The sequence below is a fragment of the Electrophorus electricus genome, chromosome 8 (assembly GCF_013358815.1).
Source record: "Electrophorus electricus isolate fEleEle1 chromosome 8, fEleEle1.pri, whole genome shotgun sequence".
NCBI classification, from domain to species: Eukaryota; Metazoa; Chordata; class Actinopteri; order Gymnotiformes; family Gymnotidae; genus Electrophorus; species Electrophorus electricus.
In genome coordinates, this window is record NC_049542.1 from 9,586,690 (window position 1) to 9,875,047 (window position 288,358).

At 39.6% G+C, this 288,358-nt stretch overlaps 8 protein-coding genes, 1 long non-coding RNA gene and 1 other non-coding gene across 16 annotated transcripts; 3 read left to right on the plus strand and 7 right to left on the minus strand.

Moving 5' to 3' along the window:
* Positions 1 to 59,478: 59,478 nt before the first annotated feature.
* rcan2 (regulator of calcineurin 2) lies at positions 59,479 to 116,006 on the minus strand. Of its 5 annotated transcripts, none has more exons than XM_027000693.2 (5): positions 115,935 to 116,006; positions 113,635 to 113,843; positions 79,201 to 79,374; positions 71,343 to 71,514; positions 59,479 to 62,169 (listed from the first exon to the last, which is right to left on the minus strand). In XM_027000693.2, the coding sequence occupies exons 2-5, from the start codon at positions 113,839 to 113,841 to the stop codon at positions 62,015 to 62,017; spliced, it is 708 nt and encodes a 235-aa protein (XP_026856494.1). In that variant the 5' UTR covers positions 113,842 to 113,843; positions 115,935 to 116,006; the 3' UTR covers positions 59,479 to 62,014. The 5 variants fall into 5 exon arrangements, with proteins under 5 accessions (XP_026856494.1, XP_026856502.1, XP_026856512.1 ...); XM_027000701.2 differs by lacking the exon at positions 115,935 to 116,006 and adding an exon at positions 115,802 to 115,906; XM_027000711.2 differs by lacking the exon at positions 115,935 to 116,006 and adding an exon at positions 115,584 to 115,656.
* Positions 116,007 to 117,248: 1,242 nt separating this feature from the next.
* LOC113571629 (24-hydroxycholesterol 7-alpha-hydroxylase) lies at positions 117,249 to 129,450 on the minus strand. Its single transcript, XM_027000681.2, has 12 exons — positions 129,235 to 129,450; positions 126,429 to 126,564; positions 125,904 to 126,078; positions 124,953 to 125,102; positions 124,655 to 124,748; positions 123,830 to 123,925; positions 123,498 to 123,588; positions 122,777 to 122,910; positions 121,740 to 121,835; positions 120,643 to 120,731; positions 118,129 to 118,216; positions 117,249 to 117,796 (listed from the first exon to the last, which is right to left on the minus strand). The coding sequence occupies exons 1-12, from the start codon at positions 129,409 to 129,411 to the stop codon at positions 117,728 to 117,730; spliced, it is 1,395 nt and encodes a 464-aa protein (XP_026856482.2). The 5' UTR covers positions 129,412 to 129,450; the 3' UTR covers positions 117,249 to 117,727.
* Positions 129,451 to 130,079: 629 nt separating this feature from the next.
* Positions 130,080 to 136,546, plus strand: ccnk (cyclin K). The gene is made up of 11 exons (XM_027001053.2): positions 130,080 to 130,169; positions 130,790 to 131,052; positions 131,212 to 131,293; positions 132,555 to 132,686; positions 132,854 to 132,959; positions 133,077 to 133,134; positions 133,296 to 133,465; positions 133,701 to 133,903; positions 134,255 to 134,288; positions 134,426 to 134,494; positions 134,881 to 136,546. The coding sequence occupies exons 2-11, from the start codon at positions 130,856 to 130,858 to the stop codon at positions 135,435 to 135,437; spliced, it is 1,608 nt and encodes a 535-aa protein (XP_026856854.1). The 5' UTR covers positions 130,080 to 130,169; positions 130,790 to 130,855; the 3' UTR covers positions 135,438 to 136,546.
* Positions 135,611 to 176,972, minus strand: ccdc85cb (coiled-coil domain containing 85C, b). 2 transcript variants are annotated; one of them, XM_027001066.2, is made up of 7 exons: positions 175,690 to 176,972; positions 157,280 to 157,359; positions 155,901 to 155,939; positions 148,011 to 148,112; positions 142,742 to 142,834; positions 140,453 to 140,551; positions 135,611 to 139,942 (listed from the first exon to the last, which is right to left on the minus strand). In XM_027001066.2, the coding sequence occupies exons 1-7, from the start codon at positions 176,390 to 176,392 to the stop codon at positions 139,853 to 139,855; spliced, it is 1,206 nt and encodes a 401-aa protein (XP_026856867.2). In that variant the 5' UTR covers positions 176,393 to 176,972; the 3' UTR covers positions 135,611 to 139,852. The 2 variants fall into 2 exon arrangements, with proteins under 2 accessions (XP_026856867.2, XP_026856875.2); XM_027001074.2 differs by lacking the exon at positions 155,901 to 155,939.
* A 5,906-nt stretch (positions 176,973 to 182,878) lies between these two features.
* trnat-ugu lies at positions 182,879 to 182,951 on the plus strand. The gene has a single exon. It is a non-coding gene; the product is annotated as a tRNA-Thr (tRNA).
* Positions 182,952 to 183,147: 196 nt separating this feature from the next.
* On the minus strand, positions 183,148 to 191,365 carry LOC113571915 (cholesterol 24-hydroxylase-like). The gene is made up of 15 exons (XM_027001128.2): positions 191,207 to 191,365; positions 189,438 to 189,515; positions 187,481 to 187,562; positions 187,318 to 187,391; positions 187,042 to 187,128; positions 186,817 to 186,955; positions 186,579 to 186,692; positions 186,323 to 186,479; positions 186,074 to 186,145; positions 185,686 to 185,758; positions 185,411 to 185,495; positions 184,402 to 184,512; positions 183,777 to 183,865; positions 183,616 to 183,682; positions 183,148 to 183,524 (listed from the first exon to the last, which is right to left on the minus strand). The coding sequence occupies exons 1-15, from the start codon at positions 191,353 to 191,355 to the stop codon at positions 183,372 to 183,374; spliced, it is 1,530 nt and encodes a 509-aa protein (XP_026856929.2). The 5' UTR covers positions 191,356 to 191,365; the 3' UTR covers positions 183,148 to 183,371.
* Positions 191,366 to 194,639: 3,274 nt separating this feature from the next.
* Positions 194,640 to 201,991, minus strand: ism2b (isthmin 2b). The gene is made up of 6 exons (XM_035528782.1): positions 201,762 to 201,991; positions 200,880 to 201,219; positions 197,559 to 197,696; positions 197,404 to 197,472; positions 197,197 to 197,226; positions 194,640 to 197,115 (listed from the first exon to the last, which is right to left on the minus strand). Exons 1-6 carry the CDS (start codon positions 201,795 to 201,797, stop codon positions 196,709 to 196,711), a joined length of 1,020 nt encoding a protein of 339 aa, XP_035384675.1. The 5' UTR covers positions 201,798 to 201,991; the 3' UTR covers positions 194,640 to 196,708.
* A 3,078-nt stretch (positions 201,992 to 205,069) lies between these two features.
* Positions 205,070 to 220,676, minus strand: sptlc2b (serine palmitoyltransferase, long chain base subunit 2b). The gene is made up of 12 exons (XM_027001141.2): positions 220,440 to 220,676; positions 216,796 to 216,990; positions 216,501 to 216,655; positions 216,024 to 216,172; positions 215,694 to 215,818; positions 214,374 to 214,467; positions 213,825 to 213,930; positions 212,966 to 213,185; positions 211,864 to 211,990; positions 208,014 to 208,149; positions 207,640 to 207,769; positions 205,070 to 207,246 (listed from the first exon to the last, which is right to left on the minus strand). Exons 1-12 carry the CDS (start codon positions 220,575 to 220,577, stop codon positions 207,127 to 207,129), a joined length of 1,695 nt encoding a protein of 564 aa, XP_026856942.2. The 5' UTR covers positions 220,578 to 220,676; the 3' UTR covers positions 205,070 to 207,126.
* A 3,903-nt stretch (positions 220,677 to 224,579) lies between these two features.
* On the minus strand, positions 224,580 to 232,684 carry snw1 (SNW domain containing 1). Of its 2 annotated transcripts, none has more exons than XM_027001389.2 (14): positions 232,647 to 232,684; positions 231,902 to 232,055; positions 231,428 to 231,589; positions 231,241 to 231,336; positions 228,101 to 228,207; positions 227,903 to 228,007; positions 227,653 to 227,722; positions 227,478 to 227,543; positions 227,241 to 227,357; positions 226,867 to 227,008; positions 226,363 to 226,465; positions 225,813 to 225,930; positions 225,463 to 225,626; positions 224,580 to 225,159 (listed from the first exon to the last, which is right to left on the minus strand). In XM_027001389.2, the coding sequence occupies exons 1-14, from the start codon at positions 232,658 to 232,660 to the stop codon at positions 224,967 to 224,969; spliced, it is 1,611 nt and encodes a 536-aa protein (XP_026857190.2). In that variant the 5' UTR covers positions 232,661 to 232,684; the 3' UTR covers positions 224,580 to 224,966. The 2 variants fall into 2 exon arrangements, with proteins under 2 accessions (XP_026857190.2, XP_026857180.2); XM_027001379.2 differs by having other exon boundaries at positions 226,363 to 226,468.
* A 5,134-nt stretch (positions 232,685 to 237,818) lies between these two features.
* LOC113571138 lies at positions 237,819 to 240,178 on the plus strand. Its single transcript, XR_003409963.2, has 3 exons — positions 237,819 to 238,192; positions 238,726 to 238,810; positions 239,989 to 240,178. It is a non-coding gene; the product is annotated as an uncharacterized LOC113571138 (long non-coding RNA).
* The last annotated feature ends 48,180 nt before the right edge of the window (positions 240,179 to 288,358 follow it).

Genomic DNA, 288,358 nt, shown 5'->3' on the forward strand with positions numbered 1-288,358 from the left:
GTCACTTTGAAGAAGCCATGCATTGTCCACGCTCTTCTCCGTGCTAAAATTAGTGGATTACTTCAGTTAAAAATATTATGCCATGATTCCATTTCTTAGTAGGTCGTGCAAACAACGTCACGAATAACAGTGCAAAACACTGTATTTTGATAATATAGACTCAGTCTCTCATAAAACGCACGGAGTACATGCGTTTATTAGAGGATGCAGGCCAAAACTACGAGATGTTGAGTTCAATAGGTTATTATAATTTTATATGGCCTCACGGGGTTGTTGTTGTTGTTTTTTTGTTTGTTTTTTTTTTATCCCAAACTGATATAGACTGCTCTGAAATGATCAGAAATATTTACCATAATGTAAAATTTTAGAACGCAAGAAGTTTGGAAGACTAAACTTGTTCAAGGACGTAAACATTAAAATTAATCTGACTGTAGTAACGCATAGCACTTAAATCGAAATTCCTTTACGAAACAACAATTTGATGAGCAACAGTAAGAACTGCGTGGTATTACTTAGGCTGCATAAGTTGTGTTCTTATAGCCAGCGATGATATGTGCCCTCTCTCTTGGCATTCACCGCGTGCCTTAATTGTATGGACATTTAAATCAAGGTCCGCTGTGAACACGAAGAGAAGCAGGCCTGTTTTATACATTTCAGAATCAGAATGTCTAAAGGACACAGCAGTAATTCGGAACAGAAGACAGTAAATAAGGCGGACAACGGAATCCTGCTTTAAGCTAAGATGTTGCACCAAAATGTCTACGTTCCCCCGAGTGGTGCAGCATTAGTATCAAATATTGTACAGTGCCTGCACCCTCAAGCATCGGCGTCACTGTTGTGAGAGCAACGGCAAATATCTGTCACTATAGCCCAGTAAACCACAGAACGTTGAAAACATTAAAAAAGAGAAAAGATGGGCACAAATAAGCAAGCGTTGTCATTTATTACATTACCTATTCTCGTAACCATTCGAACGGCGTGACCATATTATTTCCATAGGATGCTGAGTATCTCCGGTCCTGTGTTGGTGCAATGCAAGGCCCGAGCGATAGCAATGCGAAGAGAGCGCTCAGAGGCTTGCTGCAGTCGATCCTTTTGCTCAACTCCCAAGAGATATTAAAAAAAAAAAAAAATAGAAGAGGGCCCATCTGGCTCCTCACCAGCTTTGTCAAGTCTTGCATACGCTAAAATGCTAATGACCTAGATAGCTCATGCAAAATGCAGCAGAGGTAAGAAGGGGAGGGGGGACTCACCCCCGCCTTATGTGGGGTCGGGCGGGGTATGTTAGGAGGTGGGAGCGGTAAAAAGCACCTGCACCATGAGGGGCTAAGCTAAATATTGGAGGAAAAAAGTAGAGGCGACAAATTGTCAAAGCCAACCTTGCACCACACACAGAAACGAGAACGGGGTCTTCACAAATTACGTTTTAATGAGACGCTGTTTTCCAGAGCGTTTACGTCAGTTTTTGCCAGGAAATTAAAGCAGCCTAGACTATCTATAAATTGTACTACTCAAATAAGTTGAAGTAATGTCACGTACATTCACGCATCTGAAGTGTGAACTAAAAACCATGCACATTCCTAAACAAGAAGAACAATGTGTAAGCTAAGATAAATTACAAACCTATTTTCACCATGTTTCAGCAAAACACATGTATGCCTTTCGATACCTTTAATAAATAAATAAATCTTTTTATCCCTTGAGAAAATAACAATCCATATATCCAAGTTTGCGAAGTGTCCACATGAATATCGATGATTAAATGCATCCTCCAGAGGTACCAAAATTGACATATTCGCACGGAGCAACTTGATACCATCTGACGTGAATGAAACCTTTTTCCGCCGGAAACGTTATACTACAAAATCCCATTCGAGGTAAACCAAGTAGAGTATACGTCTTGAAAGCTGGGAGCCAGAAAGACGTAGTCGAGCAGAGATTGACATGTACAATGGTGTGTTGCAGAGCGCGATCTGAGAGAGAGGAGGAGAGCAACCCAGTTTATCACAGACAGCTTCACTGCAGCCAGTAAGCTCCCTCATCCTGCTCCTCCACTTCTCTCTCTCTTCTGAAGATTACTCTGATGGATAGAGGTGGCATCTTCCGGTTTACCGGACAAATTGCTGTGCTGCACTAGTATCTCTCCGCCACTGTTTTGATATTTTAAACCTCACAACATTAAGCCTTAGAATTATATATCGGAGTCGGATTTTAATGCAAAAATATATTTGTCCTTGATATTTGGTTTGCTTCTCGAAAGCTACTGGGTAAAAGTTCCATTTTCAATTAGTAGATTTAGACTGCCACAAATTGACATGGATAAAAGCGATTACAAAATTTGTAATAACTACGAATATATTATATACATGGAGACTATTTGCTGTAATTTAAGGCCGCAGAAGTAGTTTGCAAAGGGTAGAATCCGCTATACGATATATTAATATTTTAACATCACCACTAATGCTAATGCTAATGCAGGATCTTTAGTAAACTACGTGAAATAAATATTTTGATAACACGATAACACAATAAAATTCAGGAATTGGTTAATCAAAATGTGTCTAAAAAATAGAGCCCGACTCCATATGGCCTGTCATCTGTGCGCTTTATCCGCCCCCCCAACGCCCCCCCCCCCCCCCCCCCAGCTTTGATTTACTGTCGGACCATAATGTATCGTGGTTTAAATATTACGTGAGAGAAGCTTATAAAATATACTTTATAACAGATACAGGTTTAGCTTAATTTACTAGTTACTCGCCTACCCATTTCTTTAAAAAGCACATAAGTTAGATTTAATATAACATAGTCCAATAGCTATTGATTAATCAGCCAAATCATCGGAAAAAAGTACATTTTGTTGCCATTTTTCAAACGAAAAAAACCTCCCTGAACCGTTTTATTTATAAATAAAAAATACTGTGACCCCACATATAGGCCTAGGCCTATGAAATTACGCATTTGCTTTGCCTTGCAGACACCTATTGTTTTTTGCGTATTGAGGGAGACTGAATGCACTTGGTTTGAGGTCAGTGGAGGTCTCCTTGTCCCCTTGTGCCGCAGTAATGATGAGTGTGTCGTCTGTCGAACGCGTGTCTCTCCTAAACAGATTCGACACGCAGTGAACTCCAGATGGTTCGTGGTGCAGCTTTTCAGATCACTCTTTATGTCGATCTTTACTACAGACTAGTGGGTGAAGACTTTCAAGGCCTCCGTGGAAGTAAATAACTCATCTTCGTAACACAGAATATTCCTAAACTAACGTGTAAATATCTGAAACTGGGCGAATTAAATTAAGAAATATACATATTACTGTCAAGAGACACTTTTCCTGTGAATTGCCGCCTATGAACGTAACATTCTTGATCATTTCTATTCCTGCATGTTATTAGAAGTTGAAAAGTAATATTATCATCATTATCATTATCATCTGAATATGGTAAATTAAACCATAAATCTTAAAACTAATGTGGAAACAATGAAAAGGGTAACCTACTTTATGGGATACTGTACGCCTATTCTCTTACCTCATAGCACTCATATGTATATCTACTAGTAGGCCTAATCTTTTTTTCAGTTCTTAGCTGCTGCTACTGGGGCAAAAAAGGAACTTACAATTGAAATATCAGCTTTTGTATAATTTATAACTTGTAATTACAAGAGAAACACAAATCGAGCGGTTTGATCATGCTTACCGTGATATATGAAAATTTGAAGGAAAAGGTTTACTAAACGCGATTTTGTATCAAATCGTGCGTAATGTAGCCAGTTAGCTAAATAAAATTTTGTAGCCTAATAGAATTTGATAGCTAGCTACTTGCTAGCGACTATGTAAGTATAATCTTAAATGTAGCAATCCAGTATGCTAATACTGACATAAACACGGTAACTGGTACGTGGAGCTGTACTGTGCAATGTGTGCGGTGAACCGGCTGCGTCCAATTTGGAGTAATTTTACTCAACAGAATGGGAGACATGACATTCAAAATGCCTATAGCCGGCAGACAACAAAAAACACATCAGGTAACGTTCAGTTCAGTAAGATGTATTGGTATGACCACATACAATTATAGTATGTTTTTTCTGTATACATGCACTCAGTTGCTAACGCGGTCGACTAGTTTAACACTAGCTAGAAGTCTTAGGATAGAATGTATAACTGTAGAGAAGTGAAAGGTGATTTTAAAAGCAAGTGAAAATTAGGGGAATTGCCTGAAATAAATCGGTTGCTCCGTTATATATGAAACTACCCCTTCGCTAGATAACTAGCCAGCTAAATTGTGAGCGCGTGGTCAGGGCCAAGTGTGGTTTTTCCTTAATCTCGCGCATGCGCCATGGACATTGTATCCTTCACGGAACCAGCGACCACTGGGGGTGAAAATGCACCCGCTGCTGAGAGTATTTGAGTTAGTCAGTCTCGTGGGTCCTAGTTAAATTCGATAATCCATTTTTCCACTAGTTTTCCCCATGTGTACTGTTGGGTTTTGGAATTGATCTTAAAATGTTGCCTGATATTGTAAAGCTTTAAATGCATTTTATATTGACCTGTAAAAGTATCCAATCCCCTTAAAATAATCTGATTCGTTTGGACTACATGTTGATATTTCGAACTGTTATCTGTATTTCATTTTAAAGGACTGACGATCAAGATAAATTAATTAAAAGCGATAGCTTTATGTAAGAAAGTATTCTGCGACAAAAATGCCGACTGAAAAATGCTGTGCTCAAAATCACACACATGAACGATATTCCCCTAATGAGGGCATACTTGGTTTACAGTTGGCCTCATTCAAAAAGTTCACATTTTGTAGATAAAGATCCACTTAGTACAAGTACCATTTGTCAGACTGTGAATCTGAAACTGGGAAGATTATGACCAAAGAGCTTTCAAAGGAAATTAGATATACAGTTAAAGACAAGATAGAAAAAGGTTAGAAAAAGTGTCCAAATATTAGAATATCACAATAGATCAGCGTTAATCGCGGTAGAGCAGTGCTGAGGGTTAGAATATCCCAGTAGAGCAGTGTTGAGGGTTAGAATATCCCAGTAGAGCAGTGTTGAGGGTTAGAATATCCCAGTAGAGCAGTGTTGAGGATTAGAATATCCCAGTAGAGCAGTGTTGAGGGTTAGAATATCCCAGTAGAGCAGTGTTGAGCCATTTGTGGGGAAATGGAAGCTGTTTCTTACCACTCAGGTACTGCCTAGACAACACTGTCTCTCAAAACAGAATCTGAATAAGAATGTTTCTTGTGAGGGAAAACACAGAGAGGCTAACAGTCACTTTAAAGAGCTACAGAATTCAGTACAATGTCAGCATCATGTTGTGGGGATGGTTTTATTCAGCAGGGACTCAGCATCTTGTTAAAGCTAAAGGAGGGACGGTTCAAAATACAGGTAGATGCTGTAAGATGGTATGTGTTTCACTCTGCTAAAAACTAAAGCTTGGGGAGAAGTTTTCCTTTCAGCAGCACAGAGATTGCCTACATAAGCAAAGCACAGGAGTGGCTCAACAACATAAGGATGAATGTTCTAGCATAGCCAAGTACAGATCTCAGTCTAATTGGGAGTATGTGGCACTATTTGAAAACTGCAGGCCTCAAGCATTATCCACCCGCCCTGAACAACCTGGAGCAAATTGTCAAGGAATAATGGCTAAATATGTCCCCCAAACAGAGTGCAAAGGTGCTGCAAACATACCCAAACAGACTTTAGGCTGTTACTGCAGCAAACATGGTTTTACCAAGTCTGAAAGTGTTGAACATATACAGTATTTTCAGGTTTTATTTATTTATTTAATGATCTGCAGAAAATTAATTCATTTTGCCTTTGAAATTTTGAAAGTTTATTTTAATAGTATATCGGTTTGCAAAGAAATACTAGCTGTAAGTGTCACTGAAATGCATACAAATGTGATGAATTTTAATAATTTTTCAAGACACTGTAGCTATATATTTCTCATGACTGACTTCAGTTCATCAAACTGATAGTTATTCCAGCAGGTGTTCCCCAGTTTAAAATACACTGCCTAACCAAAAAATAGGTCACATACTCTAATATTTCATTGGACCGCCTTTAGCTTTGATTACGGCACACATTCACTGTGGCATCATTTCCACAAGCTTCTGCAATGTCACAACATTTATTTCTGTCCAGAGTTGCATTAATTTTTCCCCAAGATCTTGGTATTGATGATGGGAGATTTGGACCAATCCGCAAAGTCTTCTCCAGCAAATCCCAAAGATTTTCAATGGGGTTCAGGTCTGGACTCTGTGGTGGCCAATCCATATGTGAAAATGTTGTCTCATGCTCCCTGAACCACTCTTTCACAATTTGAGTCAGATGAATCCTGGCATTGTCATCTTGGAATATGTCCATGCCATCAGGGAAGAAAAAATCCATTGATGGAATAACCTGGTTGTTCAGTATATTCAGGTAGTCAGCTGACCTCATTCTTTGGGCACATAACGTTGCTGAACCTAGACCTGACCAACTGCAGCAACCCCATATCATGCCCCCACAGGCTTGTACGGTAGGCACTAGGCATGATGGGTGCATCACTTCAGCCGCCTCTCTTCTTACCCTGATGTGCCCATCACTCTGGAACAGGTTAAATCTGCACTCATCAGACCACATGACCTTCCTCCATTGATCCAGAGTCCAATCTTTATGCTCCCTAGCAAATTGAAGCCATTTTTGCTGGTTATCCTCACTGACAAGTGGTTTTCTTAAGGCTACACAGCTGTTTAGTCCAAATCCCTTGAGTTCCTTTCACATTGTATGTGTGGAAATGCTCTTACTTTCACTATTAAACATATCCCTGAGTTCTACTGTTTTTCTACGATTTGATTTCACCACACGTTTGTGATCGCCAATCGAGATCATTCAACATTTTTTCTGACCACATTCCTTCCTCGAAGATGATGTTTCCCCATGTCCTTCCACTTTTTAATAATGCATTGGACAGTTCTTAACCTGATTTTAGTAGTTTCAGCAATCTCCTTAGATGTTTTCTCTGCTTGATGCATGCCAATATTTTGACCCTTCTGAAACAGATTAGCATCTTTTCCACGACTACAGGATGTGTCTTTCGACATGGTTGTTTAACATATGAGAAGCTACTCACTGCATCAGTTAGGGTTAAATAACTTGTTGCCAGCTGAAAAATAATCACCCATGTAGTAATTATCCAATGGGAGGCTCTTACCTATTTGCTTAGTTAAATTCAGGTGGTGACTTTTTTCTGGCTAGGCAGTGTATAAACAATATACATTGAAATATTTGTCTTGTGTTTAGACAAAGATTACATTAATGTTGACATTTAATGACAATTTCTGCATAAGGAAAATACATTCTACAATTATTATGACAATATTACCCTATGTTATATAATGCAAAAATCCTCTGTCAGTACCTTTGGTTAACCTGGAGACCAAAATAAAACATTGTTTTACTCAGCAAATAAGCACTTAGACAGAATTTTTGATTATAACTGTGATTATGCTGACCAGTCACTGCCATTCAAATGGTCTGACTAGCGTACATATTTCTTCATCAAATCATGCAAACTTGTCCTGACTTGTGCTATCTAACGCTGACCTGTTTTGTTTTATTGCAAATTATTTGTGACATTTAGTCCCCACTTTACACCTTCACTAAACACACTGAGAAAGAGAACGCAGCATATGAGTACGGTCCACCTCAGAGACCAGGAAACAGGAGTGATTTATTGTAGGTGTTTTAGCCTGAAGGAATCTACTGAAAGTATCAGCAGATTGAGCTAGCCCTGGTTAGTTTTGCTGAAAGCCTTCCCTTGAAGACTGAAACATGTTTGTGTGCATATTTGTGTGTTTAGGCAAAGAAGAGGTGAGAGGTGTAGTGCTCAGGAGCAGCTGCAGGCTGCTTAACATGCAGCTCACAACGCTGCTCAGTGCCATGGCATGGAGGGTTGCCACGTGGGGTGGCGACCCATAGGACTGCAGCCAACCGATTAGCAGACGGGTCATCCTGTACCTCCCCTCAGCAAAGGGACTCAACCCCACAGCTTGGAGGATGCCAGTCAACCCTCACCAACAGCAGCAGTCTTGACAGTGTCCCACTCCAAGGTCCTAATAAAGCTTGCAGAAGGTCAGACATAGTGGTGGGGATGAGACATATACCAGGGCAATGATTATTTTTGTGACATAAGCAACACACACACACACACACACACACACACACACACACACACACACAACATTTGTTTTCTGAGTTTGTATGCCATCTAAATTAATGCAGTTTAAGTTTCTGTGCATGTGATATTTGAAATTTCATCTCTGAATTACATATGTTTTTCTCCAGCATTTGGATTCTCATTTCAGGCTGACTGAAAGCAGTGGCTGTTTAGACTTTAAGAGGAAGTGCTCAAATTACATGTCCTGTCAAGATTTGTATGAATAATGAACAATGCTTAATTATCAAAGACAGTAATGCTTTCTGCACACAGATTTTTATTTTCATTTGCAAGATTACAAGTTTTGGTAATAAATTATATATTATTTTGTTTGTTTTATATATTATTTATAGTTTTGTTTTATATATTATTTATAGTTTGTGAATGGAGATTATGGGGATACATGATGAATCAAAAATGCAAGTACATGAAGGCAAACAGGTTAAACAGGCTACAACAGAAACTAGGAAATAACACACAGAGGTAAGGAAAAACAAATGGTTAAGATAACACATGGGCAAACAAATGCAGGCTTCGAAAAAAAAGACGGGCTTTCTAACACATCCAAACTTCAAAAATCCAAAGAGGATGAACAGCAAAAACACAGGGCATCAGACAGGGTTTAAACACATGAACCCAAGGTACAAATGAGGGACTGATGTGAACAAACGATGGGCAGAGAAAATGAAACTACGGCATGGAACTAAAATACACAAGACAGGGAAAACATGCAACACGGAAACTGGAAGGGACTAACCGTGACGGATGCCCTGATGTTCTGCTGTGGAATTTCCTCATACAGCTTGGAATTTGAAGCGTGTCTCTGTGATTGCATGCTTCGCAGTTGGGCAGAGGTTTTGGTGTTTAGAGGCAGTGTGTTAAAATGCAGGGTTCACTAGTTATGATGCTGTGTACATTTAAAATTGGTTGATGGGTAGCGAAGTTTTATTTTATGGTTTCCTCCGTGGTAACTTCTGACTGAATACTACTTATCCAGTGTTTTTCTTATGACAGACTCATGAACACCAGTGTTATTAAGTAAAAGAGATGCTTCTTGATACTTACCTGTCACTCTATGGGCCTTTGCCACGTGAAGATTCTGTGGTATGAAAAGGAAGTCCACTTGGCAGGAAATCCAGCCCTAGGCAAAATATCTGAGTAACTGAAGACTGGCAAAGGCCAAGATTTTTGAAAGATAGTCCTTTGTAGCCTCTTCTAGTCTTATTGGCATCAAGATCTTTTTTTAAGGTCCTATAAATTCACCTATTTGCACCATGCTAAAAATATTGCAATAGCAGTAATATTGCAAAACCAGTCAAATTGTGCATTTTTTATAATGGAAGCAGGTCTATGCCACACTTGAATTGATTCGAGCACCAAATCGTGATTGTTTAAACTGTATTATTATTTATTATTCAATTTTATGGAACCATTCATGCAGAAATTTTGATTATTCCATAGGGTTCGCTGACCTTTTCTAGCAATGGTAAAATCAAAATTAAGTTTTGACTAGAATGTCTTAAACATCTTCCATTATCCAGTATGGATAGCCATTGCAAACACTAACAAGTCAATGTGACTTATTGCCTTTAAACAACTTGTATGGGCCATGTTTAATTTGTATTGCCCACCCAAACATGGACAATGAATATCATGGGTCTTATAAAGATAATGACAATCAATTGTACCTTTTCTGCCTGTTTTACTATTTATATCTGTATAGTATTGACTGAGCATTTGTTTTGCCAAATTCTCCTGGTCTACAGTATACTATCTCTCTCTCTCTCTCTCTCTCTCTCTCTCTCTCTCTCTCTCTGTGGGTGTGTGGGTGTGTGTGCACGCGCGTGCGCGCTGTGGCACTGAAAAGCAGAGCAGCGGCAGGAATCCTCTCTGCAAATACATGCTGGAGTCTGGAAAGTGAGTGGGTGAGATGCTAAGGAGCTCTTGAGTGCTGCCGGGCAAAAGTGATGGAGGGAATGGGCAGCAATCTGGGGGGTGACAGTGTGACAGGAAGAGGCAAACCAAAATGTGCACGTGTTCATTTTTTTGGGGGTGGGATGGGGGGACATTATGCTGAGGACAAGAGAGGTAGACCTATGTCAGAGATTTCATGAGTTGCTTTGATCTTTTTGCCTAAATTGGCTTTTTTTTCCCCTTTGCAGTGGGAGGAGGGAACCCAAACAGACAGACAGACATAGGCTGGAGCACCGCCAAGACTTGTCGGGAAGGTTGCCATGCTGAGAAAGAGGGAGCACAGAGAAGAGGAGAAAGAGGGGAAAAAAGCCAGACCAGTCTTGGCAGGGTTCTATCACAGTTCTCTTTGTCTGTTTGCTCAGTTTTTGCGCAAAGGAAGTAAAAAGTACCCAGGGTGTAGGAGCTCTGATTCACTGCTAAAAAACAAAACCAAACAAGAAAACTGCTCTGAAATTACACAAGAAGCCAAGGGCGAAAGGGGCATGAGTATTGTAACCAGTGAGTCATTTTCAGAAGATTCGTCAGAAAACGATGTGGTCTTTTTTTTTTAAACCATGATGATCACGCAGTCTGAATCTGAAAGTTTTTGTGTTGTTTTCAGTGCAACACATTTTGTTTGTGTTGTAGACTGTTAAGGATATACGTAAGTGGCTTTGTTCTTTGAATACTGAGTATTGCTAGAGCCATGTTGGCTAAAGAAATGCCAAAAAAGTTTACATTCAGATTTATGAACTTTGATTGTGGAATGCGCATTTGATTGACTAACTTTTAAAAGTTTTGGAGTGGGTGCAGAAAAATAGAGAAAGGCCATCCAGGTTCATAATGGTTCAAGGGTGATTTTGGTCCCAACAACTTGATCATGGACAGAGACTTCAACATTTGAGGTGTGTGTCTTCTCATTTGAGGTGTGTGTCCAGGAGAACAAGATCTCAGTCAAGGTCTGTTTGTATATAACCATGAGTTTTTGTGGGGGGTTTTTTTGGCTTCCTCTGTGGTGTGTTGTACAAAGATAATTTAAAAATTATATCATCACTGTGACCATTTTATGCTAGTTGATAGATTTGTCCATCGCTGTTGGTGAACAATAGCCATGCAGTTTTATGTCAGCCTACCTTCTTGACTATACTGCATTTAAGTCAAAGAACTTATGAGCTTGTGGTCCATCTTGTGAAGAATTTTGGTAAGTTTTACCAAATCAGCCTTTACCATTTCTACTACCCCTACACAGATGACAATATTATGGTAGGAAGGTATTGCTATTGGTGCAATTATGTCTGCCACTACCCACAATTATTATGATGGGATTCTCTCATTTTTTGGAAAGCACATTGTTTGTGGTGGTTCTTGTGTTTCTTGGAGATTGTTCTCTTTGTATGCCCAAGGTGCTTCTTTAGTCTTTTTAATTGCTTTCTTTTTCACTGTCTTAAACTCACTGGCGATTGGTTTTGGACTTTGGCTCATGTTTTTGCTGGTGGCTGGTTTATTAGCCAGAGTGAGTGAAGCATTCCATTTAAATATTGTTATTGATTAACTGCCAAAAGAATTTTCCTAGCTGTTCAATCAAATGCCAGGCGCTTTTCCTGGTGTGACAGGTGTGTGGTGGCATGGTATTCTGGAACTGTGCTTTCATTAGACGCCTCTTTTCCCCATCACTACATAAATTAGAAACCCACTTCTTTATGGCCCAAATAATGTTTATACTGATGATGAACACCAGCATAGTTTTTCACCACAGCAATAAGGATCTTAAGAATCAGACATAATCATGATTAATTTATTTTGTAACATCCTTACTTTATTGGCCTGGATGATAGATCTGTTTAATATTTAATAATTGCTGAAGCATATTCTATAAAGATACTGGCCTGAATTTTTATCCTGATCTGTTCTAATGGGTGTTTTGGTAGCTGTTCAATTGTAGTTACAATGTAGATAATTCTGCGTTGTGTGTAGTCATTAAAAACTTGGTAATTTAAGTTGTGTGATAAAAGTGATCCAAAGGACTTGTACTGAGGACAATTATTACTGCCACATGACACAGTAATGAATGTAAAGCCCATCATCAGGGCTGATTTACAATACATTTCCTTTAAAGCAATCTTACTTTCAGTTTAACATCAGCTTCAGACTCAAGACTGAATCTCAAATACTTTGCCCTGTATTTTGTGCTGTATTGACAGTAGTTTGCAGTTGCAGCATGGATGTCTCACAGAAAACACAACAGAAACGGCATTATTGTTGACACACATTGTATCACTGGCAATAATACAGAAAATAACTAAGAATAAAATAGAACCATGTGGTACTCCATATTATTAAGATTTAAATATTGCAGCTAAGCTATATACATTAGCACATATAATTGAAAATGACTAACACATAGACTTTGATTTCTTAGCTGTTGGATCCTGAAACATATAGTAAAAGCTGTAGTCAGATATTAGGAAGACTGATAAACAGAACAGTACTTGAACTGCCTGAACTTTCTAACATAATCTTGATGGTAAGGATGTTATGGGAATTTATTTGGAGTTGACTTTCTCATGTTTAGTGAACACAGTCAGGTTTCTCTTTAAATTGGGAAAAAAGAAAGTGATCAAAATGTACCTATATGACTTTCCTTAGGTTAGTGACATGTAATTCTCATGATCTGTGAGGTCCCATGCGTGGGAGACCAGGGTAATCTGATTGTGAGCTGACATTAAGATGCAAGGCAGATGTACTAAGACCCCAGCTTTCTCTGTCTCTCTTACTTGTTCTTTCTCTTGCTCACTCATCCACTATGCATAGCTCATGAGTACCAGTATTACACTGGAGAGTTGATCAAGTTCCTGACCTACTGAATCTTATCTTGAATAAGTGTAGAGTAATACATTTAACTATTCTGAGTTAATTTCAATGGTTTTGGGGCTGTAAGTTTTTTCTTAATTATACTTTTATAACCTTATGTACCCTATACATATATATTTAAATTGTTTGTCCTCTAGCTCTGTTTTGTATCAGTGTGCACCATGTGTGTTCCTGATATATGTTGAATACAGCACTGTCTTCCGATTACTTGAGAGAGAATTTTGTACTTCTATGAAGACCTTTAACTCAAAGCTACTAGTGGAGGCTTTTTAAAGATATGCATCAGCGTCGAGCTGCTCAGCTGCGATATAATACAAAAGAGGAGCATGTGCAAAAATGCTCATCACACATTTGATCTAATGCATCAAATAATGACAGGTGTAATGAGGCAGGGTATACGGCTATCACATAGACCTGTTTCCTGTCAGTCACGTTGAACAGCACCAGATTCAGTCCTCCTAGTTCAAACATGAAATTACATGTTAAACGGAATAATTGCTCATTCTCTTGGCTTCATTATCTGAGTTGTGATGTATACATTTCAGAGCACAGGCAACATTAAAGCAAATCAAAATGAATATTTCTCTTTCATTAGGTGGATTTAGCATTGCAGACTTCCTTTTGCCTTTTCCTTTTCCTATTTGGGAGATTCAGCAAATCAGTGTTTGGTTTTTGAAACAACTTTGTAGCCATATAAAAGATAGCTCACACCACCTGGTTGTCTGAACTGACAATTGAAAGAATTGAAGATGTGTGGTGCTCAACACCCTAGACTGTGTTCTTTTCCAGTATTTTTTTAAATCTCTGGGGCAAGCAAAACCTCCCTTTAATTTAAGCACCAAAGCACTGGAGACATGCACAGGTGTAGAGGTGATGTTTGATGTTGACACATAATGGCCAGATGAATGAAGGAGGAAGCCCTTTTTCTTGCCTGGAGATCCTTCTGAACTTTCTCACCTCTCTGACCACTCTCTGATCCTGTTACTTTCTCGTTAGTTCCTCTGTCTTCCCTGAGGTTGGAATTAGGCCACTGGAGCAAGTAGGCATTTCATGTGCCCAGTAATATAGAGATGTATCCCTTTCTTTTATGAGCCAGGTGCCATCTATCATTGATGTGGTGCCATCCAGCATGGTTCCTGAGGATGGACTATGATGTACTGAATAGCTGAGTTTAGAAAATCCATTAAAAATATATTGAAATTAATCTTTTTTTTTAGCGACGTCAGGTTGGGTTGGTGAAAAAATTTGTCCCATCCAACTGAATAGTGTACATTTTTGGTGAAGTCCAAAAAAAGAACAAGAGTAAGCTTCTCTCTGTGACATAAGGAATAACATTGCATGAGAAATAATGTTTGCCTCCACATCACAATAAGGCTGTACCTTTATGATCGCTGTGACAAAGGAACTGATTAAGTGTCAGCCATTTTAGATATGATAGCTATCATTGCTGGGCTGCTATGGCTGCACTGAACCACTTGCTGTTGCAAATGGCAAGAATATAATCAGAAGCCACAATGGTTGGTAGACCTTTTACTGAGCTGTACATCATTTCCATGGGCTTGAAAGGAGCCATTTTAAATGAAGAGCAGGAGGTAGTGTGAGGAGAGGCTTTTTCCTGCCACATAGAACCTTTTTTCTGTCTCCTCTTTCTCCCTCTGCCTTTCTTTTCCCATCCCCCACTCACCCTCCCTCTGATTGGTTGAATTAACTCTGCAGCCTCCTGTTGTGAATAATTACTTTTGATCCAATGCGGGTTTTGCTTCCCTACAACCCCCCCCCCCCCCCAAACACACACACTCCCCGTTATTTTTAACTGTTAAAATTTTGTCCCTGTCCCCTCTATATACTTTATATCCATTCATATATCCATGCACACACTACAGGCTTCATTGGGATGCAGGCCATGCCCTAAGCAGCTGGTGGATGAGCAGCAAGGGGACTCTTATGGGATACGATCCAGCTGAATGCATGTAGTATTCTGCTCCCTGTTAGTCAGTAGCTGCACTCTTTAGACTCCAGACGGTGAGACATACAGGACCCAGTGGACAGCAGTCACCCAGTTGACCATTGTAAGTTCTCAAGTAAGAGAGCAGGGCAGTCGTTGGTGTTCAAGAGCATTTCCATTTTCTGTGGTGCTTATTCATGATTAGGATCAAACGTTCTTGTCAAAAAGCTCTGGTAAACTAGACGATTAGATGATTAATGCAATCTTCATGGGAACACACCTTGTACCAGGGAGTAGGGCTGTTTTGAATAACCAATTTAAGTCCCCAAGCAGTGCATAAGAAACATGCTTACACTTATCTCTGCAGTAGGTCTCTCCCAAAGTACATGACATTGGTACAAGCTATGATGTTGGGTATGTGTAGGACTTTGAGGGGGATGCTAAGCACTCTGCTCTGCTGTGTAGCCTTGTAGACATTTGATTAGCTGCCAGGTGTTTGCCATCCTTCTTTCCTGGTGGAGTCAATCCTGAATCCCACCTGTAGGGGGCTCCACTCATCTCTTAAGTTATTTATGCCTCTGTGTACTCTCAAGGGACAACTGTACCATATTATGTCAGAGATCTTCAGGTTGTATTGCCCATTCTTCTCTAGGGTACACTATCACAGTACCCATAATAAAACATGTCCTCAGATTCCCAAAGATAAGCGGTTACTTGCACATTTTCAGGGTTTTGAGAATCCTAACCCTTCTGTGAAAGGTTTGGTGATTGACAATCACAACCTGAAATCACCACCTAAATATTCTCAATGAAATTAACATTTTCCTTTGAAGTGTGCAGTAAATTTGTATCTTGTCCAATTATTATATTGCACCCCATTTCAACCGGTTTCGAGTGGGAGCTAGAATCAGCATGTTTACCATACTCTCTGAGCTCTCCCTCTGTGCCTTTAGTGAACAACATGCCAGCTCAGTCTCTGTTCTGCCTGACTGACCTGTCAAATGTGCTCTGGTCACGGGTCGGGAAAGTGCTTCCACACTGCAACTGCATGGAAAATGACTTGCCACCTTGACATGAATTTTTCATGGGTCTTGCCTTGGATGCCCTTCTGCTTTGGAATATGAGCTGCTTTGGTGACCCACTCTCATAGTTCTCTTTGCATCTTTTTTTTTTTTTTTTTGGTGAGGACTTTTCAATCGGTGACTTGATGTGGAGTTGTTCCACAAACTTCACTTGAAGGTGCTTTCATTGAGTACTGCTCTCAGAAAACACATTGCAACTGCTTTCATTTTGGACCAGAGAATTCATACAGATAGCATTAATCTTAACCACAATGGTAAATACTTGAGTTATTCAAAATATGTCAGAAGAAATGCAGAGGTGTCTTTGGAAATGCAAAGAATGTGTCAACCTTGCAAGGCAGCTATAAGGCTGGGAATTGAATTAGAGGAGTGCATAATGCAATCCCTGCTCCCGACCTACTCTGTCTAATGAAATCAGAAGATGAAAGCACAGCTGGACATTTGTGTGGGATATGACTGTGTGAGCAATTGCTTATCTGGCTGTGAGAGAAAGTGGGAGAGAGAGAGAGTGTGTGTGTGTGAGAGAGGAGAGAGAGACAGTAGGGGAGAGGGCATAGGTGAACACTCTTGAAAACACATGGCCCAACACTGGGATGTCTTCTCTTGTGGCAGTGAACAAATTATGTCTCTTAAAAAAATGTATCCATATGGATATAAAATGTATTAGCTGAGCTAATTAGTGTAGTGGAAACAATTTTCAGCTTGGACATTGAAACTCAAGATTTTGCCATTATTCATATGTCTGTACTGGAGACAGGAAAATCTGAAACAGGTATTGTGTAATTTAAGCATTATTGCATTTCAACAGTGTAGCAGAAGACCTATTCCTTCACTCACCAGTTTCACATCAAGTAGTGCAAAATAGAGGTCTATATATTGCTGTTCTGCATCAGTGCATCATGGCCAAAACTGAAAGCCTAAAAAACAGTACATCACTACACCATCTCACATTAGTTATTCTAATCAGAATAAAGATACGTCCTCTTTTTGAATACAAAACACATAAACTATCTACGCTTAAGCTTTTATTGGTGTTGTAGTATATTTGAATAGAATGGAACCCATAATAATCTGAAGTGTGCTACAGATTTCCTGCTGTTTTCATGTTGTCTTGTAAGAGGTCCTGTTTGCTTAGCGTCGTCTTGACAGATGAGAGAGAGAGATCGAGCAGCACAATAATGGAATGTGGTGTCTTGAGGACCTAAACACAAAGAACAAATAGCACACTGCACAGCTGTCTTGTGCTTTTAAGGTTATCATGTTTTTAGCTGCTTTAATTGCAGGTAAAGGACCATGTGAGAAACTGCCCATATTTTTCCAAAGATAGTGGCTGATTGCTAAAGGAGACATCGGTTATTCAACGTTTCAGTTTTGCGTTTCAACAACCAAGGGGTGGGGGGGGGCAGTGTTTTTAAAAAAATGTTTTATCTTGTGTTCAATCCAAACTCAAGCAGAGGTTTTGTTGCTTTGACTAATAATCCCTTCCATGTTGCCCTGTTTGCATCATCATGTCGGGAAAGAACCAAATGGCTTCTCTTTTGTGCTGGAGACAAGTAATGGACTTTGGTCTTGCTGTCTTGGACTGCCCAGATTCATGTGGAACACGTTTCCCATAGTTACATTAATGGCAGTGGTCCAAGCAAAACAATGCTCTTGACTTCAAATGTCCATTTGTCTTGCTGTGCTAGCTCATTCCTCAGAAGCATTCAAAGACAGGGTCTGCTCCTTTCTGCAGATCTTGGACCTGATTTTTGAGGTTGCTTGCAATTCCTCTCATTTGGGTCTTGCTATCTTGCTATTGTTATGTTGAAAGGATGCCTTCTCTGTGTGAACACAATACCCTCATCAACCATTTCCATGTCAAAGGTACTTCTAAGAAATTGTGGTAAAACAACTATTTGTAAATATCTTCACACAGTGTTTTGCTTTTGAAGACACAGTGCAAATGCCTGTTGTTACAAATGTTTATGACCTTTGATAAAAGCTATCTCACACTGCCATTCAAAAAAGTGAATGGGATCATGAGCTTTTTTCCTGAGCAAACACTTTAGTGAGCTGAATTGCAGAAAGCTTAATATGCAGTTCTCTTGCAAAACATCACCAGAAATATCACCATCTTCTTCCCTCAACACAATCATTACGCCATTAGCACACAGTCCATGCAAAAACCTCAGTAAGAGAGTGTGTGGTGTTCGGCCTACAGCTTGCTTGCTACTGAGCGGTCTGTTTGTTGTTAATGAGCAGGCCCGTACAGAACAAGATGACCCTCGAGTGAGCAGTCCAAATGAACCAACCCCTACTCTCCACACCCTTCTCCATCCTCCCAAAGTGGGCTCACGTATGAGTGGCTAGGACATGCCAGGCACTTTGCCAAAGGCTTTTGCCCCTGCCACACACACACTAGTCTTGCCTTTCACTTGCCCTCCTACTCCCCTCAGCCCCTTCTCATCCAGACTTGCTGTGGAATTTTCTGTCTCCAAAAATAAATAAATAAATAAATAAAATAGTTGCCAGCTAATGGACTTTTCCTTTATTCACTGGAAGCACTGAGCGATTACTCTCTGGGCAATCCTTAAACTTGATTTACAGTTAAACGGAGTCAGGCTATTTTCCACTGATTCTTTAGCTGAGCAGGTTTTATTGCACTACTAAGCTGTGTTATTAACAAAGCGCTGCTTTTGCCGCCCTGTTCCCTCTGGGACATTCTCTCAGGGAGTGAATAAGCACCACTTTGCTTATACTGGCATATGCAAGTCAGACGCATGGCCCTCATTCACTATACAGCTATTCTCGCCCATATACACACCACAGTTACCGAGTTCAGTCAGAAAAACTGTCGTGATTGCTTTTATTCATTTGAGTTGCACAAATGTAGCATGGCCATAGGCATCAGTTTTGAGCATGCGGAGATGCCTCGACCTATTGAGCAGTTTAATGACTGCACGTTAAAAGCATCCTTGATGACATGGCCACTTCAGCTCACGAGTGCGTATGACTTTCATATGAAAGGCCTGCAACGGAAAATGTCTGTCTCAGTCTAATTCTGAGCTGAGCCACAGGGCGGATACAATTCTGGACAAAGTAGTATTACGCGCTAATATATACATTTTCCAATCCGCGATATCACCGCAAGGTAACAAGAGCAAAATAACCAAACGACATTTACCCGTGTCATCAATATACGGCAACCACCGGTTTCTTGTCCGCGAAGACGAGACAGCGTTTAACTAGAGCCGCGAGGGCGTTCGCGAGTTCCTACGCAGAGATACGTGGGCGCTCAGCATACTTTTGTCTCATCATGATGTGTTTACCGTTCCGTAGACGTGGCTGGCGTAATCAGCTAAAACAATGGCTGTGATGGGTGTGAGTGGGGGGGACATCTCTTATCTAAGCTCATTCTAAACACCGCAACGTCGCCCGAGCTAGACAACACAAGTGGCGAACCAAACAATAAGAGAGCCATGAACAAACCCCTACGATTTAGGTGCTTGTCGGAAAGGGATACAAAAACGCCAAGATACGGAAGGCAGCGTGATTTTCATGCGCGTAAACCTAACTAGCCCGAGCTACTTTTCTCTCTACCAGCAAAGTTAATGTTTTGTTACGTATGTTGTATTACGTTATCACCAGCATCTGGCTACCAGTGGGGCGCCTTAAGGTTCTCTGACTGAGTCTGCTAGTCAGTGTTTCGCTCTTTCTTCACTTACCACTTGGATCATTTGATCATTGCAAAACATCCTGTATAGGTTTACTTTAGGGAAGACTCCGACCTCCGTCCCTTTTGAATAACTCAAAATGACCTGACATAATAGGAGAGTCCAAGTCCTGGTGTCTTTTATGTGCCAGAAATATGTTTCTGTAGACATTCTCAAGTCAGTTTATGTATTTACCCACTCTCAGCATTCTATATGAGACATGAACGAGGTCTTATAAGTGCATGGGAAGCTGAGTATGTGTAATGCTAGCTGAGATTCTAGGAGAAAAAAAAAAGCGATAGGAAGCTAGATAGGAGATGACTAACACTACAATTACAGAAAGGTGCTCACACACCTGCACTGTGTATGAGACGGCTGAACCATTTCAACCATTGAAAATGTGTTAAGAAAGAAACTGATGAAATGAGATTGTACGCATGTGTATACCTGTACCAGCCTTTCCATCCCTTTCACATAACACTTTTCTCCCGTTCTAATTCCCACTTCATTCTATCCCCCTTTATGTCTTACTAGTTTTTCATCCTTTTCATTTTCTCCCTCACTCTGTACCCCCCCCCCCACGCATATATAAACCCTCCCACACACATCTCTCTTTCTTCTCCTCCATCACTGTGATCCTTCAGCAATCTGTCGGTGATTGCTGCTTCAGCAGTGTCCACTGAGTCATCATCAGTGCTGGTGTAATGGCCTGGAACTGGCCAAGGTGAACGGTTATTACTTATCGAGCTCTTGATTGCTGGGTGGAGCCCAAGGCTCATTCGTTTCTGCCTGAGCAGCACAGGCCTCTGAATCACATTTTTCTTATGCCCACCTTTTAGCTGCTGTGTTAATGTGCAAGCATGATGATGACTAATGTCTTTAGTATTGCTGTCTAGCAGCAGTCATAGTCTGTTTGGTTGCCAATTGATTCTATTGATTCTTAATGGCTAGGAAACATTAATGAAACATTAACAGCAAAAAGCTGTGTGTAGACTATAGGCCATCTGTAGTAAAGAACATTTTGTGTTGAACAATTTGGTACCATACCACAATGCTGGATAGTTTTGGGTGGTAGACCAGTTTCAGTGTGAGAGTGACACTGAAACATGGAAGCACTCCAGGTACCCTGCTGTACCTGACACTCTTATTACCAGCACAGCATCCATTGCAATCTCAGTTTTACTGATGTTCTGATAATTGTCAGCCATCCAGATCAAATACGGTAGGAAACTGACCAGTGATTATCAGCATTGAGAATAACTGATAAATTGTTAGTGGCCTACAGTATGCTCTCATAAAATGCACCTGTAAGATGGCTGTGCCAAATGTAGTGGTGAGTGGGTATTGCAATTGCATAAGTATCAGGCCAATATATAAGCAAACTGGCTTAATCTTTCATCTTAGCTTTGCAGTATTTAAAATATTTTGACGCTTGATCTGAAGTGAAAGCTTTTGAGCAATGTAAACAGCTGAGGCTGAGAGTTGGTTCTGAGGATTCTGTCAGGCATTTTTGAAAGCTCTTATTTGTTCTTCACAGTGAGCTTCACTTGAAAGGTCTTAAGTTTTGTTTTTTTTTTGGTTGGTTGTTTTTTTGTTTTTTTTTTGAAGCTACACTATGTTTATATCTGAAGCAGCTTAGCTTTTCAGGGTATTATGAATTTTTAAATGTTTCTTTATTTTATTTTATTTTTTTTTAATGAGCCCTAGCTTTATTCCACACACTTGTAACAACATTGGTGCACATTTTATTACCAGATTATGCAAGGCAACATCAAAATATTAGTAAAATACTTTGTTTGATGTTGTATGAGTATGAGTAAAGATCTTTCATTGTTTTAACCCTGGAATTGTTTATTCGTCTTTTCTTTTTGTGAGCTGAGGTCCCTTCAACCTTGCAGGCATCTACAGTAAGTGCTGTAATTGAGGAACCCTGAGGAGGTCAGAGACAGCAGCATCAATTAAATGTCCCTTATGTGCCCCTCTTTTCACGAGGCCTTACTAAGTCCAACAATGTACTTAGACAAATGTACCAGGTCATTGTTATCACAAAGAATTTACCCCAAGCCAGGCACAAAAGCATAGTGGTATGTAGTGCAAGATGAATAGGAGTTGTGTCTTTGGAGATGCTGGGAGATGGATCTTGGCTTTCTGGATGGGTAATTGCCCTAGTGCATTGAGTCTTTTCACAGTCCTCTTTCACGGCAGCCGTTGTCAAATTGAGCTACTAAGGGCCACAGTATTGTGAGGTCACCTGCTAGAGAGAGGGCAACAACCCCCACCCCCATCCCACTGGCCCCATCTCCACAAGCGCTCAACCCCTTAACTCAGGCCAAATACACCCCCACTTTGGCCGCACCCTTTTGTTAAGTGAAAGCCTCCAGCGTGCACAAGTCCTCCTGCATTTGCAGTTCATAATGGCTCTTTTCGTGCACTGATTGAGGTAGATGTGGTGAGGAAGCTCCGCCAGACTATGAGGTACAAACAAAGAGAAGCACCGACGGGAGCAATGCATACCACCTGACCAGACAGGGCAGAGTGGAGATACTCTGAAGCCCTGCCACTTGTCCATCATCGGTGGGTCTCATGTGTCACTCAAAGAGGCTGTTGGTCCAACAATAGGCACTGCTGCTCCTCAGCAGGGCCAAACTGAAGAATGACCTGTCGGCCTCTTATGAAAGGCAAACCATCAGCACAACCCAGATGGAGTAATGATACTTTATTAACATGACAAGGAGAAGAACAGAATTTGACACATGGCATTCAGGTCATTCAAAATGGTGTCTTCAGCAAAATATCCCTCCAAAAGATTTAAAAAAAATTTTTTTTCTTTCCTTCAGTTCATTTTAAGATGTCTTGAACTCATGGTTAAATTTGTATGCAGAAACTAGCTGAGCCCAATCTCACGTAATGCACTCCGTTTACAAACAGCTAAATTTGTATCAGCCATTAGGAGTGTCTGGTATTGAAAGCAGCAAAGCTAATTTGCTACGCTTGCTCACTTGGTTAGTGATAGAAAGAGACAAGTAAAGCTTTGAGCATTCAAAATGGACTCTTGACCTTGAGTAAAAACAAAGCATGCATTAGATGCTAGGTCTTTTAGACTCCTGCTGGCTTTCTAAATTGGATTCACGGTAAACATCATTGGGGTCCTCTGTCAGACTGGACAGGAGTTCTCTTGGGGAGGAGCAAGCCTACTTCAGTCCTGCAGATGTGGTGGGAGGAAGAGTGGCTCCACGTCTCTATCCTCAAACTCATTTATTGCTCCCTTAACTATCAGAGTGTTCTCTTCCCTAGATGACCATCAATAAGGGGCTGGAACTAGTATTTTTAAAAACTTTTTTTTTTTTAGTTTTTTCATGCAGAAGGAGAGATTCATTGACATCAAAGACAGAAAGGGTAGTTTTAATTGCTAAAATGCTAAAACATGATCATATAAGATCTTTATTTTTTAATTATTTTTTAAGCCAGTGTGACAAATAAGTGCTAATGTATTTTGGATTTTCATTTTTTTTTTTTTTTTTGGCTTGAACCCACTTTGTGGTTAAACTTTAGTTTAGTTTAAGAGAAGCAAACAGCCAAGGTTAAGGGAATAAAGTCTTTTGATTTCACTGCCTACATTAAAGCTAATGAAACCCCTCATATTGTTATTAAACTATATGCATATATTAGACCATGCCTACTTTAATGGATGTGTCAGCACTTTGATGGATGTGTCAGCATTTCTCTAATGTTTTTATATTGTGTACTTTTAAATAATAATAATAATAATAATAATAATAATAAACATCTGGAATAATAATATTGTATGTTTATTCAAACAAATATGATGTAACTTAATGTAGATGTGGTAAGTACACATTAAGTGTGCGTAATAGACACTCTTTTTCCTGGCAAAAAAACTATCTGAACTAAGCACTGCCTGGCCAAATAAAGCTTCCTTTTAGGAAGGTGAATGGATGTTTTATGCTTATGTCTGGCACTATTTAGCAATATCCATTGTAGAATGGAAATGGAAACCATAGTTTGAATCCAGCTCATTTTAGCCCATCCAGCCAGCTTTGCTTTTTGATGTCACTGCAGTGATTAAGATGGCTGCAGTAGAGAGATATGTGACTACGTTAGTGAGCTGAGCTCTGATGATAGCAGCTTCTGGGACTTCTCTAAACACTGGGTCCATGCCCATGGTTTTAGGGGTCTTTGACCACTCTTCCAAGTACTGAAGTGGAATCAGTTGTTCTTGGCTCTGCAGAGGTTCATCTGTTTGGATGCCTGTTTAAGTATCTATACAATACCTTTTTAGAGTTATTTCCAGTATCTTGGTCTTGGATGGTAAATGACCCCAGCTTTAGTTATGGTAGCTTGTTGATGCCAATTCAGTTGGTCCATACTGTGAAATCTTCTATTCATAATTAGAAGCTCTTTAATCAAGGCTGAGACATTTTGTTTATCTACATTCTAAGTTTAAGAGGAGACATTTCGACTGACTGAATATATTGTTTTTATTGAGTTTAGCTATTGACTAAAAATGACTAATCCTCCCAGAGGTCCAGACATTATCACTGGTGCATATGAGATACAACTGCTAGATGGCTGGGAAGATTGGCCTGCAGTTTGCTATGCTGTGTTCTGATTTGTTTGGGTGGTGCTTGGTTTTTTAGGGAGTATGTTTTAATCTGGCACAGCACAAATAAGATATCCCACAGTATTCAGTGGCATCTACTGTATCTAGTGATGTAAGCATGGCTGTCCTTATAGCCAGTGTTTCACCATCATTACTTTAGCAGTGCTTGAAAATGGGTGCCATACTTTAGTTTTGCACACTCAAGGTATTGGATATGCTATAGACAGTATAACGCAACAAGATCACAAGAAAAAAAGATTCACTGTTACAGAAATATGTCAACTCACAGAAACAAAAGAACAACTGTCATTTGGAAATTCATTGCTGAGACAGACATTTCTTTTGATTTTATATAGTGTCTTCAGTAATGTAACAAAGGCTAAAGGCAGCCACCCTACCCAGGACATGAACCTGTCTGACAGGAGGTAAACATAGACCAAAGAGCCAGCTCCCTGGCATAGTAGCCAGAGCACCCGTTTAACCCTCCTAAGTGACAGTCTCCAACCCAGGCACATGTAGCCTTCCTTTGAATACCTAAAACCATACCATCTCTCGTGTATATTTCATTTTCTATTTTATGTGTTCTAGAAGAGATACTGCCTGATTAGACTGGGTCTGTATTTAGTAAATTGTTGGACTGAACTGGTGTGAGACAAAATTGATCTGTTTATGAGCCAGATTTTCGCTTGTGGTATTGGAAGTCACACTGCTAAGACATGAATGGATATACAGCACCTCCAGTGCTTTCTCATATAGCCTGCAATTCTATAAGCCAGTCAGGGCCTCACTTGGGTTTTTATTTTTAGCGCCACAGGTGTTTGTGGACTGCTCATAGGCGAACTGTTTGTGCCAGTCTCTTTGGCTTCTAAGTAACTGAAGCAAAGGGGTGGTTAGGGAAGTATCGATGTGCGTCTGTGTGAATGAGAGATGAGATGTGGCTGATGGCATCAAACGCCACCTAACACCGAAACGTGCTTGAGTGCAATAAAGTACTCTCGCATAGGCAAATGAGGTTGAGCAGGCTACGCGCCATTGCTCAGAATACCTTTACAGCTCTCCCACCTAGCCTGGGAATTTTTCCCAGGCAAAAAACAATTACTCTTCCTGTCATTGCTGGTAGTTGATACGTGCACACTTTCCTTCCCGCGAGTGCTGGAGAAGGTTACGTCTCTGCTGAATGCTATTGTCATGATCTCATGATGAACCTCGCGTCGCATCTCTTCCTAAATTCGTGCCTGCTGACAAAACCACAGAAGGAGAAGCACAGCGGCTAAGCTAATTGTGTCTAATTTCTCCTAGCGTTTACTTGCTGTTTGTGTTTGGTGCTTGCAAGGCTTCGCAGCGGCACTTTAAAAGCGCCGCGGCCGACTCCCAGTGCTGGACGAACTCGCACTCTGCTAAGATAATTGCCATTATGACTCACAATAGCCGTAATGGCACTAACGATTGCGGGGAAGAAGCGGTGCGGCTGATGACGGCCGCGGGTCTGTTATTAGAGAGGATGGAGGCCGCTACAATCAGGCCGCCCCAGACGCTAGCCCAGCGCGCTCATTCATCACTGTCAGTCTGGAGAGGTGCAGCCGGCGAGTGGTAAGGGGGAAGGGAGGAGGGAGATCCAAGCGTGGGGGTGGGAGTAGTGCAGCAACTAGCTCCTCAGGTGCCTGAGCCTGTCTGCTGGCTGTCCGGGAATGGCGACTCCCAGGCCTCATGGGTCTGGGTAATCTGTAGGGAGGGAGGAAAAGTGGTGCAGAGCAGAGACAGCATATCGGCCAGAGCACGCGACGCCGTAGCCATCCTGAGCCCTATGTACGAGTTGTCCCAATCGCCTTTAACATGCCTGTTCAACCCCAGAAGGGCTATTGGAGGAGAAGGAGTAAGACAAAAGCAGTGAGTGCTGCAGTGAACATGGCCTGTTCTACACCTCCTCCCTTAGCCCACACCTCCTTCACATTCTTAAGAATACTCTTTGAAGTTGCTCTTCTTAAGCTTGGACTACGCATTCTCTCTCCGGCACTTTTCTTGAACCAATCCCCTGCCTTCGAGTAAAATGATTTTCAGCTTGTCTTTCTTTAAGCCTTTATTTTCAGCTTCAGAAAATAATATCCATCAAATTGTTTTTTTCTTTTAGCCTTTTTGTTTGTATGTTTGTCAATTCCAGAGTGAAATGCTGGATGCTGGCACTTGTAGCTGGCAGCCCAGCGCAGTTCCTGGGATGGCACGGAGTGTGTTACAGGGAGTTTTACCACATTTTCCTGTTCCCAGCAAAGCCACCGCAGAGTAATCAATGAGTCCTGGCTTCTGTGAAGTTTAGGTGTTGCACGTATTTAATATGGATGACTCCTTCTTGTCTGCAGGGGCGCTTTCTCAGCTGACACTGCATTTCTGCTCAACACTTCCTTTGTTAAAAAAACAAAACATGATGTTGTAGTCCACTGGCTGTCCTGACAGCAGAGTCCCATGCAGTCTTCAAACGCAGAGTGAAGACCCATCTATTTGTGGAATATTTAAATGACCACTGATCCTGCACCTATGTTGAGTAACGGAAACTCTAGTACTTATTGTAAGGTATTGTTTATTGCACTTATTGTTGTTTTGTATAGAGCTTATGTGTTTTGCATTTCTAGAAATCAGCATTGATCTCTGTATTTCAACAGTATTCTAGTCCAACGGTATCTTGAACTCTTACCTACTGTACTGGCTGGATCCATTCAAATGAGTAAATGACAAAGCACTTTTGTAAGTCGCTCTGGATAAGAGTGTCTGCCAAATTCCGTAAATGTATCAGCTGAACTTTCCAAGGCAGAGACCAGTCAGATGTATGTCAGGTTTGTCAGGTGAGCAGTTATCAACAGTCATAAGGCTTACATGCATTTGTCAGCCTAGTGGGGTCATGCACTTGGCTCACCTTAACAAGTTGGAGGATAACTTGTGATCCTTTTGTCAGATGTTTATATGGTATAGTGAAGTACAATTATAAACTTTTCATAGGTTTTTAAAAACCTTTTATTGACAAATACACCCAGTTTAAGCAAAGACTTTTACATATTTACAGTGTTGACCCTTTTTAAAGACTTTTACAATTCACCTTGGCATGCTGGATATCAGCTTCTGGGGAAGAATTTTGACTGATGGCAACCCATTCTTGCCTAATCAGTGTTTGGAGTTGATCACAGTTTTTTGTTGTCCTCGCTCGTTTTGAGGATTCGCAGGTCATCAATGGGATTGAGATCTGGAGTGTTCCCTGGCCATGGACCCAAAATTTCAATATTTTGTTCATCACTTTTGCCTTGTGACATGGTGCTGGAAAAAGCCTTGTTCATCACCAAATTGCTCCTGGATTGTTAGGAGAAGTTGCTCTTGGAAGATGTTTTGATAACATACCTTATTCATGGAAGTGTTCTTAGGCAAAACTTTGAGCAAACCCACACATGAATGGTCTCAGGATGCCTCACTGTTTGCATGACACAGGACTCATGGTAGTGCTCACCTTTTCTTCTATGGACAATCATTTGTCCATTTGTCATTTGTCCAAAAGGGGGTTTCAGAGAAAATAACTTGGATAAAGTCCTCTGCAGTCCAATCCCTATACTTCCTGCAGAATGTCACTCTGTCCTTGATGTTTTTCTTGGTGAGAAGTGAAGATGGTTCTGGCACTTTCTTGACTTTCTTGGGTGCCCTGAAGCCTTCACTGCAATTGAACCTCTCTCCTTGAAGTTCTTGATGATTAGATAAATGGCTGATTTAGGTATTATCTTACAAGCAGCAATGTCCTTGCCTGTGAAGCCCTTTTGATGCAATGCAATAATGACTGCACATGTTTCCTTGGAGGTAACCATGGTTAACTTCAAGTACAACCACCCTTTTAAAGCAACCAGGCTACTCTTCTAATCAGCATGACAGAGCTCAGCTGCCTTGTCCTCGTTAACACTTTCTCCTGAGCTAAGAAGATGATCACTGAAATGATGTTAGCAGGCCATTTTGTGGCAGGGCTGGAATACAGTGGCTGGAATGCAGTAATTTTTGTAATTAAGTTCATTTTTATGGCAAGGAATGACTTTGCAATTAATTGCACTTCATGTCATCACTCTTCACAATCTAGAGTCAGTGCAAATTGGCACTATAAAAACTGAAGCAGCAAACTTTGTGAAAACCAAAATTTGTGCTAGTCTCAAAATGACTGTATATTACAAATGAAGTGTTGTCTAATAGAAAAAAGGTGGTTCTCATGTGGTTATAGTGATGGACATGTGTTAGCTGTTTTCAGGTGGGTAGAGTAAGGAATGTGTGCTAGCTGTTCTCAGGTTGCTATAGTGAGGGGCATGTGTAAGCTGTTCTCAGGTGGTTACAGTGAGGGACGTGTGAGATGTTCTCAGGTGGTTACAGTGATGGACATCAGCTGGCTTCTCAGCTGTTGAGCATGCAATAAAAGTCTTACTATTCTGATAGGAATAAGCATTTGGGCCAGATTTATTAAAGTAGTGGTGTATTAGTTGATATGCTTAGCTGTGTACCTAGAGCAGACTGTGATGTTGAAATCACTGCTCTTGCTGTCTAGTTTGGCATCAATCCAACAAGGGATTCCTGAAATTGAACAGTCAGCAGCAAATGTTTTATGCATGGAAGCCTCTCTTCTGTTCCTCCACCCAGGGGCTAGTGAGGAAGGCCCATGCAGTTTTCTGTTAGAGTTGCTGTGATTTGAGCTTTAGTAATATCTGCCTGCATACTTAGCCACCTTGCTAGTGATGTGACACAGGTTGTAATACTGTATTTATTAAAGAAGAACATATAATTCTATATACAAAGAACATATATTAATTACAGGAAAAAAGAATAACTCTGTACCCCAAGGGAATAAAGAAAAATGGTTCAGTTTGTCTGGTACTTGGCTCAGACCACTTAATTTGAATTTCAGATGTAGTAGGATGCCCTTTAAAATGATCTAATTATGTCTCTCTTCAGTAGTCCATAAGGATCACTGCCCTTACCTACTTTATTTATAGGTAAGGGCACTGTCCACTCTCTATAAACTGGTATAGCAGAGTCAAGATGACTGGTAAAAGTGTTACTGCTCTGCAAAGTTAAGCTCTAAACCTTTTTGATTTAGTTTAGTTTCCAGTCTTATTATATTAGGAACCAGCAAAACATTAGACATTTAGAGTTAGAAATAAACTCTCTCTCTGGCAGATCTCTAAGAATAGTGTTGGCATCCCAATTATAGGCTGTTGTCTCTTTACTCCCCATGGTTCTAACTCAGAATCAGTACCTCTCAATATAAGTGATTTGGTGTTATCTCTCACATAGAAAACTTTGTTGCCTTAAAATGCATGTTAATTTCCTTGCCTGGCTAATGCAACAGCATGTAAGCCTGAACAGCAGCACTACAATGCAATATTGCAAGGGGTGGGAGATGGGGAGTGAGGGTATGGGAGGTTGGAAGAAGGGATGGTGGGGTAAGTTGTCGGCCCTGGCAACGTAAATGCCTGTGCCGATATGGATCCGCCAGTGATTCTCCTCATTATTCTGACAGATTTTTTGGGCTTCTCCAGTGTGGGCTCTAAGTCAAGCTACTTAGTCATCCTCAAACCAGTCAGTGCTGTTGCAGAATGACAAGAAATATCCATTTTGGGGAGCGTGGGGGTGGGGGTAGCAGCAGGCTATAATGGCCCTGCTTCATACGACCTGATGTATGGTGTTCCCCTCTCCCACTCATGCCCCATTATCTGTCACTTGGTTGAAGTATAGCTTCAGTCATTATGAGCTGTGCACAAGATTGTGAAACCATGACATGCTACATAGCAGCACATCTCAATCCAAATATCCTTTGATCACTATGCAGTTTTCAGTAGATTGTTATTCAAAATACTGAAACTAATTGCCTATTTAAAGCAAAATTCTGTTCTGTTTTTATGCAATATTATTCATCATATCTGGAGTGAAAAATACTATTCTCCACTGCTCAAATGTCTATTTACTGGGGAAAAAAATGGGTAATTGGTAAACAAATGTTAGTGGTCATCAAAAATGTAGTTGGAAATGACTCATCCTGAAGATAATGATTAATTGAGATTAATAAAGTTTCATTGTGTCTTTTGTTTGTGTGACAATTCTTCCCAAGTTCATGTCAGTTTTTGAAAGCGTTGTTGAAACAATAAAAGAAAGGCAGAATGTGAGTGATGTCCAACATAGGAAATAGGCTAGGCTGATGGGGTCATGATTATGCATATGTTATGAATATCAGTGAGGACGTAGAACCATACCCTTCCAGGAGCATAGATGACAGGAAGTGCTGTTGGACATGGACATGGGTGGAGTCAGTGTCCAGTTAGGCAGGTGGGAGAGGACACCCTCCTGTATTTCTTTTTAGTATTCCCCCTCTCCCCCTTTGTCTTTTCAGTATTCCCTCTCTCCCCTATGTCTTTTCAGTATTCCCTCTCTCCCCTATGTCTTTTCAGTATTCCCCCTCTCCCCCTATATCTCATGCCTAGAGCGCAGCATGCCACGCACCAATTTGAGTCATTAATATTCTGTCATGACTCATTGTCTTTGCCTACTGACATTTACATTTAGATTGTTTATCTTGGGGGGTGGGGGTGGGGGTGGGGGTGGGGGTGTCCAACCTTTAATGAATGTGACTGTGTTGTTCCCAAAAGGCAGCAATTACCTCCTCTGTTTAAAGATAATGAAAGTGGAGGGCTGTGGTAGGTGGGCATTAGTAACGGTACAGGAATGGGGACCCAATACTGCTGCTCTATTCCACCGATCACGAGTTGAGAATACATAGCACAGCACTGAGGATCCTCTCCTGATTTCCTGCTATTCCTGGTCAGATCTCTCCCCAAGCCCCTGCTTTTTGATATATTGAGCAGTTCAGAAGTAAACTCACTTATGGGTCAGCATGCTCTAGAGGTGTACATACATACCAGATATAGGAAAGTTGCATGTAAATATTTAGGAATAGATATACTGCTTAAGAATTCATTGAATCTTTCATTTTGTGTGAAAAGTACAAGCAGACAGGCTATGTAATGTACTATTTTTTGAAGGTCACAGTATCTCAAATAACACAGTTTTTTTTATTAGAAAGGTTAGGATGGGAAATGGTTGAGTATAGTTGGCATATGTCAGAAAGATCTTATAATTTATTTGGAAGTGCTGACAACATTTTTTTTTTTTTGAAAAAACCCCCCAAAAACCTCCAAACACCTGAACAGGGGTGCACCATTGTGCTGGCTGAGAACTCTTTCCTCTGGTTCTAGTCACCTACCTGTCAAACAGCAGATCGTGTGCAGGTAGCCTTGGAGGTGGGGGTGGGGAGGGTGCTGAATGCTGATGCTTTGATGGGTTGAATATGGGCTAAGGTGTGACTCTCTTGCCAAAAGCACTGAGCCGCCAGCTCAAGTGCAACGAGTGGGGGCCATTAGGGAGAAGGAGCAGAGGTGGAAGAGTAATAGAGTGCTCTCTAGCACAGCCTGGGAAGCAGGCAGCTCACTTCACTCACCCTGGAAGGCTGAAGTGTAAGCCTCAGTCCTGCTCACCTGGCATTACAGTTTGGGGGCTCTGGGTTGCTCAGACTGGACCAAGCACCATAAGCATTACTTGTGCCTTAATTCTCACTCTCAAACATGAAAGCCTCGTGAGTTGCTAGCACCCTTTTGGAGCCTTGTAGAATACAAAAGATGTATCTGGACACTCGTGTAAGGCAAATTGGGTGTTGGGAGCTGAGGGGTGGAGAAAGAAAAAACATTTCCCAAGGCTCACATCTGCCTGTGTGAGGCTGCATAGGACATAAGGTGTCAAATCTGACAGTGGGGATGTAAAAGTGATTTAGTGAAGTCTGTTCTAATGCTTTCTCCTCAGCCCACTTACACAGATTAAATTAGTCCAGTGCTGGCCTCCACAGAAAGCCTCCCTGTTCGCTACATTGTTTGAGTGCCATTTCAGTTCTAAAATGGAGGGGTTTAATCGAGACAAAGCCAGGATGAGGGCCTTATGCTGCTTTACTGGCAATTTAGTTACTCCTTTATATAACACAGCCTGGGTTCAAGAATCCTTTTATCTAGAACACGCCTGACCTTGCATGGCAACACTAATGTATAAATAATATGCTATATTGTGGTGCAGGCTTATGAGATACGAGCATCAAATGATGGGTACAAAAGTCAATCAAAGCGCATAATACCTCTTTATGGAGGGAGACTCCATTCGTTCCAAGCCCCTCATGAGAGCCTGTGCAGAACACAAGACACAGGCATGGTATAAAGAGGGCGGTTGTGCAAAACAACCTTCACTTGGATGCAAGAAGCTGATATTGGTAGAGAATGGAGTTGCCAACCAAGTGCTGCTTTGTAAGTGCTTGTGTGAATGGTGCGAACGTGGATGTCTTACTGCATGTGATGCAGATTGCTTGATAGTCAGCTGGCTGTATCGGCATGCCTGGCTGCCATGGTGACGCATGCATGCCTGCTCTCAAGAGCAGCTCAGCTGTGCCCAGATGTTGAACTCACTGCCCTCATTTTATTCTAGTCTATGCTAGGCACTCTGCCACCTCAGTCTGTCTGTATCAGCGATACATGTTCAAGTGTCCCACTAATACACATTATTCCAGAAAGGTGGTATTGGCCCTGACACACACAAACGCAGTCATCCTGCCATCACTGTGGGTTGATTGGAGTGTTTGCAGCTGCTTAGCAACACATGTGAACAGGCAGCATAAGTGGATCAGCAATTGTCTTTCTCTTAGATGTATTCTTGCACAGGTAAATTTCTTTTTCTCTTCTTCCCTCCAGTTCCCAGGTCTCTGTTTGTCTGTCTCCTCACAATTTACCATAATTTTCACTGACCCTATGTCTCTCCTGTCATCTGACAGTATCACTTGATTTGAGAAGGAAAGACAGAAGATGACTAGCCATCTAGCATGGCTGAGAGTCTGAGTGTACTTGAAGAATGTAGATCATTGCCTTTAACGTGGACTTAAGTGTCAGAGAGAGAAAAGGCTGTAGCACTCCATTCCCCAACATATAGCATGGCTATTACTTGATCTTGGCTGTAGGGTGAAATGGCTGAAATCGTCTCCCTGCTGGAGCCCCAACATCAAACTCACACTCTCAAATACATGCCTTGTGATTTGGCCCTAGTCCAGGGACATGCATGTTATGAAGTCATGCCACCAAGGTAACGGTGCATCCAGTGCTTTGTTTTTTTGTGCCTGCCCCACAGATAAACACGACGTCAGCGCTAACAGGATGGTGCTGCCATTCCCCAGATTGGTCTGAGCATTTTGATATGAAACATGGTATCATGCTATAAGTAAGAACCAATAAACTGAATTCAAGAAAATATGCAAAAACAGAGAAAATGACTTAGTCTTTGGGGGGTGGTACAGCTCCAGATTCACAAACCTGAAACATCTTTCTGCAGTTCACTGATTGATACTGATGTTGCTGAAACTGGACCATATTCTGTTAATGGTGGCTGAATTGACTCCTTTTGAAAAATATTATAAAATATTAGCTACTAGCAAGCTTGCTTACTGAGGTGAAGTGAAACAACATAGACAGGACAATAACAACAATGTTAGGGTGGACTTATATGTGGTGTTATTTCCCCAGTAATAGGATTTTGCTCCACTAATTTGCTGGTCCAGTCAGAGGGGAGATACAGAGGGGAAATGATACAAAGTTGAAATATGAAAAAAAACAAAAAACTAAGAAAAGTTCTATTTAGATTTGTGTTTGCCTTTGAGGAAACGTTGATCTCCAGAAGCCAACTACTCACTCCGCCTATGGCTGACACCATATACACGCACCTATCAAAAACGTTTTGAGTTAGTATGTATATGACAGCATGTGGTTCTGAAGTATTGGGAATGATTAACTAAATATTAACCCAGCTTTAAATGGACAAATGTGTTTTAACACTATTTCAGAAGCGATATAAAAAAAGAAAAAGCACTGTAACATCTTGGCTTTATTCTGCAGGTATGGGATGTTTCTGGGGTACAGATCTGAAATTCTGGCTGCAGAAGGGGGTCTACTCCATCCAGGTGGGCTACTCTGGTGGCTACACCCCTAACATGACCTATGAGGAGGTCTGCACCAGTAGGCCATGACACCTAGTTTGACATGTGAAAGGCTCATCACCATACCACAGCAGCATCCTGACTATCATAAAAAAGTCTTGTAGAACCCCTTGCCCTCCCCAAACCACATCAGCATGCAATGAGCGGTGTCGTGCTTCATAAATTATGCATTTCTTGGTAAGGCCTTCATGCTGAAATGACTTTAAGATGTTGGCATGGATGTCCTTTGGCTTCAATCATAGTGCGTCACATTAGGCACCTGTTTAAGTACCCCTCCTCATCAGCAAGCTCCCCATCACAAGGGATTCAATGTGTTTAGATTTGCTTGATTTGATGTTCTGTGAAAGCCAGGACACACTAGTACAGAGCCCAGTGCACATGCAGTAGAATACCTAAGCAAAGGGAGTTTAGGGAGCCGACAACGTCCGTGGCTTCTTCCAGCATTCAGATTTAACAAGGGAAATTCAGATTTAACAAGGGAAAAAGATGCCTCCTTGAAATCCTTATAGCAGTCATACAGATTTGTAATTTTCTGCAGGGGTGGGCTGTGTGGAGGGGGATGTGTCAGCTTTCCGTAGCAAAACCCCATCATCATCACTTCTGTAAACATAATAATAATAATAATAATACAGATAGGCTTTTTTAACACAGGCGGATTTGCCTGGGTTTTACCAGCTGCTACGTTATTATTTTTAGATACAACTCTCTTGCCATATCCCACTTTGCTGCTGGGATTTAGGATTTGGAACATTAGACTCAGAGTGCAGCCACATTTCTTTATAGAGCTGGCAAACAGGCAATAGTGCGTGAAAGAAACTGGAGGTCAGCGTGTTGTGGACGTAAACCTGATGATCTGAGAGGCTTACATGTGCATATGCACACAGGGGTGTGTTAGATAGATAGATAGATAGATAGATAGATAGATAGATAGATAGATAGATAGATAGATAGATAGATAGATAGATAGATAGATAGATAGATAGATAGATAGATAGATAGATAGATAGATAGATAGATAGATAGATAGATAGAACATAAAAGTCATGAAAAATGAGAGGGATTTATTGAACGTTTTGGCACACTTGTGCAGGTATAAAACAATTAAGCAGTATTGTATCTTGGCTCATGCTCGATCAGCGCTAAAGTTGAGCACATTTGCAATGCTGCTCAGCACTGGGGGAGCCTGACAGGATTGTCCTTTGATCTCGCTGCCTTTCCCTTTGTGTAGCTGCAGCGCTAGCTCACACACAGTGATTCCTCATTGAGCAAATTACTCTAATGACTTCCCTCTATGCTGTGTTAAATTGAGTCTGCCCAAGTTACACTTAGTACCAGGCTATGATTTTTTTTTTGTTACCCCCCCAAACACATTTGTGCCAGCTGTCAGTCTTTTAAATAGAAAATGCATGCAGTTCTTAGGAGATTGAGTTTTACTGATTTCTTAGGGGTGAGTTTGTTTGCTAGAAGTCTGTTGGTGAAACTGATACTGAAGAAGAAGACAGCACTGAGGGAGCTGTCCACTCACCAGTGCTGAAATGACTATGCATTCAAAAAGTATTTCTACCTTATAAATCTGGCAGGTTTGTGCTTTTATTTGTTAACTTATTTATTTGTGCCTTTTGCTTTTTCATTAGCAAACATGAACCTAAAGAGAAAAATCAAGGATTTACATATATGTATATGAAATTGTGTTTATTTTTTAGTTAATATTTTTTTGGATATTGTTCAAAACATTGGCCAAAACTCATCCTATTAGCCACAGCTATCATTTATGTATTTTTGAGATGTGATGTTTGATAGACTTAGACACATATATAGCATTAGTTTATAGTAAGACATACAGTCACCCCTGTCTCTCTCTCTCCCTGTTTCCTTCTTACTGCTGCATGGTAAGCCTCCTGTGCAGGAGCCTCTGTCAGGTAGGGCTTAAGGGCTACAGTCTTAAGGCAAACCTAAAACAGCACAAATGATTGCACATTCTGAGATTTCAAAGCTGAGCAGTTCAGGAATTTATGTTTTAGTCTCCTTGGTTAAAGATTTATCATGGCTTCTTTATCATCTGAGTTTTTTTTTTTTTTTTTGCAGTCCTCTGTTATACAAAGGAAGAATGTGATCTGGATTTGCACATGCACATGTGTGACCTCTCATTATAACAGAGTAGAGATGGTTGTTTATTATGTTTTCCATATTTTTTCCCCTTTTGGAGAGCCGTGTGTGAAACATGAACGCTGTTTTCATTGCTGAAAATGTGTGTGCGCGCTGCATTGCGTCGAAGCAGCTGTTGTGGTGTAGGGGCGTGCTGCGTTTCTCTTCTCGATGAATGCTCTTGGGTCAGCTCTTCCTTCCTGTTTTTTCCCCCCTCATCTCATGGATCACAGCTGAAGCTAAGCTGCTCTGGCTTAGGATCAGATGCTCAGCACAAAAAGCGGAACGGCTCCAGCCTTTAGCACGCTCTGCTGTCATGAGCTGCGGCAAATATGATCGTCCTTCAGCTCACCCTGAACACATCCTGCTGAGAGACTGGATCGGGGGGTGGGGAAGGTTGAGAGAAAGGAAAAAAGAGGTGGAAAGATGAGGGAGTAAAGGAGAGAGAGAGAAAGAGAGAGTGAGTTGAAACAAGAGATGGAGGGGGAGGAAGCTGAGTGGAGAGACAGCGGAGGGAAGGAGGGGGGAAACACAAAGGGGAGAGAAAAATTGGGAAGAGAGTGAGAGTGACGATGACGAGTTGGAGATAGAGGTTGGAGTTCACTGGGTTCATTACTCTTCCATAAGCCAACATGCAAAGAGCGGTTCGAGGGCAATGCAGCAGGGCTTTTAGACATGAATTACATCGATCCCATTGTTTTACTGCTAGATTGGTCAACATGTCCATGGCATGCAAACATTGAGATTTAGCATGAGAGTAGAAAATTTCCATTTTAATAGTGGCTCCAAAATAATATCACACAGCATGCATAAAATCATCTGCTCCCTTTCAGAGAATTTGATCCAAAGGAAATTCTCTTATAAAAACCAAAACCTAAAAATATTTGTTGGCTTTGATGATCAGCAAACAGGAGTATGTAGACATGTTAATTATCAGCTCTGGCCTAGTACTGAACAATCATACATTCAAACACATAAAATAAAATCAGATCTATTTATATTTGATGTGTCAGAACCTGCATCTTGATCTTTTGGTGACTGGATGCTGTGTGTATCTGAACAAACCTGCCACATACGCATAATTTTGATTCTGTGGAAAATGGCAGTGTGTTTGATATAGTTCACCTTTTGTCACATTTTAATGCCACACTACTGTACTGCTTGGTAATGAAAGCAACCCCAAAGGTGAGGGCTTTATTACTTTTCTAATATCATGACAACATGGATTTGCCAAATACTGATACTGAAGGATACTGAAGGAAGCTGGTTCCCATAAGGCCCAGGCAGAGGATAAACAAGTGCATATCTTTTGGAAAATAACTTAAGCCAGATAATAGATTTAGCAAAGGACTCCTGTTTTCATGCTTGGGAAAACTTATTAATCACAAGGATTTCACAGCTGTTTTATTGTACTGGTTATACACCTATAATTTGTTTCAGAGTAATTTAGTAATAATATAATGTATTCTTCTGTAAGGAAAACCTGCACAGTGCAGTGAAGAGGAAGTGGTCCCTCGAAGCCTGCTGAATCATTCAAATGAAAACACACATTTAAACATTCATGCACACACACGTAAGCATGTGTGCACACACACACTGAGAACTGCAATGCTCTCCCTAATCAGTGAGTATAGCCTAGAGCGGGTTTGATTGGAGTAGGTGCTTCTGTGCTTGGTTGAAACTTTAATAGCTGGATCACAAAAACACTGCTCTGAAGAGAGAGCGAGGGGGAAAGAGAGGCAGGGAGGGAGCATGGTACTATGCAGGAAGTATGTCCTTTGTCTGCTTGACCTAATTCTACCCTTCCTCTCCTGCTTTTGCTAATGGCTGTGTCCCAGTCTGAATCCTCCTTTAAATCCAAGAAAGCCTCATAATTACTTTGCCAATGCTTATATATTATGCTGCTGTTATATTTCTTTGATATTTACTGTCTAATGCATTGCTGTCCATGCTCCAAGATAAGAAAATGGGGATCACTGATGCTTGTTAACTCATAATGAGTAATTTTGATCTAATTGATTCTTGTTTGAACCCTTTCCAATGACTGTGGAGGAAAGCACCATGTATGGTTTTCAGAGTAGTGTTTTTGTCTGTCATATTTCAGGTTCAGTGGGGTAGCAGTTATTTCTACAACTGTGCTGAAATGGCAAGGGTCAGTAGAAAAGCTGTCAGCAGTCATATTCAGTGTAGTAAAAATCGACTGGCCTTATATGCCCCCTGGTGAAAAGGTCAAAAGGCATGTAAAGTTAATCAGTTCTCTGATGTTCTCTGGGAGTTGGGTGTCAGAACAAGGTTATTTTGCCCCCAATGACCTCATCGGGATGAGACATTTCTCCTGTTCAGTTTGGCCCCGACACACATATCCTGACCTCTGGTGTTGGAGAGGGTTACCTATTCCATGCTTATCCAAGACCTGGCCAGGTGTTCTTGACTTATATTTGAGATTGGTATTAAAGCAAGGGCGATCTGCTCTCATGTCAGGTGCAACTTCTCAACAGAGGTACTAAATGATTGTCAGTATTTGATATGCACTATATGATTTTTCCTCTTCCCTCATGCAGGTCAGACAGGACATGCTGAAGTGGTGCAGGTAGTGTGTTAGCCACATCCTCCCATGAACCGGCACTACATTGAACTGCTAACTGCCATGATGAATGTTCTTTGCAGAATTTCTTGTTGCTATAATTGCTGTGATATTGCTGTGATGTCCTGAAACTTAAATTGGACTACCTACTTTGTCTTCCTTAATATAAACCCTGTGCTACAGCTTAGCCACCAGGTCTGTATTCTATTGATTTTGAATAAGTAGGCTAGCAATGCAATGATATAAGGAGCCAGTTTTAGAATCCCATGTAGAAGGACAAAGAGGTGGTACCTCTCTAAAGGAATAATGCTTGTTAGCATTACTAACAAACAGCCTACATAGCTTCTGCTAGCCTATTATTGTTAGCTACACCATCATTTTTGACTGAAGTACAAAAGTATTTACTGAAATACCTAATAGCACAAGGCTCTGCTGGATGCAAAGGCCTGGTGGGATTGGCCAGAAATACAGACGAGATGTTTTGAATGGCAGTAGTCACCCAGGAGATCAAGAAAGAACTTGAAATGACTAGCTAACAGAAATGACTAATGCCTAGCCAAGACTGATGACCTCGATTTGTTTTAGTTTCTAGGCTGCTGGCAGATCATACTGTTTTTCTACTGGACTGTGCTTCTTAAACCTTTAGATTACATAGGCTATGATCTAAGAGCTGAATAAGCTCACTTATCTAACTAACTTTGTGCTAGCCTTATATAAGGATGGACAAACAAACTAGAATCGGATGTCCTTGAACTGATGAAAGCTGATATGTGTTTCTCAAATCAGTTCACTGTCAGAGGTGGCCATGGAAGTCCAATATTGCGGCTTTCAACTGTATCGATATCCTGCCAAGTTGTCCTCATATCTGTTGGTGAGCAAGTATGATTGTGCAGTCGAAGCCCAAAGCCTCTCATCTTTGATGGCTTAGGAAACCCAGCGATCATGTGTTGACACCAAATCAGCACAATTCAGTTGCCAGGAACTATTCATGCCCCACTTCTGAGAAGCGAGCAGTTATTCCCACAATGTTACTGAGCTGGATCTCTCACATGGATCAGGATGAACGTAGCATTGATTGAAATTACACCATTGTGAAGATGTTGGGTAGAGCGAAAGATGATTAGGATTAGTGTGTTTCCTAAGAGATTGGTTGTACAAAAAAGGCTATGGGAAGAAGGTGCCAATTTTTGATGCTGGCATGCAAGCAGCATTATAAATCTCCTTGGCATTCTCTACCACAGGTATGCGGCAGGGCAACAACGTGGGCACACCCTATCGGCTGTTTTCGCTTACTCACAAATGACTGAAGCAGGCACCAAAAGCATCATAAGAAGAATATCAAAAGGTATTCCATTAGTCATTCTCTCTCTGCCTCTCTGCTGTCTTCTGCAGAACAGGAAGCTGCGCAGGTGGTGACTTGCCACTAGTCTTCAACTTGGTTGAAATAACTTGGACGTTTACTCAAAGAAGAGTTATTACCAAAGAATTCTTGGGTAATGTCTCCAGTACTGATGTGCTGATCTTCCAGGCAAAGAATTGATCCTAGAATGTCCAGACCAGAGAGGGTTCAAATGTTTTATGTTCCTAAAGTCCAAGGCTAACTCTGCTCCTGGCAGCCATTTGCATTGGGCTCATTTCTCTCTGTTTGAGACAACTGAGAGAGTACAAAGCAGATCAGGTCTTCTTCCTGAGCTTCCAGGAGTCTCCCTTCCTGTCCCTGTGGTGCAGTGCAATGCTTGACACAGTGAAATCCACATTACTGCTCCCACAGAACCTGGCCAAACAGAGGAAGGGCAGAGCAGCTGCAGCCTCCCCTCCCTCCTACCAAGAGCAGACATGTCATCTTTTTGAGATGCAATCTACCATTAAGGGTCTTGCTCAGGGACCCAACAATGGCAACTTGGCAGTGGTGGGGCTTGAACTGGCAACCATCTGATTACCTTATCAAGTACCTTTACCACTGGACTACAACTGTTTTATTGCTTTCAGTCTGCTTCCTTTGTTCTTGCAAACATCTTGGATGCTATACAGGTGCACGTGAATCCTGGAATGCCCCATGGACAAGCAGCCACTGGGGCTCTGTGTGGTTAAGTATTGATGAGATGACCTGGACTGTTTCCTCTGCCTCAGTGTGGGTTCATGGTAAGTCGTGTGCAGGGGTTCAATTGTGGTGACTGATGGCTGCCATCGGAGCGTGCTTGTCCTTTTGGCACGACATGTCTGGTAACAGGTCAACCACCACCTCAGGGGATGCAGGGGCTCTTTAAACACATGAACATTCTACTGACAAGCAGAAGAACTTCTGGAGAAAAGCTCCAGGACAGGTTTTATTTTGATCTTTGATGCATTCAAAATGCTAATTTCCATGGTCATCATGCCAAATCTGTTTCATTTTAGTCAGCAATGCTGATTTCAGGGCCAAACACTGATGCCATTTTCACATGAGCGTGCTTGCACATACATGCAGGCAGGGGCCGCAGTGGTCCACCTGCTCCTCAGGGATGTGGAAGAGAGGGGGAGCGGACCCCCAAGGAGTCCAGGATGGGCACGGAAGCATATGGGTGTGATTTGTTCCTTCATGGCAGGCTGGCTCCAGATGACGATAGCCCTATCTGAGCTTCCACCTCCCACCCCGCCTAATGTCTGCATAATAACACACTCTGCTTGCATTTGAACCTACTGTCTTTTCATATCTTCTTAAGGCCACACTTCAGAATTCTGTTTTCTGTGTTGTAAAGTCAGTGTGTCCAAGCAGTTATTAACATTATTAACATTATTATAATAATGCCTTGCACTATTATATTATTGATATTAGTGAATGCCTAAATTAACTCCTGTACTCCTGTTACAGTGTTCAATTGATCTGTTCAGAGTGGTGCAGTTTTACAGCCTGGCATTTGTGTAAGGGGGTACATTTACATCAGTGACAATACTGGTCTGTTTTCAAAAAGGCTCTTTATGAAATTGCACTAATGATAAAAAGCCCAGGCTTACTTTTTTGCTCCTTGACTCTGCGAGTAAAACGCCATTGCGGAAACTGCACAGAGCATTCATGCGTCTTGCTCACTGTGATGCTTTTCTGCACAAAGCACAGCGGCTGCTGGCTGTCATGGTGTGCTACAAATATGCACCCCCCCCCCCACCCCGTACCACTACTGCACAAGCCCCCCACCCCGTACCCCTACTGCACATGACCCCCCACCACCATCCTGTACGCTTACGCCCTCTGCTGCCCAACACCGCCTTTTGTCCTCCTTGTTCGCTCTCTCCTTGCATTCTTCATCCTCCATTGTCCGCATGTTCTCTCCCTCTCTCTCTCTCTCTCTCTCTCTCTCTCTCTCTCTCTCACCCGCTCTCTTTCACTCTATTGCTCTCTCCTCCCACTCCACCCCCTGCCGTGCCATCTGTGCTTCATTACGGCTGGTCACCATGGCAACAGGGGAGGCTGCCCTGCCTCCTATTGGCCTGCTGCCCAATCAGAGATGCTGGCCGGGGTCGGAGGTCATCTGTAGAGTTCTGCCTCAGCAGTGTACTGATCAGCTGTTGACCTCCTACCTCCCATGCCCCCCCCACCCCCTCCCCAGCGTCAATGAAATAGATGTCAGAAGGCAACAGGTTAAAAAAGCCAGGGGCTGACTAATAGCTGGGTCTATTATGAATGTTAGGATGACAGAATAGGAGGGGGTTGTAGGGGGAGAGGCTTAGATGGGACAGGCAAAAGGGGAGCTAGGCTCGGAGAGCGTGTTGCTCTGAAAGGTCAATGTCACTCTTTTGTCCAGGTGGCTGGGGTCAGGATATGTCTTTGGCTGGGGCCCGGACGTGATAAGGTGGTTTCTGTTATGTCGAGTTTCAGGGAAGCCTCAAGTAAAGTTGGAGCAAGACTGTCTGCATGGATAGCAGGGTTTCGAGAAGGTAAGAGGTTACAGTATAGCACAAAATAACTTCTTATATCCAAGAAGATTTAGGTTAATTCAGTTAATTCAGTTTCACATATTTATATCAAGGATGAATAGTACGCTGAGGAAACCAACTGTGGATGCCCTTTTTTTAAAAATCTTCTATTCATTTTGGTCATTGCTCTCCTTTTGTAGAAGAAAACAGTCTTATAACCACTTATGTGTGTCAGCTTTGGTATATAAATATTTAACATTATTTCAATGAAATGTAAAATTAATATTGTATGTGACATAGTAATTCAGCAGTAAGAATATAAAGCAATATAAGCAGTCCTTTTTACTTTATCTTAACACCTCATTCATTTTGGTTCTTGATGTAAAGCCAAATTCCACCAAAAGGACAGTAGTGCTTCTTTTATATTCTTCTAGACACACATAAGCTTATACTTCCTGTCTGCTGTAGCACTCCATTATGTCCTCATTCCTTTCTCTTTCTCTCTGTTTCTCTCTCTCTCTCTTTGTAATGCACGTGCACACACACACACACACACATACATACACACATCCCAGCTCACTGCTGAACCTCTCTGTGTCATTCTGGCTGACATCAGCACATGCTCTGGCCCCAAGTATTCTGCCACGTGCTCTGTGCTGGCCTGATCCACTGTCCTCGATTGGCGCATGGCTCAGCCCGGGCTGTTTAAATGGGAGTCCTCATCCAAGCTGAGCTGATCTTAGAGTGCCGGAGGCTAAAGTGGAAGGGTTTGTCTGTATTGATTAGGCAGGAGCTGGTCAATATGTACGCCCTTCTACCCATGAATTACATGCAAATGCAATTGATGCTTGATCTGCATCTGGCCTTATTGCAGGAAAGAATGAAAACGTACAGAGAATGGTTGCTAATGTTTTTGACAGCTGGTTTTGTTTTAAATCAGATGCACTGCAAATTTAGTCAATTTTCTACTTATTGCTTGAAAGATTCACAGTATGATGATATTGCATGGCACATCGAACCATTTTTGGAAGCCTCAGTAATCAACTTTCAGATTTTTGGAGGGATTTACTGCTTTGAAATCTCGGTTTAAGGAGCATCTGATGTTTAACCTCTATTTGGAAGGAAAAAGTTGTTGTAAAAACATGCACAAGGGGGCACTGTTTTGTATTTGCCATTGAGTCCTGCTTTATACTTTTCCACTATCTTTTGTGCTGTCTGTCTGTCTCCATCTCTCTCCTTCTCTCCCCCATCCCCCACATCTTGAGAACTTAGCAGAGACATGTTCCCATCTATTAGCGTCTCAATTAAGGGCTCACAAAAGACAGGTTTTCCCCTCCAAGGCTTCTGCATATGCTGCTCACCTAGCCCCAGTGCACCCAGACCTAAATCTGTGAGATTGACTGACCTCCACCAATTATGCCTCCCCATCAATGTCTGCGAGGAATCAGCCTGGCCTTAATTAGCCACTGCATGCTTGCTCCATTACTCATTAGTGGAGTGAAGGCCCAGCCGTGTCTTACGGACTCACCCCTGATGGTCGACGTACCACTGCATCTGCCATGAGCAGAATGTGATTCCAAGTGGGTGGGGCCTCTTTGTTTTGTTGTACTGCACACTGTTCTTTCTCTTCTTTGCCTGCCGTACAAGGAGCTGTTAATCTCTTTCTTGAGGAATGTGCTTTTTGTCAGTTTTCTGTGTCCTGATTCGATGCAGCTTTGACACCCGGCTGAATGGCACCACCCATTACGACCAGCGCTGGGTTTCTGTTGTGTGCAGTTTGTCAGCTTATGGAGTGGCATGTCGAGAAAATGCTGATGCTCATGATCGCCAAAACGCATCACAGGGGCTGGGACATGGGGTCATGAGGGGCTGGATGACTAGGAGTAGAGGAAGAGTGGAGATGACAGAGAGAGACAGAGAGACAGAAAGAGAGAGAGAGAGAGAGAGAGAGATAGATAGAAGAAAGGGTGCAGCTTGAGCAAGCTGCAGAGCTGCTGATTGATGAGACTAAATATGTTGAGGGTTTGGGGCCTCAAGTGATCATTCAGGCAGTCACCAGGGCCGTCCATCTGTGTGTCAAGCTCACCTGGGCCTCTCTGGAGACCTTGGCTTCAGAGCCTGTCTGTGTGTACAGGTGTGCACATGCGTGCCTGACTGTGAGCTACACTCAGGTTAATTGGCTCTTCTCCCCCGGCCACTCCTCGGCCGCTCCCGTTAGTTCCTGAGCAGCTTGCTGAAGCCCGATGCTATGCCCCTCCCATCCACCCCCACCTCCCCTCCCCCATCTGTGGCCGCTCGAAATGGAGCCACGTTGCGTGCTGCTCCCCGACATCCTAATGTACCCGACCAGTTGGTTTAACAAACACTGTGCTGCCAACCATCTGCCGGCCAAATCTGTCTTCAAATTGCTTTAGTAACAAACCCAAGTTTCTGAGCTCAGTACCGCTCTGGTCCCCCTGACCCAGTCTTCACTGATTGGCTTCTTTTCGTCTTGTCTATTCAGTCTCCCCTTTGCCCCACTTGACCTCTTCTCTTCTCTTCTCCCACAGCACTTTAACACCACACACATTTCTTGCCACAACTTAGCAGTGGGACATACTGTTTCAGCCCAGGCTCTAGGGTGCTACCATGTATGTTGAAAGCTGGTTTCATGCTGCTGAACCCCTACTGGCATTGCCCATGGAAACCCCCCCACAATGAATGAACTTTATGCCCATATTTACATTTGATAGAACTCAGGTTCTGAATCAGATGTCAAGCTGTCGAGCCATCGAGCTGTCGCCCTCCCTCTGTCAAAGCCCTCCCTCGATGACTCAACTTCCATACCATCAGCACGTTGAAGCTCGCCATATTTACAGTCATCTTTGTGGCTTGGTTCTGAACAGACTTTCCAGTTTTCATTTGGTGGGAGAGCTGAACAAATGGTATGTAACAGATTTTTGGCATGAGGACAAGGAAGTATCCCTAAACATCATGATGGACAGCAGTGCAACCACGCCACAGAATGCCAGAGGCACCACCTTTCTCTCTTCATTTGTCAGTGCTAGTGCCAATGGATGCATTATTAAAGGGATGAACCTGTAAACTGAGACCCCCATAGAGACTCACCCACTTACAAAGTCATTGACAAAATATGCATACACTGAAAATCTGAATTAAATGGGAAGATTAGCATTTTGAATATTGGTGCTTCATATTTTATTTGCCATTACATTTATTTTGTTATGACTGAAATGTCTTCATATTTTTCAGTATTAGTATGCAAATTAGACTGAACAGGGATTTATCGTTTTCTTGAAATGGATAGGAGATCATAAAATCCAAATGGATTTCAAATATTGCATTGTTTGCAGTGTATTATATATTCTGTTACAAAGGTCTGTCTTGTCAGAGTAGACTGTCTTGTCAGTGTAGTTCAGTTGTAACCTGGTTGCTTGGTATTAAATGTCTACTGGTGAGTATTAGTTGTTACAGAACTAATACAGGACACCAAACATAAACACCCTCAATAAGGTCCATAACCAATTTAAAGTGTTGATTAAAATGAAACAGTAGAGCCTTGGAGTTTTACTACTGGCAATAATAATAGTTGGATATAATAGTTTTGCACAACCAAAAAGCCATGCAACCAGTAGTAGTTACAGAAGGGTTCAAACAGATAATAGGTAACAGATATGGTGGATAGCAATATATATCAAATAATCTCCAACCCTATAGCTACAGCAGATTTATATTTACAGCATGTAGCAGACATGCTTGTCCAGTGTGACTTTCAGAAATGCTTTGTAGTCTCCATGGAAGAAATCCTTATTGTAGTCAGAAAATACACATAAGTAGGCTTTTTATGAGTATCAATATAAATTAGTTGGTGCAGGATTTTTGATTAATAAAGAGCATATGGATTATTCAAGAACTTTTAAAGTGAGTAGAGATCATTTGAGTGGCTTTTGAAGAGGTGGGTTTTCAGTCTTCAGCAATAGACTGTATGGGTGAGCAGTGAAGGGATGGTAACATGGGAAGATTGTATTCTGGAACAGCACCAAGGGCCTAGGGCAGAGGTATTCAAATCACAGTCCTGAAGGTCCAGGCCCAGATTTCAAGGGACTACATGGGATTACAAAATCCAGGACCAGGTTCGGTTCCAGCCAAAAGTTAGTTGTAGTGACCCAGTCTTGGACTGATGAGGTGTCCAACAGGCATACAGTGATCCAAATAAAGATATTAGAATGTGAGGGAGTAAAAGTGAGAATGAGTTGAGTATAGTCAGCATAGCAATGAAAAGAAAAGGCATGTGAGGACATTATCCATGTGGAGAGACTTCAAGAAGCAGGTGAGGATTCTCTTCATGTCACTTGATATAAACACCCCTCTAGGTAGGATACCACTGCCATGCTGAAGCAATGATGCCAAGACTACAGAGATAAAGATAAAGGTATTGTGGTTAACTACATGAATGGTAGCAGAAATGTGTAGGAGGATGGGGACTGATGACAGTTTGACTGACGTAGCAGCATAAAGGTTCTTGTGATGAGAGTAGTGTGCTGGTTTTAGGCCAGACTGGATGGGATCTTGGTTCCCATTCTGGTTGAGGAAGTGACAAGTGATTGAAACTAATACATTTCAGAGTTTTAGAGAGGAAAGTAAGAGCAAATACCTGTAGCTTGAGATGTGTGGATGAGAGTGTGTGTGTGTTTTTTTTTTCAGAATGAGTCTTCTGATGAGTTGCTATGTGATCTGATGTTATAGATGTTATTGATCTAAATGATGAAGGGAAGAAGGTGCTAGGTAATAGTCTGATGGATTGTAGAAGGAATGGGTTTGAGTGGACAAGAGCTAGGGTTACTAGCTGCAGATTGAGCAAAAGACAGTATGCAGAACAGTATGATGGACTTATATCCATCCAATATATCTAGCTGGGGCTCCCAAGTGGCACAGCTTGTAAAGATGGTTGTGGCTTGGTGCTAGATTGTGTAGGTCTGGAATCCTTCCATTGTTGGGAGGCTACACTAGCCACTTGCAGGACAGGCGAGGAGCATTGCCTAGAGCAGGAAAGGAAGCTTGCCCTTGGCAGCAAGCACAATGAATCCATCTTAAGCAATTTTTTGGCATTTTGCTTTGAACTCTTATCTAATTTGACAATGGAATTTCCCTAAAGGGAAATAGTGAAGGCAGGTTGATGAGGGCATGGTAAAAACAAGGCCCAAGAGAGCACTATTGGCCCTGCTATCTTTGTGAGAATGATGGTTTAGTTAGTCTGACCTGTCGATCAGGTTGATGCTAGCTAATCATGGGTGTCTGTTAAGTCATTTATACAGAACTGGGTTGTTAGGGCTCTCTTCCATGCATGTTCAGCTGTCCTGTGGCATTGTGTGAGCAGAACTCGAAAAAAGCTGCAGTGAATATGTCTCACAATGGAAGCGCGTGTTAGCCCTCTTCCTCCAGGAGTGCTAGAAGACCCAAATAGCAGGTGAAAATTGGCATTTTCCCTTGGGGAGAGAATTGCAGGAAAAACTTCAAATAAAAACTTCATTCAAAGACAGTTATGTGAAGCTTGCCCATTCACAGTCAGCCTGCTGAGATAAGAATGCTCATATTCACACACATTCCACACGTCAGACTTGCCTCCTGCGTGAATGTGTGTGCCAGGTGTATGTGTGTGCATGCATGCTGATGTGTGTGCACTAGTGTGGATGGGTGTGTGTGTGTGTACATGTGTGCTGGGTTGGCACAGAGTGCTGGACTGGTATACAGGGTGTGTGGGTTTGATTGTCCCATTGCACACACCTGAATTCATCCCTGGAGGTGAATGGCAGTCTCATCGCAAAGGACTCTCACTCTCTCCCCTTATTATCTGATAATACTTGTTCATGCCTTGCTCTACTTTTTTATGGATGGATATTGAGTGTGAAAGAGAGGGTCATTTTTGTTGAGGGTGTGCAGTTTTGTGTGTGTGTATGTGTGTGTGTGTGTTTCTGTTTGTGTTTAACTGTTTACTTAAGTGTACTATCAATATTTGTCTGTATATGTTTGCATATATGTGTGTGTGTGTGTGTGTGTGTGTGTGTGTGTGTGTGTGTGTGTGTGTGTGTGTGTGTGTGTGTGTGTGTGGTGCGTGAGTGTGTGTGTGTGTGTGTGTCCTTGATGACACCTTTCCTGTTGCTTCCTGTCTAATTTCTTTTAGCCTGTCTGAAATGACTCCAGGTGAAATGTGCTTGTAGGCTTCTTATCACAACCTCTCATACCCCTCCCCCCCACCACCTCACCATGGCAGGGCGTGTAGGAATTTGCATTCCAAATGAGGCCTCTCTCCGGCATGCAAATTAATTAGCCTGAATTATGCATTTAGCTGAGCACAAACAAGACACGTGCATCTCATCAAAATACATTCATACTATATTGCAAGCCAAATCTTTTCATACATGAACCTTGTTGATTAGTTCATAACATTAAAGATAGGGATTAGGGGGTGACATGTTAGAATCTCAACAGTACCGTCTGATGTCACCTATGACTGTAAAGACAGTACTCAGTACTTATTCTGTAAAGTGATCTTTCAGAGTAGCCATTCAGAGATTTCCTTTGACTGACCATCTCTTGACTGTACCATCAAAGGGAGGGTTGCGTCTGTGTTGAGCCCAGCCTTGAGTGCCAGCATCACTCACACATGTCACTGTGTTGCCTCACATTTGTCTGGTCTGTCCATACCCGAGGACCACACAAACCACTTCCCCTCTTTTCTTCAACCAGCATTGAGAACTCCATGGTGGGCTGAACCAGCAGGAAGGTCCCCAGGGGCTGGATAACCCCTGACAATCCACAAAGTGCCTGTGCATAATAAACACCTAATGTATTGATTAGAAGACGGAATTAAAGGTATTAGGCTGGCGGAATCGAGGAGACCCCTTGCCCCCACCGTGTGTCTGGGCTCACAGGTTGGTTGGCTGGTGACTACTTATTAGAGTGGGCATGCACTTAATGACACTAGCGCTGACTAATCCCAGCTAAACCAACTTGAAAGGTTTTCACTTTAACTTTTTTTTTTTTTTTTTTTTTACACACCGCTGCTAACTGTAGCTTCCAATTTCAGTGCAGGCAATGAAATGGTGCATTTGGTTGTCACATCAGGTTAACATGATTGAATAATGCTGAATTATGATGAATTTGTTAAAATGACAAATGTATAGGCCCTGAAGTGCAGTAATGCACACAGTGGATGTTTGTTTGCAGACCGGCTTGCACACAGACATGCGTCTTCCTCCAGGCCTGTCAGCTCATTAAGAGTATTTCTTATTACCAGAGGTACTTGCTTGGTAATGAGGACAAGGTAGGTACAAAATGGGCTTTGGGCAATATGTATAAATTAGGTGAGTTTGAATTACAGAAGATACCTTTTTAAACAGAACTACCCATCAGTCCCACTAAGCTAAATTAAAGATGTACATGAAGTGATGTGCCCTGGAATTACACCATGGCAAAGTTTATTGGAAATTATGACTAACCTATAGGAGTGAGAAAAAATCCAAAAACCTTAATACCTACACTTACATGCATCCTTTGATGCCACGTTTTACCATTCCTGCCCATTTTAGTGTTCATTCCAAGACTGAGATCAGTATTTATTTAAACTGCTTCTGATGTGGGATCAGGCCTCCCCTGCCCTGTAACTGACCTTCCTTAGAATGTGAAAGGCGCTAATTGCTTGAGGAGTGCAGGCCCAACTGTATCAGATCATATCCTGCCCCCTTCTTTACTTTTCTTTTGCCTTTGTGGTGACCTATGAGCCATCTGTCTCATCGTCATTGCTCGAGAAAAGGATGAGCCTTTTTCCCTTCCCTTCATACAACAGCATGAGAGTTAGTCACTGGCACCCTCTGTGCAAGGACAAACAAGCGAATGTAAACAGCCTTCAGGTCTGAGGCGAAGAAACCATGCTCATGTGTAAACCCGTGCACATCACTCCCACCCTCCACTCAGAACATTCAACACCACAGCCTACATTTGACCAGGGTTCCTTAAAACGTTGGCCTTCAGTTTTAAATGTTCACCCATGCCACAAAGTTGCATTTTTAAAGGTTTTATATTGAGCTGGGGTTATTTCTACAGAAAAATGAGTGAAATGGAACAAAGTCTGAGAAAGAGTTAATAAGCATGTTTGCTACACTTGCCCTCAGAGTGAGACAGTTCAAGTGATTTCTTAGCAATATGCTTACTCACAATATAATGAAAAACCAACAGGGTTCAGTGATAAAGCAGGTGTATGTGACCGGCAGCGACTGTGTGTCAATGAGGCTGACATCTCTGTGGTGAAGACCCTGTTCCCCGATCAGGTGCACGTGGTGCCAGGGTGTTGCTTAGCAGTGTAACAGTGGGTGGAAGGCAGTGCGGGGTGTCCGAATACCCGCCTTCAATCCTGCCCCTCCCATGCCAGCTTGGCCCATTTCCCAGAGAGTGGTGGCAATGGGCACGTGTTGGCATTTCAGCAGGGGTAGAGCTGTGGTTGCCGATAGCGACCCACCAGGCGCCAGTGTTGTGTTATTCAAGACTGCATAATCTATGGCTCACAGGTTAGTTCTATTTGAGAAAGAGGGAGGCAGAGAGTGAAAGAGAAGCCATAACATGATTCAACCATAGGCAGTCGCAGTGAAATTTGCTAGCTTTAATATAGCTACTGCTACAAAGCTTTCATTTATCTTTCCTGTCCACTTATTCTCTTGTTCATTAACATCCCTTATTCAGCCTGATGCCAAAAAAATTACAGTTTCGGAGTTCACAGTGAGGACTCTGCAGTAGCATGACAATTAATTGATAGCTAACATCAAAATGACCCATCTAAATACATAAGAGCAGAAGACAAAATGTTTGTGTACTGAAAACCAGCATATTTGTGTGGCCGCACCCTATACAGGTGAACTATAAAGTTGTGGCCACTGGTGAGCCCTCCTTCAGCCCTGAGCATGCCTGCACTGGATGCATACGGAGATGGGGACGGGGGAGAGGGATGGATCTTTACCTGTTCCTGTCTCCTGCAGCTGCTCCTAACAGGTGCATGGCTGCCTCCTGCCAGATGGCCAGGAAAAAGAGGTGGTTGGCAGGTTCCTTCACAGAGCGGTCCTTCCCTTCACACATCTCCAAGAGAGCCAGGGAGTGAGAGAGGTGTCCAGGAGAGTTTGGTAATGGAAAAACCAACAGGAAAAATTAGATTAAAAAACAATCCATTATCAATGTGAAGCAAAGTTAAAATGTACAATTTATGAAGAGTAAAAGTCAGATTTTGTGCAACATCTGAATTCAAGATGCCTGTCAGATATTTGATATTTGGGTGGGAAATTACTCATTTGATGTGGAATCATAATAATCTGTCATACCTATTTCCTGCATTCAGTCTTAAAGCATAGAGATGGAAAAATGTCAAGAGAGAAACATGACAGGCATAGCTGTCCCACCCACCATAGCTGTGAAACGACAGCAATTGCCAAATTTGTAAAATTTCCCCTATAGCCAGTTAGAGGAATATATAACATCATAAAGGTTTATACTTTTACTCAAATAATCCAATTGTGATTAAATGATCATTTTTGGTGCATTGGTCATTCACTTGAGCTTCAAATGATGACAAAGAACAGATAAAGTGTGTCTTGGTTTAAAGGACGTACATGTATGAGAGGTACCCTCAAATAAGGTTGAGAATGACTAATAAGCCTGATAGTTTTGAAATGTACCCCAGTCACAGGGTTTGTCTCTTGTGGATTTAACAGTGTGATTCCATATTACTGAGGGAGGCTGTGTGTGTGTGTGTGTGTGTGTGTGTGTGAGAGAGAGAGAGAGAGAGAGAGAGAGAGAGAGAGAGAGAGAGAGAGAGAGAGAGAGAGAGAGAGAGAGAGAGAGAGCGAATGATTCAGGACCATGGGGCACTGTGATCTGTGTGTTGTATTATTCATACCAGGTGGCCAGGTACCCACAGTCCTCTGTGCCCAGCACATCTGGACTGCTGGTTCAGCTCTCTCTCTGGCAATCCCTCTCTCTCTTGCACTCTCTCTCTCTCTCTCTTTCCCTCTCTCCCTCTCCCTCTTTTTTTCTATCTCTTTTACAAATGACTGTGAGAGCACAGTAGGAGACTCAGCACAACACCAGACTCCATTATTAGCATTTTCAGATTAATTTGTAGTTAGGTGGTAATCATTTTTAATCATGGCCTAATCTAATAGTTTTTCTAATAGCATACCACACACTTGTTTGTTTGAACCCAATATCATTTTACAATTTCAAGCCACATTCAGTTTTACTTTAATATTTGAGTAGTTCCTACATCATTTGAAATATATAATGTAATGCCACACTTTATCAGTTACCTGCCGTCTATTTGTCATTACATTAGACATATCATATATATTAAGTTCGGCAAGTCATTCATGTGGAACTGGAATCTCTTGACCAACTGGGCTAGTCAAATTAGAGTAAAATCTCCCCTCCTGTCCTACGATTGGTATAGGGTGACCGCACCTTGACCTACACACAGCACGATAAGTGTGTGGTTTGGTATCGGTCTCTGATCTTCAAGCGTGCCTTTCAGGGTATGGCATGAACTGAATATGCATAATACAGATGGACACTGCTTCTTTTCTACTTAGAAGTGTATGTAGAGGGGAGAAGCATTCAGATTGACAGTATGTGGTCTACTGAAAAGAAACAGCATGTTTCCTTGCGTTTCTTTGTGATTGGCTTTGTCACATTTGAGTAGGTCATGTGCTTGAGTCCTTTCAAGGGTTTCTTTGCTTTCCTTCACAACACCTAGATTAACACACACTCATACTCATCAGTCATTGTCCTTTCATACTTTGTATGAGAATGTGTGTGGTTCAGTGTGTGTGTGTGTGTGTGTGTGTGTGTGTGTGTGTGTTTGTGTTTGCGTGTTCAATATTATTCAGGGAAACGCAGCAGGAGATAGTAGGTTGTGGTGCCAAGCTCTCCTGTAGTTTGGCATTATAATGGAAGACACTGCCAGGTACAGCCTGCATATGTGTACTGGGGGAAGAGGAGAGTTTCTAACATGCACATATAACATGCATATCACAGTAATCAGCACTTTTCTCAGTTTTAATTGAGTCTGGTTATTTCTACAGTAGCACCATGTGTAGGCACATTTGTTTGGTTTGCAAACAAACTCGTCTGAGACAAATTCAAATAATCTCAAATAAACTCAAATGTATTCGTACCCTAAGTCTGCAAATAAACCATCCCCAGAGGAATCACACACAGATTCCCACCCTGTAGCCACACGTCCTCTAGAGGAGGAAATGCTGCTCTATGCGGCAGGCAGCTCAAGTGTGCACATGCATGTGTGTCCTCGCATCCATCTGTCTGCTCCGTCCTCACACATATCTATTCATCCTTCCATCTGTCTGCTACCTATGTATTTTACTCCAACCCCACTACCACAAACAAGTGTTCTGCTCAAAGCGTTGCCGCGCAATTCATCCCCGCTAGTACACAAGCCGCACAATTAATTCCCTCTACGCTAAACCTCCTACACTATTCATCCCATCCCTACTAAACTACCTATACAATTCATCCCTCCCAAACTAACCACATAATTCATCCCTTCACCACTACACTAGCTATGCAATGTATCCCCTCACTGTTAAACCATCATTTGTCCCCTCCTCACCAAACCAGTCACCGCCTGTTTCATGTGGCCGAACTTTAACGAGAGCAGGGAGGAAAATGAGAGCCTGTGGTTTCTCACAAAAATTGTGATTGGTTCCACAGCTCAATGATCACAATAACAGCAATGACATATCATGATAATGATATGTTTCTGATATCTACCAGTCTTGGTGTTATTTTAGCCAAAATTATATACTCAAAAAACTGTAATGTTGATGTGAGAAATTGAGCAAATAGGTGACGTTTCAGCTCACTTTTTAAATGGTAAACTTACATTTACCTAATTTCACATTGTCTGTTTTGTTGATTTTAATCTTTGCAGGCATGCATGATCCACATGTATACAGCAAGCTACTTGGTTGGTACAAACTATCTTTCAAGCATTTTGTTTGTTTGTTATATTCCTACATCTGTTGAGATACATGTGGTGTTTAAGGTCTCTCATTGAGATGTTGTTGCCCCTTTGATTTCTGTAAGTACTCATTATTGGTTAATTATCATTCATGAAATATGAACAAAGACATATTCCACCCCCAGAATGTGCATAATAGTAGTCTTTTCCTCCTTTCACTGATTTGCAAAACCCAAAATGTTTGCAATAGAATTCTAGAACAGGCAGTAGAATTCTAGAACAGGCTGCCTGACCCTCTATCTATGACTCCGGCAGCCTGTCTCTCTTGATCCTCCTTCACACCGGTGCTGCTCCTGACATAGCCAGCTGTGAGATTTTACTGGACAAGCTGCAGAACTGAGTTGGCCTTTCTGGCAATGCAAGTTCTTACTTAAGTGATACCATGATACTATGATACCATGGTTACGCACTAAGCACTTTTATGACCAGTGGATGGTCTAAGTTAGTATTGGAAAATTGGACATGATTCCGTAGTTATTCTTTGGTTTTACATGCACTGTTTGGCATGTAGTGCATGTGGAAGGTAAACTCTTCATTCTACCATTTAGATAAAGGAACATACTTAAAACTCATTTAAAATGTTCTTTACCAGTTCAGTGATAAGGGAGCGATTTAAGTTGATATGCTCTCAGTGCTAAAACATGAATAGTTCTTCATGAAAATAATTTGAAAGACCTATCCTTAAGGGACCTGGTGTTTAGGGTGTGGTTCTGGTGAAACAGAGAGCACAAGTGGGTATCGGTGAATCCTTGAAGCAGGTGGCTTCCGCCCCATGCCCCCTTTCCTGGGCCGTTCAGAGCTCACCACCCCGGGCCAAACTGGCAACAGTGCCCAGGAACCTGACCTGGCAGCATTGGCCACCAGTCTGCTGCACTCAGCAACACCGTGAAGGCAGGATGCGCAGTGACGCACTTGCTTTGGCCATGCAACCCTGAAGTGCACACACACACACACACACACACACACACACACACACACACACACACACACACACACACACACACACACACACACACACACACCCACACCCCACAGTCAAGGACCCAAGTTGCCATTGCTTTCAACAGGCTGACGGAATGCTTGTACACCTCAGTATTACACATTGAATTGGAGCACAGGAAATATACAGTGAAAAGAGGGATTTTGATTAGACTAAGAGCCATGCCACTAACTGTGGCTGTTAACTACTTCATCCAAAACTGCTAATGTTGCACAAAGCAATGCTAACAGGACTGGTTAACACTATGCAAATGTGATTCTGCCAGCTGGCCCTCATCAACTTCCATTCACTGTTAGCCACATTAGCATCAGGGTGTGAAGTACTCCTTTAATCATTACAGCATGTAATTCCCCCCAAGTGATTAAATAAACCAGAACAGCCAATGCAGTCAGTATATATGAATAAGTGAGAACTTTCAGTTTGACTTATTTTTTTACTTATTATAATTTCTCTAAAATATTTTGTTCCTGAATCCTTCCTATTGCTATGACTAAAATCATTTTTAGTAAAGAGATTTAGTGTCTGAATATTCCTTCAAATGTCAAATGAAGATGAATATAAAGTTATTTACTGACATCTTCTGGTGTATACAAGTAATACTTTATGGTCGCAGTTCTGATGGCAACTACAGTTGAGAATAATCAACTACAAACATGGTAGTGCAGTGGTTATTCAAACTGAATAATTTTAAATCTATTTTAATATTTTGGCAAAGGTCTACTTCAACCCCATTAAGGGGGGTGTAGTCACATTTAAGAAAATACATAATTTTCTTGTGAAAACAGACTATACATTATAACGTTTAATATTTTCACAAAAAGACACATGAATAGATGAAGCCAAGTGGATATTACTTGACTAATATTAGACTTTAGAGTAAACAAACCTATATTACTAATATTTTGTTTAGCTAACAGGTGGACGTCTAACTGGATAAGCTGCATAATAATGAATGGTCCATGTCATGACATCATAAGTGAGTCTCTGTGAAATAAAATCTAACAGCCGAGGTTTTTTGTAGTTCATCTTTATGGCAAATGTAAAAAACAAATGTGTTTATAGCATTGTTATTCATACTACCTTTACACATCAGGAACATAAGAATAATTACAGTAAATATTCAAAGGAATATTTGCTTTCACATGGTAGGTTGCAACTTCAACAAGAGTTTGCAGTCTTCCATTTTGATGTTCTTTCTTTTGATATGCATTTGTGTTTTGGGCCATAGGTGCTCTTAGAACATCCCAGATTAAATCGCAATAAAAGTAGTGTATGCTGAACAGGGTTTAAAAACCTCAAACCTAACATAATAGACCTCCACTAAAATGATCGGATTTAACTGGACTTATTAAACTCATTCTGTAATAATGCAGTCACATGTCGATGATTATCATTTGAGATGTATAGTACGTCTTATACATATCAGATTAGTCACACTAATCTAATTAGTTATATCTTGACTGTAGAGGTTTATAAGCCATCTGAAGACATTGACAAATGCAAACCCAAGCAAATGTAATTGTTAAAAATAAAATAACATAAATGTCATTTTTGAATGAATGCATAAAATTTTGAATAGCAGTATGATGGTTTGGGAACTACACAAATTTTTTTTTCTTTTGGAGGTCATCTTGTATGTGAAAAAAGAGGATTTTTAAAAAGTTTTTTTAACACTTTATTAAGTGTAACAGAATTTTCAAGCAGGGCTTTTGAGAAAAAACCTGCCTGTCACTTGTCAGGGAGATGATACTACCTTTCCACGAGAGGGCAGTGAGCAACTGTATGTGGGCAGAAAGGGTCCCTAAAAATCACAAAACCTGTTTTATTGTCAGGATCTCTAAGAGTGTTTACACTTATGAATGGTCTTCAAGCTTCTTTAGGTGTCACGAAAGTAATTTTCGAAGCATTCCTTGAGGCATTCTCAATGTGATCATGTCAGTAATATTGAAATAATGTCATGCCTTGCTGTTTGGAAAAAAATTAATTCATTTAAAAATATTTAAATGCTTTTATTTATTGCTTTTGGCATTACCATAGCATCTTGTGTTAAAAATATTACATTATTAAAAGTGCATATTACAGAGCTCATTTTTACAATAACTCTACCAGATCTCATCCAGTGTAGTTAGCTTTGCTTTATACTGTTCTGAAAAAGACCATCCGAAGTGCAAACACTTGTCAGAGAATGCAGATGTCTTACTATACCTGCCTGCCAACAGCAGCAGACAAGGGTGTGAAGGCGCATTCAGACCGGGAAGCTGTTGCGTCAGGCTAAGGAAACAGCTGCGAAAAAGCTGGGACAGTATTACTAAAAGTGACTTTCACACATAAATGCAACAAGGAGACAATATTCGGTTATGCTTATATATGTCGTGTTATGGTATAGTGTATGACATTGTCATGGAGAAGCTTTACGAAAATCCGGATCTACACCCCACATTAGCAAGCTCTGAGGAGAACTACAGCAATGAGAAGCATTTTCCTGAGATATCACAACTACTCATAGGTTCTGTCCTGTTCTACAAATCAGCAAATAATCACCTCTGCCTCATCTTTGAAGTATATGACGATTACACCAACATCACACCAACCCTTAAATTCCTCCACTGGGTACTCATATCTTTCAGAATTTACTTCAAGATCCTTTTATTAGTCTTTCATTGCCCACATGGATTTTCTTCTCTCTACCTTAGCAATATGGTTGACTGGTCTCTGAGTCTTCTAATGGGAATCTATTGGGCATGTCAGAAACCCAGCTACGGACTGGGGATTGATTAGTGACTTATTAGCTCTGGAATTTCCTCAAAGTCTGAAATCAACTGACAGCTTTATTGCCATCAAAAACATATCAAAACATAGAAAACATTTCAAAACACAGAAACATTAAATATTGTATTCAGTTAGAACTTCAGTGTTATATCACTTTCTTTTATGTGCTGTAAAGAACTGTAAAGAAGAAGATGACAAATTCTGCCCCACTGTGCTTACGTAGGTGAATTGCTTGTATTTGAAACAGTTCCACTATCGCTGTGTTGTTGACAGAACAATTAAGGCTAGTAATGTGTACTGAAGGTCACTTTGGTGAACTTAAATTCATAACATAAAGTGAATGCAAAAATGGCACTGAAAAGGTCTTTGTTGAGTGGGATCAAGTTATTTCAGACAATCATCTGTTTATATATATATATATATATATATATATATATATATATATATATATATATATATATATATATATATAAAAGGCATATATTTATGCCTTTTTTGAACATTACTTAAATAAAATAAACAAGAGAAGAACCATTAAACCAAAAAAAAATTTTTTAATACTAACGTAGAATCATTTCAACTACTTATACATGGCTACCATGAATATTTGTACAAAAATGCAGTAAAAATATTATTGATATATACAGATATGTCTTCTTTGTGTAGGCAGGCAGGTCAGACATGTAGATGACTGGTATACACATGGCTTTAAATGAGTATACACAACAGAGATACTGTTTCTGCAACATTAACAACACTAACTTCCAATCGAATCAACTTACAAATAGAACAGAGAATATAATGCATTCTGAAAGATAATGTAGGAAAAAAGATACAGTATTCGGACCTTTTTAGGATCTGGCGTGCAGTACTGTATGTAACAGTGCTGGAATCACACAGAAGTCTTCAGCAACATTCTGCAAGATAAGCAATACCTACTAAATATGTAGATTTTAGGTGTATATGGGAATGTTTGGTCAGGTGTGGACATCTTAATGATAAGGTCATAGCAGTGTTATTATATTGCTTTTCTTCCAGTACACAGAAGTGACTGTTGCACCATTGACTCTGTCATGTCTGTGTCAGAGATGAAGGAAGTGAATGTTAAGGGCATGTAGAGTAACTTTTCACTGTTCAGGCTACAACAGCAAGCACTGAGACAGAGATGCATGCACTGAGGCAGTGGATTACACTGGTAACACAAATACTGTAATGGGGGGGAGACTACCCTGTTTCCACAACTGTAGTGTACTGAAACCATGCATATAACCACCTAATGGACCCAAATGAATGACAGAGCAAATTAAGGTATTGTGTTTTATATACTATAATTACTGCCTAATCTTTTGTGGCATCATATAGTACAAAATCAACAATAAATTGGAATTATTTAAATTTAAGATATCACCCTGAACACTGATCACTGCTTACCTGCTTTAAACACAGAAAGCAACATATTTATGACAGCCAATACTACAAACGAATGGATCTATTCAGTTACTATGGAAATGGCACCTCACACTACTGATGTATTATGGGAAAAGTCATTCAAAAGTCAAAAACGTTTAACATTTAAATGTTGTTACTATGGTAAATGCAAAAATAATTTCATTATCCATTAGTACCTTTGTGGTGGAAGAACATATAATGTAAAAGTTACCTTTCTAAACATGCTTACCAACATTACAGTGTAACTCAGTGTACATTCTTTATGCTGGTATGCCACTTCATATTACATAGTATCCAAAGTTCCACATCTAAGACCGAAGACCTTCCTGTCTCTCTTTGTAACTTACATTATAGGATGTGTCTAATTTATAATATACAGTAACTGATGTACACTCAGCGTTAAGTGATGTGCATGCTTTAACTGTCTACTGCATATTCACAAACGATTTTTTAATGAAACATATTTAGACCTGCAAATAGGTTAGGCACACCAAAGCAAAACAAACAAACAAACAAAAAAAACCCAAACAAAACAAAAACACCAACAACAACAAAAAAGCATGAGTCACTTATGGAACAGGCTGACGTCAACCCCGTACCTTGTTTGTAATAGCACTTGGAGAATAATGTAATGCGATGACACCTTGCATTAGCAGCCTAAGTGTCTCATCATGTGGCTGGGAATGAGGATCCACAAACTTGCACTTGCTGGAGACGCACAGTAAGGAGGTTCTCAAAGCACTGTTAGGAATAACTGCCTTCAAGGCCCCCAAAAGCTTTTTTAAAATTTTTTTTTGGGGGGGGGGGGCACAGAGAAAGAAAAGGGAAACATTTAGGAAAAATCACAGAAAATTAATCTCACAATTTCTCCACTGAAAAGTGCATGGTTTTAGAGTTTGTCTTTCAGTTCACCATTGCAAAAAAAACAACCCCAAAACAAAAAACCACATTTTCTATGAGAAGCACCATAAAGTAAAGAGAGACACAACTGGACACATGCACACATGCACACACACAAACACTAACAAACATACCAAAGGAAAATGCACAAACAACTTGTGATAAGAGCATGCATTAGCTTGCTGGATGCGTCTCCTGTGGGCTGACTGCACCTATGGCTGGATGAGAGTTCACCAAAGACAGCATTCAAGGATTACAAATCAGTTTCATTTACATGATATATGCTTCATACATTTTAGTTTTCCTCATGCAACACTGGTTTACCACCACGTTTGTCGGCTAGTGTGCCCCGTACTAAGACGCCAGCTGGGGCCTCAGAGCTGTACCGCTAACCCAGCTGTCGGCCAATAGGAATGTCTGAAAATGGCATGCAGTGCACCCCAGTAGCCAATCAGAGACAGGGCTGAAAGCAGTGAGGGATCCATACTGTCTTTCAGTCAGTGACCAGGGTGACAGCAGAGTCTGTATAAGATAGACGGGGGATTTTATGGCCAACAGAAGAGAAAATTTGTTGAAAGCACATGGTAGACAGGGTGTGCGAGAGTGTGATGGATGAGGAAACTCCTCTGGTTCCTGATAGTGTGATGGATCACGTGCTATGTGTGGGGAGAGTTCCTAAGAAGGGCATTGAGGGGATGGGATTGTGGGTTCTCGGAGTTCTGAGGCCAGGGGATGATGAGCTTGGCAGGTCAGTGCGACACGGGCAGGTCTGGGCGTCGGGTCTGGATGATTTTTGGTTTTGGGCAATTCTTTGGTTCCTCCTCCTCATCCGTGTCGCTGTCGCACACATGGACCACCACGCTGGGTGTAGACTCTGTGCCTGCGTGCAGCTCAAACTTCTCACCTTGAGAGTGAGTGCCAGAGTGTGAAGAAAGGGAGAGAGAAAGAGTGAGAGAGACGGAGGGAGAGAGATACACCTTAGGACATTTCCATCCATTATTTAATTTTTTTGTGCTGATGTTGCTGAGAAACATTGGCTCAGTGAGGCAGGGGAATGCTCCATACTAAAACGGGGGAAAGCAATACTAAAACATTGCTGCAGAGGGAGCTATTTTTCCAATAAAGCACAAATTGAAAAGAAGATATGGCAGATATTTTAGATAAAGGAATTTGCAATAGCCAGGGACTGAGTGCTGCAGTAGAGTCTGTCCTTATAATTGCTTTGTGGCTGGAGAGAGAGATTGAGGGTGTCTGAAGTATACATAGTGAAGCAATATTGCTGCTTGAACACAGGGGTTTTTAAAAGTTGCCAACAGACAATAACTGTTTACACAGTGCTAAATTAATTAATTAAAACAATAATTAAATACAACTAATGGAACTGAGTGCAGAGCTGAACTCCATGCACAAGGCCACCCAAGCAGTTTGCAAGGCATTTGTCAATCACGGTAACCTTCTGGGGCCTTCCACGTCTTAAACAACTAAATGTTGGAATGGAAATTTTTAGCTATGCCCAACCAGAGACCCCACAGAACTTCAGGAGCTGGAAATAAAAAGCAGAAACAGCCAGAGGTTTGGAGAAAGAACACTGTCGTATTAATTTAAAGCAGAAGAGAAGGGTAACGACACTGCATTTCGGGAAATGAGTACTCTCTAACATTAAGATTCATATCACTAATATGATTCATGTGAACTGGTGATGTCCACAATAACATTTACAATGACCATTTTAACGCAGATATCGACTCAACAGTGGGAGCAGCAGACTACTGTTATTTAGTTCACAATAAAATGCGAATATTCATTATTGTTCGTATGTGCCCTTACAACTTTGATGATGCAAGACACAAACTTAATTTGAAGTCAGTGCCAAATCTTGCATAAGAAGCAAAGGTTGTATAAGAAGGGTCTGTCCTGCCCTACGAACTATTAGTGTTTTTATTTGGTGTCCAAAAGTGTTTTTTGTTTGTTTTTTTCATGCTATTGAGTGTGCAGGGCTCAGCTGGTAAGATTTAACAGGTTAACACTGCAGATTTTTTTCAATGTTTTCAAATGGCCAAGATGAATATTACTCTCTGAGATGAGTTTCTGTCTACGTGCAGGGACTAATGCGGTGATACGAGGTGGAGCTGAACAGCGGCGCCCTTCGATGACCTGATTGTGTGGTGCTGCCCCACTGGTCCTATGATTGCACACACTCATTTACATTTACATTTATGGCATTTGGCAGACGCTCTTATGCAGACTGACTTACAAAAGTGCTCCATGCATTGCGAAGAGGAACACATTGCTCATTATCAGTTCCTCTCTCTTCCCTCTCTCTTCCGCTAACTGCACTCTTTGTTGCACCCAATGTCTATTATACACTCACATTTACATATCTTCCATTGTTCATTTACCAACCCCTCTAGCTATATCTGGTGGACTGGCAGCTCCATCTGAGCTGTGGACACGCAGCACCTGACAGTTCTCATTTTATTGTTTTCATGCCTCACCTTCCCCTATCTCACTGCACCACAATACCACACCCCCCATCACTACCACACACATCACTCCTCCACACCACCTGAGGGCGCAGCTCATCTCCTGGCCCACAGATGACGTCAGTGCTGCATACTAAGGTCAAGGGTCAATCAGAGAGGGAAGAGGGAGGACTACAAAGTGAGATAGAATGAATGAAAGACAAAAAAGAGAGAGAGAAAGGGATGAAAAAGACAAATCCAAAGATGTGGCTTTCTGTCACAAATGTGATATGAGATGTGAGCGATATATAATTTGTAGTATGTAGGGTGATATATTGTCCTTGCAGCACTTCTGAAATAGCACTTCTGAGTATTGTAATCCACTAAAACACTGTTTCAATTCAAAACAGTGTTTATGAGTGAAAATAAACTGTTTTGTCACGTTTAAAATGTGAACAATATGAAACAGAGTTTCCGAGCATTATAAGTGCCTAAAATGCTGTTTCAATGCAAGACAAAATGTTTTCAATAAACATGTACAGAATACTAGAGAACAACTTTCTGTAGGGTGATATATGGCTGTGTAGTATGTAGGGTGATGTATGGCCCTGTAATATGTAGAGCGATATATGGCCCTTTAGGCTGTGATGCTGCGAGACAGATGTGTCTGGTTCAGTGGGGACATGGAGCTAGCTGTCGCTGCTCGAGCAGCTAATTCCTCATTAAACAGCAGTGGCCTCGTTGGCATGCACAATGCGACACAGCTGCATTACTTCCTATTCATGAGCATGGCCTGTGAGAGTGAGAGTGAGAGAGAGGGAGAGAAAGAAAGAAGGAAAGAGGGGTAGTGGGGATACTAAATGACTGTGGCTGTGTAAAAGACAGATGGATGTCAGTTCAGTATTGGCTCAGCAGGCTGACACACTGCCTCTATTTTGGGAGCTTTCTTTCAGAGGGGGCCAAGCACTTCAAAATGCTTTCCTTCCATCCAGTGCCTCTACTAACATATCGCAATTTCTTAAATATGCACAACTTGTTTAGCAACGGTCCAAAAATAAAATGCTGAAAAAGGAAGGAAAAAACACTGACCCAAGAGGATGAGATAAATGGTGGGGTAGTGTTTTTACTGTGCAGTGTCTTTACAACCATGATTTTGCAACCCCATGTCGGCAATGCTAACAAAATGACTCAACTCAATGCTGAACAGATGCTCAGCTAACACAGTGTGTGCAAATGTGCCTGCATGTGTTTGTGACAGCTGTGCTTTGGTGTTTGTCTGTTTTTTTATTTATTTCATTCCTGAGCATCAGCACCCTTGAGTTGAGCTTCAACCTTGGCTTGTACGCCACAACTGCAGGTTTGCCCCCACCAGGAGCTCATGGGCACTGCAGCAGAATCCCAACTCGAGCGTATCATGTAGAGCCAGGAGAGCTGAAGAAATGATGAAAGGTGGGTTTATCCAGTTAAGCGCTGAGGCAGGTCAAGCTCTCTCATCTGAGTCATTATGCTCCTGTCCACAGGATCTGTGCTGGAGCATTCTCCATTCTCCAGGAGCAGCCATTCCCTGCATTCCCCGAGCAGCAGCACATCTTGAACTTTTCATTAAGTGTTTTTGCCTTCTCAGGCTGAAGGAGCTGGGCGCACATCTCATAAACAAAGCAGGGGAACAACATAAGCATTTCCTTTTAATGAGTGTGGCGTGTGTGCATGCGAGTAAGTGTGTGTGCAATTACTCTGTTTTACTATATTTATGGGACCCAAAAGGTTGTACAATGACAAAAGATGACTATGTTTACTTCCAAATCTGAGACAGCCAAGCTTTCCTTAGGTTTAGGTGATGGAAATTATTCTAAATTATTAATTATCTATTAATTAATTATCTAAATGATTATTTAGTGGAAAATATGAAGATGCAAGTGTGTGCGTGCCCTGCTGTGGTAGCGATTGGAAATGTTCTTGTGTTCTCCAGCAGCTTGGCAGATGTGCTCAGGAGCAGCACTGTGGAACCACACATTTCCAGCAAACAGAAGAGGGCTTCCTTCCACAACAGCAGCCATTATCGCCGTAAGATAGCAATCGGCCCCATTGCCCAGGCTGAATGGATCTTTTGTTTTCTTGCCACATGGTTCCACTTCAGTGCTCTCGATCACTCACTTTCATTGCCTATTCTGTTCCTGAACTGTGTACAGAATTTGATCATCCCTGCATGCTTCCCAAAACAGAATAGCATATCTAATAAAAGGACTCAAAACTCAAGATCACTTTGGATCATTGAGAAATCTAGTGAGTGTCTGTTGATGGTAAAGGAGTGTGTAGATCAGAGAGTCTAATTTACAGGAATATTCACTGAAAACCTGCATTACTTCAGTAATGTAGACCCTTGTTTTACAGGCTTTTGCGAATACCCATTTTAGTTCAAAACTGCCAAAGATACCCGACTAAAGTTTAAATAGTCGTCTCCAGCTCTGCCGTTAACATACTATTAACATACCTGCTCTGTCCACACAAACTGAGGATATGCCATGCATTATCCCAGTCACACAAAGAAAATGTAGAAGACTCCAGATTATCAAAAAGCTAAACTAAGCCCTTTACAGTATAAGTGAAAGACAATTTAATTATGCAAAATGTTAATTCATAATTGTTTACCAAAAGCCTTTAAAAATATAAATCCTCTCTTACTTAAAACTTTATGTGGTATGTCCACTGTCTGAAAATCCCTGGAATATAGAAAATATTTTGATAATTTGATCTACGTTTGCCATGTAGTTGGTCAAACGCCTGTTTAATGCTGTTTCATTTTAATCACCAACTTTCCTCCACTGGCCTGTGGCAAATCTTTACACCAGCCTTCATTAGCTGTCTCCAGAGGTGGGTAGAGTAGCCAAAAACTGTACTCAAGATAAAATAGTTAAACTATTGTTGCTTAATATACTAATTATTCAAATAGAAGTAAAAGTAGTTATTTTAAAATGATCACTTAAGTAAGAAAGTATCTGGTAAAAAAAAAAAAAAGTATCTGACTTCTCAAGTAGTGAGTTACTTCATTTTAACTTCAACTTGATTTTTACTTATTTTGTTCCACATAAGTAATTATGTGGACCTGACAGTACATTTTATGCTGAATTCAAATCTGTTTTTAGGCTCTTTCTGCCAGGCATGATTTTTAAGTAACAGCAATTAAATGTACATATTACTTTCTCATAAATATGGCTGTTATAACACTTATGTACAAATGTCCTTCTAAAATGTACAGATGTATGATTTTCCCCTACATTTAGCCTCAGGAGCAACCCTTATCAATAGTCTGCCAACGTAAGGTCGTCATTTACTTTGTACTGCTTTTTCATATTAACCTATTTGTGTTGGCTAAGGATAGACAACTCAGAGTAGACAACTAAAGCACTTTTATAAGTCACTCAGGAAAGCACATCTGCTAAATGCTGTAAATGTTAATATACTTGACCAGCAACAACAAAAAAAATATGGGCAAGAGAAAAATTCTGAAAACATATTTGGATTCACTAGTTAACAAAGATTTTTGTTCCATGCTAAAATACATTCCTTATTACTCAGTATTACTCAAAAATGTAATGAGAGGAATATAGATTAATATAATGGAGTAAAAGTAAAAAATGTAAGCTAGAAAGCTAGCTAAATAGATGACTATCTAGATTGTTATCAGCATCATTCACCATTTAGAGACCAGCTGAGCAGATTTTTTTTCCCCTGTGCTGTTGACTGGCTCATACATGCATTCTTGAACCACACTGATCCTGCTAGTTGTGTGCACCATATTTAGCTAGCTCACTGGGGGTATCATTCAAAAAATGTTACACAAGCCAGGTTTTTTTTTTGCATCACTATGGTGATGCCTCTGTCAATCATTCTGTGATCTGCCACGCCCTTGCAGTTCTGAGCAGGCAACAGATCAGAATTTTTGGAGCATTTAATTATTAATAAACTGCATTATTACATAAATATAGCAATGCTAAATGCTTCGTCTATGGTGTATCTTTAGTTTTAAAATATAGAAGAGAACTTCAGTATTGATAATATTTTCAAGAAGAAAGTTAAGTTTCTTATTTTGTAAACTTTAAACTTTGCCTCCACTATACTTTTACCTTTCTTATTTTTTAAATAGTTTCCCTATGCACTTTGCTTTACTTGATGTAGTTGCACTTTTATTTCCACGTGGGATGGTTTTTAAATCTTCTATTACTTTAAAGCATTCTTTTTAAAATATATATTTTATTTTATGTTTATTTTTTAAATTAACTTTAGTCTTCAAAACCAGTCATATTTAACTTTATGTTAATAAATATATCTTATGTCTTTGTAACATTTTCTGTTATTTTTGGTAAATACCTTCCTGAGGTGATATATCTCAGGATATAATAAGCTTTACTATCCTTCTGTGTATTCTCTATTGTCTGTAAAGCACTTTGTAATCTATAATAATAAATATTATTATTATTATTATTATTATCTCCCTCTCCCATGGTACAAAACTTTCTTTCTCCGAACAAGCCTCTCTGGCCTAATGGAAGAGGACATGTTGAATGTTTTTAGAAATGGAAAGAGATGGACACATGGCTGACCGCCAAAAGACAACAGATATGTAAAACCAGCAAAAATATTAGCCGAGACGATGTGCTGACATCAAGTGTTGCTGAGCATGGTGAGTCTAGTCAGAGTAATGGTCAGATAATAGTGATTATTCAGTGTCTTGGTACATGCATCAAACTGTGCCAATAGCATATTGAGCATGCGCTATAGCCTACTTAACGAGTGTTGAACATGCTAGTGTCACAGTGTTTATTTTGTGGGTATGGAGGGTATTTTGTGTACTATTGCCCATTATGATATGTTAAGATTGAGACTGTCCCATGCCAATATAATGCTAATCGTGCTATTAGTCAAGTGCAAAACAGAGCAAGATGGGCCAAACATGCAGAGCAGCTGAGATGATGCTCAGCTGATGCAAAGACAACACTCTTGCCAGGCCAAGCAGATGGATCTGGCTGTATGATATCAGCAAATAATTTCACATTCTCGAGAAACCACAGTGGCAAGCAGCAGCTTCTATATAGCACAGGATATGCCTGTCAGGATAGCTGACAGATTGAAGTTTGGCTGACGCGAACAGCTGCGAGTGTGGCCTACGTGATCAGCCATAAGCATGGCATAGGCAATCAGCCACGAAAGAGGCCTACGCGAACAGCTGCGAGCGTGGCTTACACAAATAGTTGTGATTGTGGTCTATGTGAACACCTGTGAGCATGGCCATGTGAATAGCCACGAGCGTGGTCCACATGAACGCCACTTTCTCTGTGCTTGTCACATACAGTCAATGCACATGTGGGTTTCAAATTGGCAGATGATGGTGGCAAAGGATCTTTTTTGCAAAACTGGCAGGTGGGACAACCTAGGTTGTTCTTGGAAACGAGAGGCGAGTTTCCAACCCTGTCTGCATGGGACATATAAGGCCTCAGTGGTGGATGCTGCCAATATTGTGGCAGAGAATAATGAACTACAGCTGGAGAAGTGATGATGGCAGGTGCCCTGGTCCTGATGCATTATGCATGGTTGACATGGTGTCACAGGGCTATAGCCTGGGGATCATTTCAGAGTGTCTCCATCCCTGTGTAGCTTGGGCCTTCAATTTTGAAGCAGCTCTCCATCATGCCGCTAAAATAAAGATTATTTTGGCAAAACTGCAGACAGGAAGGATAATGCAAATTAAAGAATATGCAAATTAAAAGTCCTGGCAATTTTAGTGCCAGAACTGTAGTATTTTTACTTTCAATTTTATTGAATATTAATATTGTCCTGAGTAGAACCATGGCTTTAGTTGGTTGTGAAATTCATCACAAGATCGTCTATTAACTTCTACAGTCATGTGCTTCACAAGAACTCATTGGGTCCTGGTTTACTTTGCAGAATTGGTCTATTCCAATCAAATGTGCGGGGCTGGAGCAAGGACCTGCAAATGGAGCACAGACAGCTCAAATTGACTGAATTCTGACTACTTTTTAGATTTAGAGCTCATCCTTGGCTTGTTTTAATGCTGTCAAAACTACATTTGATTATTCCTTCTAAAGAAACACATAGGTTTAAATATCTGTTTTTGCACATTAAATCCATAAGTGTGCAAACCAATACAGCAAGAGGCAACTACTTATCTCATTTTTATTTATTTCAACATAAACATGTATTTTAACTTCTCTTTGACATGAAACAGGAAATAATAATCAATCCACTGTGAACTTGCAGTGCAGGAAGCTTCTGTATCTAGAGTAGTCATTATTTGATCTCTTTTTAGTCAGTATTGTAGCCTAAACTTTTGCGATGTTTTTGTTTAATTATATTGAAGGCACACAATGCCGAGAAATGTGCCAACAAAGACATTTTACCCTGGGGTATACTACTTACATTCTTGACACCAGAACTCCCCAATCACCAGCAAGCATAATAATGCTTGCGGACATCATGGCATACTCATTTGGGTGCCTATTTTCAAGATGTGCCCTCAGGTTGCTAGTGATGGAATGGTATGCTAATTGTAGCTTACATAGCTTGCATACAACTTTTTCATGAGGCTCCACAATTTCTCCATATACTGACCACACAGAGAGTGAAGATCACTCTTTTTGCGGATTAGTTGTGAACTCTCGGCCATCTTTACCATGATTGTTGTTAAACGATTTGCTTGTTTCAACTTGACCTACACTTCATTTTCAATCAATAAACATGATTTTGTGTGACTCCTGTCCGTAGGACTCTTATCCTGAAGTGCATTCACTGCAGTGACCCAGGCTCAAGCAGGATCTCGCATGGTAGGCAACCACTGTAGTTACTTTTGGTTACATTCAGTTATGTAATCAAATTTAGAATGACAGCAGTAGCGTGTGGGGTCGATCGCAACTCCAGCCCCCAATCCCCCCGACCCCCCTGCAGCCCAGGGGCATTTGAGTGCCCACTGAATGATAAATAGTGCTGCTGGACGCGCCAGTCTGAGCATGGGGAGAGTCACTAGTGCACCAACCCTTGGCTGAAGGTTAGCAGAACACAAGAAAGCAGTTACTGCAGGTGGGATGATAACTACACCTATCAGCATTGCTTAATCAGACGTTACTGGAAACTTAATCAGAGCTTACCAAAAACATAATCAAAGGTTACTGAAAATTTAACTGAAGGTGAAGGTTTGACAGCATCATGTCTGAATATTATTTTTGAATACCCGATGATGCTAGAATGGAATAGTGCTGGGTTTCCCGAAAGCATTGTAAAACAAAGATCATCTTTAAATGTTAGAGTGAAGTATTACTAATGCTAAAATGATTTAGGAGAATGAGATCCAGATAGAACATTGAACAAAAGCTCCCAGACATACAACATGTATACAGCTGACATCATCGAAACTGGTTGCTATGTTTCATTCACTGTTAACGATGCACACATTTGCTAGGTAAAGAAATTCTGCAGGTCTGAAGTGTTGGTTTGACCAACATAGGCCAATCTGTAGGCCTGTATGACCAGTATAGGTCTATAGATTGGAACTGAGCTTCCAGGACAGAGACGGTGAAGTTTTAGCAGACTTGAAGGCACAGACCTGGCCCCAGCTTGGCAACAGCATACAGCAGGTCGTAGTTAATGACATGTGATGCCTCATCAATTGGTTGCCAACCAACAGGTTGTGAGCCAGGATGCGAGATGAGGAACTGTTTGGAGGGCTGTGGAGGAGCTAGGTGCAGGTTGTCTCCATCCGATGCTGGGTTCTGCACCTGAGAAATGGGAATTAGGAGTCAGTCCTCTTATGTCAAGAAACTGAGTAAAAGAAAGTCAAGGCTTAGAAGATGAGACTTGTATGTTATACCTACACTCTGTACACACAATCTTGCATGGGAAATACTGCCCCTTTGGGACTGGGCTCTGCAACTCATCTTTTATGTGAAGAATATGTGAGAGAATTTATATGAATGTATGAAAATCTTATTGATATGTCTTACATGCTGTTTGCAGACTGTGCAACCCCCCCCCACCCCCCCAACAAAAACAAACAAAAATCACTATCAGTAGTTAATAGCAGCAGGTAGCTAACATTTGGAGCTGCTTCTGCTGTGACACTGCTTCCTGTTTTTGAAATTGCTTTGCGCCAATACCACTGTCAGCATACCAGATTTATAGCTGTTTATCAGTTTTTTCCTTGGACTTAAGAACATTCTACATGGAAACTGGCAACTTCCATTAGACACTGAAAACTACTTTATCATCAAAAAACTACATCTAAATAACTACCAAAAATGTAACATTAACATTTTTCTTATTCTATCATGGCCGTTTCTGTTCTCCTTCAGTGTGCAGAGTACAACATATTTAACTATTCTTCATCCATCGTTAATGAGTTTTATTTGTAAGGTGTAGATTAATTGTTAATCTGAAGGAGAAGATTTTAGGGCTAGATGTGCACATCCAGATCTTAGAAAGTGTTATACCTATCGAGGAACTAGAAGTACAAGTTCTGGATGCCTTAGAAGAAGTTAGCAAGCCCTCAACTTTGGCACTACAGCCCTCAAATGGGTGACTTTACAGTGAAATAGCTGAACATCCCCAATTTGCGTGTCCAACAGGTTTGCCCCACCCGCTAAGAAGGCTGTTGAAAGAGCTCTGATTAAAGGGGACTGTATTTTGTGAAATTAACTAGGCTTTTAGCGACACCAGCAGCAGTAGTTAGCTGTATAGTGGGGGCCAGGGTGCTGGACATTGCAGGTAATCTTAAGGTCTTAGTAACCTAATTAGTATTAAAGTAACTGATTCAGAGAACACTGCCTGTACCTTTCATCTAAAGCTGGGTTTACTAAATGTTAGATCCCTAACATCTAAAGCGCTATAAGTGAATAAGTGAAATCCTAACAGATCATAGATTTAATATACTTTGTCTAACAGAAATCTGGATCAAGCCAAATGAGTACATAGCTTTAAATGAAGCGTGTCCTTCTGGCTACAGCTATGTACAATGCCCTCGTCTAACAGGCTGTGGAGGCATTGCAGTTATTTATACTGACACATTAGGCATAAACAAGAAAGCTGGTTATGATTTTGAGTCCTTTGAAATTATTTTAAGAAGCATAAATAATGTAGCCTGTGATAAGAAGCCCCCCCAGCCACTTTCACTATTTGATATCTACAGGCCACCAGGAAGGACCCTATTCAGAATTTAATAACAAATTTGCAGATTTCCTCTCTAATCTGGTGACTCTAGTAGAAAGAGCCATTATTGTCGGTGATTTCAATATTCACACTGATAGTGCCCAAGACCCTTTGAGATAGGCCTTTTTTTCTATATTAGAATCAATTGGTTTCATCCAGTATATAACAGAACCCACGCACTTTGGTGGACATACGCTTGACTTAGTATTCACATACGGTGTAGACAGAGAACATAGTTATACTATCCCAGTTGGATGCCGTCTCAGACCATTCCCTATTTATATTTGATCTACATATGAGCCACAATATAGTATCCTTGCCTCGCTGTCAGCTACTGCACCAAGATTTATTCCAAATTTCCAAGACTTATCCTTTATGAGCCTCAAACCCTATGGAATTTGGTCAATTAACTGAATGCTTAGAACCAGTATTCTGCTGCACACCCAATGATTTTGCTCTACTTAAAAATGAAAAATTATGGACAAAAATTAGTACCTTGGTATAGTGATTACATTCACAATTTAAATCAAAACACTTGCAAAATAGAATGTAAATGGCACCACAGTAAGATTGTAGTCTTCCAGCTTGCATGCAAGGAGAGTCTACTCAAGTATAGAAAGGCAATTATTACTGCTCGAACATCTTCTCTCAATCCTAGTAGAAAATAATACAAATAATCCTAGATTTCTATTTAGTACAACTGCACATCTAACTAGGAATAAAACTGACACCAATGCTCAGATTACAACACCACATAGTAGTAATGAGTTCATGAATTTCTTTAATGAGAAAATTTTGCACATTACAGATAACATTCAGAGTATTAATGGGATATTGGGCAGCTACTTAGAGATCAGAACAACCAAGCCAAAAAAGACTAAAATCTGTTAAACCTATCCAAGAGACAGAACTTACATCTCTGATCTTGCACTCAAAATCCCCCACTTGCTTTCTAGATTAATTGCCCACATAGTTTCTTAAGGAAATCCTACCTGAAGTAATTGAACCTTTACTAAATTTAATAAACACCTTGTTAAACATTAGCTACATTCCTAAATCATTCAAATTAGCAATAATCAGACTACTTCATACCAAAATCTAACCTTGACTCATGTCAGCTGTCAAACTACAGGCTGATATGAAACCTACCATTTATTTCCAAGATCCTAGAAAAAGATGTAGCTCAGCGGCTAAGCTCATACCTGAATCTAAACCAGGAACATGAAGTCTTTCAGTCAAGGTTTAGATCTAATCACAGTACAGAGACAGCACTAATTAAAGTAGTTAATGACCTGTTGTTACTTTTATTGCTTGATCTGAGTGCAGTATTTGACACTATAGATCACAACATTTTACTAGATAGACTTGAAAATGTTATTTGGATTAGGGGCATATGTAAGGTGGGCTTGAACCCAGGTCAGCTAGGTGATGACACCAACAGCCTACTGGGTGAGCAACCATGCTCTAACAATGGTGGGCCCGTGTTTAGAACAGTTAGAGCTTGGATCATGTAAAACAAAAGGAAAAAACTAAACACCATGCCGAGCTTGGAAAAAGGGAGAACAAAGGACGCCACAGGAAGAAATGGCAACCCCGATGCACTGGGGAAAACTCAAACTAAAACTTTCCAATCAAAACCAGAAAATGAGGAGTAACTTGAATGGCTAAGGGAAGTTTCAGGAGAGAGACAAACTTGAGAGGAGAAAACTGGAGAAGGGAGAGGATGTGTAAAAACACAGACACCATCGCAGAGCAGAAAAGAGGTGTAGCACAAGAGCTCACAGACCTCAATTCCCAGAGTTACCAGCTAGGAACCTGGCTCAAAACATTAGCAAAGACCCAACGAATGACTGGGTCACTGGGCTTATATAAGGTCTAGCCCAGATGTTGGGTGTTAAGCCTGATTAGTGGTGTGCCTGACTCCAAACAGGCACACCACCTGGCACCAAACCTTACAGAATAGCCCTTTCCTTTTTGAATGTTATCTAGCTGGTTGCTACCAGGTTGTTAACATAAATGGAGACTTCTCATCTTACAACAAGGTTAGCTATGGTGTCCCACAAGGATCTTTGTTTTTTTCTTTATATATGCTACCTCTAGGTGACATTATATGTAAACACTGAGCTAGTTTCCACTGCTATGCTGATGATACTCTGCTATATGTCTCATACAAACCAAAGGACATATATCAGCTTAGTATTATTGACAAATGCATAAAGGATGTCAGACACTTGATGTTGAAGAACTTTCTCTCACTTAATGCTGACAAAACAGAGGTGCTTCTATTAGGCCCTACACTATATTGCCAAAAGTATTCACTCACCCATCCAAATAATTGAATTCAGGTGTTCCAATCACTTCTATGGCCACAGGTGTATAAAACCAAGCACCTAGGCATGCAGACTGCTTCTACAAACATTTGTGAAAGAATGGGTCGCTCTCTGGGGCTCAGTGAATTGTACCGTGATAGGATGCCACCTGTGCAACAAGTCCAGTCATAAAATTTCCTCGCTACTAAATATTCCACAGTCAAGTATCAGTGGTATTATAACAAAGTGGAAGCGATTGGGAATGATAGCAACTCAGCCAAGAAGTAGTAGGCCATGTAAAATGACAGAGCAGGGTCAGCGGATGCTGAGGTTCATAGTGCGCAGAGGTCGCCAACTTTCTGCAGAGTCAATAGCTACAGACCTCCAATCTTATGTGGCCTTTAGATTAGCTTAATAACAGTGCGCAGAGACCTTTCTGGAATGGGTTTCCATGGCCGAACAGCTGCATCCAAGCCTTACATCACCAAGCTCAATGCAAAGTGTCGGTTGCAGTGGTGTAAAGCACGCTGCCACTGGAATCTAGAGAATTGGAGATGTGTTCTCAGGAGTGATGAATCACACTTCTCCGTCTGGCAATCCGATGGATGGGTCTGGGTTTGGTGGTTACCAGAAAAACAGTCAGTACTTGTCTGACTGTATTGTGCAAAGTGAAAAGTTTGGTGGAGGGGGGATTATGGTGTGGGGTTGTTTTTCAGGAGTTGGGATCAGACCCTTAGTTTCAGTGAAAGGAACTGTTAATGCTTCAGCATATCAAGAGATTTTGGACAATTTCATGCTCCCAACTTTGTAGGAACAGTTTGGGGATGGCTCCTTCCTGTTCCAACATGACTACACACCAGTGCACAAAGCAAGGTCCATAAGGACATGGATGAGTGAGTTTGGTGTGGAAGAACTTGACTGGCCTGCAAAGAGCCCTGACCTCAACCCAATAAAAAACTTTTGGGAGGAATTAGAGCGGAGCCAGGCCTTCTCGTCCAACATCAGTGTCTGACCTCACAAATAAGCTTCTGGAAGAATGGTCAAAAATTCCTGTAAACACACCCCTAAACCTTGTAGAAAGCCTTCCCAGAAGAGTTGAAGATGTTATAGCTGCAAAGAGGGGGTCGACATCATATTAACCTATATGGATTAAGATTGGGATGTCACTCAAATTCATATGCGTGCGAAGGCAGATGAGCAAATAATTTTGGCAATATAGTGTTGGTCCTCGCTCTCTAATTACTCAATGAGTACTGCCCTGTTCAGTGACTACCGCCCTGTTGCCCTCACATCAGTTGTGATGAAGTGCTTTGAAAAGCTAGTCAGAGACTTCATCACATCTTCACTGCCAGCCTCCATGGACCCACTGCAGTTTGCATACCGCCACAACCGCTCCACTGATGATGCATTTGCACATCTGCTCCACACCACACTGACCCACCTGGACAAAGGAAGGGGTAATTATGTTAAAATGCTGTTTGTCGACTACAGTTCAGCATTTAACACCATCATCCCCTCCCTACTCACTACTAAGTTGAAGGATCTAGGACTGCATACATCCCTGTGCGACTGGATCTCCAACTTCCTAACAGACAGACCACAATCAGTACGGATGGGCAACTGCGCCTCATCCACCCTCACCCTCAGCACTGGAGCTCCTCAGGGTTGTGTCCTAAGCCCCCTGCTCTACTCACTGTACACCTACAACTGCACAGCCACTTCCAGCTCCACCATCATTGTCAAGTTTGCTGACGACACCGTTGTCATTGGCCTGATCTCGGACAACGATAAGAGAGCCTACCTGGAGGAGATTAAACACCTGTAAAACTGGTGCCAGGAAAAGAATCTCCTCCTAAACGTCAGTAAGACAAAGGAGCTGATCGTGGATTGCAGCAAGAAGCAGGAGCGGCACTACCAACCTGTGAGGATCAGTGGAACCACGGTGGAGAGAGTAGATAGTTTCAGGTATCTTGGCATTTACATCTCGCAGGTCCTGTCCTGTTCCCGCCATACCAACTCCCTGGCAAAGAAGGCTCGTCAGTGTCTTTACCACCTCAGACGCCTAAGAGACTTCAGACTTCCCTCCAAGGTACTGCGGAACTTCTACACCTGCACTATCAAGAGCATCCTCATGGGGAACATCACAGTCTGGTTTGGGAATAGCACCAAGCAGGACAGACAAGCACTCCAAAGGGTAGTGCGTTCAGCAGAGCACATCACTCACACGGAACTTCTTGACCTGCAGACCATTTACTACAAGCGGTGCCAGACCAAGGCCAGGAGGATTGTGAAGGACCCCACCCATCCCAACAATAGGCTCTTCTCTCTGTTGAGGTCAGGGAAGCGCTTTCACTCCCTGAAGACCAAGACAGAGAGACTGAAGAGGAGCTTCTTCCCACAGGCCATTCGGGCCCTGAATCAGGGAAACTGATAAACTGTGGGGACCACCACCACCATGTAACATAACTGTAAAAATGTTCAATTACTACCATGTAACATAAAAACTGTAAATATGTCTTTTACAAGATGGATCTGTACATTCTGTACATTGTGTACATACATATATACACAACCATATACATTGTACATTGTGTATATAAACATAATATACATATATTGTACATACATTGTTAATATATTTTTGTACATATATAGAATATATATTTCTCTATGCACCCCTGTTTTCTTTTTCCTCAGTTTGGACAGAGCACTCTCAACCATTTCACTGTGAGTTATACTGTGTATGACTATGTATGTGACAAATAAACCAAACTTGAAACTTGAAACTTGATGAACTTCAATGGTCTCCCAATCACATCTTCTCTAACAGTTAAAGATCCTCAAATTGTTATGGATCCCAGTCTCTCATTCGCAGCTCATGTAAATAATATTTCTAGGACTAACTTTCTCCACCTCTGGAACATTTCAAAGATTAGGAACATACTCTCTTCACATGATGCAGAAATGCCAATTCATGAATGTATCACTTCAAGATTGGACAGCTAGTTCAAAATGCAGCAGCCAGAGTTCTAATTAGAACTAGAAAATTTGATCATATCAATCCTATCTAATATACTTTACATTGGCTCCCAGTAAAATTTTGTATTGATTATAAAATACTTCTAATGACCTGCAAAGCACTGAAAATAACTCTTAGTGCATTACGATCCACCATGTCTGCTTAGATCAAAAGGTGGAGGTTCTTGACTAGTACCAAGAATAAGAAAATCTACCGCAGGGGGCAGAGCCTTTTCCTATAAAGCTCCCACACTATGGAATAACCTTCCTGTAAATTTTCAATATTTATCTCAATATTTATGGTTAGGCTGAAAACCTATCTGTACAGTCAGGCATTTTATTAACTACTTCCCATTTTAGGTATAGGTGTAGATCTGGGGGTACTGGCAGAGTACTGATGTTCCAGGGTGCCCTCATGCCTGTGTTTCCTTCTGGCTCTATCTTTTTAGCTGTGCTGCCGTAGCTAGATCTGCCAGAGACCATCTTTGCACATTATAGTTCCCTAATTTACACACCCATGTTCCTGGACATGCCTAATAATCTATTCTCTCTTTCTGCTGAAGTACACCAGTTACTGAGCCTCTACTTGTCTCAACTGTTCTCTTGTACATGCACACCATCGGGACATGACTAAGACTTCTAGAAAATCGGACTAGACATTAATTGCTTATTTTTACATTTTATTATTATTATTTCTTAAAATTGTTACTACTGTGGCGACTGTTGTTAGCCAGAGGAGGAAGGGCCCCCTCACCCTTGGTTTCTCTCAAGGTTTCTTCCTCATTCTCTAGGGAGTTTTTCCTTTCCACTGTCATCCTTAGTTCCGTGGCTAAACCAAGCTTACTTTCAACTAATTTCTCAAACCTTGTGGCATGATTACACATGGTGAGAATTGTACATTCTCTTAATCAATGCCAAAGCCTCTCTAGTTACCTGGGCGAAGTAGAGCTTAAGCTTCTTGCCCCTGAAAGGTGTTTCATGAAGCTCTATCCTGGCGCTGGCAGCTGCTTTAGGGTTGCTGAAGTTGATGCGAACACGGCGGAAGCTCTTGAACAACTGGAAAGTCACGCTGTCATCATATGTGAGGAAGAGTGCCTCAAACATTTCCTGAAAAAAAAGGAGCAAAAATGAAAAGAGGCAATGCGATGAGAGAGGGGAGATTTGGACCTTGTGATGACAAAAATGGTAAATGTTAAAATACAAATAAATCATGTCACTCCTGGTGATATAGGTCCTATAACTATAGACAAACAACAACTTTTAATTTGGCGAGGAGTGGTGATTTGTCTAGCACAAGTGCTAAAATAATCTTTGTTTTGGTTTGTTTAATACTGGAAGGATGGAAAACTGTTTTACATTCTTCTGCAGTCCATAATCTATAGTTCACTGACATCACATTCATTCAGTTAACACTGTATTATATTTAATAAATTAGCATTAATTTCCTGTGTAGGGAAGAAATTAATGAAAGCACTTTTATATGACATTCTAATTACGAGCCATACTGAATTATGATGCTCCAAGGTTTTATTTTGCTTGCTTTTTGATCAGATGTCATTTTTATAATGAGATAATGCTTGTGATCAGTTTTGATTTTAAATTTTTATTAACTACTTCCCATCTTAGGTATAGGTGTAGCTCTGGGGGTCCATGGGCATTGAGAGTTATGGTAAACTGGGATGTTATGATGCTGTCACTTCACCTCTCATTTGTCGTTTGTTCCCGGGTGCCCTCATGTGTTTTCCTTCTGGCTCTATCCGTTTAACTGTGCTGCCATAGCTAGATCTGCTGGAATCCATCTTGACACATTATAGTTCCATAATTTACACACCCTCGTACGTCTTTCTACTGTGGTACACCTACCCCTGATGTCATGATGTTACTGTGTAACTGTGCTCGTGATCGGTTTTGATTTTTAATTTTTAAATGAACTAATACAATTGTGTAAACTAATTGTTGAGCCCAGATTAGCATAAGTTATGAGAGACGTTATCCTTCCTTCATTGACACTGAGATTCAAGCTGATGAAAGCAAGTTTTTTTTTTTTAATTCCAAAAATAGTGCTTTTATGGCCAAATGTTGTACCAATTTGAGATTAGAGGGACAAATAAGTAGATGAGTACAAAGCTAGCCCCTACATTTGGCTGGAAATCACTGTGAATAATTCTTTCTGAGGATTATCTGGAACTGTGCTCCTGAAAAGAAATGCTTAAAACTGATTATCATTTACCAAGGAAAAAAAAAAAAAAGCATTGAACATCTCATTTCATTTTACTGCACACTCTTCCATGTGGATCACATTTCAACATTTTATTGTTCATCTTAGGGAGGCATTTAAATGGTTATTGCCAGAAACCTGTTAAATAAATCCATGTTTCATTGAGGTACTCTTTGACTTTTAAAGGTATTGTCCAAAGGCATTTGGATTAAGAGGACAATAAGTATGACAGTAAAGGGAACTCGGTAGGTCTCCTCAGATATGCCTTTCAAATTACTCTAGCAGAGGAAACACAAGCCAGACATGGCAATGGGGCCCCGCAATGCATACCATCTCAATCTGCAGGCTCCAGAAGCTCTGCACCAGGCCTCTTGTGATGCAGGCACGTGCCTAACACCTTCTTTCCTGTCCCAGTCCATGGCAGCAGCACACCCCTCAGTCCCTCAGGCCCCTCAGAAGAGGCAGATGTGGCATATTAGTGTGTGAGCTGCGAGTCGGAGGTGACAGGCAAGGCATCCTCCGGAGGACAAAGCAGGTGAGGACAGGTGTGTCAACGTGCCTTGGTACCACTCAGGTGTCCCACTCAGTACTTTCCAGAGGTTATGAGGTGCAAGTTGGGGTGCGAGTTCACAACTAATAACTTAATTTAAATGGATGTTTACATGGTGGAAAAGTGGTGTTAAAGTTTGAGAGTCTGATCAATAACACGTCCATTTACAGGTGGCTTGGAATAATGTGTCAATAACCAACCTTCAAAGAATCCATGAGTTTGCATGAGTTTGTCATACATATTAAGCCTAATGTAAAACTCAATAGCATGCCCTTCAGATAGCTGTTGATGGGGGTCAACATGGCACATATATCTTATTCTTCTAATCAACATGTGAATTTATTGTATTCTTCTTAATCTGAACTTTCCCTATTGCAGTACATTTCAGCAGACCTCTTCTTTACCAAGCATTCACAATAGACATAAATTAATTCTACTTATTAAATAAATTAATGCAATTAACTAAATTCTCTAGGAAGCCCTATTAGGGCTTGACTTCCCCATCCTGATGACGCTACCCACTTCATCATTATGTACTCTAACAAACAACTACTACATTGTAAATAACACTCAGCTCTGCTTATGATTATGTGAAGTCTTGCTATATGCATCATAGAGTCATTTCCTGTTTGCTGGACTGTCAGTTTCCTGGATGTCATTAGATATTGTTGCCTGCTTTAAATGTCATCAGTCTCAAATTGCATTTTGAACTGGTTTATGTTTCGCATTTTATTAAAGATTTGACTGTTCATTAGGCTTGTTAAAGTCTGGTTGTCACGGAGGCAAAGCAGGAAGTGAAATCTGTTAATAATGATGGCAAAACATTCAAATGTGGTTCGTCATAACTGTAACTTTACAGTTATGGTGTGAAACAAGTGCAAATTCATGTTTCCAAAGGGAGATTTAGCATATTATTTTTCTTAGCCCTCATGGCCTGTTTGGTTTCCGCCAGTTCCGTCACACACTGATATGATGTACTTCATTCCATAAATACCTCTGGCTGGCAAATGGCCCTGCCTTTCAGCCTACACCGGTGTTCTGAGCATTCCTACAGTGTCAGTCATTAGGACAGCAGAACAATGTACACAGTGGAACAATGTTCAGAATGCTGAGACTTCTCCTTTTTTTGTTTATGGCTCGCAGTTAAAATCATTCTAGGTGAGCTCTAAATAGTGTTTGTTTTCACTGCAGATTCTGAAGGCTGCAGTGTGTCCAGCTCTCCTGGGTCACTGACCTATCTACACCATAGAGTGAAACATAACACATCATAGCTCAGCCATTCCCAGGCCTGAGTAACCACACCCAATGATTTTGCCTCCACAACACAGAAGACTCTGAATGGACTATGCTGGTCACTTTTCTATATTGTACCAATGATACACAGTGGAGAGGAAAAGTTAAATATAGCACACAATGTCTCCAATTTTCATTATCTGACCTTCAGAAATGATCTCAACTTTAGGGAGCTGAGAGGAATATAAATAAGTCATACCATCTAACATTTTTCTTTTGTAATGTATGGACATCATTCTGTGCACTCCCAAACCACATCTTTGATCTCTCCTCCAAGGATGCATCCAGCAACCATCATAGCTAGGAATCAGGTCATATTTCTACTGGATTGCTAAGAAGTGTAGCTCAAAGCGTAGCTGTGTCAGGTCCGGATGTTAATTGAACACTGATAAGCATCATCCCGACAGGCTAAATTCCACTGAGAGGTTGCTGGTTTAAATATCTATGGGGAAACACACATTTTCTTTGTATGTGGTATTCGATTGTCTTTGCCTCTGAATTTGCCATAAGCTGAAATTTGCTCCCTGCTCCTGGTCTATAAATAAATAATAACAGGTTAATGGACTAATGCAACATGCACTGCAACTGGTCTCCTTTACATCTTAACCACTGTGTTCTCCCTTCACCCTCCAATCTCTGAGCCTTCTAAAGGCAAAGACACTTGTCACACACTTGTCACAAGAAAAAGGGCCCCACGACAGAATCTAAAGAGGTAAGCATAAACATTAAAACATGTTGCAGTGAATTGAGTGGCCATTGTAATGAATAAGCTTCACTTCAATGAAAGTATCCCCAGGGTCACATAAAAGTAATCATATTTTCTCAGGAACTGCTTTTTCTTTTAAGAATTTCACTTTTGAAAATTCTAACACATTCTAAACACATGTTCTTTTAGAACAATATGACTTTCTGTAGAATAGATTAGACATTACTCTAAAAAAATGAACAAGAAGTTAAACAGTAGATGTCACATCACAGGGAATCAGTTTCAATATCTCCTAGTCATTCATAGTGATAAATTCCCACTTTATTATTAACCATTTATGTATTTAATATGACTGCTGTTGGCCAGACATTTTGGGATAACAGACATCTCTCAACCAAGAATTAACACTGACACATTTTAAAACCCTGCTCACCTAAATAATATCTGGTCAGAGGTATTCCTGCTGACCGAACACATCAACAGATGAAATACAGTCTGAAACTGCACTTGCATAAAATGCACCTATACATTATGTGCACCTAATACTGTGGGAATAAGTGCAAGGTCTGTATTCCAGAATGGATAACCACAAGAAAACCATTAAGGCAGCGTTTCTCAATAGAAATGATAGAAGACAACTGTGAATTTTTACAAAATGAGCAAGAAGCATGAAATAATTCGTACAGAGAGCTAAACCAGCAAATAGTGGTGCTAAAGTAAAAATGCTAGTCCTGTTGATTGGCATGCTCTGTGACAAACTTAGGGCTAGCTAGACCGATTTCCAAAATTGAAGGACAAGTTGCATAAGGTTCATTTTCTACTTTAGGCACGTGTACTTCATGGAGCTTGATGCGTATTATACCTAAGCTATTTAAAAAGAACTCCTAAATGTGTTTTACATTAAGTTTTTGTGGAAATTATGTACATATATAAAACCATTTGCAGCATATGAGGTCCATCATGTATATTAGTCTTACTGTGGGTGAAGCTGGGGTTATGTTCTACTTGGCCAGTTTTAGACTGTTCTAAATGGTTTGCGCATGACTGCCATTTGCTTTCTTTTTCCTTCTGTTGGTGGTGTTATGATGCTGATTAGGGTTAAGGCCTAAAATCAGCAATTATTTCTGAATTGACAGGATGGCCATATGAGAAAAATCTAATGGCAGTATGAGAATTTGGGCTTTTTTTGGGTAAACTCTGTATCTGTAATTACCTTCAAACACTGGAAGGTTCCCTTAAACTAAAACTAACAAAACACAACATCCATTTTTACTTAGTTTGAAAGGGGTTCAGTGCAGGTCAAGTCATAAAGAAAGCCTGCAGTATGAGTTTATAAACAGCCACACTGACATCTAGGTCATATGAGCTCAACCCAATAAAGCATGAAATCGCTGCAGTGTGGCGTGGCTCTTTACCGTACTCCTGCGGGGCAGACGCAAGGTCTGCTGGAATAATGCATGGGCCCTTAAATAGCACCCATGACCCTAGTCATAGATGCCTTGACCTTCTTGCATGCTCTTCTAAGAACACAAAGCAAAGAGTCAGGATGGACAAATGCTAACGCTGCTAACAGTGAATCAAAGTTAACAGGGCTCTAGTTAGCTTTCATTCAATGTTAGCATTTTGGTTTAACTGTTCCTTTAAAATACAGTAGAACTGGAATCAGAAGTCACTCATCTATAATTGCATGAAACTTGCATGTCATATGCTTCATGCACATTAGTTGTGTAGGAGAAGCTTACAAATATATGCATATAAATAAGGAACCAAAAATGTGGGGGTTTTTTTCTCCAGTGATCTTTGAGGGTGGTGTGGTGTTCATGTGGGCATTTAAGTAATTACATCTGTTCCACAGCCAGGCCCTTCTGTTTAGTGTTTACCTACTGGCATGAAAACACTCTTAACTGTGGGTGGAAGGGAGGAAAACAGCCTGTGCCTCACTTTAGCATTAATCCTGCAATGAATGTCAAATTTAACAGCCTCCTGCTTTTTAACTGAGACCAGATCCCCTCTGCATGAGATCATGCTCTTTTTTGATTTCTTCCTTTGGATAAATACACCGTTCATTTAAACATATCCAGGCCAGAGCTTCTTGAGCTGCTCTATTCATATCAAACTTAGTCATGATACTCCTATCTTAAAATAACTCCACAGTGGTGGAGCGCTCGTATAACATCCAGATGTTTCTCTCAAGGCAGGAAGTTGAAAACAGCAGGATTTAGCCAGCACAGATAGTCTTCCTCAGCATCTGAATGCAACCTGTATCTCACATTCTCCATCCTAGACCAATGCAGCAATGCTTATAGTGGACTTCACTGCAGTAGCATCCACACTACCCTAAATAAAGAGGTAGCAAGAATAGACAAACAAAAGAAGAAGAGAGTAGACATTAACAAAAAAACAGTAACACTGTCATAAGCCTTCAACCAAGAATATGAAGCATATTACATATATGAATTTACAAGTATTTAATAATCTGCTAATCCCCAAACATAATCCATATGACTGAGTATTGCTTTCACTAATGCCCTGTTAGTAACATATGTTTTGGGTGATCTGATCACAAGGGACTGCCACATTGCATAACAGTTTACATCTGTGATCACTTGTAATTGGATTTCTTACATAATTTCCACTGTAGGAAGTATTTATTTATTAAGTCACTCTTCCACTGCTTTTCATCATTTGTTTTCATACAGAAATGTCCTATAAACCCTTGCTCACATTCCAGTACAAGCTTTTTGATAGTGTGGTCTGCTAGGCCTATTTATGAATGAGTGGGAAAGAACTAGGAAAATCAGCTGCATTTGACTGTGCTCTTACAGCCTTAACTAAATGCAGAGTGATTTCCAGTTGTGGTCTCGTAGATATTACGTATTTTCCAGATAGAGCAGTGACATATGGGCAGTACTTTGTTGCTGTCAATGACACATCCTGACACATTACCCATCACCCTGCAGAAGTTTAGCCTGATGCATCCTAGAGCACCTCCGTAAGTGGTTTGAGTGATTGGATTACAATGCGCCTCCAACGCATTATATTCCATTCTGGGGTGATTTTTTTAGCAGCATGCATCAAATAATGAAGGCTTAGTACAGCAAAGGTAAACCCATGATTGGAATTGTGCCATATAGTCTCTGCCACAGAAAGGCCTGGTTGTAGATGAAGGAAAAAATGAAGACAAATGTCCAGTTTTTGACAGCTGCCCTGTTTTTAATATGCCTGGTTTTTAATATACCTGGTTTTAATATGCATCTTGCATGAACTAACCAGCACTTACCAGGACTAACGCCATGGAGTCATTCAAAATGGTCTTTAATAAAACTCACCATTTTTCAGTTTTAATGCATGGCATGTAACAAACTAGTGTCAGCAAATTCACAAGGTGTTGCCACTGAGTTTGAATGCTTAGCTCTAGTGTTGTATCCTTATCTGTCTTGATGTCCCTTAATGTACTCGACATGACGCGGCACTTTGCCCTTTGCACATAATGGGTGTCCTGAGGCAGTGAACCAGCACCAAGGGTTATCAAATCTTCTGAAATCTGGCCTCCCAGGACCGCAGGTCTGAAACCAAATTTTATCAGGCAGAGTTTTTGAAATGAAGACTGTAGCTGCCTCCCATGTGAACTTGGTATAAGATCTGGATGTGCACTAGAGCAGTGTGTGTGTGGGCCAAGCAAAAACAGGCCCTTAACACTTCTTGAACATAGCTATGTATCTTGACAGTTAGAGGTCATGAACATAAACCCCACCCATGTGCTGGTTTAGGGGAAGATGCAGTTAAAATTGTAGTTAAAATGTTTTGAAAATGTTTCCCTTGTTCAGTCTCATCACAACAACCTCAAGAACCACAATAACTGTTACGCGGAATGGCATCTATTGTGGACACTACTATATTGTAGTTGATCCAGATATCCCAGAGTCAAAGTGACCAACATTGATTGATTAAAGGTCAGACAGAGGTCAGATTAAGGGTCAGAAACATAATATGTGTGAAAAAATGGTGACTGCTTAAAAAATGTATCATATTAACCAGTTTTTGGTGGACCAATGTCATATTAAGATTACAAAGAGGACTACACTTTTGGCCCCAAGACTGATTACATCACACATCATATTGCACATATTTCATGCTATCCAATTATTAATTGAATTTATGTGTTTGTGCTACAAACATAATGTATTCACACTTAATAATTAAATAAATCTGTATTTCTTACATTAAATGTGTATCTTACGCATAAGTATGGACAAAAATAGATGATGTAACATCAGTATGAGCTAAACCTTAGTTAAGCACTACTAATCAAATAAGATGGTTTAAAGTAATTAGCTACTGATGTAATTCTATTAGTTGGTGTTTCTAATGTAAGATACCTAAAATATCTGTGGCAGAAGCTTTGGAAAAGTGACAGGAAAAAACCCCAAAACTAGCCATTGTCATTCCTTCCATTTCCCCTGGCTTGGTCTGCATTGAAGGCATTGTTTGATCAACTGCAGGTCACTCAAGACATCCTTGATATTGTCATCCTGGTCTCAGCACTGCCTGGATGCAAGATGGATGCAAGAAAATGCCGTCCAACTGCCCGCTCCAAGGTGATCCTTCTTGGCCACCTAGACCACCTGGAGCATGTCTCAATGAGATACTGATCAAGTGGCAAAAGCCCGTTCAGACACAAGTGGAGGCAGAAGTGATCACTCCATCCAAGAAAGATCACTCCAAAAGAAAGAAAAACAGCTTTCTTAAAACACAAAAGCAGCACTGACTGAGATTATCTGTTCATATTAATCTCAATTAACCAAACAGAACTGATAGTCGTGGCACAAATGTGGAACAGGGTGGAAGACAGTGGCAGACTGGGTCAGTTCATGCCCCGAGAGAAAGCGTGTATCGGAGAAGGGAGACATGACGAATCGTAAAAGTACTGAGGTTGTTGGGGGGTTTTTTTGTTAATGAAGCGTAGTGTGAATGAGAGAGTGTCCACAATAACAGCATGACTCAGAGCAGTGTGTGAGGTAGAGGAACCGGGACGCAGTGCAGCTTCTTCTATACACAACTGCAGCCACACACACGAATACATCTTAATCACACGTCATAATCAATAACACCAAAAAGAGGAATGACAATGAAAGCTCAACATAGTGGACTACATTAATACTCTTAATATTCTTAGATAATATACACACCAGTCCAGAAAACAGTGAGAACTCGAGAACCAGTTCGATTGGACCAACATTATATAAAGTTACTGTAAGTACAGAGCAGACAGATACTGTCCCAAAACTGAATGCCACGGTACTGTTTGCTTCTAAATGCGCTCTTAAAGGGCAAACGTTTGAGAGAGAACATAAACAGAAACTTTGCCTCTTTGGACACAACAACAGAGCGTTCTGAAACAACGCCATTATAATGAAACACTCCTCGGTACTTGATCTCCATCAAAGTGCCTTGGCGGTTCTTTCTGGCAGATATTCACATCATTAAAGTTCAAACATGATGACTGAAAGCATTTTTAGTGAGCTCCAAACCTAAAGGAACAGAACTGGCATGTGTGTCAATCTCATGACTGGACAAGACCTACCTTGACCTCTGGTTTGGAGAAGACCTCATTGTCCACTAGGCAGGCAATAAGAGTAGAGATATCATACTTCACACTTTTGGCAGGCATGCTGGCTCAAGCTGATTTGCTGGATGACTGTTCTCCGTGATCGTATGCGTGTCAGAGCACAGGCTGAGGGGCTGGTCATGTACTCTGAAGACCCTCCTATATTTCTAAAGCTATTTGAGCTCCTGTGTATGAGAGGGCGTGTGTGAGTGTGTTTGACCCTCTGCTGAGCTTTGAGACAGGCAGAGAGTAGAGTGTTAGCCTCCCACCCTTTCCTTCACTCATCACGATGACATCACTGCCCTACTCACCAATTCACTCTCTTTCACACACACACACACACACACACACACACACACACACACACACACACACACACACGCCAGTGTGAACTGAGCAATTTTCCCACACAGTTTCATAATTCTGTGGTCTTGTACTCTGTGGTCTTGTACAGTTTCTCTTTCAGTCTAAGCAAAAACCACAGACTGCCTCCAAAGATGACATGGCCCTTCTTTTTAAATTTCTTTTTTCATATAATAATTTATTATTTTTTTGATGGAATAGGAGGAGCTTGTGTGGACTAACCTATTTGAAGCCAAAGCAGGTACACGAGCTGTGAGTGACTCAGCGCTGCAGCTTTTGTGCTTAACATGGGGGGGGATAGCAGGAGAGAGTGGAGGAGGCAAGCAATATGTATCATTCATTCATACTCTCAGACAATCAGATGACATGATCCACTAGTTCAAAGACAAAAACATTCAAAGAGCCACAGATAATTAAATTCAAAAGCCATTTTAGTTTCTGAAGCATTCTGATCACTCTAATCTGACATATACAATATGCTTGTCTCATGTTTTTTCATGCATATCTCTTGTGCGTTACAGCCAACAAAGCATGAAGCATCAACAGCATGAAAAATAACTGAAGTTTAATATGCAGTGCTTGACCACAAATTAAAAGCAATAAAAGAAAATATTAAAGGGAAAATGCAAAGGAAAAGGCAGGACACATGTCATCACTAAAGGCAACATCGCTCTACAACCACGATGACTGTGCTGCATTGTATTAATTTTTCCAGTGTTTGCCGCGTGTGGAGGGTGGCTGAAGCCAATGGAAAGTCCTCTGCCTTTGTGCAAGGAGTCAATAAATGGCCCACCTATGCCAGTATGACACCACGGAAACCTTGAGAGGCAAGAGGCCTCGTTATGTAAACCTGCCTGGCAATGCAGGAAGCTGAACGGTAATGGAGCAATATCATGCCCGCGACTCTGACGTCTCTGAAGATATCAGTGCAGACCTAGTGGTGTAACTTACATTGCATCACAGCTGATATTAAAACAGTGTGGGTACACATAATTGGGTTATTATAACAGCAATAACAACAAAACCCATGCAAACGAGACATGCTAACTCTTGATATGCCACCCTAACGGGTTGATGGTATAGTTCCTAGGTGTGCTGCCAACATCCACCTCTCAAAAGGAGGTGGCATAACAAACCAAAAAAAAAAAAAAAGAAAAAAAAATTAACATCAAAACACATTTTAGTGCTACAAATATATTTGTAGCTTGGCTGACCTATACTATAGGAATTATTGCTTAAAGCATGAGTGGGTTTTTGCATTGCTGGGTAATTAGAGTATTCTTGTTCAATAGGCTAGCAGCAAGCATATGACATGTTTCACGTGATCTCTAGACACATAAAAGGACAAACTCACCATATAACTAACAGTTGTGATGTCACGCTCTATCCTAAAGAACAAGAAACGGGAAAATGTGTCTCTCTCTTTCCCTTTTGCTTACTCACATGCATACACACACAGATGCATGGATACACACATGCACATGTGCGCACATATGCACACACACACACACACACACACACAAACACACACACACACACACACACTGGTGCAATGCTGTATCAGAGGCTGGTCACAGTCTTGTAGCTGCAGAATAGTAATGGAAATGGCAGATTTCAAGGAGAATTCAAAAGTGAATCCACCCAGGATTTCTTATGGAAATACCATCATCTCAAAGTCCATTCCATACCACACAGTCTGCACAATTCCATAAACCATCATAGTCAGCTAAAAGACAAGCAGACAGAAAAAAGAAGGCCATGACAGACACAGGGTTTAGTACTACAGAAGTTATGGAAAAAAATAAACACAGAGGTAGACAAAAAAAAAAGTTTCATATCACATAATAAATAATTAAATAATAGGGAAAATAAAAGGTACTCTGAGATGGTGTGCAGGGACACTAGCATTAGTGCGTTAGAGAATTTTAAGTGTACAGAGTACAGTGGGTGCTGCCATTAGCAGATGTTCACCATGTGCTGCTGAAAGCTAAAGCGCTTGTCCTCTTGTCCTCATCACAAGTCCTGCACATTGATGCTTGGCAAAAGCATTGAAAAATATACCACTCACACCAGACACAAACATACACACACACACACGAACACACACAATTTTGTCCCTCTCACAAAACCTTGCATGACTACACATGTACATTTGCGCTTGGCCACATGATTGTTGGACCGGACTAAAAAGTAAGAAGGTTGCCAGATGCTGCTTATTTCCTTTTTGTTCACCTCTTATTGGATAAAGCAGTTACTGTACTTGGGCTCAGTCTACATGCAGGCTATGGAGCTAGGCTCTAATGACTTCAGCTGGAGCCAACTGAAGACTCACTTTATAGTAGAGCTTTCTAGGTCCCCTAGGATCACTGTGGTGCAACCAATCCATTATAAGAAGAATAAGGAAAAAATCCAACATATCAATGGGTATACCTGGGAGGTGAAAGTGGCTTGCTTTGTCCATGTGTCTTTTTTTAGGTTGAGACATTACAAGGGAGCAAGATTCAGAAAATAGTACAGGGAAAAGGAGGTATTAGAGGCAAAAGTACATGGGAAACAGCAAGGTGAAAGAAAGAAGGAAGACAGAGACACCATCATGAGGCAGGAGCAATGAAAGTAATCCAGACATGGGTGAGAACAAGGATGGGGAAGAGGAGAAAATTAGCTGTGAATGATTGGCTGATTAATGGCAGCTCTGATGAAAGGATGGCATTGACATCAGACCCACAACAGAAGCAAAAAAGAGAGAGGGGAAAGAGAGAAATAGGGACAGTGAGAAAGAAAGAGCCATGCATGAGTCAGGCCAGAGATGCAAGAGCCTCGGCAGACCCCCGGATACGGAAGCATAGTTGCTTTTTACCCTTTTATTCACATATGCTCCTAGAAATACACACTCTTACACACACCTTTTAGATGTACAAGAAACTATGGTTTCTCTGTTGTAGTCTTTCTGACCATAGGTGTTGTGCTTGGGCGGTGGATATTTAAATGACATTTACAGCACTTATCAGACACTCTTATCCACAGATACTCATATATACTAATGGTTGACTGATGAGCACAACACCAAATATCATGCCTCTTCCATGTCAGAATTAATGTTGAAATAACATTTCAACAGTGGTGGTCCTGTGGTCAGGAAACTGGAATAATGGAGTACAGGGACGCTGATGATCTGTTTGTGCCAGCAGACAGAATGTAATCAAGTGCACTTCATAAAGTGGCCAATGAGTGTAGCCACAGGGAAGGCATTTCTAATAAAGTTGTTTTTGAGTGTATGCACTCAAAGGTTGCCATCTTACAAAATTCATACATAAAGTAACACTTTTTAATAGCAGTTATACAATGTGTCCCTTTTTAAAGTAACATTCAAATAAACTTGTCCACAAACATATTCTCATTACTTTGAGACCATCCCTGATAAGGACAGAAACACTACAGTCAAAGGCAAAGTCTGTCAAAGCAACAAACAACTTCTGCTGTTAGAAGCACCATGCTGACTGTGGTCCTCTAATCCTGTTTTAGCACAAACCTGCAAGAGATCGGTGATGTTCAGCATCTATTGCTAATGTATCCTTTTAATGTAGTGGCAACGTTGATTCAGAATATTAATATTTCAGAGATTGGCCCTATGTCCTAAAATACTCTGGTGTTTGGTTTCCATGTGTTATCAATATAGCACATAAAACTCCCTTACATCATTATATTTGAAATACTTTTACATATTTATTTGTTGTTTAAATACATTATATAACTGGTAATATGTTAAAGCTATATTCTGACCTAATAAGTTACTTTAGACAGCAATTTTGTCCAATAATATAAATAACCCTTAAAAAACCAGACCATTACATGATTTATCTTTGTTTTTTGACTATACTAACAATCTGGCAGACAAAAGAACCATCAGCAGTTAAACCATTAGCATATTGTCAATCATGAAGGAAAGCAGCTGAACAGGTTGAAAATACTGTATAGTCAATAAGCATAAATGTGTCACAGGTTACCATAAAGAAAATGCACCTGAGAGGTATTAGAACCAGATTCAAACCACCTCAGACAAAGAAAGGCCATGTCCAGAAAGCTTAAGGAGTTGTGGAACAAAGCATATTAAAGCATCCTCATCTGCTAGCAGCATTGGTATGACAAGGGCTGTGATTGATGCCTATACGATCCTATATACCTCAGATTTAAATATGAGTACCATCAAATTAAAATTCTTTAATTTTATACTCCAATGAGCTGGAGTAGATAATTTTAATAATTTTGTCACTGTATAATTACTTAGGAATTGCATTGTATTCTCACACCCTACAAATACTTTCACATCATGTTCTTTGCAAAAGGCCTGTGTGAAGGTCACCGTGCTTTATGAGACTGGTAACTACATAGTGAGAGACCTTATTAGCATTAGGCTCACTGCTACTGACAACCTTCTCTAGCCTCCTATGGCTATAAATTCAGTTTCAAGTAGCAGCAACCATGAAATGAGCAGCAACTCATTAAGGTCAAAATACACAGCAAAATTAGCATATTCAGGAAATATAGTTACTGTGTCTAATTTATATTCACATCTTGACAACTAGCCTAAGTAAGGGGGTGAGATAATTTGTGTCTTTTATAGTATTTATGGATTATTTTGTGGTTTACATCTATATTTTTATTCACAATGTAGTAGGCAGCAAATCCCTTGTGCTCAGGAGCATTTTGGCTCACATTTTTCCTACTGCAGTGTATGAATTTACCTTAATATCTACTGTTATTTCCCTGCATACATTTAAATGGCAGTGTCAGAGACAGTAGCTTGGACTTTCAAAATGAATGGAAGTTTTCATTAACAGTTCATTCTTTGCCACTGCAAAGAAATTTGTATAATAGAAATGTATTTATATAAATTAGACCCATAGTCACAGTACAGGATCTTTTTGTTATACAGAAGGCTGGACTGATGGATACTTACATTCAGTGTGTCATCTTTGGTTCAGCAGTAGACCATAACCATTTGTTCTTTATAATATTGTAGTGTTTTTGCTTCTTATTTCAGAAATGAAAGCCTGAGATAAATGATCATCTACTATATTTTAGGTAGAAAATCAAATAAAGTAGGACCAGAATAAAAGAAAGTGCCACATCAATCGCACATATAGATTGTATATAAAACCAGTAAAGAGCAATGGCCCCAAACAGAGATAATGTAACTGAAGGATATAAGGGTGATTGAATACCTACAAGCACTAATAGTTAAAGTCAGTCTGTCAAAAGGCTCTCACAGCAGAGAGCACTATGGTTGACCTACAGTTACTCAGCCCCTGCAGATACTCCACACTCCTGATACCCATGTTCCAACCAACAACTCACTTTCTGGCCTAGGCAAATAGGGTCCTCTCAAAATAACTGCTGCATGACCACTCAATTGAAAAAAAAGCCATTAATTCCAACTCAGGGGAGCAGTCTGGTAGAGTCACAATTCACTCAAGTGTGAAAAGAATGCCGGTTTTAGTGCTCCATTTATAGCCCTCCCAGCTGGTTCTTGTACACCACCAGGGCTTCCAGCACTGCCCCACCCTCCTGTAATGGATGTCACTTACAACAGTGAAGTGTAGTCCAGTGAAGTGTCTGTGCAACTCTATCTCCAAGGTGGTGAGGTGGACATTCTGTAGTAACTAAAGCTGTGGAATAGCAAGATATAAAGGAAAGTTGGTCTGTGCTAGTGGCTTTCATCATGAGACACAGGGACCTGCAAAAAGGGGTGATGGACCCTTATCCCAAAGCATCAGTGATTAATCCAGCAGATGACCAGATGCTCATTCTCAAATTGGCATGGACTCTTCCCCTAATCACCATGGCACTACATCAGGTACTTTGGCTGCACCTAGAAGGAGGTTTCCATTTATTCATTTTTGTGTATTCCCTTTCCCCCCTCCAGGCTTACCAAGGCTATTTCATTTTTATACCTTTCTATATTCACAAGCTCAACAAAATCTTTTTGGCTGTATACTTTTATTTTTGACCCCTTGTCTAACTCCATTTACTACAACTCGTCTTGGTATATGGCACGCTCAACTACTGGGGCTGTAATAGGTCTGCCATTAGTCTAGCATAACCAGTTATTACTTATTTATTTTGTATAAAATATATATCTACAAGAACAATTAAGTCTTCATAAGGCATAGTCATCTGTCATAAGGCATAGATCTGTCATGGTGATATTCATGATTTTAGACCTGTTGTCTACAGCAATGCACTTCCTCTAACCAGCAAGGTTGATGCATTATTCATCCACCTTGAGTGCATTTCTCACAGGTCATTCAGCCCTGAATGCCGTTAGGCAGGATTCATTCATTTTAGGATCACTGCTCAAGAGGCTCTCCATTGTGGGTGGGGAGCCCACCACAGAGGCCAGGACATAGCTCAAGGTTTTCAAAGGAACCTGACTGGCCATGTCGTGATAAATGCAAAGCACTCCTGGGCCAATCTGGCCTGTTTCCTGGGTAGCCTTCGTAGGTGCCCTGTTACCTTTCTTCAACATCTCTGATGGATCTGTCAGCTCAATTTTAATGAGATTTGAGACAATTTTGATAGGTGCACATTTTATATTGGATTTGGTGCTGGCCCATCAAAAAACATTTTTGATGAGTACTATAATGCAGCAGAACTGGGTTGAGCAGAAGTAGGTACTATGTTTTCAGGCAATAGGTACATGCAGCATGTCAGGCTTTATCAAATAGAGATTAGAGATTAAAGCTTCACTATTTTGGAGAAAGCTGAAGTGCTCCCACAGTGAGTAAAAACAGTTTTCTAACCATTCATGTTTGAAAATCAAAAAATCTAATGTACCTCATTAGCTCTTCACCCTTATGTATAGCTGATAACAATATATTTGAATGAAAAATAGCAACCACACTGGTTAAAAATGAATACTGTTTTTAGTACTGAAATGTGAATAAAATGTACGGGTCCTAAATGATTGTTGTACACGACTGAACTAATAATTTTGACTGATGAGGCTTTTGTATTCGGTTTCTCAACATCAGGAGATATAAATAGAGCTGTTTTTCTGGAAGAAAAAAAAACATCAATACAAGCTTAAACAACAAAATTCCCAAGGACCCAGAGCTAACATGGTGAACTAGCAACACAAATAGAACTTTATGTAATGAATCAAATTGAGTGTGGGATGTGTTTGGATTAAACCCTGGCATCTTTGGGCTTCTTTTTACTTGATTCCCTGCTAAATAAATAAATTTTAAGTGGGATAGGGCCTTCATACTCATCTTTATCTGACATGTCAGTACTAAGAAAAATTACAGATATGCATAATACATATCAGGGTTAATTCATACATATACTGCAGAGATAATATTTTTATTCTGTTGAGAAATTAATTAAAAAAGCATAAATATCACAAATATGTAATTTTTTTAAATTGATAAGAATCACAACATTTTTCCACAAATATCATTTTAACTGAACTGAAACAAAAATTGTGCTTTTATGCTGTTAATTTGGCCTGTTTGTTTCACATTATTAATGTTATTTTTTGTTAGACAAATTAATTGGGCTGTAAAATCCTTATCAAAAGCTGTATAACTACATACTTCTTCCTGGATGTCAATGCCCAGGTTTCTTTTTCATTTTTCGAACAAAAATGTTTTTAAATTTTTTAATTCTAAAAACCTAGTCACTTAATTTGCTCATTTTGAAGATATATTAGTTCAAATAATCTTCCCTTTCTAGACCATTCTAGAGTAGTGTTTAGCAACCAGTGGACATACAGTATTTAATAATATCATTGTTTAACTACAAGTCTCTTGTAACATGAATCTGATTGAAGACATCTTAGGTTGATTTTGATTCCATCAATTGTTCCAGGTCAGATGTTATTAAAATTCTTTTTTTTTTAACTTGTGAAAGTGATGTAATAAACCAACAATGTGAAGAGTAAATAAACAGCATTCAGAGCAACAGAACTGTTGAGAGAGGAGGGATAACATTTCTACTGGTTGACATGGTCAAGAAGAAAGTGCTTAGATACAAATCATAGCATGAACTTGAATAGCCTCAGAGTCATCTGGGAGCCATCACAACCTAAATAATAAATAACTAAATAATATGTTCACTGAATTGCAGGGAAATAATGAGTGAGAGGACAGAAGAATGAATTATCAGCTAAAAAAGTGATCACAAGTCCTCAGGCTGATGATGTGCACTGTATGAAATATCTTGAAATATCCTTTTAGCTCTGTTGTCATAGTTGTCCAGCTTTGCACATTATAGTTCCCCAATTTACACACCTTCATACCTGGACATGCCTAATAATCTATTCTCTCTTTATGCAAAGGAACACCTATCCCTGATGTCATGATGTTAATCTGCCTCAACCCATCTCAGCTGCCATGGCTACTCCTACCACCCCTGATGCCCCGTACTGTAGCCCATCACACCTCTACCCCAGACAACTACTTCTCTGTTGCCCTTGATGGACAGTCTCATGTGGGATGGGTTTCGGACATGCACACACCATCTGGACTTCTAGAAAACCAGACTAGACATTGATTGCTTATTTTAAATGTTTTATTATTAATTTTTTATTTTTCTCTCTCCCACAATACTTATTCTGCTCCTTATTGTTTATATTGTTACTATTGTAGTGTCTGTTGTCGTGCAGAGGAGGATGCCCCCCCCCTTTGAGTTTTGGTTCCTCTCAAGGTTTCTTCCTCATGCTCTAGGGAGTTTTTCCCTGCCACTGTCACCCTTGGCTTGCTCACTGGGTGCCTGAACACAGACATTTGTAAAGCTGTTGTTGTGACAACAACTGTTGTAAAAAGTGCTATATAAATAAATTTGACTTGACTTGACTCATCTTCTGACACCACCACGCAGGGGCTATGTGATTTCCTTCTGCTTTGAACATTTGCATAGGGCAATCATCTCGTAGAAGGGGGACTCAGACTTTGGTCATGGGTCAGTATTCAAGTCTGACTTCTAAATATCTGGCAAGGTGATGATGAGTAAGGTTAATTGTGTAAATTGGTTTATTTGGCTTTTTTACATCACAATACACAAATGTCAAACTATTTGCAAATAAACTGTATTGTGAGTTCTTACAGTGAGAATGGGGTCCAAAGTGGGATGTGGGACTATTTCTCATCAACAGTATTGCTTCCATTAAAGGCCCCTGATCAGCAAAGCAATGCAATGTCATCATATGCCATCCTAAGCTGCTCCTGTGAAGAACCACAATGCACCCGTTGCCTTCACATGGCTCTGAGAGACAAGAACTGGACCCTGCTGAGGTCTGTTCATTTTTCTGGGGCTTGTCCAGGAACTGAAAAGGAATTTGATCTGGTCCAGGCTATTTTAGCTGCACTAAGACCAGTCCAATTAGAGAGAAAATGAACACTGAGCTTTGACAAACAAACCACCTCTGTGTGCCAGCTGCAGAGAGATGGTCCACAGGAGAAATAGATCCTCCGTGATTACTGACTGACTGACTTATGATGGAATCATATAATGATAATAATAATGATGATGATGGTGATGTTGAGGATGATGAGCAAATGGACTTTAAGAAGAACAGTCCTGAGCTTCCAGTAACATAATGTTGAGACTTTTAGATTACAGTTGCATACTTTCAATACAAACATTCGAATGGTCCAAATATTTATGTGGTGCTCAGGCTATAAATACAGCTAATTCAAACAGCAGCAGTTAATAATTTTTTCTTAAGTGTGAATGGTAGCTAATAAAGGGTGTAATCTGTTCTCTGGTATGTGACAAGTCTTGTTCAATTAGCATTGGCATTTACTTTTCCATTTGTGTATGTCAGACAATAATGATTAATTTTCCATATATATACATATACTCTAGAAAGGCAGTCATGTGTTTCTTGAGTGACATTTTACTATAGTTAGTAACAGTAATGGAAATGCAAAGTAGTTATTATTGGTGTTTCGCTAAGCCAGTATAGTTGGACACCAAGGTTTTTTTGTTTTTTTTTGGAATCCAAATATGACATTTGTGGACTCTATCAGGAAATCCTGAAGTAGGTGCACACTCCAGAACTTGCTCCACATTTATTTTAACTGACTCTTACTAATTGTGACCACTTACTAATTGCACAGCCTTCTGGAGCACTCAATCTCCTTAATGAATTTTAATCATCTTTTAAAATTATTAACACTATAATTACATATGCTTTTTAGGTATAAAAATGTAGGGCTTACACCTTGCAAACTTTACACCAAAATAAATCCCTATCTCAGAAAGCTTGTATTTGTCACGGTACAGCTCCCTCCTCCCAGATGTGTATGTGTGTCTGTCCGTCTGCATGGCCACGCCCTCCCCATGTATCACACCTGTTCCATGTTTCGTGTCATTATGGTTTATGTATATAAAGTCTTGTGTAGTCATTGTTGGTTGTCGGTGTTTAACTGTACGTTAGCATGTGCGTTATGTTGTCTTTTGTTATGTGTAAATAAACGTCACTTTGTTTTACAGGCTCGTTCCTGCATCCTGCCTAGCCTCTCTGCATTACAGTGTTCTATGTCCCTGGCATCTGCCTGCCCTGAAGTAGAGTAATACGAATACTGCTTTTACTGCACCATAATGGTTGTCCCTCGTTCCAACAATCCCCTGCCCCACATTGGGTCTAATGATGAGTAATACCAAATGACTCAAGGGCAGGAGCAGCTTCTTATAGTATGTGCATGTGCAGACAGAGTGTTCAGTTGCCATGCTTACGACATGCACTGTTGCAAGGCCTTGGGTCTGCAAGACAAAGAGAACCAAATGAAAAAAACCAAAAACAAAAGATAGAAACCTGTATAGAAAAAAATTACTGTTCACTGTCTCAGGCCAGGGGCCACCAGTTTGTCCCCCCCAAAGAGGACAAAGCAGGCTTGAGAGAAATATGTAGAGGTATGTGGTGTCACCTCCCATCACCTCTCTATTTCCTTCCTAACTGAAACAGAGGATACAAAGCAGCCTCAGAATAAGCCTGAGTGGGTCATCAGCCTGAGCGCCCTCTGCAGTGGGTTTAGGAAACAAAGCATGTCATGAGATGAAAAGAGGGATCAGTCCTCCATTTGCACTGCCTAAAAAAACTCCATATTAGGTCCTATGCCATAAATACCAGACAAGAAATCAGGAACTTAAGCTTCGAGCATGGTTTGAGTCATGGAAAATGCATGAGTCACTAAATCAATGTCTGCTGCAGACAACTCTGTAGTGGGAAGAGGCACGACAGTATGAACATGCCTCAGAATCAGTAGTCACTCAGTCATTGCTGTTGTGATTTTGTTTACCGTTCAAGAAGAGGCTCTCCAATCATGCTTATGTTTACACACGTGCACACACACATACACACTTGAAAACATGTCCACACATTCTTGCTAAGAGCAGCTGCTTCTAGCTGGTTGCTGGCTGCCAGTGGATGCTTAACTGTGTGGTATGACAATGATCCTAAAGTTCAACAATTTAGAGCTTTTTCCACTTCAGTCAGTGCTGAAGGTTCAGGTGCTAGCAGCACTCCCTTTCATAACAGTGGTGGTTTAACAAAAAAAAAAATTCCAGCTGTAATAAAACACACGCAAAAGACCCGCACCACCCAACTCCACCTAATAAAATAAAAGCCAAAGCTGCACACAAGCATGTGTCAGGGTGCAAATGCTGTCTCAGGTAAAATGCTGTGAAAGGCACTTTCAACAATAATGTTAAACATCAATTCTCTCTGTGTAATTCAGGGGTCTTACATGGGATCTGTGTTACAATACTAGATATCTGTTGAAGAGGACTGGCTTTCTGTCTGTCTTAGTTATATATACTTGACCCTGTAAAGCAGTTTTAAGAGTTTGGTTGCTCTTGTGAGGAAAGCAAATTTAGTGCATTTAGAACTCCCATAAGAATTTTTTAGAGCTGTTTCTTCACAGACATTCTAGATAACTGTTCAGTGGGCTCTTGGGTGAATCACTGCACTAAGGCAATTCATCACATGTAAATCATTTTTGGTCAAAAAGCATGCCAATCTTTAACCAAGCCATATCAAAGGTTCACCAGGGTGTCTGAACACATTTGAAATGCACATAGCAGGCCCAATGCTTTGCCTATACCATGTGGCTATGTTCTGTAAATAAAACTAATTTTAACATTATGTAAGTTTACAATAGGAATAAAAATCTTTTACAATACAGTTATAAAATATGACTCAATATGACTCAGTATGACTCAATATGATCCCATATAAATATCAATAACTTTCTTTAAAAAAAGTGCTGAGTTCTCTCTCTATACACTCCCGTGAAGATGCTGTGGCAGGTGACAAAGAACCAAACTGTGAGGAAAACAAGTCTGCCATCTAGTGCTGCTTCTCAGAACTCAATCTTCAGTTGTGATTTATAAGTGATTCAACTGAGGCATACGAGACCTGTTCTAGAAACAAGCTAGAGAGGCCCTAATAGTAGCTGTTAAGGGAAAAATCACCTCACACTTATCCCTTTCAATGTCCATTCTATACCACGCACTGTCAAATGAACATAATAAGAATTCAGAACTGCTCATTTTTGTGACCACCCTAAAAAATTTTCCTCCACTCTAACTTGCCATTCCTGCCTATACATATTTAACATATGAAACTGTTAATGTTAACTGCAATCATAACAGTGATTAAACTCTGCATCCTAATCTTCCCACTAGACATGACTCTCTTATTGTGACATGTGCAAGGGTGGAGGTCAGAGGCCAAGCATCTAGGTATTGTGCGGTGATGGGTATTGTGAAGTGATGGGTGTTGTGAGGTGATGGCTGTTGTGAGGTTATGGGTGCTTGTAAAGTGCTCTGAGGTCCTGCACTACCCACACTGCCAAGCCCATGTCAGGGCCAGGGCCTAGCAGCTGATCTACCCCAAGGGTTTCTCAATCTCTCCCCCTATCTCTCTCTTTTTCTCTCTTTTTCTCTTTTCAGTGTATCTGAAACAACATACGCTTGATGTAAACGTCAAGAACCAGGCACTCTGCCTGTGTGCTAAGAAATTAACCATAGAAGCAGATCTGATATCAGCTTTGGCTGCAACAGACACAAAAGATTCACTATTCTTTCTGTTCTGATGCAACTTCACAAATACAACTAGGTATTCTAACATTTGGCAGAGAATTAAGTTATAAATAAATTCAAGCAGTCAAAACTTTATGTGTGTAAATGCCCTTTTTACAATCATTAGCATGAATGGGAAGGTTATAGAATTTAGAACATTCAGAACAGATGTTTTTCAGCTAGACTATATGGAGGTTTCTAATTACAGTCATTGGCAGATGACATGAGAGGATCAAAATCAATAAGATTTATAAAGAGCTGCTGTTAGGCTGCGCTATTTACAGTCCATGAGTCTTAGCAAGAAAGTATAGGCCAGCACTGACTGCCATCAGAATATAACCCAGAAATATACTGACCTTTCATCCCGCATTTGAGGACAGTGGATTCATCATTTCCATGCATGAGTGCGAGAAAAATCAATATCTATTCCCAGCAAACTGGCTAATCAATCTTGGGTAGTGTGAACTGCTTTACCTACAGGTAACTTACAGAACTGGTACAGAATACCAAATTAAGACCTAGGAAACCATCTAGTAAATGATGACACATATGCACAAAGATGCAAATACAAACTCCTCCACACACACAGGCATACATACACACAGACAGCCAGGCACACACACACACACACACACACGCACGCACATAAAACTCCTTGGTGGAGGTGATTATGTAAGCAACAGCCTCAGGCTACTAGGACACTCCATAGATTTCTAGCAGTTTTCCACTCCAACAGAGGAAACATCCAGCTCAGATTTTCCCCTGATAAACACACACACACAGACACGCATGTGCACTCACACTGTAAAAGAGTGGTCTTGTGGATAGGCACCACAGCATAAATACAGACTATTCTAAGGAACATATATTTGGTTACAGATAAAAGTAAAACTATATTAGTAATGACAATTGTCTTGACATGATTTTTTGTTAAAAACTAAATACCAGACTAGTGTTTAGGGGCACAAGTAAATGTCAGTTTATATTTCCAAGTCCAAGGTAAGCCTTATCTGATCCCTAGAAATGGAGTATGTAACTAGAAATTCATCTCTATATGTCATTATACACTACAGTGCTCTTACTAACAACAGCAAGCTACACTCAAACCTCTGCACCCTATGGCACACACTTTGAAAGCAGTTACTTTGAATGGTGTGTATTACATCAAATGTACAATGGCACTGCTTACGAGCTTATTTACATCAGTTTGAGAACACACCAGTGTTCAAACCATGTCAAAGGTTTCCGCATACCTCTATAGAAGGATATATTCACAGTGAAATTGGTTTAATACACATTAATAAAAAGTAATTGTGTATTATTAATTATTAATTAATTAATTGTTAATATTATAATACACAATTAATTTTTATTAATGTGTATTAAACCAATTTCACTGTGAATATATCCTTTTATAGAGGTATGCGGAAACCTTTGACATGGTTTGAACACTGGTGTGTTCTCAAACAGATGTAAACAGTACATCACAATTTGCATTCATATATCAAATTTGCACTCATGAAAAAAACTTTCTGGGTCCTCTGTTTTTCTCACCCTCCATATATTCAAAGTCTGGAACGACAGAACCATGTTTGCTGGGGGACTGATACCAGGCTTGCTACCAGAGAATCATGTGTACATCTTTTGTCTTAGCTGGGATGTCATTATCACTCCAGATCATCTTTTGCTGCTGCAGTACTCAAGGCTGGTGGCAGCCATTCCTGACTGTGACTTGAAAACCACACTGATGCTACACTGGCATACACTTATGAGTTGTGTTACTCTGAACTTAGTTGATGGCCGATGGCATATTTTGTGTCTCATGAAAGACCTGGCTCTCTAATTTAAAAAGAACTTATGAAAGGTTTTATGCATGCAATGTTACAAATACTTTGGGAACACAGCTGAATCTGGCTAATAACAGAGGCGCACATTTGTATAAACAAACAAGGAGACAATCCTCCAATATATGACTTAGCTTTAGTGCACTTTCGCTGCATATGCAAGGTTTCATTCGGACCCAGTAAAATGAGACAAAGAATGTCAAGCCCAATAAATAATTTGTTTTCACAAGGCACCCAAACCATATAAGCCATGAGCCACCAAAACATATTCCTCAGCTGCAAATGAGCTCTTAAGTGGAAGTGTGCAGGTTTAGCCAGGTCCTTGCTGATGATGGATCTCTACAAACTCTACTCAGCAGCCTCTGGCATAGCAGCACTTCAACTTCAACTCAACACTAGAGCACTGGAACATTTAGGCACTGGAGCACTGTCACACTGGAATGTTGAAACACTGAAGCATTGTTTCTCCACTGGATTCACTTGCCAATTGGCAAAGCAACAATCTGGCTAAGGATGGATCGTATATAATCTCCCCGTCTCATGCCCTAAATGCCAAATCTGAACAGTTAGACGTGCATCTAATCTTTCTGCATCTAATCTTCCTGCATTAAAAGGTCTTGGGTGATAGCATTTCTGAACCATTGGGTTAACTTGATGCAGTATAGAAAAAGGAAAAATTTGTCTCAAACAGCTGGGGCTGAGCAAGCTCAGACAAATGAGCACTGGGAGGTAAAGTGATCGCTAATATCAAGCCAGATGTTACAGGGCAAACCTTAATGTTACAGAGGAATATTAATGTCAGCCTATGATCTGGACTTCAAAATGTCATAATAAACGGTATCATTAAACATCACAGATGATGGAAAGATGAAGAGCCTTGGACATGGAGTTTGACTTTCCCCCGGTGTGTTGTGAAACCTCAGTGATGTTTCAGTCTGAAAAAGGGTGAGAATGATTCCTCTTTTATGATTCTTTGTGCTCGCTTGATCAGAGCAGAGGTGACAAAGTCGCAATAACAGGAGAAATGCCAAAAGGACAGAAACTGTGTGGAAACAAATAAAGACTTCTGAGATTTACGGTAATATTTTTCATCTCTGGCTTTCACCAATTAATCACTTGGGGAAATTCTCAAAACACTGATACTTTTTTATTTTGTTAAGGTTGGTCAAAGAAAAAAAAAACATACCATGACTACCATATTATACCATACTTAATAGTCTGTTATATATAGCAGGACCTACATATGAGTCGTGCTAACTTGGTTTTAGCTGTACTGCTCTACTCTACGCTGATGGCCTGGATCATATTTGGTTCAATATATATCAGCCTCCATTCTTCCGTCTTGTGAAAGACTTGGCTTAGACACTTACTCATTTAAAAATAGTTTCTGAAAGGTTTTATGCATGTAGATTTACTTAATTAGGTGATGAAAAAGTGAAGGATCATATCCCATAAGGACCAAATCCCATATTTCCCATTCCCAAAACCTGGAAATACACAGCAGCATATGATGCTTCCATGCTTCCAAGGTTTTTATGCCAGTTTTCCCAGAACTGGGATTACAAATTATGGATAAACCCTGTCTTGTGTCAGTGTAGGGATTGGGAATGGCATCCCTCTGATGCCTCCCTTGCCAAGCCCACCTGGCTGGAGGTAGGCAGAGAAGGACGGATGACAGATTTGAGCTAGCCATACTGCAGAGTTGTTTTCTTTAATAAAATCAGTTGCAGAATGACCCTGATCTATCTGGTGGTGCCAAAAAAGGTATGTGGAACCGTTGTAATTCCACATCACTGCCATTTTCTGTCAAAGGTTTTCAACCCTGTTAAAGATGATTAAACAGATTAATTTAAATAAATAAATATATTTCACAGATCAATATGTAGCCTTTTGTTCCTCATTCATGATCATGAACCTGACAATGAGGTTTTCTAAGACTAAGACATTTGTCTGACAAAATCCCACCTACATGACTTCAATTGACTAGGTGTGTCCATAGAATTACCATGTCATCACTGCATAGCAGCATCCAACTAAACGGTCCAAGATGTATGTTGCATTAATACTGAGTTTTTCAAAGCCTAAGGTAACTGCACAGTTTCCACTATAGTGGAAAAAAGCTGCACCTAAGCTTACTGAAAGCCACCGAAAACTTTGCTCAAAAAAGAAAAAAGACTGACATTTAATTCTGACTGCTTAATGATGACTGCTTATTGTTTTGCTTGTACAGTGGCATAGATCATTAATCACTGCAAACATTCTGCTGCTTTCTGTAGCAGCTAAGCTGCAGAGGCGGCAGGTCACAATAGCACCAATCTAGGTAGAATTCTTAAAAAGAGCCCTCACTGTGAGTAATGTTGAGAGAGTGTGAGTGTGAGCAGGTGTGTTGTGGTGTGCGTGCATACGTGTGTGTATGTGTTTGTGTGTGTGCTCTATTTCCAGAATCTCAGAATAGTAAGGCTGTACACTAACTCACAAGTGCATACTTTCAGCTCATATTAACATTTCAATACGATGGACCAGCTTGCAAAAGTATACAGAATTCCATGATCATCACAGTCAGAGCAGTGTGCACACGCGAGCACGTTCACCCTTACCTCTGCACTATGGCTGCATCAGACGGTTTACATTCGTCATCACATTAGTAGGGCGTATCCCGAAAGTGCCCAACAAAAGCCTATTAGACATTAAAACCTTAACTAGGAACATGGAGTTCTTGGCTCAAATAAACAATGTGGGGCTACCCAGCCTCTGTTCCAATAAATATCAATCGCACAGCTAATCCAGGAAACAGCTGTATCTTAATAGACCCTCTCTGTTCCGTGATTACTATAAATCAGAGCCTGGACCCCTCGGCTGTCTTTCCCACACAATGTTTCATGATTTTGGACAGAGAATGATGAAGACTCTGAATGCCAGGATAGAAATACAGTTCTTTTGTAGATCCTTTGGTTTGCCAAAAACAAAGCATTATTCCCAAACCCCAAAGCTGTTTTTGCAGCAAACCTTTTGCACTGGTGTCAAGGTCAACAAAACAAATATAGTAAATTTGTGCATGACATGTATGAAATGTTAAACAATTCAATAATTGGCAATAATGGTCTATTATCATTTTTGATACACTGTTTGTTAAGCCACATTAGATTTGTGATGCACAAGAGCACAGGTCACATGTCACTTATGACACAGATAAATTTATGAGCTGAGCTCATGGAGGGCATGAACCTTGCATAACTAAGGAAGGCCTTCAAGGCAAATACATTCCACACAGCTGGGATTGGGCATGCAGTTATGGAGATTTCACATGCTTACATAATCCACAACATACCAGGAGCAGAAGGGGAAAGGCCAAAATGCTAGTGAATCACAAGACAAAATGTAAGACATCTTTAGCTAACCTTCAAAGCTGTATGCAAAAGAACAAAAAGAGCCTCACATCATTGCAGCTTAAAACTACAAATAAGGAAATACACTCGTCTATGGGGCTATATTATTATCAAATTAGACATCATGTTTTCTTATAGTATGATGACAAAAGCTACATTATGAATGCATAAACTCCCAGAAGGACTCAACTAAAACTGATTGGCTTCATAGTTCAAATATTTATTGACCACAAAGCCTGTAAAATACCAGTGGCAGCATTGCATATCAAATGTTGGCCAAGCCAATAAAAAGAGTGACACTGGAATTTTAATGTCTCTCTGGAGAGGATAACATTTTTTCCATATGATATATCTTTTAGCAGTGTCATCTTACTGAGATACAGTTCCAACTTTTCACTCTGAACTTTAGCCAACCTAGTAACTAGGTAAAAAGTCACACACACACACACACACACACACACACACACACACACACACACACACACACACACACACACACAAGCTGCTGCTGGGATCCCAGGAGATTGGGGAGAGGACCGCGACAGGCGTTTGCAGAAACTCCGGAGGTGGAGAGGAATGCCCCTGGAAATTTTTTTTGAGGGGGGCTAGGGCTATGGAGCCAGGGCCAAGGAGAGCTGAGGCACTCCAAAAGGACTGCAGTAAAGGCGGTGAGGTGGAGTCGGTGAGGTTTCCAGCCAAAGAGGATAAAGCCCGAGTTCTTCTGCTTCTGCGAACTCACCAGGAGGACTGGAAGGGTCCACCCAAAGTCCTGGCGCAGGAGTTCCTCTGGGGCACTCCTAGAGCGGCAGGTGAAAGGAGGACCATTAGGGGAGGTGACACGCTCGGAACCGGGGAGGACATGCACCCCGTTGTGTCCATTGGTGCCAAGAACACGTTTCCAGAGCCTGTGGGGTTAGCAGGCGCTTGCATCACAGCACCGTATGTGTTGGTCTAACGGTGCAATTGTTTGTGTGTACTCACAACTTTTGCATGTTTATAGGCGCATCACGTCATGGGGAGTGTACCGGACTGCCCCGAGAGAGGCAGGGACTTCGCCTTTCTCCTTCTTTCAGAGAGGTCTCCCTGGCTGGTGTTTCCTGGCCTGCCTTGTGTTAGGTGGGCACCGGGCATTGCCATGCGGTGCCTGTGTATGTGCACGGTGGCCTGGGATTCACTGTCCAGGAATAGGATGCTTCGGGAGCCGTGCCCCTTGGGAGTGGGTACTGTCACGGAACGCTCCTCCCCCCACGACTCACATGGTATGACCCACGCATGTAGGGAGATTCACATGTGTATTATTTGTAACCATGCCCCCCCCTGGGATTGCACACACCTGCACAGGGTTTACAGTTGAATGTTTGCCTGCCTATTTAAACCCCTGTCAGTGTGTGCACCCTCGTTGGTCATTGTCGCTACTTTGTGTAACTGACGATATATGTACACAATGCTGTAGCTGCACGTCTGTTTGTGTTATCACCATTTCATGTGTTAGTCGGCAAATGTTCCACGTGTTATCATGTTCACCATAGATGTCTTATGTGAGTGCCACCTTTGTCATCTATGTTTAATGGTAATAAACGTCTTGCACCGTCGAGGAAGTCTGTGCATCCTGCCCTGTGCCCTGCGGCACTCAGGCCAGCAGAATTACATCAATATTATTGAAGCCTGTTGGAAAGTTTGAATGTGGCGACCCATCAAAACACACAGATAGCATGAATCTCCAAAGTTTGAGACAGGTCAGGCTGCTTACAGCACACAAGAAGAAATGTGATGTGTTAGAGAGGTGATTTGCATATTGCAGCCTCTTGCAAAATAAATATTGCAGAGGACAATATTGCAGTATATAATAGAATACAGTATAATAGTACATAGTATTATAATAGTTGTATATGGTTGTGATGGTAAAATTTTCCAGTCATTTCTGTTCACATGCAGACTTTTACATGAAGACTGCCTTTGAATTGCTCACTGAGTAGATGGAAAAACTTTCCCTCTTAGATTTACTGCACAACTGAGGCATCTTTGATGCTAATAGATGAAAATTCACTTATTGCTTGAGTGCGATATGTGGAAACACAGTGATCTTGTAATGGCATCCAAAGGAGTGGAATTGGATTGGTTATGAGGAATTAACCTGGCAGAAGATTGCCACACTCCAGTGCCGAGACTGTCTCCTGTTTGTTTCATTTCTGCAGACAGTCTGATTTGTTATATTAGATGAAGCATTTTCTTTTTTACAGAATATTTCCTTCTGTAAACAGCATGTCTTACGCCAGATTAATTATCTAATGTTCATCCAAAATCTTGGCTACTAGATTTACATTATAACAAAACTCAAACTGAAATTCAGATTAATTTGTAGTGCTTTTATACAGTGCTTCTAATAACCGACATTAGCAACGGAATGAAGAAGGTCTAGACCCCTAATGAGCTAGCCAAAGTGTAACGATTGAACACACACACAAGGAAGAGGATCCAATTGCAAGAGGTTTCATTACTGCAATCAAACAGATCCATGGGGTCAGTCAGGTATTCACAGTCAGGTTGTTCCAAGGTTGATAACACAGAGCAGAGTCCAGGGGCTGTCTAGGGGTCAGGCGGGAGACAAGGTCTAAAAAACAGGCATCTCGCACAAAACCGTTCCGGGATCTCTCCCACCAGCAGGATGATCGAAATCAGCCTTGAAAAGATTGTAGAATCCTGTCTCTGACTGTAACACTGGGTCCTGGCTGTCCCATAGGGCGGTTCCCCATGCACCTGTCTCGCCAGTCAGTTATAATACAAATTGTATGTGGTCTGCTTTAGTGATAAAAAAACGCGGCATAATGGGAGACATACATGGAACATTGCATGAGGAAGTTCCTGCACCACACAGCAAAGGGTATGCAATGAACGGCTGTGGGAGATGGTGAAGGAAACACAGCAGTTGAGGTAAAAGCCACCTGTGAAAGTCTCTAAACCATCTCATGTAGTTCAAGCAATGACGACTTCTTGTTGGGCCAGTCTGTCTTGAATCTCTGCTGGATCCATAGATTGGCGAAGTATTCTGTAACGACTGAACACACACACACAAGTCCAATTGCAAGAGGTTTTATTACTGCAATGAAACAGATCCGTGGGGTCAGGAAGGTATTCACGGTCAGGTTGTTCCAAGGTTGATAACATGGGGCAGAGTCTGGGGGGTGTCCAGGGGTCAGGTGGGAGACGAAGTCTAAAAACAGGCAGAAGTCAAAAACCAGGAAGACAAACAAGATTCTAGAATGCTCGGTATACACCATGGAGTAGCAATATTTCGTGATGTGAACATGGGGGAGGGAAACTTATAAAGGAGGCAGTGCTGAGGAGAATAAGGATCAGGTGCATTCTAGAACTCTGGTGAATCAGATCGGGGGTGTGTGCAAGTAGGCGTGGCAGTGCTGGGTTGAGTGTGGTTCCTGGGGTTCATAACACAAAGGGAGCAGGTCATATTACTCCAGGAAGGACCAGGTTTAAAAGGGAATCACAGGCAACACGGCTCATACAAACAAGAACAGTAATAAATGGAAACAGAGTTTCAAAGTGAATTGTATGCTAAATAATGCATTATATGCTAATATGGTAAATAACCACTTTATGAGAACATGGTTTCCTCACCGGGCATAACTAAAGAGGCAGACTACTACTACACGTGACAAAAAAATGTCTTGATTTGGTCCTGCCGTCAACTCAAGTACCGGCCTCTGACCCAAATGAACCTGTCTTGAGATATGTATTCATTCTTTCTCCGGATATCAATGACAGATGCCGAGTAATCCCAGAAGAAGACACAGGAGAAGTGTATAAGAAAGACAGCTATGCCACATGTGGACTGTTTATACCTTTTGACATCACTGGCTCTTAAAGTGATTTCCTGTGAAAGGTAAATACCCATACTGAGGGACAGAGGTGAGAAACAGCTCACTGATGGCATGAGTTTGCAGTTTGCAGTTTTGCATTTGTGATGACAAGGGGGAACATATGATAAGAATCATGGACATGAGGTAGGGACAGCTGGTGACAGCATTATTATAGTAACCAGAAGTCGGCAATGTCATTCCTGTTCTAGTATGCCATGCAGAGGACTTAAAACCAGCTGATTTTCAAAATTCCACCAGTCAGCAACACTATTTTTGGAGTGTGCAAACACTGCCTGCAACACTATGTATACAGAGGCTGAGGCTATGCACCACCTAGGCATTTCATAGGCATGAATATCATCTGGCCTATTAAATTGATTCAGAGGCTCAGCTGTGCAAGCGGAACCTCCTCCAGAGGTTCAGAGTGCAATCAAATGTTTGACAGCAGTGCAAATCAGGAATGAAAGGAGAAGGAGCAGTGTGTGCTCCTTTAGACACACCAGAGCTTCCCAATCAGGCTGTGGAGGTGGGGAGGGGGCCTGTTCTTTGGGGGGTAGGGTGCAACAGCCACAGTCCGTCCTGCCTGTCTGTCATATCGTTAGGATGTGCGAATCTGGAGTTCTCGGCTGCTTTCTGGATGTTTGGCAAATCCAATCATCAATCTGGGAGCTTTTATTGCTCTGGGGACATGGGCGGTCGCAACTCTTCTGATTACTAGTCACTGATGGAATTCATGGGGATGCAGGAGACAAGTGACTAGAGGAGGGGAAATGCAGACCCCCCCAGCCTGAACACATTTGCCACATGTGTATCTGAAGGCAATTTAAGGTTCATCTGCAGGAGCTCAGGAAACGTCAAGACTGCAGAGAAAGGCAAATGTTAAAGTCAAACTTTTTGTGAGGCTGGTCCCAAGTGCCTGCAAGCTATAAAAATCAATGACATAAGTCATCACAACAGGTCCACTTGTCAGTCCAAAATCCAATATTCTAGTCAGACCCTGAGCTCTTTTTGAAGCCAATGAGCTGTAGTCTGTGAGATGCAGAACAGTTATACTGCTGCTACTTTGGGATATACTTTGATACCTTGCCAAACAACATAATATTTGAATAAACAAATAGTATCACAAAAGGAAAATTGTTAATGAATAGCTCCAGCATACTACAGAGTATTTCAATAAATGCAATTATCAAGCCGTTGAGTTACTGAGTGGATGCTGCATGACATTGGTGAAAATGTAAATACTAACCAAAAAGGAATTTCCATGGCAGGCTTTTGACTATGACATAATGATATATTGATACATTCAATGATATACCACAAAGGCTGAAATAATTTGCATCAGATTTTATAACAATGAAAACTAGAGCAAAATATAGAGAAGAATGCTGTTTGAATGCATGAATAGCACTATCTGAGTGGGACTGGCTATTAGCAACATCAGTTTGTCTATAGGCTCTGGCATAGAGATATCAGCAAACATGAAATAATAACAAATTGGATTCATAGCTCTTAAAGATGAACATTTAAATAGCAGGCTAATGCATCAGACTAGGCTAGCAAATAGAATAAAATCCTCACTTATATTAATTTTTCTTCAAAAACAGATGTATTCATTTCATAAAAGGCACATTCCACAAGCACTATTATGGCAAATAATGAATAGAGTAACTAAAGGAGACCTATTAGTATGTCCTTCATTGCATCATGCTAAGTATCCTAGCATCCTAGCTTAATAGCATTCATGCATCACCCAAAAGACTGCCCTTTGTGTGCAATAAAACCTGAGTGATAAAAAATTGTTAAAATGGCTCCCTTGCTCCTTGGCTCCCTTGTTCCCCTGCAAAATTCAGACTAGATTCATAAATAAGGATGGAGTGGATTGGATGAGAGTCTATAAAACGTCATACCTGATATGACCTATATTAAAAACTGAGATATTTTATTCTATACTCATCTAATGCACAGCATTGGAACTGCTTACCTATTAGACTGTTCTAGCACCCCTGAAAATTAAACAGGTACTGTAGCAATGTATCCATCACATGTTCAAATATGTATCTTTGCAATTCCAAGATGAAAGTTCTTTATCAATCAGCATTAGAAATTCTGCAAAACCCTTCAGCCACACATGGCTAACACTGTCTTTCATCTTCTGATAAGCTACGACCTATTTACAAAACTGCTATACTAAATAAAAAAGCGTAATCCGCTACCTAGTTTTGTCTCATTATTACACTTGGTGTGGGTCAATCACAGGACAATGCTGAGATGAATGAGTATACAAAGCCCTTGACTTAACCCATAAGAACATAATCCATTCAGTACCAGTATTTTGACAGCCATTTATTACAGCAGACAAGAAACCCACAGCATTAGCTGGACTGGCACCATCACATAAGATGTACCCTGGTGCGACTGTGACAATAGCTTGACCTCACCTTGCCCTCCTGCTCTTCAAACACAGACTGGTCCACATTGCAGGCGAAGAGGGAGGTGGGGAGGTCGTTGAAGTCTGTGATCTGGTGGAAGCTGTCTCCTATTGTCGCCTCTCCTGTAGTGGGCTGCAGGACCACCAGCTCACCACCAAGGAGATAGACCCGCCGGATGAATGGAGCACTGCCAGCAAATAAATGCTCTCCCTTCATGGCTGGGGGAAATGAGAAAATAAAGAAAAAAAATGTCACTTTTCACTTTCTCAGCTCATTAAAAATTCTCTGGCTTCCCTTGATCACATTTTCCCTCTTGAACTCATGATGTATACTGCACAGAATCTAGGGGACTCCTCTGTTAGTTAACAGAAACTCTGGCAGTTTTGGGAATGCCTGTGAACACTCATCCCAGTTGGAGACACCGATCTGCTCAATCCAGTGACACACGACCTAGTGCAAAAGACCTAGTGTTTGATACGACGCAGACATAGGTATAAAAATAATTCCCCTTGGCATTATCTGTTGGTATTGCTCTTGCCATGAGTTGCTCACGCTCAAGTTAGTGAACTCATGCCAGTTTTCCTCCTTCCACTTCCTGCCATACTTTAAATACATTGCATTATTCATTTTGGCCTGCTCCCAGACTTGAAAACGGATGTGTTACAAATCTGTAGCCTGATTTGAGATGAAGGAGATGAGCAGGGACGTCTTTGTGCACCTCTTATACTATGGAAGTAGGTGAGCTGAAAATGGACAGTGGCAGGTGGGGGAGGGGGTTTATCTCAATAAGCCCTGCTGACAGGAGATGACTGGAATCGGAACGGATGCCTCCTGGATGTCCAGTGAGCAGATGTTAACCCATGGACCAGGGCGCTAATACTCTGCCAGAAGAGTTGGTGATGGACTTAAAGTAAACACCCAGGTGCCCACCCAGGTGCCAAGTAGGGTGGCCTCAAACGAACAGATGTCCCAGGTATGAGATCTTTCACCCTGCTATTTTCCAGCCAACGTCTCCGGTCAACGGCTTCATACACAATGTTAAAGCCATTTTGTCAAATGTCTACAGCTATTTTGAGGTCAGTAGCCCATCATCACCAACCACACATGCATGCACATACACACACAGTCACATTCTACCTGTTGATAGAGGCTGGAATGTCTGGCTCATTCCTGACCTGTGTAAACAATGCTAAAAATAGGCTGAGCACTAATGAAATGCAGATATAGTTAGGCATTTGATTAAAATAAAGTGTTCCAGACAGGACCCTATTTCCCTATTTCAACATAATCTTGTATTTCAGCAAATGTGTTTATGAGGCATACATGAATACCGACGTAGTTACGGTCCTTTCTTCCTAGAGGACAAAGGTGTTGTTGGACTTCCATAGTTTGGCATTTTTGGATACGGTCCAAAGATTTACCACGAAGCACAAGTCTACTTTTTTTATCTTTGTACCCCCACATCCACCATGCTAATAAATAAACTAATAAAAATCATTTCATTTTTGCATTAATCTCTCAGTGATGCTTGTTTTCTTGTTGTTGTTGTTTTTGTATTTTTAAATATATATAACTGAATATCTGTTTGAAAATAACTTCGAAAATCACTTCAATTAGAATGGAACAGAAGCCAGCCAATCAGATACTACTGCAACCTGTTTGCTGCATCCCTCCTTGAGTCATCGACTTGAGAAGCGGCTTCCTTTTGTCATCGTCTGACACAATTATGTTCTCTTGCTAAGAGAACTGTACATTGTAAACGAAAGATATTTTTTACATCAGTTCCAGCCAAATAACCATGATCATGACTATTACTGCATCTTGTACATCATATCAGAGAAATGCACCAAGTGTCATTTTTACTCAAGGTCATGTAGGCTACTCAGAAAAGTAGGCTAACGTCACGTTAAAATTTTTCGTAGACTGAATTACCCTTGAGTAAGAGTAAATTACTTTACCACATGGACTGTAGTTTGCCCGACGCTGTTAACAGTTCACAGATTTAGCTGTCACTTTCTTAAAACAAACTCGTAGCGAAAAGTCATATCCCTGCAAGTAACAGTCATATTTGAACACAGAAGCGCGTCCAGAGACAAATATAACGTACGCCAGACATCAAAAACAACAGCAGAAACATTATCTAACGATTGACCACACCGTCTTTGCTGCCCGCTACCTGAGAGGGATGATGCTGTCCGATGAGAATCTTAAGCGACGGCTCTGCCCCTTCTCCTTCCTTTGTGAATCAAACTCGCATTCCAGCTGCGATTCACTAATCTCCTGACGTTATTGTTGACAGTTTGACTCACCAATGACTGCTTCCCGGCGCTGAAACGATGTTTGCTTTACCCAGTAATGAAATACAGCGCGATCTGCAGGGGGCATTCTTGGACCAATAGTATTCTGAAAGCGCAGGCTAAAAAAAGCCACAAATTAGCAAAGGCGCGTCAGGGCTTGCGCCAGCAACGGGCCATGGCAGTACCGAGCAGCGTTCCGCAGGTGATTCTTATCGGTATTTATAACGTACCGGGCACAGAGCATTTCTCTTCGTAAAAATGAGAATGGCAAATATGAAACATCAGAACTGACTGCATGTAACTTCACAGTTCCATATTTATCGTGTACAAGACACGTTAAAATGGGCAACACTGTATACACTATATAGCATTGTATTTTTAAGCACTTGGCATTTCAGGAAATAAAATTTAAAAATAAAAATACCGTGCAACATAATGTACACAGTGTATTTATACGTACCTTTCACTACTTGAGCAGCATACAATCTAACTTAATTATGATAATATCTTTATTTCCAGTTGGTTCAATACATTTATGGCGTTTAGCTGACACTTTTATCCACAGGGACTTACAATTAAGACTGAATACAACTTGAGCAAATGAGGGTTAAGGGCCTTGCTCAGGAGGCCAACAATGGCAACTTGATGGTGTTGGGGCTTAATACTTAATTAAAAATTGATCGTTTTAGGTTTAGTGACAATAAGTATATATTAATCCCCCAATTCATTTTTTATTTTTTTGTTATATTGACTTCCACAGCTATACTTGGGCAGTTATAAATAATGCTTGGCCACAAAGGTAAAGAGGATTTGTTCTGAGTGAGTCTAACTTGTGATTTAATGCATTCAACCAACCACTATAAATAGTTACCAAAAAACAAACAAACAAACAGACAGGCTCTAGGGAAGCTTGAAATAAAATGCCTTTATTTATTTCTTTTTTATCTTCTATTGCTAAAGTCTGCTTTTTATTACATTAAAATTGGGTGATAGAGTAATCCAAGTTCTTAGCACTTAACATCAGTGTATTAGTCTTGACATAACTTGTTTAACTAAAATATTTAGAAACCTAATAAAATGACTCCTTGAAATAATCAGTTCAACTTGAAATTCAATTTATTTTTATTTTGCTTTGCTAGACTAATGTGGATGTTCAAGATATATCACCATGTGAAGATTTAATTATTGCCAGTGTGTTGTCTTGCTATTGCTCAATTAATCTAACATTTCAGGTAAAAAAAACCAAAACTTTATCTCATAGGACATAGAGAAAGACACATTTTGCCTTTAGAGACTAAAAAAGAATCAGACCAGTGTTTTATTATACTGTGACAAGGTAGTGCATGGATAAGAAAACTGCACTGTGCATATATTCATCCATAAACAGGCAAATGGTTGTAAATAAAAAGCAAAAAGCAAAAGTTATTTGGTTTGTTAAAAATTTTAATACTTTTCACCTAACAACTGCAAAACACTCCCCCATTCACCTGTCTCCTGTTAAGACTTGTACAGCAATGTCAATTGCAATTGCAGCTTGACTAAAAAATATAACATTGCTAATGGTGAATGAGAGCTGGTATTTCATACCAGTATGATGTAAATGTATGTTAATCCTCTGGAAAGCTTCCATTCATTCACAACTGCATTTATATCTAACCCTGCGAAGTCTGACAAAATCAACTGTGTCCTTTCTGAAAAAGTAAAACCACACTTGTTTACTATTTTAAAATGTGCTATTTCCCTCACTGATACTCCTGCCAGTGTTCTGAAAAGCACATGTAGTGTTCTTTGATTTTAGCTTGATTCTACCTATGGCTGTACTCCACTGTACAGGGTCTGTCAGGCTGCTGTGTTCCAACCAAGTGCAAAAGGCTCTAGGAACACACGAAGAACAGGACAAAGACTCAGATATTCCATTGCAGTGCCAGCCATTGTTATAGGTTGCAAATATAAACTTATAAGCCACATTATGTAGGTGGTATGCCCCTAGTTAAAAAAGTCAGATATCCATTTTTGGACTGGGGTGGACATTCATGAGAGGATAGATGAAAGGTGACCATATGGCTGAGTGTGTTCAGAGGAACACATCTAGAGATGCTTAATGTAATCAACATTTTTGACCGAGACATCTAACAGTGCCCATTTGCTATTCAGCCCTGAGCTTTAGCTCAGTCTCAGCTGTCTAATGCGATGCATGAGTGCTTACCGGCTCAGGCACCTGATCCAGAAGAGTGAATTCAAACTTGTAGAGAATGAGTGTAACGAACAGGTGCAGTTCCATTATTGCATACCACCTGGTAATATAAAAAAATGACCCCAAGTTACATTAAAACTAACTTTAAGTTGTTAAATCCTTTAGCCTAAGATGAACTAGCCAGAAGATTTCAATGATTGTCTTAGAGTTTGTTTCTCTAGTCATTTTCAAAGAGATCATGAATTTTATGTATAATTGACAAATCAGATGCCAAGAATAGACCCCATGATATGGGGAAAAAATATTTTCAACATTGTTGAATCTGCACGCATCCCTTACAGATGGTGATCCTCCTTGCATTATTTTAACATACTATACAAACAAACAAACAAACAAACAACATTTTAATATTAGAACCTAATATTAGACACACCAGAAGCCTGCTGGCCTTGCCACATTATACATGGAGTCGTGTACAAGCACTCTTCATCTGCTCTGATTTGTCACTTGACTTCTAGGTACATTCCCATTTACAATAGGACATAGCAACCACGGAGAAAAGAGAGAGAGGGAGGGGGATAAAGAGAAACAGAGAGTGTGAGAGCAAGAGCAAAAGAAACCATGGTAAAAGAAGCAAGTACAAAGGAAAGGAAAGCAGAGAGAGAGCAGAGGAGACAGGGTTCTCCGGAGATCTACAGCGAGTGACGGAACAAGTGATATACATTCTCTGAGAGAACAAGAAGTGAGAGAAAGCAGCTGTGCTGCTGCAAATGATCTGTCAAAATAACCTTGAAGACTGTGGAGTCGCACAGTGGAGTTATAAGGGTGATGCAGGAAGGCCAATCCCCTAAAATGATTAAAAATCAAATTAGACTGGGCTTGCTGGGGAGAAAAATAACATGGGTGGGGCAGAGAGGTACTGTGTCATGTTCAGTGCATTTATTTATGACAATCCTCAGCCAATGGGCCTACACCAGCAGAACTGATCATTTTAACCCACCTTCGCTGAGAATCAACTCATTATGTAAATAGAACTTGGTTTATAGTATCCGGTCTTGGGTAATGATGAACCAACATTTTGTAACATTCATTTCAGTAAACATGTAACTCAATGAGCTGGCTAACATGTGAGCTGGTGATCAACACATACTGAGATGGAATTTTCCCAACAGTCCCTTGAGACAGAGCATCTGTACATGAGTACCTTTTTCATTCCAGGCAAGCCTGTGCATATGTATGTGTGTGTGCAATCAAGAAAAAGGTCCCTGCTCCATGCCTATGCCTTTGATCTGCTTGTGCAGCTGGGAACACGCTCAAGCTCTTGAGCCACTTCCAAGCACGTCTCTCTGCCACTGGGCCTCACTCCCCTGGGTTGGCCCAACCCAGGCTGTAACCTTTAAGCTAAAGCATGCTCAACTCAACAAACAAGCAGCACTGCATCAATAAACATGACCGAATAGCTTTTTGCCTTATGAAAGTCTAGGATAACTAAAAGTGGAATGATCACATATAGTTATGCAGCAGCTCAATAAATTGTTTGCTTGCACAACCAGGCCAGATCAAAGTGAAAAGTAGTTTGATCTGTAAATATTGGGTAAACAGACACACATCTTGCATACAAATCTGTGTGTGTTGCTCTGTACAGCTACCTACAACTACAGATTTCTTAGCAAATCTAGACTATGGCCTCAGTATCTTCTGCACTTCTGTTTCTAGGATCACCTATGATCCAAAATTATTAAAGTGACTGAAATTCCCAGCTGAAGAGCCGGGAATGTGGCTTCCCACATTCCGAGGGGGAATGTGGCTTCCTTCAGTATGTGCCATTTGCTAGAGATCATATTGAACGTGGAAACTAATGACCCTAAAATTTCAGCAGCTAAGCCCATACATACAATATGAATATGATGGGATATACCTACATAACACCTTCTGCCACTCATATGATCACACTCATTTAATATGGAAGATCTAAAATCTAGTCCTACATCAAAGAGCTAGTGTGACAGGTAAGAACACCCCACCCAAAAAATCTTTGAATGTAATCCATCATACAGTTCTTGCTATCTTCCACTAGAATGGTCTAGCACCTATCCAAAGCTTTCTGCAAAGACATGCATAGACAGGACATTACCTACACTTCCATATGCTACATGCACATGCAAAATAATTCAGTTCTGTAAGACTGCCTCTTACAGAAGGTTTCCTGTTTGGTTAATATAGCCAAACTGTGTTGAAATCTTTAGATCCTGATCACAGAACCCAGCACAGTTTTTTTCAGAGCTACTATTTTAGTCACAGCTAACAGGATATAAAGACATTTAACCAGTCTTCTAAAAATAATTGCCTAATGAATGATTCAATTTAAACACTGTATGAGTCTGTGAAGACTGAATAAAATGCTAAATTATGTTACTCTTTCAATCTTATTCAAAAGAAATGTAGTACTTTAAGATGTTGAGATATCTTTCCACAATATGGTGTATAAGGATTATTTTTAAAAGGCAAATATAAGGGTTTTCTAACCTTCCTGGGCATTGGTTTTTGCCTCCTCCAAATGCCACAAACCCTTCCAAGAAGCCATTCTTTCTTAAATCTGCCTTCTCCCATCGCTCCTGTGGGAAGAAGTGTTTCATTAAAAACAATCCACTCAGACAAGTGCCAAGGTCCAGCTCTCACAATAATGTCAAGTCAAAAAAGCCAACATACCAAACAAAAGCTAACTAGTGTTCTCAGCTATTTGCTCTTCTAGCTTTGTTGGTTCTATATTAACTGTATCTCAGAATGTTGTTCACCAATGAATTTGCATCAACTGAAGACACCCAGAGTACATTTACTTGAATGACTGAAGCACTGCCAACATTTTATTGTTGCCAGTTATATGTACATGTAATTATTTATTCCCTCATTATTTAATAATCACTTTTTGTTTAATAATTAACTTTTTGTTGTCTAGATTACCTCTGCTTTCCTACTATGTACAAAAAAATTATATTACCACAAAATAAAGATTAGAATAACCATATTTAAATTAGTTCTCCAGTTTTGCTGCTAATTTGCCAATATTTGTCCCAGGAAAATACAGATTTAAGAAGGCCAGGGCCCTGGTCTACTAAAATAAAGGTCAGATAGACAGCATTAGGACTTAGAATATCTGCTCAGCAAGCACAGTGCTTGAGTGAAAAATGATCTGAGTCCTCTTTTGGGGAAATGAAAGAGAGTGACGTGGTTATGGCCGTGTAGGCACTTCATTTGCTGCCTTGCACAGAATGTATTTACACTGTCTGTGGATTTGCTGAGGCATTGTTAGAGGGCTATCTAGGTAGATTTGTCTATAAAAGAAGAAAAAGAAACAGCATTTAAAATGAGAAGAAGTTGCAGCAGAACTACTACCATAACAGTGAAGCTGTGGATATACAGTGAGCATTGTTTGATTAGAGCTTATAACCACCTAAGTGCTTTACAGCATTCCAATAATTTTCATTTATGGCATTTGGCAGACACTTATCCAGAGTGACCTGAATATTTATCAATGTGGCAGTATGTGTGCTCTCTGGGATTCAAAACCATGAACTTTGTGTTACTCTACCAGGTGAGCTCCAAGAGCTGCAAAAGTCACTCACAGGCTTGAAGTCCTCAGGGTCTGTGAAGTATCTGGGCTCCCGGTGAGCCCAAAAAGGAGACAACATCAACAAGTCACCTGATGGAATGATATAGTTCTGAAAGATAGTGGAACACACAAAGTGGAAAGTAGATAGTGGAACACACAGTCCCATTAACTTACTACTTCATTTGGTAGGTATCATTTGTGTACCTCAATCAAGTTGAAAATCCCCCTTTTTTAGCATGATATCACTCATAATGACAAAAATGTCATGATAGATTTTTGTCAGGAAAGGAATCTCCTGACCTCTAGAGGACTGGAGCGAGATGTTATTAAAATTCCTGTTTCTGCATGACCTTGCTCCTGTATTGAGAAACATAGCACTTTTTCTGCAGCTTCTCACTGGAAGGTGTTTAAACCTTAACAAACCCTGACAGGACACTCACATTCATTGTTACACATCTTATAATGTTCTAACAAGAAAAAATGAAGGAAGGAAAACTCAGACCTAAAAAAAGCAAATCATGGCTTTTTTGTTCTTACTGAAAATTCACAAATGGTTGGGGTGTCATTGAAAGTAGATCAGACATGATATTAAGACATGCCACCATTAAAAATAATATATGAATATACAAAGACATCTGTCAACAGTTTTAAAGCTGTTAAAAAAAACCCCCTAAAGGTTGAAAAGTAGCAACGCTGATATGCTGCTGAGGAAAGGCCCTGTAAATATAATCAGCCAATGACCATGCAGGTGCTCACAAAGAAGGACATTTTACACATTTCTTTACAGATCCTTTTTTGTTGAAGTTTGACGCATGATCAAACAATCCAGGCTTAATTCCGTCTGTGGTTATACACGTTGACACCTTTATTGTCAGATTGTCACAGTTGGTGTCCTGGAGTAAATGTAGCCTTGGACTAAATTGTAATGACATTGGTGATTTACCACAGAAAGTTGTTTTTAGCCTAGATTTAGACTAAGAGACTGACCCTACAAGTAATATTATAAGTTAATTTGTTAAGAAACTGAAAAATCTCATCAAAATGGCTGACCTGGAGTTTAAAGGGTCGCACCACTCTGCGAGTGACAGCACCAGGAGCCCTAAGGCGAATGGCCTCCATGATACACCATTTCACATAAGGGATCTCTTGCAGGTCATCTAGTGACACCCTCGTATTCTTCTTGTCTATAACACACAAACACACACACACACACACACACACACACACAAATAACCCCCACACAGTAGCCTAATTATGTGCACAAAAATGTTGATGTGGATAATAGTTTTATAATGGAGATTTTGGACATTTTTAGAGATTTTAAAAAAATTAGTAATAGTTGTCATGTAATAACATGAAGAATTTTGAATGCACATATGTGAACATATGAGTATCGAACAGACTGGGGTTTGTTGCTGTCTAGTGTCTAGTGTTACGTTCTGATTCTCAAGACTGTTGGCCTTGATTATGATCGTTGTCAAAAGCTACTCAGTTCAGGGAGGTTAAGATTCATTTAGACAGTCATCAGATTTTACAGAGAAGGTTAAGCCTTTTTGTGGTATTCATTGCATTCTGATTCACAATGAAATAATATTAGAGTCAGACTTTTGTGTCAAATCTAAGACATCAGCATGCAAAGCCCTGTTTTATAGGAAACTAATTTCTGGGTTTCTTTGAGGACCCTGTGATGACTCCTGAGAATATTGCTCTGCTTTCAGCAATGCAGCTAATGAAGCAAATGAACCCTGAAAACATAGATACCTGTATGTACCTCGATCTTTGAGGACAGAGCTGATCTGGACCATGGCAGATTTATATATTGCGGGATTGGACAAGATAAAGGCAAGGGCCCAAAATGTTATCTGAAAATGATATTACACAGGATTCAATTTTATAATATCTCAAAACACACATTTTTACCTCTAAACATAGAGAACACATACACTAATTAATAATAACAATGATAAAAATAACAGCTATCATCATTATAATAATTATTATTATTATTATTATTATTATTATTATTATTATTATTATTCAGAATAATAGTAAAACAGACAAATAGTCTTCAGTTGTACCAATGTGTATTAAGCAATGACTCACTGGTATTGCATTGGCAAGGGAGGCCCATAACATAAGTAATCCATAATTGGGTTGAAATTTGTCTGCGATTATGGTTACCAGGTACTGCAGCAATGTCTACAGAGAGAAAACATCATTTTACATTGTACTTTTAAAAAGTACAAAGTTACAAGAACTTTGAATTCTGCAGACAAGGATGGTTTCTTTTGAGTCTTGGCTGTATGTGAGTGTTGTTACCAAAACACCACCTTCAGGGACTCTTAAGGGGTTAGGGCAGCTTTTGAGATCTACTGAATCCTGATGGAGATTGCTGTCCTAAATTAGATAAGATCATTAAAATACTTTTACTCTTCTGCCTTAAAGTAGGGCCACATTCACATCATCCTGAGAATCTGGGGCCGGATTGGGCCAAATTCCTACTATAAGGTGCTTGATAAATATAGATCCTGAACCTCAAAGTGTTTCATGGTAGAAGTGCTAAACTAGGATTATTTATCTTGACCAAGGTCAACATATAAGGGAAGCGATCTGACCCTAGTTAAGCAGATCTACTTTGGTGCTGGTCTGACTGCTGGCCTGGTTGAAGGGGAACGCTAAACTGGGACTCAGAAGCCTGGGCATAAAACAAACATGCGTGCCCTCTGGTGGTTTGTGCAGAACATGATCCCCAAATCCCCAAAAAGGAATTAAAAACATTTTTGTGCCGAGTACTTGTATATATAATCACCCACTTTCCCTAAAGCTGTCACTAACTGTGGTTACACTGGCACCATTAGCTGTAATATATCTATTAAAAATGACATGCTCTACTGACCACTATGTAACATAACTTTTTGGTGTACTGACCTCACTTCTGCTCTCATTAGAGGGGATATCCACTGCTCTGATGATCATGCTCTCCAACAGAGACAAAAGCCACTTTTTGGAGCTAGACCATTCCCTGCCCAAATATGTAAATGCATAAAAACAGTATAGTATGTGTTGTACATTGCTTAACTTTGATGTATGACTCACTCAACTTTGGAATAAAAATTCCTCAAATTAAAAAAAATACTGCTGTGCTATTACTATTGACAAAGATTCTTATAAAAGATTTAGCGAATTGTGCATTTCTGGATCTTTAATCCACTGTTGAGTTCCTCACTTCAGAAACATGGCGGGGAGCTGGGAGCCATATTCAAAGCCATCATCATAGGTGCTGAACCTCTTGACGAACTCTTGTATCGCCGCGGGGCCATTAGGGGAGTTGCACTTACCCAAAAGGTTGCTCATCACAGCTGGGTACATGACATTCCTGCATGAGGCAAGATGAGACATCCAAGCTTGTATGCCATAGTTGTGATACCATGAAAAAACCAAATATCCAATAACTTTTTAAAAAAATGTTTTGATGTGGCATATGACTTCATGCTTGGTCAAGTCAAGTATGGTCCACATTGATGCAGAGCCAATAGCAACCTTTAGCACCAGACAGGCGTGTCTGAATGGCTTTGATCAAAATAGTACCACGTTCCTGAAAGATTGTGTTTTTTTAATGGACTAAACAATATATTGGTTGGGTTCTATTCTGTATTCCAGACTTCAGGCAATCATTACCAAGAAGGGATTGTAACCAGCAAAGTTATTGTAATCAACGCAGGGACATGAATAATATGCTAATTTGTCCAATTACTTATGATTCCCTGAAATTAAGAAATATACATAAAGAGGCTTGTGAGTCCTTAGTGCCTCATCTAATATTAATCTAAACACCCTCAAATTATGGCTGACATTTTGCAATTTGGCATCATTGTTACTGTTTAATTTTAAATGCTGGATTACAGAGGCAGAATAAAAAAACTGTGCCACTGTCCAATCACGTACAGACTTTACCATATATGTTCACATAATTAGGCAAACAGTGACAGTCACTTAAAAAACAGAAGCAATCTGTAACACAGTTAGAGGCTAAAACACAACAGAGGCTAATCCATGTAAACTGAGGACTTTCATTTTGTTCTTCAAATTTTTTAAAATCTGTACTGCCTACAGGATACCTCTGTCTCTGGCTGAATCAAAACATCTCTCTATATAAACGATGTGTGACAGACTATACCTGAGCAGGTTATTGAGGCAGCCAGAACCTTTGCTTCCCCAGTTCTCCAGATGATTGTTGAACTCTTCACACAGGTGATTGGCCAGCAAGGCTGTGTTGCCTGGAGTCAGTTTGCCTTTGATCAAGGCAATGGAAGCCGCGTGGAACTTAAAGAAACTCTCTTTGCTGATCGATGCTACAGAAGAACCCAAAGCAGGACAAAGTCACAGGTGTAATCTTCCTCACACACTTAATAGAATACACACGAAGTCTGAGCAGAGGCCTGAGAAGAAACCATTCACTCAGATACTTATGGAGGTGTGAGAGCAATGAAGTACTTTGTAGATCATTTATTAAATACATGTAACAATTACAACAGTTTTTTTTTGCAATTTCTTATGGCAAATCAAAATTTTATTATAATATTTTATATGGCATTGACATTTGTGACACAGACAAGACCACAGCACTTCTGATACTGCAGAGGAAGATTCCAAAAGCAGAAAGACATTCTAAACATGCTGTAAGAAGAAGGATTTTACCTACCTGTGTTCTGGACAGGCTCTTGCACTGCCTGCTCAAAATTGACATCCTTGGACATGAAAAATGCTTGAAAATCTTCATGGTCGGTAACGAAGGTCAGCCGTTTTCCTGCCACCAAGACTGTAAAGACCGGCCCATACTGGAAGAAGGAATACAGTGTTGCTCATTTACTAAATCAAGATGTACTCAATAAACCTTCAGCCGCCAGAAAGAATTAAACATTCTTAATCCACAACATAATGGCACAATATTAAAATAAGATACAGCTATGTTTGCAGAAATATTCCACATTAAGTTCTGTAGGATTTTAATTTGATGTTCTGCAGCTACAAATATGCAGGAAAATGCCTGTTGTCAAGTGCAAACCTTACCACACTGATTTTTTTTATTTCACACAAAGAAAGATTTTGTTATTCTGTCTAAATAAATGACACAAAATGTTTTGATATACTTTAACAATGTAATGGATCAACAATTGTTAGTGTACAGTAAAATATATCAACATTTTTACATTTAGATTTATGGCATTTAGCAGATGTTCTTTTCCAGAGCGACTTACAAAAGTGCTTTGTCATTTACTCATAGAATGTATCCTATCCAGGACAGTAGGTCAGAGTCCAAAATACTATTGAACTAGAATACTGGTCAAATACAGGCATCAATGCTGCTAAGTTCTGGCTGATGCCAAGTTTAGAATTGAATGGCTTTTTGTGGTTTAGCACCCCAGTTCTTTGGTTATAACATGTTGAAAAGATTCATATTTATTTATACAAGAAACACTTTATTGATCCTGAAGGAAAATGCAGCGTCACAGTACTGTACAAGTTGCACAAGAAAAGAATAAATAGGACAGGGTTGTAGAAGTGAGTTACAGAAGTACAAAAGTTTATATTTATATCTGTATCTATATATTTAGTGGACTTAAATCTGAAGACTTATATATGTATTTATATGTATATCGATGATCAGGAGTAGACATCTAAGAAGCTATCACTTTTTTAAAAATGTATCTTTTATTTGTGCAAGAGCAGTCATTGTGTCTGGCGACATTTGCCTGTTCAGCTCAGGAGAATCTTCAGCATCCACTCACGATAGTCAGGTCAGCGCATTAGAATTCCCTCAGGACAAAGGGTCAACAATTTCAGAAAGCCCTAGTTACATAAATTACAACCAAAGACCTGGGGGTGCTAAACCAGAATAAGCCATTAAATTCAAAACTTTCCACCAGTCAGAACTTCTCTGTCATTTCACTTGGAAATTCATTTCAGTCTACTACATTACTTACTGGACAAAATTGTATGTAGTATTTTCATTTAAGTGAGACAAGCCAAAAGAGAATGCTAAAATGAAGACCCAACTATTTGTAGAATATTTAAATGACCACTGAACCTGTTAACTAACTGAAATTAGTACTTATTGTAGGGTATTGTTTATTATATTCATGTTGACTGCTCCTTTGTTGTCTAACAAACTCATGTACTTGTTTATTGCACTTATTTTTGTCTAAGAAAAGGCTTATGTATTTTGTACTTCTAAGAATCAGCATTGATCCCTGTATTCCAATAGTATTCTAGTTCATTGGTATATTGAACTCTAACCTACTGTATTGGCTAGGATGTATTCTAAGAATAAATGACAAAGCACTTTTTGAAGTTGCTCTGTATAACAGCGTCTGCTAAATGCTGTAAATGTAAATATAAAATTGCCTGTTCATGTGGCGTACTGAGCCTTTAAAATAGCACAATAAATAACTACTTCTGCTTTCATTTTCTGAAAACAAAGGGCACTTTTACAAAATGCCTCAGTGTCAAAGTCTCAGTGGACAAATAAGATGTGCAACAGCACTGCAGTTCACAAGGGTAGAGCTGAACTTCAGACTCCTAACAGAGTGTGACGTCAATGACATCTGATGATCTCCAAAATGATTCGGGGTCTACATTTACACTGGTTATAAAAAACATCAGGGACATGACCTTTTCAAGTGGACCTGATAGGCCACTGCACCATGACCAGATGTGATTTTTTATACACGTTTCACAGAGCTGATGTTAGCCAGATGTTTGATATAGGTATGCTATCCAGATGTTGATATATGTATGCTATCCATGTACATTCTCAAGTTTGCAATTGGATGTTTAACACTAAATCACAAAAATCCCTGTATCACTGACATACATCATGAGATTGATGAATTACATCATCTACAAGGAAATTAAATAAATTACATACTAAAATAAAGATACTATTGCCTCAGGTTTGTACAGTCCACCTACAGGCACTTGTTTATATGCTAAAGATGGCTTTTTGTGGTGTTGTGGCTAACTAAATGGTCGTCATGGATATAAGAAGATTCCTAACAAAACCCCATTCAAATAAAGCATCCTTCCAGAAGGTATAAAACTGTAGGTACATCTGGGGCATGCATTTAAGACTATACATTTACAGCCCCCCCCCCTCCCTCTCTCTCTCTCTCTCTCTCTCTCTCTCTCTCTCTCTCTCTCTCTCTCTCTATATATATATATATATATATATATATATACACCTTTAACCTACAAACTAACCAAGACTGTTTTTTGAAAATCGCTACACTGAGCCACTGAATAAGTATTAATGCAGCATTTGACAAAGATTATTCTTCGTTTACCTATTCTTTCTACATTAATCTAAAGTACAGTAGCCGTTTTTGCTGAGGAACCGTGAAACTATCATCTAAAGCTATAATTTACAGAATGACAATATGGTATCCTTTTTGTTTACCAAAATGTATGAACAACAGTCTCAGCATTTTACTACACAGCAAGTGACTTACTCTGGCTCTTGCTTGTGCAATGAAATGTAGCGGTGCTTGGCCAAATTCGAACGCTGCACCAAACCACGGTATCCATCCCTTTATGCACGGAGGAGCGTTTGGAGGATTTTTCACAAGGAAAAGACGAAGAGAAATAAGCACGACAATCGCGGACAGGACTAAGGTAACCCACTCCATCACCGCGGATTTCCAAACACTTTTGGAACTAGTTGTCTGACCACAGAGCTGTTCCTGGAAGTAATGCAGGCTCGGGAATCGATCCGAAAAAGAATGTATTCCCTGATTGAAATCGGACTCTACCCCAAATTCTGAAATGTAACAGCTATGCTACACCAGAACCCTGCCCCGATAAAAAAAAAATAAACATTCTAAGAAAATTGTTTTAAAAGTATCTTATTGCTCATTTTAAAAAGGCAATCTGCAGCACGAATTGAGTTTACGTGTTTTGTCATGCAAACAAACATGACATAGCTGTACCCCCCCAGTAATATATCAATTAAATTAAAAGTTCTGGTCATGTATAGAGTCTTGTTTATATTAATAGGTTTAAACTTTAAGAGAAAAACTATAGGTTATATATATATATATATATATATATATATATATATATATATATATATATATATATATATATATATATATATATATATCCCGTTGTAAATAGACAATTCTTGAGGCAAAGTAGATCAGCACAGAACCTATGTAATTTAGAATAACGAATATTTGATTTCTCATGTTTTGTGGCTTTTTCTGAGAGAATGACCTTTAGCTTTCGAAAATGCCGGTTACTTCCAACAGGAGGCGATAATCACTATTTTATCTGAACGCAGTAGCCATTTCACACAGAAGAAGACAGCAATGTGGCTGCCTTTGTAGATGCAATTTTAGTCTAGCTATCCTCCTGAGCAAAGCTTGGTAGCTTTACAGTGTGAAAGGTACGTATCTTCTTGTTAATGTGAATGAATCGTCAGACAGTTTAGCTTGAATAATACTGAGGTCTATATCTAAAGATTTATTTTAGTCGGTACGGTGGACAGATAGCTTGCTAGCTACGCTATCAAATTTGTGTGTATGTGGAACAACGAAGCTAAGATAGCGAGCTAACTGGGTAGCTAGCTGTTCTTTAGTCCCATTGGCTAAGGTTACATCAGCCGTCAATCTAGCTAAATGTAGCTAAGTGGGAAAATCGCGATTAAAAATCGCTCGTGGTTATTGGATTTCTCATCTTAACCCAGCCTACTAAATGCTTATTTATTCAGATGGCTCACTTGGGTAGATACTTAGATGCGGCGTGCCAGCTGTGTTTTGTGTGGAATTAACATTAGCCGTGGTAGCGGGGTAGCTAACTAGGTTGGCTAACATTGCTTAACGCTAGTTTAATCCGATTTCTTAGCACTCGTCACCTGACCTCTCACTGAATGAAATAGCCTAAATTAATGGGCAGATGATGATAATCTTTTTTTTTGTTTATACCTCGTCATTTTTTAATTTTAACCCATTTGTTTTAGTTTTTATCGGTTAGGTCCTAACAATGTCCTTTCCTCTATGGATTCAGTGACTGCTGCTCAGTCTGACGAGTGCCGTTGTCCAGTTTAGCACCACAGCTTCCACTTCCTAGCAAATGAAGGAGAACAAGGAAAACTCAACTCCTAGCAGTTTCACCACAAATCTGGACCACATAAAACCATGCTGGTACTGGGACAAGAAGGACCTGGCCCACACCCCGTCCCAGTCGGAGGGCCTGGACCCGGCGACTGAGGCCAGATATAGAAGAGAGGGTGCCAGGTTTATATTCGACGTAGGAACTCGATTAGGGCTGTATCCTTTAATTTTCATCGTTTCACTGTGACCTTGTATGGAAAGATCCAGAAACTTAATTTTAGAATATAGCTAATTACTTTTACATATGTTTTGTAATTTATGCCTTTTAGAATCTGTTGATGTAGATTTTCTCTTTAACCTTTTCTCCTCTATCAGACATTATGATACGTTGGCCACTGGAATTATATACTTCCACCGTTTTTACATGTTTCACTCTTTCAAGCAGTTTCCCAGATATGTAAGTATGACTTTATTGTTAGTGAATGCTGTATTGGATTATTTCAGATTATTACTGTTGGATCAGAACAAACATGTGGTGCAGAGTTTAGCCTTATGTTGACAAGTAAGTTTTAATGTAATGCTTTAATATTTGTATTTATATTATTCTAATAATGGAGCCACACAAATTGGATGTTACTTAATGTTAAATATATGCACACAAAGGGTCCCAAGACACAAATACATGTTTGAGCAAGATTAAAGCTTTGATTTTCAGGTTTCTGTAACATGGACAGTCAAGTTTTTTTCAGCTCTTCAGTGGTCCAGCTTTACTCCTCTGAGGTGGTGTGCTTACTTGATCTTCACTTACCACATCAAGCATCAACTAAGTTATAAATGCTGGTCTCCTTATTTTATAACACTCATCATAGTAATGTGATGCATGACTTGTTAAAAAGGAGAGTTTTGTGTTGGTAAGGAGTGCATTAGAAAAAGGCAACAGCGTATTGCATTGCACTTTATGATGTAGTGATGCTATACATACAAATAGCTAGATAATTATTTTTTCTATTGCTTTTTAATGACTTCATACTTTTGTAAGGAGTGCATTTTGAAATTATAAACTGTGATGTAGAAGAGAGTGCTGATTGCTCTGCTATCACACAACCTTCCAAACAGGATGGAAACATGCTTGATACTTTGTAACTGAATTGCAGCCTCTTTTGCCAGAGTCCATTAACACGTTTTTCAACATTATAACTTATTGTAAATAAAGTGTGACAAAATCAAAATAATCACTGTATAGATTAGTCACAGATTCTGCAGTAAAAATGACATTAAATTTACAGCATTTAGCGGACGCTCTTACCCAGAGCCACTTACAAAAGTGCTTTAGTGATCTACTCAGTTGTCTGTTCCAGCAACTCAGAAGAAAACAAACTAATAATATGCTCACTGACTGCTGTTGAATGAGGTCCTACTGAATAATGAACAGGAAATACATCAGTGGATGAAGTCACTTTGACTCATGCAGATCCAGTGAAAACTGCAATAGGAGAAAATTCTCTGATGCGTATTTTTCTCTTTGCTATGAGGACATAGTTGTCTATCATGCTTGCATCACCCACTTGTAAAGGTTGTTGTATGAGAAAGGGATGTCTTATGGATGCCATTCTGCAAATGGGGAGAACCATAGCAGGTGGAAAGTGGAGGTGATGGCCACTAGTGTACTGTTGAGTTGTATTTTGTGTTCATAGTGTTTCACCCTTTTGGCTTTCTAGGTGACTGGGGCCTGCTGTCTGTTCTTGGCTGGGAAAGTTGAGGAAACTCCAAAGAAGTGTAAAGACATCATCAAAACAGCTCGCAGCTTGCTCAACGATGTGCAGTTTGCGCAGTTTGGAGATGATCCAAAGGTGAGTATAGGTTCAGCAGTGTCAAAGTCAGCAGCACATGCAGTGTAATGTGTATACAGACATTAAGCTCTGCTGTTGTTTTCAGTGAGTACAGTGCAAAAATAATGCATATGTTGATTTCTGTGAGGAAATTTCGTTTTCACTGGATGTGTAATAATTATAAACAGGAAGAAGTTATGGTGTTGGAGAGAATATTGCTCCAGACAATCAAGTTTGATCTGCAAGTGGAGCACCCCTATCAATTCCTGCTGCGCTATGCCAAACAGCTTAAAGGTAGCCTGTGTGGTCTCTGTGTTTACTAGATATTTTACAGCTCATTCACATGGTTGTGGTGGATAATTATTGTTATTTGTCTTGCTAATAAGTGTTTTGCTCTGTTGTACTTTACAGGTGACAAGAACAAAGTGCAGAAGCTAGTGCAGATGGCTTGGACCTTTGTAAATGACAGGTCAGTGTTAAAGCCAAAGCCCTTTAATTACAGCTGCTGAATGAGGCCTTAAACACTCAGACTATGGCATGAATGTCAAAATGTTTACACAAATGACCTATTAGCATATGCAAGCAGATATGCTGACCAAAGCAACCTGGGATGTTGGTCTTTGTCTCCAGCCTCTGTACGATGCTGTCCCTTCAGTGGGAACCAGAGATTATTGCTGTGGCAGTCATGTACTTGGCTGGTCGCCTGTGTAAGTTTGACATCCAAGAGTGGACGTCCAAACAGTCTTCACGTCGCTGGTGGGAACAGTTTGTGCAGGATGTCCCCGTAGAGCTATTGGAGGGTAGGAGCCTTAAATGTACATTTAACAAAGGTGTACTCATGATTTGGAGTTTGTGTCTTAAGATCATTGATGTTAGTGATGTTATGGGAGTGATGAGTCTCTTGCAAGCATTAATGTAGGCATCCTTTTGTTCACTATATTTTAGCCTCAGAGAATTCAAGCAGTATAAGATGGCTTGTTCAGGTTTCGGTAGTGATGGCTGTGGTGTTGCATGCTTTTGTCATGTCTTTTGCAGACATCTGCCACCAAATCCTGGACCTGTATTCCCAGGGCAAACAGCCTATCCCGCAGCAGCCCCAAATTCAGGAGAAAGAAAAGCCGCCACCTCCTCCTGTGAGCCAAACAAGCCAATCGGGAGGGCCGAGCCCTGTGGCTCCGCCTCCACCCAAGAAGACCTCCCCCCAGGCCAGTCCCCCCCGCCAGCTAAAGCGCCAGCATGTAAGTGCACTCTGAAGACAGTAGATGTACACCAACCAAAGCTAACATCCACATCTTTATCATAATTACTATCTTAATTACTAAATCATCATACAAATGACTATTTAACAAATTGGAGTAAATTGTTTATACAGAGAAATTCTCCATGAAGGAAATAAAGTATATTGTAAAGGACATGTCAGTCTTTCTTTCAAGTTCAACACCTGATTAATTTTATATATTACTTGTGAAGTTGGAGGAGGAGCTCAAGGATTGAATGCGCTCATTCCTGTATTAGGAGAAAGTTCTTCTTCAGACAATAACATCTTCCCTTTTGCCTTTTTAAAGTGTTTTATGCATTTTATTTCTTAGGTTTCTCCAAAAGAAGAGCCAAAAGTTGCCACAGGTAAGGATGGTGGTGATTTTTTAATGGGCTGGAACAAAGGAATGTGTAGTTTGAGCCTTAAAAAGGTATGTATTGTATGTATGTATGTATTTATTTATTATTTTAAAATTTCTACTTGTCCTCCGTCTTTGTTTCAGAGCAAGTTGGTTCTAAAATTCCACGTCTGGAAAGCCCAATGCCTCCCCTACCAGTTGCCCAACCTCCTGGTAAAATCCTGTTATTGCACGCACACAATCATATGAACTGTGTAAATACATCAAGGTTTAAGGATAATATAATGTACTCAAAATTAATTTGACTTTTTGGTTAAAATTTAGTTTAAAACATAGTTCTCTTTATACCAAAGTGCCCAAAAATGTATTTGATATATTTTCTCTAAATTGAATATGCTCTTGTTATGTAAATGTTGTTATATAAAAATTGTTCATAGAGTAGAAGCTGAATTATGGTTTTGGTATTATGCGTTAATCAGGGCAGGTAATAGGTTATTGTGTAATTTTTAAATTAAGATGCAAAGCATTGTTAAATTTGTACTGTATATTTTTCCGTCTTACAACACTTTTCACCTTCTTGATTTTAACTCTCCATTTAGATCGCAAAGCCCCGCCCTCAGCTCCCGCCCCACCTGCAGAAGCAGAGCCAGCAGCCTCTGCTGACTCGGACCTGTCCAAGGCACCTCCTCTGCCTCACGGAGCTCCGCCCCCTCTTCCTCACCGACCACCACCTCCACCCCCCTCCAGCTACATTATGGGAATGTCCACTTCCAGCTCTTACATGTCAGGCGAGGGCTTCCAAAGCCTGCAGTCCATGATGAAGACCGACACACCGTCCTACGCTCCCATGCCCTCTTATGGGATGCCTTACCACCCACATGTTTACCCTCCAAACCCTCCTCCTCCGGGCCCGCCACCCACAACTTACCCTCCTCCAAACCTTCCACCACCAAACCCAGCCTACCCCCCACCTGGCTACAACCACAGCTACCCTCCCCCCCGCATGCCACCCACGCACGCAGTGCCTCCCCCCGGCATGGGTTTACCACCTGCTGGGTATCCACCTCCACCGGTACCCCCTGGCCAGCCTCAGGTGCCCCTACCGCCTGGCATGCCACCTGTAGCAGGGATGAACCGTGGAGCCTGGATGAGATGAGAGAACAGGTGGTGGTTATGCAAGTCAGTGGAGGGAAAGTAGGCAGAGTGGGTTCTGTAGTGGAGGCATGTGCATTCCCAGCCTTCTCTTTCTGAATACCATTCCACCAAATCTGTTATCAGTCACCAGTCTCAGGAAGGTCATAATTGTTTAGGCTTGTTATGAGGGTTTGACTGTTATGTAGTCATGCAATGCACCATCAGACTTTTGATTAACTATATAACTATTACCTGTATTCTGTTATAAGGATACAAATAAAAAATATACATCTTTGAAAAGAAATCCCTTTTCCACTTCAATTTGACATTGACCATCCTAAATGTAAAAGACAAAATTATTTTGGATCAGCATTAAAAGAGCATCCAGGCTCAAGTAATCCACCAGTGCAGGATGTGTACTTCCAGAAACTGGTCTTTCCTCTAAGTAAAACCAGTACAGTTGGTGGAATGGAATTCAGACTCATAATGTGTCTCCTAATGTGTCGATTAAAAATCTGTGAATATCAGACATGTCCTTGGCCGGAATACTCCTGAAGAGGTATTTTCTCTGGAGCCAGAAGATTATAATTATTTCTTTGAAGGGAATGTTCCTTGTTCAGAACTGTATATGCATACCATACATGTCTGGGATGGAAATGGCTTGGGCCTTTTGAAAATACGAATTCCAGGTTGTACAAATCGTGCAGGGTTACCCTCAGTCACCTTTTGTCTAAACTAGCTTGTAGTTCTTCTTGGTGTTCATTTATACTGTTGTACAACAGAATGCATAAATATTTTGTTACTTATACAAATGATGCCAATACACGCTCATAGTGGTCTTTTTCATCCAAATATGTTGAAAGCATTTCTTATTTATTTACATGAGCTATGGTTAAATGACCACCCTTCATCAAATGGATTCAGCCATTAATCCACCAGTTAAAATGCATAAAGGAGAATATTTTGTAAATACTTTTTTATGACTATGGAGACATCTTCATTTTAGCTTTTCCAGATGTGCCTTAGGCTAGAATCTGATGTGCCTACATCACACCTGTACCCACCAGTTTGTTTTTATTTCTTTGGCTCTTGGGGTAATAAAAGTCTTTTCCCTGTTCTGCTTTCATCAAACTATTTGTTGTTGTTTATTTTGTGCATGTTTGGGGCAATTAAAGGAAGATTTAGGCCAAATGGATATGCACAATGACCTTTTTACCTTTCATTCGGGCAATCTTCCAATACATGCACGAAGTCTAACTGGCTTCCTTCTGCGTAGCATTTTATATCTTCAGTCTAGCTAGTATGTATAGTGTATTGTAGGGTATTGCAAATGAAAGTGCCTCAAATCACTCTTGTGGAAGTCCCTGCCCTCCCCAAACAAACTTCTCAGTCAACCTGAAACCTGTCTACTTCTAGCTTTTGAAGCTGCTGTTTTGCTTAGTCAATGTAAATATGTAACTAGAACACTAACAGAAGAACAATGGTTTGACATCTCAAGCTGCCCCATATACTTTGACCAAACATGACTGACATGAACAACAAATGGATGTGTTGGTGTGATTGGTAAAATTAGCTATATTAGGAGTGCTCAACTGGACTGCTCTTGCAAGCTGTAATCTTTTCAAAGTCACCAAGGTGGGGGTGCACACAGCCTATTTTTCATTTTGGCTTATATATCCCACGAATGAAACAATGCAAGAATGGATTCCTAAAACATGGTTCTTGTTAAATATATGGTAACATCTTGATACTTGTATAGTAAGATAGGGAAGTCAGGTTTACCTGCACCTCATTTCAGGATGTTTTTGCAGAAAGCACAGAAAACGACTGAAAGTAACAAGTGGTTTATTGACAAAATCATGTAAAAGTGGTCTGCTACTCCATTTTGTACAACAACCTTAATAAAATTTTACACTAAAAATAATAGCCCAATTTGTAGCAAAGGTCTGCCTTCTGGAATTATTCTGCTAATAAAGAAAACACTTACCAATAATACTCCTGATTTAAAGTTTAGTGTTTTACACATGTATCTGGAGAATACCACAAGCTAAATGTCCATAGGGTTCAAATCACAACCCATGTTCAAAAAAGGCAGCAGATCAGAAATGGATTTTTAAAATCAATTTCAAAAAAGCACATTTTAATGATCCTTTGTTCACTTTTCCACCTTAAGCAAAAAATGGGACAGCATGTCCTAATTTGGAAAAGTGAGAACTTGAACAAGCTCTTCTATCACTGGATGAACTAATCAATCACCAGAACCTTCCCTTAAGAAGAAACACTTCTGATTGTCTCATGCGGAATAACATTAATTAATATATCTCTGCCTGAAAAAGCATTTCGCATTTAGCCCATAATATGCCTGTAAATGTCCCTAATACAGACCTTGTATTTTTTGATCTGAGATCCCTAAAGGAAAGTTCACAATCCTACACAAAGACACTCATTAACATGCATCAGAATGTCTGAAAATAATATGCTAAATCCAGTACTTCAGAAAAGCTTATAAACATGTAGAACAGTTCTAAAAAAGAGACATTTAATTATTGTAATATTAAACAAATAAGTAATTATTTAGCTTGGTAACAAGTTAGCAGGGAGCTGAAGACTTTGTTCAGCTATGCTAAACAGAGCTACAACGTTGGGTAATAATCTGATAGACATAACTGCATTATAGCTATTAAATAAAAAGTTCTAAAGTTCCTGCATGATTCTGCAACTGTCTGTTCTAAAGATTCAGGGAACATGATTGTCAACCATGCACAGCACACTATTGTAAATTGTGACATGGCTGGTTTTGGAAAATGAAGTGTACTGCTATATTCTTGGATAGAGTGCGTTTTTGATCTTTTGCCGGCTTGTATTTTGCCGGCTATGTTAAAATTTGACAACATGTTAAAAAGACAGCGAGACACCTACATGAGTGAAACCAAATTGCAGTTTCACCCAGTTTGAACTATGGTTGGTTGTACCCATCTCCTGCAAACAAGGGAAAATGTAAACATAGAAGTATCGTTATAAAAATCCTGTCATTCTTTAGTAGTGTCTTTATTTAACAAAAACAAATACACTTGGCCACTAAAAAGATGAAAGCAACACTTATGAAATAAGTAATAACAACATGACTACGCTTTTGTACATTATTTTACACATGATCAAAAGTTTCTACAAAGTACAATACTTATGCACAAAGACTTGGGGCAATATTTCACAGTAGGTAACACTTATGTGATTTAACCCATGGGCAGTGTGTATCATTAAATCAGGTGTTCACCTTAATTTACCCTTGACCCCTTCTAAGTACTTACTAAATTATTTCTAGGCTCCTCATACAGTTTTTATATCAATTACTTAGTTCCCCATCCCCACTTAACTCCAATGGCATCACACACATTGTAAACACAAGCCTTGTCTGACAGGGACAGAACTGTTCTTCATAAACCTTCACCAAGAATCAACTTTTGTAGATGTAAAGGTTTAGTTTTGCTTCTTCTACTTTTGTGCTTCAGTGAATGACTGTATTCATCTGCTGAGTGGGGATGTCTTCCTGGACTGAGGTAGTCTCTGATGTGGGTTGTTTTGAAGATAGTGTGGTGTGGCCAATATCAGTTTGAGCCACATTCATGGTGGTGTATTACTTGTGGCCCCAATTAGCTTAATGTGAAAAAGTAAAAATAGAAAATTTGAACAAAAGCAGTGCAAATCATGATACAGATCGCAGAATGAACAAACAAACAGTAACTAAAACAAACACTGCCAGTGAGTTTTACACTGATGTCTCCTGTTTATAAACAAAAACGAGCGGTTTGTCCAGGAATCCAAAAATACGAACCAAAGAAAAGAATGAACTGACTCGGGGAATATGTTGACCTCATGATTAAAAATATATTTTAGTTTTCTTAAGACATATACTTCAAGCAAATTAATACTGACAAATCAATTGGAGTACATTTATAAATGGCTTTGATTGTAATTTAGTTGAGCTAATGGTAACTTGTGGAAATAAAAAGCAGGAAATGTACATATATTGATACAAAAACTTTTGAGACTTCTAGAAAATATCCAAAACACAATTAACGGTGATCAGAGGTGATTTTGGGTTAACTTCCCCTTTAAATAGAGCAAAGGGCTCAGCAGCACCAAATCACAAAAGGGTTTTTGCCCATGCTTAAACCAGGAACAATGATTTGGCAACAAAAACCCCCCCAAACAAACAAACAAACAAACAAAAAACAGTGGACCTGCTGGTGCAGAACAACTGACTGGGGACTCTGAAGGAACTCCATGACCAAAGCACTGGTTGGAAGTGGTATCAAGTGGAGCCGAGATGACTATTGGGCTGTTCTGTGGTTAGGTGTGAAGGAATGTCAGGGGCTACTAAGGAGTACTGAGAGGTGAACTGGGTCTTTGTTCTAAGCTGCCACAGGGCCACCACTGCTACAGAGGGCCTTTGAACTGATTTCCGGAGAGATGCTGTCGGATGGACGGCTTTGATCCAGCTGCATCTCCCAGCTTACGCCACACCACCTGGAAAAACACCCCAAACAATGCACACACACACACACACACAAAGTTAGACAAAGGTTTCTCAAAAACAATGTCAAACTTTAATCAACAGTTTACAATGGCCCTAAATACAAACGTGACCATCTGCTGGTGGCGCTTAAAGGTGAGGAGAGGATATAGACTTTTTTTTTTTTTTTTTGCTCCTACATTCCACAAAGAGACCATACAGGGCCTCACTCCATCAGCTTGGTTTTCATTGCACTGAGTGACAGAGAGGCACACTGGTAAAGAGCCCTGTTCCCCATAGCATTTGCTCTAAAGAAAACAAAATGTCTTATTGTCTTATTAAGCCATCCAATTAGAAATCTGCCAGCTCACAGTTGCCAGCTCAGAGTAGCTGACCATTTTACAAAACACAAAAGAGGGACAGACTAACATATTTAAAAAAGGTAAAAAAAGGCAGAAAGAGAAAGAGATAGACAGAGAAAGGAAGAGAGTGAGAGAAAGAGAAAGAAAGAGGAGCTTGCCTACATTGCACATTTCTCGCACAATGGCCTTCTCTTTCTCACTTAGGTCCTCCTCATAGTCATCTGGAAGTTGCTTGTCCAGGTTTTCGTGAACCTCCAAGACCTGTCATTACAGAAGAGTACTTAAACATTAAACATAAGAACACATTGCTACCTGCCCTTTCAGTCAAGAACCTGACCTGCAAGCAGAACAGCTCCCAAATGAGACAGGGGTTGAACTGGAACTTGCTGCATTGCACATTTCAGCAAGGGTAAAACAGAAGCTATTGTGAATCCAAGGACAGAGGCAGGTCACCCTTTCCGAAGTGGGTATGTCATGAATATTCTGCTAGCAGCAATGCAAGTTTAATGAAATCAGCACCACCAAGGTTAACCTGCTCTTCGGCGGAGGCACCGTTGATGGAAAACATTTAGTTTCTGGGCGATCCTCTTTGTGTTCCTCCAGGTTTCACTAGCGTAAATGGCGGTTGGGGTGACGATCGTGGAGTACAGACGCATTTTGATTCCTGTATTGATTGTTGTTGAGGACCAGATGCGGCGTAGACGCTGGGACACACCCGCCGCCTTTCCAAACCTACATCGAACGTCTGCTTCTGAGCCACTGTCATTATTAGATACTATGCTGCTGAGATATGTGAACTCGTCGATGTCCTCCACCGTTTGCTGCCCACCTTGGTTTGACGATTCACCCGCATGACCTTGGTTTTGTCTGTGTTAATGCGCAAGCCAACCTTTTCCGCTTCGCCCTCAAGGCATGTTGTCATGGATTGTAGAGCCGGTTTTGTATTCGCTAGCAAGGCAATGTCGTCTGCGAAATCAAGATCAGTGAGATGAGATCCATTTGTCCAAGGGATTCCAGTCACTGGGCTCATCATCGCCTTTTTCATGACGTAGTCGACTGTGAGCAAAAAGAGAATTGGCGACAGGATACATCCTTGCTTGACTCCGGTTTCGATGTTGAAGAAGTCTGTGTAGCCATCGTCTGTCCTGACACAGCAGCTAGAGCTGATATATAGGTTCTGGAAGATGTTGACAAACCGTTGTGGAATGCCGTAGGCTCGTAAAACTTTCCACAAGGAGCCCCTGTGAACGCTATCAAAAGCGTTTTTGAAGTCGATAAAGTTGATGAGCAGGGGGCACTGGAATTCGATGCACTGTTCGATGATATTACGAAGCGTGTAAATTTGCTCTGAATCCGGCTTGCTCTTCACGGAGAATTTCGTCCACTGCTTGTTGTAGGCGCTGTAATAGAACACTGCAGAAGACTTTCCCAGAAACCGAGAGGAGTGTAATGGCCCGCCAATTGTTGCAGTCGGCGGTATTGCCTTTCTTGGGGAGTTTAACGATTACTCCTTTCCTCCAGTCACTTGGGACACTCTGATCTTGCCAGCACTTGTTGAACAGCACTGTGAGGGTGTTTGCAATTGTGTCTCCACCGTGCTTTAGCATTTCCAGTGCTATCTTGTCTAGGCCGGGTGCTTTGTTGGCTTTGAGTGTTCGAATAGCCACCGTAGTTTCCTCGATAGTGATTAGATCAAGATTAACTACCAGGTCTGGAGGTGCGGTGTGGCTCCATTGTCATAGGTGTTGGCAGGGGTGGGCTGGTTCAAGGTTTCCTTGAAGTGTTCTACCCAGCGCGTGTCTTGTTCTTCTCTGGTGAGCAGAAACACCCCGTCCTTGTTTTTGATGGGTGCACTTGAGTTGCTCCATGCCCCAGTCAACTCTCGTACAATGCGGTACAGCGTCTTATTGTCATTCTTGCTAGCCGCCTCATGTGCTTCGGCTCCTTTGCATTCCAACCATGCCTTCTTGTCAGATTTGCAGCTTTGTTTGACTGCCCTATCCAGTTGCCCTGGACAAGATACTGTAAAATACTGTAAATGTAAGGTCAGCATGAATGTCTCTCTGGGGGCTTGGCAGCCACTGTTTGTTCGTTAGGTCTTCAATATTATTTCCCTGATTATTGAGTCACTGTCCAAGTAACTTGCAATGCAAACGGAAACAGAATGACGAGAGCTGACAGCCTTGACATAAAACCCTTCCATCTCCAAAGTATTGTTTCCAGTTTCCCAAAACTACTGAAGCATAACGGTCATTGTAAAAAGGGTGAAGAGAGTTTACACAATTCCCAACATAACACAGAGTCCTCTGATTAATGGCAGTCCTGATTTAGTTTTTTATAATTAAGTGTAAGATCTATGGAAAAATCTACAGAGTACCAGAATTAAACCATGTATTGGAGCTAAAAAATTAGGAGATGCAAGGCTGACACAGTCCATCCATCAGATAGTACCTTCATGGCATGAACTACTGCTTCAGGTTTCTGCATGGAGGAGATGAACCCTGTGGACGGTGAGGACTCGCTTGTCTGTAGCCGCCCTGTCCTCTAAGAACAGAACACACACAGCAATCAATCATTTTACATGGTCCATGTATCTTTGGTCATTTAATTTTCATTTTCAATACTGAAAAACAGGTAAATGGGTAAATTCTTGTTTTCGGTTATGTTGTTGTTTGTCTAAAATACAAGAAACAGCTTGGTTTTGGTAGTTTCATGCAACTAATTAACATTTATATTTACGGCATTTAACACTCTTATCCAGAACGACTAATCATAAAATCAAATAACCAACACACCAAAATGCTCCATGAATGCTTTGCTAATTGGTTTCCCATTTCTTATCCTAAAATAGAAAAACAAAAAACAACCCCTTATTACTGATTCATGCTCTCAATCGGAAATTAAAGAAATGAGAACGGCTCAAGCAGAAAAAAGTATTTTCTTTATGCCTACAAAACCAAAATATAGTAAATATGGGACTAAAGTGATCAGTCTGTGAGGTCACAAGCACTCAGTCTTTCACTTTTCACTGTCTGCAGATTTGAAGATATGTTAGCACTGCCTAACACCATAAGAAATTGTGCATAATATGAAAATTGTAAGACATTAAAGTACATATATAAGAAATGCTAGTGTTTTATTATGCAATTATTACTATGACTATATAGGTTGACAAAAAAAAAAAAAAAAGACCAAACTGAATGGCTGCTCTCATCAACCATTCCTGGACAGGTCATACAATTACAAACCTTTTACATTTTCATCAATTTGCACACATATGTCTGGGGTAAATATACCCTCCTCAAGGCATGACTGACATCAAACCATAATTTCTTAAAGTATGCGTGGCACATGCACCAAACAAGATTCATAGCCATCTGACACTTTCTTTTTAGGATAAATAGGGCATTAATTAATTTTGACATGTTTATTGTAAATGAAATAATCAGTATAGCATCAGAGAGGGAGAACCAAGTTGAGCTATTGCCTCAGATAATGACAGATGTGTAAAATGTGTAAAGAAACCATCCTTAAGTAAAATAGTATGGGTAGCCTACTGTTTCACAATTTAAGTAGAAAGTAAACATTTTAATAAATGAGTTCAGCAAACCAAAGGTCTTTTATTCTATGGCAATAATGGTCAAGAGTGTTGCTTCTAGATATCTAGCTTTTGCAGAAAGGAAGGAATATCTCAAGAAGCACCTGTTTAGTTTCATTATATAATTATCATGCCCTCAATTAACTAATGCATGTTTAGCCTAATCAAGTCTAAAAGTATGTTGATCGGTCGAATGCACCTCATGGGACTAATCACCATCACTCAGAAGTTCACTTTGGTGTGTAACACATTAAGAAGCCACAAAGAGTTTATGGATGGATGCCATAGTATGTCCGTCACCAACCATGCTTCTTGAGATATTCCATCCTTTCTGTAAAAAGGTACCAGGAACAAGACTGTTGATCATTATTACCATAAAATAGAATACTTTTGGTTTACTAAAGAATTTATTTAATCAGCCTCTTCTTTTAAATAGGCTACTTAAATATGTAAAATTGTGCTCCATCTATCGTAAAAAAAAGATGCAGTTGACTATGGATCTGGCACATGTGCGGCACATAATATACTGGTCTTCCATTATTGCAGTGTGTCTCTTTAGTCGAAGCTGAAGAAAAAACAAAGTCCCTGGCAGTTAACTGTTCTCCACTGTATGCACTGCAAGGTTCTTTACCCCGTTCACAGTAGCAAATGAAGAATAATGTTGAAGTATCTTCATGGCCTCATCCCTCTCTATGCAAAATTATTGTTCAATTTCAGTTGATTTGGCTCTGGAATTCTCTCCCTAAAATCAGAGAGACAATATCACTACTTTTGAATCTTAAACTGGATTTATCAGTAAAGTAGTTTTTTGCTGAATATTATTTATTGGTTTATTTTTATCTTGGAATATAATGTCCAAGATAAAAATAATTCCTATTTGTGAGAGTGCCCATATAAGAATGGAATTTAATGACATGATCACTGTCCAGAAACCTGCAGAATTTACTTTTTTATATATTATAACATATATTTCACCATGTATTTTGATTTTACGCGCACACACAAACACAAACAGAGAGAGAGAGTTAGTAAAAATTGCAGTGTAGTACACAAGGTTTCCAGAGAAAAAACCTATTTCAGACAGGACCTTCAAGACAGCACTTGCTTGCTCAGCTGGTTTAGGACCTGTGTCCAAAATATCCTGTGTCTCTGGAAATCTTGCATATACACATTTTTACTACATATTCTTTTTCTTTCTTTCTTTCTTTCTTTCTTTCTTTCTTTCTTTCTATCCATCTACACACAAACACACACACACACACACACACACACGCACACACGCACACACACATGCACACACGCACACACACACAGCTCTGAAAAAAAATAAGACACCAAATCAATATTTGGTGGAATAACCCTGATTTTTAATCACAGCTTTCATGCTTCTTGGCATGCTTTCCACCAGTCTTTCACAATGCTGTTGGGTAATTTTACATCACTCCTTCCAGAAGCTTTGTATGATGGCTTGTGACCATCCAGCTTCCTGTCTTGATCCGGTGGTCCCACATTCACAATTTGATTGACCTGGCTGTGTGACATAGAGCATTGTCCTGTTGAAAAAACCAATCATCAGAGTTGGGGAACACTGTCAGAACAGAAGGAAGTAAGTTTTCTTCCAGCATAGTTTTGTGAGTGGCTTAATTCATGTTTCCTTCACAAAGAAAAATCTGGCTAATTCAAGCCTTTGCTGAAACACCCCCAGTTGATCACCAATCCTGCAACAAATTACACAGTGGGTGCAAGACACTCTGGCTTGCACGCCTCTCCAGGTCTCTGTCTTACCATTACATGACAAAGTGTTGGACAAAGATGAAAATTGCACTCATCATAGAAGATTACCTTACTCCAATCTTCTATGGTCCAATCCTTGTGGTCTTTCGCAAACTTCAGTCTGGCTCTTCTTTGCTTCTCATTGATGAATAGCTTTTTTTTTTTTTAGCTTGGCATGACTTTAGCCCTGCCTCCAGAAGCCTGTTTCAAACCGTCCTCTCTGTGCAATTCACCCCAGCTGCTGTATGCCATTCCTTTTGTAGGTCACTTGACATCATCTTACAGTTGTTAAGTGATATTTGAATGAGGTGATGATCATCACGGTCAGTAGAGTCATTTTTTACCTCTGCCAGTCTGTAGCTGTTGTTGTCCCATGTGTTTGCTGCTTGACCTTGTTCTTATGAATCATAGTTTTTGAAATGTTCAAGATGGAAGCATCCTGACGCTCACTGTATCCCTCTGCCAGTAAAGCTACAATTGAACCCCTCTTTTCCTCATTAAGAACCTTTCTTTTCAATTCTTTTGGCATAGTCTGTAGATGTATTTTTGACTACACTTACTTTTTGGGTAGTCTTAGCACTGATTTTCCCATCCAGCTGGTTCTATAACAAGAGAATAGTGATGATAGCAGCAGTGGTTTTTATGCTATTGCTCATTAGAATAGGATTTCGTTAAGGTGATCACCTATTCAGCATCTCATTAAGTAGAATGAGGTGTGTCTGTGAAGGAATTCAACAAACACTTGAATGAAATGGCTGCTGTACATGTGGAGATGCTGATTTAAGAAAAAATTGTAGTGGTCTCATTTTTTTTCCCTAGAGCTGTGTGTATATATATATATATATATATATATATATATATATATATATATATATATATATATATATATATATATATATATATATATTTTTTTTTAAATCAGCCAGGGGTCTGCAAGGGTCTGAACCTGGACAACTGGGTTGAAGCCAAAACAGCAGGTCTTGTGTGGTGTTCCCAGTATGCAGTCTGTAGTACCTACCAAAAGAGGTCCTAGGAAGGACAACCCGAGAACTGGCCACAGGGTCATGAGTGAGGTGGTGAGTGAAGGCTAGCCTGTCTGATCTGATCCCATAGAAGAACTACTGTAGCACAAGTTGCTGGAAAAGTTAATGACGGCTATAACAGAAAAGTGTCAGTACACATAGTGCATAGCAGCTTGCTATGTCTGGAGCTGCGTGGCCACAGACCAGTCAAAATATCCATGCTGACTCCTGTCCACCGATGAACTAGACCATGGAGTAATGATGAATCATATTTTCTTTTACACCCAGTGGATGGCTGGGTGCATGCTCGTCGCTCACCAGGGAAGAGATGGAATCAGAATGCACTACTGGAAAAAGGCAAGCTTGTGCAGACAGTGTGATGCTCTAGGCAATGTTGTGTTGGGAAACCTTGTGTCCTGCTAGTCATGTGGATGTTACTTTGTGACATTCCGCTCATGACATTGATGTTGACAAAGGACACTCCTTCGTGGCACTGGTACTCCCTAATGGCAGTGGCCTCTTTCAACAGGATAATGCGCCCTGCCACAATGCAAATATTGTTCAAAAATGGATTTGGGTACATGGCAAAACAGTTCAAAGTGGTGACTTGACGTCCAAATTCCCCACATCTCAATCTGATTGGGCAGCTGTGAAAACAGCTGGAAAAACAAGTCCAATCCATGAAGCCCCAACTTGTAACTTACTTGAAGAACTGACTGCTTATGAATTGGTGTTAAATACCACAGCACTCCTTCAGAAGTAGAGTTCATGCCTCAGTGGGTATATATAAATAAACAAACAAAACAAATATTTGGTAGACTATAAGGATAAAAAATATTAGGGCTCAGTCCATGACTTCAGGCCTTTGGGATATACTGGGGCAAGACAGGTTAGAAACCATTAAATTAAATCTCTGCATTGACTTTAGGAAGTCCTTAAGGGCAAACGATTTATTTAGACAAACTGACAACAAACGTCTTTACCTACCATCCTAAGCGGTCATATAGAAATGCAGCCCTTTACTTTTGTATTGTTTATAATCACTATTTTGTTTTGTCATTATTTGAGAACACCTGCCACAGCTATTACACAAAAATAAATATAATGTTATTGATAATCTGAGCACCCTTGTCTGAACCCTTTCCTGTGGCTGAGATGAATCTATCTGTGATCATGCTGATAATGGCATATTTTGGCTTGTATGTCAGTTCTATATTATTTAACGATCTGCTTTAAATTCATGTTATTTTGAAAGAGTTCTCTGTGCATTATATGTAAACTCTCTGGGATTAGAACCATAGCATTGTGTGTTCTGGTCAGCACTCACATTGAGCAGGGCTTCATGGCGTTGGGGTAGGGATGACAGCTGGGACTCTGAGTGGTAGAGAGTCATGCCCTTCCGCAAGGAGCGCAGGTCCCCAGGGTTGCACTGCCAGACCACAAAGAAAGACAGATTAGTGTCCCATGAATTTGCACCTTGCTAGACAGACGACACAGGACCATGTGAACAGAGTAAGGTGAACGGAGCAAGGTGACGCAACAAATAAGTAGCACTGTGGATTAATTGAAACATACTGAGAGACACTTGAGATTAAAATTCAGGAGGGCAACAACACTGAGCATTTGCCCTGCTCTAAAAAAAAAAGGTTACTATAGCTTCCCCTTGAGACTGGCTTGCTATTCTTTCTGCAGGAGGTTCACGTCTCAATGTTCAGAACACTGTCCCCCCCATGTTCCTGTCCACTGAACACTGTTCACTGAACATTGTTCCCCCCACACTCCTACCTACTGAACACTGCTAAGAACACTGTCCCACCACATTCCTGCCCACTGCAACAATGAAAGACCAAAGCCAACCAATCTGCTGGGCTTCCTTATGTGAATTCTTCAAGAGAGCTCACCAACGCTTAAGAATGCTCATATATTTGATGAACGCAATGCCATCCAATTCCAAAATAAACTTCGATAAGCTAATTATAGTCAATGCATTTCACTTAGACCCATGAAAATTAATTCTGTTCTGTTGCCTTTATTCGGGGAGTGAAAGAGCTGACACAAGCAGAAGTCTGAATCATTTAGAAAGCCTGTTTCAGTTTACAAGAGCCCATAAGATAGACATTGGGTACAGATGTAAATATCATTACACACACACACACACACACACACACACACACACACACACACACACACACACACACACACACACAGTACTGTGCAAAACTCTTAGACCACCATTAGATTTCTTGTTAGCAATGGTAATGACTATAAATAATTATTTTTGTCTCTTTATTAGAATACAACCATAAAATATGTGAAATGTGTTGTGTAATATTAAAAACTAGAAGAAAAAAACCCAGAAAAAACAAGTATTTAGTGTTATCTCCTTTACACTTGAGCAACAGCAGGAAAAGCCTAAATCTAAAGAATGCTGGGGAGTGCTGATAGAAGTCTGGTATAATATACCATATATAAATATATTTTAAAAAAAAATAAATAAATATTGTATTATATATATATATATATATATATATATATATATATATATATATATATATATATATATATATATTTATATATATATATATATATATTCAGAAAACCTCAGGACAGTCTCCACAGAAGAGTTTAAGATGTTCTTATTCCATTTTGTTCTGAAAATAAATTAAAACAATTGTAGATTTTTCCATATTTTACTTTTGCTTCTTAATAAAGAGAAATAAATGAATATGGTCATTATACTATTGCTAAAGCAATCAATCTAATGGTGGCCTAAGAGGTGTGCAAAGTACAAACACACACACACACACACACACACACACACACACAGTCATGGACCAACATGGAGACAGACGCAGATGCAACTGAGACAGTTCCAAGGAAGAAAACAACTCCAGTCTGACTAGTTGTTTTGGCAGAACATTCGCAGAAACTTCCCCAGTTCCTAGTTAGTTCTCTTACATTGCCTGCCAGATTAAGGATGGTATCCTGATGGCAACCATTATTCCAAGGCATTAGATAATGGCAGACCAAGTTTGAGACATGAACTGGGGTCCATGATCCGACACAATACACTCAGGTATTCCAAAAAGATGAAACACAGAGTTGAAAAGCCTCTGCCATTTAGAATAAACCAGACTCCATGTGATAATCTATCAACTACATTGAGAATTGTTGTGAACCACTGAGATGGAGGGAGGTTGGTTAAAAAATTCACTGCCAGATGTGACCAGGGGTGTAATGGGATAGGAGGGGATGTAATTTCCCTGCAAGTAGGGATTTAGGGGTTTTGTTTTGAGAACATACTGTACAGGAGGCTACAAATTTAGGTATATCTCCTAACATATTCTCCCACCAATAACGTCTGGATAACAATTGTTGTGTTCGTGTTTCATCTGGGTGACCTGAAGTCATAGAGGAGTGAGCCAATATGATGAGGTGGTCTCAGCATGAAGGAGGAATATATTGCTTATCCACTGGGCATTTTGGCTGGATCGACAAACTCTTCCAGCCTGGTTGATGTCCTCATCAATCTCCCATAGGATGGAGGGTATTACACATTTAGGAGGTAATATGGTTGTGACAGGGGTTTTGAAATGAGGGTGATTGTCTATACTAAGATTCCTAGATAAAACAGTCTGCTTTTGTGTTCTGTGAACCAAGCAAGTAAGTGAATTGGAACCTTGATAAGAACAAGGACCAGTGGGCTTGTCGAGGATTTAATCTCTTAGCATTGCAAAGGTATTCCAAATTCTTACGGTCTGTCAGGACTTCAAAAGGATGAGAAGCCCCCTCTAGCCAATGTCACGATTCTTAAAGTGCTAGCTTGTTTGCAAGAAACTCTCGGTCTCCTTTGCTGGCTTCGTCCAACGAGCGTATGTCAATAGCTTTTAGGTTGGTGATGAAGGTTGATCTCCAGGTGGTTTTGGGTCGGCCTTGCTTTCGCTTTCCTCCTGTCGGTGTCCAGTGTACAGCTGCCTTTGAGATGCGTTTGTCTGGAAGACGTAGGAGATGACCAGCGAGGCACATTCTGTGTTCGGTGACGATTTCTTCCAGCTTCCGCAATCCACTCCATTGAAGAACTTCCTCATTGGTAATTCTGTCCTTATACCCAATATTCGGCGGAGGCACCGTTGATGGAAAACGTTTAGTTTCTGGGCGATCCTCTTTGTGTTCCTCCAGGTTTCACTAGCGTAAATGGCGGTTGGGATGACGATCGTGGAGTACAGACGCATTTTGATTCCTGTATTGATTGTTGTTGAGGAACAGATGCGGCGTAGACGCTGGGACACACCCGCCGCCTTTCCAAACCTACATCGAACGTCTGCTTCTGAGCCACTGTCATTATTAGATACTATGCTGCTGAGATATGTGAACTCGTCGATGTCCTCCACCGTTTGCTGCCCAATAGTTATCTGCACCTTGGTTTGACGATTCACCCGCATGACCTTGGTTTTGTCTGTGTTAATGCGCAAGCCAACCTTTTCCGCTTCGCCCTCAAGGCATGTTGTCATGGATTGTAGAGCCGGTTTTGTATTCGCTAGCAAGGCAATGTCGTCTTCGAAATCAAGATCAGTGAGATGAGATCCATTTGTCCAAGGGATTCCAGTCACTGGGCTCATCATCGCCTTTTTCATGACGTAGTCGACTGTGAGCAAAAAGAGAATTGGCGACAGGATACATCCTTGCTTGACTCCGGTTTCGATGTTGAAGAAGTCTGTGTAGCCATCGTCTGTCCTGACACAGCAGCTAGAGCTGATATATAGGTTCTGGAAGATGTTGACAAACCGTTGTGGAATGCCGTAGGCTCGTAAAACTTTCCACAAGGAGCCCCTGTGAATGCTATCAAAAGCCTTTTTGAAGTCGATAAAGTTGATGAGCAGGGGGCACTGGAATTCGATGCACTGTTCGATGATATTACGAAGCGTGTAAATTTGCTCTGAATCCGGCTTGCTCTTCACGGAGAATTTCGTCCACTGCTTGTTGTAGGCGCTGTAATAGAACACTGCAGAAGACTTTCCCAGAAACCGAGAGGAGTGTAATGGCCCGCCAATTGTTGCAGTCGGCGGTATTGCCTTTCTTGGGGAGTTTAACGATTACTCCTTTCCTCCAGTCACTTGGGACGCTCTGATCTTGCCAGCACTTGTTGAACAGCACTGTGAGGGTGTTTGCAATTGTGTCTCCACCGTGCTTTAGCATTCTTTTGTGTTCTGTGAACCAAGCAAGTAAGTGAATTGGAACCTTGATAAGAACAAGGACCAGTGGGCTTGTTGAGGATTTAATCTCTTAGCATTGCAAAGGTATTCCAAATTCTTACGGTCTGTCAGGACTTCAAAAGGATGAGAAGCCCCCTCTAGCCAATGTCACGATTCTTAAAGTGCTAGCTTGTTTGCAAGCAACTCTCGGTCTCCTTTGCTGTAATTTATTTAAGTTGGTGTAAGCTTGTGGGAATAGAAGACTATGGGGTGTAATTTTAGCCGATCACCTAGTCATTTTGATAAAGCTGCCCTGATGCTCACATCCAGGGCATCAACTTCCATTATGAATGGCTTAGATGGGTCAGGATGTCTGAGTATTGGCTCTGAGGTAATGGCCTTCTTTAGGAAGATGAATACTGCTTCAGCTTGGAGATTCCACTGAGCCCTTACGGAGATCCATGAGAGGAGTGGCTATGCTGCTATAGTTTTGGATGGAGCATCTATAGAAGTTCATGAATCCCAGGATTTTTAATTTTTTGACAGCTGTGGCAGTAGGCCATTGGGTCACTGCCTTGACTTAACCATCATCTATTATTACCTCATCAGCACTAATGATGTAACTGATGAAGGTCACATTTAGAACTCATAGTGGAACTCTCGACTTTTACATACTGTTGATTCTTCAGCAGATGAGTAAGGACTTAATGGATGTGTAAAATGTGTGTGTCCAGATGGGGAAAAAAAAAAGAATATATCGTCAATATAGGTGATGACAAATTTGCCCAGCATATCACAGAGAACGTCATTGATGAATGCGTAGAAAAAAGGGGTGTTACAGAGGTCGAACGGCATAATCAAATACTTGTAGTGTCCAGTGGTGGTGACGAACGCTGTTTTCCATTCATTTCCTTCTTTTGCATGGGCTAAATTGTATGCATTTCTGAGGTCCAGTTTTGTGAAATATGTTGCCACATGAAGCTGTTCTAGTCCTACAAGAACTAAAGATAAGTGATATGGGTATTTCCTTGTTATTGCATTTAATCACGGGTGGTCTATACAGTGTCTAAGTCCACCATCCTCCTTTCAGACAAAGAAAACAATGGCTATGGCAGGGGAAGAGGATGAAAGAATTAACCCCTGTGCTAATGCTTCCTATATATAAGTATCCTTAGCCTTCTCTTCAGTTCGTGTAAGGGACAGATTAACATATTTTGGTTTGGGACTTGGGAGTTGTCTTTCCTTCTATGAGGTCAATAGCACAGTCATATGGTCTATGTGGAGGGAGATGTGTGGCACTGTTCATGCTGAAAACCTCCTTTAAATATGGAGTGTACGGAAACAGAAAGAGGTTCTATACAGTTCTTAAAGCAGTAGGGTCACCAGGATTTGATTACAAGAGTGGACCACGAGATGTTTGGGTTGTGGCGTTGGAGCCAGGGTAGACCAAATACTAATAGATAGTCTGTGGAGTTAATGACAAAAAAGATGAGTTCGGAGTGAAACCCACTGGTGTGCATATGAATAGGTTTCATGAAGAGGAGACAGTCCCTTCTCCTATTGTTCTGCCATCTAAGGCATAGAGTCTCATTGGAACGCAGTACGGAAGTCCCTTTTGAACTGATCATATGATGACATTTGTCTCCTTGACCATATCGCGAGGTAGCCCAGTGAAGAGCCTTACCCATTAGGCAGGATTTTAGAAACATATGTGCTAGGAGGGGAATTATTGAAGCAGAGGCAGCAATAGAGCAAAATTCCATTGCATCCATTGGATCTATCTTCTTACTTGGCAGGCTTGCTTACAGGGAAGATGGTCTAGTCTATTCCATCACAATAGTAATTGTCCGAGGTTGCGTGGAGCTTAGAGACCGCAGGGTAAAGGATAGCTCTTTGATTTTCTCCACTATCAGCTGTAATTGTTTCTGCTGATTATGTTGTTGCTGAGTTGAGACTGAGTAAATCCCCCAAATAAGTGTAAATAATCTTGTTTGGTTAGCGATAGCAGAGGAAAGGGAATCCACATCTGCTGTCTGCATAACGGCAAAGTATTCTATGATGGACAAGCATGGAGACAGACACGTGCAGATTTGAGTAAATGAGATTTAACATTTATGAAAGCATAATCTGGGTTCAGGGTAATGCAGATCATAAACCAGAGAGGCAAACAGAGATAATATTCAGTGTACATGTGAAGGTCATGGCAATGCTTCACAGGAAACAAAAGCAAATGGAATAGTTTAAATACACTGGAAAATAATGAGAAACAGGTGAGCACAATCACTATTCTGGGGATGCAGATGCAGGGTGTGATTGGAGGATCCAGACTGAGGTAGTCACAGGTGGATGCTGGGAGAGTCTGAGCTAGGGAGTGTGACACATACACATAGACCAGTAATGGGGCCAGTGGTAGCTCAGTGGATAAGGTACTTGACTAGTAATCAGATGGTAGCCAGTACAAACCCCACCACCACCAGCTTGCCACTGTTGTGTCCCTGGGCAAGGCCCTTAACCCTCAACGGTTCACTTTGGATAAAAGCGATACTCTTCAAGGCATTTCAACAAGCCACATCACATTCCTCTATTGCTTCCTCTATGATTTACATTCATCACACAGTTGACTTTTGTCTGGTTTCTGAATGTTCCTACTATAAAAAGCAATGCAGGAGGTCACATCATTTACATCACTTCATGCCATTGTGAGGAACCTGCCCCAGTAGTTTCTGTCTTCCAGACTTACAAGCACCTGAAGACCATCCATCTTTCCAGACCTCTGCTGTTCTGTGGAAGGGAACATGCATCTTCATCTGAGAGCATGGACACATTTATATCTCCACACTGATCCACAGTTTAATGGCCAAGTAACATCCATCATAGTGCTCTTGTGCAGGACAGGACTGTCCTGTCATTAGACCATGTTTCAAGTGGGTAACAACTGTGGACAGCTCTGTCACCACCCCAGTGCATAATACCAGATTGTGTGTCATAACTGCCCGAGGGTAATCATCCTGTCAGCTCTTTCTGCAGTGAACTATGCCTAATCTTAATTTTAAACCACAGGATATAATACTAGGGTGAACAAGTCTGAATTACATTTGTATTGTGTCCTCACAACTCTGTGTAAGAATGACACATTATTGTTATTGACTTTCTTATAATAAGCCATGACTAGAAAAATTTCAAATAAGGGTCTGTTAAGGTGGTACCCTGATGTAATCATCCAAACACTTCTATAGGTCCTTGGGGTGTTATGGATCTCCTTTGATTAGAAATGTGTGATGTAAACAAGACATTACTTGTCATCCAACAATAAATAAACATAAAATACACCATATGAGGGGGTAGTGGGTGAGATTACAGCCAGAGGAGTATGCACCCCCCCCCCCACCCGCCCTTTGAGTCTTGGTTCCTCTCAAGGTTTCTTCCTCATGCTCTAGGGAGTTTGTTTGCCACTGTCGTCCTTGGCTTGCTCACTAGGGGTTTGGACTCAGACATATGTAAAACTGCTTTGTGACGATGGCTGATGTAAAAAGTGCTGTATAAATAAATTTGACTTGAATTTGACTTGATATATCCAAGTACTAAGCAGCATTTACTTCTGAAACGAAAGGCACAGTAGTACAATCAAATAAATAAATAAAAAATGTAAAAGTTCCCTCCAAAAATGGAAAGTTCCTATTCTTTTTCACATCTGTCAGTTTGTTGCCTTTGAATTATAGATGCTGTATCTGGCTGCTTAAATTAATTATGCAGCTGGACACACATCCCTACATGAAGGGACATTCACTTTATCACATGCACCTGATCTCACTGAAGTTACTGGGGCAAAGCAAAGGCTTTCTGTAAGCGGTTAGCTGAGCATGCTATTCTCTTCAATAGCTGCCAATATTAACCTGCTTATTCAAAGCGATGGTGATTGAAGTTTAGTCAAAAGACAAAGGTTAGTCCCATAACCAAACAGAGAGAAAAGGAAACCCTGCAAAAGTGCCACTCAGAGCAGGTGAGCGAGACGCATAGAGAATTACCTTCAATGGTATCTTAGATAAGCTGTAACGGCTACAGGGCTGGGGGGAAACAAGAGACACAAAGGGTAAAATTGCAATTGAGCTTACACATTTAAATGATCACTTTTCAACCAGGTAAGGTCTGAAAATGTCCCATAACACTCTTAACTATCTACAGCAGTAATTCATGTACTTGTGTAAAAAAGCACCTTTAAAAAAAGCACCCATTCTTAGCTCTGTGCTTAAGTACATTCTCAGATGCGCCAAACACTCCGCTGAATATCATGCCTGGAGTGAACGGTGCCTACTGAGGTATCACCCTGTGTTCTACTTTTGAAAACAGAAGAATAGGTTCTCTTCCTGAAGAATCCTCTCACTGGACCTCAATGATATCTCCAATCATAGCTGCCCTGTGAAAAGCGGTGATCTGAGAGAGTTGGGAGCACAATCGCCCTTCAAATGGGACGTCCTTGCATGTGGAAAAAAGGCCCCAGTATTTTTTTCTTCATGAGCAAACATATTTTACTACAACCTGGCAGCACTGTACTGCCATGTCTACTATGAAAAGGGGGCTGATGCATAAATCCTTGAGTTGCTTTCATACTAACATGTCTGCCAACACTCCTGGCACTGTCTTGCTCATAAACTGTGAGCTCAATGATTAAATCCATACTGGCATCTGAAGATAGAGATTCTGCAGTGAGTCAATGCCCACACAATCTTCCCATTCTCACTGGAGTTTAATAACTATGGCACACTTCAAAATGAAGTTTTTGAGGGGAAATTCCTTCAGCACCTTTGTGGAGTCATAAAGATTTAATTGCCCCCACACCTTTCTAATTACTAATGAGCTCAAAGTGGTTTCATTTCTGCATACACAGAAATGGCATTTCTGCCATGTAAGAGCCTGAGGTGTGAGAAAAAGGCTAAAATTGCACTCTCATTAAAAGGCAATGGGGTCTGTAGATATAATGATGTCAATTGCCATCCCCTGCACTGAAGAACGCAGTAAAGCTTCTGCAACAAAGTGGTGAAGTTCAGACATTTGGTGATGAGTACACCAGCACCAGGCAGTGCTCCTTTGTGCCAGCCTTTTTCAGAGGTAAACTTGTGAACTTTAAATTAACCAAGGAGACCCACCTCTTCTTGTAAGGGTCAAAGAGAGGCCCTAGAGACTGAAGGTTGCCTGCACTGTTTGTAAGGGTGCTTTGTGCAGTTCCTCACTTAACAAAGCCTCATACTGCAATGGATTAAAGATCCCTAAACCCGTCTTTCACTGCTGCATGGAATGCTCTCACCTGCGATCATCTGTGGTAAAGACTCATTTGATGCTCTTGTGGTATCAGCACAGAATGATGCTTTGCACAGAAATAATTGGGGAGAGGAGGGAGTGTTTTTACCTGTGACAGAAGTTTGCTGTTGTTGTTCTCAAGAATCCGTACCTTGGTCTCCAGCTGGCGTATGTAGTTTGAAGAAGCATCTGACAAAAAGAAACAGGGTCGACAATGTTGTGATCTCAGTTAATAGAAGAACATAAGGCTAAATATTTGTCCCTATAGCTGTCTCACCAGCACACAAACTAGAAGCTAGGCCAATTAAAAATGAAATAGGCTCCTATTTCATTAAGATGTGTAACCCATTTTTAAAGATTTTTTTAAACCATGTTTAAAAAATGTTCATGTATGTTTTGCTAATTCGTTCCCAAGGTACTTCACAGCCTAACAGAGCTGTAAGTATAAAGTTATCCCTCATATGCAATATATAAATCACTCGCCTCTATAAACTTAGTACTGCATGCGAATCACACCTAATCACTAAAACAGGTTTCAATGAGCACAGAATCCTATTGTGCACAACCGTTATCTTGAATTATCCCTCCTAGTTTTAAAACCATCAGTGGCAGAAGATCATATTGTGCTCACAACTCCAGGCTGATGAATGTGACAGACCACAGATGTAGCACATAACTGGCAAGATCACAATCTCATTCTCCTTCAGGGTGTCTTTCTCTTCATACAGTCTCACACTTCTACTTGAACCATATACTCTTTCTTTATTATCCACTCTGTGTAGTCTGATAAACCACATCCAAAAACCATTAAAAGAGAATGCCAGACATGGCTATGCTTTTCCAAAACTGAATATCACAAGTTTTGCTTGCTCTTCAGCAATAATACAGCTGAAGTTGAGTCTGTTGCAACTTATGTGCTTTAATACGTTATTGCTTTTTTATGCATTTTTTATTTTAAACACACCTTTTTTATCTTATAACTTTGTCTAATACTTTAAATGACCTCCATGAAATTACATGCATTAAATCACTTTCTGTTGTGCAGTCTCCACAAGGTTCTTAACATGTGAGCCACATTTATATGTCAGCAGATAGTCTTCATGTATGCATGACAAGAACATGACTACATGCCTTTCACAACCCAGGAGTGCAACCACATCTTGAATGGACAATAACAACACAGACATCTCGGGGGGGGGGGCATTCTGTACTTGACAGGGAGGTGAAGCTATCCTTTTTGGCCAGGAAACAAGCTGATTAGAGAAAGAGGTCCTTTTGGAAGGTCACATCCATGCAGGCTCTGCACAACGCAGATTAACACAGAGATTCCCCCCAACCAACAACCAGATGGAACCAAATACACTTGTGGCGTGCTTGTTTGTGTTAAACCACAGACACTGTTACTCAAACCCGTTTCACAAGAGACGTATAGCTACACCCATAGACAAAGGTCACTAAAAATTATATATCTCGTGATGTTTATTACAAAACATTTTTTATATACTTAATGCACCCTTTATGTAGTATATTTTTCTTATATGCCACATTTCTCAACTTTGCATTTAACACATACATTAAACATATAAATATGTATTTCAAATCAGAAATACTATGTATATTAGCAACATTTTTATATAGAAGGGACCATTTTAATTATGAAATGTACATGCATGTTCAATATGACATCATTCTTAAAATGTTTTACATATGGACCATAATCTGCAATTGGATATCTCCCTCCGCAGGTACCATCAACACAGCTCTTTGTGCTGCTGCCCCACTGTAACCCTATGGGTCCTAGAATCTGTGAAGCATCACTATGATAGTTTGGAACAGCGACTGAGCATGTGCTAATGTCCCCTGATCTAATCACTGGGAATTTCATATGTGCCATCAGAGATTTAACACCATTAACTTTCAGGAACAGCAGCCATCCAATAGGTGGAAGGATCTCCTGAGCTGTGTCCAGATAAAAGCTTGTTGTGCATTCCACAGCACATCAGCTCTTATTCTGCCAAAACTCACACCCTAAAACACACCTGCTAACCTCAAATAAATACTTCAGACTGCACACAATATTTTATGTTCACTAAGTGCAGCAAGCTAGTTTTGTTGTTATTTATTTTTTCTCTGGGGACACTGGTGCATTTTGTGTGTGTGTGTGTGTGTGTGTGGTGGAGAGTCGCACACATGAGAACAGCACATCCACAAAGCATCCCCTCTTGCTTTGTTGCTCTCAATCACATGAGCAGTGCCATGACCCATTTCAATGGTTCCTGTTACTCTGAAGCATCATGCATGAGACGACAGGAGGTTAGCGTTCTTCACTGTGGTGGGGAAGGTGAGACACCCTGCTACTCCCAGCATGAGGAGACCCAAGCTCTGAGCAAGACCTCAGTACCAGGCAGGACAGAAGGTCAGCATGTCCCTTTTCACAAACCTCATGACTTCTCTTTTTTAATGCTTCAATAATTTATTTTTTAAACACCATTTGAAAATGTCAGCTACTCTTAGCTACCCTAAATTATAGGGAAGATTTTGTGATGAGTGGACCAATAGAAATTGTAAAAAAACAAACAAACTTGGAAAACAATGTTGAAGGTCCACAGGCAAATGTTAAGAATGTTTTTCCTTTCTCTCATAAAGTCATAGGCTTTCTTATGAGATTTTGGTAAATGCCTATAACCTTGTAATATAGGCTAGCAAAAAATAAGGATTTGTAGATATTTAAACTGAGGATTTGTAGTTGAATGTTTCCTCTGGACCTGTGGCAAAATAGCAGGTTCTACATGTGAGATTTAAAAATGTGTCAGTGTATTGCTTTGAAGGAAGGGGTGTGTGGAAAGATTGGTGTGAGAGCCTGAGTTGGGTGTGTGCTTGCAGGAGTCAGGGTCAATTACTGCTGCATGTGGGAGTAGGAAGAGAGGGGAGGAGAATAAGAAAAAAGGTCTCTGAAATATTGAATTCCATCCTGCCTGACCTCATTCACTAGGAAAAACCCTTATATATCAAACAATGAGAACTTCATTACAGAGAAGAAAAGGAAGTCCTCATACAATGGAAAGCAAATTCTGCAACAGTACAGTTACAATACCAAACTATCAACTGACACAGACACTCAGACTACCACAGGAAATAAACTTCAGATAAATTTTAAATATTTAAATGTTGATGAAAGGCAGTTCAGGAATGTGCACATAGGGTGTAAGAAAAAGCAATTCATGAGGAGCACATTTATAAAAGGGATGTTGAAATGATATTTATGATACCAGAAGAAGAGACAAACATTTTATAGCTGTTTACACAGTTAACACAGTCCAGGTGAGAGACTGAGACTGAGAAACATGCCATGAAATGCCAACAACGATCCAAGAGAACCATCACGGCATCAAAGCTATTGTGTGGGCAGTGCAAGGGAGCATCGGATGAAAGATTGTAAGGAGCCCAGCAGTATGTGCCGACCCTCAGGATGGATGGCTTCATCTCCACCAACTTCCTCCAATAAGAGGTGGATGACTGGCAACTGAAAATAAATCAAACACCACAACCTCAAAGACCTTTTTATAGGTACGATAAGTGAAATGTTTGCGTAATTGTTTCTGGCACACTCTAGGCTTCTTGTACCATGCATAGCTAAGGGATTGCCTAACCAAACAATATCTTTTAAAATATTTTTTTACATTTACCTCATGCAAGAATATAGTTGCTAAAAGCACTAAGGCTACAAGAAGGGAGCAGGACTACCAAATGGGTTAAAATCTAAATGATTTTCTCTTAAGAATTCAAAGGATTAGAATCCTAATAGCCTAATTAATAATCTGGAAGTAATCCTACTTAATTTCAGTGGTAGGTACCTTCTTCATACCCTATGTATACAGTACATTTCTGAAAACAGTATTTTTAGCATTGTCTCTAAATGTAGGTGCTGACCACTCAGGTCATCACCTACCTTTGTGACCTGAGGGAACAGTAATCTCTGTGAGCTATGAGAATACAAGATGCATCACTTTTGCTGACTTTCTAGTATACTCCTAACTATACACATAACAGATTGTTAACATCCAGAATGTTCTGTCAATAACCTGCTTGCAAGCAGCTCCCAACATGCACTGAGGATCACCTTACTAAGACCAACACTGAAACACCAACGTGCACTGAGGATCACCTTACTAAGACTAATGTTCAAACACTGAAATTTGAAATCTGAACTCTTCAAATATGATCCAAGAACTGTTTTGGAAGACTATATTTCACCAACATCAAACAAAGAACGAAGGAAGGAGTTCTCATCTTTGGAAAGTGTGATTGTGACATGAAGGAGGAAAAGAAAAGGCCTCATACCTGCCTCCTGAGGAGAATCTCAAGGATCATTATTCCAGTGTGCTCCTCCGTGCTAAATTATACATACTTTTGCAAACATGTTGCTTGGATTAACAAATCACATCAGTATTCAAATCTATCCCATGTGAATATGAGGTGTTCTCCTCAGATAAAAGAAAAACTATTTATCATTATTCTACAAATGTCTGAATACACTGCAAACCAACTGTGTGGGAAACACATCAATGGATGACAAACTAAGATTTTCTCACATTTTTCCTTCCCCTTCTGTTTCCACCCAAAAGCTTTGGAGAACCTTTGGATCTGTAAAAATGTCTCCAAGTATTAATCACGAAGCACTTTCCTTTGACTTTCCATTGCCACCCATTCAAGTAACTACCTGCTACTCATTTTCCTTCACCTGCCTCACCTTTTCTTTTTGAAAACTAATATTTACCTGCCAGCTCTGTGTGCAGACAAGTACATACATGGCACAATGGTGCATGTGTATGTTGATTAGTGGGAGGCAGTTGCAGTGCCTTTCGGGCTTTTCTAATTCTCCTCCATTTGTCTTGAGTAATACTGCAAACCCTCTCATTTAAAGTGATTCCACTGCTGGTGTGTTTCCACTTCTGGAAACAGCAACAACCCAGAATGTGTTGATCTGTGAAATGAATTTAAACCACTGTTTGCAGTGGCAGTTTTTATTTTTCAAATCACAGATGTTGACTGGTGGAAAAAACCCCCGAAGTCAGTCATATTTAACAGTTGTATGCAGGATCACCGAGTTAGCCAGTGCACCCTCTTTCAGGGGCTTTATAAAGAATTACCTCTGTTAAGCATCTACTCTTTATGAGTTTTGGTCATTGTTTTATTTTGCCAATTGGACAATTGGCACTTTTAAAAATTTTGAAAACATATATTTTCAAATGATTTGTCACAATTTACATTAAGATCTACTTTTCCCATGATTACTTAATTTGGTAGCAAGATCAAATAATACAAAAAACCCTGAAACAACCAAATTTGATGCTCAGACAAAACTTAATTTGTATTAAGTATGACTGATTGGAATACTTAACAAAATATACAAGAGAGATATGGAAAAGAGGCTAATGAAAATACTGCACCTGTAATTTTACAAGTAATATGTAAATAAATATTCCTTAGGTCTCCATAAATTATGCACACTAATTTATAGTACATAAAAAAGTGAGGACTTTCTTCACCTTAGAAGTTCCCATGTTGCTAAGCAGCATTTTTCTTGAACTCCTGACAGTACTTGTGTCTCTTTGGGATATTTTGTTTGTTTGTTTTGAAACCCAGGACATTTTAAGGATCGTTTCTCTATGCAAAATTCTAGAATAGATATGATATAGATACATTTATGTAAGATGGTAAGGGGTAATATTTTTCCATAGTTTACACAATGTAAATATTGTAATATTGCTCTTTCATATTACTCTCATTATATTTTTTGACAGTTAACACATAGGTAGCAATATATTATTTGGTTTGAAATAGTAATTATATAGCAAACCACTAATAATCAATATGTGAAATCAACAAAATGAAGTGAATATACTGTAAATATGAATAATGTCAATGTTTTCTGCAATACTATTTAAAAGGTTACTCTTATAAACAGTGAATTGTACTTTTAGGAAATTTTGCAATTTAGAAATGCTAGATCTGGTGCTCAGCTTTCCATGTGGTTCTCAGTTTTATTTCTCTAGGGCTGGCTGTCTCATCTGAAACATATTTCTCTGCAAAACATAATTGCTGAAATCTGTGGCTAGAATCAGCATATAGCACCACTGTCAGTTCACACCCTTTAGTCCTGGAGCAAACAAGTTTGTTTGTTTTTTGAAAGAGTTCACAAAAATCATGTATGCAAAGAATTTTTACAAAAGAGAAACCTGCTGAAACAAAATTGTCTCCCCAGTACCGTCATCCAAGGCACTGTCCGACACTGATGAGACTAGCACTACTGAACACACGGTTAAGTACTGTTGTGACACTGAATCTAAAAAAAAAAAATCCCTGAATTAAAAAAAAAAAAAAAAAAGTTATGCAGACACATACACTAAAGGTATAAATAAACGTTGCTCAAGCATCTAAAGATAATGAGCAGGTATTAAAATCCTCTTGCAGTTCCTGTTTATCTACCCTTCAGTTAACAAATGATGAATGTGAGACTCCTTGACAAAGCATTCATTGGAGACAGGCTATTTTTCTAATACAAATGCATTTTTTTCTAATACAAAAAACCACACAGTGTTGATTTCACTTGACATTTCATTTACATATTTTACATTAATCCAACTATGCTTTGTTGCATTAAATGGCCACTTAGTTTAGCACCTTTGACAGTACTTGTGTATCATGTTTTGGTTTACTTTAAAATCATGTATATGTTGAACATATACTGTTTTCTCTACATGTGAGTCTAGAATAGAAATTTTTTAAAAAGCTGTATAGCTCCACCCTTGTAGGCCACTTTCACGAGCAGTGTTCAGATAATGTGTTACATATTTTACCCTTTAGATGAGCTTGCTTTATAATTTGTTACACGTTACACTTTAGATGATCTTGCTTTCTTAAGTAACAAAGAATGTGTTAAATTTTGCACACTGCAAAAGAAACACAAAAGTAACAATGTTGTACTTTGCTCAAAATAGCAACATTATAAACAGAACATTACATTAAATTAGAGAGAGGGAAAACTGAGGTGAAACTATCAGTAAATAAGACAAATGTAATTTTTTAGACGTTTATTCCCCAAGACTGATTACAAGGCTAATTGCAGTGTGGATATTTTTCAGCAAGTTGTCTGTTTCAGGTACACACTTCGTCCTGAACCAAATGGCATCATCTTACCTCTGAGCCCTGTCATACTGTAATGTAAGAGTTAACTAGTCCTCCCCTCATCCCATAACCACTACTACCACTACCATGTTGTGTCTCAGATGGGCCACCAGTCAGGACTGTACCTCGTAAGATCTTCAGGTAAATCCAACTTTCTGATTTAGCCACACTGTTGAGCTTCAAGTTCCTTAATAGTAGACTGGACAGTAGTCTCAGAGTGGTGGGATTATCTAGGAAGAATCAAAACTTGACTACTTCTTTGCCCTTTTTCTGCATCAGTGACCTTAAGTTAGTTGGCCTGAAGCTTATCTTTGCCCAAGCAATGGACTTTTCTTGACCCTGGAGAATCCACCTTCCTCCTGGGATTGACAGTGTTGTGACAGTGAGGGTACTCTATCTAGACTCCCATCAGATTAGTCAGAGGTTTTCTGCATCCTATCACAGCCATCTTAACTGGCACAGAATACATTTGTGTGTGTATGTGTTGATGTAGGCATTGTTCAGGCGAAACCGGTCAGCCAAAAACAGAGCTTAAATATCCACACTGTGAGATTGCTCTAAACTGATCAATGTTCTTTGAGTTCTGTTCTTTGGAAATCTGTTCTCTACACCACTATTAAACCACATCTCCCAGAGCATTTGAAGAAGTCCTCAGTGGTGCTTGTATTATTTTTTTAAGGCCCTGGGACCACTGTGTCCTTGCTACTCTGATGACCTTGAACCTCCTTCCAACAAAACTCCCTCATATTGAACTCTACCATTGGGAGTGATGGGTTTTCTAGGGCCTTGTTTTGTCCTAGTTCATCCTTACTTATTGGATCCCTCCAGGTATTAGGGAGGTATAGTCCAATCTCCTCCTGCTGCAACTGAGACAGCCGCTTTGCTTCTCCCCCAGCAGCTGCTTGCTGTAAAGGTAATTGCTTCCTACTCACTCTCTGCCCCTCCACCTGTGCCACTCCCTTCCTGTCCCAGTTTTTTGAACTGTCAACTGTCTCTCCCTGTGTCATCAACCTATTCTTTGTTATTACCCTGTCTTTCCTGTGTTTCACTGGCTAAACCAGATCTATTAGTGTAATGATTCATCCTTAGGAAGCACTGGCACACTCTGACAGTGATGTCAGAAAGACGTTAAAATACTTGGGAACTGATACCAACTTGAGAACAAGAGAAATTGTAGCCGTTTGTCCACTGGGCTGTTACACAACCCAAAGTGACTTCAATATACAATTAGTTGCTTTATTGCTTCCTAGACCATTTAGCCAAGTAACACACTCAACATTTATACTGCTGAGTTACAATTTTGTACAAGGCCCACAGAAACCACAGTCCTGCTCACTGGTAACAGATGTGGAGGTATACAATGTAACATCAGGAGGTTTTACTGCACTTGGCCTGCTTAGACAGGACTACACGTGAGGTTCGGACACCTGAGGTTTGCACACTTTTGCATAAACAGTGGAGCTGTGACATTAAATATGTAATGTTAACCGTTCCCTTTATGCAAACTTTGCTGCATTGTAAATTGTTGCAGCTGCATAAATCAATTGTGTTATGAGAGAATATGGACAGAAACTATAATCAAATGTACAGAAACACAGAAAACACAGATGATGCCTTGGGACAGCATTTACACAGCATACATCTTCTATATTGGGGTCATAAGGAAAAGAAATCCCCCCATATTAAACCATTTACATTTTTCTAAATTATCCAATACTAAACCTTGCCTCAATCTACATAAGCAATATTTCAGTGGATGTTGCCAGTTTTTATGCACTGCACTTTAAATGCACTAAATAATGTGATCAAATCAGTTGAAGCTGGGTCATAAACTCATACCTTACATTGTTAGTGCAGTAGAAAAAAATGGCCATTTAGGGATGTTGAATAGCCTTAGGTTATTAGCAGGGCATCTGAAACAGATTCATAAATATAAATCTGATGAACATTAGAATGTTTGTAGTGTTACACTCCAGCTCTGCATATCAAATTTTTTACTGGAGTTTCAAGAAAGTAATGAATTAATCTTTATCCATAAATTATACTCACCTTTCTCTCAGAACCAGAACATCTTACTCAGTCAAACTATAGTCACTGAGTCATATGGTACAATAATACAGGTCCTTATGTTATAATAAATACTTACATTTTCAATCCAAATGAAAGACATGGTTTACTCCTTTAAATTGTCCTTTAAAATTAGGAATGTTTTCCATGTAAAGCCATGAGCCCTCCTGGATTAACTAACATTTACACCCTTCATATGCACATTCATTTAATTCACACTAACCAACAAAAACAACTCAATGTTCTTCTACTCCTCATTGGGCTATGGTACCACTGGGTAAGACCTATTCTCACCTTTTAATGTGAGCATAAAGGATACATAAAGCACACACTTGGTCATATTTTAAGAAACACAAACAGGCTACATCACACATACATCATGCCGACAGGACTTCTGGGTTAAATATAAATTTGTTTGGATTAAATATACAAGGATACTTTCAGTGGCTTACTGGGTTTGGGATGCATATAAAAACACATACATAAAAAGGTTTTCTTTGGAAATGAACTTATTTGGCTTGACAAAAATATTTGCATGCAAAGATATCCATCCATTATATGTCCAAAATTGTTATGCAACAGCCACTGGAAGAAAGCTGCTCAAACGCTGTGGTCTCCTTCTCCAAACCATTTCCCACGGTGAGGCTCAGCTGGCACATTTTTCTACACAGAACTCAACCATGAGGTGTGTATAGTACTTGGAACACTACAGCCTCTCAGTGATCTATAATTAAAAAAACTGGATTAAATGATATCAACCATGAAACTACCATTCTACCACCTACATGAAATTATGAAACTACCAATCTGCCAATGATTCATTGTATATGAGCCATTTAACTCTCGATTAGATTTTTGAAAACAGCCTATTTTAACAGCTATCCAGTTCTTTATTATAGATCAGTTCCAAAACCCCAGATGCACAAGCATTTGTGAGACAATCTGCTGACTCAGAGGGGAAGCAGGTCTAATGCAAGTGTACCCTTCCCTTCCTCCCTCATGCAACACTTTAGTACTGATGGCCTTTTATATTGATGGCTCTCCAGGGGCTTGGCAGGAGGTCCTGTACAAACCTTTGGCAGTCATCTTGCTCAGTCAGACAAGTTAGCCTCAGGTTTACTTCGGGCCAAGGAGCTTCAGCATTGCCCCTCAGTCTTTGAGCCATTTGTGACCAAAGGAATTGCAGTACTGAAGGGCCATGGTTCTGCAACCACTATGTCTTCATTTGCACCACTAGCAGTGGTACAGCGATCCTGGAAGAAAACGTGCGCATAACCGCAGTGTGGAAACCTTGGGTGAGCTGTGACTTCATTTGTTAGGCATGACTTCCCTCTGCAGATGGGGTAAAGGCTGGTTTATGAATCTTTCACTGATGCAGGCCAGGCTGAGCCTGGCCACAAGCGGGCAGCTACCATTCATCCTCCGTTTCTAATGAGGGAGCTTTACATGGGTTATGTCCCTTACTGCTGTTACATTTGACCCTTCTGTAAGGACAAGAGCAATTTTATTATTCCATCAAATGGGAGCAGTGTAGAGCTGCACCACTCTTTTGTACACTTACGACTGATCTATAATGACATTACAGGCACTTAAAAAAAGAAGTAAATATATATACAGTGTCCGCCATGAGACCATCAAGAATGAGTAGAAGATTAAAGTTACTTACATACAAACATTATAAATTAAAGATGAAAAAGACGAAAGCACAGGAAAAACCTTTTTTTTAAAATTCATGAATATTGTGGTGCACATGTTTACAATTTAGCTCCCCTCCCCCCCTCCCCACATTCACTTTGAACTTTCCTGTCACTTTCTGATATCAAAGTCAATGGTGACCAGGAAACTGTTCTTATAATCTGAAGATTGTGGGAGATTTAAAATGCTGATGTTGAAGAGTCATTTTATTGTCGTCATTAGCAGCTGTTTCTTCCTCTGTCAGTGCTCAGTACCTTGGCTGTATCTTGCTTTACACATCCAGATTGTTAGCTGTTCTTGTTGCAAGCCTTTGAGCCCAATAGTTCACATGTACTGACACTTAAAGGCACATTCCAAAGAAGGAGAGCAAGGGCTAAATGTAAGAATACATATGTTGCTAATTATGTTACCATTACTGTTCTAACAACTATCCAACTGCTTATGCAAAAGGGGAAGAACTGACCTGAAACACCTCTAAATAAGAGATGCCTAATACAGATTGCTTGAGTATATAGCAAAAGTAACAGTTTTTACTCCAAGTCTGTCTTTCACAGAAATACATCTGCTTTCCAGTCTATTCAAGCATGTTCAGGAGACTTGGCCATAGCATTTCTTTTTCAAACAAGGTCTCAACGTGCTTTTGAAGTTTTTAAACAAACTAAAAAAGTGACAGCAGACAAGAGTGCACACTCAACTCAGAAAAAGTATCCTAGCAACAAGCAACATAACTTATTTGTGCTGCCAAATCCACAGATTCAGAGACTCAACCTTGAGCTACAGAAACTCAACCTTGAGCTACCGGGCCAAAAGTTCTCCTAGCCCCACCAAGATGGGCTTTGTCCTTCACCCTCTCTGACACCATCCAAGAGGATCCATCTCATACAATAAAATGGTTTCTTACTATTCTTCATGAAGGAATACTAATCCCAAAAGAAGCCAAGAAGGAAACACTGCAAGATATTGTGGGCCACAAAGCAATTAACATCAATTAATTTTTATTCAGTATGGACCAATTTGCATTTTGATTGAAGTACTTTTTACTATGATCTGGACACTGTTCTGACAAGAAGTAGGCTTTGGAAAAACCTCCATATATCCTGGATTGTGCTGCATAATAAAAGAATGAGACAAAGCTTCCTGCTTTCAGTTGACGTCAACATCAAGTTGTCAGCCATGTAGGCCATCACATCAGTGAGACGAGATCTTAAATCCTTCATCGTCTAGAACATTAACCAAAATAAATAATAAGATTCCTGTGATGTATAGTTCCAATACTTCATGCATTCCAATGCTTCATCTTCATCCCAAACTCATCCACCAGAGCACTTAACCAAAATTACATCTGAAAGCTTTTTTTTTTTTTAAATTACAATGTTTACAATTTTTCCAGAAGCTACAGTGTCTGTCAGCTTGTGGTTTGTCAGAAAACGAGGTATGATTTAAAATGTTTACAAGCTTACTACAATGGTTCTGAAATTTGTGGTTACTACAATTAGCACAATAAACAAACAAACAAACAAAAATAAATAAATAAATAAATAAACAAACCACACTACACACAACTCAAGCCCATTCAACACCTAAAAGTTAACCTTTGCACTTGCAAGGCCTCTAATGCTGTCTAAAATAAACTATTGTAATGACTTAAATGTGATAAATTATCAGTTTGCATGTGGTTTGAACAAAAATTAAAATGTGTACATACACTTTCATTGTTCGTTAGCTACATTATCCTTAAAGCCACAGTACAAAACTGTAGCAACCTTCAGACAAAATTCTGAGCACTGGGTCAGGGAAAAGTGAGTTGTATTGTATTCCTTTATGCATACTGAAATAATCAGATGACCATTTGATCCATGGATCTATTGTGTCCTAAGAAAATACTGTAAAGTTCAATTTGATACTCTGCTCCCTTTTTTATGTAATGGTTCAGACTGCTCATCTGACAGGTATGCTCTATCAAGGACATCTAAACTTTGTTTTCTTGATATAAACAACCAGGATAGTTTCCTAATACTTCGATAAAATTATTCTTTATTTAAACAAAAACCCACCACACGTCTGTTTTGTCATGATAATGAAAATAATTCGGGATTTTGATAAAACAAATACAATTATTCGTCATCATGTTAAAATGGATGTGGTAAAACGATGCAAATTCATGTCCTTTATAGTTTCCTGTAGTTCAGTCAGTCTTGCCTCAACACATTTGCTCAACACAGGCTGTTACTGAAGTCTGTGACATTCAATTTTGTCCATTATTTCTTAAGAAACGCATGGAAAAATGGTCTGCTACCAGCACAGCAGTTGTCACCAGCATGGAATTACTCCTAAAAGCTTTTCATGAACACTGCCTTTTGTATTATTGCTTGGATTTTTAGATAAGCTCTTCAGAATGCTGCAAAATCAATCAACTGAGAAATGACAGACAACCACCAGTTAAAACAGATCTGTATCACATAACTGCACACAGCAGCAAATTCCTGTCTTTTAAACTTTGCAAATACTTCCACACCCATATTTCTATGTACTAAAAAAACAAACAAAAAAAACAAAATATATATCATACCATTCTTTGCTGGGCCTTGGGCTAGTGGGGTTTCACTTTTTCAGTGATAAACTTGTTCTGAAGACCTCCATTTTTTTGTATTTGGAATAATAAATTGCTTGATGTGGTAGTTTCACAAATAAATAAAGACAATTGAAAAGGACACAGAAGCATGCCTATATTTTTACTGTACTCAAGAAATCCACATTCTATAAAATATGGAGAATTGAAACGTATGCTTTCTCCATTAGTTCCCTGTTAAAAATCAGTGTGTGCTTTTCTGGTCACGTTAAATCCCTCATATTTTCCAGTGATGTTTTCGCCTCCACCGATTTCCTCAATTTCATCAATCTGCTGACAAACTCCACTGAAAAGATTAAAAAATAAAAGACGCACTATAAATTTTTGGTTGACCAATATAGGTCTATGAAATCTTTTTGGTTAAATAAAACTAAATAAATATAGCTATATACCAATGCTGGCTAGTAACAGGCCTGAGATGCATAGTAAAACCCATCATACCCAAACACATTCTTACTCTTGACTTCAACAGACTGATGCCCACTGCATCTCCCACAATGATCTACAATGATTTCCCACCATCGAAGAGTTATCAGGGCAGCCTGCAGCCATATCTTCTGTGTGCAGGATTTTTGGAGGGGCCATTCAAAGACCTCAGTCTTTGTTTGGGGAACAAAAGCATTGGCAATATGGAGTGCTGCTTTGTCTGAGTACACACTGTAAGCTCAAGTCTCCCCCACAATATAAGAGGCCCAGTAATGCACCACCAACTAATACAGGGATTTCTGACAATTGGGGGGGGATTTATGGGAAGGACAGACAATACACCAATACACAGAGAATACATAATATGCAGCAAAATATTAATGATACCATACTCTCAAAGAAATAATCCAACATTTAAAAAAAAAAAATAAAAATAAATAAATAATACAAGGGAAATTTACATGAAGTAACGCAAACTGCTTGCAAATTACATTTCCTGGGAGTGAGAAAATGGTTTCAATTGAAAGAATGAATACCAGATGGGTTCTTGCAATGACCCAATTTTTTTATCTGTGTTTTATTAGTAGCCCTGAGGTCCCCCCCCGCCAAACAGTTCCAAAGTAACTAGCATGGAGTGCACTTTACCGCAGCACTTCACAATTAAGGCTTAAGTGCACTTGTGTTCACTTTCAACCAGTGCCTCTGCCGCTTCAGAGTGATCTGTAATGTCCTGGGCCTGGAGTTAGAGATGTGGCATGTCAGCCATGCATACAGTATCGGAGACTGGAACAGCTCAATCTGGAGCACCGCGACATCTCAAGGATTCAGAGGCCAAAAGGGCAAATGGGACGACACAAAGCTGCTTCGACCGCACTGCTCTCCTAAGTGCCAGCAATACTAATCAAAAGGGCTGACTGACAAAAATGAGGTCCCCAGTCACCCGCTGATAACATTGGGGATGTGTTGTGGTTGGCTGTCTGCTGTAGCACTCCAGAGGTCACCCTGCGTCTCGCACTGACAGAATTGGATTGCTAACTGAGGGCTTTTGTCTGGCCAGCTCCCAGTCAGAGCACACCATGCCAGTTTATCACACTATATTTCATTCAGCAGAAAAAAAAAATAAAACAATGCAGTCCAGGCAGAGCTTGCTGCAAAACTCAAATTAATCCAACAGGCTAGCAAAGCCTGGATAAATGCATACATAAGATGGATCTAAAATAATACTTTAAAAATGCTCTGCATAAATAAACAAAAAAAGTTCCAACTAAATAATAAACAAATTTAAGGAATGCAAAACTATTTGAAACAAGTTAGTCGATAAAAAACAATATTGAAACATCTCAATAACAGTTTTATTTGTCAATTGTTTAGAAGGCCAGTGTGTGTTGTAGCATCATGATTACTGGATCATCAAGATGAGTGCCACATGTCTTTTGCAGCACGTAAAAAAAAAAACGGGGGGGGGGGGGGGGGAGAAAAAAAAAAAAAGGAAGATGTGCTAAAAATACCAATGGCCGTGCAGCCAGGATCTGACTCCCAACCTTATGAGTGTTTCTACCGCTTTTTTACTGCAGCAACCGGTCTCTGTGCATATCAGCCATCTGCACTCCATCTCTACTGTAGTGACAGCTAGGAGCCCATTTACTTGTCATAGCCAAGGCTACAGGCCACATCCTCATAACTACAAAGCAATTCTGATCCACTGAGGCCTCACCTCACAACTTAAGGCACTCAAAGGATGTTCTGCTAATATCTTGGTGCCAGATAGGACAGGGCAACTTTAGAAGTGGAGCCCTCACCTCGACAGCTCAGAGCTATTTTGGGAGCACAGAGGGTACCTACACAGAGTGTATTGTAACAGAGGTGTTACAATAGCAATAGTATGCCTACAAGTTGTTACTAATAAACAAATGCCTTGGGAAAAGCATGTGTAGACATTTCTTACTTAAAAGAAAATCTAATGAATACTTCTAACAATCAATAAAATCAGATTTTTTTTTTTATTGCCTGGTAATATTAAATGCATTTAAAGAAATAAGAAAACTAACTGTCAACCTTATGATTAAAATTTGGAGAACACAAACACTGCAAGAAAATGAAAGCTTAACTACATGTTTGGTTACGATGCTGAAAACGCAGAAACTTTGTAACAGAACACTAATCTTTAAATTTTTTGCCTCTGATTTCAACCTTACCAACATGAACAAGAAGATGCATCCAGACCATGCAGGAAAGTTTTGTAAAACTTGTATGTCTGGTGGCTTTCAGTTCTGTAATTTAAATGAATTTTGTAGAACTCTGCAAATGTTCTGTCAGAATAGGTGGCAAAGTGCATCATTTAGTAATAATTTACTTTGTCTCAAGATGGTAACACCATGCTTTCTGGAAAAAAAGCCAAGATTTTAAACAAAAGAATAATAAGACACCAGGCTGTTACCATTGGTTAGGAACAGTACATGCTGAAATCCTCAAGGCCAGCAGAAAAAAAAAAGTGCTCCACGTCCCGACAAAGTGTAATTTGAGAGAGACCCAAGCACTCTCTCGATGCCTGTAATATTGTTACATTAAAGTAGACCAAAACAAATAAACTTTTGCTGTTTTACTTGACTTATGACTTAAACTGAACTACATATTTTCAGTACTATTCAAATATTATCCATAATATTAAAGACAAATAAAAATAGAATAAAATAATGACCTTAAAACAATGTTATGAAATATCCATCACTGTGAATGCCAAATCAAACAGGATTATATCTTAAACCACTTTAACTCCATCCATTTTCAGGATTAACATGGGAGTGTTAGTGTCAGCCACAGCTCTTCTCATTAGTATGTTAATGCAGTGACTAACAGATGGTCCAAGCACCCCTTAAAAACAAAGTAACTCAGAAGCATTTTGTGGCTGTGGAGACAGATGTAGGACTCACATGTTTAGTTTTCATATGTAGGCAATGGCCTAGAAGTTCTGTCGAAAAAGCCTTTCTCTTTACAATAATATTTCTGATCCCCTCATGGGGGCCTCCCCTCAGGTTGAGGCCACTACCTGTGTGTGTTTCCTTCCCCAAGGCCAGTGAACATCATATCTTCTAGCAAATTAACTTTTAATTTAGAAGCTTTATGTTTAGTGGGAAAATGTAATTGTTTTTTATTATATTTGGATCTCTAATCCACTGCATTTCCTCAATATGCACTAGGATATCATTTCAGGTAAACAATAGTTTTACAGCAAAATGGAACATTTTGCAGAGTGAGACCAAAAACCGGTGGTTTTGCAATGAGGCCTTACCACATGACCTCACAATACCAGGCCTGCAGAGCCAGTCATGTCAACACACTGTTCAGCTGATTCTAAAAGAAACTACTGAGGCAAAGAATCTGATGCATTTCAGATAACAGATGGTTTTGATGACTGAAGTGAGAGGGCATACAATGCAGACCTGCAGAAGGAAAGCAGATCCATTAAGGATCTTTTTATAGTGTGAGGACCATAACACCATATTACAATTAGAAGGGACTATAGACAGTGATTACAGATAGCCAGTTCTTGCTACTACTGCATAAAAATATTTTAAAATAGACTGAATAGGCTGAATCACAGAATTGTAGCTTTAATAACTTGTTTTTACTGTCACTTTCCACTTATAGTGCTGATAATGCTGTTTGCCTTAGTATGCTATACACTTTAGGTACTTTACATGAGGTATGTTCACTTGTACGTTGCAGCTTGGGAGTTTATTCCCTGCAGGGTTGGATATAAAGTATCTTTGATTACTGCAGTACCATCTGTGCATCAAGTTGGGGAACAGCTTGGCTTGTGAGACCACCTGCACCCCCAACCAAAATGAGGAATAATAAGTCACAGATCACTTCCCCTCTTAGATACACTGAAATTGGTTCAAACTGTGAATGTCTCACTTCACACTTTGAGCTTCCACACAACCCTGCCCAGTTCCTCTAATGTGTTTATGCTGCCCTTCATGAGTCCAAAGTCCTCATGAAATATGCACACACACCTGGAAAGACCATGTGCACACCCAGCCTGGCTATCAAGGTAAAGGACTTCATGGCCCAAACACACACACACACACACGATAACGTTTCCATGAAAGAAAAAAAAAGAAAAGAAAAAGTTAGTTATTCTTGTCCATAAGGGGATTCAACCAAAAATGATGACAGTCTAAGAAACAAACAGAACAGTCAATCTTATTCCCCAGGGACATTAAATATAGAAGACATTAAAACCTCCACATGAGTTCACTGTGCCACACTGAAAAGATCACTTTGCACTTGCCCATCCCAAAGGTGTAATCTTAGTTTAGTGTTTTTTAATTACTGACTGATTTGTTTGAACTTCCACAAAAATGTCCTTCATTGAACCTCCAGGGTGATTATGCTTTGAGTTCTTAGAATGCTGGACCTAACTCTTAGCTCATTAAAAACAAACATTTTTGATGAAATTTAATATATACTGGTTGATTGTTTTACAGAGAGAGGGAGAAAGAATCCCTTACCATTCAGTCCATTTGGAGTACTTCTGTAATGATGGGGAGTAGAAAGATCATCCATTGACCTCCTCATTGTACCAATCTTTGGCTCCACTGTTTTGCTTATGTGGTTATGGTGATCAGGGCTACCAGCACTTCCTCCACTAGATGTACTGCTCCCATCCCCAACATCTCGCATAGTACCAGAGCACCCATTCAAATTAGATAGACTGGACTGGCTGTCAATGGAACTTCTAGAACCAGCTCCGTTTCTCTCGTCATCTAGCATGAAGATGATCTCTTTCAAGTCCGCGTTCTCGCGCATCACAGTTTCTTGGTTGGTCTCTAGCTCCTTCAGCTTTTGCTGGTACGTACCCACCTCTTTCCACAGAGCGCTCGCCGTGTATCTCCCAAACCGCTGCCACTCCCGTGACGTTTTCTTGCCTTTTTGCCTGTCGTCGTCCAGGAAGCAACAGAGCTCCCTGAGCTCCTGGTTGTCATCCTGCAATTTTTGGTTGATTTCTTTCAGATTTCGTATCTCGTGAAGGTGTACCTGCAGCCTCTGATTGACGTCCTTCATCATGTTCCCATGCTCAATCATCAAGTTCATTTTCTCACTGTCGACTTTCCTTAGGCTTATGATCAATTCTTCCTTGGTCCACCTCAACAGCTCATCATCAGAAACCTTATCAAGGTCCTCACTTGCTCCATCGGATAAATGTTTTGCCATCGCTAGTATCAGTGTAGCAATTTTATCAAACGAGACAGGCAAGCTTTATTTGCTTTGGCATGCTCGAATTGGAATCCAGTAGCGGTTAATGCATCAGTGATCTTTAATGGATTACGTTGATCACATTAAAGGGGAAAAGCAACAGGATAGCCATGCCACGCAACATTATTCGACAAAATAAACTATCACTTACGAACCAACGCCTCTGTCATAACCCTCCTCGAAATCCCGTGGTTTTATCGAGAAAAAAAAATTGAGCACCAGTCATGTTATGGACAGTACGACGTCTCCTACAATACCGCAAAATTGAACACTTTTAGAAGTGCATTTCGTAAGATTATCGAAAAGGTGAGAAACGTTGCTGGGTTTCAATAACCCAGCGAAATCGTAATCTAAAAGTAGACTATAACGTACCTATCTCCACAAACAGCACACTGGCGAAGGCTTTATCATATTACCTTCCAGTTATGAGAACGGCCTCCAGAACCAAATGTTTTCGTGAAGCAGATAACGGACAAATGATTTTCAATTTGAAATCTCAGAATTCTGGAGATTAGACTGAGATTATGCTAGAGCATTGTTTTAAATACAGCCAATCAAGACGAGGAGAATGCTGAACAGGTAACAAGCCACGAGAATAGAACGAATGGAAATCAGACTCTGCCCCACTTAAGGAAACAGCACAGAGAAATCACTTCATTCGCAAACATTAGGTAGTAAATTCACTGGGCTATACAATTGCAGTCCCGTCGTTCATGAAAAAACTTGGGCGGGAAGGCTGTAACAGTTTATTTTAAAGCTACACTATGCTGTTACAGCCACTAGGAGTAATAAATGTATTTTGTAGCAGCTTCAAAAATAGTTTAAGCATATCACAGCCTGTAAAACTGTGGAGACAACAGGCTATAAACCCTCTGAAACAAAACATTTTGTAAACTGCAATTTGGAATTTTAATATATTGAAACATTTCTGTTCTTCTGACGTACATACGTTTGACAAAAAGATTAAACGCACTGATTTTGTCTTAAAGTGTCTCCTGGGACATGTGTAGCCTAACTTATAGGGACGTAGTTATAGTAATTTCAAAATTGGTTACGTTGCTCCCATAAACTCGGATTTCATTATGATTTGTTCAAGACACTAAATTCGAAAGATCTGATTCCAAACTACCCTATATATGGAATCTGTCATACTTTAAAATGGCTTCTTATTCGAATATTTCGTTAGTTTTATAAGTTTGCAGTGACCATAGGTTTCCTATAGATGGCAATAGTTAGTTATTTGTTATTACTGAGCTTGATGTAATACCGTAAACATCTTCAGTTAAAAGGAAACAAATAAATCTCGCTAGGCACGTATTAAAACATTAATCATAACACAAAAATGGCCCACACTCTGATCACTATAACTTCAATAAAGAGCTGACAATATAGAGTGACATGAATGTAAGAAAAGTAAGAAAATCTTGAACTATAAGAATTATACGGATAATTTTAATTGAGATCATATAAGCATATTTATTAGTTCGATCTATAATATAGGTTTGTTTTATATATGTACAATTGCAAACTATGAATAGCTCAAAAGTGTTGAAACTGCTTTCTTTTAAAACTTGTAAAGAAAATGGAGAAAATGAAGAAAGGACATACTGGATAAATGGAAGAAGTGACATGCTCAGCATCTAATCTTATGGCATGGTGACAAAATAGACTGTTAAATATACACTAAGTATGTATTTATATAACCAAAGGCCTGACTAAACAGGTAGGTTTTTAGCCTGCATTTGAAGATTTAGAGTGTGTCTGAGTCTTGCACATGTACCAGGAGGTTAATCTGAAGCTGTGGGGCTTGGTAGGAAAAGTCTCTGCCCCATGCTGTAGTTTTCAGAATTCTAGGTACTGCTACATTGCCTGCATAACATTTGTGGTGGTCATACTGAAAAAAAGAGGTCACTTAGGTTCTTAGGGGCAAGATTTTGAGCTTTCTATGTTAATAACAGTATTAACATATAAACAGTAATCCAGACAGTAACAATTTGAAGTAGTCCAAGTCTAGGTTTTTGGTATCATTTATCAAAATTTTATATCTGTTTTGCAAAATTGTCTTAGATTTTTCCAATTAGGCACTTGTAGTGACATCTACATGAACTTGAAAAGAAGGATCAGAACAAAAGCTTACCATGAGTTTTTTTTTTTACTGCTACAGTATAGCTGTAATAGAAGTGATTACAGCTACACTACAGCTATAGAATGAGTGAAAGGTCATCAATATTAAATATGTAGTCTGCTAAGCTACTTTGTGGTAGAGTGAGTAGGAGTACTATGTTTTGTCTGAGCTAAGTAAGAGCCCAGTTTTTAGCATACAGCTTCTAATTTCTTTTACACTCATTAGTGTAAAGTTAATATTTCTTTGACTGTGGTTTGACTGAAATGTGCAATTGAGTATAATCAGCATAGCAATGAAAGGCAATTCCTTATATGTGAATGGCCATGCCGACTGGTAGCATATAAAATACAAAAACAAATTGTCTATAGAAATTTCTTCAAAATGCATTATTTTCTGTTATACCTAATTAGCAATCCCTTCTAGGACCAGGTAACTTGTTTTCTATATATGAACACTGATCATTTTCAGAACTGGCTAGACTATAGACCACATGTATCCATGGAATGGTTAAATAATACTGTGCTGACAGAGGTTCCCCTATCTAAAAAAACAGAGACCCCAGTCATAAATCCCAATTTCAGATTTGGAAAAAAAGATTAACCTATGCTTTAAGAAGGAAACATAATCCTCATGTATCTGTTTCAAACAAGCAGTTCTACCATTTACTTACCTTTATTGATGAAGCCAAGGAATCCAAATTTAGGTAAATAGGAGCAAAGCAAAAGGTCAAAACTGACAAAATCAATCAAATGAATCAAACAGCCAATCAATCATTCAGTCAACGAGTCCATCCATAAATAAATAAATGTGGATGCCCTTTGATTTTGAAAGATTGATACAGCTCATCACTGGAGAAAATGCAGGACACATTAGCAAAAGTGTAATTACCAAATAAATAACTAAATAAAGATATTAAAAAATGCAAACTTAATAAAATGTGTAATGTAAAATATTTCATACTTTCAGCTGACATTCCTCAGTGGAGAACAAACTATAATTGGAAAAAAGTGTAGCCCCATGTACAATCCCATATGAACATGGGGGACACATCTGAAGAAAGTCAGAACAGACCAGATCATATCATAATAGAGATTCCCCAAGGACCCAGCAGTTCCTGACCTTCAGCCTGAGTCCAGTCAACTAATAGTAGATTGTGCAAAGAACTGCAAAAGGAATAGACCAGTGTTCGACTTGAGAAAGGTGTCATCCTTCAATTACAAATGAAGACCTTGGAATGCCATCTGGTATTAGTGCCAGGTTTTTGTTGTTGTTTTTGTTTTGCTTGTTTGTTTGTTTGTTTTTGAGAATTTAGGAGAACTCCATATTCAGCCATAACCCTCCTCTGAATATCAGAACACATGCAGAAACACCCTTACTGGGAGTCATTAATGCATTAAAGTATAAAGAGAAACATACTGTATTTATTGGAAATAGCAGGGAATTGACCATAGTTTAGTATAACAGTTAATTATTCTGTGTAATTTTTTGTTTGTTTGGTTTTTGTTTTTTAACACTGTCTTTGACTGTTGATCAGCTCTGTGACTGCAATCTCTCCTTTTTTCATCCTTCCAGCAGAAGGCAGATAGGACCTGAAAAACCAGTGAACTCATTAACTAATTATTATTTCTGTACAACTATATACTAAGATATTAGACAAGCATATTGCTAATCCCCTATTATTCAGCTGTCACAGAACGCTCGCCTCCTGCGAGGCACGTGGTTTGGCCAGCCACGTGCAGTAGGAGGGTCATGTTCGTAGCCACACCTGCACACACCTGTATTGTGTTAGTCTTTGTGTAGTTAAATTCTTGTCGTTGTGTGCAGTGTTGTCGATTATTGTTGGCGTAATGTGTAAACGTTAAATGGGTTTCTTGCTGTTGTTAAGTGTACTCGTGTTGCGTTCATTGTTTGTAACACATTGTTTGAGTGCCGTCGTCTTTATGTTTCAATTAAATGTTCGCCCATGTCGAAGAGAGTCTGCGCGTCCTGCCCCCTCGCCCTGGGGCACTCGGGCCACCACACGTTACATCAGCAAAACTAACAAGAGGAATAGTGGAAAAGCAGACTGTAAGAGTTATGAAAGAGAATACACAAATGTGTAAAAAATATGGTAATCTCTCAAGGATGTAACACTGAGGTATGAGATTTTTGATACAGTAAAGATCAGGAGCTGGGCCGTAGTAAATAAGTAGAAATACAAGCTTTTCTACTACATTTTGTTTGTGTTACATCCTTAGTTCAGATGGTTATAATAAAATGCTATAGTATGCAAAATGCTAGTAAAAATGTAGTAAAATTTCTTACAATTCAGACTTTTTCTGGTCTGTTTATTTTAATGTTTCATATCTTGTTATAAGACTCCTTAAGTTTTTATGTTTAGGAGATGTAATAGCAATTAAATTGGAAACGAAGCATCTTTTACCTTTGCTCATAGTCCAATAAATATATATTTGTTATAGTACGCTTTTGATTTAAAAAATAGAATATATTCCCTACAAAAAAAGGATATTAAACACTTGTTTATCTTAGGATGGCACTACTCAGGACTGTGTTTCCCAAAAGCCTCGTAAAACAAATATCATCGACTGTTAGTGCAGACTCTGTCATTTAGATGATTTTAACACTACCATGATTTGGGATTTTGTTGCCTAGAATAGTCATTTCAAAATTGACTATATTATACCCATCTATAGTCTAAACAAGGTCATTGCTGCTTTATTTAAAGTAGAAATTAAAGTTAAATAAAATGCCAAAATATAAGGCATTTTTCTTTTCATTCCCAATTTTGCTGTATAAAGTTCACTAGCTAACAATATGAACAATAGAGGAAAAAAAACATTTTACATTCAGTGTCAAAGTTAATACTCCAAAATCTGGTATCATCTCTGGTGGCATCCTTCCTTTTTATTTACATCCTTCCTTTTTATTTTTAAAGCTCTTCCTTCTTGTAGTTCATTTTCATCCTTTCTTATATTCCTCTTATATTTCTTATGACCTCTGCTCTCCTTGGCATTCCTCCAGCTCTTACTTTATATTTTCTTCATTTGCTAGCCATTTGCTAGCCTTGGTCTTAAGGTGTTTTATTTTATCCTTGTAAATAAAATAAATCCATACACTACTGGCCATATTTTATGTTTCTGTTAATACCATTTGATACATGAATCCTCTCATAAAATACAAAAAGAATAAGAGCTTTCACTTACCATCATGATATACTCTTTAACAGACTCTGCCACACACTCCCACTGTTACTCTTTAGAGTGTTCTAAGTGTTACCTGTTCCTTCCTCCCCTAATCCCAGATAAAATATATTTCTCCTGATTCCCGTCTTCCATGTCAGATATTGTTTACAATGTGAATGTTTTTGTGGATGACTGTCTTTGTGTGGCTGTGGGGATTTAATGTATTTTTACTTTTGGTTTCATTACTTGCATTGTTTTTGGATTCACACCTGAATTACAGAATAAAGTCACAGAATAATCGACCCCAACAAGGATGCAACGAGTCCTAAATGACAAAGTCACAGTAAGGCTGCCAGTACACCTGCCATGTGAGCACTACTACTATGGGGCCCCAAGGGGGAGACTCATGTATGCCCAGCCAGTGATGCCATAAACGCCAAGGGAAGAAAACCAGACCAAGCCTGCTTCCAGCAAGCGCCTCCTGCCACCCCTGTCCTGATGGCCCAGTTCTCCTTATGTCCAGAAGAGGGAGGGTCCCCCTGAATTCTTGGTGGATAGGGGGATCCTGGGTCTGGACCTCGCAGGGCCAACCACGACCACCCCTGGGTGATCTGGTTGGTCTAGGGGGATGCCCAGGAGTTGTTTATCTGGCTCTCTCTCTCTCTCATTCTAGATGTGAATGCAGAGGGTTGATCCCTGCAACAGGGAGCCCAACTAGTGCCGCCTTCCCAGTCTGCTGTCCCTTTTCCTGGCCTGGACGCCTGCTTGGCCTCCCTTGTCCCAGAGTGATATATATATATATATATATATATATATATATATATATATATATATATATATATATATATATATATGAATATGAGGCTAGAAAGGGGGGTGCAAGTCATGGGTGGAAATAAGGAGTCTATTCTCCATGGTAGCAAAGCAAACAGCAAAACAAGGAGCAAAAGCGCAGCGAGTAGCTGGTTAATAAAGAAGAAACAAGGCAGTGGTTGGCAATAAGACTTGAGTGCCAGAGATGCGGTATAACAGCAGGGCATTCTTGTATGGATTTTGCACACGACAGCACTGCATGTTGACAGAGATACCTAAAACTAGACTGCTTAAATGTTCTTGCTTTTCACAAAGCCTAAAGTAGGCTTCATAGCTCAGTGGTTAGAGCACTGGTCTTGTAAACCAGGGGTCGTGAGTTCAATCCTCACTGAGGCCTTAATGCTTTGTGTTTATATCTGCATGAAGTTTAGGCTAACTTTTAAAATATATGTTCTAATGCATAAAATCCTTGTTATGAAAGTAGCATTAAAGCAGAATGAAGGAAAATATGTCAGTGCTTTTTTGCATGTTTTATTTCATTATTAAAGGAATATTCAAAGGCACAATTTAAATAACTTTTTCCCAATCCCAAACTAAGTGATTGTTATATGAAGTCAAACTGATCAACAGAATATAAAAGAAAATCAGCCAGGAGTAAGATCAAATAAATATACAGATAAAAATATATACATTGCAGTACTGCCATAATGTAATACTTTGTTTAATTTTATATTGCTCCAAAAAGGCATACACAGAAAAATATCATGCTAAAATTAAGAAGAGCAAATATGCTGTAAAGGTTAATTTCTGAAAGCATTTAAAATGTGCTCTTAGCACAGTGTTTGATAGTGCATAACACCCCACTTCGAGGGCGAAGGGTTCCTGTGTCTTTTATATCAAAGGACTGCCCAGGCACAAGGCTGAAGTCAAATCTCTGAAGAAACTTGGTGAGCACGACTTTAGCCTCCATCTAAGCAGAATGAGATTCGTGTGTTGATGGTGCCAAAGCACATCAGGGAGAGACATGATAACATGAAAAGAATATGAACGTGAGATCTCACTTGTGAGAAAGTCTGCCCAAGACAGGAGCGTGGACCAAGAGCAAACGGGTAGTAGCTGAAATATGGCCTTTGCAAAAAGAAAATGTTATATTATTATATCCAATAGGCCTAAGGTAAATTATTATATGAACAAAAATAAGAATAATAAGAAGTAATCATACTTGCTAGCATCTGGATGAAATCTTTCTGGCTCAAACTTTAAAGGATCTTTAAAGAATTTCTCCATCCTTGATGTGATGTACGAACTGAACTACAGAGGAAGACATAGCAGTAAATAGGAGCTCTTATATATACACTCATCAACAACTTTATAAGAAACATTTATTACAAACACCTTGGAGATGTACAGTGGGAGGCTACAGCCCATCTGTTGCCATGCACAGTTTTCTTCAGACATTCTCTGACTCTTCCCTAGTTGTCAAGAAGACCAGTGTTGGCTTTAGGGGGGCACATGTAAGAATTCCTGAAACACTGCTGTGACTTAGACTGATACACTGGCAGAGTTTAACTTCCACAACCATATCACAATTGTGTCAGTAACTTATGTGCTGAAGTCAGAAACTGACCATTGATGAGTAGGGTAGAGCATGGCAAATCACGTGAACATGGCAACATCAGGACTTGCTATAATGTCACCCTGTTTTGCACCATAGTGAATGCTTCAGATAATTTACTGATAAATGAGAAAATATAAAAATATTTTAAAAATAAATAAATAAAAAGAACCAAACAAAAATACAAGTATATACTATTACTAATACTATTTGTCACCAAATTCACACTCACAAGAACGGCACATCCTGCTGGGATTTTAAATCCACTGATGACAGTATCCTCATGGATCCAGCGAGATGTCCCGACTGCAGGAGGGTAGATGCGTAGGGTTTCCTTCAAAACCTAAGCCACAAACACAAAGATTAACTAGACATCAAATCAATACAAAGTTCTCATTGATCCCTGTAACAGGTAGATAAAACAGAGTGCAATTCAGGTAGTAGTTATGCAAATGATGGGGATTTATTTTCCCAAAAAGTCCAGTGGCAGGGGCATGATGCCATAAGCAGACAAAAATAAATTAAATTCCAAAGAAAACTATCAAAGAAAAAACAAAAACAACAACAACAAAAAAAATATTTAACTCAAATAAAGGTAACTTAACATGCATTCCAATTATGGCAATCTATCAATGTGTATCCCTCTCTGGTACCTCCCAACACCGCTCTTTATAAATACTCTTTGCCCCTTGGACCGGACTTAAATAATAAAATTCATAATAAGTCTCCCCTATGTTCAAAATAAGGGCTATAATTTTAAACATTTTCCCATCATCCCAAAGTATCCTTATTAAAATAAACATACACATAGATAATAAACATACACATACACACCTAGAGCCATTAACCAAGATTCTGTCCTCCCCTTTACTACTTGGATAATTACCTGTTCCGATAACATGAACCAAAGACAAATTCCCTCAATTCTGGGCACGACTCTTTTGACTTGTCACCCTTCGCTAAATAAAACAGGTAGGTATACTCTTTGGACCCAAACACATACACATACAAGACAATTACAATTATCATTCTTGTACGCAAACAGCAAGTTTGTTCCACCTGATAGAGGTGTACTTGAGTTGGAATAAAAGTTTTTCAATCATATGTATTGACCACGTTATCACTCTGATCTACTGTTTGTCACCATGGAACGGGCAGGAGTCCCATTACAATCCCACAGAGAAATGTGTACCTAGAATATTGTTTCTCAGATGCAGATTAAAAAACTCCCATCAACTCACCTGAGCCAAGTAGGTTAGTTTACCAAGATCCTCATAAAGTACATCATGTCTTGTACCCAGCACCTCATCCACCTCCTCCTTAGCCCTAAAGATTAAAACCAAGGCTGATCTATAGCTTGCCTTCTAAGAGCTGCATACTTAATGAACCTCACTAAAACAGAATGAAAAATTATATCATGTGAAAGTGGAATACCATCCAATAATTTCATAAATGTTTTGGAAACATTTAGTAATTGTAACCTTATTTATTCATTTGATAACAGTTCATATTTTACCTTTTCAGTATCTCTGGGTGCCTGCCTAGTTCCATAATGGCAAATGATAGTTGATTGGCTGTTGTTTCTTGACCTAAAAATAAAATATATTTTTACCTTTTTACCCAGTGATATTTGCAGTAGAATAAAATTGATTTTTTTTTTCATGATGCCAAATGGTTTAATTAGCATAACCAGACAATAACATATTATATGTCAAGTAGCAAGTAGTGGTAGGACTATGCCAAACTATCTAGCATATTAGACACATGTAGTAAGATTAATCAGGCTTCTGAAAACGCCAGCAAGGCTTTCTTTGACAAACTACAGACCACTTTAGATGTACTGATGTATTTCTACATAACATGATTCAACATAAACAAATAAACAGAAACAGAAAATAACTTGCCTGCAATAAAGAAAGTCACAAAATTGTCAACCATCACTTCATGGTCTTCCTCATCATCAACCTTAAGCTCCTCTGCAGGAAGAGAAGTTACAACAGTGCTGTATGGTATGGTCATCACGGTCTTCAATTAATTATAATTAAATCAGATTTAAAGAGTACTCCAAGTTTTAATGTAATTAATCATTGTCTGCAATTGCTTCATAAAAAAAACAACCATGGGAAAGGCTTAATTCACAGGGTCCTGTTTACCAGCTGTTTTAAGGATCTTGGTTAGAATGTCTTTTGGGACATCCTCAGCATTTTCCACAGCTTTCCTCCTCTGGTTTATCCACTTGGTTCCTGTTGTCCGCAGGAGTTTGACAGCTTCTTGTATCTCTCGCACTTTCTTCCTGTTCCAGGGGGAAAGCTGCAAGCAAATATCATAATTACTACTCTTCATTATCTTACTACATTTCTGAATGACAGACTCTTGTGCAAAGTTTTGAAAAATAAAGATTGTTCTCACTCTGAAGAAAGGATCTCTAAAATCGTGCACCATGCCCTGCAAACAAAGCTCTATAGCATTCGGGAACGGGGAGTCGGGATGTTTCAGTAAGTCTAAATCAACCCCGAAGGCCACCTGTGGATTAAAGAGAGAGAAAAAAATGAAAAGAAAATACAATAAAACCTTTTTATCTCTGTTTGGACAAGTATTAAATAACTGGCATTATTAGGAGTTGGGAGAGAGCAAATAAATTAAAAACCTTGCAAATAACATCCAGTGTGACACAGTTGACCAGCCGATGCATGTTGGCGATTGTGCGCTCTTCCGCTATTACCTCCAAATGCTGCATCAGACACTCAGCCCTCTCATTGAAGGTGTCCATTAGCCCTCGGAGGTAACTGTGAAGAGTTACAAAATGAACCCGGGGCTGCTGCCTTCTGTACTCAGCCAGTCCCAAACAAACGAGTGAAAGAGCAGAACCCACGAGCTGCTGAAGGCAGGATCCATGATCCTGCGCTGCTTATACCAGGTGTCGTGGTCCACTGCGGTAATCAGTCCATTTCCTAAGAACCTGAAAAGAGGCCGGGAAACATGACTGCTCTTCCTCTAGCATGCCCAAGAGCTGGCACATACATCTGTTATTCACCACACATAAACCCAGCTCAGATAATTACTGTGCATCATACATTAAACAATAGATAGAACATCTGCGGAAATAAATACACATTTGAGCCAATCAATATTATATGAAGCATCCTACCTTAATCCAAACAAGTAGAATATGTGTTTATAGACAAGAGGATCTTTGGAATACTTGGGGGACATTAAAATTTCCTACAGGAACAAAACAGAGAATGTGACCTGTTTGGTTTATACTGTAATTTTTTGTATATCAAGGTAAAGATGTGCTGTAAAATATACACCTTTGTAGCTTCAGGGCAGCTAACCACTAATGTCACAGTATGAAAACTGTTAACTCTATATACTGGACCATATTTTTCAGTCCTGTAAAATATGAAAAGTAAGCACAAATTACAAGGTGGCTTTACAGAAATTAATTCATAGCAAGAGGTAGCACTGCTGCACACACACTCACAGAGACACATACAAGCTCAATTTTCAACCATTATACAGCTCCAGAAAAAATAAGAGACCACTCCAATTTTTTCTTAAATCAGCATCTCCACATGTACAGCAGCCATTCCAATCAAGTGTTTGTTGAATTCTTTCACAGACACACCACATTCTACTTAATGAGATGCTGAATAGGTGATCACATTAACAAAATCCTGTTCTAATGAGCAACAGCATAAAAACCACTGCTGCTGTCATCACTAGTCTCTTGCTATAGAACCAGCTGGATGGGAAAAGCAGTGCTAGGATTACCCAAAAAGTAAGTGTAGCCAAAATACAGCTACAGACCATGCCAAAAGAGTTGAAAAGAAAAGTTCTTAATGAGGAAAAGAAAGGTTCAATTGTAGCTTTACTGGCAGAGGGATACAGTGAGCATAAGTTTGCTTCTATCTTCTATCTAAAATTTCAAAAACTATGGTTCATAGGAACAAGGTCAAGCAGCAAACACATGGGACAACAACAGCTACAGACTGGCAGAGGTCGAAAACGACTCTCTACTGACCGTGATGATCGCCACCTCATTCGAATATCACTTAACAACCAGAAGATGATGTCAAGTGACCTACAAAAAGAATGGCATGCAGCAGCTGGGGTGAATTGCACAGTGAAGACGGTTTGAAACAGGCTTTTGGAGGTAGGGCTGAAGTCATGTAAAGCTAGAAAAAAAACCTCATCAATGAGAAGCAAAGAACAGACAGACTGAAGTTTGCGAAAGACCATAAGGATTAGATCGTAGAGGACTGGAGTAAGGTCATCTTTTCTGATGAGCGCAATTTTCAGCTTTGTCCAACACCTGGTGGTGTAATGGTTAGAAGGAGACCTGGAGAGGCCTACAAGCCAGAGTGTCTCACACCCACTGTGAAATTTAGTGCAGGATCGGTGATGATCTGGGGGTGTTTCAGCAAGGCTGGACTTGGGCAGATTTGTCTTTGTGAAGGACACATGAATCACTTACAAAACTGTGCTGGAAGAAAACTTGCTTCCTTCTGCTCTGACAATGCTCCACAACTCTGATGATTGTTTTTTCAACAGGACAATGCTCCATGTCACACAGCCAGGTCAATTAAAGTGGAGAAGGGGAACCACAAGATCAAGACCCTATCATGGCCAGCCCAATCGCCAGACCTGAACCCCACTGAAAACCTCTGGAATGTGATCAAGAGGAAGATGGATGGTCACAAGCCATCAAATAAAGCTGAGCTCATGGAATTTCTGTGCCAGGATGGCATAAAGTTACCCAACAACAATGTGAAAGACTAGTGGAAAGTATGCCATAACGCATGAAAGCTGTGATTAAAAATCATGGTTATTCCACCAAATATTGATTTGTTGACTAAGTTGAAATATTAGTACTGTGTTTTATAAATGAATATGAGCTTGTTTCTTTGGATTATTTGTGGTCTGAAATTTCTGTAACTTTTGTTATTTTAACAATTAGTCATTTTCATAAAACACATGCTCTAGAATACAATATTTTTTATCTGGAATTTGGAAGAAATATTGCAAGTAGTTTATAGAATAAAATAAAACTGCTCAGCCTCGTCAAACACATACCCACCAAATTTAAAACTAGAGAAACTGATAATTTTGTAGTGGTCTCTTATTTTTTTTCCAGGGCTGTATATGAGTCCAAATAAGTACACAGTGTGTGTGTGTGTGTGTGTGTGTGTGTGTGTGTGTGTGTGTGTGTGTGTGTGTGTGTGTGTGTGTGTTTATGTTTATTATAAAATTGAACACAGACTTTACCATTCAAGGAATCTGTCATGTATAACACGATCAGAGTTCACTTCTCTCCGGAATGTTGGTATATGGCCAAGGAGAAAACTGAGAAAAGATGCGTTTTAATAGCCTTTTAACCTTGGATTTTTTTAGAAGGGTGACAACAACTTTAACTGATCCTGACAAATGGACAAAGAATATGAACTAATTATAGGCACAGATATTCTTAGATTCCATCATGAGCGATATGTGGGCAGAGTAGGCAAAAACTGTGTGTGTGTGTAATATTTTATATATATATATATATATATGTATATATACACACATGACCACACAAACACAAACACACACCACACACACACACACACACACACACACACACATACACACACACACACACACACACACAAACATACATGCACACACACACACACACACACCACATGACCACACACACACACACATACATACATACACACACACACACACACACACACACACACACAAACACACACTTTATATACAAATATATATGCAAATATGCGTGTGCGTGTGTGCGCGTGCGTGCGTGTGTGTGTGTGTGTGTGTGTGTGTGTGTGTGTGTGTGTGTTTGTGTTTGTGTGGTCATGTGGTCCACGTAGTTGTTTTTACACTGAATTTAAATCCATTTTAAAAATGCTTCTCTCAGGTTTTACACTACGTACATATTACTCATTCATATATAAGGCTCTTCTTACACATAACAAATATGTACAGTCTTGCACAGGCGTATATATTTCGAGAATATTTAGACTGTGTCCAGCAATAGTCTGCCAACCCAGAGGGGCTTCATTTTCCTTGGTACCGATTTTCCATAGACCTACTACATATAATGATATGGGTGTGTGTAATCGGTTCTAAACTATTTGTTCTAAATAGACGGCTAAAAGCAATTTGGTAGATCACGTCTGCTAAATTCCATACATGCATATGTAAATATAATGGATGAAAAATGAAAACATTTTGATTCACTTTCAAGGAGTATTACGAGCTCTTGCCCAAGGTCACTTAATAGACGTTTTACTTATATTTACATTGTAATTAGGCAACCGATCTGTCAGACCGACTGGCTACTTAGATACGTTGTCTAGCTAACAATTGCGCCTGCATGTGGTCGAAAGAGTATAAATATATGAAACCAACAACAAACCTTAATATTTATAGCCTTGAAACCTTTGTAATCTTGAAAATATGCGTCAAAATGCTTCATGAGTTAATTTTCTGATGGTTGTAGTTTATAGCTACGTAGCTAGATAGCAATTTTACTGAGAATATTACTGACATAGGACAAGACTTTACTTTCATATTAATAATGCACATTAGGAGAGAGTACCGATTTCACACTCACATATGTGAGCCTTAAAGAAAAGAATATATTGCTAGTTTTCATAAATGTCATTTGAGTCCCACGCTGGAAATGTGCCTGTTCATTAGGTCGGTCTACTGTCCAGTTGTGTCAATTTAACTTACTGAAGTAAAGCGATGGCATTCAGTGATCATCTTTGGGGATTTCACCAACCCAAAATGTAAAAAGAATTCTAAAATTTAACGAAAGGAACGTTGGCGAATATATCGAAGGAAAAGTACATTTTTGACTTCACAAATGTACTCGAGTAAGAGTATAAAGCACCCTCTTTTAAAACAACTCTTAAAAGCACAATTTGTTCAAAAGGGTACTTAAGTAAATGTAACGGAGCAAATGTTCTGCGTTATTACCCACCTCTGACAACAAATAACAAGAGAATAGGGATTCTTACTTGTCCCTTGGCGGTCCAGGTATATGATCATATTTCTGATGAATATGCCTCACATAAAGACAGTATCCAACAAAAGCAATAAAAACTGCGCAAAGCAGGTAAAAAGTTAGATAGGTCATCCATTCCGCAACTATCTGATAGAGCGCCATGATCGATGTGAAATCTGACGCCACAAGAAGTCTAAGCCAACCTGTTTGCGTTACTTATTAACTGAGGTAAAGGGTATCGTTAAATTGTTATTACATGCAGCTTGTCGATAGCGCCTGTACTTCCAGGTAGGCTATAAGGTAAGTTATTTTGAGATATTTTAAACAGCAGGGGGCACTATTTTGTTACATGTACATCACAAATTGTGCATCTTAAAAAATGACTTTTTTTTTTTGTTGTTGCAAATTTGCACAGTCCTAAAAATATTAGTTGATTGCACGGAAAATAGATGCAACATTTTAAATATTAAATATGCATATAGGCGATCACGTCTGCTTGTGATGATCATCAATTAACTTAAAGATTTGTGTAACTAAATCGTCAAAATTCGAAAGATTTAATCTGTAATCTGTCTATAACCGGATATGTATTCAAATGTTTCAAAAATGCTATGTGCATTTACCAAACTCTGTGTGATTTTGAATATCTCTACATCTCTTAACACAATACACTGCAGTTTCTCACCTACACACATGCTTTTATCCAAAGCAACTTACAATTATGACTAAGTACAACTTGAGTGATTGAGTGGTAAGGGCCCAACAGTGGCATCATGGCAGTGTTGGGGCTTGAACCAGCAACCTTCCGATTACAAGTCAAGTACCTTAAAAAAAAACACAAACAAACAAACAAGCAAACAAACAAACAAACACACACACACACACACACACACACACACACACACACACACACACACACACACACACAGAGTATTCATAGTCAGGTTCTTTCGAAGTCAATAACATGGGGCAGAGTCTGGGAGGTGTCCAAGGGTCAGGCAGGAAACAAGGTCTGCAACAAGAAGGCACCAAGGGTGCAATCATCTGGAGGGATGAAGGGATCAGAAGTGACATGCTCAGCATCTAATCTTATGGCATGGTGACAAAATAGACTGTTAAATATACACTAAGTATGTATTTATATAACCAAAGGCCTGACTAAACAGGTAGGTTTTTAGCCTGCATTTGAAGATTTAGAGTGTGTCTGAGTCTTGCACATGTACCAGGAGGTTAATCTGAAGCTGTGGGGCTTGGTAGGAAAAGTCTCTGCCCCATGCTGTAGTTTTCAGAATTCTAGGTACTGCTACATTGCCTGCATAGCATTTGTGGTGGTCATATTGAAAAAAAGAGGTCACATACGTTCTTAGGGGCAAGATTTTGAGCTTTCTATGTTAATAACAGTATTAACATATAAACAGTAATCCAGACAGTAACAATTTGAAGTAGTCCAAGTCTAGGTTTTTGGTATCATTTATCAAAATTTTATTTCTCAGTTTTGCAAAATTTCTTAGATATTTCAAATTAGGCAGTTGTAGTGACATCTACATGAACTTGAAAAGAAGGATCAGAACAAAAGTTTACCATGAGGTTTTTTTTACTGCTACAGTATAGCTGTAATAGAAGTGATTACAGCTACACTACAGCTATAAGAATGAGTGAAAGGTCATCAATATTAAATATGTAGTCTGTTAGCTACTTTGTGGTAGAGTGAGTAGGAGTACTATTGTTTTGTCTGAGCTAAGTAAGAGCCCAGTTTTAGCATACAGCTTCTAATTTCTTTTACACTCATTAGTGTAAAGTTAATATTTCTTTGACTGTGGTTTGACTGAAATGTGCAATTGAGTATAATCAGCATAGCAATGACAGGCAATTTCTTATATGTGAATGGCCATGCCGACTGGTAGCATATAAAATACAAAGACCAATTGTCTAAGAACAGAGCCTTATAGTACCTTTTACCTTTGTGTTAGTGGGGAATTCGCTTTTCACATTTAGAAATGGATACTGGTCATTCGAATAGGACCTGAATAAGAACTGTGCTACTCCATTAATCCCAACAAGATTTTTTATTCTGTGTATGCTGTAAGTCAGAAGCCACGCTAAAATCAAGTAGCAATTTTATCTAGCCCTGATTCGATTTAAATAATTTATCTCTTTTATAAATTCTCAGAGAAATTTCTTCAAAATGCATTATTTTCTATTATACCTAATTAGCAATCCCTTCTGAGACCAGGTAACTTGTTTTCTATACATGAACACTGATCATTTTCAGAACTGGCTAGACTATAGACCACATGTATCCATGGAATGGTTAAATAATACTGTGCTAACAGAGGTTCCCCTATCTACAAAAACAGAGACCCCAGTCATAATCCCAATTTCAGATTTGGAAAAAAAGATTAACCTGTGCTTTAAGAAGGAACATAATCCTCATGTATCTGTTCAAACAAGCAGTTCTTTGAAAAGATCTCCATGCAATTTTAGTTATGTCTGAGCCCTTGTCCAAGTAGCTAAACACTTACCCCACAATATTAGTACAAAGTAGTATACAGGATACTGTTGGGACTGCTGCTCTAGCCTGGCACACTTTAAAGGAAATTTAATTTCTCTTATCTTAAGATAATGAACTGGCTCAAGAGTGCTAATATATCTTTGTTGGAATCCCTCCCTCATTAGTATTTGGTGAATCACTTTTGATATTATCACTAGTGCATAGATAGATAGATAGATAGATAGATAGATAGATAGATAGATAGATAGATAGATAGATAGATAGATAGATAGATAGATAGATAGATAGATAGATAGATAGATAGATAGATAGATAGATAGATAGATAGATAGATAGATAAGAGATTATTGTTTGAGCACTATACTCATTCTCTAGTAATTCCATAAAACAAAGCAAGTTTCCCCATTAGTAAGACATGTTCTTGTGTATTTAGTTTAACTCACATTGATTGTAACATGTTAACAGTCTGTTGTGGATTTTTGGAGTTTTGGAAATACCATTTGCACTGTCTCAAGTAACCTTCTCCATTTATCTGTGTGTATACAGTCCGTCAACAGCACAGATGTGACCAACATCTCTACTCCATCGTTTTAGTAAGCACTCATCTGCAGCCAACTCCTGAACCAGATTTGACCCCACGGTCTGGATTAAATAATACAGTCTCTACTCACACAAGAATGCTTGATCTTATTGTATGGGGAAATAAACTGATCACTTGTCTCTTAGCAGCTAAAGTGTGCATTTACCAAAGTCAGAGGATAATTCTTTAATCTAATCCTAAAACACCGCTGACAGACATGATTATATACAGTCTAAAAATGCTTCATAGAAATAGTTTGGCATAAAGTGACAATATGACTTGAGTAACAAGTCTTTGATAATGTGTCTTTGATAGAAAGTCTTTTGCAACACATATTTGAACCATCTACTCCTGTAATGAGAATATTTAAGTATTTATTGATCCTTCACAGTCCCAATTTATATGACTGACAAGCACATTTAGTTTGTGAAACTTGAAGAAATATTCTAGGTATAACATTCCTTATGTAAATCTAACGAAGTTGGGTGGATACTTCTCCCATTTGATCCCACAGCTTTGTTAGTGTCCAATGGGAAAGATAGAGCAGGTTTGTAAAAGAATAATCAAAAGGCCAAGTGGAGCACTCCGCTTGTTCCTGGCTTTCCCGGTATGAAACCATGGCATGGGTTTACAAATTGAAACCAGATCGCAACACACATGCCTTATTGCATAGGGAGATTTCTGGATGTTCCTGGTTAAGGCCCAGACAATGGAAAAACAAAGCAATCAACCGTTATCCTTGTCCTGTACCCAGTCCATGCCTCAGATACAGCGATGATGGGTATTTTGATCGCAATACCCAATGGCCCTCTGGGAAACAAGCAGAGGTTGCTGTGTTAAAATCAACATCAATGCTCAGGAGCTTAAATGAATTTTTGATGTGGAGCTTGTACAATCTGATGATTGACTTGAAATATGGTCCAGCACAAAAGACCCACTTTTTTCCACTCATTATTTTTTCTTTTTTTTTGGTATTTGTCATGACATATTTCAGCTTGCAACAGCATGAAAATATAGAAAAAAAAATTTCCTTTGTTGTTGAGAAGTCAGACACAACTATTTCACTTTTTCAAGTCAAAGTATCCTGGAGTAGTATCAGCGTTTCAAAGGATTATCAAGAACACTGACAATAAATACTGTACAGACACATATCTAATCTGAACAAGGACAAGGACTCTGGTTGTTATTCATATTTAACAGATATTAAACAATGGCAAGTAATGCCTTCAAAATAATACCACCACAATAAAAAAAAATGTAATTGTATACATATTCATTTGAATATACATTAAGTAAAGTACTATCCTTAAAATGTGCATACCAGTTTGTATGCACCTGAAAATGATATAGATCAGGAGCATATACTTCAACAATATCTATAGCTCCCAATCAATTCACCATACTTACAGAAGAGGAACCAACAATAATAGCACCATGATAGTAGACTAACAAAACTGCATGTGAAACATACACAAAACTACCTTTTAACCATACATTTTCTAAAAATGTGCCCTCCAGTTGTAAAGCTCCTCTAGTTTTAAGTCTGAAAAAGTTCTGATCAGGTATTACTGAAGAGGTAAATGAACTATGGTAGCTCAAAAGTGGGTTCTCCTGAGTTAGCAGTGAAAATCATCACCACGTCAACCCCTTCATGGTCCCAAAGGGCTCAATCTTTAACAGTCTTTAAGAGATAATCCTCAAGTGGCATTTCCTTGACACTGATAAGGTGATCAGGAAGATAATTTACTGTGTTTTGTTTACTGTCATCTATGTCCACACCTTATGGACAAAGAATCACACCAAAATCCTGTCCTCTGCTGGGCTGGTGTGATGGTAGGTACAAACGACAAACCCACGTTGTTTCCTCTATAATGGCTTATATGTAGAGGCAATTACCCAATGCAGACATGTTTTTCTGTGCCTATTGTCCAACCCTCAGAACAATGGCCTTAATACTAACAGATTCTCTTTGATAATGGTAGAGTGAGTTTGCTTAGCCTGGAACTTTGAGTGGCATTTAAACTCACTCACCTCTCCTTATGGTTTGGCTGACTTTACTAATGTCATTCAGATTGAATGACTAACAAGATCAGTCATATTTTCTCTTCTCATAGCAGTATTAATATTATATGAAACATGGTTGTGGATGAAAGATCAGATCTGTTAGTAACAAAATACCTTCTGGAGTTGATTTATCCTATATACTTCCTTTTGATCATGTTTACTAAAAAAGTTTAAACATGCACCTTAGGAGGTGTGTGTTGGACCCCTTCAGATCACTGGCCACACACGCTCCTAAATATGAAAATAAAGCATACAAATGGCAAGGAACCATGCTCAGAGACACCCTATTAAATGTCATGTGTTGCAAAGTTCAACTATTGAACCATGTAGTTAAACAGGACTAGCAGGCAGGCAGGACTTCAGTACTTCCTTGCTTCCACTAGCTCATTCATAAAGACGTCATGCTGTGGGTTCTCGGGGCAGTCCAGGCCATTGTTGGGTGGCCGCACAGTGTGGAAGCGGCTCCAATCACCCTTACACAGGATCCAGGGCAGCACATCCACCTTGAAGTGAAGATCTGGTGAAAACTCAGTGCTGATAAGGTTCGGTGTGCCTGCTCCCTTGCCCCGTGTGATCAGCAGGCCCTGGCTGTCGTAGCAGCAGTGCTGGGCTGCCAGTGTGGTGCCCTCTGTTGAGAGCACAGATCGCAAGCAGCTCCACGCTGATGGCTTATAGATATCCAGGCGCTCCTTGGGGTCACTGGCATCCCTCCAGTGGTAGGTTCGGTCATGATGCATGTCCGGCAGGCTGACTGCATTATGGGAAGCTGTGGAGGGGTAGGAGCAGGGGCAGCTTGGTAACTCTGTGTGGATCTGTTGTATATAGTGTTGAAGGAACTCACTCTTACAATTTAGCCACTTCTCACAGCTGTCTACATCTGAGGAATAAAACAAACAGAGAACTTGATTACAAGAACCAGTAAGTGAAACTTGAAACACCAACACTTCCTCAAATTCCTGATGTGATAGAGCAATAAGCAACATAAGGATAATTTTAAAGAAAAGTAATCTATAAGCTTTTAAGGCATCTAATACTTTGTTATTGGACTACCTACCTGTGCCAAAAGGTTCTGTTCCATTCTCCATTGCAAAAGGGAAATCTCTGGAGATTGGATTCAAATCATCTGCAAAAATAGAAGTGTCATTTGGCAAAGTATCTGAAAATGCTTATTTGTGTTATACTTCAAATAAAAAATGTGAATGATCTAACCAGTGCATGGGTCCAGATCACAACTTCTGGACTCAGTAGATATACAAAAATCTCCACATGAACGTGTGCGTGTCTGATTTCCATGACCACAAGTCACCATGCAAGGGGTCCAAGCACTCCACTCTTCCTCCTCTTGATCTGCTGAAAGAAATAACCATTAAAGACCCTAGAGCTGAGAAGGTTAAGGGTCTTGCTCAAGGACCCAACGGCAGCTGCATGGCAGAGCCAGGATTCAAATCCACAACCTGCTCATGTAATGTAAAGTGAAGTGGTGATACTTTCACAAAAAAGTAAGCCCCTGCAAGGAAACACCTCGCTTTAAGAGACAATAAAGTGTGCTTGGTTTTTCTTTTAGACTATCCTCTGGTTGGTTAGGGTAGGTTCTGAGTTTACTTACTTTTGCCTTAGATTCTGTTAAATTCAAGGCTTCTTGTCTCAGTGTAGTTGCTTGTTTGCTGTTAGCTGTAATGACTCACTGCAGGTATAGTTTAACCTTGGCCCAGGGCTCAGTGTTAGTCCCTCTTTTCTTCTCTTTGTATACCTGTTCTCTTGGTGATATAATATAATATCACCAAGATACTATATTGGCAAAACCAAAATGGACCAGCCCCTCCATACATGATAATGGTCAAAGCCTGATTCATGTCTCGAGTACTTCAACACCTCAAGTATGGCTTAGCTTGAAACACCATGCTTCAAGTCTCATGGAAGACAAGCATCAAGACTATTCTCTGTCCTGGCTCCCAGATGTTGGAATGAACTTCTGCCGACTGTCAGGGCAGCGCAATCCTCAAATGCAGACTGAAGTCTCGTCTATTTGTGGAATTTTTATATAACTGCTGATCCTGCACCTATGTCGAGCCTCCTTATTTATATGCTGTTTATTATAGACATGCATAATGACCGTGCATGTTTTTCATGAATTCAATGTGAAGAGCATCTTTTTAAATACAGAAGCTCACCTGTATTTGACAAAATATGATAAAGCATAAACAGATATGATTACTAACTGGTCAAAAATTTAATCATTAATGATGAAGCCCAATAACCAAAATATTTAGGTGATTATATGTAATGAGCTGTTATCTAGCCCCACCCATACCTGATGTACACAAAGAAGAGCATAGGTATAAACAACGCAATACTCAGAAAATGTCGGCTTGAAATAACATCAAACTTAGAATATAGAAAGTAACAGATCTTTCACTGCAATGTTGCAGTCAGGTTACACACAATGTTGACTACTATTTCCAGGTGAACAGACCCCAGCTAATATGTGCTGGTTTAATGGAGTAGAGGAATAAATTCCAGTTATAAATATGTGCTCATGTCAGCTTGCTTCTTGTGAAATGACCACCTCTGTCTCTTCTTTAAATAATTGTTTGTGACTTTGCTTTCTCTGCCCTGTTCCTGAGATTAGGCATTCTGTTTATTATTCAAAAGGTATAAGACAATGAATAATTTTAACATAAATAATGATTTTAACATGTTAGACTGAATATATATTCCTTTTTATATTCTATTATTTCCAAGACCATTCTGCAGTTAGCACAATATTGTTTGCATGACGCTATCTGTAATCCAGCAGTTTTCACTCATTATTACCAACATACTAGAGTACTGTATTTCTTGAGAAACATTATGTTGTTCAAACAATTATATTGCCTGACCTAAACTAAATAGCAGCACTAGAGTGTAAAATCAGGTTCTTCTTGATCCATGACATAACCCTCTAAAAGAAATTCTTTACAAAACACTTAAATGTGACACTGAAATATTCCATAAACTCTAAACTGAAGGTAATAGCTTTTAAAGAATGTAGGAAAAAACAGACTCTGAAAGTTTAACTTCCTTTTTAACTTCCTATATTGCATCAATACACTATGCACTTCGAACCCTTGTATGTATTATACTTCATACTAAATAATAAGAAATGTTACTAACAAGTTCTAGTAGCAAGAGTAATATTTCTGTTAAGTTATAATCATAGCAATACTGCACCTTCAAGTCTCCTTTTTTTTGACATCTAAACAGCCAAACCAACTGTTCCACATGAAAAATTCCCTAACAAATTAACCCTCACTCTTTGGCCCTCTAATATTAAAGCGTAGGCTACAGATTTGCATGTTTAAAAGGTTTGATTCTTTAGAGGACTGTTTTAGATGCAAATGACACTGAATGCACAGAGAGAGAGTCCTGATTACAGACATAGTGATGTGCGATGAAAAGTTGGGGTGAGTTGTGGGACTGCCCACTTCGCCTTTGTGGTGCTGCCAACACTGTGGCCACACTGACAGAAGTGTAATTATAGGACCAGCCACTGGTGGCAAACATGTCCTCAGTCTGTTGCATTTCATATATGACCATCTACCAGCATTTAACTGAAGCCTTTAGATATTCTTACATAGGTTGCCTTGTTTACTGAGTCTCTTACTCTACTATATATTACACAATAAAATATAAAATCCACATTTAATTATAATTATCAACTTCTTAAATTGGAGACTTAAGCCAGAAATTAGTCCATAATTGTTCAAAATTGGTCCTGTCTATACAAAGTATTTTGAACTGCCACAGAATGAGAAGACACTCCTAAGTGGTATGGTGCTATTACCCCACCACTCTGATTATATACAAGTCAGCAAAGAAGGAGAGAAGTAGGAAAAAAGAGAGGAAAAAAGACAGAGACAGAGACAGAGAGAGATAAACAACAGACTTGTAATTTTCCATTGTGGCCTTATTGAACTAAAAGCTGAGCTACACTGAGTCTGGGGCCCGAAAAACAGGCATGAAAGAGCAGCCGAATGGCTCCTGTCATGCTGTGATCCCAGTCTGAACTTTAATTGAACACAAGCATAAGCCTTGTTGTGTCCATGAAGAAAGGCTCAGGCTGCTATTAGCATTTGTATCGAGCCCTGCTTCAAATGACAGCACTGTCCTCCAAGGGGAACCAGTGCCCACATAAAAGAATCCCGTGGCAGTTGAGAACACCATTCTGTCAATGTTGCAGTCAGCCCTAACAGAGAACTCCCATCACCTTTTCAATGTCTTACCTTCCTTGTTCATCTATTTATCCTTCTTGGTTTCTTGTAAATAATTGTTTCTTGCAGGATGACACCGTTCACAAGCTTCACGTTGTGATTTGCCATGTTATCTTGAAAACATAACTGAGCCATTGCTAATGTCTTCACTATTCACTATGAGGTCACCCTGACCTGAACTAAACCATGACAGTTATGATGTCCCAATTCAATTGTGCACTGCTTCTATTTTAAGGCAGCTGAAGACAGAAATGAAGGTGGAGTCGGTGGTTTTGCTCACCATAGTAACTATGTGTGGGGTCCCAGTCAAAGTTCCACTGGCTGTCCCATTCTCTACCCATCCCACCTTGCCCACTGGGAATGGGCTTTCCACTGTCATATTCAGATGTGTAGTCTTCTTCCTCTTCTTGCTCCTCTTTTATTGCCTGTCCCATACCATCCTCACCTGAGTCTGCATCATTGTAGCCCCAGAATAGCGACCAGAACAGTTTCTTATGACCCAGCCAGTCCACCACAGAGGAGGGGGAAGAGGAGAAAGATATGGGCCAATTATTGCTGTGTTCTTTAACCAGATCCATCTCCACCTCCATTTGAGGGTCATCCACTACCTCGATGGTCACCTACAATAGGCATCAGCACAAGGAAACAGTATAACAATATATTTTTAATTATGGCAGATAATATCAAGAGTGGAGAACAGCTTGAATTTATGATTAAACAGCAGAATATGTTCAAACAATTCCTAATTAAATATCACCTCATCATACCACTATCTTAAATGAATATACACCTACTCAAGTGTACAGTAACTTTGAAAATGGCCCACTGAGTTTTTGCTTCAGGCTCAAGTGGAGCAGAGTTCCATCCACTTAAACCAGATTACTTATTCTGTTTAGCTACAGTTTATTAAGGACAGATGAATCACTCTTAATGCTCTGAATATGGATTCACTTGGTTGATATCATGTTATGAACCTCACACCCAGAAACATATCTCCAATATATCCCAAACCTAGCAAATCGCATTGCACTTTAGGGCCACTAAGATACTAGGGACCTTCTAAAGAAAATACACCTAGATTTGGATACAGAATATTTTCTTTCCACTAGACCAGTAGAGAGGAAAAATCTGAAGTGCTCAGAGATACCAATAATGCTCCCACCTGAATGTTGGGGTTTTGTGAGCCAATGTCAGCCATGGCCAAGTCAGGGAAGTTCTTGAGGTCCAAGATGAAAGGTTTGGCCTCCTCTTCAAGCTTAGGCTGTGGTTGAATGCCTGGAGAATGATGCTGTGGCCACCTGTGATGTTGTGTGAATTAGCCAGAAAGCTCTGCAACTGGTTCTTCTCCAGACCACGGTCTTGGCTGATTGCCGACTGAGACCTGAATGACCACTGGGTCTGATCATAAGAAACCAAACCTACACATTACAGTGTGGAAACATTATTTGAGAACTCTCTAAATCTCTGAGATTATTCCTAGAGGAAGAATAGACTAGAATGTCTTTATTGAAGAAGTATTTGTATTTTGAACCTCCTCCATTCTTAAACTTTATGAATGATTATTCTATTTGAAAATACAACTGCTAAGAAAAAAGAAAAGCAATGTTTTGATCCATAATACAACCTTTTACACCTGCTTGTTTCATGTGTTTTGAAAATCAAGTTTATATGCATATATTCATATCGGGATTATATTCATAATATTTAACCATGAGAATTTACACTAGGTAGTCAAATGCATCTTTAGACTGTTGGAATGAAATTCGGTTGCTATCCAACTGGTGTGTAAAATGCAAATCCTCTCATAATAGCTGACTAACAATTTTCTCTGTTCCTCTTTTCCTGTTATTTTATACAATAAATTACTTTAACTGCTAACCTTGTATCAACCATACATGTGTGTTCCATGCTCATAAAAATATAAAATATAACATAAGGGGATTTGGCTCTCCACAGGATATATTACATTTGATATTATTACAAAATTATATTTATGTAATATAAAATATCATACTAACAAAAATTAACACAGAGATTGAAAATATTACGTATTTTCTAATAAAACAAACATTTTGGTCAGTGTGGTTTCTCTGAAGCACTGTATGAACACCTGATAATTCTTACACTGATTTCTTTCACCAATTAACCTCTACAAAACCATCCCAAAAGATGCAAAGATGAACCTTTTAACTAGAGCACAGTTCATACACATTCGCACATCTTTGACATTTTTTCATTCATATCAAACATCATTTCAGTCTAGCAGAAAACCCAGTCCCTGCCCCTTTCTTTTCTAGTCCTGCATTGTCCATTCATGGTCAGACTGCTCTCATCCTGCTGGAATGTGACCTTTGTTTAAATGGCTCAATGATGGGAGCACTCTCTCACCATCACTATCATGTAATTCTTGAATTCCAAAATACTAAACACAAAGCCATGTGTCCTAACTAAACATGCCATACACACATTCCAATGAGTTCTCTGGTGACACACATCCACTCGGTGGATTGGCAGCCAAGATTTAGGCCCCAAACCTTGTTATATCTGAAGTATTACTGAAAAAAGTTAAAATATATATATGATTCACTATCAACTTCCTTACAGCATCAATGCCCCACTAACCCCACCCTCAGAAAGGAGGTTAAATAAAGAGAGACATGTAATTAGTCAAAATTTAGATAAAGGAAGTTTTCAAGGGGTGGGGTTAACGTTGAGATGCACCTCCCACAACAAAAGGGGAACCAAAATATGGGACAAAAAGCAGCTAAAATAAATAAGGTTCACGTCTGACTTTGAGTGAGTTGGTTTTTTCTTTGGAGTATTGTGTACGAGATCTCTCTACTGTGTTGATCAGCTGTCCAAATGCAGCCTCTCTTACCCACTTACGTTGAATTCATGAAGAACGTGCACGGTCATCGTGCAGGGCCATAATAAACAGCATATAAATAAGGATTAGCTCATTCATCTTAAATTATAATTAAGGTGATGTGGCGAAACGAATGGCGAGAGTAAAACGCCATGTTTCAGTTATCTGCCAAGTGATTCATACATCTTCATCGCGCACCACTCCATAGACCTGCGGCGGCTTTATATGTCCATGCGACACTGACATAGACAACTGTTATCATAGCACCATTACTGTTACTAAACAGTGACCTTGCGCTTTTTTAAAAATTTAGTTTTACAGGGGTAGTGTAACTTATGGCTCTGTCACCTTGCGTCAATTATTTTTGGAATAGTTGGCGAAAAACTCATTTATTCAGTGGATTTTGTGTATTTTAAAGAAGTTTTGACGGATCAGAATGATTTGCTTCATTACTTTGGATTAAAATATACTACTGGAGTAAATACTCTACGAACTACAAAAACGTACTAACTCACCTCCGGAGACACGCCGTATCTGAATTTTGTGTTTGGACTCTTGTGATGTCTTGTAGGAAACCCATCTACCAAATCGAAACTAACAACGAAAACGAGGCAGAGATGCGCCTTAATGGTCTTGCGTAGTCGAAACATTGTGCAGTGATACCGTGTCCTTTTGAATATTTCTTGAATTGTTCTCCAGCCTGGACAGGGGACAGATTCATCAGAGGCACATCCACCTCTCCGTCTCGCGTTCTCCCACTATTCAAATCTTCGTCTTCTCACCAGGGTACAGATTAAGGTTGTGGACATAACTTAAACACAGGCGTCGCTAATTTTATTGGATTTAGAAACGTTAAATATTGCTCTCAGTAAAGCTTGCGGAACAGTGGTATGTGGACTGGTTCATGCGCAAAGACGCAACGAAAACCTTCTTCCTTTGATCAGCTTCTGGCCATGTGGTGTTGGTTTAGAGCGGATACGTGCGTTTTAGTCGTCATCCAGCACTGAGCAGACTACACAGTGAGAACAGATTTGATTGTAAGTACTTCGAGTCTCTCAGAGACCCCTAGTCCACGAATTGTCTATCTGTCCTCCCAAGTGCATGTTCAGATTTAACTGCTATAATCAGTTTCCTAACAAATCTAGACAACAAATACTCATGAGATTTCAGATATGTTGCCACCCGTGATACTTGTAAAAAAGCAACTTACACAAGCACCCCCCAACGAGGCACCTCAGTTCTGATGCCATTGTGTAGTAAATGGAATGTAGGCTAAGAATGCATGTCGGGTAATGCATGTTGCATTGCTTCACAGGCATATAGAGAAAGTCTTTGAAATTGACTTTAGAAGGTATATGGTGCAGTAAATGCACTAGATTTATTTTAAGACGTATTTGATTTTCAAATTTGTCAAACGTGAAAGGACATGACCATATGGGTGAATTAAGATAAAAAGATGTCAGTCTTCAGAGCTGAACATGCATAACTGAATATTTGAGTTTGTCACTAGATACTGAAATTAACAATTTGACCATACAAATTTTCACTCTGTAAAAATATTTGCAGTTTTTCTATAAATAGGGAAAAAAACAGGACACACAAAAGCCTGTATAATATTGTTTAATTTAGTTGTGTTTTTGGAGCAGAATGGTCATTTTCACAAATCACATTCAATAAAAATAGCTTCTGCACAAAAGGGCATATAACAAATGAGACATCATCTGAAGATCTGTAACTGAATCACTGAGTGTACAGACAGACAAGCATGGAATGCCCCTTGTATTTTATATCTTCCCTTAAACAGCAGAGTATCATTACAAAGGGTTCAAGTCAAGCTGATACATGTAGTCTCAGTGCCTACGTCATTCACGTCACATAATGGTCATCAGTAGTGGGTGCACTGAGGTGATGCACATCTATTTAGAACTGTCACACAAAAACAAAGCTTCTATTGATGCAGCAGAAGGAATGAACATCAATAATAAATAATCTGTACATCCAATGGACATTCTCAAGCCATCATCATATGCACAGGTGGAGCACATAATTCACACATTGTTGTTCCTCAGCAAGCACTTGAGTGCACACAAGTGAAAGGAGAAAATGGCAACATTCCAAATTCAAGAACCTCTGTATTTAGCAGGAAAATTCTGAATAATGCAAAATCAGAGGCCTTCCAACAACAGTAACTTTGCAATGCTATGTTCACCAACATGTTAAAAGTAATCCAGTGTTAATATCAGAAATACTTATTGGGTGGCCTTTTCTGAGCTGATTAACTGGTTCTGAGGCCTGAAGAATGGGTATAACACAACTTAAGCTTCAAATGAAGACATTTTACAAGAAAAAAAAAAATGTTATATGCCATTAAAACAATGAGTACATCTCCATACCACACTGCAGCCACCAGGGGAAAATACAGTGAGGAATCAGACTTCTGAGTGAGAGGCCTTGGCTAAATGTACAGTCCCTCACACTTACTTGCAACATAATGACAGCATCAACAACATGGAGTAAAGTAAGGCATCCATCAAAACATTCATAAACTGCAGAAAACATCAAATCCACATTGCTGGTTCCAATATACTGAACAGAAACAGTGTAGATCTGTTTCCTACTAAATTAACTGATATACTGAAAATATAATTTAAAAAAGTGAAATGTTTTTGAAACCTTTCTGCCAGAACGGAAAGATTAAATGGACTTTGCCTCCAAAAATAAGTGGTCAGAAATGTGCAGGAACAAGTTTAGTGATGCCACTGCAATCCACCTAGATTATATATGGTGTTAGAACAAAAGCATAAAAAACTCAAGGACACACACACGCGCGCACGCACATAACCCCCCCTTTGCTAAAACTGGCCTTTTCTGAAACTAACTGGCTTAGGTGGCAAGCAATCTCTGGCTCACAACAGAGACTTTAAAATTATTACAAAGTTATTGTTCTTGTAATTTCCCATTTCTTGGCACAAGATAAGGAGCTTATCAGCCATTATTCTGTGCCAGTTAAATCCAATGAATCCACAAAATTTACACCAAAATTGTTTTTTCTTAATTGTTTTTTCTCAGATGCCATGCTGACAATGGGTACAAGTATCAAGATTTTATAATTTTATAATTATACAATATACATTGTGCTAAATTAATGAATTGTTGGCTCTGAATATGAAGTAAAATGAATTGCAATGCCATCTTTATGCTTTTCTAAATATGCAATACCACATTCTTAATCACTTGTTCATGATTTTTCTACTTCACAGTTGTTCCCCAGTATTGTTTTGACACACGCACACACACGCACACTTTGTACTATTGTTTTACAATAAATAACATTATATGGATTATACAAATACATGTGTCTTTGCTGATAAACAAACCCTGGGTTCTTCACTGCTTTAATAGACACTTGGATAAAAGCTGAAGTCAAAGAATGTTTGCTTTCAAGTAAGAATGCATAAGTCTTAAACACAGGACACAGGACAGTTCATAGAGGACATTTATATGCACCCATCATATTAGAACAATCAAACAAATAAATAGGGAATTTATCAATCAGAGAGGACATGCCAATTGGTTGCAGCCAACTAATGGCTTAGAGAGCACAAGCAGGCCGATTTAAACGGTCAGTGCACCTTTGGGCTCAACTGGCAGACTGCCTGGTTTAGTCCTCATAGCTCACCAGATAAGACAGGTGATCAGCCTCCTCATCGTCACTTAGCCTGGTTCGCCGAGAGTATTTCAGCTGCAGTAGATCTCCTACTTCACTGATGGCATTTAACGCCTGGCAGGCAGAAGAAGAGGACACAGAGTTAAGTATTAATGGCTTGATAGCAGGCCATTGGCTTCACTGGCTTACACATAGTAGATAAAGGGATGACTGCAAGGTCAGAACTCAACCAATTAGTCAGAACTGGAAGCAATTTGCTTTATCACTCTTTTCTCCACTCTCTCCTTCTCTCATACCTTAACTGAATTATGTACTCATAAGTGAGGAGATGAAAAAGAGGGAGAAACAAAAAGAAAGAGAATGAATATCTGAAAGATAATGAGAGATCGAGAAAAAATATCTATAAGGCCAAACATCATAACTGAAAAAGTTAACACTTGGATATCTGCATGTAGATGTGCTACAAGCGTAGAAGAGTGTACTGTTAGATCAGGAATGGTGACTCACAGTGTCCAGCATGTCTTTAGTGTGGGCGGCAGACACACAAAAGCGTGCTCTGGACTCTATTATGGGTGTGGCAGGGAATCCAACCACCACTATGCCAATGTTCCTTTTCAACATCTCCCTCCCAAATGCTCTGTGGAAGGGAATTCAAAAGGACAGCACTGAAGTAACTGCATGACATTCTCAACAAGAAGCAAAATCTGGACAGACGAAGAGAAATGGATATGCAATAATCTAGCAGCACTGCAGCAGTCCCATACGCTACAATTCATGCTAATGATAAACGAATTACACTGTATTGGGCATTGGGTGTTAGGCATCATGCAATATGTCCTGTTGGGTTGAGGTTTTCCATTAAAGACAAATCAAAGACACACCCAATTTTTGCAGGCATGTAGAGCATCAGGGGAACCACAGGAGAGTTTTCATTCCCATAGATGATAAAGCCCATTTCGTGTAGTCTCCTGCGGAAGTAGGTTGTGTTCTCAGAAAGCTGACGGAGTCTCTCTTGTCCTAGTCATGAGAAAATTCAGGAGGAAATACAAGATCATTAATTGTGATGCTTCAAATTATTCACAATTTGTATTACTGTACCCTTTATTTAATGTTTATATAATGTGTTTTTATATAATGTATGCACTCTCACTCACACACTTCCTGCCTTCACTTATCTATGAAAGTTCTACACACATGATGCGTTCTCTGCCACATAATGTCTGTTACTTTACACCCACTCATCCCAGTCGATTTGATTCTGTTTGTAATAAAAACCTTTTAAACAAATCAATAACATTAACAGTGGGGATAGCAGTGAGCAAAACTGTAAACATGCCCCTTCAAAGGTTTCCATGACAACTCTGTTGCTCCGTTTTCCGTGAAAAGCAAAAAGCCATTTAATCGTGAGGCCCAAGGAATTTGGGGAAGGGTCTGAGCGTGGCAGAGCAAACCACCAGATCAGCTAAGTGTTGCTGTATTTGCTTTCTCTCACTTGACAGAATGACTGCTAGCAATTATCCCGCCGTAGTCTGAACTTTTCATTCGTTCTGAAACTCAACCTCAACATCAAACAGAAAATGCACTGCGTTTCCCTTAGGAAATTGATTAATTACAGGGCTTCGTGGCACTAAGGTTCATTAACCATGATCTAGTCCAAGAAAAATGTGTTATTTATTTATTATTGTGAATGACGCAGGCTGTGTGGTGTGGAGAAAAGGCAGGGAAGCACTGATCCTTTGGTGGAGTCAGCAAGAGTACAGACAGGCTGCCCTGGGCTGAACCTGCTGAAGACCTGGTCAAAAAAGCAGACTTCTGAAGGACTTACTACTGTAAAGTACAGAGTCGTAAAATAAAAATCGGTATCAGTAATCTCTCACACATCTGAAAGCCAAACAGCTCCTATAGAGAGAGCATTCACAATGTAGCTTCAAGAGAATCAGAGCCTGCATTGGAGGGAGAAAAGGCTTCTGCAGAGGGCTTTCATGCCTCGTAGATCATGGTTCACTTGTTCCTTCTCTCTCTCTCGTGAAACCTTTCCAGATGTGTATATGGGAGAGTGGCTGAGGCTGTGTGCCTTTCCAAATGATGGGCCTGGTCAAACCCCTGCTTTCTTTTCTGATGCTGCTTTGTGCTATTAGCATGTTTGCTGGAGCTTGACTGCTCCATCATTTGCCAAGTCATTTTGTAACTCAAGACCTCTGAAAACAGTAACTACAAATACTTGGTGATTTTTTTTTTATGTAACTGGTCTGTCATGTTCTTCTCATATCACTGACTACATCTATAATGAACACAAATGCCTTGGTTCGATTGCACTACAAAACTTGCTAGAAGTAATTACTATATTATTTTTTTAAAAATTGCATGTGATGGGTGGGTACAAATTAGGTTTGTGGAAAGTGGAGTATTAAAATAAATTAAAATAAGGACTGCTGAACAGCAAAGAAATACAGCCAAAAGGAACATTTTTTATATATATATATATATATATATAAAGAGCCCGTCAGTAAGATCAACATTTCACAGACGCCCTGTTCAAGAGTGAATAAACTCAGCGAGAGTGGTTTTGTTTCATAATATTTGAAGTCAAGGTACATCAAAACTGGTTAGATAAGTGTCTGAACAGTACTAAGGGCAAACTGTTGCATAACAATTAAAAGCAAGTGTACTTTTCCAAGGTTCCATATAAAGACATGACTTGAATGCAGGTCACTGCTTAGATCTGCAGTCTATACTGCCATCGTGTGGCTCATTCTGATGTTATACCAGGAGGCGTCTGGGATGCTACTACCTACAGCTTATGTATGGAACACAAAAGGTGTGCTACTCGCACTCATTCCATACAGCCAATCTAGTCTAACATTTATCTGACAAACCCTGCCTACTAATTCAGCGGTTTTCCTAGGTTCTTACCTAGAGATTTCACTAGGACATTCCAGACTGGTCAACTTGCATGTCAAATGCAAGTATTACTACATGAAATCAAAATGCATACGACACTGGCAAGTCACTAATGGTTACTGAACAGGAATGATACCTTTCAAAATCCAATCATAACTTGTCTCCTTCTTTAAATGTAGCTACTAAATCAAAACAGAATTTTTATACATAGCCAAGAGACAGACGGTTAGGCTACTTTGATTTCCTCAAAGATGTCTGGATCTCTTAGTTTACTGTATAACTGAGAACAGGAATCTGCTTCTGAGCAACACAGTCAAACACTCACACCTCTAAGATGACACTGCTGTGTGAGGTAGCCCTGTAATTAGTAACCTTTTCATCAACAACAGACTTTGTGAAACACAGCTCGTTATATTCTGGCAACTTGTCATTATCTTGCTACATATTGCAATTATGATATGCTATTTATGTATATCGCAATATTATATACATAGTGGTGAACTCCATTTGTCTGCATTACTTTGAGAGAATAATTTAGGTTTGCCAAATTATATAAATAACATCAAATAGCATCTACAGTATCTGGAATGTCTGAGAAATTATTCTCAGAACACAAAATATTTAGTGATTTGTTAAAAGATCTCACTTATTGCAATTATCTGCAGTTTTTGAATTCGAAAGGGCAATCCTACAGTAATGATTAAAAATATATGAGCAACATCACAACCAGATCGACTACATCCTGTATCAGCAAAAATGGAAGGGATTAATTTTATCTACGAAAACATTACCAGGCAGAGACTGTGGGTTCAATCAGCAACTCCTTATAGCCAAAGTCAGGGTCAGATTAAGCAAGATCAAGTGTAGTGCCATGCAGAGGAAGTTCGATCAAGAAGACCAAGATCATGATCACTGCTGACAAGGAAGTCCACATAAAGAGCAACAACGAAGAAATAGAATTAGCCGATAGCTTCGTATTCCTTGGGTCCTGTCATCGACAGCAGAGATTAAGTGTTGATTAGTGCTGGGTTGTGTGGACTAAATATGGAAATGCAAGGATGTCACGGTCACCATCAAGCAAAGGCTGATTATAGCCATCGTGTTCCCAATCACGACATATGGCTGTACGACGTGGACACTGACAAAAGCAGACAGAAGAAAAATCGACAACTTCAAATCCCACTCCTAAGAATCCCATGGACAGCTGGAGTTGCCAATAAAGTTGTTCTGGAACATATCATCCTAGAGGTGTCCCTGGAAGGCAAAATCACCAGACAGAATCTGACCTATTTTGGACACGTGATGAGAGCAAATTAGCTGGAAAAGGAGATGCTACTCAGAATGGTCAGTGGTAGAAGGAAACAGGGAAGACCAAGGACCTGTTGGCTGGATATCATCAAGCAGGACACAGGAATGAACATCAAGCAACTGAAAGAAGCCATGAAGAACAGGGAAGCATGGAGGAGCCTGGCCTATAGAGTATTCAAGAGCTGGACACGACTGAATGGTTGAACAAACAAATTTGGATGCTACAAAAAAAGGACGTTTGATAGTACATTACCTGTTCAAAGGATCAGGACAAATAAAATCTAGCAATGTGGACAGAGCTACTGTGATGTCGCAAAGATGGTCTTTCAGTTCTTTTGCAGAACTGTACATAAAGCCTAAGCCAAGACTAACTCTCTTAAGGGTAACCCACTTCATGCGCTTATCATGTTCAGTTTGTTATCTAAAACATCAAGATACAGGAGGCCTGACTGAAAATCAACTGCATAAGACACCCATCAATCCATGCAGAAAAACAGCAAAATACCACTGGCAGAAATGTACCTAGTGTTGTGCCGTCCTCTCCCATAATGCATTTCATAGAAGTGATTATCTGCTGGGCTACTGGAGGAGACATGGATGTGGCATAGATAGCACTATGAGAGTGTGTGCGCAGGTAGTCAATCAGCTCCTGAAAGGAAAGAAAATGTACATACATGTCCCAGAATGAGCTTAACAGTATATACACGCCCAGACCGCTTTATCAGCCTGCACTTACAAGCTTAACAAGTACACAATTCAGAACATTGCATAACCAGGCAAAATGGTTCAGTGCAACAGTGTTCAGTGCAAAATGTTCAGTGCAACATGCACCTCATAGCTGGTATAATTAAAGGCCATGACTGTTGGTGAAAAGTATTCCTGGTAAAGTTGTCAGGCATATGAAATAAGCATTTGTTTTGTTTCTTCCCTTTGTTTTTGCAAGGATTGCATGAATTTGACATGAAATTTTCATGAGATTGCACTGAGTGAGACCTGGGGCTGCCTGTTATGAAAACAAACATCTACCTCTACGTAGAGTAGAACAAAACTGCTTTGATAGCTAAACACCATCTTAAGCAGAAACCTGCTAGCTCACTCCTCAATTCCAAATAAAGTAACAAAACATGGCATAAAAAGTTTGGAAACAAGCATGGCTTCAAAATGTTCAGTTTTCAGCCTCCAATACTATAAACATTTATGACCACTAGGAAGGACTGCATATGCAAATCTGGAACCAAATTAAACATATTTACATTTACCTGACACTTTTATCCAAAAGAACTTTGACTGAGTACAATTTGAGCAATTGATGGCTGAGGGCCCAACAGTGGCAACTTGGCAGTAGTCAGACTTGAACCAGCAACCTTCCGATTATAAGTCAAGTACCTTAACCACTTAGCTACCATATTTACATACAATTAGTCTTTACAAAAGTACCTTCCACTGAAAATTAAATTGAGAAAGTACATGGACAAGGTGACATTATGATTTGCTACAACAAACAAATGATTACCACAAAAAAAATGGTACAGGTATGGACTGTTATGCATCAAAGCATCCCATATTTACACTAACTTTACTAGTGTCTCTGTTCTGACATTCTCAGTTGGACAGCATAACTTACCTTTTTACCTCCTATATAGCCACCAGAAGCACCAAAGCTTTTTGTGAAAGTGCCCATCATGATGTCAACATCATGTGGATCCACACCAAAGTAGTCCACCACTCCTCTGCCTCTTGGTCCTAATGCTCCAATACTGTGGGCCTCATCCAAGTAAAGGTAGGCTTTATACTTCTTCTTCAGGGCAATGACCTCTGGCAAGCGCACTATAGAGCCTTCCATACTGAATAAATAAAGCAGACACCCATTCACACAGACAGCAATATAGATAAATATTCACTGCATGTGTTGTTTTAACACCAGTTTCACTACAACAAGATTAATTATGAGCTCATTCCATCTGTTCATCATACCCCTAGGCAAACAGTGAAAAAAGATGGCTTTGACTCCAAAGTTGGCTATTTTTGTTTAAGACATTTTCTGGAATTCTAAAAATCAAACTAGGCCACATCACATTGGTGACTGATCAGTTCAAGGGAAAAAAATCACACTGCATAATGCATTTATTCTGGGTATGATCAGTATTGAGGTGGGGTGAATCTATTACACTGTCCATCAACTTCAGTTCATACAACATGGTGGTTGATAGTTATCTGAAATCTAATCTGGTACATTGAGCTGACCATAGACCAGCCAAGTATGATCAATTAAAAATGTTTCTCATATAGCTTATCATCTCACAGAGGGCTCTTAAAAAATCTAATGAATATAAAGGACAAAAAAAAAAAAAGTAGGCAAAATGCCATGTAACCCCTATTTATTTAAGTTACTACAATGGGAGCAGGTAAGTAAGATCAAGCCATGGAAGAATGGCTGTTTTTTTTTTTTTCTGAACCAAACATATAAAAGATGAATGTTGCACCTGTAAATTCCCTCAACCAGAATGACAATCTTCTTCCATGGCCTGTGGGTCCTGGGCTGCCCATGGACTATAGCATCTCGCAGAAGTTTCTCTAGGCTCTGCATGTCTGTGTGAGGGTGAGGGAGAAAGAGGGAGAGAGACAGCCATACAAAGAGCCAGAGAGAGAGACCAGGAGAACATGTGGGGGTTCAGGAACATTTAGAGATTCAGTGATCTTAAATATTAGCAGGCCTAAAACTCCATATTGGCTCATGACCTAAAATACTTACTTAGATTTGTCTCGCTTGTGTCCATGACTACTCAGATAGCCATGAGTCATTAAATCTGTACCTGAGAGTTTCTGTGTGCAACATGTCCTAGAAAGTGTTTCCATTTGTATACTACACTGAAATTTTTAGTACCTCTACATATAGAATATAGTGCAGTTATTCCCTGGAATCTTTAAATCCAATACTCTAGCTGTACAAGCTTATTCTAAAGTTGAGAAGCTGGAAGGTTAAAAACAAGGTACCATGTAGTGTATGGTTACTGCAACTGAGGTGAACTTACTGTTGTGTTTGAACACGCGAATGGTGGAACCAGACAGACGTGCACCCAGCACCAGAGATGCATGGTTTAGCTCATCACTTAGAGTCAGACAGCCCTACAGGGTGCATGCGCCCACACACAAACACACACACGCAACTTATTGCAAATGAACCCAACACATCTATAAAAAAAACAAAACACATACATATAAATTTGTATCATTTACTACTAAATTTAAACCATATGGATAAGATCTTAGAATTGAGAAAGAGAAAGAGTGTTTATTGGCAAGAATAAGGTGTTCTTCATATTAGGAAGATAAAACAATGTTGAGGGGATTTTAAAAGAAAACAACTTGCTTAATATGGAATATGGGGCATGCACAGTATTTTTTTTAACCACAAGCAAATTCTGGGCTGTATCTGATAGCCAGTAACTCACAGGATTAAGCATTATATGCTGTCATTTAATTTTATTATTGATGTCCATCCTTGGGCTTGCTGATATTTTTTCTTAAATATAAAATGTACTAATAAATGTTGTGCTCATGTTTTTTTTGTAGGATGTTCCACTTCAAATGTTAGCAGTTAGTTTTCCCTTACATAAATAAACTGTGTTTATGCATCTGACCTGCACTGAATACGCTATTAGAGTACACAAGAAGGGCATGGGTTGTGCACTGAAACTGCCTCATTTTGAACTGCACATGCTTTCTAGTAGCTGGACACTAAACATCACTATAATGCATATGCAAGATTGTAAGTCGCTTTGGATAAAAGTATCAGCCAAATTCCATAAATGTAAATGTGAGATTTGTTCACATATGACTGAAGGACAAATCATATTCACAAAAACAATGACTCGATTATCATCAGGATAAGCAGGACTGTACCATCAGATTGTACCAGGATTTCCAGAAGAAATGCTTCCCATTGGTGAAAACAAGTTGGAATGTTACACAAACATTCTGGTACATGAACATGTGTATGTGCACAAAGGAATGTGACTTTCCTCCTCTAAAGTACTTTAACAGGAAGCTGGGGTGCCATGAGCCAGTCTCTCTATGTGAGAAGACAATAGAGCACAGACATCCTGCATCAGCCACAGATTATCTAGAATATAGTGTCAGAAAGAGGAGGTTCAGAACGTTCACCTCTACTACTCCCATCCCCTTCAAGTCAATAAAAAAAAACCCAAAAAAAAAAAAACCCACACCACTTGGTCAACCAAATTAACATCTTTCAATTTCCCTTGAAATGAAGTTCAAGATGAACTGAAATAATTCCATGCTTACCCAAAACTCCCTGTAAATTAGGGCAAACAAATAAAAATCTTGCTTACTTTGCCTGCAAGAGATGGAATATTCATGGAGTTGGTAGCAAAACCCATTCCAAATGCCATGGAGGACTCAACACCCAGAAATCTGGCCACCAGCTTTTCGAGCTCCTCATGTTTATCAAGATTACCTTGAAGAGTTCCATGACATTACACATTATTAAAGACATACATCATTCACTCACATCTGAACGCATAAATAACTATTTCATCAATTCACGTGACTTTAGGGACAGTTTCCTGGGTATAAATTTATCTGCATCAGTTATACATATCCCTTACCATCTTGTATCATAAATAGTCTAATTATGTGAACAGATGAGGTGAGTGTATTACCTATCTCATGCCTAGTGCCACTTACTCCCACGCCGTACTTCACTGTGGCCTCTGCAGCTGAGTCCGCACACGGCCCAGTATTCTCGGCAAAGCCCAGGTAGTTATAGGAGCCCATGTTAATGACATTCTTCAAGACTGTTCCAGTGTGTCTATGAAAATAAACTTGTGGCAATTTAACTAAACCACAACAGAGGAATTTGTGAAATTATCCAAAATACCGAGCTGTTGTGAAGTGTACTGAACTATCTGACACACTGTAATTTAACCACCTGCAATAATGTTTACTTATATATAATTTTTAAAACATTTTTAAAAGGTGGAATAGAATTCAATCCCTCTTTCTAAAATGCTAAAAGTTGCTAATAATATACCTTTGCTAACAGCTGCCATATAGCATTACGCAAACAGATAGCACTGCAGAGACAAAGTTTAAAGACTAATTATGTCTTACAGCTCAAGCATCTTTTGGTTACTCACTCAAAGGTCCAGTTATAGTCATGGGTAACGCGCTCCACAACATCCATCTTGGCCCCTGGAACACTGCATATGGGCCTGTTCCAATTATCCCTAATCCTCATATACAGATTCCTTGTGTAAAAGTTCTCAAAGTCCTGGTACAATGGAACAAAGTCCTGGAGACAAAGCACACACAAAATTTCCAGAGCAAATACCATCTAGTTTTTGCTTTGTTTATTACACAGAGAAGTTGTATTTCCACGAGTTACAGTGAAAAATAATTCTAAAGACAACTCAGTCCAGACAGCTCTCTCACCTTCTGCTCATCTCTCTCGCTGGCCACGCGACACTTCTCAATCTTCCAGTGGCGGAGGAAATCCCGCAGGTAGCCAAAGAGAGTGAGGATGCCATAACCCATGTACGTGAGCACAGCCACGAGCAGAGGAGTCTCCTCGAATGACTCCACAAATGGCTTATTGTAGAGTACTGCATTATGCCCCACAATGTGACTCTGCATACACAAAACAGAATACACTACTCTGATACAATATCCTTACACACAGAGACTGGAACCAACTAAGCAATCAAAGACACTATCAGGGATGCAAATTCATTAAAGAGGAAATGCAAAACTAATAAATGCTGTTAAAATAGGTAGAGGGAAAGGAGAAAAACACATCCTGTCCCTCTGATTCTACAAGAGGCTAACTGCTGTTTTTGAATACTTAGGCATGCCTTAACAACCAATCACACTAGCTTAAGCATGGATCACATGAAATATACAATATAAACTGGCAAGATACCAGTTTCCTGGTAGTGATCTGATCTTACATTAGACTGACACCCAGTATAGATACCATTGTAATATTTTTTCATTAAAAACCACCGTGGAGCTGTAGTTTAGCTATTTGGGGGAACTGTTTTGTGTGAGATGCATTATATATGTTATTTTACAGCTGCCATGCATGGTTATGACAGATTAAAAAAAAAATAAAATAAAAAACAAACGTTTAATTTTTGTTAACATTTTTTCATTCCATTGCCTTACAGTCAGTGGTTCTCAGCTTTAATGTACTCATCCTCAGCATGCACGAACACACACACACACACACACACACACACACACACCTCGGATTTACACTATGCAACTGTACCTTCAACTTATTAATAACCTTATAACTGTTCTTGTGCATTTCTACCCACTACACACCAAATGCAAACCAGGCACTAAGTGAGCAGACAGAGAGACTACCAGTACCACAAGTCTCTCTTCACTTGAGCTCGTCTTAAACCAATAGAAATTTAATCTGATGTTTACAAAATGGTTATTCTTTCTAGCCAAATAAATAAATAAACAAATAAATAAAATACATCTATAGACAGTTAACCTGTATGCATGTGTGAGTGAGTACAGTGAAAATGAGATCAAAGCAGGTAATGACCAAGGCAGTAAATTTCATCATGACAAAGGTATTAAATATCATCTCAGTAAGGGAGAGACTGAGTGTTATCTTATTCAAAATAACATTATCATCATCACCACCACACAGTATAACAGAGGTACAGAATACCACTGCTGACTGCCATGCTGTCAACAGGTGTGGCTTAGGATACTGCTAGGAAGTCCAAACCTAGACAGGAGCAACCAAGGGCTAAGGGCCTTGCTCAGGGGCCCAACAGCAGCAACTTGGCAGTGGTGGGGCTCGAACCAGCACCCTCCCAAAGCAAAAGCCAAGCACCCTAACCACCAAGCCACCACTACCCCTCAAAAAATCAAGTCTACCTTAAAATTCAGGAGGCTAAAAGAAAACAGCATTTTTCTTGTTTTCATGCAGTTTGAATACAATTAATTTCTATATTGCTTTAGTAATTTAGAAAAAGGTGAGTACTTTATTAGTTTGGGTATTCTCCATCCTCTCCGGCTCTGGTTCTGTCAGGTTTCTGCTGCTCTTTCTCCTTTCCCTGATCATGAATTTCCTTTACCTCATGGTCAAATTAGAAAGGTCATTATTTTTCTAAAGAACAGATTAATAAACAAAACACTGTTGTTCGCGGATGTGGCAATGAACAGTGCTAAAATGCTATTTTATCTCATTTACATGCTCTCACTAGAAGGTGGTGTTCCCCATAATGGGTTATCAAAATGATAATTGAAATCACACATGTGAGTGCATGGACATTTGCATGTAAACATCAGTTTTTAGTCATTAATGGGGAGAAGACGCTACAGTTAAACTCTATAGTATTGTTTGAATTGTATAAACTCAAAACTAACCTGGCAGTTATCACATGTGCTGCACTGCTGCAAAGCACAGCTGTGATATTTTCAGGCTGGATTTTTTACAGCATCAGATCGGTTTGTTTAAAAATTTCTCACCAATATCCAATCCAGAATTTTTGCTGATATTGGGTTGATTACTCTATATATTGGATCTGTGCCATGTCTTCTAAAACATAGGCAAAAGGATCTGACTGTTTACACTGGACAGGACGACCGTGCCAATGGCTGTGATTAATTGAATACCTTTCAATAAACAAAACACAGGTGAGCCCTGTTTCCAAAACATCATTGCCCTGTACTGTAATCTATTTATCCCTCTAGCCAAATAGTACTAGTGAGACTAAAAGCTTGAGTGATTCATTAAACCATTCTTTCTATTTAGCAAATGCATGTGATCTAAGGCGTACTCCACCTTGAAATATTTCTAGATTGCATCACTGATTGCAACATGTATATGTTTATATGAGCTTACTACTGACATGCATTTCTCTTGCCAACAGTATGCAAAGAGTCAAAGATATTAGTCATAAGCTTTTGAGCACAAACCATCATATAGTTAGATTCAGTAATAGAAAAACTTGGTGAGCAAACACTGGAAGTGGAATTCTTCAATGTGGAAAAATAAATGACATTTTGCAGGTAAAGATGTGCATAAAATAAGCAAATCATAATATTCCAAATTGTATTGTGAGGAATTAGCAGAAAACATTTCTGTGAAGTAGAGCCAAGAGTAAAGGTTGCTTTTAAGTTTGGAAATACCTACTCAGATGCCTCCCATGCCTCTACAGGAATGTGTATTTTCCCAGTTCAACTTGAGTGCACAATTCTCTTATATGGTAAACTGGCATAGTACTCATAATGAAAACCAAGGATTAGTGAAAGATGTAGACTAATTTCACATCCAGCATGTTTCAGAGGTCCACAAAATATAAACAACCTTAAATACATCTGTTGCTTTCTTCCAGGGAGAAGAGAAGATGTGTCACATGGATCACTCCCATGACTCACAGGAGTGTCATAGTGGGAAGAGGTTGCACCAAACAAAGTGTTTCTCAAGTTACGTTACACAGCCCAAACCAGTATTCTCCATGTTATCCAGGGTAGTGTCAATGTAAACAGACACAAGGCCAATCCCACCTTACAGATGTGTGTGAGCATTAAACAGTTCATAACACTAGGCCTCTATTACAATATACCAATTAGAAAAAAAAATGCATAATTTAAGTGTTGAGTCTTATTATTGTTGGTCAAAAGCAATTCATAATACGAGACAGCTTTATAAGAAAATGTATGATTTTCAAAAACAAATCACCTCATAAATGCAAACGGATGGTCTAGCGCCAGCGAAGCAGCCAACTATAGATAATTTAGACGCTCGCAGTCCTCAAAAACACTAAAGACCAAATGACCACAATAGCTAGGTTGAATACATTACATTACTAAGTTATCTAGCTAGTAATTATAAGAACTTATATAACTAATTTTAATTAACAGAACTTACAGAACTTCGCATTGAAAACATACTTCCTACATTTTATTTGGGAAGCATAATTTTACAGACCTGTTAAAAAATGCTGTTAGATTGACGTGATCAACTCATAACAGAAAATAGCATTTCTGGGTAAATGGAAACACACAGCCTTCGTCTAGGGAGCGTTTGACGACAGACTGGGCCTCACCTCCTTCGGTCGATGGCATTTCTGCTGTTGGTGTAAGCAGTGTTTTTTCACGAAGCCGTTCCTTCCCGATTTCTTGCCATTACTGGTGCGAAGACAGGTATCTCCGTTCAAAAGCTTACTCGCAGAGTTTTCTATCATGTTGAATGCCTACGGATGGAGACTGTTCCGTTCACAGGACTCTCCGCTTGTCTCGTGTAATCATAAAGTTGTGAACAACGTCTTCCTATTCGTCGAAATGTGAGCCCACCACCGCCTACGATATACAGAAACGAGATTACAGGAAACACACGCCCCTTGAAAGCAATTATAAACCAATAAGATTATTATACCTCACATAAAGGCGTGGTTTATATTAAATATTAACTAGAAGGATTGAACAAAACATATAGAATGACCTTTCTTAAACTGAGTGCACGGGCGTAAAACTATATAGCGTGGAACCTAAACCCTCCATCATGACGCTCGTAGCCACAAAATACGTTACTTGATTTTAGACCAAATGAGGTATTGCACATATCCGAATTCAGATTAGAACACGCAATTCGATTTACTTGAGAAACAATTTGAGTACAATCTGCACGTAATTTTATCTATCTGTCTATCTATCTATCTATCTATCTATCTATCTGTCTGTCTGTCTATCTATAAATCAATCAACAGCCATGGAATACACTGTAGTAGCCACGTATGGGCTTTCCTCTGCTTGGTTACTGATTTGAAATCAATTTAAAAGGCTTGCTGTGTCATATAGCCAAGACAAAGCCATTCTGGCCATTTTACTTCCCTGAGCCCACTAGATGATGCTGTTGATCTGTCATTTTTAAATAATATACATCAATTAATAAACTACTCAATTAGATAAACAAGATAAAGGACACCACTTACTAGGATCAATTACATGGCTACCAGCCAATAATGTATTTTACAATTGAAACAATGCAATTCTATATGAACGATAACGCATTTATTTCAGTAAATTCCCAAAAGGCGTGTTACGAAGTATGCCCGAAGGCTATGACAAATGCCCCTATACATACACATGCTAATCTTCATATCCATCTTCATGATGGAGTAGATAAATCTGCAAGACCTAATGTGAACAAGGTATAGACAAATATGTTCTGAATTTGTAACACTTAGTGACACAGCCACCCCCCACAAAACGTACACTCAAATTAGTTTTTAGTCATGACACTGCTAGGTCATATATACAATAGGTGGGCATTGCTGTGCAAAGAAATGACTTAATAGTGACAGCAAGTAAGCTATAGATATAGCCTACTTTTTTTTCCCCAAAAAAAATACAATCAAAAAGATTGAAATCTAAAATTAGGATGGCCTAATTTAAATATAGATAACTGGCCCTGTTATCACTGTTTTGTTGTATTTTAGTATACTTTAAATCTGTACATAAGTATTTTCACAATTATTTAAATTATCATAGATTTTTCATGTAATGGGAATATATATTGAAATGGATTTTAAGTTTTCCCAGGAAGGATATTTGGAATATAATTCTCTTACTATAAACACAGATTACAGTATATTATAATAATCTGTTTCTGATAAAGGCCAGTTATTATGACACACAGAAAGACAAATGAAGTAATAAGCATAACATACCAACAAGCCTAACATATTATTATACTGACATCAAGACATTGCAAAGGAAAATTCAAAGCCATACCATTCCACTTATTTTCTAAATCAATATATGAATAATTCATCTGTGTTCCAGCTGTTTTAAAAATCCATTCCAAGAAGAGGAGTTGATTTTCAGATGAGATTGAAAAAAGTCATAAGCAAATCCTAAACATCATTCTTTAAGGGGCATTTCCTAAAATGTGTTAATATATGGAACACTTTCTATATGACACAATGGATGAGAAAGCTTTGATAATTTATGAGAACAAACATATACAGTAACAGGTGCTAAAAGTCATGCTCATTCCACTGCAGTCAAGAAAATAATGGCTGTCTCTTCTTTGGCACAGATTCAAACTTTTTTCAGCTGTTGTCAAATCTGCACAACTGACTTTTAAAAGCAACTGACATACAAATTCACAAGCTATATGAACAGTGTTTGCTTACTGCAGAACAAAAGCACTTTGCTCAACAGTCAGAAACAAATGGATGTGAAAGAATGGCACTCCGGGTCTTTCATATTGCTAGTGTTTTCCACTGGACCACAGATAAGACCACTTTCACTTTATCTTCTTGCCGAAATTTGAATTCTTTTGCAGTTAACACAAACTCACAAGGGAGCCAATTTCCTTAAGATGTCATGAATTAAAAAAAAAAAACCTCACTTATCTTCCACCATGCACTTTATGAATGTGAATAGCCAATCAGTAAAGACTTATCTATCTGTCCAAAAAGTACACTATACTACATTATAAATACTTTCACAGGCTCAACAATTGTTGAATCAAAGCACCAGTCAATAAAAGAAAGAAAGCCTGGTGTCTTATTACTAGGAGGACAAACACTTTCATATACTACACTTTAACTTCATATACTACACATATACTACACATAATTTCTGTATGTTGTAGGGTAAAACAAGGGACAGCTACTACACTGGAGGTTGAAAATCATAGTTGTCAACCTGTTTTTTATATCAAGGCCACTTTTCATAATTAGGATATTTTAATAGCATGCCCAGTTATTCAACAAACAAAGAAATGGCTTTACATGCAAGGCACTACAAATAAGAAGAAAAAACAACAAATAAAACTCCACAGGGACAGGATTATAGGTATTTTTCCCCAGGCCTGCTGGTAGTCAGGACTCATTGCTATCCAATCAAAGTGAGTTTTCTCCCATTCTTAAAAATCATTGTATATTTTTAGACATGTACTTTGGCTCTTTATACTTGCTGTAGGTCCCAGTTTGAGCATGTTTGGTCTAAAATTCCTTAATAATCTTCCAATTTCATGTCCTGTAACTCCTCCAATCCTGGAGGCAGCAAAACAGTTCTACATTATGGATCCTCCTCAATGTTTCACTATAGTCTCCATTCTATCATTTATCAAGATAACACTGCGTGGCACTGCCAAAAAGCTCAATTTTGCTTTCATCTATTCATGTTTTATCTAAACCCAGAATTGTGTTTTGTCTACACAAGTATTGGCAAAACATCTGCCTTAAATATGCCTTTCTTGAAGGCAGAGAATCACTCATTGGCATTCTCCTATTCTGCTCAGTATGCAGCATTTGGTACAGGTTGAGACCTTTAATCCAGATGTTTTCCAGAATAAAGTTCTTTGGACATTGTAAGTGTTTGAAAGGTCTCCATCAGTAGGGTTACAGCAAACGTCTTGATAACATGACGTCTTTGGGGATAAGCTTGTACTGTGCATTAAAAGCCTTTCTGTTTACTCATACAGCTGTCTTGAATTTGCCATTGTGAAAAAGTCTTAAAACTGGTCTTTTTAAGCATCAAAGCTAACATTCCAAGGCTAATTAAAGTCATGTGAGCATTGACAATATAGGGACAGGTGACTATAATTTGTAATTAACCACAGGATAGTCTGATTTCATCCTGTTTCAATATCTTTTTTTTTTTTTTTTACATTTTCCGTTTTCACCTTTTCTCTGAAACACTTTTCAGGAGACATTTTACACTTAAAATTTAAGGATACAGGTGTTGACTACAATTGTATATGAAAAGGACAAAAAAAACATTTAGTAACAGTGATAAAATGATCACTGTATGTGTATGATACACATACGACAGAATTCTGTTTAATGCAGTTTCCCCATACCAAAATTCTGATTTGCATAAATCTGAACTTAGAGCTCCACAGTTCAGTCACAGGGAGACAATAGACTGACTTTCTGCAGGTCTTGCTGATGAAAAAATAAGCAGAAGTACAAAAGGTGCTACCCACCAGACAACCAATAGGTTTCAGGACTTATTATTGCATATATTGTCCCTCGTTAGTTCCCGAAACAGAATTTTGTCCCAGATTTTATCCCTCTTCATTTTAGACATTACGATCCAAGTCTTCCTTTGGTTAGTACAAGAAATAGAATTACTTGATCTAAACTAAAAGCAGCAGTGTTATTACTGTTAAAAAGATATACTGCCATAATTAGATAAGGTGAAACCAAGTAATGAAGCAATTACGTCCCCCACATTTTAGATCCATGTTAAATTTATTATGTGGTTTTTGATGTACAGGAGTTTATGTTCTTCCTAAACTGAATCCAAAAACACGTTCCTTATGGGAAAAAATAAAAAAAACCAAACATCTACAATTTTCACTGTAAAATTAAAATTAACATAAGAAATGATATTATGTATGGGCCTATCACATTCTACAACATACCTAATAACCAAGAAAAAACATTAGCTGTATGCACTATTATCTGCCTTAAAACCAATAAAGGGCTAACTTCAATAAAGAAATGTCCTTTGTATGGCATGTTGGTGACCAAATAAGACATTACAAAAATCATCTTTCCCTATGGCTTGACATGAAAGCTGGTGTGAAACCGAAAGTAATGGTCACAGGAAGCGCCTCACTCCTTCCTGCGCTTTTTCTCATGGTCATAGTCCTTAGAGCGCCCACTGGTGGATGGTCTTTTGGAACCACCATGTTGCTTGGCCTCCTCCAAGAATTTGTCCAGACCGAAAGGATCCTCCTCAAATTGGACAGGTCCATCCCTGCGTGGACCGTGGTCAGTGCCAGAGAACTCCCGATCAGGCACAAACCTGATGAGCAGAATAGGTTACACAGTGGCTGACATTCCTGCAATGATGTACATGAGGTAGCAACAGAGAACAAAGGTTTTAAACCAAATAAAATATGTAGGCAACAAAGTTGAAAAACATGGCTTCTCATCTATAATCCATCTCAACTTTAGTTGTTCTTACACATTATGTCAGTTCTTCAAGTACTTTCTATGGTCATTATGGTATAATGTTCATATAATTTCTTTACAATTCTTATGACAATATCTACTAGTCAGTTCAGAAGGAATAGCCACAGCTGATACTGGGATCTCATGGTGTTACCTGCTGCTCTGCATGAGTGTGTCCAGGTCATCTCCATACATATCCTTATCAGGATTCTTGCTGGGCCTGTAGAGGTTTTGGGCCATGTCTCTGCCACTCCTGAAGGGTTGGTCATACACATTATATGTCTCATCCTCACCTCCAGCGAAGCCACTGTCCATTCCCTGAGGCATACACAGAAGATAAAGACTCAGTTCATACATCCAGTACAAACATGAAAAAGAGAGAATCCATTATGACACTTGTTTACACTTTTCATGTCTCCCTCTATTGGCTTATCTGAAATAAGTCAGATATGGGGAAAAATAAATAAATCAATGCAGCACCAGTGGGAAGTTTTTTTGTTTTACCCTGCTCTGGTTGAAGAGCCTCTGATCGTACTGAGCCTCACTGGAGATACGAGGATTAGGCTGACCCAGTGCAATCAGCTCACTGATGTCTCTGTCCTGATCCCTCTGCAGTTTAGACCTGGGCAAGACACAGAACACCACCATCAATACCTTCTCCAGGAATTCAGAGAATGGAAAAGGCAATGCAAAGCGCCCCACTAACAAATAACCAAGAAAATGGGGATTGTTATGCAAATGCATTTCACATAACAATGACTTAAAAAAAAAAGAAAAAAAAGGAAAAAAAAAATCAGGAATATGGGCTACATTTATGAATAAAACCGTTCAGTTATTATACTTTTAATTATATAAAAAGAAAAGTCAAAGTAGTAGAAAAGCATACACATGTTAGTCATAAGCATATAATCTAGAAGCATTTGAGATCAGATAATGCTGTCATGCAGTTTAAACTGAGACACATGTCCCCAATACTGGTACTACTTGAACTGGCCATGGCTTGACTGTCTGGCCCATGAAAGATTCAGTGGGGTGGAGTAAAAAATTCATGTACCTCTTATCAGGGGCAGCTCTGGAGATGTTTCTGTCATGCTGTCTCTCTTTCCGCCTATCATGACGGATCTCATCACGCTCCCTAACCTCAGTGTCCTCACCACCTGCTGGGAGGGAGATAGTGTGTGTGAATGGATGTGTGTACATGTAAGAGAAAGTCCTATTCAACACCTGATCAGAGACATTGTGTGCAGGCAAAAGGAAACCCAGGTTACTGTTTTTGCAGCGTTATCACTATTCCTAATCAAGGGCACGGGCCTAGTATTTGATAAAGCCATGGTCAGCATCATGGCTGCTGCTCAGTACAGGAATTAAAAGTGGTTTCTTTTATCCACTTAAACAGCCATCATAAAAATATTGAAAACATAGAACATTTGCATTAAAATCTGCTGCTAATGTGTGACAAAAACAGACTGACATTTTATCAGCAGTCAACCTCAGTAAGGGAACCAATAACCTAGCCACAGAATGTAGACAGGCATCTTCACCATTAATCGATATACACCTTTGTCTGCGTGACCTTTGATCCCTGCTCTCCGGTCTCGGGCCATTTTTGCCAGCTCCCTGAGCTTCTCCTCTTTCTTCTCCTTCTCCTTCTGTGCCATCTTCTTTTCCACCTGAGCTCGCATCTCTACTGCTTCTCTGGCCTGTGCACATCACATCATGCACATCCTAAACACAACCTTTATTTTACTGAACTGACAAGTCTATGGCCTATCTATATAAATAAATGGTTTCCTGGAAGTCTAAGCAGAGTAGAAATATCACAAACGGTAATAGCACTTGTAAATATTGTTTATGCAAACACCTATGAATACATACCAAATAAAGGTGCTGTCAACTTTGCATTTAGCTACATTTAAAAGAGAAACAGTGTACCTTTCTGTCTGCAATATAGAGAGCCTCGGCTAACTTTGCAAAATTTTCATTGATGTGGACTGTCTGAAGGCCTCTTCCATCAGCTGCCAGGCGTTTGTCAAGTGGGATGGTGTAACCCTGAAAAACAGCAAATAAAGAATGGAAAAACCCCCACATATTTTGGCCTCCAGACAGAGACAACCAACTGAATAATTGAGAACTTTGGTTTCTGGGGTGCACGTGAAGAAATCATGAAACCTTTGCATTCTTCCAGTTTGAAATGCAGGGAGGAATCTTCCACTCTTGTTGTTCTTTTACAGTCATCTGAGGAAAATAGAAGCAAAGTACCCTTACAGTGAGTTAGGGTGCATATTCAAGAAAGGCATGAAAGCACCTTGGGTAAAAGCCTACAGAGAGGCTGATGGCATTCTACCTTTCTGCTGGGGGAGTGCATGACTGGGGCAGGAGGGGAGGGAGGGCCACGAGGAATCTTCTTATTAATCCTATAAGAAAAGAACCCACACAGGTGCAACATACAATACAAACTGTTCATTTAGTGTACTTTACCCTGAATTAGTAATTAATGCAAGCTACTGGGGATCAGACAGACTATGCTTACATAATGCTAGGTTGACTCCCACATGCTTTTATGCATAATCGGACCTTAAGAGCTTGTGACCTACTTAAATCGTGGCGGCTCCATTGGGTCTTTCTGCATTTCCACCATGCGAATAACTCTCTGCTTGGCCCCCGAGTTGAAAGCCACTCCCTGCTGGGAGGGTGTGTACCTGTTAGAAATGGGAGAGTCACACTGAATTAGAAAATAGGGGTATCACATAACTGAATGTGGACCGACCTCAAAACAAAACTTCTTGTCTTACCGTATGTACTGCGCTGGGGCCTGTTTATCTGCAGCACGTACAGGCATGGCAGCAGCAATCTTCTGAGAGACCTGCTTTTCTAGAGCAGCTCTAGTCTTCTCTGTAAGCTGAAAAAGAGAAAAAGATTTTAAGAAACTGATCACACAAGGCACACATTGATGAATTTATGAAATTAAGCAATAACAAGCAAAAAAAAAAAAGACTGGATCAGGATTCACAAGATTAAACATCTAGTCTAATCTAGTCACTCTAGTAGAAAGTGCCATTATTGTTGGTGATTTCAATATTCATGTTGATAGTGCTCAAGACTCTCTTGCCTTTAGTTCTACATTAGAAGCAATTTGTTTCACCCAATGTATAAGAGAATCCACCCGAAAAATAGAACATAATGGTGCCATACTAAACTTGTAGTCTTCCAGCTTGCATGGAAGGAGAGAATTCTCAAGTATAGAAAGGTACTTATTACCACTTGCACAGCTTATCTCCTGACCCTTATAGAAAATAACAAAAGTAATCCTAGATTTCTATTTAGTACAACTGCACTTCTAACTAGGAATAAACCTGACACCAATGCGCAGATTACATCAGATAGTAGTAATGAATGTATTAATTTAATTCATGAATTAATGTGACATTGGGCAGCTACTTGGAGATCAGAACAACCATGCCAAAAAGAATCCTTTACACCCATCCAGGAGCCAGAACTTACATCTATGATCTTGTGCTCAAAACCCTCCAATTGCTTACTAGATTCACTGCCCACACACTTTAAGGAAATACTACCTAAAGCAATTGAACCTTTATGAAATGTAATAAACTCTTCCTTGAACATTGGCTATGTACCTAAATCATTCAAAATATCAACTTATCAAAAAAATCTAACCTCAACCCATGTCAGCTGTCAAACTATAAGATGATCTCAAACCTTCCATTTATTTCCAAGATCCTAGAAAATGATGCAGCTCAGCAGCTAAGATAAGTGAATCAGAACCAACTACATGAAGTCTTTCAGTCAGGGTTTAGGTCTCATCATAGTGCAGACAACACTGATTTAAGTAATTAATTACCTGTTGTTGGCCTCTGACCAGAGTTATGTCTCTTTGCTTATATTACTTGATTTGAACGCAACATTTGAAACTATATAATCACTAAATTTTAGTAGATAGCCTCGAAAATGTTGGGATTAGGGGGATAGCCCTTTCCTGGTTTATATCTTATCTAGCTGGTCGCTACCAGTTTGTTAACATAATTGAAGACTTCTCAGCATATAACAAGGTTAGCTATGGTGTCCCAAAAGGATCTGTTCTAGAGCATCTGCTTTGTTCTTTATATATGCTACCTCTAGGTGACATTATATGTAACCAGTGTGCTAGTTTCTACTGCTATGCTGATGATACTAAGCTATATGTTTCAGCCAAACCAGAGGACATATCAGCTTTGTATTACTGAGGAATACATAATAGGATGTCAAGGCACTGGATGTTGAGAAACTCACTTAATTCTAAAAGGGGCTTCTATTAGACCCACAGACAGCTAGTCCCTTGCTCTCCCTTTACTCAATGGTCTCCCAATCACATCTTCTCTAACAGTTAAAGATCTTGGAGTAATTATGGATCAAAGTATCTCGTTTGAAGCTCATATAAATAGTATTGCCATTTACCTTTCTCCACCTCAGGAACATTACAGAGATGAGGAACATTCTCTCCTCACATGATGAAGAAAAGCAAGTCCATGCATTTATCACTTCAAGATTGGAGTACTGTCATGCTTTAATATCTTGCTGTACCACTAAGTGCCTAAACAAGCTCCAGCTGGTTCAAAATGTAGTGGCCAGAATTCTTACTAGAACTAGAAAATTTGATCACATCCCTCCTCTTAGCTACTGTACATTGACTCCGAGCAAAAATTTGTATCGATTATAAAATACTTCTGGTGACTTACAAAGGAATGAATGGTTGTGCCCAACAATACCTTAGAGAACTCCTAATGCATTATGACCCACCACATCTACTTAGATCAAAAGGTGCAGGTGCTTAGATCAAAAGGTGCAGGCTCTTTACTAGTGCCAAGAATAAGAAAAACTACAGGGGGCACAGCCTTTTCCTATAAAGCTCCCGCACTATGGAATAACTTTACTGTAAATGTTTGTGACTCAGATACAGTCTCAATATTTAAGGCTTGGCTGAAAACCTATCTGTACAGTCAGACATTTTATTAACTACTTCCCATCTTAGGTAAAGGTGTAGCTCTGGGGGTCCATGGGCATTAAGTGTTATGGTAAACTGGGATGTTATGATGCCATCACTTCACCTCTCTTGCGTCACTCAATTCTCTTGACTGAGAGCGGCGGAGTGCTAATGTGCCAAGGTTCCCTCATGTCTGAGTTTCTTTCTGGCTGTCCTTTTAGCTATACTGCCATAGCTAGATCTGACATCTAGAGTCAGAGTCCAGATTATATTTCCCCAAATTACACACCCATGCACATGGACATGCCTAATTCTCTCTTTCTGCCAAGGTATACCTACCTCTGATGTTATGTTACTGAGCCTCAACCTGTCACAGCTGCCAGGGCTACTCCCACCACCCCGATGTCTCCTGCTGTAGCCCACCACATCTCCACCCCTGCCAACTACTTCTCCATTGCCCTCCATTGTTCTTGTGTGGGATGGGTTTCGGACACGTGCACACCATCGGGACAAGACTAGGACTTCTACAAAACTAGACTAGACATTAATTGCTTATTTTTTCAATCATATTATTTATTTGTCACTTTCACTATTTATTCTGCTCCTTATTGTCTATATTGTTATTATTGTTGTGACCATTGTCAGACAGAGAAGGATGCCCCCCCCCCCTCCCCCCTTTAAGTCTTGGTTCCTCTCAAGGTTTCTTCCTCATGCTCTAGGGAGTTTTTTGTCCTTGCCACTGTCACTCTTGGCTTGGAATATGACATTTGTTATGCTGCTTTGTGACAACATCTATTGTAAAATGTGCTACATAAATACATTTAACTTGACTAAACAAAAATGTTAGTGACATTACTTTATTGTCTTTACAGATATCTGTAAAATGTACAGGCATGTCAAGAGTTATGATGGGCTTACTGTCTTATGCAAGACATGCGACTGAAGAACTATTACCTCTTTAACAGCTTCCTCGTCTGGCCTCTGTAGTTCTGGAGCATCTTCACTGAGAACTTCCTTAGGAAGCAGGTCTGTATATTTACTGAATATGACCTGTTTATAGGACAAGAAGTGTGAGCAGACATTTCAAGAAACTCCCCTCTTCAACAATGGCAACTTAATATCACAACAATACAACACCCACCTTATCCTTCCCTTGGCCTTGGCGAGCAATGGCATCGTATTTGATTTTGCCTTCAGCATCCACCTGCAAAGCGAGGGCATTGGAGGTCTTTTTCTTCCTTCCCATCTCCAGTGGGTATTGAGCCACATGGATCTCTGGGAATGCACCTCCATCGCCAAAATCCTTTAGAAAGAAACACAGTACATTTACGGCATTTAGCAGACGCTCTTATCCAGAGTGACTTACAAAAATACTGTCATTTACTCATAGAATACATCCTAGCCAGTACAGTAGGTTAGATGCCAATAAACCCATGATCTAGAATACTGTAGAAATACAGGGATCACTACTGATGCCTAGAAGCATAAAATACATAAGGTCTATCTTAAACAATGATAAGTGTAATAAACAATATAGTAAAAATATAACCAGAATTCCAAATTGGGATCATAATCAAAAGCAGAAATTTGAACTTTAACTAATAGTGGTGGGTACCTCGAGACTTCGGGGAACCCATCCTTTTCTGGAACCATAGGGCGCGGGTTCTCTGCGAGTGGACACCAGTGCTGTGGACTGAGACCTCTGGGCTCTGACCCTCTCTTCTGTCTCCAGCTGATCCTGGGACAGCTGAGTGGGCGCGGGTAGAAAGCTACAAGAAAAGAAAATTATACAGCAGGTTTTCTCAGTGATAACGCAGAACTCAAGGACGATAATAATCCTAAGTAGCTAGAGATGGGATCTTTTCAGATTTTTATTGAAGAAAAAAGGAACACCAAACAGCTGTACGCCACGCGATGAAATGTAGACTAGCTAGGTTAGCTAGCTAAGTGGATAACCTACATGACTAAGACCAACACGAGACGACACTTTAGCTAGTTAGCTAACGCTAGCTAGCTGGATAACAAGCAAAGTGTACTATTCATAACATCTAAATCGAAACATCCAGCTAAATGTAGATATAACTAATGATAAATTAACTAGCTAGTTGCTGGCTAAATTAGCTTGCTAGCTACCCTAGCTAACCTTATGCTAGCTAGCCAATTTACAACTACGTTGTAAATAACAGCTAGCTTTCTATACACCTATCTAGGTATTTAAGCCCTCGATTAGCTAAAATAATTAAAGAAAACAAGATAACGGTTATCCTGTTTTAAAGGATTAAAATTCAAAGCATAACCAATAATAAAATCAGTCGATTTCAGATAACATTAAGTCCTAAAATCGTTTGCGGGCAACTCACCTCGCCAGCGACATTTTCCTTTCCTCGTTGAATCTGACGTCATACAAGATGTGTTTGTATCGCGTTGTTTCAGGAACAAAAGCTCATGTTTATCGTACTCACGAAAAATCCCAAAGTATGCGAGATGCTGCTTGAAAATATTCAGCAGTTCTTCAGTCATTCATTTGTGATCATATAGTTACAAAAATGTTATCGATAGATGAATTATGGTCTGTAGTTTAGTATTTAGGGACACGTTTAATGGCACGTTTCTCAGGCTTAAGAAAATGAATGGTAATCGATTAACACAATTACGCTGAAATGTATGTTGATAGTAAATTTCAAATACCTGCGTTTGCAATAGATGTATGAAAATTATTTTCAGAACTGAAGTAAAAATAATATATGTAATTTGAAATCAGTTTCAATAAAATACATTGAAAATACTGAAAGCGTGTTTGTTATAGACTTACTGACTGACTATTACACTGACTATTAGGTATATTGCAGACATAGTTTTGGGGAAACTGCCTCCAGTATCATGCAGATGTTTGCACGAACAAGCATCAACTCTGCAGAGAATAAGTCAAAAAATGAATTAGTAATGAATATATCAAGGTGTTGTGAGCCAAATATTTCTGGATTCTTTTGCATGATATACTCAGATTCGGAATTCAGTAAAAGTAAAAGTCACAATGTCTGAAATTCATAATGGTTGGAATCCAGACTTAATCAAATTTCCCACTTTACCTCTATTTAGTTTTCAGTAGATATATATAATATTAAAATTCTTTTTTTCATTTGATAGAAAGTACTACCCTCCAAATGCTATTTTCCCCCTGTTTTTTAACTACAAAATAGAGTTTTTGCACTACATGCCTGATAATAAATCAACATAAGCAAAGTCTCCCATTTTACAATATAGGCTATCATATATGTCTCATAAAAGATTATTAACATAACTAAATATACTAATCATATGTCATTCTAAGTTTTGCTTCTTTTCTGTTATTCATCAGATTATTACTCCCCCCAACAGTGCCAGATCACATTGATCATTGGAATAATGTCTTATTATTAGACAATATAATTATCTTTACCGGTCAAATAAAGGGCTGGGTTTTTTTTTATTATCTCCAATAAGTCTTATGTCTTGATCACCTAAAAAAAGGCTTTTCATCAACACACAAGCTGAGATCTAGATTAATTTCAGCTGATCTTACTAATGGGTTTTAATGAATGTAACAACCATTAATAACCTACACATAAATTAAGATGTGCAATAACTGAGGATTGGGACAAAGGGCACCCTTGAATCTCCTCCCCCTTAGGTTATATATATTTTTATACTGTTACTATTCTCTGAGATGGGTTTTGCACAGATGGTCTGCAACTATTGCCTGTATTTGTCAAATTTCCATCTGTTTGCCTACCTGTTACATCATAAAATAAAATCCTTCCAGGTGTGTTATCGCTATCCCTGTAACTCCAGCCAATGACCCCCCCTCCCCCAGGCCAAACCTTCTACAGTGGACTAAGAGAGCATGATGTCAGGTGGCTAGAATTATAATGAGGGGATGCAAAGGCATTTCTTTGGCTTCCAGTTCTTATGCCTGGCACCAGTCTGGCATCTGCTTCCTTCTCCTCAGTTTGATTTTGACACAAATATTTTTTTTCTCTTGTTTACAGGTTACCACTAAATAAATGGTTTTCTCGAGTTTTCTGCAGCAGTACAACATCTGGTATGGTCACAACTAAGATAAGACTAAGATATGTCTCTTATCTTTTTCCATCTCTTATTCCATTTTCATGGAATCAGAGCCCCATTTTTTCATCTGTAGGAGAGATTGGATAAATTCTTATTAAATTAATTGTCATTAATTTTAATTATTTATATTTATAATAGAATGTGCATTTGTGTAATAAAATAATCTTAGAATGATAAACCTTGTGACTTTAACATCTACAAGATAAGAAATTGAAAAGACTTGCTAATTTTTGAAGAAAAAAAATATTACATTCATTGTATTTTTGTTAGTTTGTCAAAACTCCTTTGTTACATGAGCAAAACAGGAAGGAGCAAAACATATAGTTTAATTGTAAACTATATAAACACTGAGTCTCATGACCCAGTATATACATAGTTTAATACAAAAAGTTAGAGAATGTAAATGAGGAAGATAAAACAATGAAATAGAAGTGGAGTGAGTTTGAATTAAAGAAAAGAAACTGTAAGGACAATCACATTGTCACAGGCTGTGAAAGAGTAGCAGCCAATATGCTAATAGGTTTGGCAAATATTCAGATAATGTTAACATGTAAAAAGAGCAAACAGCAGTGGTAAATTTTAACAATAGCAGACAGTGATGCAAAGCCAGCTAGATTACCATGCCAACTTTGGAGAAGTTTTTTAGTTATTGTGTGTGTGGGTAACACAGGGTCAGAACCTGAGTGGCCTAGTCTGAGTGTCAGTCGCATTGGTTTGTCTGGGGATTGCACTCTCATGACTCATTGTATACAGGTTTCAGCAGAGATTGCACTGAAAGTTCACATGCCAGTTTGCCTTATGTTGGTGGAGGCTGTCAATTTGATATGAGATGGGTAAGAATTTGGAATCAGAAATTTGACCTGGACATGATGATTGGGGAGCGCAGCTGGAAACTAACAATATGGTTAGAGTTTCCAACCGTATTGCTTACATTTATGCTGTTCTAGGATAGGAAGTGTAAATTATTCATCTTCAGAGGGTGATAAATGATTGGTTATCTATAAGAATGCCCTGAGTTGTAATTCCCAATTAAAACATGTATATGATGTAATCAAGACACTGAACATTTATGGAACTTATTCCAATTTTCCATGCATATTTTTACAGCAGTACACAGATGTGGGGATCAGTTCTTGTCCAACCTAAGAGAGCAATTCGTGCTCAACAGGAGTTAGATGTTGGGACAACCCACTTATGTCATATGGACTCTCACAGATGTAGGGACCCACTTTCGGTTCATCATGTACTGTGAAGGTATGGACCAGAGGAACAAACATGGGTCTCTATTGGGAATATTTTGGGCCCCTCTCTCATTGCTGATTTCCACGCAGTCCATCCAGATTGTCCAGCTACCGGGACAGACCCAGAGAAACTCACCCTCAGGCATCAGTAGAGGGGGGTTCTGTCATGAATCCTCTAGACCTCACTTGGTCTCCCAGTGCCATGCCCATATCCACTCCTCAATGACAGAGCTGATCTAACTCATGAGAATACTAATGAGTCTCACCCGATCTTCATTTTCCCTTCCTCTAAGACTTCATATTTATTCTACTCTCAGTCTCATCCTCAATGCGAAGTATTGCCACTATTATGTTGCTTACTGAGCTGTTATCCTTGTTGTTTGCTAGTTGCTGGACCATGCTCATATTCTAGACCCTGCCTCTCACCTAGCCCTGTATGTTGTGTTATGTCTTGTGTTGGTTTGGTGCGTGTGTGGAGTCTGGTTGTGTTTCATTCTAGATCCCTTGTAATCAGAAGGTTGTTGGTTCAAGCCCCACCACTGCCAGGTTGCCACTGTCAGGCCCCTGAGCAAAGCCCTTAATGCTCAAGTTGTACTCATAGTTGTAAATGCCATAAATGTAATCCACATTCCAGTACAGAGTTTCATTCTGTGTTACCTTTTTTCGAAACAGTCCAATTATGATAGTGATATGTTTTCAAGGAGTTGAACTAGGAGTATTGAGGCTCCCACTGCATAACATTTTCCTAAGAACTGACAGAATCGCAGGTATGGTTAGAGTAGCTGTTAGTTCAGCTTTGCCAGTGAATGGGGTGTCCTTTATATTAGGAAATGACATTGCTGGTGGAAATATATTCCCCATACCTAAAGTAGTTTCAAGCCCTATTGATGACAGTCCCATTGCCACTGAACAGGCAGTATTTCCTTCTTGTGTGTTAACGCATGCTCTGTTTTGAGTTGGCTGAAGGGAAAATGGGCACCCCCACTCAGCAACAGCGCTACTCCATTCAAGATGGGTATTAATGGTGACTTGGTCTCCATCTACTGTAAGTAAAGGGTGGGAAGCTGTCCATCAAATAGTCACCCTGATGCCATTTAGGTCTAATGTTTTGTATTTGGCTCATGAGCATCCACTTTCTGGACACCTAAGAGTTAGGAAAACAGCTTCATTATTGTAGTTTTTGTCACACTTGTCAAATGGTTGGAAAACCTAACCAAGTGATCCCTTCATCTCCACTTTGCCTTGTTGGTGAGTCTTTCGAGAGATTGTTAGTAGATTGTGTTGGCCCCTTGCCCAAAACCCACTCTGAAAATAACTTCCTCCTTATGCTAATGTGTGCTGCTACCATTCCCTGTGTTCCCTTAAATCTAAGGTTATAGTGAAAGCATTAATTAAGTTTTGCACTGTTTGGTTTCCCTAAATGCATACAGACAGATCAAGATTCTAATTTCATGTCGATCCTGTTTGCACAAGTAGTTGGCAAATTAAAAATTCAGTATCAGGTGTCTAGTGCCTACCATCCAGTTTCCCAAGGAGCCTTAGAAAGGTTCCATTAAACCTTCAAGAATATATTTAAAAGTATTGTCATGATTTTGATAAAATTTATGATGAGGGAGTGCCCTTGTTGTTTGCAATTTGGAATACAGTGCAAGAATCTACTGGCCCAAACACCCTGCTTTTTGGTCGATCAGTGTGAGGTCCCCTTAAGTTACTGTATGAACAATAGTTGTCTGTTCCTCCCTTGGTTTTTAGTTCACCTACAAGTGACTTTGTTAATAAACTTCAGAAGAGGTTGTGCGCTTTCCATGATTTGGCTTGCAAAAACCTATGTTCAGCCCAAGCAGCTGTGAAATCTCTATGAAAGTGTAGGTGAGATCAGCTATCTTGGAAAAGTTGTTGGACATGGTACGGTGTGCCCTGTTAATGCCAAAGGCCTAAATGGATGTTTTGTTTTGTGAATTCTAGATCCTAGAAGTTCACTTTTATTGGGGGGTTAAGCCCTGTGTTCGTTATGTGTTTGTGTGTGCGTGGAGTCTTGTTGTGTTTCATTCCAGATCCAGTTCCACATGCCAGTACAGAGTTTCATGTTTGCAGCCAATCATGAGACAAGACTCCACCCACCTAGAGTAGGAATAAAAGGAAGAGGAAGCTTGGTAAGTGTAGTTGTGTGTGTATTTTCTTTTGTCTGTGTAGGTTTACTAAGTGTCTTTTTTTCTAGTGTGGATTTGTTTGTTATTTTGGCCTGGATCACTCCTGATGTTATAGTTCAGTGTCACACTGTCTCTTGTGCAATACACTGGCTATCATTGAACAACTTTGGCCTGTTGTGATCTGATTTCATTTCCACTAAACACTAGTTTAGCTGTTTTTCTCACACTTCCTGTTATGGCCTGGAGCCTAGATGAAGTTAAAACAGTTGGATTGTCCTTTTGGTTGTCAAACTGCTTGTTTTCCAGACTCTGCTGTTTGAATAACCCTTGGATTGAAAAGCAGAAGCTGCCTGGACCCCCAGTCAAAATTCTCAGATTGTTTTCTGAGAATTAACTTCTCAGTCCACAGTGAGTTAAATGAAGCTGTGATCTACACTTGCAAATAACAATTTAGCAATTTAGTGTGAAAAATGTAATCTAAATCTCCCTCATGCAAAACATCAAAATTACATAACATCAATGACAATAAAGATATTACCTTTTAAGAGATCATGTCGTTTCTTTATACAAAGTGATGAACTATTTATATCTCTATGGGTCAGTCTTACAGACACAAAAGAAAGCTAGACAGCATGAAGCAAGCTATGATGTAATGAGCCTTTTTCATGCTAAAGGCATCTCATTGTGACAAAACTTATAATTCCATGTCAAAAGTAGGGGATGCCTCCTTCAGAGGAGATAAATTAGCAAACATATCTTTTAATGGCTCACTTAGCTTGTTCACTCTACTTCTCTCACATTTTGTAGCATGTTTTACTGCTCTCTGCCTGTATTTCTCTGCTAATTTACTGAGCTCTAGTACACCAAATGAGGGTTAATTCTCTGGGCTGTTTGGCTGTGTATAGCCCCTGAATGCTGATTTGTTACACTTGTCTAATCAGGGTTAGCAGTGAGCAATGAAGCAGTCTAACCAGAGAAGACAAGTAACATTATCTCTGGGAAAATAGCCACAAGGGAGCCCTTCAGGTATGCCACTGTCTGTTTGCATTTAAACTAGCTCTCATTTAAACACAAAGCTCATTTTTAACACAAGGATGTTTTAAGTAAATTGTTGTGCTTGGACCAAGACAATAAAATTAATCTTTTTTTTTCTTCCACTATCACTACAAAAATTCACAGTGTCTTAATATGAAATTGCAATGACAACAACACTGCTGACCTTGCAGTGAGGGAGCACACCAAAATGGTGCTCATGGTGACAGGTCTTGTGATTCACAATGAGTGAGTGCTTTAACCTTGCACATCCTGCAGTGCACTCTCCCAGGAACAAACAGTCTGACACTCCAGCAGGGGAAGCACAGTTATTAATGTGACACAGGGTAAAAGGACGTGTCAGCTGAGATCAATCATACAGACTCAGCATGTATAAGCACCCTTTTAATAGACCCAATCATTTGCAGACCACTTCTATGCCAGTAAGGCCATTCTCAAGAGCATTATTCTCAAAGTATTGCTCCTTACAGGTTTTCTAAACTTAAACATTATGCTCACTAACTCCTGACAAATCAGTCTTTGAATCTAAATATATCAGACTGGAACATTAGCAATTTGCATTCTCCTGCAGACTATAAAAATGGGGCAATAGTAGATCAGTAGTTAAGGAATTTAATTATATATAAGAAGGTTGCCAGTTCAAGCCCTACAACTGCCAGGTTGCCACTATTGGGGCCCTGAGCAAGACCCTTAACCCTCAGTTGCTCAAGTTGTGTTCACTTAGAATTGCAAGTCGCTTTGGATAAAAGCATGCGCTAAATACTGTAAATGTAAAAGAAGCATTATGCACAAGGATTTTTTACACCATTTTAGAAAATAGACAGCAAGACATGATATGATTTTTTATCAAGGCCATTAAAATATGGCACATTAGGAAATACTTTAATTAACAAATGATTCTTTCATTTAAAATTCTGCAATACATAGGGAAATTAGCACTAGAATTAGTAGTACCTGTGCTCTTTCCAAAATTTTAACCACTGTAAAGTCTCCTTGAACTTATTTTTCCAATAATGTACACCACTTGTCAAAAGTCTGGGGACACTTTCCAAAATGTCTTTAATAACTTATTATGCATTATATATATTTCTAACAGGTTAACAGCTGATTAGTTGTTTAGATCTTGCCCTTTTTTTTTTTTTTTTTTTTAGGGAAACCTGGAAGAATAATAAGACATGTTGTGATGCAAGAATCCATCAGCACATATCAGGTGTTTAAATAACCTTTGGGAAAACAGATTACCTGCATGCTTTTCATCGCAGGGAAGATAACGCTTCATCCCAGGGAAGACATTCTGATGAAGTATTGCAGCATATATTAATAAATGGCTACTTATGTATAACCAATCATGCCAAGTATTTTTTCTTATTTAACTGAAAAGTAATAATAAACTGAAAAGAAAATAAAGCAATTAGAGAATGTCAAGGTGTCCCCAAATGTCTGATAAGATGGAATCTGGGGAAAATATTAAAACCCTGAGTCTTGCCAAGCATGTTCTTTTTTTGCAGACAAACTCTTTTTGATATTTTGTTAACATTGTCAAAAAGATGATGCAGTGATAGTGCAGTGATGAATAGGCACCCTTTCATACCCGCTGTAGTCATGAACTATAACAAGTTCTTTTTCATTGCAATTAAATATCTAGTTTTTCCTACAGAAGTTTAATAGCCACAGTAGGTCAAATTTGTCTCACTTTAAAATATAGTGCGTAGGGGGAATGAGTTTTTAGTATTTAATTTTGGAGTAATCTGGGTTCTAGTTATTCATGGCACAAAATTTGCACCAAGACTCGACTGGTCCGTATTCTGCCTCTGCAGATTTTTCCACATCCTTTCCTTTTCAGTTCTGGCATCACATTTTGAGATGCAGGACCTGAAGTTGCCTTTCTGGACCCAGGACGCCTTTTACACATTGGTATTCCTATGATTACTCCCTCCACTGGAATCTCGTTTAATCATGCAGCAGGGAGTTTGAGAGGGCTTGTGTCCAGCACTTACTGAGCTGAACAGGAGATAGTGGAAGAATGGGCAAGGATGCGCTTGGGGTGAGGTCTCAAAAGTATTACAATGAGACCATGTTACTTCTATACTATTGATCATACACCATAAATGCGCATCCTGATTTTAGAAATTATTTAACCTGTTCTCCTGAACAATTCAAAGATATTATTATGGGCAAAGGGAAGTTGGATTTATCATGAGTGAGGCCACAAGAAACATTATGATAGCTAAATTCCTTCTAGCCTCAGTTGCAGTCCAGTGAGTTTGCAACTATAAATATGATCACACCTCCTTTAAGTCATCAGATGAGACTGAACTTTGGCATTCTGAGCTAAATGAGCAACCCAGCCATTATGTATTTATTGAAACTGTTTTCTTTTGTCACCGAACCCTGCACATAAGACTCTCAATAGTAGTGAGGTCTCAGCATGTCCACTCTTTTTGCATTTCTGTCCTCCGGAAAACGGAGACTTGTAAGGATGGAATAGAGGGAGGTGAATTCTAGTCATACATTTCCACTATCAACTATCATAAAAAGGATATATGGCTCTCAACTTTGTATGGGCAGAGGCAGACTTTAAATGCTTTTCTTAGAAAGACAAAGTGGAATACATGTAATACCTGAAAACCTTTGCCTAAAAGATGCAAATACAGAAACTTTTAGAAGACAACATATTGTGAATATATTATTTGTGTGTGTGTGATTGCTAATGTCTTACTGGACTTGGTAGTAAGCAGCACACCCATGGCACAGTACAATCTCATTTACAGCACTAAACCATTAGATGGCAGCACTGTCCTCCTTGTTTCCACACAAGCATGCCTGCCCTCTTTCATTCCAAAACACCCAGGGGGCAGTTTGCTGATATTTCGGCATAACCAGTGTCCTTGAAAGGCTTTGGGAAAGAAGACCCAGGAATCCATCTCTTTATTGGGGTCAGGAGTCATGGGGTTTTAGAGACAAGGCAGAGGCTTGCTAAGTCCTGCAGGCTTAATCAAAATGTCCCTCCACATTCTTTTGCCTTTATAACATTTTGGCTAGTCCCTTGAAGTTTCATGAAAAACAAACATTTCAAGAACGTGCTCTTCACTGTTATGAATAGCCCCTCCCTTTGCTCATTTCCTAATTGACTCAAAATTGCTTCACCATTCTATGATTGCTCATTTGGAATCAGTGAGATGGCTCTCAGACAACATTGAAAAGATTCTCCCTCAATTACTCAGAAGCTGCTGGCACTCCAATCTGCCACAGTCAGCCCATTTTGTTTTGTACTCATGGCCAAGAGAAATGATGCTTACATGAGTCTAATCTGCTTTACATGGGGCATGATTGCAGAAGTCAATTGTGTAGTATCTTCCCTGAAGTGGTGATCAGGAGCAGAAGGTTTTCCAAATACAAAATGTCATAATAAAGGCACACAGACCTGAGAAAAGACCTTGCAGAACCAGCTGAAGAAAGCTGTCATAATTGTTATAGGCTACACCTATATTTTGTATAGAGAGAAGCTATTTTTCCTTAGAAAACATTATAATATGACTTTCCATTCCAATTATCCAGAAAGTATTTAATCTTACAGTTCAATCTACTGATTTACCTGATTTAGTAATTTCAAACAAAGCAACATCTTATTGCCTCATCTTGTTAGTTTGCTTTTAAGTTCATAACGAAATAAAATAGAAAAAAATAACATATTCTGAAAAAAAGTTTGCTATATCAGTTCTGTTAAACAATTACTCTAAAATAATAGTAATAATAGTGAAAGTGAATTAAAATAATAGTAACAGTACTACTTACAGTACTACTGTAATGGTGAGCAGGCAGAGGAGAGGATTCCTAGGTGAGTTAAATAAACAGATGTTTAATGAACATGACAAAATGAAACCAAAACATAAAGAAATACACTGAGTGATAACAAGACTCAGTGCAATAACATGGTTTGTGAATGCAGTGGCAGCTGAAGACAGCATGTACATAGGGTCAAACACTGACAGAGACTAACAACTAAACAGGACCGTAAATAGACAGAGACAGGTGTGACACATGGGAGGGATGTGGCATCGAAGACACACACACACACACACACACACAAGATGTCAAACAAACATAGGGAGGTGTCTATGCAGAGGGGGCTGTGCCGTGGCATTAACATATAACAGCTTGTTTCCAGATCTACCTTTGTAAATGTTTTATTTATAAAGTGTTATATATTACTGCAATATTGCAGAAGTTTATATGAGGCAGTTACCTTGCAGTTCATGAAATGCCTATTATGCATTTGCGTTCACTTTTTCTACCAGAATATAAGGACTTTGTTAAATGCTTTCTGAGTCATGCTGTTGGGTTAGATGTCGATCATTTAGCCTCCTTAATTGGATTTGGTGATTAGCTATAACCTTCCAAGACAATATTCTAGTTTCTCTTGTTTGTGAGAAGGTTTAAAAAAAAATCCTGAAGATGCCAAGCACGTCTTTTGAATTAAAAATAATTAGGTACCTGCTGAGGTAGTTGGCAGGTGTAACCTCTCTCTCTCTCTTTCTCTCCCTCCCTCCCCAGTACTCATAATCTCTGTGTGATCAGTTGGTCTGTAGATCTAGATCCTGTATTTTTTTTTTCTGTGCATGCAGATGCCCTGTGTTGCCCTGCCCTTAGGGGGCCTTGCACTCAGAATGTGATCTGATCTTCATAATGCCTGCACTCTCGAGTGGAGCCAGACAAGCCCTGGACAATGGTCCAGGGTGAATAGGTGTTCTTCTGACTGAATGGCATGAGCCCTCCAGTGATGGATGTTTTAGGAAATTTCTAAGGCGGGAAATATCTTACCACGTTGGTTCAAACCTGACAGAAAGAAGCCAAGTGCAACCAGGAAAATACTAAAAGCCTGAATTGGGCATCAGTGCTGGCGATTGTAGGAAATGAATCATTGCATCAGTACTGACTCACTTTAGGAATAGTGGCAATGCTTCAAAGTAGCCAAGTAGAGGTTATAGGAATGACTATGAAAGAGACAACTGATGGATGAAGTTGAAATATTCCCCTATATACAACATAATACATAGTTGATACATGTTACTTTATAACTGCTGAATGATTTCTTTCTTACATAAACAAAGCAACAGGGGAGAGCTAGATATGTAAAGGCTGACTAAGGGCAAATTGTTCAGTCTGGACCCTGTGACTACTCAGGTTATAAGATATCAATTTGACATTAATCCGTTTGCAGGTCTTGGTATAGTTTGATGAAAATAAACTGAGTTGTCCACACTGGCACGATCATTGTATATGTTATTGTTGCTGTCTGGGCTTAAAGATGATAATGGTTATAAGCATGCAACCCCGATACATTTTCAGTTGCTCTCAAGTAAAATCCACCTCTCTTTCTGTCATTTGGATTTTTAAAACCTCTCTCTGTGTCTGTCTAGTATTTTAACACCCACGCACACACACATATATATTCAGTTTACCATTATGTTTCTGCAAATTCAACATTATAAACTCTATATTTACACCATATGCACTTTGCTGGCTTCTAGCCTTTTGCAGCGAGTCAAGCTGGAATCTTCACCCACTGTGCATCTTTGACCTCCTCTCAAGCCTTTAATCAGGATAAATCTTACCTAAAGACAACAGGGTGAAAAACTCATTAACCTCTCCAGCATTTTTGCCTGGCAAGAATACAGATCAGCCAGGAGCAGATAATGGTGTATTGGCAGCGACCTCAACATCTCTAAAAGGGTTAGAGTAGATTTACCTTTAATTTGCACTACTGTCAGCAGCAATAATGTATTACGTTACTGAAGATTTTTGACCTCTTACCCTATTCTTTGGACAGGAGTCACATGTTGGCCTCCTACAAGGGAAGTCAGGTTTGCAGTTTAGAAGAGGAGTAGAGATGGTAGACACAAACTGAATGTAACCACACATTTCCAAAGCAAAACTTTTGTTCAAAAATGTTTATTTTTTAAATTTTTTAAAAAATGTTTATGGATATGGATGAAATATTGCATAGAAATGTATTAAAATTATTATTAGTGGACAAATATGGATTTATGATGACCACTGTAATATTATGGACATTTACAGTAAAATTTAGGGAACAATAGAAATTTAAGTTAATAAAATTTTTCCTCAAGCCGTTGCTTTAAGTGTACACTAAAATGACCTTGTAGTATATGTAATGTTTATGCTATTCTTTATGTACTTTCATAGAGGGATACCTCCGCACAATATATACACCCACAAAACATTTATTAGTCATGTAACATTTTGTTTTATCTGTGTTTATGAGAAATAATGATACATTTGTGAACAAACAAACAAAAATAGACTAGCAATTGGTATTGATCAACAGATTGTGCATCAATTGACTCAAATTCTTTGAAAAGCATAAATGACTTGCTGACAACCAGTCTGAAGAACAATGACTGATAGCCATTGCATACCTTATGTAGCAGCGTCTCAATTGAAGCTTTTGATGCATTTTAAACTAGTGCAGTAAATAACAAGGCCCCTGTAGGTTATACAATATATAACTTTACCTAATAATTCCATCTTCTGAAAATGAAAACCAACAAACAAGTTTCATTGGTTTCACAACATCAAAACAATGACAGTGTATTGGTATATATATTGTATGTATTATAACTGAGATGTATTATGTATTAATTTTGCCTAATTAAGCCCAAAGACAATGGTGGTTTGCATTGTTTGAAAATGATCCTGTTTTCCTTCACAAATATTATACATTTTTCTAGGATCTAAACTAATTTTAACATAGTCCATTTTAACAGATGCAACATTTTAGCTATGACCTACCAGCCCTTATTGGATGGTGTTTTCTGCCCACAGGTATTCCCCTGATAGAGCAGAGGACTGCCATTCCTATGGCTCAGTGGAGTCTCTTTTTCTAAGTCCTTCATTGATATTCTCATCTCATCTAGCAGCAACTCAGAACTGGCTTAGTAAGACTGAAACTATGTGCCAAAAACATATCCGTACCTTCAGAGGAAAATAATTATATATCATTGGGATATTTGACATCTATAAGATTTTTCCAGAGACATAATATTAATCATTGTGAGTGTGTAATCAAACAATATCTCTTTATTATTGACTCTCATACTGCCTCAGTTGGAGGTATATAGCATAAATATATTTCATGTAAAAATGACATTGGCTCCTTGCATGACCATGACCTGGGATGATTTTATACATTCCACACCATTTTTCAAGTTTAGTGTGTCCTTTTTGGTGAACAGGTTTCTCTCATGTGATGAGAGGATGCTCATGATGGGCTGCTATGTATCCTCTGGGGTGGGAATTTGTGGATTGCCTCAATGCACTTGACTCCCTAAACTCACAGAGGGAACAGAAACCATTAATAGAGACAGATGGTGGTAGCTCCCTCAAGCCCCCAATCCCTTTCTTGTTCTCTCTGTGTCAACACATTAACATATCTTTATAATAGCCTACTCTTCCATCTTTCTAATTTCTTCTTTTACCAACTTAATAGCATATAAGTTTGTGTGTGTGTGTGTGTGTGTGTGTGTGTTTGTCATGAGCTGGTTCTTACAACATATTTTGCTTGTGCTGCGTATTATAATTTAATATTCATTTGGTCTAGCAGATTGGGATTGGCTTCCACTGTAAATATCCAGAAAAATATCCAGCAACAATTTTTGCTGGAACTTTTGAGCCACTTTCTCCATCTCAGAAAAAAAAAAGACTAATACCAGCAAGTTCCAGTTCACAGAAGCTACTAGGCTGGAGGACAAAATAGACTCAGAATGGTGCACATCACATAGCAGGGTGGTCAAATGCTTGCTAACTCTACTATTCAGAGGGCACTTATGTATGGTTCCACTTTAGATCAGGAATAGGCAGCCATACACTTTGGGGAGCACTCCATTGTGTTGGTTCTAACTCTCCTTTTGACACTCACCAGCTTTTGTGACTCTTTCAAAGCTTTCAAAGGCACAGATGTCACATATGCACCAATGCACTTGCGTTTATCTACCTCTTAGCAGGAATGAGTGATTAATCATGCTAAGAAGTAATGGAGGAACATCATCAAGCCCAGTGATGATGAATGCCTCTCCCTAATATGAGGGCAATAAATTGTAACATTCAGCTCTTGTGGTAATAAATGATGGTAGGAATGGGAGGTGAGGACACTGAAAAATGTCTTTTGGTGATAAGGCAGGCCAGCAAGGGCTTCTGTTATGGCTTCTACAGTGAGACTGCTGCTAGACTGCTGTGACAGAGTGAGAAGGCTTGCATAATCCCTTACATTAGCAATACGATATTGAGTAGAATATTGCTTACATGCTCAGGATAACATATACTGATGCTCCTACTGATACAATGTTCTGGGGTGAGCAGGTCATTATGCGAGGCCTAAAAGTGAACATTGTTTATTAGAACAAACCATAAAAACAAAGATAAGAAGATTCAGGACAAAAATGAAAGGAAAACTTATCTGGAGGCATTAGAACATCAGTAGAGACGCCATAGCATACGTCTGTAAGCGGGCTAATGGGATGTATGAGGGATGGGGACCTGTGAGAATAAACAGGGAAAGACAAACAGGTGATAGATGATGGAGATGAAAGTAATAAGTAGGTTATTGGGATCTAGGAAGTGATGGTATAATGGTGTGATCAGTGGATATGTGGAAGCCGGCCTGTATGAGTGCTCACATGGGAACAACAGTACCCGGATGCAGGGCAAACTGTGGCAGTGTGGAGTGGCCCTTGTCATGAAAGGAGGCAATGAGGGTACAGAATCTGACTGGCTAGCATCCAGCTTTTTCTTCAGGACAATACCCGCATAGTCCACCAAGTATTGAAACTGTCTCTCCACCTCCTGGAATCCTGTAGGACTTTGACTTTGTAGGTTGAGATGTACTCCACCTCCAGCAGGGGAGGTTGATCCAAGCAGCTTGGATGTTTGAGGGGACTTGGAACTACTGAACAGAGCAGACATGTGAAATGATGCCAATATGCAGCTACCCACAGGTAAATTGACCCTGTATGTAACTTCACTGATCTGCGTTTGTGCCAATAATTTGTGGGAGGGTCGAAATGACAGGATGCAGGAATGTGGTCACCTCTACCACAATACAGACATTCAGTCACAAACCCACCTCTCCTTTTTATGCTGCTGAGAAATAAGTACTACCCAACTGCATGGGCTCAACTGAGGGTGATGTCCTCAGGAACAGGACTGAGACTGCAAGGTGCATTTCACCTAAGAGGCAGGCATTATGGATTGGTTAGTCCACAAGCTTGTCCAAGATCCTAGACACCTCCTGGCAGGCCTGCTTGACTTGCAGGTCCTTACTAAGTGTTTCAAAGAATGCATCCATAAGTGCCTCTTCCTTCCATCTCTAGGCAGCTGCCATAGTATGGAACTCCAGAGCAAATTCCACTGCTGATTGGGAGCCATGCTTGAATCTCACCAGAGCTGGACTGCAAGCCCTACGCCACTTGGTTGATGGACACCTGCTCTGAGCTTGTGGACAAAATCAAAGTGAAATATAATTTATTTATTATAGTGCTTTTTACTATAGTTATTGTCACAAAGCAGCTTTACAAATGTCTCAGTCCAAGCCCTCAGTGAGCCAGTCAAGGGTAACAGTGGCAAGTACAAACTCTCTAGAGCATGAGGAAAAAACCTTCAGAGGAACTCAAAAGGGGGGGTGGTGGTGAGTTGATCCTCCTCTGTCCAACAACGGACACTAAAATAGTAACAGTATAAACAATAAGGAGCAGAATAAGTAGTGAAAGAGAAAAATAAATAATAATAAAGATGAAAAAACAAGCTGTTAATGTCAAGTCCGATTTTCTAGAAGTCCTAGTCTGGTCTTGATGATGTGCGTTTGTCCAAAGCCCATCCCACATGAGAACATCCATCAAGGGCAATGAAGAAACAGTTGGCTGGGGTGGAGGTGTGGTGGGCTACAGTAGGGTACATCAGGGGGTGGTGGGAGTAGCCATGGCAGCTGAGACGCTTTGAGGCTCAATAACATCTTGACATCAGTGGTAGGTGTAACTTGGAAGAAATAGAGAATATATATAGGCATATCCAGGTACGAGGGTGTGTAAATTGAGGAATTATAATGTGCAAAGATGGACAGGCAGATCTATCTATGGCAGCACCCTCATGCCTGTGGAACAGGATAGAGCCAGAAGGAAACACAGGCATGAGGTCACCCTGGAACATCAGCACTCTGCCGCTCCCAGTCAACAAACTTGAGTGCAAAAGAAACAATGTCAGGGTAGCTATGCTTCAGTGGGAAGTTGGTAGCTACCAGCGTGGTCCCCCAGGCTTTAGCTCTTCCGGAGAGCTAGATGATAATAAATGCCACTGTGGCATGCTCAGGCATGATAGGCTGATACATAAAATATAATTTGTATTGAACCTGGAAGCCCTTACATCCCTCAGTGCTTCTGTCATTAACCTCCAGAGTGGCTGCGTGGTAACTTGAGTGGCTGCTTGTCACTGGAGTCAGACTCACTTGGAGAGCCTCCAAACAGCTGGTCAAGCACTCAAGACTTGCTTGCAGCTGGCACAGTTCAAGGCATTGTTTGGCCAGCTCTAGTTGTGGTGCCATAGAATCTAAGCTCTTCAGTGACAGATCACTCACTGGGCTCCTGTTGTATGTCTTCATATTCTGTGACGTTGTCATAAATAAATAGGGAATGACAAACAGGTGAACAATGAAATTCATAATTCATTGGGATCTAGGAAGTGATTAGGGTGTGTGATTGGTGGACGTGTGGAAGTTGGCATGGCTGGGTGCTGACCAGGGTGTGACAGTCTGATGGTCTTAATTTAACTAAATGTAACTTAATTTGCCTATATTTTGCACACTTTTTAAAACATTTTGCTTCAAAAGGCTTAGACCTTAGGATGAAATTTTTGTTTTACATAGCATAAGTATTGCAGCAGTATTGACAAACACAAACCAGCTTTTTTATTGTTCAGACAATGTATTAAGTTAATAACAATAGTAGTGTTTACCAATGTCTGCCTGAGATTACAAATGTATCTGGTAGGCTTCTTCAGAAAGTGCACTTGCTGTATTGGTCACATTCCAGTTATAGTGTGTGCTGTGTAAATGTACACTTTACATTAGCATGCTATTTCTCCCATCCAGATATGCATATTTTAAGACACAATGTTTCAGAATGATTCAAGCCTTACTGATGTATGCCTAAGTTTTAGTAAGCAAGTAAGTATATCAGTGATACTAAATAAATGAATTAGTGGGTAAATGCACTCAATCAATGCAGGAACAAATTTTATTACCATTTATTACCTGTCACCAATGAATGAGGTCAAAGATTATCCCAGTTACCTTTGTGTGTCACAGCTGTGGTTGTAGTCACTGCACACATCAATAGCACATTAATTTGGGAGCGGACTTTAAGAAAGAAGAATTAGCACTCATTTAACTCACCTGTAAGACACAGCTAACTTTTGAATAGTGAATGATGTCTATATCAATTACCCCTGCTTCACTGTACCCCTGCTTCGCTGTACACCTGTTTCACCTGATGGCAACACTCTGCTTTCAAGAAATTCAACAGAATGGCACCAACGATAGTGATGACATCTCAAACATATACAAGTGTTCTGTGCAAAACTAAAGAAGGACACAAATTTGTTGTCCCTAATTGGCTGTGTGGTGGGACAACTAAACATACCAAAACTTTTATAACATTTCAAGCAGGGACCGAGTACGAAATTGGTAAACTTCCTTTGCTGTGACAGCCTATACTAGATTCTGTTATTTACATGTATGTTATATTGGATATTTGATCGCTCATAGAGGAAAACAGGAAAAACAATTTTTTTTGCAAAAAAATGTGCTTCTTTTAAAGGTTTGAATATTTATGACAGTATTTAAGACATGCACTTTTTAAATTAAATCAATGTAATGTAAATATTCATGTTAATTTAATATAATTTAAACAAACTCATTTGCTTGGACTCACTGAGATAGATAAAGCATGTTCAAGATTTTCATTGACCATACAATTTTACTAGTGAAATAAATTAAATGTAAAGCCACTTTCTATAATATGTAAAGATATTTAGCTTATTTCTGCAGCCCCTGCTTTGTCCCTACACTTAAGCAGACTCACCTCTGCAAAATCTATAATAAATAATCAACATTGTTATATTACACCAGAGAACAAGAGAGTTGTATAACAATGCTATTGTTACTTCTGCTAGATTAATTTTAATTCATGAACATGCAAGTCACCAAGGCTAAACCAGGAGATGGAATGAAGTGAGATGACAAACCTCCATGAGGTTTTGTTTTAATTCACTCAAGAAATTTCTGATAGTGCATCAAAAGCATTAGCAATGGGTGCTAATGGTTTCACCTTTTTGCTCAGACACAGCTCTAATGCACTTGGAGAAGAGTATGTGTTCACATGTAGCTTCAATACTGAGGGCTGTTTGGGCTATGATGAGGACACTCCAACATATCATAATGTATGAATAAAGTATAAATAATGTAAAATTAAGTAATGGAACAGTCCAAACATCCCATTTCATTTACTGGTGAACTTAGGGTTTACCTACAACCAGGAAATTGATATGATTCTATGGCCAAAAAAAATTTGTCATATACAATGATTGAATTGATTGAATTTGACATTGAATTTCTTGATAACATCCACCAGTCTCTGCCAGCCACTAAAGGAATCCATCCCCACCTTTCTATCCCATACCCTCCATCCAAAACTTTCTCCAAAACCCCTTCCTCCAATACTATACTTCTTACTGACCCTTTTCAGCCTGGCCCATTTTGAGCGATAAACTCTTACACTTATTATCTTCAAACTTCCTGTTTACACTGAAACCATAGAAAACAGTAAGATAAAATGTGTCAGTGTGGAAGCATTCATAATATTACTATCTAGCTAGACATGAGTGAATGCCCAAAATTACAGAGATACTTTCACATTTCATGCACTCAACTGGTATTAGTACAGGGATGATTTGTGGATGATTTTGTATGTCATTAAAAAAAATGTTTTTTGTCACTTTTATGTTATGGTATTCTTAGAAAGGTTCTTAGATTATATACACTACCTAAGCAATATAGATAAAAGACATCACAGCACTCATTTCAGGGATGCATCATCTAATGCCTATAAAAAATGGAGTCTTTGGTAATTTTGCTCTTCATCTCATGTTTTTGTCAAAATGTGTCTGAGACACTATGTTGTACAGACCACTAGATCGAAAATGACAGCGGGACGTCTTCTACAACATATAGCCAAATAATTAATCAGGAAGATGAAGAAATGCTCCCCAAAAGTCATTTTGAGCTTTCATGCACAAGAAGAGTAGCAGTAGTTAATTTCGGGAAGAATATGAGAGCTGAATTTGTATCTGTCCCTTCAAGCACTTGCTATCACACTTATCTCTAAGGGACATGCTGGAAATATTTATTTTGACAGGGTTCCCAAGATGCATCCCTCTGATATCTTTGTTTTCTACAAAGGAAATTGGATGACTTTAGGTCTTGGCAAGGTGCACTGAAATTACTGTGTTTTTACATTCATCCACAGCAAACTCTGGCCTGTTTTGAGATTTGACCCCAGAGTTGCCACCTGACTATGGTACAGGCACGTCTCGACATTGAAACATTTTTGTTTGTTGTTTTCATGATTTGTACAGACACATCAACCTAGCACAGAGCACTACAATTGCAAAAACAATTGAATTAGACCAAGCCAAGCATGAGGCACTGACTAGTGATGATTTTCACAGCACACATACAGAAATGGTAGCATGAACAAAAGTGTAAACAAAAATTCACAGATGAGGAAACAGACATGATGAAACAGTCACCATGCCAAAAATATATGGCACTTAAAGAGCTCCCACATGAGAATAAACTGGACTGGGAACAGGTTGCTAAAATCCTAAATGACACCTCTTCCATTGGCTTTTAGAAATGGTTCAATGATGTGAGTCAAACAACAACTTGCAGCTTTCCCACATGACATGCATTCCTCTGTAGAGGGTCCATCTATAGCTTGTACGTCACCTACTCCAGTAGAAGACGTAGCTGCCTGCATAATTCACAAAGAAATCAACTGTAGATTTGGGGGGTATTGAAATTGGCCCTTCAGGCACTGGATTATTCAAACATTCCTGGTAAATAATTAAAGTTGTTAAAGTCTTCATGTGTTCAGGTGCTAAAAGTGTTACTGTTGTACAATTATAGATATACTTGTCATGGCCTAATGTGCATGGAAGGAAACAAAGTGTTGTAATCAAGGGCAATTTATTGAGCACGAAACAAATATTCATAATGTCTGCAACTTTACAAGCTACTGGGGTGTTAGGTTCTGATTTGGAACCAGAAAAGGTTCTGGGAAATGGATCCACGTACAGCAGAGCGAATGCAGGAAGCAACATTACCCTTGTCAGTGCCCAGGCGCTTTTGGAACTGCAGCAGAGCAGAGCTGTAGAGGGAGCTGGGGACCATTAGATACACCATGACTGCATGTCTTTGTAGCCTGTGTAGCAGAGTTTACCTACTGCTGATATCAACTTCTGACAACCTACAGAGGATAACTAATGTTATTGAGTGCTGCAGCTATACAATGTTGCATGTCTGCACAAAAGGAGGGAGGAGAGGATATTAAATAAAGTAGTTAATTTCTGATGCATCATACTCATTCATGATCCAGCTTTGCGGAAACTAGTTACCCAGCTTTTCTGTTCCATGTTGCAATATTTGGAAGTACACAGCATGACCCAAAGAATGCACCGACTATCTGAGGGCTGTACTGTAATGTTCCAACTGTAATGTACCTTGTAATGATGAGCAATTAGGAGGCAGATGTATACATGGAGAAGTGAGAGATTTATTATGGGCAAATCCAGAATCATGAATTGTTATAACAGTCCAGGGTCATAGAACCAATATGGAGAGACTGGGAATACATGATAAACAAAAAGGAAACAAACAAACAAACAAAAAAAAGAAAACCACACAATGACAAAAAGGGTAGCAGGCTATAACAGACACAAGCAATGATAAGGACAAATAACTAACACTAGCAATACTAAACAAGAAGACACGAGACTAGGAATCACAGAGCAGCTTGGATTTATGACCAGCCAAGCAAAAAGGGAACAAGACATACTAATAAGAATCAACAAGACAGGTGCTACAAATGATGGGTAGAGAAAGAGAAAAAATAAAAAATTTGAAGCAAAACAAATACATGACAGGGTAACCATAACAATAAGGATGCATGGAGCGGCCAAACGTGACATACTATTGTATTGTCATGTACAATCTGAATGAGCCAAACCTCTGATGAGCATTTCTATCCTAATTATTTGCTTAAAAAGGTCACATGAACCAGCTCAGAACACTGCTGAAAACATGCTTTCTTGTTATTGGCATAATGTATGGTGTAAGTAACCACTGTTTTAACTGCTAATTGTCATCTCCTATCAGCCAACCATTCAGGTTACTGTTCAGAAGAAGATAGGAATGACAATTCATGAAGACAGAAATGGTGTATAGATCCTGAATTGCTGGCATAAATGTGTGTCACCAGGCAGTATGACTCACATATCACCTGGATGTTAACAGTGTGGAGTCCCTTTTCAATAACATAAATCAAAGATTGCAATGAGGGCACATAGCTGCATGTGTTCAGTCAATTGCAACCTGTAATGATTCCTATCGGAACAAGTGCAAGGCTGAATGCATGTGCAGAGGGCAATTTATTAACACAGGAAATACAAACACTGAGGTTAGAATAAACAGAGGCGAGGAAAAAACACTGAGACAAAATGATACACAAACTAAGCAATGGTGATGACAGTATAACATAGCATAGACATGACAGAGGGAATGTGACTTAACAAAATAACCAACAAAGTAGAAGACAAAATACAGGGCTTAAATAACCAAGACAATCAGGTACAGATCAGACTCAGGTGAACATGGGAACAGAGAGAACCAAAACATGGACTGGGATGAAGGAACAGGGGTGGCGAAAATGAAACTAAGGAGCGGAACCAGGAATTGCAGGAAAACAGATGACAGGGAAACCATGACAACAGGGACGCCAGGAGGGCAGCCATTCCTTACACACCCAAAACCCCAAGTAACCCACACATTTAACATGAAAAATTGTTTATTTCTGATCTGGCTCTCAGATGGTTTAGGTAAGACTATATAATCACTGGCTTGGCAGACTAGACTAGAAGAAACTGTATGTATATCTGAACTGACAGCACACTGGTCACCACTGGTCAAAGTGTACTGTAAAGAACCGATAGCAAAGAAGATGACAGTTGCCATGACCTTCACAGTCACAGGAAGAACACAAGGTCTGGATGATTGACCTCAGTGGCAGAAACTATATCTCCTGAACCACCTATATGGAAAGGTGTAATTTTTTTTCCTTTGTCAGGCAAGGAAGGATCTCTGGTGGTGATATACATTCTCCTTGTATTGGTTTCTCTATAAAAATAGATATATTCTATTACCTCTTTAGGTGAGAGAATTCAACCTAAACATAATGTCACTACGAAGAAGACGTGCTATGTAGAATAAAATACAATAAAGGTATTTCTATGATCTTGTGTGCTTGAGTGCTCTTAAGGTTGATGTTCACTAATGTGAGTTCTGAAGTACAGGACTTTTATATAGGCTGTTTTTCATGTGCATGAATATATTTGTCATGTCTGGTATCTAACTAGTTCTGATATAGATTACTTTGATTAATTAACAAGATTTTGTAGGTGTACCAATATACATAATGTAAACAGAGAAAGGATATTAACTAAAAAATAGCCCTAAAAAAAAAAAAATTAAATTAAATCAATTGTAATTGAGAGGTATATATTTAGTGAGATGATGTCTGTGGTCAAAATTCCATTCTGACTGGACATGTCTTTACATGTCTGCTAGAAATGAGAAAAATACAGTGCTGCTATATCAAAAGTGCTGCTTTATGACAAAAGGTGTTAAAAAAAAACACCAATGGACTAGCGCATTTGAAAGGTCAACCCCTGCTCCACCCGTTGTGCCAATGCATTTATACCATGTCCACCAAATTTACAAATGGCAATAAATGCATAAGCACCCTATGAAGTTATTATATAATTCCACTTCTGTAACCAATAAATTAGATCCCTGGGTGTTTTGTCCTCTTCTGGACTCAGTATCTTTATTTGCATTAAGTAGAACTATTTTCTTAGGTACTCATATCCTTTAGATTCACCTAATATAATATTTCATAATACTTTAAGTATACATTTTTAAAAGAAACTTTTATAAAAAAGTATTTTATCCACCTGCATCCTCCACACTTGCACACATAAATGCTCAAACATATTGACTCAAGTACTCTCAATAAAACCAGCCAATGTTGTTGAGGCTAATACTTTTTAATTGACAGCTCTGCAGTTCTTCCTCTAATACACCCCCTCTCCACACACACACGCACACGCGCACACACACACACACACACATTTCAGAGGTGGAAAAGCCAGGATTACAAAACCAGGCATTATGTAATGCATTATCTGGAGCAGTCTAGATTGGTTTGGGTGACAGCAGAGTGTGGCAGGGTGTGGAAGAGGTGTGCACATCTGCAGAGGAGTTAGATGATGATCCTTCTAAAGGAACCAGAGGGACTGAAGATGGTTGTGAAATGCCTCACTGGTTTCAGCAAGAGCACGAGAGAGACAGTCAAAGAGAGACAGAGGCAGAGTGTAAGGACAAAATTTTCCAATACATCAATTATTTTCCTCACTTTCCGTCTTCCTTTTCCCTTGAAGCATGAGAGTGAAGACCAGTTACAACCACTGCAATAGTCAGTAAATACAGCAAAAGGATATTCTCTATATAAGCCTTTTATGCCTTAGATTGTTATTAATTTAAGCAAACTTCTAGTCTAATGCAGTTTATCATTATTATTATTATTATTATTATTTAAATCTTGGGAAATAATTTTCAGCTGTGTTGAGCTACATAAAACTGTAACGGCCCAAGTGCCGCAGGGCAGGAAGCAAGACGTACAATGACCGACGAAGAGGCACACTCCAATGGCGGTTTAAATACAGACTGACTTCACAACATGTGCAGGTATGTGCAAAAAACATAGTCATGGTTACAAATAGGACAAGTCACAAACAATCCAACAATGAACTCCCACTGCACACGATGGGCCATACCATGTGATCAGTGGGAAAGGGAGCGTTCCATGACAAAAACATTTAATATAGAAAACAAAGCATTTACAAGAAATTATAGTCAAATACAAGCAGGCTCATTAATACATCATGACATCACAGCAATATAGGTTGAATCTATACTGATAGACAAGGCAATAGGCAAACATGATCAGAATACAAATATTCAGCAAACTAGGAATTAGGGAAACATGGGAATACAGTGTCTGAATTAAAGAAACTAATACAGCAAGAAGACTTTCCCAGGTTGGACTGAAAATAAGATTACATATATTTATATATATATATAACAACAAGTATTGTTTTTATCACCAGTTATAAATGTGATAGCTGATTGAAAGACTGTATCAAATGGTTTTAGGACCATGAAAGAAGCATACCTGTAAATTACTAGTGGCCTACTGCAATGTTGGAATGAGTGAGTGAGGAGATCACATCATCTGACAAGATCACTGTACTCTTTATGTCTGTTTTGGCCATTCACCTAAGGGAAAAGAAGAGGATGTTGGTACCTCTTAGCCACATCAGAGACTCTACATCACTGTAGAAAATGGCTTTGCAGGAAAGGGGTGGAATGACCCTCCATTGTGCTTACTACTACAGAGAAGCAACAAAGGCCCACATGTAGGGTTAAAAACCTATCTAATCTAAAAATCTATATCCAAGGCATTTAATCTGTTGAAATATTGGTAAACAAGATTTGGGAATATTCTGCCCATGGCAAGAACAAACTCCAATTGTGAGGAGCATCACTGCAGTAGGGCTTAAAGAGATTTAGATCTCCTGATTTAGGTGCTCCACCTGACCATTGTGCTTCAGATTTTGGCTACAGTTGTAGCTGGAAGCCTCACAGATCTGTACTGTTAACATAGATATATACTTTTTACAGAATGCCTGCTTGACATGGGAAGTCAAAAGAGTATTTTGATTGGAGACAATATCCTCTAGCAGAACTTAAAAACTTCTTGGATGATAGCTATTGTGATTTCCATGGTTGTGGGCAGCTTCTTCAGGGGTATGAAGCAGCATGACTTCAAAAACTTATGAATAATGACCACAGTAAAAACCTTGGGAAGGCAACAAGTCAGTGATAAGATCAGTAACTATATGAGGCCGTGGTTGACATGGAATGGATAGACCCTTGTAGAGCTGTCTGTGTGATTTTATACTATACTGTGGCCACAATGCAAGAGACAGGAAAGATGCTGTCTCGAGGAAGTCTAGTTCTGTTGTTTTCCTGGAGCCTGGAAAGCACGTTAGCATTGGTGGTCTTCAAGCCCAGCATCTATTCATGAAAAAAAATTAAAAATCATATTTAATTCTTTTACATATTTAATGTTATTTCTGAAAATAAGCAAGCAATTTGGTTATCCATATGTATGCATATAAGTCAATGTCAGATAAATGCCATAAATATATGTATATGTAGTTCAAGTAAGTGATTGAGGTTTATCACTATACATATTTCTAAATATAGATTGTTAACCTGCAATAGAATTTAGCTGTTTATGTTAAAATTTGTAGTTAATTATATTAATAATTTGCTCTCTTGTTTGTTTTCAGCCAAATGCCACACACACGCACGCACACACATACAAGTCATGCCATTGTAGTTAATGAACCAGCAGTTTTAAGCTCATTTTTTAATGATTGATACTTGTTACTTTAACACTCTGTATCTGAAATTGTACACATAGCACAATGATCATTCAGGATTCACACTGAAGTAGATACTTGGGATTAGACATCCATTTACATCCAGGCTTATTTGTCCATCATTTAGGTTCCATTTGAGCTCATCTAATACAGAAAAAATGTCAACACCCCCCCCCCCATTTGAGTTTTTTTGGTGTATAATGTGTCTTGATACTGGAGATTGATTTTCACTCATACTCTGCATTTTCTAATTCACCAGGGTCTTGTGTAATAAATTGAACAGTTTTGAGCATATACATGAAATCTCGAAATATCTACACATTGTTTTCCAGTAGGTGTCCTAGACTTCTCTGGAGTGTCCAAAAACCTCTCCAAATACACACAAAGTCATTTATCACTATACATCAAGTTTGCACGTTTCTTTTTGCTAAAACATCACAATAAGTTACTTTAGTACGTTCCACAACAATATTAGCTTCATAGCATCATTGTTGGCATCATTAGGGGAAAATACTGCACTAGCTACTACTACTACTACTACTACTACTACTACTACTACTACTACTACCATACTAGCTAATACTGTAAATGCTGGGAAAATTACTGTAAATGCTGTAATACTGTAAAGAAATAGTATACTTTCTCATTTATACTTACGATTTGTAGCAGGATTACGAATTTTTCCAGCAGTGATTGGAAACATCGAAGCTAGTCCATGCTAGCAGCCAAGCTAGTCTATGCTAGCAGCACCCAAACAACTCTACATAAACCTCAGCTAAAATAAGCCTCTTCCTTTCCATGATGTCCAAAAGTATTGGCAAAATCATGAAATCATTCTTATGGTTGTACGGGTTTTGCCAAACAGCGCCAAACCGATGCTCTATGCTATCTGTTAACAACACTGAAGCACTGACAGTGCACAATGCGCATACCTTTAAGCATTAAAGGGATGACTAAATAAGGCAACCGAGGGGTCGACGTTTTTGTCTAAGCCTCCTCTATTTGATGAAACAGCTGCCAATCACACCGCTTGCCCTAGAAACACTTGGAAACACCTGGAAGTAAATGCTAGTCGCCCCCCCCTTTACACATAGGTGTGAATTGCTGTCACTCCAAGACAATGGCGCTTCTATGGCAAATACTAATCTATATAAAATAGAAAAAGGGGGCCTACGTCTCTATTCAGGAACACTTTTATGTCAGTAGCGTGCATTTTCAGTTAACCAAAGGCTTGCCTAGTTTGGGTTTGCTTACGAAGGACCCGAACGCGTGTTTTTACGCAAGGAAGTGGGCACGCAATTAAAAAACTTTACTAACACTCTATATACCATTTAAACATGTCACGTAGTTGTTCTGATTGTAACTGAATTTTCTATGACAAAATCTTAACTTATTTTATACCAGAAGAATGATTTAAAAGGTCACTTAAAAGGGTAGGCACGTTGTTGTGGAAATTTACCCGAAAAACACAGCGTCTTCAGCGTGCGATTTCTGGTGAACGGATGGATGTAGACGTCTGAAAATCGGTAAGCAGGTACTTGTATTAGTCCTAAGAAATTTTATGTTGATAATTGTACTCTACTTTAAGTATATTCGATGTTATCAATAATTTATTTGAGTATATTAGTTCGGGCCTGCCCGCGGGCCCGCTAGGGGGAGGTGGTGGAGTACCTGGTTAACATGGATTGACGTTCTCCACTGTTGCTCTCTATGTAGTGATGAGAAATGGTCAGAGCCAGCCACCCCACACTAACCAAAGCTGTTAGCGTAGTCACAAATCATTAAATGGGTCAACATGATCTTAGGAAGCTGTGTTCACTCTGTCCGTAAAAGGATCTATGTAAATTCCATTAGGTCAATGACAGATGTCCAGAGGAGACACATGAGGTTGGTATCAACTTAGTGAGCTTGTCCACCATGATTTGAATACTACATGATGGAAATGACTCACATCATGCTTTGCTGAAGTTTGACAATGACTATGTGCACAAATGACTAATCTCTTATCTTCATTAGTAAAAGTCCTGCCCATCTCATCACACTCATTGGTCCAGTCAGGATGAGGCCACCTGTAGTCCCAGCTGCCATTCAAACAATACTAGGTTGGACACTCCAAGGGCCCACTAGGCTGGTGGAGCAGTAATCCCCTGCTAGAGCTGTGTCTACCATCTGTCCGCATCTCCTCTAACACTACAGAACTCTTGAGTGTCTTGGTATTGTAACCCATATTTTAATCATTTTAAGTAACTGCTACAGTATGGTATTGAAGTTTGCTGCCATTTCAGCGTCGTTCGTAAATCCCCAGTCAGCTAGTTGTAAACATTCAAATATAAAATGAAGCTTCAGACTTCAAAATTAGTTAAATCATTTATTTGGAAGTTAATGTTAACAAGCATTATTGAGGCACCCTCTGGAGAATATCTAACAACAAAAACAATGAACCCACATTTTTATAGATTTTATAGAACTGATTATGTATTCACTCCACTGTTTTACATACTAGGGTTTGCATTTGCCACCATTACATTCAAATCATACTTGGTCAACATATGCAAACTGACATGCAACACCCACACCGGTTGTAACCCATTACCAACACATTCCAAGAGAAGACTTCTCTTAACCTTGTCCTAAAAAAGATTGTTCTGTACCATTCTGAGCCTGGTTGAGAGGTCTTATATCTTACCCCGAGGTCCACCAAAGCCGACCCAGGATCCTTTGCTGAAGCCAACAGGTCCTCTACAGAGGCCCAGTATGCAAATAATTCTGAAAGGACAAATACTCTTTATACTCCTTTATGTTTTATGTTATTAATATGTCTAATGCAATGTTAGGCCTCTTTTGCCTGTTAACACTCTTTCATGACCTCAACAGAATAAAAGTGTATAACAGGTTAATGCAGGACTGGGAAACCAAGTTTTTAGAAACCAAAATTATCCACATAGAGGATGAAATATATCTTCATATAATGTCTTTACTCCTTAAAATGCAAAATGCATCACTTAAATATCTCAGGGGTGAGCATTCTGCCATTGGTCAAACTACATCAGCAGAAATCAACAACTTAGTGGAGTTAGGAGTGTTCGTAAAGCCTGGTCCAGACAACCTTAGAGAAAGAGAGGTTTGGTTTATTGAACTTTACATGTTGAGGCATAATGACACAAATCTGGTTGTATTTAACTGTTCATTTTCAGTTTCACAGCCTTAATTTAAACAAGCACTCCGGCCTGGGCCAGCTTGGGTGCTTCAACCTGAGGTATCACTCTGCTTCTATGAGCTTATTGTGTCTATCAGGAGAGATGGTGCTCAATTTCATAGCCAAAAGGTGTTACCTTATTACCAGAGCCTTAAATTTTTATTACAGTCTCTACTGTTGCTATCAGTGAAAGAAGGACAATATGAAAAAGTATTTGAGTTAAAACAATTGGCCAGTAATGCACTAGCTGTCATCAAGTGAAGCAAGGTCAGGCACTTTTGAATTCTGGTTAGTGGATTTCTAGGGACCTGTATAGGAGCTTAGCTGTAACTGCCCTGCAGATATGCTGACAAAGCCACTACATTAGCTACCAACTACATTAGCTCACCTGTTTTTACAGTTCCTTCAGATTCCTTCAACCTATTTCTGTTCATGTAAATCAATAAGTAGAGCATATTCAACAAGCATATTGAACTTGTTGAACACTGCTTATTATGCTTACATTACGATTATTATTAATATAACTACAGCACTTTGTGGCTTGGGAATTGTTGCATATACAGTACATTTTCTTTCTGTACCAGTTTCCTGAACTGTACACTCAGAAAATTATATGTAAATTTTAAATATTGATATTATGTAGCTATAAAATATGTTGGTTGCGGTGAGCGCTGGATGGTTTTTACTAATTAGTTTTTATGGTGGGCTTTGTGTTTATAGATTGGAGAAAGTGGTGCAGTGTTTCAGGAAAGTGCTATTAGAACAAAAAATGTAAATGATGTGTCAGAATGTTTGTATAGATTCCCTGTGCACCAAGACACACAAGTGCTTTGTGTTGTTAAAAGTGCTTTAAAGAGAGTGTCATTTAATACCCAGGCTGATGTATCTTAATCTGCTGTGAGTGGAATCCAACTGGCTGGTTTTATTTTTTTACTTTGCCATAGACAGCTATAATATGAATTCATTTGCAGGTTTGGCATTCATTAATATTATAACTGAAGGCTCTATTTTCTTTTCAGTTTGTTTTTATTTTAAAGTAATCTTAACAATATGACATTGCAGTAGGCTCAAACTTCACACTTCAGACAACATTGCCTACAACTATATTTAACCAAATTCATTTATTAGCCTTAATATCAATGCCCTATTCATTATATTTTTCAATATTCCCAAATTTTCCAAAAGGTTTCTACATTGAAATGTATTTTTCACAGTTTTGACTCAAGCATTCCCCTCTGTGTCCAGTTTCCTGTTGTTGGATGTGGACCCTTGTTTAGAATTGTCACTTGTCAGACCCTCTTGCTGTAATATGCCTCATTTTGCCCTTGTCATAGCACTGGGGTGCTTTTCTCTTCTGTAGAGTATGTGCAGGGTATAGTTTTCATTATATCTGTCAACACTTGGCTAGAAGATGAGGGGAGACTGAATACTAGAGTGGCCAGATAGCAAAGTTATAGAGACAGATGTTTTTATAACACTATTTCTAGTGCAGTTTCTGAATGCTGCGCTATATTTATCTCATTCCTTTGACTTGATTTCTGAAATAAGTAAGGCACCACTGCTAACATACTGTGTATCAAGTTGTAGCTCAGGGTGACCTTGCATTGATGTGCTTTAGGTAATTGGGCTGCTGCAATATCACTGTCCAAAAAGGTGCTTGGTAAAAGCAGAAACTAGACAGAATTAAACCAGCAACACTTGCTGACAGGAGAACCCAAAACTTTATTCTAACCAATGCATTTCCTCACACAGGGCTTCCTCATACATAAGATTTTGTAATTTTCTGTCTTATTATTTAATAACCTTCTTAATGTTTAGATTATAATTGTCTGTTGTTACATGTCTTAGTACATCACACAGAGATAACCTGACTGCCTAGTTAAAACTAATAAAATGATAAAACACCTGCCAAAGATGTCTGGACAGATTACAATCATTTTAACATATGTCCTGATACCTACTAACAATAAAACAGTGGGTAGGATAGCTGAGGAGGGTCTCATGGACACTCATGCTCACACTCACCTGCTTTTTATTTAAGTGGACTTCACCAGTATGCTGACTGTCAAGCATGCCAACATTGTACCTTAGCTGCCAAAAAATAGTGCTACACTAGGTACTGGAATGACAACAGTTAACTAAAGCTATGTGATTGTCAATAGTTTTGTTTGGGATTTTTCAAGTGTTCAAGTAATGTATAAATGCAACTGAAATAACTGTTATCGACTATATATAGTTCTGTAAAAATAATGTCACTTAAAAAGAAAGAGGTAGCAGCCAACCTAGAAAGGGATGTCAGAAAGGGGATAAGTCAAAAATGCCCCCAGGTCCTGCTGTTATTAGGGGGCAGGTGATTAAAAACTGTCCTTCATCTGTTCTCTGTTAACCTGTTTCAGATTCTGTCTGATGAACACATAGTGCCACAGTCATGAATGTGATTCACAGTTATACCTAAAAGATGACAATGATCTTTATTTCAATATGATCAACAGAACACCTTTACACGTAGTTACAAAAGCACACTTACACACTCACCTGAACATGTTTACAGTTACACCACACTTAATGCACAGAGTGTTTTTACACAGTTACAACAAAGCACTTGTGCGTTGTGCTGCACAACACAATCTGACATCATTATCTTCATATAACGTCAGTTAAATCCCAAAATAGAGTTAGCATTAGCCATATTGTCACTTTGCTTGTCTGCCCTTCTGACAGTGCTCTTATAATAAATGCCAGGAAGGAGTTGATAATTTGGTGACAATAATGCTCAAACTTTTGTCGCACTGCAACACGTAGCTTGTGTTTATTTAAAGATTTAAAATATGTGGCATACAATGTGTTCTTATCCTGTGTGCATTCAGATGTTTTACTTGCCTTGCAATTTGTGAATATGTACATTTGTGATTTTTTTTTTCTAGTGAGATTAATGCCTTTTTTACTTTTATTAAAGCTGAGCTAGATTGTGCGATTATTGCAACAATTATCGCGATCCCTCTACGACCAAGAATGGCCTACAATCTTGTGGCAGTTGAAGAAACTTTCTTCCAAAATCTTATGACCAATGTGACCACTTACTCTGGTGACAGCCAAATGCTCTTATTTTCATGTGGTAGTGGAACTGTTTTTGCATATGTTGAAATTCAGAAAAATATGTAATAATTTCTCCTAATAAAATGGGCATGTAAACAACATTACAAATACAAGGACTCTATAATGATTGCACACACACAGGAGGAAGAGGATCCAATTGCAAGAGGTTTTAGTTAAAATCAAAGGTTTTAGTTTAAATCAAACAGATCAGTGGGGTCAGGCAGATATTCATAGTCAGGTAGTTCTTAGGTCAATAACATGGGGCAGGCAGGAGACGAGGTCTGAAACACAGGCAGAAGTTAAAAACCAGGAAGACAAATGCGGATCTGGAAAGCTCAGTATGCAAAATGGAGTCAGCAATACTTCTCAATGTGAATGTGAGGGAGGGAAGCTTAAGTAGGGGGGCAGTAATGAGAAGGATGAAACTCAGGTGTGTGCTAGTAATGGTGAATCAGATCGGGGGTGTGTGCGGGTGGGCATGGCAATACGGGGCTGAGTGTGGTTCTTGGGGTTTGTAACAGTACCCTCCACCTGATGGGCAGCTCCAGACACCTGAGAGCAGGGAACCCTGGGCCTACCATGGCCCCCAGGGCCCGGACGATCTGGGTGAGTCGTGTGGAAGTCCACCAGCAAAAAGACATCCAGGATGTCAGCCTCGGGAACCCATGATTGTTCCTCAGGTCCATAGCCTTCCCAGTCGATGAGATACTGAATGGTCCCATTACGTCTCTGGAAATTCAACAACTCATGGACAGCATATGCCGGTTCTCCATTGATCTCCACTGGGGCAAGAGGGTTGATGGTGGTCGTGGCTGCAGACACAGGACTGTAGTGCACAGGCTTTATCAAAGACACATGGAAAGTGGAGTTCATTCGGTACCTTGATGGGAGCTGCAGCTTGTATGATATGGGGTTAATCTGCTGGAGTACTTTGACTGGACCGATGTACCGGGGGCTGAGTTTCCTACTGTGTAGTCCGAGCCTCATGTTGAGTGTTGAGACCCAGACCCTCTGACCAGGCTGCAGTTGTAGAGTGGGGCGACGGTGACGGTTTGCAAATTCTTGTCATGTGCGCAATGCCCTCTGCAAGTGGACATGGGTGACTTCCCATGTCTGAGAGCTCTGTTGGAACCACTGATCTAAAGCCTGTATGTCAGTGGGGGAGTCATCCCATGGGAAAAGGGCTAGCTGATAACCGTAGACGCATTGGAAGGGAGTGAGCTGTGTGGGCGAGTGCATGAGTGAGTTGCACCCATGGGAGATATTTGTGCCAGTCAATTTGGGAGGCACAGTACTGGCAGAGGAACCTTCCAACCTCCTGGTTCACACGTTTGACCTCCTCACTGGACTGGGGATGGTGACCAGGGGAGAGATTCATAGTTATAGCTAATTTTCTACAGAACTGCTTCCACACCTGTGATGTAAATTGGGAACCATGATCAGACACTTATCTCCTCTGGTAGACCAAATATACGAAATGCATAAGTGAACATGCATAACTGAACATGGAACTCTGCTGTTTCCAAGGCCGTAGGCAAGAGGAGAAAAGGAATGAGCCAATACATTTTTGAAACCCTGTCCACCAATACCATTATGACTGTATCCCTCAGATGCAGGAAAGTCTATGATGAAGTCCACTGCTATGTGGGTCCAGGGGCAATGTGGCACAGGCAAGGGCTGTAACTCTCCAGCAAGGAGAGTACGAGGGGTGCGTGACTGGGCACAGACCACACAAGATGTAATATACGAGTGTCGTCAGGAAGGGAAGGCCACCAAAACTTACAGGACAACATGCGTGTGGTGTGAGTAATACCAGGATGTCCATTACATAAAGTTGTATGGGCCCATTCCAGTAATGTTGCTCCGAGGGAAGCTGGAATGTGTTGCTTGTCTGGGGGGCATTCCTCTGTGCTAGGGTCACCCTTCAGAGCATCCTCTAGGTCATCTTGGAAGCCCCACCATATAGGAACTAGGAAACAGCTGTCAGGTAGGATGGGTTCTGGATCCTGGTTGATCTCTCTCCCTCGTCATAGATACATGACAAAGCATCAGCCTTCTGATTCTTGGAAACAGGCCTCTATGAAACAGTGAAGTGAAACCGGGAGAAGAACAATGACCACCTGGCTTGTCTTGGGTTGTGTTGTCGAGCTGACTGTAGGTACTCTAGGTTTTGATGGTTTGTATACACCAAGAAGGGGTGTTCAGCACCCTCCAACCAGTGTCTCCATTGTTCTAGGGCAAGTTTGACTGTGAGAAGTTCCCAGTTTCCTACAACATAGTGCCTCTTGGCTGGTTGTATTTCCTGGAATAGAACGCACAAGGGTACAGTTGAGGTGGTGTGTCTTGTCTCGGCGACAGGACAGCTCCCAGTCCTATGTATGAAGTGTCAACCTCCACTATGAAGGGAAAAGAAGGGTCGGGCTGACGGAGAATAGGTGCTGTAATAAAGGCCCCCTTTAAAGTCAGGAAGGCCTGATCTGCTGCCATGGTCCACTGAAGCTTCTGTTTATCTTGATTCTTGAGGAGGTCAGTAAGGGGAGCTGCAATGTCACCAAACCCCCACATGAACTTCCTGTAGAAGTTGGCGAAACCCACTCCTTGATGGTGGCGGGTTTAAATCAATTCAGGACTGCAATCACTTTATCCGGGTCCATAGAGAGGACTCCTGGTTTGATGGTACATGCTAGAAAGGTGACGTAGTCCCTGTGGAACGCGCACTTCTTGGCCTTGCCATACAGGTGATGTTGTCAGAGACGCGCCAGGACGGCCGTTACATGATCCACATGCTCCGCTTCAGACTGAGAAAACATGAAGATGTCATCTATGTACATGATCATAATTTGCCTACCATGTCCCGAAAGATTTCATCCATGAAAGCCTGAAAAACTGATGGACTATTGGACAACCCATAAGGCATTACTAGGTACTCATAGTGGCCACGTGTTGTTGTAATGGCTGTCTTCCACTCACCCTCGCATATGCGTATGTGGTTGTAAGTCCAATTTAGTGAAGATTGTAGCTCCTAGAAGCTGTTTGTGGGTCAAAGAAATAAAGGGAAATGGGTAGGAATACTTGATGGTCACTTAATTTAGGGCCCGGTAATCAATGCATGACCTTAATCCCCCTCCTTTTTTCTCTACAAAGAAGAAACCAGCAGCAAATGGAGAGGTAGAGGGATGAATGAAGCTGTGTTGCAGGGCCTCTGCAACATACGCCTCCACTTTACTGAACATGTCCGAGAAGGGCCTATAAAGTTGAGATATAGACTGGCGTGATCGGGTCTCAGGGTTTTCGACAGTAGTGGATAGGACTGGCAAACTGCAGTTCTGAAAAAACAGTGCTTACTTCATGACAGCAGTTCAGCAGTAGACCAAGAGATACTAGGGTCATGGGTAGACAACCAGGGAAAGCCCAGTATGATGGATTCACTGGACATGGGTAAAAGCATAAATTGAGTTGACTCACAGAGAAATAAGATGATCTTAAGTGTGACTGGGACAGTCTTTTGTGTGACTACACCATCACCTAGTCATGTAACTATCCCCACATCCAAAAAATTCCCTGCTGCTCTAGAATCCACCAAGGCAGAGAGAGAAACACTTTTCCCATTGACAGACAGAACTACAGGTAGTGTAAGCTGATGATTAATATACAGCAGAGAAGACGTTCTTACGTGTGTGTTAAACGTAGACGTCCTCTTGTTCTCTCAATGGGGGTGGACAGAGCAGTGATTGCGGAAGTGACCGTTAGCACCACAGTACAGGCACAACCCACTGGAGAAGCATCTAGCTCATTCTTGGGAGTGAGGTGTGAACGACCCACTTGCATTGGCTCAGGGATGTCACAGGATTCGCAGACAAAGCTGCCCAAAATGAAAGCATGGGGGCATTATGTGCGATGCAAAGGACGATGTGTACGTCGGAGGTTATCCATGGTAATGGCGAGTTGGATGAGTTCAGATAGCATAGCTGACTCTCCTCTGCACACGAGATCTGTCTGGAGTTCTGGAGAGTGTCTATGACGAAACATGGTTCTCAGTGTTGTTTCACTCCAGCCACTGCCAGTGGTGACTGTATGGAATTCCCTAGCATAGTCAGCAGCCGTGTGACTACCTGGATGCATCTTGAACAAAACAGTTCTGGGATCTCCCCCCCCCGCAGGATGATCGAATACAGCCCTGAAAAACAATTTGCCTGCAATACTTGTTCCTGGCTGTCCCATAGGGCAGTTCCCTACACACCTGCCTCACTGGTGAACAGTGATAACATGAATTGTTTGTGGTTTGCTTCAGTGACAAACTGTGGCATAATGAAAGACATACATGGAACATTGCACAAGGAAGTTCTTGCAATGATCAGGTGAGCCATTGTTCTGGGATGGCTATGGGGATACAATGAGCGACTGCGGGAGACAGTGAAGGAACCACAGCAGCTGAGGTAAGAGCCATCTGTGAGAGTTGCTGAATGGTTTCACGTAGCTCTGTGATAATGGCTTCTTGCTGGGCCAGTCTGTCTTGAACCTCTGCTGGATCCATAGAAAGGCGAAGTATTCTATATTGATTGGGCACACATAGGAGGAAGAGGATCCACCTGTTCCTCCTTTATCCTTTGTTAGCTTGTTTATTTACACCCAGTGTTTTCCTCTGTTGCTTGCTGGTCGGTGTTCACGCAGCCTGTGCTCTTTGTACCTGGCCTCTGTTCATTCAGCCTGTGTTAGCTATACATTCCATGGTAATAGTTTACCTGTTAGCCTGTTGTATTCCCATGTCTGTTTTCCTGTCTTCATTTCCTGTTTTTTCTTCCTGGTTTTGTTACATATTGGTCGTTTTTCTGTTTCGGACTACCCTTGCCCTATAACTCTGGACTATTCTACTGACCTTGATTGGTTTGCCCTTAGTAAATCTTGCTCTTCTCAGCATTAGCATTCACCTTTCTATCACTCTATCGCTACTGATCATTACCTTATTTAATAGAAAAACCATATGTGTACAGTTAACTGCAAGTTTAACTGTGAACAGAGACAGACCATAAAAGAACATAAACCAAAACTGAAGATTAGGATAATAACATTTATTAAACCATCTCAGATTGTCTGTGTGGCTTTAGGTTCCTACTGCTGATGTCTATTTAGGTGTATTTAGATAAGTACTCGCATATTAACATAATGTAATATTAAAATTACTTATGCAATACAGTATTGTATAATTGTATAAGTGACAAATGACACGTAGTGTTTTAGACAGTTAGACTACCAGGCGGTGGATACATAGCACTGAATTATTAGAAGCGAGTGCTGAGCCTCTTTTTTCATGTTTTATCAATTCCTGTGATACACTTTTCAGATCTTAAAACTGTGAAGCATCAATGTGGTGACAAAGCGATGAGGCAGTCAAGAATAATTTTAGCTTTAAATTTGGAAAATTGGTCTAACCATAGAACACTAATGGCACAACCATGTAATTACTTTAAATAGTGATACTGTAATATTTAATCAAACGTTTTGTCTCACATGTTTCATAACCAGTTTTATTTTAAATAGAAAGAAAAAGAAAAATGATTGAAACTAGATGCAATCCCAAGTCATTCCCAGAAATCCATACATTTAATATATTTTCCTTTTTATTTGTACAGATATCAATGATTTTATACATAAAATACCTTAAAATCAATATCAAAATGAACATTTAAAAACTCATAGTTCATCTGTGTGTGTGTGTGTGTGTGTGTGTGTGTGTGTGTGTGTGTGTGTGTGTGTATGTATGTATGTATGTATATGTGTGTATATATATATATATATATATGTGTGTGTGTGTGTGTGTGTATATCTATCTATCTATCTATCTATCTATCTATCTATCTATCTATCTATCTATCTATCTATATATATATATATATATATATATATATATATATATATATATATAAAATAGAACATGGCCAGGGGATTCAGGATTCAGTAACATCACTACTGTCATGTGCTCAGCCTCACCAGCCTACTAACCACGGGCTCCAAGCCAGCTCATGCCTTTCTCACTCTCGATTGTTTCAGTATGGCCTCTCAGAGTGCTGGTATTATCATTAGACAGTGCAGAGAATTGGGGTTGATTCTCACTATAGTGCAAGACACTGGAAATGAAAACACTGTTTTTTCCAGATGAGTCATTTGTGTTAACACTTTTGCTGGCATTTAAAGAATGGAGTTTCTGCTTTCACTTTTCAGTTCCCTGCAACATACGAAGAGCAAATTAGCCTCTCTCTTATTTCACACACATCCATGTCCCATGGGATCCAGATTGGCTAATCCTCTCCCACATAGAGCTCTGACTACCTGCTTTCCATTAATAACACGCTCATTAACATGGTGAAAGATGTTTGGGTCAGCCAGCTCTGTGCATAGCTTGCTTGAAATATGCATCTTGAAACTGTCCAGGCTTCAATGCAATAATTTTTGTGCTTACAGTATGACTTGAGTGTGAACTACTGTACCTTTATTAACTGAATATCACAGAGTAAATCTATGGGTTTCTCACTTCTCTTTTGTTCAGGCTTCTTCCTCATCATGATAATTCTAGTGTGTTTAAGAAGAGAAACTGACCCAGAAACTACACTCAGAAGCCAAGGGGCATGTTCTGCTGGATGGGAATAGCCATACTGAATCAACAGATTGTTAGCTGTTAGAAGCACAGTTAATTTCACACCTTTGCTTGATGAATCACAGAGGTGCTATCATGGAGGAGTGGGATGGCTTTTACAGGGCAGTATGACTTTCCAATTAAGGCAAAATGATGATTATATTGTTTTTCATTGCAGTTTTCCTGACAATATCACTGGCATTTATTTCACAGTTTACAGCCGCTGTATTCAATTGCTCTGTGCTGTATTTACATTCACATTTACATTGTTTTCATGTTTTAATGTGTGATCATTTGATTCCTTTAGGATTACTTTATTTTTCTTTTAATTTCTGGCTGGTTAATTATTTTCCTAAGATGAGGCTATCCTTACAGATGGTGTACACAGGTTTAATTCATTGCATCGATACTGGAATTTTGGCAAATAATAAGTACAGGAAGCACCGTTGAATATGAGAATTTATAGCAGTTTAACTTGGCTTATTGACAGTTATTTGATCAATTTTCAGCCTCTGAATAAACAGTTAGTTTTGTGATGCCGTAGACATATTTAATAGATGAAAAAACCTCTGCAGTATTTATTGGAATTATTGATTTTGCTTGAACTACATATGACTTTAAATGGTTCTAAATATCTTCACTGTAATTAGCAATGCTTGCAGTCTACAAGAAAATCACATGATCTCAAATCAAGCCTCTAGCAATTTTTATTGTTATTTTATTATTTACTTTAGTGCTACATTAATATCTAAGTCAAATCTTAAAAAGTGTCTGTGTTTTTAAGAAATAATTAATTTGATAAAATGGTCTATACTAGAATTGCAAGATTATTAAATTGTAGCTAGAGATGGGTATGCCTATAACCTATACTTAAAGTGGGTAAGTCTGTGAATATAAAATTAAAAGTATTTAAGCCACTCCTTCACAAAAAATATCCAGTGTTCACTATTTCTGTTTGAATGATAAAGCTTGTCAAAGTACCCCTCCTTTGATGTTGCGGTTTCAATGTTTTCATTTCAGTCTGCCCCTTGTGCTGAGTTTTGTATATTTCAGCCTGTCATTCTTTGTACCTGTGTCTTGTTTACCTTAATTTACCTGTGTACTTATACCTCCTGTCTTCCTGTATTGTTTGTTGGTCATTGCTTTAATTATCTCCAAGTTTCATGATTCTCTGTACTTCTCTGTGCTTGTCTCTGCCTTCATTTTTGGTGTCATTATACAGATCTGTTTCTTGATCTTCTGGCATTATGACAATAGACTATATTAAGGAGTTGTGAGTTTGGATTTGCCCTGAATAAATGTTGCCCACTACAATGCTTGCTTCTTGGCTCTACTCACTCCTTGTTACACTAATATCATCACCTTTGATAACTGGATACCCTGTTTCTCACCAACAGTTTAGCTGTTAAAAAATAAAAGTAGATAAAGCATTGAGATGTGTTCTTATAGGTCATCTGGTAGTTTAAGGTGCTCCCAACACCAAAATCATTTTGTTTTTTTTTCCCCCCAGGGAACACAAAAGCATTGTGTCAAGTATATATACTGATAAATGCTGCTATGAAAACATAAGTATGTCTATCAAATGCTGTAGTCATGACTACACTGCTAATATCATGCAGTAGCACTGTTCCCTGCTGGAATCTGTTTAAACACTTAAATTTGAGCATTTTCTTAATTTGAATGTACATTAATTTTTTTTCACTGAAATTAACAAATGCTGGAATTTCATATTTTTACCCTGACATTCATTTTGATGATTATCCTTCACTAAAAGATCTTTTGGCCTTAAACTGGGATCTCTTTTGATTATTTGCTTCTGTTGAAGACGCTGTAGAGAAGTTTCTTCCATTCTTGACAGGCAAGCCATTAAATATCATACCCTGCCCTAAATATCACTTATGCACTACAAGGAACTTTATCTTGTATTAAGGTTGGAAGTACTGCATTCATTGTACATTGCATTTTCGTTAATCATGTCTTCCCAAATTTCCAATCACCTTAGGTTTATATATATTTCCATCTGCACCACACTCCCAAACCACCAAAAATCGATTATTGGCTAATTCTTTGTGAATGGGTTTGAATTTCATCTGAGGAGAGAGGTGAAAAAGAAGCCAGAGAGTTGGATGTAGGGGAATGAACACTGGTTGAAAGAGTGGGAACAGAAGAAAAGGACTGGTGGATTGCTGCAACCTGAATCCTCATGATGAAATCCTCAGGCGTAAGAGATGATGATTATTTAGTAGTTGGAGCATCAGTGACTACCCTCACACCTATTGCTCATTACCCATTGATTTTTATTTACTTTGGCTGATTTACTGAACACAAGGTCTTGCTCCAGCTCCTAGCGAAATGAACTCTTCTACTAGGGCTACATTTCATTCTTGACATCAGCTAGCATGGAGAAGTAAGTAGAGGCAGTACAGTCTGCCCAAAAAACACAACACCAAAAATTTGAAAGTTGGATTTGCATCCTTCCAAGGTGTCCATCCAGTCCTGGCTCTGATCACCATCATTTAATCGACCCCATCATTTAATCGACCGCTGTGAGGACCCATCTGGGATGGACACACCTAGGTCCAGCATATGGAATGAGGCATTATCTATGCTCACTGCCACAACATCTTCTCCAACACACATCTACAGCCACATTGAAAAGTTATGGCAGATGGATACATTGCCTTGACATAACGAAAGGCTCAGTACTCACAAAAAGAAACAGAAGCCATAACCTTCCTTGAGAGTGAAATGACAAAGGTGAACATAGCGGGAGTATAATGCCACACCTCTTCTGTGAGGCCATAACATGCTTTAGCTACAAGCTCTGAAACAGCCAGTTCATCCCCAGCTATGGTGGCATAGACAAAAGACTGGCCAAAGAACCAGATAGGTCCACAGTGTATTGCAGAAATACAGAGACTGTTGGCAACAGGCTGTCACCAAACTGGTGCCAGGCAATGAAAATGTACTGACCAGCTTGCATATTCAACATTTACATTTATATTTATGGAATTTAGCAAACACTCTTATCCAGCACAACTTACAAAAGAGCTTTGTTCTTTACTCATAGAATACATCTTAGCCAGTTCAGTAGGTTAGAGTCCAAGATACCAATGAACTAGAATACTGTTGAAATACAGAAATCAATGCTGATGCATAGAAGTGCAAAAAACATAAGCTCGATCTTCAGCAACAATAAGTGCATTAAACAAGTACTAGAGTTTGTTAGTCAAAAAAGGAGTGGCCAACATCAGTGTAATGATACCCTACAAAAAGTACTAGTTTCAGTTAGTCAACAGAGGGTTAGTGGTTCTTTAAATATTATACAAATAGATGGGTCTTCAGTCTGCATTTGGACTCTGCTGTCTGGACAGCAAGCGGAAGTTCATTCCACTATCTAGGAGCCAGAACAGAGAATAGTCTCGATGCTTGTCTTCCATGAGACTTGAAGTATATTATTCCAAGCCAAGCCATACTTGAGGTTCGAAGTACTCGAGGTACGGATTGGGCTTTAACCATTGACATCATGTATGGAGGAGCTGGTCCATTTTTGGTTTTATAGGCAAGCATCAAGGTTTTAGATCTGATGTGTGTAGCTACTGGAAGCCAATGAAGGGAGCGCAGCAGTGGAGTGACGTGTGAACTTTGGAAGACTGAAGACCAGTCATGCTGCTGCATTCTAGACATGTTGGAGATGTCTGATGGCTCTTAGAGATAGACCAGCGAGTAGTGAGTTGCAGTAGTCTAGCTTTCAGATTAGAAGAGACTGCAAAAGCACCTGGGCAGCTTCCTGTGTGAGAGAGGGCAGAATCCTTCAAATGTTAGAAAGGAGAACTCTGCAAGACTGGGTCAGATTTGCAACATCAGTTGAGAATGACAACAGGTTGTGCAAAGTTATGCCCAGGCTCTGAGCAGCTTCAGATGGTGCATTCTCAAAGGAAACTGTGAGGTCATGTTAAGGGTTGGGAGCTCCTGGGATGTACAGAAGCTTGGTTTTACTGGGGTTAAGCTTCAAGTTGTGGGCTGTCGGCCATGACACAAAGTCAGTCCAGCATGCTGAAATACAACTGGAGACCTGCGTGTTGGAAGGTGGAATAATTGGGTATCATCAGCATAGCAGTGGTAGGAGAAGCCATGAGAAGATATTACATCAGAAAGAGAACAAGTATGCAAAGAGAAGAGAAGAGGGCCTAATACTGAGTCCTGTGGAACACTGGTAGAGAGTCTACATGGTTTGGATGTGGATCCTCTCCATGTTACTTGATAGGACTATCCTTTCAGATAGAACTGAAACCATCTCCATGCAGAGCTACTAACATCAAGGCTGGAGAGAACAGAGAGGAGAATGTTGTGGTTCTGGATAGTTTGGCAGCATGAAGTTTCTCCATCACTACTATGAGGACTGTTTCTGTTGAATGTGCTGGTTTGTAGCCAGATTTATTGGGATCATGCAGCTGGTTCTGGGTGAGGAAAAGAGATAATTATAATTGATTGTAAACTGCTTGTTCAAGGGTTTTTGAGAGGAAAGAGCGAAGTGATACCAATCTGTAATTGGTTATGTTGGAGCTGTCCAGTGTGGCCTTCTTGAGGATTGGTACCACCCTGGTGGTTTTGAACACAATTGGTACATGTGATGATGATGACAGAGATGAAAGGAGGAATCGGGCAATATGACACTTCAACACACTACAATACCCAGCAGGCTGTTTGTCACCCAATCCTGGACTTAACCAATCATAAATGTCACGTCAGATCTTCAGCACCCGAATATTGAACTCGTGTATCATTTAGGAACAGGTATATAAGCTGATCTAAAACTTCATCATGTTGCAAAGTATTGCCTCTAGTGCTGACTAAGCATACTGAGTATTTTTTCTTCTGTTTATTCTTCTGTGTATCGAACCTAGGATTTACTGTTTATTCTTATTGGATTTTGCCTGCCCCTTTTGGATTCTTATGCCTGGATTTTTGGATTGTCTTTCTGGTTTTGATAAGGACTGTTTCACTGTTATTCGTGCTACTCTCTCTACCTGGCCCATTTTGTTGCAACCTTTTTCTTTCACTATATGGAACTACAATAAAACCCTTTTTTAAAAATCCACAAGCGTCTAATTTTTGGCCTGGCCTGTTACAGGAAGCAGATCTCTTGAGAGCGTCTGGAACAGAGTGGAAGGAATGGGATCCAGCAGACATGTAGTCGGATTGTTGAAAGTCAGGAGTTAATGAATTTAATCTGAGGAGAGAGGTGAAAAAGAAGCTAGAGAGTTGGATGTAGGGGAATGAACACTGGTTGAAAGAGTGGGAACAGAAGAACCTGAATCCTCATGATGAAATCCTCAGGAGTAAGAGATGAGGAAAGGGGGAGGGGGAGGGTTAAGGAGAGAAGAAAAAATAGTGAACAGCTTGCATGGATCAGATGCTGATGATTAAAATCCTCTGTGGTAAGATTTGCAGATGTTACTTCCATTAAGAAGTTGGAAAGGAGAGACTGGTATGAGCTGAGGTATGATTTTAGGTGGGTTTTCTTCCACCACCTCTCTGCAGTCCTTAGTTCTGTCCTGTGGCAGCGGAGTGTTTCTGTTAGACAGGGGGCAGCTGGAGAAGATCTTGCAGGTCTAGATGATAGAGGGCACAAAAGATTCATTGATGAGGAAAGTGTAGAAAGGAAAGTATATGTAACTGTATCCAGAGAGAGAGAGAAGACGGAGAGGGTGGACAAAATAGTAGAAGTAAAGGAAAAGGGATTGATGGAGCACAGATTACGATGCAAGGAGTAGGAACATGTTGGGGAGGTATGAATAGAGAGAGAAGGATAGAGTGATGGTCTGAGAGGTGGAGGAGGGTGACTGCAATGTCCGATGTCCAGGTAAAAATCAGGTCAAGAACATTGCCTGCTCTGTGAGTCGGAGGAGACTGGTTGAGGATGAGGTCAAATGATGACGACAGTGGAAGGATGTGGGAGGAATGTAGCTTGTCTGAAGGAAGGTTGAAGTCACCAAGGACAATGAGTGGGTTTCCTTCAATGGGGAATTGACTCAAGAGGACATCAAGCTTGTCAATGAAGTTATCTGGGGGACCTAGAGGGTGGTAGATGACAATTATGTGTTGTTAGGGAAATACACTGTATTTCATAGCAAGAAATTCAAAAGAGGAGATGGAAAGATGTGAGAAGGAAAGTGGAGTGAAATGCCACTTTCGAGACAATAGTAAACCTGTGGCACCACCCCTGCTGAGACACCTCGAAGAATGTGTGACACCGTTGTCATGGGCCTGATCTCAGCCAACAATGAGAGGGCCTACCTGGAGGAGATTAAACACCTGGAAAACTGGTGCCAGGTAAATAATCTCCTCCTAAATGTCAGTAAGACAAAGGAGCTGATCATGGATTGCAGCAAGAAGCAGGAGCGGCACTACCAATCTGTGAGGATCAGTGGAACCACAGTGGAGAGAGTAGATCAGGTACCTTGGTGTTCACATCTCGCAGGGCCTGTCCTGGTCCCACTATACCAACTCCCTGGCAAAGAAGGCTCGTCAGCGTCTTTACCACCTCAGATGCTTAAGAGACTTCAGACTGCCCTCCAAGGTACTGCGGAACGTCTACACCTGCACTATTAAGAGCATCCTCACGGGGAACATCACAGTTTGGTTTGGGAATAGCACCAAGCAGGACAGACAAGCACTCCAAAGGGTAGTGTGTTCAGCAGAGCGCATCACTCACACGGAACTTCCTGACCTGCAGACCATCTACTACAAGCGGTGCCAGACCCAAGGCCAGGAGGACTGTGAAGGACCCCAACCCATCCCAACAAAAGGATCTTCTCTCTGTTGAGGTCAGGGAGGTGCTTTCGCTCCCTGAAGACCAAGACAGAGAGACTGAAGAGGAGCTTCTCCCACAGGCCATTTGGGGCCCTGAATCAGGGAAACTGATAAACTGTGGGGACCACCACCACCATGTAACATAAACTGTATATATATATATATATATATATATATATATATATATATATATATATATATATATATATATATATATATTCAATTACCACCATGTAACATAAAAACTGTAAATATGTCATTTTACAAAATGGATCTGTACATTCTGTAAATTGTGCACATATATACACACAACCATATACATTGTACATTGTGTATATAAACATAATATACATATATACATATATTGTACATACATTGTTAATATATTTTTGTACATATGTAGAATATATATATTTCTCTATGCACCCCTATTTTCTTTTTCCTCAGTTTGGACAGAGCACTCAACCATTTCACTGTGAGTTATACGGTGTATGACTATGTATGTGACAAATAAACCAAACTTCAAACTTGAAACTTGAATGAAAAGGCATTCAACGACCGGAGGTCGTTAAGTTCACAGGGGTGATCCAGGTCTCTGGTAGAGCCAGGAAATGTAGCAAGTGGAGGGATGTTGGGGGTGAATCAGCCTTCTGGACAGATTAACAATTCCTGAGCCCTCCTGCCACCACGATCTATGATTGTGCTGAATGTTGGGAATAAATAAGTTAAATAAGGTCGAAATTGCAATGTCTATGATGAAGATAGTGCCTAGGACATCTGTGGGATATGTAGACTGGAATTGTGAGACACATTTCAGATTAGAACGATGCTAGGTTTGTGGATGTATGTGATGAAAGTTTGAGAAAAAAATATACTTAGATGAGTTTGGGAGGTCTGGTCACAGTGTAGAAGAGGAAACAATTGAAAAGCACAACAAAGCCTTCTACAAGTGTTGATTAGGAGCCATCCCAATTTAACAGTTCAATAAGTGCCTAGTCTTCCTTCCAATTGACACCTAAGGCCAAGGCAAAATTACACTTGCAGTGAGTAATTACAGCTAACAGCAAACAAGCAACTAGGCTCAGACAAGAAGCCTTGAATTTAACAGAATCCAAGGCAAAAGTAAGTAAATTTAGAGCCTACCTTAACCAGCCAGAGTCTAATCGAAGAGATAAACCAAAGCACACACCACATGAAAGGATGAATCTCAGTAAGCTTCTGTTTCCTGGATTGACACTGGGAGCCCTCCTTACTTGCTGTACTGTTGTAGTTGTTGTGAAAATGTGTTTAAATTGATCAATTATTAACAATGGCACCATCCTCAACATGTGGAAATGATTAATAATGATTAATTATTAACGGTTTATCAATATTGTATCGGTCTCATTCTGAAATTAGAATTTATAATGTGTGTAATGACCTAATAATTTGGTTAGAGTATACATGCCATTATGACCATCTTAATGAATTAATGTGAAGTTTATTTATTAATCAATATCAAAAATTTAAATGTAATATGGTAGAGGACATATAAAATAACAGACTTGACTCAGGTATATAAAACTTCCTAACAAGTTATTAGAAGGATGCATAGTTTGAAACAGTCAAATATCCAGTACAGATTTCTTTAAAATAAATAAAAAATAGACGTGATTGGTACTGTTATGATCCTTGGGAGAAGACACTTCCTTTGGGAAAGGTTAGGATTTAGTATTCATTCAGGTATATGGAGTTTTATTAAGTATTTCAGATGTGAGTACTCTGGAATGTGAATTTATTCTTCAATTCAAAGAGGAGTGTTTTATGGCTTCTGAGTCCACCAAACTGAGGTTGGGTAGCCATACAATTGGCCACATATCCTTGTAGAATTCGTAAACCTCTCTTACCAAGAGGTTTTGGAGACCTGATAAAGAGGTGGCAGAGCCATGAGGGCTTTTGATCCTCATAATTGTCATCCAGGATGGGTGTTTGGGGTTGTCACCTCTCATCTAGAGGTGAGAGTGCAGTTAAGAGCAGCAGAAGACTCCCCGTTCTCCACTATACCTGCAACTGACTGTACTGTTACTGGAGCATGCTGTCTGCAGTGATATCCATAGCTTGTTTGACCAAGTCAGACTTCTTGGTCTTCTGTAGGACCAGCCTGCCCTCAGGTTCTTGTGTAGGGACTTAAAAAATGAAATGCTACATAGCATATACAAGTGGAGAATGTTTCACTTTGGTACTAGTTTTTCCTGCTGTGCCATATTTGCTCTCAAGCATGCTTTTTGAGCTGAGGCAAATGCACATGCATTTAATAACATTTCATATGAGTTGGTACATGCCTGCGCCAAGCCACTGCAATAGATAGAGTCAACAAATCATATTGTTCTGGATCAGAAACACAAGATAACCCAGGCCCTTATTCATCGGTATGATGACCAGCTCAATCACCTGAGAACCGAGACTGTGTTTGCAGAATTAAATGAAAAATATAGGATTTGCAGATGAAGAGATGCTGTTTAACACCATCAGCACCACTGCATTGAATGTGTGACAAACCAGCTATCCCATGAATGATGGAAATACCCCCAAGCTTGACTCATGTTGCGGTTATGACACTTTCATAAATTTTCAGTCACAGCTCATAAGGTTGATTTATTAATTGTAACTAATTTATTTATTAATAATTCAAGTCATGAAAGTCACCAATTCGATAATGTGATTTTTGTTTACTAAAAAATTAGACTATCACTCTTCACTCACAAATGAAAGAACTAAGGTATGTTTATTGAGTAAACAGACAGGAAAACATTGACTAAGATTATACTAATGACCAGAGGTATTCAGTTCACTAGAATCACTAGATTAAAATAAATATAACCAAACCAAAATTAACCAAAATGATTCATGGCTAATAAGGCTAATAATAGAATGAAAAAATTGAAAGAAAAGAAAACTGTTTTCAAGTAACCTGTGAGAATGACCAACCTTGCAGTCTACATATCAACCAAACAAAGACCAGCAAAGGAATATATAAGCCAAGTGAGATTCCTGCAGAAAGAACTCGACTAAAGGTATAAGAGGGGGACTCAGAATAGAAGGGAAACTGTGGGGGCAGTGGTAGATCAGTGCTTAAGATACCCAGTTCAAGCCCCTCACACCACCACCACCCCTGAGTTGCAACTGTTGGGCCCCTGAGCAAGGCACTTAACCCTCAGTTGCTCAAGTTGTATTCAGTCAGTTGCTTTGGATAAAAATATTAGCTAAATGCTGTAAATGTAATTATGTGACTGAGGAGGCTGCATAGCAGAGGGGAGGAAAGAGTTAACTGATCTCATTTCGATATATATAAATATCCATTTTCCACTGAAACTGGAAATCTGGATGGAGAGAGTGTCCATCATCCCTCCAACCATCTATCCATCTGTCCATCTTGCGTTGCATTGCTGGCTCGACACTGCATGAGAGATGTAGGCCAATAATGATGAGACGCCTAGGCTTCTTGATCTGTGGGATTGGATTTTCTGAGCTGTCCTGGATAAAGAGTCCTAGGCCTTTCCAGTTAGTCCTTTAATATGTAGGAGTTCTGGGTATTAGTGCTCATGCATGGTGGGTCCATACATATTCAACAGCTTTTTTTTTCACAATGGGGGAAAATAATTCCTGTAGGACATTCTACTATGATCCACGACAAATCAAATAAACAAAGAAAATCATTCATTTACTACCAATTTCTAAATCATGGGCTTCGAATGAAATTCATAAACAAAACATCAACCTTACGATGGGTGGGATAATAGGATCATTAATTTAATTCCTTTCCTATTTTCTAGAAGTTACAAACTACTGACAATATATTTTGCCTAATTGGCTTATAATAATTCAGTATGAATTATTTTGTGATGACCTGACTTTGTGATGGATCTTCCTGCCTGCTCCAAAGCTGGTCCCTTTGCAAAGCAGGTCCATTTCTGTAATTCTCTAACTACCTATTTTTGAAGTTCCTAGATTAATTGTCATTGGCCAAGAGACAAAAATGTCTGTCTTTATTAAAGCAGCTAGCAGATCCACTAAAATGATAAAATGAAATTTAAGGGCAAACGTCGTGAATTGAACATGAGCAAGTCATAAGCAACAATCTTGAAAACAAACAAATAAACAAAATACTTAGGCTGTATTCAAAATAGCCTACTACACACGCACATACTGACTGAGCCACAAATCAGTATGCAACCAAAATTAATTTTTCCAGTGCGCAAAGATACTCAGATGGCTTATGACCCTGGATCCCATCATGCAAATCATTTACATGTGGGAGGAACCTTTAAACAATCATTTGACCTGTAGTTGCATTTGTTACATACCGGAAAGTATGCTGCATACTACCACAATGACCATTGGCATAGCACAAAATTCTGGGGCCCCACTACAACTGGAGCATTCCTGACTTATGAATTCGGTGTTTGTCATATTCCAGAATCTCCCAACAGTGGACCCCAGTTCAAGTCCCAGCTCTAGAAAACGTATAGACTGGGAGTCACCATGAGCCTCGCTTCTGGTCACCAGCATCAGGCCAATCTGTAGGTTGGGATTACTATGTTTCATCTAATTTTCATATGTCCTTGTTAAGTCACTAAGGTCTCTGTGATGGGGCAAGCATGGTCAGATGCTAGTGGATGTAAAATGAAGGTTTTATTGTATTCCATATCCATTGTGGGTGAACAAGCCAGGGTCAGAACCAGGAAAAAAAGTCAGGGGTAATTCAAATCATAAAGGTAAACAGTCTGAGTCGAAACAACAGAAAGCAATCAGAAACCAGACAGACTTATCCAAAGAGAGGCAGGCAAAAATCAGAAGAGAGAAAAACAAAAACCAGATCTGATACAGTAGACAAAACAGGAGAATAATGCTTGGTATGCACAATAGTTACTTGTGGCAATACTTCACAAAACTGAGAAGTTCTAGGCAGGTTTAATTACATTTGAATCAATGAAACAGGTGATATCAATACTTCAGTGATGAGTATCTGACAGAATGTTTATGATTGTTTGAGTCGTTAGCCGGGTGACAAACAGCATGTTGTAGTGTACTTGGGGCTCGGGCAGCATGACTGTCTCTAATTTCATGCAGTACACATGGAGCTTATTTAAATAATGCCATCATTTTCACTTGGACACTGCAAGTTATATTTAGTTGCCTTACATTAATGAACTATTTCTAAAACTGGGTTCTGAAGATTGCACTGTAAAGATGTCATTTATGATGTTTACCCATTTATGATGTTTATCCTAAGACTGTTTAACAAAATTTACAATTGCATTGAGATCATTTAGCAGATGCTCTTGTCCAGAGCAACTTATAATAGAACTTTGTTGTCTCTATGGAAAAAAAAAAGTTTAAGGTCACATTTATGAGTGTGTGTGTGTGTGTGTGTGTGTTATGGTATGCTCTCCTTCCCACTGATCACGTGGTATGGCCCACCAGTGCAGTGGGAGTTTATTGTTGACTGTGTTGAATGCCTTCTTGTCTATTGCCTTCTTGTTTGTTGCCACACACACACACACGTACAGTCATGGCCAAATGTTTTAAGACTACCGCTAATTTTGGTTTTCACAAAGTTTGCTGCTTCAGTTTTTATGGTGGCAATTTGCATTAACAATTGCAATTCATTGCCCTTCAAAGTCACTCCTTACCATGAAACTTACTCACAAAAATTACTACATTCCAGCCCATGCATTTTAACCCTGCCACAAACTGGCCCGCTAACATCATTTCAGTGATCATCTTGTTAGCTTAGCAGAAAGTGTTAACGAGGATAAGGCAGCTGCTATCACTCTGTCATGCTGATTAGAAGAGCAGATGGGCTGCTTCAAAAGGGTGGTAGTGCTTGATGTTTCCTTCTGCTAACCATTGCATCCATGGCTTCACAGGCAAGGACATTGCTGCTTGCAAGATAGCACCTAAATCAACTATTTATCGAATCATCAAGAACTTCAAGGAGAGAGGTTCAATTACAGTGAAGAAGGCTTCAGGGCAGTCAAGAAAGTCAAGCAAGCACAAAGACTGTCTCCTAAAGAGGATGCAGCTATGGGATTGGGTCACCACCAGTGCATGGCTTGCTCAGGAATGGCAGAAAGCAGGTGTGAGTGCATCTGCATGCACAGTGAGGCAAAGGCTTTTGGAGGATGGCTTGGTGTCAAGAAGGACAGCAAAGAAGCCACTCAAGAAAAACGCCAAGGACAGACTGACATTCTGCAGGAAGTATAAGGATTGGACTGCAGAGGACTGGGGTAAAGTTATTTTCTCTGATGAAGCCCCTTTCAGACTATTTGGGACATCTGGACAAATGATTGTCTGGAGAAGAAAAGGTTAGCGCTACCATGAGTCCTGTGTCATTTCAACAGTGAGGCATCCTGAGACCATTCATGTGTGGGATTGCTTCTCATCCAAGTGAGTGGGTTTGCTCAAATTTTGCCTAAGAGTACTGCCATGAATGAGGAATGGTATCAAAACATCCTCCAAGAGCAACTTCACCCAGCGATCCAAGAGCAATTTGGTGATGGACGATGCTTTTTCCACCATGACTGAGCACCATGTCAAGGCAAATGTGATAACCAAGTGGCTCGGTGAACAAAACATTGAAATTTTGGGTCCATGGACAGGAAACTCCCCATATCTCAATCCTGTGGTCAATCCATTGAGATCCTGTGGTCAATCCTTAAAAAGAGGGTGGAAAAATAGACACAGAAACTGTGATCAACTCCAAGCACTGATTAGGCAAGAATGGGTTGCCATCAGTCATGATTTTGTCTAGAAGCTGATATCCGGCATGCCAAGGCAAATTGCAGGAGTCTTAAGCAAGAAGGGTCAACACTGTAAAAACTGTTTGCTTAAACTGGATGTATTTGTCAAAAAGCTAAATAGCTTTTGAAATGCTTATAACTATGTCATTGTACCATATATACATCTGACAAAAGGATCTAAAAAAAAAAAGCTGAGGCAGTAAACTTTGTGAAAACCAAAATTTGGGTAAGTCTTAACTTTTGGCCATGACGGTATATATGAATACACACATGTATGAAGAAGGCAGTAGGATTGATGATTAAATAAGTGCCTTGAAAGAGGCCTGCTTCAGGTCTCTTTTACTGATTGACTCTACACTTACGACATGGGAATGTCTATTTCTTCAATAATTCTCTTTTTAAACATTTATTTGTTTTTTTTTTTGTTTGTTTTTTGCACTCTGTTTTGGCGTTCCACTGTAGAGCCAACGGTAATAAAATGTACTACCAGTTAACACTGTTCTGTAGCAAATGAGAAGATTGGATTTAATTAGTATTGCTGCAGGACACCTAACCACACCTGTTAATTATTTATTCTAACAGTACCTTTTAATGACAATTTGGCAGGTTACCATATGTTCTAATGGTCATGAGAATACTAAAAACATACCAAAATGTACACTGTGATCATGTCCATTATTTTTGCATTTGCATTATAATCATGAAATAAAACCATAGATATATTATGTTCAATGTAAAATTACAGACATTTATATCCTGCAGCATAGCTGGGCACTGGGCAATAGCTGGGCATTCCTCTATGCTTTAATTTCTGTACTTAAACTTAAATAAGCACAGAACCCAGGGAAAGGTATGTGGTCTGGATGCTGTCTATAATAACACACTTAATGTTTCTGTTCGTACCTTTTATGAGGTATCCTCATTTAAATATTTGATGTTGAAGCTAACTGTTTCCTTACCCTTACTGTTTTTTTCTGAATCTACCAACCACCCAGAACATCCTTGGCCTTTCTATCGGAATTCAGTGAGCTTCTCACTCTGGCCAGTGCAATGTGTTCAGTAAGGGTTGTGCTAGGGGATTTTGTTTAAAATTGAGTTCCTATCTGTGCTTGAGTATTTTTTTCTGACTCAACATGTTGATTTTCCTAGCCACTCTCATGGTCACACACTAGATCTAATCTGCTCCTCTGGTTTAGATATTACTTCTGTTACTAGATTTAGTTGGCATCTCTGATCATAAACTTGAAGCCACTGATAGCATCTCAGAAAATAATTGGCTGCTCAGATAAAATAATCTCAAATGGTTTAAAATGGTAAACAAATCCCAAAACACATGGTAGGAAAAGAAATAGTACCATCTGCATAGATCATAGAATAACAAGAATGGCAAAGAAGCATCCAATGATCAGCTCTAGGGAAATCAAAGAAGATCTTCAGTTACCTGTGAGAACTGCAACAATCAGAAGATGCCTACATGAATCCAAAATACTTACAAGAAACCCTTGTAAAGTACAATTGCTGAAATAAAAAGACGTGTTGAAAAGGTTACAGTTTGCCAAAGAACACATTGACTGGCCTAAAGAGAAGTGGCACAACATTCCATGGACAAATGAGAGCAAGATTGTTCTTATTGGGTCTAAAGACCACAGACAGCTTGTGAGACGACCCATAAACACCGAATTCAAGCCACAGTACATTGTAAAGACTGTAAAACATGGAAGTGCAAGCATAATGGTTTGGGGATATTTCTCATAGTTTGGAGTCGAACCCATTTATCGCATACCAGGCACCATGGACCAGTTTGAATATATCAAAATAGTGGAAGATGTCATGTTGCCTTAAATGGCCAGCCCAATCTGATTGAGAATTTGTGTATTGACATCAAAAATGCTGTTTTTGATGCAAAACCCAAGAATGCAGAAGAACTGTAGAATGTAGTCCATTCAGCTTGGGCTGGAATATCTTTTTGCAGGTGTCAGATGTTAGTTGACTCCTTGCCACACAGATGTAAAGCAGTTATCAGAGGTAAATGTTATACAACTAAATATTAGCGCAGTGATGGGCAGTGGTAGCTCGGTGGTTAAGGTGCTTTACTTGTAATTGAAAGGTTGCTGGTTCAAGCCCCGCCACTGTGGGGCTCCTGAGTAAAGCCCTTAACCCTCAATTGCTGAAGTTGTACTCAGTCATAATTGTAAGTTGCTTTGAATAAAAGCATCAGGTAAATGCTAAATCTGTAAACAACTTTCAGTTTATACTGTAAATATTCGAGTATGAAAATGAAGACACTTTTTTTTTTTTGAACAGCCCATTATTCTTTTTTCTTCATTTTCAGTTGAAAAATTGATATTTTGTTCATGTTTTCATTTGGAATTTAATGTGCAGTGCTCCCAGTGCCTTTGTTTATATGGAAATAAATGCTATTATGAGGATTGAGCCTTTTCTCAGTTGTTTTAAACACACTGCTATTATTTTGCACGTAACTGTATTTCTGCTCCCATCTGTCATCTCATTAATACATCCCTTACTTTAGGTTAAGTTCCTTCAGCTCTGAAAATCTCAGCTATCACTCCCATTCTTAAAAAACCTGGACTAAATGCTGCACTTCTTGATACTTTCTGGCCCAATCTCCCCTTTCTAGCCAATGTATTAGAAAAAGTTGTAGCCTCTCAACTGCAGTCTCTTAAATACAAAGGCTCTATTTGAACCTTTACAATCTGGTTTCTGACCTATGTACAGCATTGAGACAGCCATATTATGTATTCTCAATGATCTTCTTCTCTTTACTGATTTTGGTGACCTGAGTATTCTCTTCCTTCTAGATTTAAATGCCACATTTGACACAATTAACCATAATATTCTCATTTCCCACTGCTCAACCACTGGCATTACTAATACAGTTCTTGAATGGTTAGAACATATTTTGTTGTTTTAGGTAAACACAAATCACACACTGATACCATCACTCAAGGTGTTCCCCAGGGATCAGTCCTTGGCCCTCTCCTATTCATTATCTTTATGCTACCCCTTGGACAGTTGAACTGTAGGCATGGTCTTCATTTCCACTGTTATGCTGATGACACTCAGATTTA

Excerpts from the sequence above, each read along its gene's own strand:
- snw1 (XM_027001379.2), bottom strand. Across the intron at positions 225,931-226,362 it reads AGAGCTGCCCCTGATAAGAG|GTCTAAACTGCAGAGGGATC; the intron begins GTACATGAATTT and ends TGTCTTGCCCAG. Across the intron at positions 225,160-225,462 it reads ACACTCATGCAGAGCAGCAG|GTTTGTGCCTGATCGGGAGT; the intron begins GTAACACCATGA and ends TCTGCTCATCAG.
- rcan2 (XM_027000693.2), bottom strand. The coding sequence starts at position 113,841 with ATGAAGGGAGAGCATTTATTTGCTGGCAGTGCTCCATTCATCCGGCGG. Across the intron at positions 71,515-79,200 it reads TTAAGCTCTACTTCGCCCAG|GTGCAGAACCCAGCATCGGA; the intron begins GTAACTAGAGAG and ends CCCATTTCTCAG. Across the intron at positions 62,170-71,342 it reads TGTTGCCAAGCTGGGGCCAG|GTGAGAAGTTTGAGCTGCAC; the intron begins GTCTGTGCCTTC and ends CTCACTCTCAAG.
- ccdc85cb (XM_027001066.2), bottom strand. The coding sequence starts at position 176,392 with ATGGCAAAACATTTATCCGATGGAGCAAGTGAGGACCTTGATAAGGTT. Across the intron at positions 155,940-157,279 it reads ACAGCAAACTTCTGTCACAG|CCCTGTAGCCGTTACAGCTT; the intron begins GTAAAAACACTC and ends GTTTCCCCCCAG. Across the intron at positions 148,113-155,900 it reads TATCTAAGATACCATTGAAG|TGCAACCCTGGGGACCTGCG; the intron begins GTAATTCTCTAT and ends GTGGTCTGGCAG.
- LOC113571629 (XM_027000681.2), bottom strand. The coding sequence starts at position 129,411 with ATGGAGTGGGTTACCTTAGTCCTGTCCGCGATTGTCGTGCTTATTTCT. Across the intron at positions 121,836-122,776 it reads TGCGACCCTTTAAACTCCAG|AACTATATCATTCCATCAGG; the intron begins GTCAGCCATTTT and ends ACTATCTTTCAG. Across the intron at positions 118,217-120,642 it reads AAAAACCAATGCCCAGGAAG|GTGGTATGCAATAATGGAAC; the intron begins GTTAGAAAACCC and ends TTATATTACCAG.
- ccnk (XM_027001053.2), top strand. The coding sequence starts at position 130,856 with ATGAAGGAGAACAAGGAAAACTCAACTCCTAGCAGTTTCACCACAAAT. Across the intron at positions 131,053-131,211 it reads GTAGGAACTCGATTAGGGCT|ACATTATGATACGTTGGCCA; the intron begins GTATCCTTTAAT and ends CTCCTCTATCAG. Across the intron at positions 133,135-133,295 it reads TGGACCTTTGTAAATGACAG|CCTCTGTACGATGCTGTCCC; the intron begins GTCAGTGTTAAA and ends CTTTGTCTCCAG.
- ism2b (XM_035528782.1), bottom strand. The coding sequence starts at position 201,797 with ATGGCTGACATTGGCTCACAAAACCCCAACATTCAG. Across the intron at positions 197,473-197,558 it reads TGATCTGGACCCATGCACTG|ATGATTTGAATCCAATCTCC; the intron begins GTTAGATCATTC and ends CTATTTTTGCAG. Across the intron at positions 197,116-197,196 it reads CTGTGAGAAGTGGCTAAATT|CTTCCCATAATGCAGTCAGC; the intron begins GTAAGAGTGAGT and ends ACCCCTCCACAG.
- LOC113571915 (XM_027001128.2), bottom strand. The coding sequence starts at position 191,355 with ATGGCGCTCTATCAGATAGTTGCGGAATGGATGACCTATCTAACTTTT. Across the intron at positions 184,513-185,410 it reads AACTAACCTACTTGGCTCAG|GTTTTGAAGGAAACCCTACG; the intron begins GTGAGTTGATGG and ends TTTGTGGCTTAG. Across the intron at positions 183,866-184,401 it reads CAGCAGGATGTGCCGTTCTT|TTCAGTTCGTACATCACATC; the intron begins GTGAGTGTGAAT and ends CTTCCTCTGTAG.
- sptlc2b (XM_027001141.2), bottom strand. The coding sequence starts at position 220,577 with ATGATAGAAAACTCTGCGAGTAAGCTTTTGAACGGAGATACCTGTCTT. Across the intron at positions 213,931-214,373 it reads TCGCGTGTTCAAACACAACA|ACATGCAGAGCCTAGAGAAA; the intron begins GTAAGTTCACCT and ends ACCCTCACACAG. Across the intron at positions 211,991-212,965 it reads GCTATATAGGAGGTAAAAAG|GAGCTGATTGACTACCTGCG; the intron begins GTAAGTTATGCT and ends CTTTCCTTTCAG.